The 288358-nt window shown below is 36.3% G+C and overlaps 2 protein-coding genes across 3 annotated transcripts; both read right to left on the bottom strand.

Annotated features, from left to right (window-relative positions):
• Positions 1-93576: 93576 nt before the first annotated feature.
• Positions 93577-224477, bottom strand: LOC149065614 (membrane-associated guanylate kinase, WW and PDZ domain-containing protein 3-like). Of its 2 annotated transcripts, XM_089253972.1 has the most exons (22): positions 223842-224317; positions 173839-173952; positions 163574-163693; positions 161627-161713; positions 154628-154838; positions 149072-149215; positions 146141-146220; positions 144267-144324; positions 141631-141689; positions 140458-140670; positions 138581-138793; positions 130446-130930; positions 129214-129399; positions 126463-126547; positions 125223-126355; positions 119474-119666; positions 115756-115881; positions 110388-110555; positions 109970-110004; positions 105297-105467; positions 103745-103883; positions 96362-96606 (listed from the first exon to the last, which is right to left on the bottom strand). In XM_089253972.1, exons 1-22 carry the CDS (start codon positions 224203-224205, stop codon positions 96464-96466), a joined length of 4527 nt encoding a protein of 1508 aa, XP_089110098.1. In that variant the 5' UTR covers positions 224206-224317; the 3' UTR covers positions 96362-96463. The 2 variants fall into 2 exon arrangements, with proteins under 2 accessions (XP_089110099.1, XP_089110098.1); XM_089253973.1 differs by lacking the exon at positions 161627-161713 and having other exon boundaries at positions 93577-96606; positions 223842-224477.
• A 10616-nt stretch (positions 224478-235093) lies between these two features.
• Positions 235094-260151, bottom strand: LOC149065613 (uncharacterized). Its single transcript, XM_089253751.1, has 4 exons — positions 259956-260151; positions 249996-250100; positions 241607-241684; positions 235094-235159 (listed from the first exon to the last, which is right to left on the bottom strand). Exons 1-2 carry the CDS (start codon positions 260039-260041, stop codon positions 250001-250003), a joined length of 186 nt encoding a protein of 61 aa, XP_089109877.1. The 5' UTR covers positions 260042-260151; the 3' UTR covers positions 235094-235159; positions 241607-241684; positions 249996-250000.
• Between the last annotated feature and the right edge of the window lie 28207 nt (positions 260152-288358).

The following is a 288358-nucleotide window of genomic DNA, read 5'->3' as shown; positions in this document are numbered from 1 at the left end:
TTTCGAAAGAAAGCCGGATGGTCTGTCAATGTGTTCAGTGGAAAGTCATTGAACTGACAATACGGCTTCCCCTCTTGAAAGCTTTCCTCAAATTAAATAGATGTATTTTTCTATTATAATCGGTTTTTTTTGCACCAAAAACTGTTCGCAATGTTTACAAAAATCACAGAGAGAACAAAACACAATTTTTTGCACCTAAAATACGCCTACTTGAAAAATCTCAGTCGAGATCACAAGCTGTTGAAACCATAGATGCCGAAACCGCCAGGAAAAAATAGAAAAATCATAAATTAAAAACTATGGCAACTCTAAGTTCTGGTCTCCCCTACAAATAGCATTGTACTCTATCTTTACATTTAGTTATAAAATAATTTCAGGTTTTATATGATTTAGCTCTAAGGCCGGTATATTACACTATACAGTTTGATAAAGATCTTTTATAAAACTTGAAAAAACAACTAATAAGCATATTGGTTATCGAATGTAACCGATGCGCTTGTTGGTTGGTTTTTGTTTTTCAAGTTTTGTTAAAGAATTTTTATCAAACTTTTTTATACTGTAATCCCGGCCTAAGTGCAGGAATGAATTCCTATGGTTTTTATAAAATCAATGTTCGAGATTTGATAACATCAAGTAGGGTAGGCTACTATTAAATTAACGGGACCAAATTATGTGTATGGGGGGCCCCCAGGCTGGGATAGTTGGCGGACCTCCAAACCAGCTTTATCACGGGACCTCTCTGTCGTTAATTTATAGTGGGAAAAATCTCAAAAGGTGGTAAGAATCGTTACGACCCCTGTCAGCCCTGCCCTTGTGGGGGCCATGCCGAGAGGTATGTATATGTATAATATACATATATCACCAGTGCTCGCAACATACAGAGTCGGGGTACCCAGGGAGTGGCATTGCTCGTATACCTTTATGGGGAAGTTAAAAGGTTTCATTTCCAGGGGCTTTTGACGGATCTCATTGTTTTCTTGCTGCTTTAATATTGAACAATTTACAATAGCGGAAGCCCAAGATATATCCAGTCTGGGTGCCCATAAAAATCTGTGAATTGGGTCCCGGCTCCTTGACTAGGTAGCCATGGATTTTATTCGTTGTTAAAATGAATAAAAATGAAAATTTTTCGTGGCCCTTACAGAGGGGATGTCCGACAAGCTTGCAGTTCGGAGACCCCCATGTGGGAGTTGGCAGGTTTCATTTGGGGGCCCTGGAATTTATTTGTTGGTAAATAGAATGCAAGTGAAAATTTTTCGTGGCTTTCGCAGGGACGGGGGGGGGGATGTCCGACAAGCCCCATGGGGTAGTTGAAAGGTTTCATTTTGGGGGCCTTTTTTGTTTTTCACAATAAAATTTGCAACAGGGGAAGCCCGACATAAATCCAGTCTGGGCTCCGCTAAAATTCTGCAACGCGCGGGAGAATAATAGTAATAACTTTTTATTTATCTGGCATTCAGAGAAATGCTTTTTTTTAAAGCTCATAGCTTTCGTAACGATGGATGAAGATGATCAGGTAGAAGTTACGAATACTGTGATCAGAGCCACATTATATGATTTTAATTTAATCTAGAGAGATGCTATTAAATGAATGTTAAATGATTATTTAATTATTTGATGAATGTTAAATATTTGATCATGTATTTTTACAACAGATGGCAGCAAATTCGTTCTGGAAGAGAGAAATATTCGAAACCCCCCTCAAGTTTTTAATATACATTTATAAATCCTCCACACCCGATATATATTTTTGAATCTTCAATTTTTTTCATCTCCTGACATCCAGTGGCGGATTACCGCACAGGCGCATGAGGCGCGCGCCTGGGGCCTCGGCAGAGCGGGGGGCCTCCAAATAGTTGTGTGCTTCATCCTACATATGAATTTACATGCGCATCAACAAATCTCTTGAACTAAGTACAGTATCTGCTCTCCCTTTTTTTTTCAACCGCAATTTTTTATTTTTTTTTATTTTTGTTATTTTTTGTATACTGTACGTATGAGTTATGGAAGAAAAATGGGAACTGAAAGAAAAGAACAATTTACAAGACGCAGCTCTCAAGGGCCAGTTCTTCCCCGACAAAGAAAGAAGAGACATTGTAAAGCGATCATTCAGGGAGGGTCATTTTCAAACAGTATTTCCCTAAGGGCACAAGCAGGAGGAGGGATGAGAACAGCAGGTCCTAATGTCTGTCCGAAATGAAAATTGTAGTGAAGGCATAAACAGATGTCTCATTCCACAGTATTAAATGCTTTCATGGGCGCCGATAATACGACAGCTTTGGTGTAAGCTTTTGTATACAGTATAATGGATGGCAAGATGGCTATCGGCAAGCGGCGACATCGACAGGAAGAGACAGTCGTACTAATTAAAATGAATGTAGTAGAGCTCTTATTGTGATTTTGTCTCCCACTTGTTTGAATGAAATACTATAAGCTGGTTCAAACAACATATACATTTGCAATCTATGACTGGAACCATACGACCATATGACAAAAGAAAAGTGGGGTTTGAAATGAATGCTGAATGACATGCATTCTGAATCACGTGATTTTTCTGTTGCTCTTTTAACACTCCCTCCCCGGCTGAAAAAAATCAAGGGGGTTTCTTTTCCTTCTTTCTAAAAAAAAAGAGCTACATTTTTGGATTGGTCAAGGAGGCTTGGGTAGACAACATCTTTGTGTCAGACCGAAAAGTGTTTATTGTTAATGTAATTGTAATGTGTGTTATTGTAATGAAAAAAATTTTCATGCCGATCCTCAAGATTTCCTTTAGGATTTAGATTGCAGAATCTCCAAAAATAACGGTAAGCAAAACTAAAAATATATAAATTATCTGATAAATTTTTATTTGAGCATTTCAATTCAACTACAGTAGTCTCTCGAGAATTCGGTCGTGCTCTAATCCAGCACGTCCAGTAGTCCAGGATATTTAGGTGGTGTGGTGTCACTTTTCTCCTGATGCCCTAACCCCCTTAACACGTTCTAATATTTCTTAATTGCTGATCAAGTCCTGACTATGTCTTTGCACGAAATTTCATATATTATTTCAATGGGTTTCTTCAAAGTTAATCCAGCAATTTTGGTAAAATCTGGCACACCGTGGTGTAATACGTACCGGATTAGCGAGAGTCTACTGCAGGGGTCTTCAACCTTTGAGGCATAGCAGGCCATATTGAAACATTTTATAAAGTACGCGGGCCACAATGTTATACAGTGGCATTTTTCGTTATTAAACGAAACGGGGGGGGGGGGCATAATATAGAAGATTTTTATTCACTCTGAATACAAATAATGCAAAGGCAAAGGCCACAACAGGCAGAGTGCCCAACGAGGTGGCTGAAAGAGAAAATAATAATAATCAATATAATAATAGTAAAAATAAAATAGAATAAACAAATAAAAATAATAATTTCTAAAAAAATTTTTTTAAATAATTTCTTTCATTGACAATAATTTTAATTCATTCTGAAATAATTTCTTCCATTAAAAATATAATTCTTATATTTACTCCGATATAATTTCTTCCCTCTATTCCCTCTATTGAAGAAATGTTTTTCTATTAAATATTATCAGTATCTTTATATCAAATCAAATATATTATATTTGAGATATTATCAAATCTTTATTAATCAGTAATATTAAATTATTAAAACTATGACGGATCTCCATTTTTGCCGTGTGGCTGAAGGAAGGCACCAGGACGGACATCTTAGATTACTAAAAATATGATGCAGAATTTTACTGTGATTTTTTTTTTTTTAATAGGAGTGTGATTATTTTTCATCTAGTACCAGAGAATATCATTATATTTCCTTATCTTATTTTTGTGTTTATGGTTTTGGTGATGCAAAAATAAAAAAAAAGTTATGATTTTTCATAATATTGTTCATTTTAGTGAACCATCTCGTTCTTATTAGGGCCAAAAGGGTGCAGTGGTGGATAAACGCAAATTTGTGGGTGGGGGCGGTGGTTGTGACCATGTGTTCAATTTTTCAGGACGGTTCTGATTTCTTTTGGAAAAAATTCTGAATTTTCCCCTTTTTTTAAGCAAATTTATTTTCTTGGTTTGTTATTCAGTCAAAAACGTAGAAAACATTTTTCTTTCCATTTAATTTTTCTGATCTCGGGGGGGGGGGGACAGCCCCTACCTTTAATCCGTCCCTGATAGGGGGGCCTCCAGATCAGGTTGCGCCTGGGGCCTCCCAAAATCATGATCCGCCACTGCTGACATCACGTCGACAGAATATTCCATAGCTTTTTCCAACATCAAATAATTTTTAGCTTGTTTGTTAAGGTAATTTTCATTTCTATAGTTCAACACTCATGACGAAGATATTTTTCAACAAAATTGAAGGTTGTGTCCTCTGGCCACCTCACCATCCAATATTTCATGAAAATGATCAATGATCATTGTATCGTACTTGGCAACTTAAAATTAAGTTACCAACTAAAGCACTTGCCTCGTGTAAACGGGCCTTCAAAAGTTAGCGCCCTCTAGGGGCAAATGAAGTTCGGGAAGAAACAGATGCCCGTGTCTGACACGGGCAAATCAGGCAAGTAGTTAATAAATCAAATTTTATAAAATTTACTTTTGATTTGATTACTCCTTTCCCATTGATTTTGAAACCAGGATGAAATTTCATTAACTTCGTGTTTTTAAAAATTTAAATTCAATTTGATTAATTATTTTAAAGTTTCTTCAAGGTCAAAACACAGATACAGTTTCTTGGGTCACCCAGAAATCAATTTCATATTATTTTTTAAGTTTTTCTGAGGTCAAAGCGTTTACTAATTTTAAGTTTCATAAAATTCAATTTTAATTTGAACGATAAGTTTTTCGAGATGCTGTTAAAGTATAAAATTATTTAAAACTCCACAAGTGAATTTATTATTTGAATACAGTGATTCACATTTTTGTTTAATTGCAGATCATAAGTGTAATTAATTGTAATTATTATTGATCAATGTTATTGTTGTAATTAATTAATTGTAATTTGTTTCAATTAATATAACATTCAATAATATTTGATTGAAAAGTTTTATAAAATTTACTTCGGATGTGAATTATTCTCAGTTTATAATTTTTTAATTATTTAATTAAATATTTTAGATTTCGGTACTTCAAATATGTTGAATTTTTACTGTTTGAAACTTTTGTAACTCCATATAATTATTTATTGCACATATTTTAAATAAGTGTCTGATGCATCAACATTTATTTTATTTTTAATTAATCATTTGTTTTGGCACATTTTGGCGTTATTGGTCCTTGCACCATTAAACCCAAAATCCACAATCCATTCCATCAACATTTCTTGGTTATAATTTGCATAATTCAATAAATTTAATTTGCCAATTTTCATGTCACATTTTTAATATTTACGACATGTAACACCATCTATTCTTTTTACAAAAGTAGCCATTGTTTTTATATCATGGAAGGGGGATATTATAGCGCCATCTATACTTTCTAACAAAAAATAATGCCTTCAAAAACTAATATCGTTTTTAGCGCCATCTATACATTCTAGCACAAACCAAACATTCTCGCATATCCATATCGAAATGATTCTGGCGCCATCTATATGTTCTAGCAAAAGTTATGAATGGCTCTACATGAAGTTTTCTCAAATTGAGAGCAATTTTGGCGCCATCTGTACTTCCAAACAGCAAGCCTACACCTTCTCGGAACTCATACCCTGGCCCCTACATCTTGGACGCGAGACATTACGCTGAAATACTTTTTGGACCCCAACCCATGGCCTGTTCCTCATGACTTCGGGCCCTGAGCAAATATGAATTTTTGGGGTCCCTTACGCAGAGATAAAAGTGAAAACAGGGGATAGCAGATACGGGGGGGGGGGAGGGCGAAAAGGGTAACCAGCCCCCGTTCACTGAAAAAACTATGTTATTGACATAGACGGATGGGTGGAGGTGGTCAACAGCCACCCCCTCTCCTTCGAAGAAACTGTACCCGCTTATGCACTATACTGTATATACTGTAGTTTTCTTTGGAGCGAAAGGGCCATGTGGGAATATGTGTAAAATAAAAAGGGCAGGGACCAGTTTTGGGGCCCTGAATCCTGGACATGTGCCCTTATTTGCCCATACAATTAACGGACCCTACCCCAAATCAAATTTTTCATGGGCTCCATCTCCTATTTACAGCATAAACATAAAAAGCAACAGGATTTATCCCGAGCCTTAGGCCGGAGCCCTGTCAGTCTGGGATACTCAGACGATTCTCATAATTTTTTTATGTTTTTACACTATATAAAGGTTCGTGAAAAGTCTGGCCTGAAAGAAAGCCATAAAGCCCTTCCCAGGGCCCTAAAGAAACTACAGTGAGGGCAAAAAGTCCGTAGAAACTTTAAAAATTCACAAAAACCTTAAAAAATTCATTAAAATATTCGGAAAAATAACCGAAACAGTAAATGGTTTGCAGGGTTAGCATCACTAGGTCACGGGGATTTTTTTAAGACAGAAAAAAAAGACCCAAAAACCGTCGATAGGTGGCGCTGACGTGCACAATTCAAAGAAAAGACACGCAAATAACGAACAGAATGCCGTTATTTAACACGTTAATAAACACATGCTACAAATTTTCAATATTGAAAATTATTTCTGATTTCATCCACGGAATCTCAATCACTCCCTGTTGTGTGTGTATTACTGTCTTTTCACGTCCAGCTGTCGAATTATTCATTAAAATACCTTTGCTGTCAACTCTGCTCTGCCAGTCCAATTCATACATAATCATATGTTGAATTATAGTTGTTTTTTTTATGATCACTAAAGCACCTCCCTGTGACCGTTGCATTATTCATTATTTATATATATTTGTATTTTGTGTATTAAATGTGTTTGTATAATCACATTTCCCCCAACCCCCCCTTCCTATTTTGATGTTTTTTTCATGATTTTTTGTTTTCAATCTCAAAAATCAGTACGATAATTGAAATGTTATTGAATTAACTTCATTGTAACAACCAGTGTGGGACCTTGGTGTCTCCTTGGTGGTTTTCACTAATCTAATGTATTGTTATCATTCATCTAACATATTAATAAAAAAATTGAAATTGAAAAAATTGAAATGCCTCCAAATCATTTATTACAGCTTTATGTGTTCCACGTGACCACCACCGCAGGGGATGACACATTGCAGGCGAGTCCCAAATCCAGCAACGGCAGAGTGCAGCAGTTCCACGTACATGGTTTACAACGGTGAACTGGTTGTGGATTAGGAGCGCGCAAGTTGTTATAACCATCTCATTTGCTTATTTCCACCGAAGTCGCTCGTACCAGTGCCACCTATCGGCTGTTTTGGAGTTTTTTTTTTGTTTTATTTTCCTGTCTTAAAAAAATTCCCGTGACTTAGCGACCATTTTTTATTTCGGTTATTTTTTCCGGTTTTTATTCATTTTTAAAGTTTCTACGGACTTTTTGGCCACCCTGTATTTTCCTGCATTTTTTCTTCTTCCTTATTTAAACGGAGGAACGGAGAGAAATTAATTTTTTTCTAATTTTTTATCTCCTCAACAAAATAATTTTTCGCCCGTTCATCTCTCATTTGGCGCTACTCCTATAGCGGACAGAAATCGTATTCCCTAAAAACAAAAAAAATTATGCTCAATAAAAAATTGTTTCGCTCTTTCACCTGGGTTTTTCGCTATTCCTAAGAGAAGACAGAAATCACTCTCCTTTTTTTTTTGTCCTCTCATCTTGGATCTGGCACCAACTACAGCAGACAGAAATCGATTCTCGCAAATTACGTATTATTTTTTTGTTCAGTCAAATTTTTCTACCGCCCTTTCATCAAGGATACGGCACCATTCCCACAGTGGATAGAAATCTCCGGAAGCGGGAAAAAAATCCTCCCCACTTTCATTTCGGATTTAGCGCTTCTCCTGCAGCGAACAGAGATAGTTTTCCCTATTTTTTTGCTCAATAAATTTTTTTTTTTTGCTCTTTTCCATCAAGTATTTGTCACTTATCCTGTAGCGGACAGGAAACATTCTCCCGATTTTTTTTCCGCCCTTTCGTCTCGGATTTGGTGCGACTCCTATAGCGGACACATCATATATTCTCTAATTTTTTTTTTCCCAATAAAATTTTTTTTTCGCTCTTTCACCTCGGTTTACCGATATACCTAGAGCAGCGGTTCTCACTCTTTTTTGACTCGCAGTATATAATTTTTCAGACTTTTTCAGTATATAATTTCTATGGCGGAGCCCTGTTTGACTCCAGCAGCCCTTTTTTGTACGTAATTTTTATGGCAGAACCTTGTCGGCCTCTCTTATTTACTTATCTATCAAATTTACTGATTCATTTTATTTTCCTCGAGTCGCCGCGGAGCCCCTGGGAGTTGCACACGGAGCACCGGTTGAGAACCGCTGACCTAGAGGGAGGACAGAAATCCTCTCTTCTCCCTAATATTTTCTCCGCACTTTCATCTAGGATTCTTCCCCCTCCCTTCCCAACCAGAACGGACATAACTCATTCTCCCGGGGTTTTTTTTTTCGCCCTTTCTTCTCGAATTTGGTGCCCCACCCCACTTGAGTGGACAGCAATCATTTCCCCTAATATATTTTTTTGGTCAATAAATTTTTTTCCGCCATTATATAACAAATTAGGCACCCCTCCTAGATATACGTGGATTCAGAGGGGTGTGATGGGGGCGATTACCCTTGTTCGGTGAAGAAGTCATATTATAGGCATAAGCGAGAGGGCGTAGGAGATTATTCGGCCCCCCCCCCCACACACGTTCACTATGAATACTGTCGGTAATTCGACCCCTCACTCCGTTCGCGGAGCCTGCATCCGCTTATGTTCTAGGATTCGTCATCCTTCCCATATAGCGGACAGAAATCATTTTCCCATCACTTTTTTGACCAATTAATTTTTTCCCCACTTTTTGATCTAGGATTCGTCAGCACATCTAGAGTGGGTAGAAATCGTTCTCCCGATTGTTTTTCGCCCCGTCACCTTGGATTTTGCCCACCCCCTAAGAGCGGACGGAAATCATTTTCCTTTTTTTTTTTTTTGGACAATAAAATTTTTTTCAACATATTGTAGGCATAAGTGGTTATTCGCCCCCCCCCCCGCCCCGTTCAAAATGCATACTCTCGATGATTCTACACCCCCGTCCTTCCGTCCGCTGAGACTGCACCCGAGATTACCCTCCTATAGTTCACAGAAATGATTCATCTCAATTTTTTTCTTTCGGTTAGTTGAATTTTTTCTCGCCCTTACATCTAGGATTTGGTACCCCTCCTACAGCGGACAGAAATCTCCGGAAGCGAAAATTCTCGTAATTTTTTTCCCCTGGATTTTTATCTCAGATTAATTTGGCACTCTTCCTAAAGCAGACAGAAGTCACTTTCTCTTTTTTTTCGGCCGGCCAATAAAAATTTTTCCACCATTTTATCTAGGATTCGGTACCCCATCTAAAGCGGACCGAAATAATTCTAAGCTGTTTTTTTGGTTAAAAACCTTTTTTTGGCCCTTTCATCTCGGATTTGACGCCCCAACTAGAGCAGAAAGAAATCCATTCCCGAATTATTATTATTTTGTTCAGTCAAATTTTTGTTCAGCCTTTTCATCTAGGATATGGCCCCCGTCCTACAGGGGATAGAAATCTCCGGAAGCGGAAAAATTCACCCTTTTTTCTCGGATTAGGTGCCCATCCTGGGGCGGACAGAAATAATTTTCCCTGATTTTTTTTCCCGTTTGATCTAGGATTCACCACCCAAACCAGAACGAACAGAAATAATTCTCCCGATTTTTTTTCTCCTTTTCACCTCGAATTTTGGCCTACCCGTCCCAGAATGGACAGAAATGATTTTCCTTAATTTTTTTGTTTCTTGGTCATTAAAATTTCTTTCGCCCTTTACATCCTTGATTAGGCGCCTCCCTAAACATACGTGAGGTCAGAATTCAAAGCGGTGTGATAGGGGCGATATTACCCCTCGTGCAGTGACGAAGTCATATTATAGGCACAGACTGGAGGGCGGAATTTGTTATCCGCCTACCCCCACGTTCACTATTGCATACTGTCAGTGATTCGACAAGCCCTTCGTTCGCGGAGACTGCATTCGCTTATGCTCTAGGATTCAGTAGGCCTATAGCCCTTTTACAGCAAACAGAAATAATTAACCTTAATTTTTTTAAGACGTTTCATATAAGATTCGGCACCCCTTCTGGAGGTCAACAGATCTCATACTGTCGCAAGGATGACGTCATTCTCCGCTACCACACGAAGGTTTTCAACAACTGGCTGTTGTTGCGAAGATAACTTTTTGGGAGAGAGAGAAAAAGACGTCATCCTTGCATAAGTCGCCATCTGGTGGCAATGTCAGCAGTTGTGAGCTTGGCCTGAGTCAGGTCCGGCCGTCCATGTACGGTCCCGTTCAGTGCGCACGAGCTCTAAGGAAAGATTGAGATTCGTTGCCTTTGTAGTCTAGTGCATTCACTCGGAAAGTGAAAGAACTTGGGTTCGATTCCAAACAAAGGCAATTGAATTTTCTGTCTTTCCAAAAAAATTCATCTTCGCAACAGCCAGCTGTTAAAAAAACACCTTCGTAAACACCTAATTTTGTTTACTCTTTCATCTCAGATTTGGCGCCCCAACTAGAGCGGACAGAACTCTGGTTTGTTTTTTTTTTGGTGTGTTGAATTTTTTTCCCACTCTTATAGCAAGGATTTTGCACCACTCCTACAGGGCACAGAAGTCTCCGAAAACGGATATTCTCCTAAGTTTTTTTTTGTCGGGATTTTATACTCTTCGTAAAGCGGACGAAAATCCCTTTCCCTTTTTTTTGTCCTACACAATTTTTTCCGCCATTTCATCTTGGATTTGGCACCCCTCCTAGAGCGGACAGAAACCATACTCCCTAATAATTTCCGCCCTTTTATTTCAGACTTGGCGCTCCTCTTACAGCAGGCAGAAATCATTCTCCCTAATTTTTTTTCCGCCCTTTCTTATAAGATTTGGCACCCTCCTATAGCGGACAGAAATCGTTTTCCCCTATTTTTTTTTTCGCCCTTGGCGCTCCTCTTACAGCAGGCAGAAATCATTCTCCCTAATTTTTTTTCCGCCCTTTCTTATAAGATTTGGCACCCTCCTATAGCGGACAGAAATCGTTTTCCCCTATTTTTTTTTTCGCCCTTGGCGCTCCTCTTACAGCAGGCAGAAATCATTCTCCCTAATTTTTTTTCCGCCCTTTCTTATAAGATTTGGCACCCTCCTATAGCGGACAGAAATCGTTTTCCCCTGTTTTTTTTTTTCGCCCTTACGTCTCAGATTTGCGGCCCTTTTAGAGCGGACAGCAATCATTCTCCCTACGTTTTTATTAGTCCCCCTCCCGTTCAGCATGCGTACTGTCGGTGATTCGATCCTCCCCCCTCGTGGAGCCTGCATCCGCTTATGTTCTAGGAGTCGGCATCCTTCCTATATAGCGGACAGAGATAATTCTCCCTAATTTTTTTTCCGCCATTTCATCTAGGACTCTTCACCCCTCCTGCAGCGGACAAAAATCTCCTAAATCTCTCGAAAATTCTATTTTTTTTCCTCGGACTTTCATCTCAAATTTGACACTCCTCTTAAAACGTACCCATTTGAAAGATTTTTTTACAATAATAAATTTTTTTCCCCATTTCATCTAGGAGATTCGGCACTCCTCCGCTCTAGGAATGGTGCAGAAATTTTTCTCCGCAATTTTTTTCGCCCTTTCACCTGGGATTCGTCGCCCCACTTAGAGCGGACAAAAATCATTAAATCATTTTCCATAATTTTTTTGTCAATAAATTATTAGTTACAGACATACGTAGATAGAGGGATTTATGGAGTGATTGCGCTTCCTCCGTTCGGTAAAAAAGTTATATTATTGGCATAGGTGGGATGGTGAAGGTGGTTAATTCCTCCCCCCCCCCCCACTATGCATATTGTTGGTCATCGTCCCCTCCGTTCGAGGAGCCTATATCCGCTTTTGATCCTAGAGCGGACCCCGTCTTTTTTTTGTCAGTAACATTTTTCTTCCTTTCTCCTCGCATTTGACGCCCCTCCTAGAGTGGAAAGAAATCACACACACACACATATATATATATATATAATTTTTTTTTTTAATTAAAACTTTTTCAAGTTGCCCGGTATATGCAAGAGGACCTGGGTTCGAGTCCCGGCGGAGACGCGATGACTTTTCTTTCCGAGTTCACCTCAGCAAAATAACTGTTTCCTTGTAAACTTTTTTTGTCATTTCATCTCGGTCCAGGTGGCCTTCTTTGACATGCTGATACAGAGGGGGCGTTTGCCTCCCCTCACCCAGTAGTTCTCAATCTTTGGAAGCGCGCGCGGCTCGGTTGGTTTCGCTTATATGAGTGGAAGGCCCGGTCACACGCACGACTAATGGGAAATAAATGGGTAAAAATGAAACGGGGAACCACTCACTGCCCGGTTGGACTAATGTAAGGGCCCGGTGGTTGAGAAACACTGCCTTAACCCGCTATGTTATAGCAGAGGTGGGCATTCGCCCTTCTTCCCTTCGCTATGCATGCTGTTGGTGATTCCCTCAACCCCCGTTCGAGGAGTTTCCTAGGGCGGACAGAAATCACTGTCTTTAATTAATTTTTTTTTTTCGCCCAATAAAGTTTTTTAAAGCTCATCACACATTAAGGCTGATTATATTTTTCATTATTAAAAGGTACTGAAAATGTTAACGCTGTTGAAACAACGCTTCCGATATAACGGCAAAACTTGGTGGAGTCTTCGATGTCGTTATAGTCGAGTTCGCCCGTTTATCCGGGAACCATGATAAAAGAAGCACGTAATAATACAACAGTCAAATAATCACACAATAACAACTCAACACAAATGCAATATTTTATTAAGAATATTATAGTGTATACCGTTATTTACCTTTTTAAAAATATGTACACCTCTTTCACGTTTTACCAAGTATAAGAAATTCCAAAAAAAACCATTTTGATCTCAAAACATAATTTTTCATATAATCAACTCACTTCTTTTCAAAAAAACATTCTTTTTTCAATCAAATTCTCCAACAATTTCAATAAAATTCTCACCTTTATCGAAAAAAATTGCTCAAACGGCTTTTTTTCAATTGAAAAGAAAAGTAAAAAAATTTTCAATAACCACGGCAAATTTTGAAATGGAACAACTTGTTGAGGGACCACCTTTGAAAAACTTGAGTTAGACTCGCTTATAATGAACACGGATATGACGAATTTTTTTCGCATAAAACTAAGTTCTTTCATTTCCTCTGAATTTCGTACTGCTTATCTATGCAAACAGGTCAGAACTTACACAAGTCAGAAAGTTCGCGTATAATTTTCACTGTTTTTTTCCGACTTCGTTACAAGTGGGACCAATTGTGTTAGGAAATACGAAAATGAATGCAATTTAAAAAATCGGCTCAATAAGAAACGCGTCCAACTGTAAAAAACGTACTTACCATTTTCCAGCTCATCAGAAATTCTTTCGGAGAACAGTCTTCTGACTTTTAAAATTCTTTTAACACTTTTGAAATTCACAAAACACTTTTAAAATGAATTTCGCGTTCTCCAAACACTTGAAAAATGTATTTCGTGCACTTCAAACACTCAAAAAATATATTTCGCGGATGATACAAAAAAACTTTTCGTAATCACTCTTCGTAAAAAAATAACGAAATCACGAGCACAATGCAAAGCGTGTTCCCATAGCACCTGAAAAGCCGTAACTGATGGTCATTTGGCGAGATACCGTCTTAAATAAAGGTCAATACTCGCCAAAAAGGGTTTCCTCGTAGTCACGCCCACTGCTACGGTATTCAATTGATAATGAAACTGTCAATCTTCGAACTGACGAGTTCTAACCGCCCATTTTCGCCTTCCAGACATGCTATTAATTCTGAGTGATGTGTGCAAAAGGGGAATAATTTTCATTGGCTTAGAACAGACGTTTGCACCTAGAGGACGATATTTGGCAAGTTTTCCCTCTTGGTGTTCGCCAGCATTTTTGATGACGTAGCGCATTTTGTTTCTCGAGCTGTGGGCGGCAGCCTAGAATCGGAATCAGATTATTTTACAGAAATTCGAAACTTTTCTATACTTTTTTTATTAAAATTCAGGGTTTTTGACTAATTAAGGTCATCTTATGGCTATTAATTATTTTTGAAACATTCCCAGGTGATTATTATGAGTCCCAGGGTTGAAGAACTTCCCCCTTGTGCCAAAAAACCCCCCTCCGCAACAAATTTTTCCGATCAAGTCAAATATTTTCAAACATGGAAAAGTTCGAGAAATGAACGGAATTTTCAGCAAATTTAATTAGTCATTCATTATTATTATTATTATTTCACGCGGAATGCAAAAATTACGATTATTCGTGAGCGGTTATCAAACTTTTCTCCGGTCAAATTACTGGCAGATCTGTTCGCAAACCTGAATTAAATAAAATTTCATTGTCAATGATGGCCACAAAATGCTGAAGGGACACCTTCTACCGGGCCCCTAAGCCAGGGTCTCTGGTGGGGTCCAAAGTTAGGATATATTTTCTGGCCTCTCTTTAAATTTTTTAAAAATAGAGAAATAAGGGGTTTTATACCGGGACCTTGGGACCTCTCAGTCCTCCCCTATGGGGAGCCATGATATAAAAAACCAGTCAGTGAGAAATAATTTATATAATTCTGTCAGTACAATTAGAATTGAAACATTCTGAACTTCAGAATATTTCAATGTTTTCATTCTTGAATTTCAAAACACGACTTTAGTGATTTTTTGGGGGCCTAAAAATTCAAGTTTGCTATATTGAAAATTTTTCTGACGTAATAAATAATTAAGGTCAATAATTCAACGATACAAAATTAGTGTAGGCCTACATTTATTGATAACTCATATAATTAAGTTTTAAACATGTCATGCAATGTTTAGGCCTATATTCTTGTAGCTTTGTGTATTTTCGACTATGTTTAAGACTGCATTTTGAATTCAGGCAAAAAATTTCTTCTCTGAATTCTTCATCCACAAAAAATATTTTGATAATTGAAAGCATTTTTGATCAAAATTTGATTTTATTTCTTCAAAAATAGCTTTTGAAAACAAAATTTCCCAACTTCTGAAATACAACACCATATAGGCTAGTGATTGAATTTCATTATCCGTAATTAGGGAAGCTAATTACTTATTTAGCTCTTCGGGTTGGCCTACACGGGAGAGAAAAAATTTAGGATAATCATGAATAATCAGTGTCATTTTTAGGCCGGGATTACGCTATAAAAGTTTGATAAAAGGCCATTTATAAAACTTGAAAAATCCAACCAATAACATTATTGGTTACATTAGAGAAAATGCAACCGGTGACCATATTGGTGGCGTTTTCCAAGTTTATAAAAATACTTTTCCAAACTTTTATAATGTAATTTTGGCCTTAGGCCAGATACATTACATTAAATTTTCTGAAAGGGCTTTGATAAAACTTGAAAAAGCAACCAGTAAGCTTATCGGTTACATTTGAGCTAATGCAACCGATAAAATTATTTTTTGCATTAATCGAGAGAGAGTTTTTTAAAAGAATTTTATAAAACTTTTATAGTGTAGGTTAATCCCGGCTTTAATCATCTTCAAAATTAGTTCCATTTCTATTTTCTTTCCAAAAAATGAATTCTAGTGCTGGTTCGATCAGTCGATTTTAATAGATCAATCATAATCGAAGTTAAAAATTTTAGTTGATCGATTCGATTAAAATTAGATTTAAATTTTTATTAAAAGTTCTCTTTTTATTTAGATTATTTTTATTTATTAGACGAAACCGATTAGATGTCCATGGCCGGGATTACGTTGTAAAAGTTTTAGAAAAGTTCTTCATCGATTTTCATCGATTCCGGAATTCTTTAATCCGTTAATTTTGAATTTTCAATTATTTTGGAATTATCGCTTTCATCAATTCGGAATTTTTATCAATTTCCTAAATTTTTCTTGCATCAATTCGGAATTTTTATCAATTTCCTAAATTTTTCTTGCATCAATTCCGAATTTTTATCGATTCCCTAAATTTTTCTTGTATCAATTCTGAATTTTTATCGATTCCCTAAATTTTTCTTGTCTCAATTCTGAATTTTTATCGATTCCCTAACTTTTTCTTGTCTCAATTCTGAATTTTTATCGATTCCCTAACTTTTTCTTGTCTCAATTCTGAATTTTTATCGATTCCCTAAATTTTTCTTGTATCAATTCTGAATTTTTATCGATTCCTTAAATTTTCCTTGTGTCAATTCTGAATTTTTATGGATTCCCTAAATTTTTCTTGCATCAATTCTGAATTTTAATCAATTCTGGTATGTTTTTTCTTCCGTAATTCGCAATTGTCATCAATTTTCTAGAGAATTATTTCTTTTTCACCACTTCTAGATTTTCATTGGTGCTGGATTTTATTTTTCTCAATGAAATGTGGTCTGGTAGCAGCAATTTATTTCCCCACCTTCAGCAAGTTTAGCAGTAATTAGCAAATTGCATTTACGGCAATGAATTTTGCAAAATTAAAATTCGCAACTTTTGCAAAATTTAGTGATATCCCGTATTTAGGATAGGAATTTACTGCATTCTCCTTGATGATGTATGGTAAACCTAAGTAAAAAGGTATAATTTTTTTTGAACCTATATTTATATTACTAATATCAATTACAACGGGTGAATAAATTTATAAAGTCTACCTGCGGACCACCTTTGGTCTGCCAACCATAGGTTGAAAAACGGTGTAGTGTAGAGATTCTTAAGCTATGGGTCGAGAACCAACTTCGGGACTTCCGAGATGGGTCGTTCAAATCCACTAGCTGCTATGGGGACCCGACCTGGAATCAGTGGCGGATTAAAGTCAGTCGGGACCCCGGGAGCAAAAGGGCCCTTATATTGGGTCCCTTCAATTAAAAAAAAAGTGTGGAGTTTGGGTTTTTGGGGCCCTTTAGAAGTCGGGGCCCTGGGCGCGCACCGTTAAATCCGCCTCTGCCTGGAATTGATTCATAAGGCCATACGAATCTACTTACAGCCAAGGGTTTTTGAGCTATGGGTCATAACACAGACTTGATTTGCAGGGACTTCCGAGATGGGTCGTTCAAATCCACTTACAGCCAGGGGCCTGACCCAAACTTGATTCATAGGGTCTTCCGAAAAGGGCCATATGAATCTTTTACAGCGAAGGGTTTTCGAGCTGTGGATCACGACCGAAACTTGATTCACAGAAGCTTGCGAAATGGGTCGTACAAATCAACTTACACCCAGGGATTCTTGAGCTATGGGTCACGACAAGAACTGAACTCACAGTGGGCTTCCTAGATGAGGCGCACGAATACACTTAGCCTGTTATAAATGCACTAATTGCGCCGCTGATTTTACAAATTTCTAAGAACAAGCAGGGCCATGGATAGCAAAACTGATCTTGGTTTTAGATCGCGACTGAAAAGGGTTAAGAACTCCTTTATAGCCTACCGCGATGAAACTGAAGCAAAAAAAAGAGGCTATTTTTTTTTAGCAATCATTTTGCCGTATTCCTGTCGTCGGTTATAAGGTGACTCATCAAACCTTGAACTAACGACTCGACGATTGAAGGAAACAGCATGCAGTTTCGTTCAACCGTTTTGCTTTATTTTTCTCCTTTTATGGTCGTTTACGCGATTAACGACGTTTTGATAATTTTCTTATAGCAATCCCGATGTTGTTTGACCGCGGGACTGTTACCAGTATTGAAATAGCGCCATTCGCAGCTGCAAAACAACGAGATAAAATAAAAATCCATAAATAATGACCATTTCCTGTGAAAGAAGTTCTTTTTGGACGGTTGGAAATTATCCGAAGCTGGCGTGTTTATAATAAATAACCTCAAAGCTGTCAAATGGTCTTGAATTTGTGTATATTCTTTGAATCCAGAAAACTTCTTATGAGAGAGAGAGAGAGAGAGAGCTCGTATTTTTTATTATATTTTTTTTATCATAAATGAGAAAATGGCACAGAATGCAAAATAAAAATTAATATGCTCGTGCACTAATCATCATCAACCATTTTCAATCCACTGCTGGATGAAGGTCTCTTCTGAATTTTTCCATTTTACACTGATGCTTTTGCCATGCACCTGACTCCAGCCACTTTTTGAATCTTGTCAATCCATCTTGTTTGGGGACGCCTTCACAAAGTTTAACACTACGGGAATACCAATCCAGAATACTTCGGGTTCGTCTGTTGTCCTGTCTCCTCTAGCAATATATCCAGCCTATTTCCATTTTAAACGTTTAATTCTTTCCATGATATCATATACCTTTGTGTGGCTTTTCATCCAAGTGATTCGTTTTCTGTCTCTCCTTCTGATGCCTATCATACATCTTCCCATGCTCCTTTGGGTTGCCGGTAGTCTTTGTATCGTCTTGCTTGTGTGTGTCCATGTTTCAGCTCCATAAGTCAGTGTTGGTAGCATACACTGGTTAAACACTTTTTTTTTCGGGCATAATGGCATGTGCGCTTCAGAATTAGTTTTTGCCGAAAATGCTCCACCCGGTCCTGATTCTTCTGTTTATTTCATTAATGATTCTATTGTCCATGGCAATTTCTTGTCCCGGGTATACATAGCTTTCTACTTCTATGTCTGTGTTGTCGAGCAGGATCTTCGTCTTCAAAGCAAAGGAGGTGAACATAACTTTAGTCTTTCACAGATTGATTTTCAAACCCAACTGAATACTTGCCTTCGCCAGTTCTGGTCATTTCTTCTAGTTTGTCTAGATTACTGCTGATAATAACAATGCCGTCGGCAAAATGCAAATGATAAAAAAATCTCTATTTATTTTAATTCCTTTCTCTCATCCCAATCCAGTTTCCTGAATACTTCTTCTAAAACAGCAGTAAAGAGCTTTGGTGAGATAGTATCACCCTGTCGGACTCTTTTTTTTTTTTTTTTCCCAGTTTTATTTTTGCTTTACCTTTATTCAAACGAATGGTTGCAGTTGCTTTGTCATATATTTTCTTAATGATATTTCATGTAGGCTAAGTCTTCTCTATCCCAATTACATAAAAAATTGATTTACGATCAAATTGGCTGAATCACGAAACGTTGAATTTCGTGAATTTTCGGTAGCCGCTGACGAAATTTTCAAGGAAAAGGAATGCGTTTATGCTAAAAATAAAAACTTTTCCCAATGGCGTCCTTTGTAGAGACATCCCATTCTGCTCCGAATTTTTTCCCCTTGCACTACATGTATTAGATCACCTCTATTAAGATTAAGGTACCATTGCCTCTCTGAATGGTTGTCTATGATGTATAAAATATGACCCTCTTGAGCAGTGGTTCTTGAACCTTTGCCACCCGCTGTTCCTTTGCCTCAGTCAACGTTCATCCACGGCTCCCCAGAATACTTCAACAACGAACTACTTCGAAGCATTGAACAGGCACACACACACACACACCAATACCAACAGCTCGACGTGGTGTCCCTACGAGCCGCGACGAATACTTTGAGAAACACTGGTCTTGATCAGTGTTGTTGCGGACCGATGAAAGTAGCCGAACAATTTCGCGGACATGCAGAAATGGGAAAAATAATTTTCAGACCGGCGAAAGATAAATAAATGAGAGCAATAATTTAAGAATCGACGAAAAGTAAATTGATAAAATTTGTAGACGGATGAAAAATAATAAACGGGAGAAATAATTCGCAGAGTTTCTGGTGCGTGTACTCTATACAAATCTACAATTTTAGATCGATCGTCGCCAATTTTTTCATTTATACCGACTTGAACGATAGGCTGCTTTAAAAGCTTGCCAGAGCTGGGAAAATGCCTATAATGGGCAAAAAAATGTCGGGCAACAATGGTTCCTGGGCCTCAACAATCAATTTCGGAATGTTTGCTTTGGTTACCGTGGTTTTTCCTAGCGATGCATTTCGTACATGCCTTTACAATGGTTTGTCACTTTTTCAATCCTCCCACAAATTGAAGAAAACCCGGGCAGCGCCGGGTATTATAGCTAGTAAATAAATAAATCTAAAATTATGTAGCGGCTTATATGAATTCAATCGGTGAGAAGTCTAAATTCCACGTTTTTTGTTCTTGTTTTTTTTTTTAAATAAATTTGTTCTATAAATATAGATCTAAACACATTGAGTGTAAGTTAGATAGTAGGCTACTATACCATCCCCCGTTCATTGGTTCCAGACATGTTTTAAATTTGAATGAGTGGGAGGACAAAACAATTTTTTTTTAAACTAGAATATACGTGCTGTTCTCACGAAAATGCACACAAGGTATTGTACCAAGAGATATTTTGGGTTGGATATACAGGGTTATCATACAGGGTATATTATGGATATACAGGGTTATCATACAGGGTATATTATGGATATACAGGGTTATCATACAGGGTATATTATGGATATACAGGGTTATCATACAGGGTATATTATGGATATACAGGGTTATCATACAGGGTATATTATGGATATACAGGGTTATCATACAGGGTATATTTTGGATATACAGGGTTGATCAAAAACCTTTTTTTTTTCTTATTTAATTTTTTGTCGGTGCTCTAAATGCACTCGTGGCTAAATTTTCACTGGAAATTATTTTGAGTACGAGCACAGGGTTCACGTCACCGAAAATTTCAGAACGATTTGCCCAGTATTTTTTTAGAAATTCAAGAACAAATATCTGAACTCTAAAAAAAAAAAGACACATTTTTGGAAATACATATTGTACGAGTAGTTACTTTTACAATTTTGACAACCTTTGCAACTGGGATTCTTAACCTATGAGTGACCGGGGCTTCCGAGATGAGTCATTTAGAGAATAGCGGTTCTCAACCTTTTTTGACTCACGGAGCCCTTTTTAGTAAAAAAAATCTGTGGCGGAGCCCCATAGACCAATTTTTTAATTATTCATCAGAGTTAATGATTTATTTTTACTATTTAAAATATTTTTATTAAAAATTAAAATTATTATAATTTTCATAATAATTTTTTTTTAATTTTACTGTTTTTTTTTTATTTTTCTCGAGCGGCCGCGTAGCCCCCGGAGAGTGCACAAGGAGCCTTAAGGACTCCGCGGAGCACCGGTTGAGAACCGCTGGTTTAGATCAACTAACAACCAGGGGCTGTTGTATTATGGGTCCCGATGCAAACTTGATTCGCGGGGGCTTCCTATATAGATGTGTCGTACAAACCCACTTACAGTCCTATTAGAAATGTACTTATTGCATCACTGGTTTTGCCAATTTCGAAAAATAAATAGTCCCATGGGTCGCGAAGCAGGTCTTGTTGTAGATTTTGGGTCGCGGCTGAAAAAAGGGTTAAGAACCCTGCTTTACAATATAAAGTAATGCGTAACAAAAAAATAAAGCTACTTCCACATTCTTTTTGTAAAAAGTGTTTTTTTTTTTAAGAAATAAAAACATTTGAACTAATTTCCCTAAAATGCAGTTAATTGAGGGAAAACAAAATTTGTTTATATGTACAATTTAATGATATATAACCGGATCATCACTGAACATGGAATTTAGAACCTGTTTTGAGTTTCTCATTGCGCATGGTCCCGCCTTAACTTTGAATCAGCTAATAGCAAAAGCAGGGAATCCCCTCCCCTTGTTGAGGAAGGGCGTCCATGGCTGTCGGTTGGTTGATCACTTTCAAAGCCTGGCCTACCTCCCCGTGTGTTCTTTCCCCTGAATTTTATTATATACTTACATTGCTTAACTACATTATGTGCAGGGCCCGGCTATAAGGCATTTGGACGTTCTCCGTACGAAAATTGGGGCAATTATGTATCCACATAACTCTCACAAGTAAGAGACTGACAGGAATCGAAATGGTTTTTTTTAACTTTAAATCTACTAAAAAATATAGGACCTATCGCTAAAGTTCCTGGGTAGTAGTGGGCCGCGTTAAAATCACTTAGCCTTACGATGAAGCCATGCCCCCCCTAAATGGTGGGGATTTCAGGGCTCCAGTCCGCAGGGCCAGGACAAATCGGTATTTTTGTTTTTTTTGCACGCTATAAATTCAAAAAAAGGGAGGCTTGTGAAAAATCCTTACTCTCTTAAAGACCTGCAAAGATATCGACTTAGGGGGCCCGGCTCTACAATATGGCCCAGCGGCCTTCTCAAAAGCTTCATGAGCCTCTACGCAAGTGATGTTCAGAAGCCCTTGACGGACTGGAAATAACAGCCTGCCAGTTTACATACTTAATCTCGAAAATCATTGCACCAGATCTCATTTTCATGAGGCCCTCCTATATATCTGAGCCCTCCCTGGGCTGTGCTAATGTGGGCCCATACGTTAAGAAGACACTGCACATGGGGGAGGGCTTTCTGTGATAGCAAGACTCATATTTTCCGTATGGGCGTATCTATAAATCGATAGAATGTTAAGCAATTATTGGTTAAAAAATGAAATAGGCTACTGTAATTGCTCTATGCATTTTTATCCTATTTTACAACCCGTTTTAAGTCCGGCATTAATTATTTCGGAGCTAGTTGCCTAACACACTGCAAATAACCTAGTTGAATCCGTGATTATTCATATATCTTTAAATTAATCGTGCTGAAAAACAGTAAAAATTTTTTATCCTCATTATCCTTGCGAGTAGGCCTAATATATAATTAGGAGGATTACATAAAATGATATAAAGGAATTTTATTGTTTTAAAAATTAGCAGCCTTCTTTAGACACCTCCAAATCGTTACACGCCACGTTAGACACCTCCAAATATAGCCTACGTAATATCGTGCAATTCCCGTAATAAGAAAAAACAGTTGGAGGTTAATAACAAAAATTCAACTAGAATTGATTCAATTAATATTTATATTATGAGACCAAAATAATTGAAACAAAACCTATAGCCTATTCGGGATAAACAACTGAGCGGTTAAGAAAAAAGAAAGAATAATCTTTAATAATTTTTCGCTAAAAAATGTTTCTAATGCTAAAATCTCACTGCGGGATCGCATTGACTAGTCAGAAATGAGAGAGTTGAAAGTACAAAGAATTCCCATTGCCCACCAAATAATCTCGGATAGCATTAGGCGATCTTCGAATATCACATGCATAACCAATATTGGTTGAATCGGAACGTACGGGTTTTAAAAAAACCACACATCGAAGTGCCGTTGAATAAAGACAGACGCGCGTACTGTATTTTTATTTAGTTTGAATTTTTCCGACGAGGATATTCATATAACGATGGCCATCGAGAACAAATAAACAACCGAGAACGATCACGAGAGTAATGAAAAAAGAAAAACCTCCGCCTTTTCGATTTTTATTTACATAGAATCGTAACATCTGGCGAAAACTATATATATATATCCAGTCGACGATGAGCAATATCTCCTCACGTGGCCATGAGAAAGCCGTAGATTTGGTCAAGATTCATTCCTAAAGGTCATGAGAAACAGCGTCGCAATCACCTTTATAGAGGCAGTTTCCACTTATTTATTGCTTTGTTTTTGTCCAACGAATATATTCACGCTTTTTAGGAAAATGTTTTTCAGAGACGCCATCTCAAGGCTGCGATTGCAACTGTATCTCTTCTTCGTGATGTTAAAATAAACAATTTTTCCCCTTTTTTTTGTAATAAATCGTATTCGGGGATCGTCTCAAGGCTGAAAGGGGTAAGAAGATGATTTGGTTAGAAACAACAGAATATTCCTGGCAGGAAAAAGATCGTGTGATACATTCGTGTGACCCTCTCCCCAACATAACGCCCACGTGACCCTAATTCAGAAAGGCGAAGGAGAGGGAGAAATTCAGAAAAGATCGGGGAGAGGGGGGCCATGGCCCACACAAAGGGGGGGGGGAGCTGACAGGGCCCAGGACAGTTCTCGTCATTTTTTGCTTTTTCACGCTACTACAGAAGGGGCCCGTGAAAAGTCTAACCGGGGGGGGGCCCCGCTCCAGGATGTGGGGCCATGGGGGGGGGCAGAAATTCTGTAAAGGGCAGGGGGTAGCAGAAAATAAAAAAAGATCTAAGTGAAGGAGAAATGCATAGAGAAAGTTCAAATTAGAGCAGAAATTCATAGAAAAGCCATAGATAGCACATGATTGCCAGACTTATCCCATCGCCGAGATCTCTTTCAGCCCAGTTACATGGCGAAATCCTTATGGACAGGGTAGAAGTTCAGAAAAAAGCGGATGACGGTCAGAAGTTCAGAAAAGGGCGGGAGACCTGCCAAAAATCAAAAAGAGGAAAAGGGTGGGGAAATTCATAAAATGCTCAAATTCGAGTAGAGATTCAGAAAAATGCAAAAAGGGGACAGAAATTCATATAATAAAAAACAAGGATGGCATAGAAATTCAGAAAAAGGGTAAAGTGGAGGAAAAAATCTATAACAATGTCAAATTACAGCAAAAATTCAGGAAAATGCAAAAAAGAGGGCAGAAATTCATGGAGAAGTCATGGGGGCCAGAAAGTCAGGGAAAAGAACAAATTGGAGAAATATTTATAAAAAGATCAAATCACATATACACACACAGCAAAAATTTAGGAAATGCAAAAGAAGTTCAGAAAAGAGCAAGAGGTCGCAATTAAAAGTGGGAGAGAAATTCAGAAAAATTTCAAATTGGAACAGAGATTCGGAAAAACGCACAAAGACGACAGGTATTCATGGAAAAAACCATGGATGGAGCAGAAATTTTAAACAGGGTGGACAGGAATTCGGAAAAGAGCGGGGTAGGCAGAAATTCAGAAGAAGGGCAAAATGAAAGAAAAGTGCATAGAAAGTTCAAATTGCGGCAGAAATTCATGGAAAGCCATGGATAGGGTATGAGCGCCAGAACTCTGCCTCCAAACTTATCCCTTTTCCGAGATCTCTTCCAGCCCAGCTTCATAGCAGAATCCTCATGGATAGGGCAGCAGTTCAGAAAAAAAGCGAATGACGGTCAGAAGTTCAGGAAAGGGAGGGAAAACCGCTAACAATCAGAAAATAGGAAAAGGTAGAAAAATGCATAAAAAGGACAAATTGGAGCAGATTCGGGAAAATTCAAAAAGAGGACAAATTGGAGCAGATTCGGTAAAATTCAAAAAGAGGACAGAAATTCATGTATGCGGCATGGATGGGGGCAGAAATTCTGAAAAAGGGCAAAGTGGAGGAGAAATTTATAAAAAGTTCAAATATTACAGCAAAAATTCAGGGAAAAAAGCGAAAGAAATTCGTGTGAGAGAGAGAAAGACGTGGATGAGGCAAAAATTTATAAAAAGTTCAAATTACACAGCAAAGATTCAGGAGAAAAGGGAACAGAAATTCATGGGAAAGTCATGGATGGGTCAGAAGTTCAGAAAATAGGCAAGGAAATATAGGCTGAAGTTACGGAGGTCCATCGCGGGGGGGGGGGGGCAACATCGAAGATGCACTTGTGTGAACCAATGCACCTAAATATATAGTGGGACCACGAAAATGAGTCGTACTAAGTGGGAATATGTTCTAAGTGGAAACGTTATATAGGATAGATTCACTTCATATATATATATCCCATTAATGTTCAATTATTTTTCCTGGACTTTTTGTTTTCATTAATTGAAAATTTTCATCGAATCGGAATTTTTCATTACTGTATCAAGTTTATTTTTGTTAATTTGCATTTTCGGGTGTGAATTACATGTAATTGTGCGCTCATATTTTTGTGGACATATTTTTGGACGTTCCTGAAGGTTCTGTAATAGTTTGTGCCTTTTAGATGCCGACCTCCCCCACCCCCCCCCCCCAACTGAAAAATATATAAAATCTGGATCGAGGGGTGGCCTAAGAAATGTTCGGCCCTGAGACCGCGAAATCGTTAATACGCCTCAGTCCAAGGAACGAATAACAAGCTAATTTTTGATCATTTATCTTAGTGTTTCCCGAAATGGACAATATCGCCCGCCGTTAGGCCATGGAGTGGTCCACAGGTCCAGAGGTTGTACAAGCTCTGAATATAACGTGAGATCCTATGGATTGAATTAAATTGGTGGGAGGGGGGGGGCGGTGAGAACAAAAAAAATTTTTTTCTGAAGAAGGTGGAACTACAGAAAGTTTGAGAACCTCTGATTAAGCTTTTCATAAAAAAAAATTTAACACCAACCACGGCCACAGCTGGAAACGAAAATTTATTCTGTCACCCCGTAGCCAGTATCCATTTTGGTGCTCCCCCCGTAGTTTGTAACTGAAAAAGAGCAAACTCGCTGCCTTCCCTGGTGCACCGCCCGGAGCACCAAACCAGAGCCACACTTTAAAAGGATGTGTGCACACCGGGTCCCGCGTTTTGAGGGGCCCCGCACTTACAGTAATGATAATTTCTTTCCAAAATTCTGAATTTTCAACGATTCTGGAATTCTGCATTTTCGTCTAGAAAATATAATTATTGAATTAAAAAAGTAATTAATTCGGAATTTTCATCAATTCTGGAGAGAGAGAAGAGAATCATTTCTTTCATCAATTTAATTTTTTTTTCAGCGTTCCTGTAGACCATGGTCTCCCAAACTTTTTATTCCATCGCCCCCTTCTTCAGAAATTTTTTCCTCTCACCGCCCCCCAACTTAAGTAAGCCCATAGGATCCTATGTTGAATAAGTAGGTTCTATCGCTCCCTTGGACCATTCCATCACCCACCAGGAGGCGATATTGCCCACTTTGGAAAACACTGCCGTAGACCTATACAGTGAAACCTGTGTATAACGATAGTTTCCCAAAGTCTCGGCAGTATCGCCCCCGATGGGCGATGGAATGGCCCAGGGGGCGATAGAAGCTACGAGTATAACATAGGATCCAATGGGTTCGCTTGAGTCGGGGACGATGAGAGAAAAAAAATTTCTGAAGAAACTATGGTCTATAAAAACATGCCTATAGCGGTTTGTCTTCTTTGGTCCCGGCGGAATTCCTATTCAATACGAAACAGCGCAAATTCTCAAACTGTCTACAACGATAACCTGTTATAAAAGACCTATATGAATTTTTGGATGCCGGGATTCCTCTCTCCCACAGAATACATATACAAAATCGGGGCTAAGGAGCCCTGAAATAATTAAGACATGTCAGGCCCCGCTATCAGTTTCGCACCGGGCCCAGTGTCTCGTATACAAAGGCGGACCTGCACAAAATCCTCCCCCCCCCCGCTCTCCCTAAGCTGCGCTCTCATAAACCGCTTTGTTTTATCATTGCAAAAAAAAATCTCATCAATACTCTTTTCCCTTGCTATTTCTGCGAGTGCCGTGGCCTTCTTGAGCACGTGGCCCCGGTGCAACCGTACCAATCGCTCACCCTTGTAAGAAGAAGAGAGAGCAGCTCTGTATTTCTCCTACTTTTCACCCCAAAAATGAAAATAAAACGCCATTTTTCTTGTCTGGAAAATAGCAGACATTGCTTACGTTAACTTCACATTCATTTGACCTTTTCTATACGCGATTGTGGAATTAATGTACGTAGGACCGTCTCCAGCTTATTCCTAATATGATATCACGTCGTAAAACATGACTAACATGAGCTTACTTCATTTGTGTGATAGCCATAACAGACATTTCATCGGTCCCATGGATGCATCTTTCACATAACATTTTCTTTTTTTCGGTATTTATTGCATATTTAACCTTTCTGTGAGATTTCAATGACACTCACATTGCGCTTGTAGAGACATGGGAGATGAGGGGTCATCCAAAAATTGAAACATTTGTCATAGATAGGTAATGAATTTTAAAGAATTAATACTGTAATCATCTCTCAATATTTTTCATGTTCAACGTTTTTTCCGTGAACCAGGAGCGGCTCGTGAAGGAGGCGCAAAGCCGCCCCCCCCACTTGAAAATTTCAAATTTAATTCTCCAAATTGGATTTTACACCCAACTTAACAACTTAATACCATTGAATTTCTTCTTTTTTCAAATTAATTTGATAAATTAGAAAATAAATATTTTCGGAAGCACTGATTAAAATAGTGTCCCGTAAAATACGGGTCATATTCTCAAAGTTCGGCGGCGTTTTCCATGGAGAGTTGTATTCTTCTCTGTAGTATGAGTTAGGTTATTCTTGTGTTTTCTCACAATTTTAGCGGTTAGAAACACAAGAAAAGGGAGAAAGGGGATTATAAGCACAGGTCGCTCGTTTTAACCGCGCTGAAAACCGCGCCCCGGATACTGATGCTACCATCTACTTTCTATCTTTTAAAAGAGCAGAGGAGGGAGAAATTGAGAAAAGATCATAGGGCAGAAATTCAGAAAAGAGCAGGAGTAGCGGAAATTCAGAAAACGGGCAAAGTAAAGGAGAAGCGCATAGAAAGTTCAAATTAGAGCAGAAATTCATGGAATGCCACGGATAGGGCATAAGCGATAGAACTCTGCCTCCAAACTTATCCCTTTGCCGAGATCTCTTCAGCACAACTTCATAGCAGAATCCTCATGAATAGGGCAGCAGTTCAGAAAAAATGGGTGGCGGGCAAAAGTCCAGGAATGGGCGGGAGATCTGCGAAAAATCAGAAAAGAGGAAATGGTGGAGAAATTCATCAAAAGATCAAATTAGAGCAAATATTCGGGAAAATGCAAGAAAGGGAAAGAAATTCGTGGGGAAAAAACCCAAGGATGGGCGGAAATTCAGAAAAAGGACAACGCGGAGGAGAAGTTTATAAAAAGGTCAAATACAGCAAAAACTTCAGGAAAATTAAAAAAAAAAGACATAAATTTACAGAAAAGAAATGGATGTGACAGAAGTTTAGAAACCAGCAAGGGCACAAGTTCATTCAGAATTAGGTGATATGGAGGAGAAATTCAGTAAAAAGGTCAAATTAGAACAGAGATTTGGGAAAATGCCAAAAGAGGACAGAAATTCATGTAAAAAAGCCATGGACGGGGCGGAAATTCACTAAAAGGGCTAATGCAAATACAAGGCCACAACAGGCATAACGCCCAACGAGTTGAGAAAGATGCCCATAACAAATATGGATGTCATATATTTTAAAATACAGCAACCCCCAATGAGGAAAATTGTGGTCGGCTGAAGTTGGTTTTCTGTGGTTCCCAATTTCAAGGCGCAAATGCGAGTCGATCTCCCCGTTGAAAAGTCTCGGCACAGAGAGCAACAGTCCTACAAACAGTACAAATATTCAGTCATTACACTTCACTCACTTCACTTCTGAGATATAGACGGCAGCACTGAAAAATCATACACAACACTAGATACGCACTCATACTGTCAGGTACACATACTTACACTTCCGGCACTACTCACTAGGTACTAAATTGCCCATGGCGGTAGACCTGAGTTGTGCTCGGCTTGAAAAAAAGAGGAAATAAAGAGGAAAATTAAAGGAAGTGGAGGAGAAATTTATAAATATATATAGGTCAAATTACAGCAAAGATTCAGGGAAAAGTAGGTCAGAAATTCTTGTAAAATCTATAGATGGGGCAGAAATTCAGAAAAAGGGCAAAGTGAAGAAATGCATAGAAAGTTTCAATCAGAGCCGAAATCCATGAAAACCTATGGATAAGCGCGAGTGTCAGAACTCTGTCGCCTGACTTATTCCGTTGCCGAGATCTCTTCCAGGCCAGCTTCGTGGCAGAATCCTCATGGATAGGGCAGAACTTCAGAAAAATGCTGGTGACGAACAGAAGTTCCGGAAAGGGTTGAAGACCTGCCAAAAAAGTCAGAAAAGAGAAAAAAGGTGGAGAAATTCATAAAAAGATCAAATTAGAGCAGATGTTCGGGAAAACGCGGAAAGAAATTTATGGAAAAAACCCAAGGATGGGCAGAAAGGAAGGACAAAGCGGAAAAGTTTGTAAAAACGTCAAATACAGCAAACAATCATGCAAAAAAAGACAGAAATTCAAGGAAAAGCCATGGATGGGAGCAGAAGTTCGGAAAAGAGTTGGCAGTCGCAATTCAGAATCAGGCGTCGTGGAGGGGAAATTCAGAAAAAAGTCAAATTAGGGAGCAGCGATTCGGGAAAATGCAAAAAGAGGACAGAAATTCATTGGAAAAAAGACACTGGCGGGGGAAGAAATTCCCCGAAAGGGCAAAGTGGAGGAGAAATTTGTATAAAAAAAGTCAAATTACAGCAAAAATTCAGGGAAAAAAGGGGAGAAAAATTCATGAAAAAGCCATGGATGGGGGCAGAAATGGAGGAAAAAAAGAAAATAAGCATCCTCCAGGGTTGTTGCTGGAGGTCTTTTCCCTACAAAAGAATGAACCCTCTCTTTCCATGAAGAAGGTCACGGAAGGTCGGAGACCATCTTCCCGTGGTTACACTATACTTATTCTGGCCGCACGGAAAAAAAAAAAATCCCCCGCGGATACTGATGCTGCCATCTATTTTCTATCTTTTAAATTAGAATGTAATACAGAAAAAGAGGAGTATGAATTTTCACAATTTACAAAAAAAGATTGTAAATGATGATTTTCAACACTGCTAATGTATTGGGTTAGGCTCGCGCTGCACAAATTATTTATATGAATGTTACATTAATATACAGGGTGTCCTGTAAATGCTAATCCAGCCTTCATCTCATGAACCGTTTGCCATAGAGGTATGATTCCAATTTAAAAAAATTTTAAAAAGCGTTCAAAATTTACCCTGGGCTAGTTCTGAGAGTGAAAATACAATGTGCAACAAAATAAAAAATCTTAATTTTTATACGGTCACCCTGTCATCTGACTTCCAATTAAAAAGTTGTTGCCCTGCCTCTCCTACTGCCAACAACAAAAATTCCTTTTTTGTAAGTGTAATATTGATAGAGATATTCAAAATCGAAAAACCGAGGAAATTTTGGAAAAAAAAACAACTCTGAATGCGGAAAAGCCGTTTTACCAGCATTTAACACTGTTCTTTCCCAAATCCTCCGTTTTTCGAATTCAAATATCTCTGCGAATATTACACTTAAAAACTTGGAAATTTTTTTTTGTTGGCATCAAGAAACGAAATCACGTCCAACATGACGTTGTTGAGAAGAGGTCTTCAACCTTTTTCTAGTCGTGAGCACTGCCTGTACCCATAATCAAAAGAAGAGCAACCTTACGGCAAGTTTGACATAATGCATGAAATCAAGATTATTTCAATCCTTCAATACAATTTCTACAAGCTTTTTACTTGGGAAGTTGATCAAGTGCTCGCGAGCACGAAATCGGACACGAGCATCGAGCACTCTAGGTGCTTCAGGGAGCATCGTGGTGCTCGCGAGCAACGGGTTGAAGATGCCTGCGGAATAGAGATGGAAGGCCTCGCGAACATATCAAATATTTGGCACAGGAAGTCGCCATATTGGTTACCTTGTATGTCCCTCAAAAAAAAGGGAAATATCACGTGATCCAAAAAAGCCTCATTGAAATACGTGTCGTACGTTTAGTGACCATATTGAAAAAAATAATAAACGGGACACTTTATTCATGCACAACTCGCGTTAATTAACAAATCAACGATTAAAAAAATGAACTCGAGCTTCCTGTTGGCCATCCCCGAATTAGCCAAATATTTTGAAAAAAATATTTCTGTCCCGGGTAATACGGGTCATATGGTCACCCTAGTCATACGGAAGAAACGTTGCAAGGTCATGATAGCGATGGTTGTTGAGGCTTTAGCAATGAAATTTGACGCTGCGTTGTACGCCTATGGAATGAGACAGATCCTGCCAGTCAATCATAGATACATTCGTTTATACCCGTGGTATCTAACATGGGACCCATACCAGAGGCACTGACATGAAGAAAACATTGAGGGGTGGGGCTGAAAATCGCCATTCGTACGTAGGAGCCGGAATGGTGCGTTGCATTGGAAATTCATGAATTATTGGGGGCTCAGCCCCCTCACAAAATTTATTGGGGGCTCAAATAGCCTCAACCCCCAGGTTCCAGCGCCTGTGAACCATGCCCCACCAGGGATCAATATGATTTTTATACAGGGGACAATTTTACTTTTTATGGAAGTAATTGGAGAATGAATGAATAAAGATGTTTTTACATTTCTTATGGTTTTTACTATCAAATAATTTTTAATATGTTTATGCATTCCAGTTTTCTGTTACGTGTTTTGAAACTTCATATGCTGTTTTTTGTTCAATAATAATCAATTTTTTGATGATTTTATTTCTCCTTACTTCTCTCTCAACTGACCTTTCGATCTTTTATTTTTCTCTCTCATGGATACCATGTTCTTCGGAAGATTTAGACCACGGGTCTTTAATTCATGGCCCGTAGGCCTCATGTGGCCCGTGAAGCTTTTTGCAGTGGCCCGCCCAATTTTAAGCTTTTTCGTCGAGCGTGACAACCAACCCATATATAGGGCAAGTTGTCACAGAACATTGAATAGGTAGTCACTCGTTGTACAACATTAAATATTACAGAACTAATCTCAGATTTTGCATTGCAATGCTATTTGACTATCAATTTGTCCATTAAAATGTAAAAAAAAGCTGAAATAATTGGTTGGTTATGTTTATATATTGATCACTTCTTTATATGCATCCCACTTATTTTGTTTATCAATTACCCACTAAAGCGATGCAATTTCTGGATATTGATAAACATAATAGCAGAGCTTGATATATCCTAGGCGCCAGGCTGCGATGACGACTAGAAAATTTGTATTGCCCCCCCCCTTTAAATTTTCTATGGGATTGCTAAATTGGAGTTTAAAGATGAAACAAAATTTTCTGATCTCATTACAGCACATCTTTTAACATGGGAAGAAGTTATTAAGGCCGCTCGGAGAAGTAAAAAAAAAATCATTTAGGACAATTTTTCTTGAACATAAACAATGCTTGGTTCCTAAGAAATCTGGCTAGTGCCTAGATATTTTTCGATTGGTGAAGCCCTGTATAACAGTCATTTGTTTGTGTGTTCCTTATTACCACTAGAACTGTAATTTTCGCAAATTTAACAAGTGTTGCTACTTGCATTGGCGTACGTAAATGGGGGGGGGGGGGGGCAAGCCGAGATCATAGTGTTATTTTTCAGAAAAAAAGGTAACCCTCTCCCCGAGAAGAAAAAAATTTGACCCCCTCCCTCTTAAGAAAATTCTGTGTACGTCTATGTTAGCCATTATTAAACGTAGTTGATAATTTCTAAGGCCAATTACAATTTCAGAAAATATTCTGGTATATGCCCATAGCGTAGATCAAAATTATCGATTTTGTAAATTTTTCTGGAGTCTTGTCTTGCTTGTCCTATACCGTATTCCGAAAGACGTTTGAAAAAAGAGTGAATGCAATGCAATCTCTCTTCACGTAATGTAGATATAGACTATCGATTCATGGCATTGTACAAGCAGGGCCGTCTTAACGGGTGCGTAAACGCCATGATATGTACACTTTTAGAGCCTCTTTAGCCCGAATTATTCAATGAAATTGTTGCTTATAACTACTGTACTAATAAAAATTATAAAAGATTTGAAGGGTCATGTTCGACTCGGATCTGAGAGCCGTTCCCCGTTGGTTCATCGATAAGAAACCATCGTACACAAGTAGCCATAGGCGTACGCAGAATTTTCTCAAGGGTGGGGGGGGGGGGTTACGTTTTTTTTCTGCAAAATAACACAATAATCTCGACTTGAGGAGGGGTTAGAGCCCCAAAACCCCCCTTTGCGTACACCAATGATGGCTAATATATTGTATCATTATAACAGTCGTACAATAAAATCGGTTTTTTACAAAAATGCCACTAAAAACTAAAATAAACCGAAAATAGAAACAATAAAAGATTATGTTAACTAATTTTAATTCATGAAAATCTGTCCAAACATTCAGCGCTCGAAGCAGATAAAAGCATAGAGTTTTATCTAGGTGAATGAACACTATCATTATGGGATGGTTTGGATTTTGCATCCCCTGTTCATTTTGCAGGTTTCAATTTTATCATGTGCTTTTTTTTGGCACCCGATCTCACTACACACTGTTTGAGAATCACTCACTGCCTTAGCGTCTGACGCGCGTAAGAAAAACTAATAATTGTTGTCACGCTCAAAATTTTTGAACAAAACTATTATTTAAACATATATAGTTTTCGTCATTTCTTTCCCATTATTATATTCATTTTATTACCATTATTTTTTTTTCGTTGTCATTTTTAAAGTTTTTTTGAAACTCAGAACTTAATTCTAAATTTTCAATGAAATAATTAAATTATTATAAAACTCGTTTTTGGTTTCTCTACGTTTCTTTTATGTCGTGGCCGATGAAACAAAGTTCGTATCAAAAGTACATTTGGAGGTCAGTTCAGGATTGAAAGGGTTAACATAAGGGAGACCTCCCCCAGTTCCCAAAAATATTTGTATTAAGATTATGTAAGATATTACATAATCTTTTATTGGTGGAGGTCGAAAATCCACCCCCCCCATTTCATTATACAACCACCCCTTCCCCCTCGTTTGACGAGCCTATATCCGCTTATGACGGTGAAAATACATATTCTCGGAAAAACAGACCGCGTTCAAGAACATTCCAAAACGCCATCATTTCATACATTCGTCTAGACTGACCAATACGTGTGCGTTGATGATTGGACATGAAAATCACGCCATCATAACTCAAACATTAGCCGTGACGCTTATAAAAACTCAACATTGTCCGCGATGCTTATAAAAATTGCCCGTCGGTAGCGTCTACATCCCATTTGTCTCTCGTCTATGAAGTAGTGAACACCTGCGATTGATTCTTTACTGGGAAAATGAGTTCTGTTGGAAATAACAGCTCAAATTTTACATCGGATGATTTTGAAAGTAATAGCTCGGATAGTTCTGACTCAACGATAAGCATTAACTCCTACCATGATACTAGTGATGATAGCAGTTCTTCTGAAAAAGATGTAAAAAATGTGTTCAGCCCACATCATTTTCTTGCGGGACAGGTAAGTCTTTTCTTTTGACGTGAATACGCCTTTTAAATTATCTGACGATACTGGGTGCATTCCCAAATAGTTGTGTAACGAACTAAGTGCTTTTTATGTCTGCGGGTAGATCTCATGAAGGCAAATCTATGATGCCACTCAGGTTTCAATACCTCTTCCGGTCTGGGCAGCAGGCTTGCGGGCCGCTTTGTTAACGAAATTGTTTTACGCTATACCTCGAGAGGTTCGCAACGCATATAGACGACATTGGTGTCGTCTGTTAGCTATTCCAAAGACAAATCCGATGACACCAATTTCATTATGTCAGTATCGACCTTGCGATTCAAGACACAAAGAACGTATCCACGTCAAAACTTGAGTCCGTGTCCATAACACAGTTTACCCCAATTTTATTTTTTATGAAAAAAATTTTTTTTTATGTAATTTTTTCATCGGCTTCTCTAAATTATGAATATTTATATAACTGATAGTTTTGTTTTGTTTTAATCTATGCATAGTCGAAAAAACGCAAGAGGAAATACAGTCAACCTCAACCATCTACTAGTCATACGCCGGCAGCAAAGAAAGCAAAACGCTATTTGTAAGTTGTCTTTATAATTCTATTATTTTAGGTTCAATTATCCGAGTTACTTAAGGGCCGTTCAAGCATTACGTCAGCAGATTTTTAGCCGTTTTTGATCCCTTCTCCTGTCAGCAAAACTCTGATCCTCACCCTTTGTCAGCAAAATTCTGGAAGCGCGCTCTGTCCCTCCCCCTCCCTGCTAACACACCTTGGGATCAGAGACGTACTCGAGGGGAGGGCTCACCCCATGCCCTCTCCAGATAATCAAAAATATAAAAAAAAAATTAAAATTTTGGAAGCTATATCATATAAAGGTATTTATCATATACCCTTATTACTGGCTGTTACCCGCGGCTTCGCTCGCGTTGGATATGTTACTCTGAAACTTCTTCCTTAAGACCAATTTTACGGGTTTAATTTTCAAAAATCCCTTTTTAGGGAGCCTCTACATTATACAACGTTGTAAAATAAAACAAATGACAGAATTTCATACGTATGGCTTTAGAGTTTCTCCGTATAAACTTTGAATATCCCTCCCCCACCCCTTATGACCCCTTCAGAGGATTGAATTGAGTGAGTCTTTACATTGTAGAATAAAACTACTGACCCTATTTCATATTTAAAGCTTCATCGGTTTCGGCTCGGCGATGTTGCCTCATATAACCTTTGAGCCCCTTATGACCCCTTTAGGGGTTGAATTTCGGAAAAATTCATAAAGCATAAAACATACCAAAAAATTTAGTTCCATTTAGCCCAGCACTTCTTTGTAAACCACATTTGTGGGAATGCCTTTTCGGGCCCAAGATGACCAGGATACTGGAAGAGCTCACTCTGGAATATATATGCGACATAAAACTGTCCACGAGAGAAACAGTCCTCTCTCAAATCGTCGTTCAATTACAATCCCTACTCTCTCAGTAACACAGGAAGCATTAGCACGCCGGTGATTGGTTATTGCGAGGGAAAAAGCTAGCAAGACGTCACGAGAGGTGGAGTTTTGAGTGAAACTGAATTTTAAAGTTCATTGACAAAAAATGGAAGCATTTTTTATTGAATCAGTATTATTCGCGTTTAAATGGAGTTGAAGGGGGACTGTCCTCAATGTATTTTGATATCCATCAAGGGACAGCCCTCGTTAGCGGACAAAATTTTTGGTCCCATGGGCATCCGTTATCGAGACGTGTATACACGTCACTGTGCTGATTATAAGTCACAGAGAAGGGATAGAGCGTAAGTAAGACCTACTTTTGGAGGGAGGAGCACAAAGTTCTAGTTTGAGGGGAGCACAGAGAATCTGTGAAATTCCCCAAGGAAATTTTGAGTTTTTAACCTTCAAAAAGCTTTTCAAATTCACAGAAATTGATTTAAATAGCACTTGAAGAATTTTCGTTCAATATTTTAACTTTTTTTTCAATTTTCGATAGTCTTGTCCCTCCGTCCCCCACCTCCCATGTGTGTTTCTTAAGGAGGGGTAAGCATCAGGATTTTACAAGATGCTTAGGTGGGGCATGGCAAAAAAAAAGGCTGAGAACCACTGCCTTAACCAGAGAAGAAAGGGATTAACCATCTTATTCGCCGGATTTGAATCCGAGGATATGGGATATGCTTCAGGATTCAAATCCTGAGGGGCTCCCTTCTGTCAAAGTAAATTAGACTTAGATAAACGATTTCGGTGGGCTAACGGAGGCTGGGGTCAACATAATGATAGCAAGCTTTTCATTCTCTTATTCTATTCACAAATACAACTAAACTATTCTGAGACGGCTTTAAAACGGCAAAGATTAGTTTTCTGAAAAGAAAACTTTCATAGTTCCGTTAAAAAAACTCACATCCATCTGTGAGTTGGTAATTTTACGAAGTGGCCAGAGTAACACTTGCAAGTAATCATAAATGTCTTATTGTTATCCACTTTATTAATCTGACAGATTAAAACTTACTTATAGGGAAACTGCATTGTTCAGTGGAGGAGCACGCAACTTGGTCATTCCAAAAGGCCGTACTGATGCCACGAGAAATGCAGCATCACTTGGTGGCAGCGCACTCATCGTGACGGCTGCAGCACGCAGTACAGTAGAGAAAAACGAAGCCGATTCCACGGAAAATTCAGCACCACTTCCTCAAGGAGCATGCGTCTTGACAGCTGCAAGAGGCCTCAAAGCGGCGAAAAATGAACCAGATAGCACGGGAAACTCTGCACCACTTGGCCAGAGAGCACGCGATGTGACAGCTGTAACAGGCCATAACGCAGGGGAAATTGAACCCGATACCACGAAAGATGCAGCATCAGCTGGGGGAAGAGCACCTAGCAGAATCAAATCACTCCCAGGAAGAGCTTACATACAGGCAGCTGCAACAGGCAGTAACGTAGGTGCAACAGCACCCGATGCCACAGGAAATGCAGCATCACTTGGAGGAACAGCATTTAGCAGAATTGAACCACTCTCAGGAGGAGCCCACATTTCGGCAACTGCGAAAGTCTCTAACGTAGATGCGAAAACACCCGATACCACGGGAGATGTAGCATTACCTGGAGGAAGAGCACCTAGCAGAATTGAATCACCCCCAGAAAGAACACATAGCAACACTGAGTCACCCCCAGGAAGAGCACCTAACAGAGTCCAATTCCTGAGAGGAAGAGCACCTAACAGAATCGAATTCCCGAAAGAAAGAGCACCTAACAGAATCGAATTCCCGAGAGAAAGAGCACCTAACAGAATCGAATTCCCGAGAGGAAGAACACTTAACATTATTGAATTACTCAAATCGGTAGATGCAATACGTCGTAACGTGGGTGCAAGAGAACCCGATACCATGGGAGATGCTGCATCACTCAGTGGAAGAGCTAATATACCGGCACCTGCAACAGGCAGCGTAGGTTCAAAAGCACCCCATACCACGGGAAATGCAGCAATACCTGAAGGAAGAGCACCTAGCAAAATCAAATCATCCCCACGAAGAGTCTTCATATCGGCAGCTGCAACAGGCCCTAACGTAGAATCAAAAGCACGCCATACCACGGGAAATGCAGCAATACCTGGAGGAACCGCACCTAGCAAAATTGAATCATCTTCAGGAAGAGTCTTCATATCGGCAGCTGCAACAGGCCCTAACGTAGGTGTCAAAGCACCCGATACCACAGGAAATGCAACAACACTCAGTGAAACAGCACCTAGCAAAATTGAACCATCCCCAGGAAGAGTCTGCATATCGGCAGCTGCAATAGGTTCTAACGTAGGTGCCAAAACATCCGATACCACTGGAAATGCAGCATCACTCAGTGGAAAAACACCAAGCAAAATTGAATCATCCCCAGGAAGAGTCTTCGTATCGGCAGCTGCAACAGGCCCTAACTTAGGTGTCAAAGTACCCGATACCACTGGAAATGCAGCATCAAATAGTGCAAGAGAATCGAGCAGAATCGAATCACTCCCAAGAACTCACATACCAGCAACTGCAACAGACCGTAACGTAGGTGCAAAAGCACCCGATGCCACGGGAAATGCAGTTTCACCTGAAGGAAGAGCATCTAGCAAAATCAAATCATCCCCACGAAGAGTCTTCATATCGGCAGCTGCAACAGGCCCTAACGTAGGATCAAAAGCACCCGATGCCACGGGAAATGCAGTATCACCTGGAGGAATAGCACTTAGCTGGACCGAATCACTCCCAGGAAGAACACCTTGCAAAATTGAATCAATCCCAGGAAAAGTACCAAGAAGAATCGACTCCCTGAGAGGAAGAGCACCTAGCAGAATTGAATCAACGAAAGGAAGAGCACGCAAATCAGTAGCGTCCCTCAGTGGAAGAGCACCTAGCAAAATCGAATCATCCTCAAGAAAAACTCACATATCGGCAGCTGCAACAGGTCCTGACGTTGGTGCAAATGTATCCGATACCACGGAAAATGCAGCATCACTCAGTGTAAGAGCACCTAGCAAAATCGCATCATCCCCAGGAAGAGTCTTTATATCGGCAGCTGCAACAGGCCCTAACGAAGGTGTAAAAGCACCAGATACCACGGGAAATGCAGCATCACACAGTGGGAGAATGACCTCTGGGAGAAGCTATAACGTGATTTGGAATCCGGTACCAAAATCGATACGATTAAATAATGCTGGTTATATAACTTATCGAGCTTCCCCTAAGAAGGGCTCGACCTCTGTCACACTACTGGACTCAAATCCGAAATTCACAATCATTGGTCATAATGCCGATGATGGAAGCAGAGTAAGTTCAAGTTTACCAAACCCAAGTTCAAATTTACCAAGTCCAAGTTTACGACGTTCAATTTTGCGAAGTTTACTAAGTCCAAGTTCAAGTTTACCAAATCCAAGTTCAAGTTTGCCAACTCCAGATTCAAGTTTTTCAAGTCCACGTTCAAGTTTACTAGGCTTAAGTTTATCAAGTCCAAGTCCGAGTTTACCAAGTCCAAGTCCGAGTTTACCAAGTCCAAGTCCGAGTTTACCAAGTCCAAGTTCAAGTTCAACTTTACGAAGTTCAAGTTTACAACGTTCAATTTTGCGAAGTTTATCAAGTCCAAGCTCAAGTTCATCAAGTCCAAGTTCAATTTTGCCAAGTCCAAGTTCAATTTTGCCAAGTCCAAGTTCAATTTTGCCAAGTCCAAGTTCAATTTTGCCAAGTCCAAGTTCAATTTTGCCAAGTCCAAGTTCAAGTTTACCAACTCCAAGTCCAAATTCAAGTTTACCAACTCCAAGTCTACCAACTCCAAGTCCAAATTCAAGTTTACCAACTCCAAGTCTACCAAGTCCAAGTTCAAGTTTATCAAATCCAAGTCCGAGTTTACCAAGTCCAAGCCCGAATTTACCAAGTTCAAGTCTGAGTTTACCAAGTTCAAGCCTGAGTTTACCAAGTCCAAGCCCGAATTTACCAAGTCCATGTTTTCCAAGTTCAAGTTTATCAAATCCAAGTCCAAGTCCGAATTTGCCAAGTCCATGTTTTCCAAGTCCAAGTTTACCAGATACGCTCATCGGTCGTGGAGTATGCTTTAGGGCGAGGTCCACACGTGAAGCAGAAGCAGCAGAAAGGGCGAGCCGAGGCACGGAAAGAGATGCAACACGAGTAACATGGCCACTTATGATGAGTAGGCGAACACCTCTTTGGGCGTACGTGGACATCTGGATTGAGTCTCGTGTGCTGTAAGTTCTATCTCGCAATGATCGTATTAGATAGTTATAAATTTCTCAGAAAGACTCAGATCTGTACACGTATACAGTAATACTCCCGACTTACGCTACCTCGAGTTGCGCGATTTCGGAGTTACGCGATTTCCTGTGGAAAATGCATATTTCTGAATTTCGCTTATGATCACGAAGTTATTGCTGAAATAGTAGAGATCATACAGTGATAATCGAGTAAGAAATTGCTTTGCACGATCAGAACATTATGTGTAATAAAACTATACTAGTTTTTGATTCCGTCTCTGCCCGCTTTAGGCCAAACGCATAGTGAGGCAGCCACGAGGAACGGGAGTGCAAAATAGAGACTAGCGACAAAAACAATTGTATTGTTTTGTTCTACACTTGTGACTGTATGAGTGAATGATCGTAAGACTGACAAAATGATGGATGAGTGACCGTATTAGTGACTAAATGAGTGGTGAGTGATCATATGAGTGACCAAGTGAATGCGTGAGTAATCGTATGAGGGGCCAATTGAAGGGGTGAGTAACCGTATGTGTGAACAAGTAAATGGGTGAGTGTACTTGATCAGTCATACGGTCACTCGCACACTCACTTCGTCATTCATACGATCACTCACTTGATCGCCCACGTGTCCATTCACTTGCCCATACAGCATGGGTGAAGATACGGGGGCCATGGGGTGCAATGACTCCCCCTCCAGCGTCAAAGTTAAAGCCGACTGATCTAATGTATTTGCGTATATATCAATTGACATCATCATGGCCCACCAGCAACCATCGTGCCCCCCCCCCCCTCCAGACTTTCAAGTCTATCTCCGCCTATGCCATAGTCACTCACACTCACTACCACTTGGTCACTCTCGCTCACTTCCACTCGCTTGGTCACTCATACTGTCGGAGCAGGCGAATATATCAGAGCGAAACATACTGGGGAAGGAACGTTCCTGGGGGCGAAATGTCGGAGGCGAAATTTCCTTATCCCCCGGTGAACGAGGCCGTACATCGATAGCCAAACCACACTTAGGCCAAAGCTTATATATTGATGATATTGCCACCAAATTACGACGTCAGCGCTGTTGCTTCTTTCTATCGGGGAAGGCAAATATTGGAAACAAATATTTGCGAATGACTATTGGGTTAGTCTTGACACGAATGTGGCCAACGCCACCTATAGAAGAAGGCCTCTCCACACGAAGCTCGTGACGTCACTGAAGGCCATTTCTTCTATAGCCATTGGATATAGCAGGCGGATGCATGTGCCATCTTTACCCTTTTTTGCAGTACATCCAATGGCTATAGGGGAAATTACCTTCTTCAGTGACGCGTCGCAAGCTTCCTATGGAGGCCTTCCTCTTTAGGTGGTGTTGGCGTGGCCCTCTGGCTTTACGTGGTTAACTTCGGTCCCACCTATAATGTAACTTCGGAGTATTACTGTACGAGATCTAAATTTCTCATGGAACAATAACGCTGATTCTATTTCAGGGTATTAAGAGTAGCCCGTACCACCACCATTGAAGAGATCCGAAACTTCATTATTTCGTATCCTTGACGTATATAATTATTCATGTGTGTCTTTTACCATGTATACAGGGTGATTCTATATTCATGGAACAAACTTTAAGATGTGGTATAAGACACTTGAACAAGCATTTTTGGTCATAGAATGTGTGGTCGAATCACAATAGCGAAGTTGTTAGAGGCAGGGGCGTACGCAGAATCGACCTATGGCAGGGGCGTAAAAAGCTTGAAGTGGGGGGAGGCGACCAGCGATAGATGGCGCCTTCATTTCCGACACGACTGGGTTGGTAGTAAATTGCCACAAGTCGATATTACTAGACTTAGATGTGCGATAACGTATTACATTAACCCACAAAAAGAAATCGAATGAGAAGAGAGTTCGTGGGAGACGGAGGGATCTCCTCGGCAATGTGTTAGCAATTCCTATTGAACCCTTTGGTGGTCCTTCCCCCATCGCCAAAATTAATGTCATTAATGTGTCGCCAATTTGTTTTATTCCAGTGCTTGCACTTCAAAATTTCATATTCGACCACACATCCCACGATAAAAAATGCTTATTTAGGCATGTTCTATGCCACTTAGAGTTGAATCACCCTGTATATGCACAAGATGCTACTCGCATCGTTGTCCAACATTTAAATCTGTAACCGTTAATCTTAGAGCAGCGTTTATTAACCTTTCTGAAGCCAGTAAATTGTTTGAAACAGTTCTACTGACCACTAAATATATCATTAATATTTGTGACATGCAATTAAATAATTTTAATTTAATATTAAATTTAATTTAACGTTTCAAGTGTGAATGACTACCTGTCTCATGTTCGTTGAGAAAGGGTGTCTTAAATCCACTACACACTACTATGACGTGCAGGAACGTACGCAGGATTGACCTTTGGAGGGGCACAAAAGGCTTGAGAGGGCATAAAAATTTTCTTACCGAGAAAGTTCAAGTTCACCCTTGAAAAAGCATTTAAATTAAAAGAAATTGGTTAATATATAGAATATAAAGGGCATTTTCTTTTGATATTTTAATTTTTTAAAAGAAATATTAATTTTTTTCCTTGTAATTTTTGGTCGGCTTGGGGGAGGGGAACGAGCCCCCTGAGCACCCCTCTTCATAAGCCTACTGACGGGACGTCATCCAACGTCACGTCAGAGAAGTGTGTAGCGGCCTCTTCCAATGGAAAAATTAAATTATGTCCTCTAAATCATCCTAGAGTTAAGTCATTAGGTAAAAAAAATTATTTATTAAAAAAAAGTTTTTTAAAAGCATTTATTTATACGGTACCTGTAATAGAAGAAACATATTAAGTAAAAAATATGTCATGCACTGTCATGTTAACCCTTTTTAAGAGGCAATTAGAAATCACTAAACATCCTTCAAAAAATGCCATATCTTTTAATATGGCCATATAATGACGTTGATATATCGTCGTTGAATGCCATATCAACGACGGCATTTTGTGAAACATTTTTTTTTTTAAATTGGAAATTTTCCATAAGACAATAAAGAATTAGCTATCGTATAACCATTTGTGTGGACACCTTGTATGTACAGAGCATAACAATATATAATTCCATAAGTATTTGCATGATACCTACGAAAAATTCCCATTAAAACCGTGACTGTTAATTGGAATGAATTGGTTATCGATTTAAAAATATAATTTTCATTAAAATTTGATCCCAGTATTCATTTTATGCATTCATATGAAAGACGGACATGATTATGTGTGTGTGTGCAACACGTTGTTATTGGTACTTTCCTTGACAGTTTTCTTTTACCAGGCAAGCTCCTGAATATGCAGCGGTGGAATTTGATATTCTTACAGGATCCCCACCTAGCGTTCTTAAAGATGATTGGTTTGCAAATCTTCGGAATGACCGTGTTATGATTGTGAGAAAGAAAATTAATTGAAACTGATGGTCAAGTTGTATTTGTATTTGTTAAGACAACCACTCTGTATACTTCATACCGGGTGCAAATTTTAACATTTCTAAATCAATTCTATTTAAGGGGTCTCATACCTTTTAACATGGTGAAAACTATGCTCTAATAGAAATATTATTAAAAATACTGTTCAGCCATTGATTTTTTTCAATTCTTTTACGTATGTTCTTGATTGTATATGCTCTTCATTGCTGGGTATAAAGTTGTGCATATCTTGGATACTTAATTTTTTGTAAATTTTCAAAAAATGCATTAAGAACAGCTTGCGCGCATGATAATATACCATGGCATCAATGTAATTGATTAAAAATTAGTTCAGAATAGATATAAAGGAAACTGCTCAGTTCATGAAATGAAGCAAAAAATTTGAGATTTGATTGACTGAATCTCATTTAAAATTGAATTTTTAATTTAAAACTATTTGAAATTCAAAATTTAAATTTTAAAATTTAATTTTAAATTAAAGTGAGTCAATGAAATCTCAATCGTTTGCTCATTTCATGAACTAGACAGTTTCCTTTATTTAGAATAAATTTTTATTCAATTACATTGGTGGCATGGTATTTTATCATGCGTAAAAGCTGTTTTTAATGCATTTTTTTTGAAAATTTACAAAAAAATTGAGTGTGTAGATATGTACAACTTTATACCAGCAAAGGAGAGCACATACAATTGAAAACATACGTAAAAAATTTTAAATAAATCAATGGTTAAAAACAATATTTTTATATATATAATATATAATATTTCTATTAGAGCGTAGTTTTTCACCATGTCAAAAGGTATGAGACCCCGTAAATACTTAATTGGTAATTTGTGTGATAGTTTTCTATCGGATTTAATTATTAATTGTTAATTAACGAATAAAAATTACCCGGTCCAATGAGTTTGTTTGATTGTATGTTTGAGTGTTATAATTTTTTTATATGTTGCGCCTACAGTTTACAAAAATACAGTATAAGGCTACTTGTTCGTAAAAATATTTCTGCAAGGGGACAGTAGTCCCATATTTTAAGAAACAATTAAACTCAGCACCTGTTTCTCGCATTGGAAGCACATGCCTAGGGCCCCAACATTAGCTGCCTTTGGTATTTTAGGCACGGTCCACATGCCCACCTCCCCCTGTGTACGCCTCTGCATCACAGTATATAGGGGAGACCGGGCTCTTTGTCACACGATTAAGTTGTCAAACACATTATTTCTCAGGACATATATCAGTTGTTCTCAAACTTTTGCCACCCGCGGCTCCTTTACCCAATTCACATTTCATCTGCGGCTCCCCCAGAACAGTTTGATAGACATTTTCCCGTATGAAGTTACAACTACTTCAGAGCCAAAAAAAAAAAAAAGACACACATATAAATATCTCCAGCTTGCCGCCACGTCCCTGACAAAGGTTGGCGATGTACTTAGGAGCCACGATGGAAAACTTGAGAAAAACTGGCATAGATGGTGCTGACTGTCCACATAATAGTACAGTTTGTTCATCTAGTTAAGGAGATTCTTCTTCCTAGTATTCATCTGCATCGGACACTTTTGTAAATTTTTAGAAATATTTTTCTGAGTTTTAACTGGATTTGTAATTTTCATTGTCTCAGTTTTTGTTTATTTCAATGGCATGCCTTTATTAATCGATTTTATCGAGTATGTCTATAATAAAGTAATGAATAAGCTATTATATTTTTTCCATAGTCGCAAACTTCCCTTTTAACAAAACAATTGTTGTCAGGTTAAGTTTTAGCTATGTGGATCTAGGGCTAGTTGTCCCAGGCGAAACGGGGTTAGTTGTCTGATGTGTCGACTTACCCCTAAGGGAATTACAGTGTGTTACACACAGTTAGAGTTTGCCTTCACTTTTGTCTATTTCTTTCAATATGTATGTATAACGAAAGAATATATATATATAGTACTATATTATAATGATGAATTCATCAACTTTATTTCAATGTAGGCTGAGAAATTACAATTTCATAGCATATTCTGACATAGACTTGGTTGAGGGGATGTGGAGAAGAGCTACGCGTGCTCTTGTTGGTACACACACACAAATCTATATTTTTATGGCCATCTTTTTTCAGACACCTCGTTGGGCATTTTGCCTGTCGTGGCCTTTGTGTTTATATTTGTATTTGTATATTCTCAGCATTGATTCCAAAAGCGAGTCTGGGGGCACGAGGCCCAAGCTCTCTTTTTTGGAGCCCTTTGAATTTATTTACTTGAAATGTTGCGTAGGTGTATTAATAAAAATTCTCAATAATTTGGAGGCACACACACACTTATTCTTCACTCTATGCAATACGGACCCGTTGCACCCCTTCCCCCACTTTATATAAAGATGCCACTGTGTACAAGTGGCAAATCTTGTCACAATAACCAAAATTACTGTTCAAAAGCGGCCATAAGTAAAATTCAAAGAAATTACAGTTTAACTGCGTTATCATAATTTTCGAGTGTATTAAGCCAGAGAAATGGGATACATCAAAAGAATAGACCTAAGTAATCAATTATTTCAACTTTTTTTCCGCGATAGAGCTGAACAAAGAATTCATGATCAATTTTATAAAGCGCTTATTTACTTCTACCATTTTTAATGTTTTTTAATGAGTGAATACCTAATTAATGTTGTGTGACATTAATCCCCCTTCTGTGATAACTTTCCACGTATATGAGGTTGGTTGTCACCCAACAAGAAATCTTTAAAAATTTATACTTTATAGAAAGTGGGATTATTTTTTTTTTTTGTATTCGCGCAGAAGAGCTTAGTGCACGCCAATTGTTCAAACTTGATGAAGATATATCAAACATTTATATTGGTTTGAATTACATGCCTGAAATTAATTTAAATGCAAAAAGTGCGGCAACTATCCCCCGGTCTCCCTACAAGTGGCTCCAAAAATTCATATTTGCCCAGGACTCGAACTCGGGAGGAACAGGCCCTGACTAAGCATATAGCCAGATCTATCGCAAAAGACGATTTATTACTATCTATTAATGACCATCTATTAATGGTTCTGCCAAAATATGTTGACTGGTACGCAACAAAATTATATATAGGCCTACAGGGGACGAACCAAAAGTCGATGAAGTTTGAAAATCGGATAAAAACTAATAATAATGTCATGGGAATATGTATTTAAACCATCCAAAATTTATACCATAATTCGAGTTCATTACAAAAAAAATTGTTCATAATTTTGCCGTTAGGTGGGTGTTACTCCGACAGTGTCCTCGAAAGATCGTCTCAAGTTGTTTTACTGTTGGTGTCCCCAGATGAGGAGAATAAACCGGGAGTTGCGTACATTGGTGCGCTGAGGGTGCTCGAGCAGGCCCTGCAGTATTTTGTAGCACGGGTATCAGCAGCTCTCAGAATTTGTGCAGAAATCAAAATTTCTATATAAAACTCAAGCCGAGCAACCATAGATCCAAAACATTTCCAACGCCCCTAGTTGATGAGAAAAAGTTCCATTTTTTTGATTTGAATATTAACTGAGTTAATTTAAATTTAAAATTCGCGAATTAAAATTTAAAATTCGCACACTTTTAGAGCAGTGATTCTCAACCTTTGGACGTCTGCGGGGGATTAATTTCTATTTGTGAGTGACATACGACTGATGATGAAATTAATGAGGAATAAAGAAACAGCGAATTCCTGGCGTACGCAGAGGGGGGGGGGGGGTTCTAACCCCCTCAAGTCGAGATTATAGGGTTATTTTGCAGGAAGAAACGTAAACCCCCCCCCCCCCCCGAGAAGAAAAAGAAAATTGCACTCCCCTTGAGAAAATTCTGCGTACGCCTATGTACCAGAGCACGGCGGTTCAGAAACACTGATTTAGAGTATACACACGTTTTACATTCCCATAGAACATATGTTAACGCACTATATTTCGCGAGCTAGTCTGCTGGAAATTCTTTCAAGCTGCATCTTTTCTAACTATTAAGATGATCCCTTATAAAGTGTTAAATATTTCAGTGTGTGATATCGCACTTTCCGCGGTTGCCCGCGGAATAAATACGTAAAATAAATTCGTTTTTCCCAGGGGATGAATAAAAAAAGAACCTGATGGTCTCCGCCACACAAAAATCGATTCTATAAAAAGGACTCCATGTAGGTGACCAGGTGAGGTACCTAAGAAACCGGAACAAATCCCGGAATCCATTAATAAAAACCGGGACAAAATCAAAAAATTTTAGAAACCCTTTTTTGGGGGACATTACAATATTGAAAACTTACACAGACACAGACAATAAATAACCTGAAAATTTAAGGAGTTCTTTATCGGAGACAAACTTGGCACTAATATAGTGTCGACGTTTATGGCGATATTTTGGGCTTTCAAATTACAATATGGCAAAAAGTCTGATCAAAACAAGCAAAATATAATAATATACATTTTTCTTGAAGCATCGTGAAGACCACCAGAAAAATGGCATAAAGCTAGCGGCTTTTCATGGCACCTTGTTTGCAAGAAGAGTCAATACGTCAGACGATCTCGATAACAGACTGAAGGAGAACAGATATAGGTATACAGCAGTGGCTCTCAAACTTTCCTCACCCGCGGCTTCCTTGCCGTAGTCAACGTTCACCCACGGCTCCCCAAAAGGGGCATTTGTCGGAAGATGAACAAGGAATAAAGAGTATCAGCTGATTTTCAACAGGTTGGATAAAATGGACCATGAGTCCATTATTGATACAGCGTCAATCAACTGCTTCGACAAGGGGATACCAGTATCGATTGGTAAAGAATAATTCTGGGTTGTGGTGTCGCAGGGAGATTTTCTCTAATAGGGTTGTGAATAAATGGAATAGCTTACCTCCGGGGGTCGTGAATGTTAAATATGTATTCGACATCCATATATTTTTTTTTATTGCCATTTTTTTTCGACCACTTAGTTGGGCAATTTGTCTGTTGTGGCCTTTGTATTTGTATTTGAAAAGATCCTTTCAAAGAAGAGAAGGAAGCTAATTTTTCGGAAACCAGTGAGAGAGACCTGAAGAACCAGATGCACCCGAGTTTCCATCACATGCGATTTCAAACCCTGCGAAAGAATCTACGCAACTAGAAAAGATATAGTCCGGCTATGCCCAGCCTATGTATAGAGACAGGCGGCACTTTTTGGAAGTGCAGGAAAGGAGGTGTATTAAGATGAATTAAGCATTGAATGGCAAAAAGTTGAATGACTTTCAAAAGTATTCTTTGCCTGCGCTCATTTACCCTCCAGTGCTTTCTTCGGAAAATGATTTTGATGTATAAAAATCTGCGAGAATGAAAACACCGTCATGAAGGGGCCCAATACACGTTACGGAAATCCTCTGAGGAAAAATTGATCAGGCCTTCCTGCCGAGATTTCCGAATTCGGCCTCCGCCACAGACGCTCCGGAATACCTTTCATTTCACTGATGAGCGATGTACGCGAGAAATTCCTTGCTCATGTTGACTGCACCGAAGCCTCAACCAAACTGAACTGAAGCACACACACTGCAGTCGGACTGTACAGTTCGAGAATGCAGACTGCGCAGTTATTCAGAATCGTTTTTTGATCAGGCTATTTTCTCATTAGGCCGCTTGAACGGTCCATCAAATCTGCGTAGTTTTTTCCACCACCCACGTTTCGGAAATATCGAGAGACATCCATGCTTTATCACACAGGGTGATTTAAGTACATTGTCCCATGGGAATTGGAGTGCCTCCGAGATTTATTGAATATTAAAATTACATCGCCGGCTATCACTGGCAGCAAATACAAATTTCCGGAAGTACCGAATGCCAGAACTGCACAGTTTTTCCTCAGAAGATTTCCGGAACGTGTATGGACCCTTTTAACAAATCTGTCATAAACAATGCTTCCCTAGGCGGCTGTCTCGTCGCCTCATGCCTGGCGCTGACCCTGCCTACAAGGCTTGAAGCGATAAACCAGTCGCACGTAGTTGTCCGTATTTATTCATTTATTTATACAATATTGTTGGCCTTCAAGGCCTATACAAGAGGACGCGGTAGATTATACATATGCTTTGAAACATTAGACAAGAAATCGGAGATCGTGAGGGAGTTAACAATAGTAGAGGGGAGTTTGTTCCATTCAACTATGGTATTGGGAAAGAAACTGAATTTAAAACAATCTGTAGAGGCAAAAATAAGTTTTAATTTTTTGGGGTGGTCAAGTCTATTGGAAACATAGGAAGGGCTAGACAAAATTCCGGACGCATCGAAATTTAAATTACCGTGAATAATTTTGTAAAGCATGGCTAAGCGGGATCAGTATTCACAAGAGTGATCCCATTGCGCAAAAAGAGCGTCATCCACTGCAAACTATTTTGAGTAAGCGACATTAACAGACGTGCGGGGAATCGCGATGACTCCGCCTAGATTGAGAATAAACGCGACTTTTGTATTATCTGCGCATGCGCAGTATTGTTGTTCACTTTTTCCGCGCCACCGCTCCGTTTTTTCTCCTCCTCCGGAGGAGTCTCTCGCGTTCAGACGAAAGCCGACGAGTCTCCCCCCCCCCCCTTTCCCGCGTGAGCATGGGAAGCTCAAAATTTTATAATTGCCGTTCATGGGTTGTGATGGTAACCTCATAGGTGCACCCCTGACCCACCCGAATTCTGCGCCCATGGCACCCCTAAACAAACGTACATGTTGTTCCAGAATGATGTCCCAATAAATTTGGGATTTCGTGGTTCCGGTTTGAACATGCAGATCTGTTCTGGAACCCAGTATAATTCCGCCCCAAACGAGCAATGCTGCACCACCGTAACGGTGTCGTTCAATGACTTTGAAAACCAAACACACCCCGCTTCCCATCTCATTGCATGTTCTCTACTCCAGGCTAATCGCTGCCGACAGTGAGTTGCCGTGAGCGGAACACATCTGACAGGCCTGCGAGCATATAGACCAATATCTCCCAAACGTCTGTACACGGTTTGCCTTGAAACTGTGGTACCCGTGGCTGCAGATAGCTGACGAGACAGGTCGGATGCTGTGCTCCGTCTGCTTCTTTTGGCAGTTACTGCCAAATACCGGTCTTCATTCGGCGTTGTAACTCGGGGGCGACCTGTACTGTAACGTCTACTGATATTTTCGTTATCTTGGAATCGTTGCCAAAGCCTAGAGATGACACTTTGGGCAATTCCAAGTTCCTCGGATACTTCCATCTGTGTACGCCCACATTCCAGGCGGCCGACAATTCTACCACGTAAAAAATCATCCACATGCGTCCTCTGTGTCATAACTATTCGCTTATGGCACTGAGCGCCTTGCAGAACTCTTGTGAACAATTTCACTTCTTTTAAGAACAACCTTCACTCAAACTTCCACTCGTCCATGCAGCACGTGCACTGACGTAATAAACAGGATTTGCTGATAAAAAGTTTTCTCCTGGTCAGAAGCACCAGTTAATGTTTCAATTTGCCTGTTCATGTGGAGAACAAGAGATTTGAGTGACTTCGAACGCGGCATGATTGTGAGCTACAAAAAGGGCGGTTCCAGCGTCTTCAAAGCCACTAACCTTCTTGATTTTTCTCGTTCAACAGTATTTCGAGTCTTCGGAGAATGGCAGCTAAGCCAAAAAACTTCGGGCCAAGCCAAAAAAATAGTGGGCGGAAATCGCTTGTGAACGAAAGAGGTGCCAAGCGACTGACACGCATTGTGTGCAGCAACAGAAGAGCTACAATGCAACAAATTGCAGCGCAATACAACTCAGGATCATCGCAAAGCATATCCGTACTCTCTACAAGATGGATTTTAAAACGAAATGCTTCCAATAGCCGGCGATCAATAACAGTCCCATTTATTTCGCTACAAAACTGAAGAAAACGTCTTTTGTGAGCTAGAAAACGCCGAAATTGGACACTTGATGAATAGAAGAAAGTTATCTGGTCTGACGAATAAAGATTTCTTCTCCATGACGTTGATGGTGGGATCCGTGAGTGGCTCAAGCAGCACAAAGACATGGATCCGGCATGCTACATGACAACTCTTCATGCGAATGGTGGCAAAATCACGGTCTTAGAAGCATTTTCCTCGTATACCCTTGGTCCCTTATTTCCGTTGGAAATATCCGTCAATGCCAGCACCTACCTCCATATCGTTGCTGACCACGTGCACCCGTTGTTTATGGTCATAATGTTTACTGATAATGATGGCTATTTCCAGCAGGACAATGCACCTTCCCACAGGGCTGGAATTATCTCAGATTGGTTTGAGGAACATGATTCAGAGTTTCAATCGCTTCAATGGCCCCTCAGTCACCCGATCACAACCCAATTGAGCATTTGTGGGACGAGGTTGGAAGGTCTGTTAAAAGCTCCGAAACAACACCTTCTAATCTGAGGGAATGAAGAACTGCCATTTCGTTAGCATGGGCTAATATTCCTCCTCAACGGTTTCAGCAACTTGTAGAGTGCATGCCTAGGAGAATATCTGCTGTCATCAAAGCCAGAGGAGGTCTCACACGATATTAGTGGTGAGTAGCGGGGTGATCCTAATTTTTTGGTCACTGGGTGTATGCTCATATGCTAATCATTAGTTCAACATAGTTGTTCAGCCTTGTGGTCGCCCAGAAAGTTCTTGACAACAAAGACGCATGAAATCCTCGCTTTCCGCTCTGAATCCCTGAAATGAGGATTTTTTATAAGCTGTCTGATTTGAGGACAATCAAAATATCCAGCTTTAAGTTTTTCTGTACTTATTCCAGGCTTTTTTGTCTTATGTATGCAAAGCAAGGGCTGTCCTGATCAAGAGATTTTATGAACTGTTTCATTAACCCCCTTTTTTATATGCAGCGGAGGCAAGATGATTCTGTCACGTCCGACTAAGGGTTCACAAATAACATTTATTTCTCCAACAACCGTGTTCTATCTCGTAGGCCACTCTTTTCTTATCCAGTGGTATTGTTTGGCTCTGCTGCCTGGTAAACTATCAAAAAGCAAGGACATTTCGTGTAGCCCCTTTGCTGATCAAGGAAAAAGTTGACCATTTCAAGTCCCTATTGATGTGCGTGAAACCTGATCTTCTCTATGGTCAAAGCTATGGTGTCATATTCTTCTTTGATTTTGGTTAAGCGAGCAATGGGTCTTGAAGGCTGAATCAGGATATGTACATTTACTCCTGTTATGTCGGTTTATGCCAGTAATATTCACAATACGAATATAACAGTCCTCAAAGTAGTTTATGGGTTCCCTCAAAACCATTGGAACACCAAGTTTTAGACTCCTTATCTTCCCATAAATTCACTGTTATAGGTGCTCTACACAAGTTTTACACAGAATGTGTGAAGTCCAAACTTCATCTTCGTCACCAAGCTTTACGCCAGAGTACTCAAAGTAAGATCTTTTAACAACATCATTAATAGCTTTTCTGTTCTTTTTTTCTAGGAGTGTACTCACCGCCATATGTAACAAAATACATCCGGACGATTAACACAACTTTTTTCAACTGGATGTCATTCTTTCTTTTCATAAACTTTCAAAACAAAGAACCACTTTCCGCGCAATTTATTCGGTAACAAATTGCCCATGGTGATAAACCAGAGTTGTGCTCGGTTTGAAAGAAAACAAAGAACTTTATAAGTTGTGTTAGATTTAGATCTCACAAAGCAGAGCTGATAGAGAAAAGCTACTTTCATATTTGAAACCAACACACAAAATATAATCAAAATCAGTTTAAAAATTCCAGGCACCAAACAAAAAAAAAATTTTTGTAGAGCTGTGTGTGTGTGTGTGTGTATAATATATTGTATAATAAAATATAATATTATAAAATTATATAAATAGTTAAATATAATATATATATCTTCAATTTTTTTTCTTTTTTTCATACCCCTTCTCTCATTACCTTTTGATTCCAAATTTTATTTAATAAATATAAAAATTTAAATAAAATATCTAATTCTATTTTAAACTGTTATTTGATTTTGAACGTATTATTGAATTTTAACATTATTATATCTAATATTGAATCAAATAAGCGTCATAATTAGGCCTATGATGTACGTATATACAGTAATTATGATTTATCGATAAAAAAATTTTCCGTGGCAAAATTAACTCGTACATGATATTTAAAAATGACGGTGATTTTATCAAAAATTACAATAGCGGAATTTTTACAAAGATGTTTTGACTAATTAAAATTCATTTCTCTGATTATTATCTTTTATCCACCCCAAACTTTTTCAATTATGATATGGTTTAGATCTCCAGTTATCAAACTGATTCATAAAAAAAAATTAGAAAGGCGCAATTTGGACTTGGATTGTTCTTCTTCAAGAATTTTTTAGAAAAAATAATTCCACGGAGTTTTAAGAAAGAAATAATTCCAGAATTTCCAGGAACAAAATAATTCCAGAGAAGTTTATAAGAAAAATAATTCCAGAGAAGTTTATAAGAAAAATAATTCCAGAGAAGTTTATAAGAAAAATAATTCCAGAGAAGTTTATAAGAAAAATAATTCCAGAATTAAAGAAGGATATTATTCCAGAATTTTTAAGAAAAAAAATAATTCCATGATTTGTAAGAAATAAATAATTCCATAATTTGTAAGAAATAAATAATTCCGTAATTTGTAAGAAATAAATAATTCCAGAATTCAAGAAATAAATAATTCCAGAATTCAAGAAATAAATAATTCCAGAATTCAAGAAATAAATAATTCCAGAATTCAAGAAATAAATAATTCCGGAGCTTAAGAAAGAAATAATTCCGGAGCTTAAGAAAGAAATAATTCAAGAATTTAAGAAAGAAATAATTCCAGAATTTCTAAGAAGGAAATAATTACAGTATTTGAAAAAGAAATAATTCCAAAATCAGTGAAAGCTTTTAATAATTTAGGGCCCGCGTTTGATTCGGAGCCCTGTGTTCAGTTCTTGCACTTGTTCACGAATTCAATTAATAAATAAATTTATCCTTATTTTGGTCCCTAAAATCGTACCTCCTCCTCCTTCATGCGAGTACATAAATACGATAAATTCAATCGTTATTGGCAATTTATCGGATGCTTGGCGAGTAAAATACGAGCCAAAACCGAGAGAACTGTGACAGCAGCGCTCCTCCGAGAAGAGGAGGAACTTGTGGGCGCGGTTAACGGTTTACGTCAAAGCTGCATCTTCCAAGCGGCGTTGGTTAACGTATTCAGTCCCCTGCTTTTCGGCACTTCGATCAAACACGTGCCCGAGTAGACCTCTGAAGAAATTTTGTGCAAATTTCTATCGAAAAGCTAAAAAATCATCGAAATGGCCGATGAACAGCCTTCGTGTTCTCGTCGTCGTCAAACAAGAAATCCAATTAATCGGGAAAATATTATCAGCAAATTACAAGTCACACTTGGAATAACAAAAAAATTGGCAAGTTCTCTACTGATAAAATCAAAGTGGAATTATCAGGTAAGAAATAATGTATAATATTCCACATTTATATGCATATTTTTTTTATTCGGAGTATGCCGTAAACTTCAAGTTTTTCATGTTTAATTGCTTTCAAACAGCCATCAAAAACTTTTATTATTGTATTCTGAAATATACTGATGATTTGATTGTCAAAATATTGTATTCTTGATAACTGATTGTTGAAAATTAAGTAAATAAAATAGCAGGGCCGTCTTAAGAGTATCATGGGCACCCGGGCCAAATGATGTTTCTAAGGCCTACCTCGAATATTCTCGAAAAATTCACCTACTTCTTGTTTTTTTTTAGGCCCGTCTTCTCTTGAGGCCCCTGGGCCCAGTGCTGTCTTAATGCATGGGCCCACCCGGGCAACTCACAGAAATGAGATCCGGTTGAAATTTTCTAGGATTTACCAGGTAGAGCCTCCGAAAAACCATTTGTCCCGGGGGCGATTGATACTCTTAAGACGGCCCTGCTCCAAAGGCAATACAGTAGAACAGAAGAGGGCAACCCGCGCCACGCGTGTGGCACGGGGGGAACGCTTTTCAAATTCTCTTAAAACCCATTTTTGATAGCTTCTCAAATTCATGACCAAGTTACACAAATTTTTTTTATATACAGTATAACTGGTTGCTTAAATAACATATTTGAGAAGTTTCAAAAAATTGGATATTAATTTAGCATGTTTTTCTTTATAATTAATGTAAATGTAAATTTACAATTAATAAACTTTTTAATTAATATAAATTAATTAACTTAATTTATTTAAAATAACTAGCGATTATGATATTTGGAACCTCATGTACCATGTGAAAAAAAATTAAGAAAAAAAAAAAATTTTATTTTTAAAAAATTTATTTCTGTTCATGGTCATGGAAAAAAAGATCCAGATCGAAAATCAGGAAAAAATTTCCAAAAATTTCATTTTTGTGAAAAGACAAAAAATTAAATTTCTTTGTAAACAAATTTTAAAAAATACTACGGCACCCATTGAACCTTTTAATTTGAATGAATGTTAATTTCATACAAAAATTTGAATAAAAATTAATTGAAAAAATTTTTTGAACAGCGTCGCAAATGAAACAAACGTCAGTCAAAAATGGGAAATTCTATTCCATTTTTGAATCAAAGAAATTTTCTCCAACACTTATATAATGGTCTTATATACATCATCTTTAGGCATAGTTGCTGGACGTCCCACGAGTATGAGATTTAGGATCGTCCGCATGGGGGGACATTCATTGTACAATAAAATTACATTGAAAATCCGTGAATTCTTGGGGGGGGGGGGGGAAGCTAAGCCATCTTACAAAATTTAACGGGGGAGGAAGGAGGGGGTCCACGCACCCTGAGTCCTCAGGTTCCGGTGTCTATGCCTAATATGGTGTAGGTAAGGTGATCTCTTCTACCGATATATATACAGGGTGGGAAAAAATTCCGTAGAAATTTGAAAAATACATAAAAACCGGAAAAATTACCGAAATAGAAAACGGTTTGCAGGGTTAGCATTGCTAAAGGTCACGGGAAATTTTTTAAGACGGGGAAAAAATAATTCAAAAACAGCCGATAGGTGGCGCTGACATACACAAGTCAAAGAAAAGATACGCAAATGACGAATAGAAAAATGCCTCCAAATCGTTTATTAAAGCCGTATGTGTTCCACATGACCAAAGTGCCGTCTTAACGCATGGGACCACCCGGGCACCTTAAGAAAAGAGGGGCCCCACAAAAATGAGATTTGGTCGAAATTTTCTAGAATTTACCTGGTAGAGCCTCAGAAAAACTACTTGGCGCGGGGGGTTCATGATCCTCTTAAGACGGTCCTGATCACCACCACAGGAGACAACACGTTGCAGACGATTCACAAATCCAGCAACGGCAGAGTGCAGCAAGTCCACATACACGGTTTATAACGATGAAGTGATTGTGGATTAGGAGAGCAAGTTCTTATTACTGTCTCATTTGCATATTTCCACCGAAGTCGCTCGTACCAGCGCCACCTATCGGCTGTTTTTTAGTTATTTTTTCCCTGTCTTAAAAACTTCCCGTGACCTAGTGATGCCAACCCTGCAAACCGTTTTTTATTTCGGTCATTTTTTTCGGTTTTTATTCATTTTTAAAGTTTCTACTGGTTTTTTGCCCACCCTGTAGGTATAAAATCTGCATTGCGATAATCGAATCTATGACTCAACAGTAAAAGCAATTTATACCTCAGAAGAGTGACAAACTAAACACTTTTGCGAAAATAAGAGGGCAACCGAACAATATTTTGCACAGAGAGAATGCTCGTCTCCCGTGAAACCGAGATGTAAGATCTACATGTTAAAATTCGTGGAGTGGCACGGGTATCGAAAATAACAGATTGTGGTACGGCTGGGACAAAGTGGCCAACACTACTGTAAAACCTCGTTATAACGGACTAATAGGGTTGAAGGTTGTCGGTTATAATGAAAGTCCAATAAAAACAAATAATTGTTATAGGAGGGGTGTAATTTTTACAATTTTTTTTTCGCTGTCCGTTACAAGTGAAGTCTGTTACAGTGGGGTCCCTTATAGTGAGGTTCTACTGCATAAGAATTTGAGAGAGAGTATATAAGCCGTCTGAGCTATATTGTATTTATATTAGTATAGGCCTGTAGGTTATATGTTAGTCATGGCCCCCACATCTGGCAACAGGGCTCCTAGCCTTTGACGGGCCCCAGGAATGACGTTTCTCGAGCCCCTCCAAAGTGAATTTATAGTGCGAAAAACCCAAAGTGATATAAATCGTCATGGGCCCCGAGCTGGACACTTGTGGGAGGTTATGATATTAGTATATTGGATAGCCCAGTGGTTCTCAAAGTGTGTATCGCGGCTCCTAGGGCATCGTGGTGAGCTGTCCTTACTAAAGGTATGCCTATTCAATACCATGAAGCGTTTCTTTGTTAGACTATTCTGGGGAGCCGCGGAAACATATCCACTAAGGCAAGTAAGCCACGAAAGACAAAAATTTGAGAGCCACTGGGTTTGCCTATATTTTCACTGAGTGCAAACCCCGAAATTCATATAAGAAGGCTCTTTCAGAATCACAAAAACTTGTGCTAGCATATATGCATCTTGTAACAGGTATACAGGGTGATTACTTAATTCCCCTTTACTGGCGAACCGTTGATCCTATAGGCATGCTTCCATTAATAAAATTATCCAAATAACGTGTAGTACTCAGATACGCCAATCGTGGTGCAAGGGGGTGTATAGTTGCAAGTTGAAATAAAAAAATTAACTTTTTATTCGCGCGGACAACCTCAAAATCCCTATTAGAAAGCTTTTGCCCTATCTCTCCTGAGGACAACAAAAAAAATTCACGTTTCCAAGCGCAGTATTCGCAGAGATATTTGAATTCAAAAATCGCAGGAAATTTGGTAAACAACAACATAAATCAGGGAAAGAAGCGTTTTCCGTTAGTTTATGATGCATAGTTTCCCAAACTTTTTATTCCATCGCCCCCCCCCCTTTTCAACTCAAGCCTGTCCATAGCATCCTTTACTAACCCACAGCAGGACCGCCCTCGCCAGACGAAAAAATAATGGTGGGGGAAAGGTGCGTCCTCTCAACAATTTCGGGGCACTGGAAATATTTAGTACCCCCTTCGATCCGATTTTATATATTTTGTGGGGGAGGGGAATCGGCATCCACTATTTCAGAAAATACAGGAATACTTTCCGACAAAAAACGCCGTGTAAGAGATGGAATAATGAAGAAAATTTGATTAACCATTCTCTCAATTCTTTCACGTGAGAGATTTCACATCATCTACTGCTTCTTATTTTTCCCGGTAATAATATCCATCGATTTTGCATTGTGGGTAATGATGTAAATCACACCTGCTTCTTCCACTAAATTGATGCGTAAGAACCTACTATAAATAATTAGAGAATTAACCATATACAGGGACCTACAACTGTACATATTAAGAAACGTTTTGAAAAACTGAAAATTATTACCTTGAAAATGTTTTTCGTGGAATCAAAAGAGCAATTGACTAACTGGTGAGCAAATAATACTAAAATAAATCGAAGTATAATTAGGCTGTATACAAATAGTACACGCTACGACAAGGATCGTTCACCTGCTATTGATTTCTTTGGAAACCGATTGTAGTTATGAATAGTTTGTTTTCGAAATTGGTTTTTTCTTATCAAATTTTTGGAACTTCGTTCTTAATACATTATTGTTTGGTATCGAAGCGATGGGAGAATGAAGAAAATTTGATTAACTATTGTCAATTGTGTTTCACGTGATCTCACATCCATTGTTTCTCCTTTTCTGGAAATAATTTACAGTATTATTATTTTTGCATAATGAGTGATGTATATAGCTCCCACTCTGTTTTCACTGAAGTTATTATCCTCTATAGCAGTGGTTCTCAGCCTTTAGAATCCCACGGCCCGGTTGAATTCTAGTCTCAGTGGAAGACACGAGTAATGGGAAATAAATGGGGAAAAATGAAACCAGATGAATTACTCACGGCCCGGTTTCACCGATGCTTGGGACCGGTACCGGGAGCATATTTCGCAAGAGCACCGCTATTCCGCGATTATACAATTTTGTTCGTAATTTTTTTCCATACAGCCAATGTCGCGTTGCTTCAGCCTCTACGATAATTCACGTAACTCTAAGATATCTTCTTTTTCGTATTTGATCGCCGAACAGCGTTGCAAACAAGGTAGATATTTCCACCGCTGTTCCGCTAGACATTACAAATGCGCAATCGCGCTATTTTCAATGCAATATAAACGATTTTATTTTTTTAAACCAAAAAATTTATACACTGAGAATACGAACTGAAATATTCAGACAGCTAAAGGCAGATCACGATTTCAAATTTCTGAAAAAATCGTGATAGAAAAGCTTTGCAAATTTTAGTAAAATATTTCTCCAATTTATCAATGGATTTCTTTATAGTAAATCGACCAAAAATAAACAGAAAAATAAATTAATAAATGTATGAAAAATAAATTAATAAATGTAAGAAAAATAAATTAATAAATGTATGAAAAAATAAATTAATAAATGTATGAAAAATAAATTAATAAATGTATGAAAAAATAAATTAATAAATGTATGAAAAAATAAATTAATAAATGTATGAAAAAATAAATTAATAAATGTATGAAAAATATATCGTACATGTTGATAATCGTAAACAGCTATAAAATATTTGAGCTTCTATTTGAAAATTGGAGCTTCAGAAGAGAAAAGATGCTGAAAGGAATTGCATTTTTTAGAACATTATTATTGGTGTTAATAACTTTTTACTATTTAATTGATTCATCATTTATTCTAAGAGTTGGCAAAATATGTTGTAATGCATTGTACAGCAAAAAGAAAAATTAAAAGATTTAAATTAATTTCGGATGGGAAGCGGAATAAAAATTGACAACTTCAGCGAGCTGGATTTCAGATTCACAGTCTGAAACACTACAACCTACAGAGGGGCGGCTTAAACAAGGGGTGCGTTGCACCCGGGTGGCAGGATCTAAGGGGTGGCAGCTTAGGCTCGTTTAGACAACGAAATTTGGAAAAAATTCTAGTAAAAAATTCACATGACATCACGCTTCTGAGCCATAACTTGACGACGAAAATGTTGAGAAAACTTCAGGGATTAAACAGGGCCTGGAACCGTAAACTAGCATGTATGTACTAGCAATAAGAATATATTCTATCACAAGTGGGACAAGTTTGCATTTCGGTTTTTCCACCCAGTAATTTTCTGGAGCTGTCAATTGAAAGCCAATTAAGAATTTCACTTCTCATTTGCCCGGCCCCTGAAGCACCAGAAACGTCTTTGAAATACATTTCTTAATTCTGCTACTACTTCACGACACACCAACTTCCGTCATATCGTTATCAGCGATTTACTGCCGTTAACGAAGTGGTTGGAAATGAAGGCGCCAACTATCGGTGGTCACCTCAGGCTCCTTAGGTCTTATCTACATTCTTTCAGCGTATGCCCTCAGAGGTGGGGTGCTTAATAGTTTTGCTCATCTATATTGTTTCTCCGGTTCGAATCTGGGACCTGGTGGCAACGTTCACAATGGTAAAGTCACCTCGTTACACTTCCTCTTTACAGGATAAGTGTGAGTAATGATGGCTTATCAATAAGAGCTGTAATTTAGATTGAGTTATCTGGCATAACAGTAAAATAATCTCTGACCAAAAAGCGGGACGTATGATCACGCACATTTTGCTCGACAATCACCACAAATTAACTACTAAAAAAAATAAAGTTTATTCCCTGACTAAAGCCCTATCAGCCTCCCACCAGGGTCGTCTTTAGGGGCAACATATGAGGCTTTGCACCCGAACGGCAAGTAAGCTCGAGCCATAGACTAAAGATATAAAGTATGTATTATTCTTACTCTGCGGAGTATTCTTACTCTTCAGAGTATTATTCTTACTTTGTGGCTCGAGCCGCTCCTGCAGCTACACCAATTCAGTTGACAGACAAGGATCTAAAACTGCTTACTACCAAAGCATATATGTACTTTTAGTGAAGCCTAGCCACGTCACAAGCTTCGTGCGGAGGCCTTCTTCTATAGGTGGTGTTGGCCAGAGACCTGCATATATAGGGATGACCATAAGACGCAGACCCATATTCTACGGAACATCCCCGTAGTTTTTATAAAATGTCCCGTTCTTTCAACGAGGCTTGCTTGAAATTGTATCCTTTACTGAAATCAAGAATTAAGATTATCCTAATGACCTGTAGATTATATTATGTTAATTAATATCAATTGACACTAATCACACACTAACAACAATTACTATAGTCACACACAAATACGTTTGTGACGTGTTTTTTATTTTTGTGAACTACATTTCAATCCATTGTGACTTGCCGTAGCTGTGACTATTTCCAGTCATTAGATGTTTTTTCGAAGATTTTAGCTGTAGTTAGCAACTTTACAAACTTTTGACACTAATTAGCAACTTTACTTGACTTTGACAATTTTTTTGGATAACGATGGCAACTTTATTTTCCTTTGACAATTTTTATGGCTATAATTGGCAACTTTACTTGCTTTCGACAATTATTTTTGTGGCTATAATTGGCAACTTTACTTGCTTTCGACAATTATTTTTGTGGCTATAATTGGCAACTTTACGTGCCTTTATCAATTTTTTGTCTGTTTTTGCCAGTTTTATTTGCTTTTGAGAACGTTTTTGCCAGTTTTACTTGTTTTTGACGATAATTTGCGACGACTCCTATTTCCGATAATGCAGGGCCAGAACTAGAGGGGGCAACTGCACCGGGCGGAAAAATTCAACGGGTGGAAGCTTTAGGTGGGAACAAAGAGCACTTATAAAATTATCGAATTTTAAAGTGATGAGGACGGCAAAATCGTGTTTGCCACGGGTGGCAAAATACCGGCCAAATAATACGGCCCTGGATAACATGTCTTGTAATCTCGATTTCCCCGTATTTTATCAAGGAGATATGGTTAGAAGAGAAAGCCTAGGTCATATATATTTTTACTTTTCTACCGGAACATCTTTCGCGGGCCAGATGAAACACCTTGGCGGCCCGCATTAGCCGGAAGTTGTGCACCACTGCTCTCTAGCCTACTACTCGGATCTTCAACTCATGGCTCGCGGGCCACACGTGGCTCTCGAAACTTCTTGCAGTAGCCCGCTGGCGAAAAAGCTTAAAAAAAAGAAAAAAATTTATTCTAAATCTGGTGAAAGGAGTAATTTTAAAATTACTTACGGAAAAAATTTCAGAACGAATTAAATATTTTTATAATTATTGAAAGAAACAATTTTGGAATTAATGAGAGAAATGATTTCATAACTATTGAAAGAAATAATTTCAGAATAACTTCGGAAAAAAAAGATTTAGAAATTTGGAATTCATTAAAATCCATAATTAATGAAAAATATTACAGAGGTTTCGAAAGAGAAATGTTTCCAGAATTGATGAAAATTTATATTTAATAAAAAAATAATAATTCGGAGTGAATAAAAAATTCATTTTTGATGACGAATTTATTTCACAATTAATGAAAATTCATATTTAACGGCAAAAATAATTTCAGAAAAATTCAAAATTCATATTTTACAGGAATGCTGAAAATAGATATATCAAAGTATAATTACAAGAAAATAATGGAAAGTAAGAACTGATCAATATTTTAAATTAATGAATAATTCTTAAACTAATAAAAATTCAGATTGTATGAAAAATAATTCATCAATTTTAATTAAATGTAAAAAATTCAGGATTAATGGAAAATTATTACGTAAATAAAAACAAAATAATAGCTAGAAATGTAAGTTCGGAATTAGTAATGAAGATGTCATAAAAATTAAACATTGATGAGAATTTGAAATTAAAAAATAACCACAGAGTTCACAAAATTTCGGGATTAAAAAAAATTTGTAATTAATGAAGAATAATTCCGGAATTTAATGAAATTATAATTTCGGATTTTATGAGAAATAATCCCGTAATCAATGAAAATTTAGAACTGCTGAAAAATCGGAACTAATGAAAGAACAATTCCGGTAACCTACCTACTAATAAAAATTCCGAATTAATGAAAATAATTCCGAATTAATGAAAATAATTCCGAATTAATGAAAATAATTCCGAATTAATGAAAATAATTCCGGAAATAATGAAAAAAATTGTAGATAACAACTGTATTGGTGTTTATAAATGCACATTCAGATTCAACGATTCGCGCGCACGTGGGACACGTGAAACTGCGGCTGAATGACAACGCCACGCGTCTGCTCTCACACGCCGTGTCTGGCGCAGTTTTACTGATTTTCGTTGGCGTGCGATGCTGTGTCGCGCTACACACGTTATACGTGTCTCAATTTGAGACTGGAATTAAACCGCTATTTTTTTCTTACAAAAATAATGTGTGTATTGAGTGTGAATGTTGCTTCTTGTTACTTGTCTTGACTTCTTGTTAGAAAAACTGCCAAAGCTGTAGTCTCGGGTCAGTGTTTCTCAAACTGTAGCCATGTAGTCAGGGCCCAACATGGTCCTGGAATATTGTAACGGGGCCACGGGCAGGAACTGTTTTTTGCATGCGTAAACGGAATACTTGCTCAGGGCCCACAAATTTTCAGGGTCCCGAAATTGGTTGCTTTTTGTATTACAGGCACAGACCCCAAGCCTTCGCCTCAAAGAACACTAAATATAAGGGATACCAGAAATTCATATTTGCCCACGGTCCGAACTTTTGAAAAAACAGGTCCTTCCCACGGGTGAAAATTTAACAGAAAGGAAGCCACGACAAGTGGATAAAGAGGCACAGAGAACTGTGAAAAAAAAATGCGGATGCAGATAAATAATGCTTTTAATTTAAATATGCTGTAAAACTTATGACTACTTTCAGAATCTTGCCAAAATCTGGGCCATATCAATTATTGAGCTCATCCTTGCATGGCCCAGGAAACGTCATGTCTTTACGGGGTCCTACGGATCTGGTACCGTGCTTTACGACAGTAAGACCTCGGTATAACATCATTTTTAATGCCGGCTAATGATGTCACCTTTTATTGGTCCCTGCAAGCATGTTAGTGAATTGGGATTTCACGTTATTAAGTCACACCGCTTATAAAGTCATTCTTATTATTCGGTTCCCAAGGGTGACGTTACACCGAGGTCTGACTGTATGTAAGCAGTGCGGTCTTAACGCGTGGGCCTACCCGGGCACGGCCCGGGGCCTCAAGAGAAAAAGGGCCTCACAAAAATGAGACAAATTTTCGAGAATTCACCAGGTATGGTCTCAGGAAAAATCACTTGGCCCGAGAGCCCATGATGCTCTCAAGACGGCCCTGTATGTAAGCTGTTACCAGGGCCGTAACTATGACTTTTGTGTGGGGGAGGGAGCAAACATGATTCTGCCGCCCTCACTACTATAAAATTCGATGATTTTATGACGATGTCTTTGTTCAATTCTGAAATTTTCCGTCTCCCCACCCCTGAATTTTACCGCCCAGGGCAGCTGGCTACTTTTGCCTCTCTTTACTTCCGAACATAGCTGTTACTTCCAGCTTATGAGACCACGGAATATCGCTCAGCCCGGGATTCCATGATGTTGTGACGGCCCTGCATAGAAATAATATCGTGAATATGGGGTCATTAAAGTATTACGTCAGCGTCGAGGGAGGGGGTTTCCGATTTGCTTTAATTTTTTTTTTCAAAAATATTTTGTGCATTAAAGAAATATTTTTGATTGTCTGGGGGGGGGGGCACAAGTAATTCTTTTACTTTTACATTTTCCCCCAATCACAATTTTACGGAGAGAGGTCATAGCTGAATTTCCCTCCTTCCACACTGATATTCTTTCCTATTTTATTTTCATTTTAGAATCAACCAAAGCATTTTTTATTCCTTTTTGACACTTTTCTTGTGTGAAACACGCTGTGAATTCATAACATAACTTTTTGTTCTTTTCAGTTGGCAATCCAATTACATGTCCCAGATGAAGTAAAATCACTCAAGTCAAATTCTCAGAAAAGTCAACCCAGGCCTAAAAAAGGGTAAGTTCTTATATAATTTTGAATGTATATGCGGACATCTTTATAACAGATCAATGAAAGAAATGCATTTAAGAAAATGTGTCCAATATTCTAATTATAAGAGCCCGGAATATATGCGCTAAAAAATAGCAAAATCTTCATTAAAAAACGCTGGAATATGCACGAAGAATCGCTGATATATGTACTAAAACACTGAAATATACATTAAAAATAAAGAAAAATCTGCATTTAAAAATGCCGAGATGTGCCATGAAATCAAAAAATATGTGCAATAAATGAGAACAAATCCATCTGATAATGCCGAAGTACGGCACTAAAAATAAAAAAAGAAACCCAAAAATGAAAAAGTATGCATCTGAAAGTGCCGAAAAATGGAAAAAAATATCATAAAAATAGTGAAAATATGCATTTAAAAATACCGAAATATATATAAAATACAAAAATGTGCCTTAAAAATTCTTCAATACGCCCTAAAGAGCATATATAGGAATATTGGAAAAACATAATTATGTAAAATAAAAATAAAAAAACGTTTAAAATTCTGAAGTTTCCCCCAAAGAGGAAAAAAAAGCAAAAAAAATGAGAAAAAAATTGCTTATTAAAAGCAATTGAAGTACGGCCTAGGAGAAAAAAAAATGAAGAAAACATTCATTTGGAAGAGGTAAAAATATGCATTTAAAAATGCTTAAAAATATTCCCTAAAATGATCATTACTAAATGCCGAAATATTTTCTTTAAAAAATTCTATTAAAAAGAAATTCGTTTAAATCCGAAGAATAAAATCATTGAAATAATCTTGAAAAAAACAATGAGATTAAAAGAAAAAAATTCTAAAAATATGCACATATTCTAAAATTTCGGTGATTTTATGCGTTTATATGCACTTGCTATAGAAAGTGGTAAAATATGCAATTGCATATGCACTTATGCATTTGCATATAATCCGGGCTCAACTAATTATCAATTACAATCCTGTCATCTCACTTAAGTATATACAGGCAAAATATTTGTTATTTTTATTTCTACCTGTTTGATGGCTGGGAACCTCACTTTGATAGCGTGATCCAAGACAGTGTTTCCCAAAGTGGGCAATATCGCCCCTCCCCCTGGTGGGCGATGGAATGGTCCAGGGAGGCGACAGAAGCTACGGATTAAACATAGGATCCAATGGGTTCACTTGAGCTGGGGGGGGCGATGAAAGAAAAAAATTTCTGAAGGAGGGGCGAGAGATGAAATGAAAAGTTTGGAAAACTATGATCTAAGTCTATGTGTATGAAATTGTTCAGAATATGTATGATAAGAATAATCAACTCCATGTCAAAATTTATGTTTTCGTATTTTCAGATGCAAAAGAACAAACCGGAAGAAGTGAGTGATTTTTATGATGTGGATTAATCACATGTACATATTTTGGCGTTTTAATTTTACCTAAAAAATGCCTAAAACCCATAATGTCCATGTTTTTAGTCACAAAACGGATCCTTTTGACCATATAAAAATTTAAATTTCGTAACTTTTAAAAAATACTTTTTTTTACTCAGATGGCTTTTAAAATTGTTTAGCATAATTTTTTTAAAACATTTTTTTGTAGAAGTTACCTTCAGACAAACGGTTAAGGCAATGGTTCGCAAACTTTTGTCACTTGCGGCTCCCTTGCCATATTCATGGTTCTTCCGCGGCTCCCCAGAATAGTTTATTAGATATTGTGCATCCACAAAAGAGTCACTTGAAAGCATAAACAGGCGCAAACATCAATATTTCCAGCTCGTCACGACGCCGCTGGAAAAGGTTGACGACGCACACTTCGAGAAACACTGGGTAAAAGAATAAGCTGTTGGACAACCGATAAGAGTGAACATCCTGGAAATTATATTACAAGTTTTGCATATTCTGCAGAAATATTTTTTTCAGATTTTTCATGATTATAATTAAAAGTCTAAGTGTTAAAACTTGATGCGTTAAATAAAAAAATAATAAGTAAAACTGAAAGAAAATTCAAATTACATTATTATAAATTAAATGTTTTGAAAGTGAATTAAATTTTTGACCAGCAATCTCTCTCAGGAATTTAGTGGGTTTTTTTTAATTTATGAAAATTTTGTGGCATTATTTATATATCTCATTCTATTGTATAATTTTTTTTTTTATAATGGGAAACTTTCAGAACAACTAGAAAACAGAAGGTGAGGAAACAGATCTCTCCAAAGTGAGTAATTTGTATTTTTCTGGATTTTAATGATCAGTGGTATGTTTCTCGTAATAAATACATAATAAAAGCTATTGAAAAACTGATTGAATTAAATAAAACCATAATGCAGAAACAGTTTTTATATATCGCACCTGAAGAATATAATAGCCTAAATCATGATATAAAATCCGAAAAATGTATTAAAAAAATTTAAACGATTACTAATTGATGATATCAATCAAATCTCTTGAGTAACGAGTAGAATGCAATCTTTTTTATTCTTTTTTTTTTTTTTTGGGTATCTTATATTTTTGACTGTATTTGTGTTTTTTGTAATCTGATCAATTTTAAATTTCAATGAGCATGAAAACTATGTTTGAAAATTAATGACATCAATTTCTCAAAGTGCAAGCATAGCGAATACTAATTTTTATGTACTCAAGTCGAGATATAGTGATGTTTTTTACATGGTTGGTCTGTTGCCAAGTATTATGAATTAATGAATCCTGGACGGATCCCTTGGGTTAATATTGGAATGTAATATGTGTTTGTGTATTTGTGTTCTGTATTTGTCTTGATGTGTTAAGTAAATTTAAAAAAAAATTCAATAATTAATTAATAAAAAATAATAATTAATAAAAAAATAATAAATAATAATAATTAATAAAAAAATAATAATTAATAAAAAAAATAATAATTAATAAAAAATAATAATAATTAATAAAAAATAATAATTAATAAAAAATAATAATTAATAAAAAATAATAATAATTAATAAAAAATAATAATTAATTAAAAATAATAATAATTAATAAAAAATAATAATTAATAAAAAAAATTAATAAAAAAATAATAATTAATAAAAAATAATAATAATTAATAAAAAGCTATTGCTACTTCATTAAAGGATTTTAAAAGTTTCAAAATTATTACTTACAGTTACATATAGTGTAATTTTCCATATTTGTAGTCATGTGTATCTGCCCATTCCACTAGGCTCTCAACGCATCAAATATATAAATATTAAAGATAAACATTTAACAATGTTAAGCTTAATTATTTGAGCTTAATTATTATAATGGAAAAATATTAAATCTAATTCGATTTCATAGAAATTTCCTTCTTTTAATTTTTCTAATTTCAGTTAAATTTGTAGTTTTTCATTTCATTATGCATGGTGCATAGCTAACTCCTCTCAAATTACAGGCGAACCGTTGGTCGTAGAGGCACACTTCCAATTTGACGAAGTATCCAAATAACGTGTGAACCTCAGATACGTTCATATTGCAAGGGGTTGTATAGTTACTGAAATAAAAAAAATTAATTTTTGTTTATGGACACCCTGTCCTCAAAAATCCAAATGCGGAATTTTTTGGATATCCTCCTATCCGCTTTGTAATTGGGTTTTTGAGGACAGGGTGTTTGTATAAAGAGTTAATTTTCTTATTTTAATAACTATACAACCCCTTGCAACATGAACGACGTATCTGAGTTCTACATAGTTCTTCCTACACGTTATTTGGATAATTTATCTAATTGGAAGTATGCCTCTCTAGGATCAATGGTTCGCCAGTGATTTGCGGCGAGAGGTGTGAGTTATACACCCTGTAATAAAATTTATGATTTTTAGATCTACCGTGGACAAAGAATGTGCAAAGGATGGTATTGCCCATGGACAAAGAAAGATTGATTCCGATGTTCAAAAAACGGTTGATCCCAATGAGCAAAGAATGACGTTCAGAAATCGCCAAAGGTGAGTTCTTCTGGTTTTTTTTATTTTCAAGTCAAAAGGTCAGTGGCACTGCATGTTTTTCAAGCAATTTTTTCGTGTTATTAATGCATCTATTGAATGGCAATCGTAGTGATGCATTCGTATTAAAAATTGTATAAGGTACAATGAGATAAGAGGAATTTTATATCATAATCATCATTAGGTGCCGTCTCCGATTCGAAGGTTGGCAATCGTGGCTCTCCATCCTACTCGATCTTGAGCTTGTCTCATTAACAAACGATACTGTTGTCCACTCCACTTCTTCAGGTCCTCTGTCCACATTCTTCTCGGTCTTCCCCTCATGTATCCTTCTAATATCAGTGTCGTATCCTCTCCTGCAGACCCTCTTTTAGGATGTCCGCTTCCCCACCGCAACATTTCTTATCAAAGGGTCGAGATTTCCAGTTCTCCTCCTGACTTCTTCATTGGTAATTTTGTCAGTCCACTTTATTTTTAAAATTCTCCTGTAGTACCAAACATCAAATGAGTTGATCTTTCTTTGGATTTCCTTGTTCCACGTCCAGGTTTCACATGTATACAGTAGGGCCGGCCATGCACAGCATCTATATAAGGAACCTCGTTTTTACCTAGTTTCATGTAAAATTAAGTTCCTCCTTAAGAATTCCTTACATTTTCAAAAGGAATCTTCCGCAAGCTGAATTCTCCTTCTTACTTCCACATAGTGCTTCTTCCATCATTCGTCATGTGACTTCCCAGATGATTGAATTTGTCCATTATTTCAATGTTTTCATTTTTTAAAGTAAAATTGTTATTTTCTTCTCTTGCATTAAAAATCATGATTTTTGTTTTCTTTGTATTTATTTTGAATCCAACTTTGCCTTTTATTATTTTTCCTACTTTGTTTATGGGTTCTATTGATCTATTCATTTCTGACCTCTTTGTAATTAGTATTGCTGTATGTCATCTGCATATTTTGTTATTTATATTTTCCCCTCCTACTTAAATACCAGCAATGTTTTCGAGTGCTTTTTTAAAGAACATCTCACTGTAAATCTGTGGTCAGATGGCAAAATGTCACAGGTCACTTTTCCCAAAAAATTGAGTTGTTCGCATTCTGGAGTCTCGTTCGTCAAAAGTTTGGAAGGTGACAAAATTTCATCCATCCCTTTCGATTTATGAGGAACCAACGGAGGCTAATTGCAATAATTCAAAAAGCCGCAGTATCACATTTTTGCGAAATATTGTTTACAAATTTGCCCTCGTGAAAGTTTGAAAAAATGACTCATTACATTTTGCCATCTGAATCTGAGCACAGAAATATTAAAAAGGGTTGGTGAGATAGGACGCATCAGTTGGTGATTTCTTGGTCTGTTCTGAAAGCTGCTTCTTGTTAATAAACTTTTTTCTATAGTTCAAACCAAACTTTTTGAAAATTTGACAGCAGGTTTTTTTGAATCATGCTTTTTTAGGGCTAATGTTTTGAATTTATTTTCTGCATTGTCTGTCCCCTTTTCAAGATTAGTTTTACTTTTTTAGTGTGGGCCGTTGCTCCACGTGCCTCCTCGAGGGAGCAATTGTAACCCAATGCTTATTGTGGCAAGTCATTCATAAAATGGTAATTCATAAATGAAAGAAGTGTTAACAAAGAGGAAAATTTTATTTGAATCATAAAAGCCAAAACATTTTATTATTCTGGTATGCAAAACTAATTAACAACCTTAGCATGCAGAACACTCACAATATTAATGAACAAATTTGGTATGTAGAAAACAATGTAATATATATATAATGCACCCCCCCCCCCCTTCCCGTAAATAAGAACCGACATTATATGAGGCAAATGAGAAGGGAAATGCGAATTTCCCCAGCCTATCAAACTTGAGAGGTGAAGGAAATGACAACTTCATAACTTTTAATCATACGTTAGTTTGGAATGTTGGGCCAGATTGGAATGTACATGTAGTACTGATTTTCCTTCCAAATTTAGCTTCCAGACGAGTCTTAACTTTGGCTAGTTGCCCAACAAATATCTTTAGTGACTTTTTATTTGTGTGGTTGACAAGAACACAGACACTATACCTATGAACTTTCGTTGTTTCTCTATTTCTTGACCCATAATTTAGACCAGGGGTGGCCAACAGCTGGCCCGCGACTAGGTAAAATTACCGTGTATTAAATTTATCTTTTTATCATTATTTAAGCCATTTTCTACATATCTGATTAACAGACTATTTGCATTCATTACTTCTAGTGACGATAGTAATTGGCTGCGTTCTCATCACGCTGCCTTTTCATACAGACGTATTGCTCAAGTATTGCACACGTTTATTATGGAAATTTTTACTCCATTTCTTCCCGCCAGCTCGTTGGGCGAGTTGCCTTTTTGTGGTCTCTGTATTTGTAGGTGAATGCATATTTGGTGCTCTGCTCACAGTGACGAAACTTTTTCGAAGTGAATGCCAACTCTCAATGACACCTCGAAATTACACAACCGACTATATATAGGCTACGCAGACCCCAATTATTCCAAAGAGCAAAAATGTCTCATATGGGATGGTCGGGTTTATATTGTGCCATTGAACAAGTTCTACACCCAGACGCAATGATTTTTTTGTGTCGAAAACAGAGAAGCAGTTATCTCTAAATTTTGACATAGCAGGTTATTGGTATTACACGTTGAAGCAGACTTACACTTTCTCAAACCAAAATACTGGAATTCTGTTCCAAGAAGGTAACTCAATGTAATAAGGATACATGACAACCATATTTTTATGGGCATCTTTTTATCAGCCACCTCGTTGGGCATTTTGCCTGTTGTGGCGTTGTATTTGTATTTGTATTTGTATGTATCTCAAATCTGGTTCCGTGTAATCTCAAGAACATTACAGGAGCATTAGGTAATGGTGCTTGTGGGCCTCCTTTCATCTGCAGATAGTCTGTCTGGTCCATGCGAAGCTAGTTCATTTTATCTTCGTACCATCCACACGACTGGCTTTTGGCGACTGTTTTCCATCCCAACAATAAAACTCCTTCCTAAGTCCACAGGTGCGTGAATCAATTCTACCCGTGCGGCCCCCACCGGTTGCCGAATTAGGAGTAAGTAGGAGATAAAAGTAAATGCGAAAAAATTTATAAAAATGTTTTGTCTGTAAAATTCAAACTATGGATATAACTGAACGGACTAATTTGCGAAAGAAACAGTAATTTTTGATGCATTGCCATCTACTTAGCTGGCAGAAAAACCATAGATATTTAATACAAGATTCATTGAGAGACTGGTTTGGAGATGAAGATTACAAGGAAGAAAATTCATCATGTCCCCGTGGGGGCAGTGATGAATTTTCTTATTATTTCAAATTATTCCGCTATTATTTAGCCCTGTAAGTATGGGAAGTTTTGTGTGGGGGGGGCCCCCTTATCAGACGCGGGGTCCGGTGCGAAAGTAATTTCGGGGCTCCTTGCACCGATTTCATATATATATATATATTTTGGGGGGAAATTGAACATCCAAATCTTCATGCATTATCACAGACTATTCAAAATGCTGAAAAATATCCGCTCAAAAAAATATATAGACAAAATTAAATGTAAATTCACGCAAAAAATAATGAAAATTTTGAATCAATGAAGATTCAGAACTGAAGATAATTTTACAATGATGAAAGAAATTATTTCAAAAATAATGAGAATTAGGGCCTTACAATCTGAGAACTACTAGTAATTTAAAATTGATGAATTAGAAAGTGAGGGGGGGGGAGAAATAATTCTAGCACTCCCCAATGAAAATTCGGGATTAGTAAAAAAAAAATTCAGTCGAAATTCAGAATTAGTGAAAGAAAAAATTTCGGAATTTATCAGAAATCAGAATTAATGAAAAAAAATCCTAGGATTTTGATCAAAATTCAGAATTAATGAAAGAAATAATTCCAGAAATTACGAATTTATGAAAGAAATAGCTCCCCTAGAATCAATGGAAGTTGCAAAATGAAATCAGTTTTAAATTCAGAAACCTTATTTTAAGCAAAAAATGTGTTTTTGATACATTTATATTTTCTCCTACTACCGCGAGTGTATGCCCCCCCCCCCTCAAACCGCGGGGCCAGGTGCGACGGCATATGTCGCCACCCCGAAGGGCGGCTCTGGTTTCATGATACACATCGCTGCGACCAATGGATTTCATCAGAATTTTGCTTCAATTTTATACTTTTTTTAATAGCTCGAATCATGGTGTTCATTCTGAAGAAAAGGAACCTGAAAAACTTGCAGAATTGATTATTTCTCAGGATCTTTCGAAGCAGTCTAGTCGCATATATCATCACATCACTGTTCCGGAGGATGAACACCAATTGGCTGCAGCAAAGAAAGATGCGTCAACTCAAACTGCATGTCTTGGTGAATCAAGGTAAAGTAAAACTTTCTCAATTCAATATATCAAATTGACTACCACAGGCAAAGGCGGTTTTGCCGCCTGTGGGCGCTACACGAATTTTGCCGCCCTTCTCCCATTCTAGTCTAATTTAATTTCTTGAATACTCTTTCCTCGAATTCGCCAGCCTGTGCTATTTATAACCCGTGTGTCCAAGTCACTCTTTTATTCATTCACACGCTTTCACACTGTTTTGGTTACTCACATGCTTGCGCACTGTTTTCGTCACTCACATGCTTGCGCACTGTTTTCGTCACTCACATGCTTGCGCACTGTTTTCGTCACTCACATGCTTGTACACAGGGCCGTCTTAAGAGTATCATGGGCCCCCGGGCCAAGTGGTTTTTCGGAGGCCCTACCTGGTAAACCCTAGAAAATTTCAACCAGATCTCATTTTTGTGAGGCCCCCTCTTCTCTTGAGGCCCCCGGACCGTGACCGGGTGGGCCCATGCGTTAAGACGGCACTGCTTGTACACTGTTTTGGTCACGTGCTTGCCTGCTGTTTTAGTTACGCTTTTGATTGCTCGCTGACATGGTTCCTTGCTCTATGGTACCTCTTTTGGTCATTTACAAGCTTGCACACGCTTTAGATCACTCTTTTGGTCATTCACATGCTTTCACATTCTCTAGGTCACTCTTTTGGTCATTCACATGCTTGCACACGCTCTAGGTCCCTCACTGCAGGGCCAGAACTAGAGGGGGCGGGGGGCAACTGAACCGGGAAACAAAATTTAGGGTACGGTGGTGTTAAAAGGGAACAAAAAGAGAACATCGTTCAAAATTATCGAATTTTAAAGTTGTGGGGGTGGCGAAATAATGTTTGCCCCGGGCGGCGAAAATCCTAGTTACGGCCTTGCTCACTGACATGGCCCTCCACTCTGTAGGTCATTCTTTTGGTCAGTCACATGCTTTCACATTCTCTAGGTGTCTAGGCCACTTTTTCGGTCACTCACATGCTTGCGCATGCTCTAGGTCACTCACTGACCTGATCCCTCGCTCTGTAGGTCATTCCTTTGCTCACTTACGTGCTTGCAAACTCTCTTGGTCATTTTTTGGTCACTCACTGATCTAATCCCTACCTGTTTGGGCAGATGCAGATTTATTGAGGGTTATACAAATTTTGTCACCGTTTCTCCCATTCTAGCAGTTTTCTTGGCCACTCATTTCTCAAATTTGCCGCCCGCTGAACTTGCCGCCCTGGGCTATAGCCAGCTAAGCGCCTCCCCCCCGTAAATACGCGACTGACTACAGGGAGACGATCTCGATTTCGTAAGTCTGTTCTACATTGAGCATGGAGCTGGTGCTGTCGCGGACCGCGTCACGACGACACATTATAATAAAAAATAAAAAATTACACAAGCATTTCCGTTGTGCCGCATGTTAACTTTAATGTATCCGACTACGTTCGAAATTCACTTTTCCATAAAATGGTACTAGAGTGACCTTAATGCCATTTTAGAAAGTGTCTCAAAATGGTGAAAATAACAACGCATTTTGAAGTACCTGTGCCATTTATATGAAGAAGTTTTTATGTCAAATTTTAGGCAAAATTCGTGTAATATTCGCAACACGATTGCAAAAAATTCTATGAATGGAATGTTTTGTTATTTTCACAGTAAATTCAGCTAGTAATGGTTCAGGTTATGAATCGAAACTTAAAGAATCGTATGATATGCTCATAAGTTGCACTCAAATCTAATAATGTAGATGCGGGAAATTGCGATCCTAAATACTACTTGTGGGCATAAAAAATGTAATTTTCAAAAAATTTGCAAATTATTACTGAAATTGCAAATGCACCGTGAATGCAATCGCCGTATTCACGGAAAAAGCTTTCATCATGACGGGGTGACCACATTTCACTGCAGAAAAATACGAAAATTGGAATCTTAATTACAGTACAAAACGAGACATCGCCAATTATCACCAAAAACGTTGTCATAACTCATGAAAATCACCAATCTTAGCTGAAATTTCTGAAAAATTGCCGATGGATGGAAAATCAAGGGCTGCTGGAAATTGTAGTGAATTGAAATGTAGCTCAGGGAAATATGTAGAGCGATACAAATATATGTCTTGGTACATGTATGAATATTAGTCATAATTCTTATATAATTCATGTTATTAAAATTATCTCCATTCGCGATTTCAGTCAGGATTATAAATATTATAGATATCAGGATTATAATTCAAACGAGCTCCGTTGAGAAAACGGGACAATTGTACAACCGAAGTCAAAATGGCGAAAATTACGAGAACGTGCAGTAAAATACGGTACATATGGCCACAACCCTAGTCTTTCTGTAAATTAGCACATTGGTCCTTGGGTGCAGAAAGGTGTCAGTTTGGTACAGAAAGATATTTCTCCCACATAAAAAAAAAGCCGAAAGACTTTACTTTCGGTGTCTTTGTTCGGTTTCCTACGCTTCTGATTGGTTGAGGTAGGCACCTGACTTTAATGTGTATTTGCGATTGGTCCAAAATAGAAAATAAAAATCAAAAGGGTGTTTTGGATCCGAATATAAGAACGTCTGGATTCCGGTGGACTGTAAATGTCGGTGTCTTTTTGAAAGATGCCAAGAGATATTTTCAAAAACAAGGCATGTTATGGCGTCAGGGCCGCCACTAGATGCGTGGTCACCCTGGCAAGCTCGCATTTTGACGCCCCCTTGTAATGTTGAAGGAGAGGTTTCGGAATGAATTTGCGCCCCCTCGGGCCCAGCGCCCGGGGCACGAGACTCGCCTGCTCCCCCCCCCCCCAGTTGCGACCCTGTATGGCGTGGCGATTTTATGTCATGTAAGCGATGATTGAGACTTCGCTGCTTCGTAGAATTCGTAGCGTGAGAAAGAAAATATGTGTTTGAATTGATCGCGCAGAGTGTTTTACTTTTAATAAACTTTTATTAAATATTTTAAGGCGAGAATTGCGATCATGACAGAGCCAAATATGATGAAATCAACGTTTTGTGCGTGGGGGAAATATTCCAGTATACAGGGTGTCCTGTAAGTCCTAATTCGGCCTTTATCTCATCAACCATTCGTCGTAGAGGTGTGTGGTTCTAATTTTTTTAAAAAAATACTAAAAATGTGTTTAGGAATCTCTCTATCAGTTTCGAGAGTGAAAATACAGTGTGTCATAAAATAAAACTTTTTATACGGTCCCCCTTTCCTCTAACTTCCAGCTAGAAAGTTGTTGCCCTGTCGCTTCTGATTCCAACAAAAAAAACAAATTCCACGTTTCTAAGTGCAATATTCGCTGGGTATTTATTTTCAAAAATCGGAAAAAAGATGAATAAATGAGGGAAAAAAGCGTTGTCCGTTGATTTTTTCTGGGTTTTTTTTTCAACTTTTCTTCGATATTGAAATTCAAATATCTCAGCGAATATTGTACTTAGAAACGCGATTTTTTTTGGCCTAGGGAGAGACAGGGTAACAACTTTTTAACTGGAAGTTAGAGGACAGCGGGACCGTATAAAAATGTAGATTTTTTTTTTTTATGACACACTGTGTTTTCACTCTCGAAACTGGTCAGGGTAAATTTTTGAACACCATTTGAGCATTTTTTAAATTGAAACCATACCTCTACGACGGACCCTGTATAGCAAAGTGAAAACAATAAGTTAATAGTTTTTTTAGTTTTTCACATACAATCTCACGGACCCCTTCCCCTTTCCCCCTCGGAATTCCTTCAAGGACCCTTGATTAAAGAGAGAGAACCACTGCTTTTGACTATGCAAAAGTTTTCTGAACACATTTTGAGTATGTTTTAAACTAGAACCATACCTGTACGTCAAACGGTTGATGAGAAATGGGATTTATATATACAGGACACCCTGTGCTACATTAAAAAAGAAGTTGAAATATTTCACGATGTACATTCAAGTTTCATGTTCATTTTCAGGTCAAATTCATGTGTTTCACCGCATCACAAGGCTCGTAGAAGTGGGAAACTTTGGGAAAAGTTTATACCAGTTGGAGAGGCTAAACTAGATTCAAACAATTATTTCACATCAAATCCGTCATTTCACGATGAGCTGAGGTGAGAAAATTTTATTTAACTTGTAGTTTTTCTACTTCGGATCAGATGGACATTCCATGAGGGCCCAAAAACGAATCCCTATTAATCCAAGATGACAGCGGATGAAAATAAGATTAAATGGATGTTGTGGCGCAAGTCTATGAGAATGAAAGTGCCTCCTCGGCATGGCCCCCACAATGGTGGGGCTGGCAGGGCCCGAGACGATTACTTTTACCATTTTTTTTTCCACGCTATAAATTCACTATCGTGAAGAATCTGACCGGGGTCCCGCCAAATATCCCAGTCTGGGAGGACCTGTTGTTGGACGTGGGGCCATGCTCCTCGACAGCAAATAAATTAATTTAAAGATAAATAATTTTGTATGTCGAATCATTTGAAGTAGCTTAATGATAATTTTTGTTTCTGTGATGGACATGAATAGTCTGATAGCGAGTGCTGCTGCAGAAGTTGATCAATACAATTCATGTCTTTTCGACTGCTATGTTACTGTGTTTTTTGGATCAGGAGCGCAATGTCTAAAGTGTTGACTGTACTATTAGGTAAAGCAAAATAGTTTTTTTTAATGACTTTTCCACCTTATATTTAGTAGAATCAAATTGTGATTAATCAATTTATATAGCCAAATGTAGGATCTGCTTGATACAATGAGGCTTTTCGCATAGACGTCATAATCATCATCAGCACGTCGCGTGCTCATTCTCCGCAACTCTACAGTTTTAAAGTGACGTCATTCAAACAACGTGATCACATACAGCACAGACAAACGAAGAGAAAAGAAACAAACTAGTTTCTAGAAGAGAAAAACTGGACATTTTGCACAAAGTCGCTATATCTTACTTGGCAAAGGGTGTAAAAGAGAACTTGAAGGGGTGCTCGCGAGTGAATTAGGGGGTTGGACACTCCTCCCAATTTCAAAATCATAGATCTCAAGAAGGCCATTCTTGGAAGCAAAAAATATGATGAGGAATTTTGAAAAGAGTTGCTGAACCTCTATCCATGTGTAGACAGGTGTACCCATAGGTGATAGACAGGAAGGGCAGAGGGAAAAGCTCTCTTGAAATCGAGGGGCAGCGGAAGAAAGACGCAATGGACGTGCAACGTATGAGACTAGAAATCGAGAAACTTAAATGGGAGGACCCAGTTCGAAAACATTGAAAGTTCAAGCAGAGAGTTCCAAAATCTGATGCAGAGATTCGATATGAGCAGTGCCGTAACTAGCCATTCCTGTGCAAGAATTTGCATTTAGTTGACTCTCGACGATGCATGAAAGTGATTCAAGCTAATAAGTTGCAGAGGCTCTTGAACAGTACGATTAGTCGAAGTACGAAATACACGCCATCTGAACTTTTAACCCATTTTTGAACGCTTCGTTAAAAAAAAATGTTCAAATACTTTTCATTCAAATTTTTCTATGAAATGAACATTGTCTAATGAGTGTGTGCGTGTCGTAGTATTTAAAAAAAAAATTGCAATATGAAATTTGATTTTTTTTTAGGATTTTTCAAAAATGAAATTTTCAGAAATTTTATTCCGATTTTCTATCTGAATTTTTTTTTTTCCTGACCATGAACCGAAATAAATGTTTTAAAAATGGGAAAAAATAATTTTTCCCAATTTTTTTTTTGTCACATGGTACATGAGGTTTCCCAAAATTATAATTATTAATTATTTTGATTAAACCAATATAATTAGTTTACATCAATTAGAAAGTTAATTAATTAAAAATTTACAGTAATTACAAAGAAAAACATGTTAAATTAATGTCCAATTTTTTGAAACTTCTCAAATATGTTCTTTAAGTAGCCAGTCATCATATACAAAAAAAAAAATTGTGATTTGGTCACGAATTGTAAAAGCGCGCAAAAATGGCTCAACTGGTGTGAAAATGATTGTACTAACTCCTGAGGAAGAGACTAGATGAATTCCATATTAAAGAAATATCATTGGAGAAGAGGCAAAGAAAAATATCCACAAGATTCAGGATGAAAATAGACCGACTTGAAACAAAAATAGAAAAAAGGCACCCAAATACCAAATTGGTGATCTAGTGGCTGTACAAAGGACTCGGTTCGGTCTTGGCCTAAAATTGAGACCCAAATTTTTTGGTACATATGAAGTAATAAAAATGAATGCTAGGGACAGATATGAGAAAAAAAGTCGGTGATCATTCAGGTCCTATCACCACTGCTACCCATGGCCCCAGGGGCGTAGCCAGAAATTTCGTTCGGGGGGGGGGACCAAAGTGACAGAACAATAGATTTGGCCATCTTTTTCCCTTTTTTCGGTCATTTTCTCACATTTCGGGGGGGGACCAGACCCCCAAGTCCCCCCCCCCTGGCTACGCCCTTGCGATGGCCCCCACATCCTGAAGCAGAGCCCCTAGGCTGAAATCTTTTACGGGCCCCTTTATGATGAATTTATAGAGTGAAAAAACAAAAAAATGATTAAAATCACCCAGGGCTGGAGCCTTGTCAGCCCGCCCACCCCTTGTGGGAAACATGCTGCTACCGCAGCTGATCTCATGAAACGTTTTCAGAAATGTCCCACTTTATAGTGTTTCGATTTTTTCATGCTTATACGAATATTGTGTCCATTTGTTTTCATGGTTTTTTTTGTAGTTTAAAAAAAATGTCATTGAAAGGTGAGTGAGCTGCAGGGGATGACCAAGTTGTGGGATTTTTAGTTATAACTTTATTTTTGTTCAGTAGATGGCGCTGCGGCACAAATGAAAATGAATAAGATTAAGATATGGAAGGATGGCAATGGGTCAGTGATGGTAACTCGTGGGAAATTCCCGTATTCGTGGGGAAAATTGGCCAAAATTTGCCCAAGTGGGAAATTCCTTATCATTTGTGGGAAATTTTGAGATTTCATCAAACAAAAGAATTTTTTGAAAAAATAAAGAAATTAATGCAGTGTAATGCTTTTCTATTGTAAAATACTTGATTATATATTTTCCCCGCTAGATGGCAGCACATTTTTCGGAATGCATGGGAAAAATTTAGTCAAAAGGGAAATTTTGCTGGAAGAGGTTACCATCACTGCAATGGGTTGTTGTCTTGTAAATATATGGCAGAAAAGCCTCGTTTTTATATGTTTCGTCTTGTATTTTATATGTTTAGAAAACTGTGATGCTGTGTTTTTTTCTGTGAAGAGCCCACAGAAAAAAACTCCCATGTAAGAACTGACATCAGCATCATCAGAGGCGTTTGCCTCCAGACAACTGGGGGACCATGCTCCCCCAGACATTCAAGTCCATCCCCGCCTATGCAACGCACTTAAGAGTATTCGTATGTAGTTCACGGTGTGTGTAAGCAGGGCCGTCTTAAGAGTATCATGGGCCCCCCGGGCCAATTGATTTTTCGGAGGCCCTACCAAACAAATTCTCGAAAATTTCAACCAGATCTCATTTTTGTGAGGCCCCTGTTCGCTTGAGGCCCCCGGGCCGTGCCCGTGTGGGCCCATGCCTTAAGACAGCACTGTGTGTAAGTAGTTCACGGGTGAAAAGAGCCATTACAGAATCTCCTATAGTAGACCGAGTCACATTGGTACCAACAGGTAACTTTTCAGCCTGGTCCGGTAGGAGATGGTCTGCAGAGCGTGGTTGCCACATGCCCACTACTTTAAACAAATATATTATAAGATATATATTATAGAGCAGTACAGGGAAAGGCATAATTGAACAAATATATGTCAACATATCATGTTGCTTTTAAGAGTTATCCTTTACAAATTTGGCATAATGCGTTTATTTTTAGGTGGGACCCAGCGAAAAATGATGGAAGTGAAAAATTTCATGAAATTTTCGTACCGGTTCAAAAGCAGCAGGATATTGTCTCCAAAGATTTTCTACTCGTGAAATCAACATTTCCCGATGGATCAACGTAATTACTTGTTTTTTTTAATAACCTAAAATAACTTGAAATGTACATTTCGCCGCCTGGTAGTCTCGTGATTAAAGAGCTGAAGAGCTGGCTTCTGACTGTGCAGGTCTGGGTTCGGGCATGGATGTCTATTAACACTGACAAGTTCCCTGGACAGATCGTAACGATCGCTTGGGAATACGTGTTGATAACGTTGTTATTATCATTGTTGCTGGGAAAAAAAGTTGCATGACATTACATTGCTATTAATTCCGAAGGCGCTATTCGGGTAAATGACAAGTTGTCGGACCCCCGTTTGTAGCTGTTTTTACAGCATTTATCCTTCAGAATAAGCTTACCTTATTTATTTTGTTTTTGATTTTTAATACGAGGTAATCTTTTGGTTTTTAATCCCTATGCCCGTGAATGAAGATGGTTCTTTGGGGCAGGATTGTTGACGAGGACTACAGAAATGGATTTTCGAACAGAACCACTGGTCTAGAGCAAAATCACTGCTCTAGACCAGTGGTTCTCAACCTTTTTTTGTCCATGGCCCCCTTTCAACCATTTCTCATTCCTGTGGCCACCTTGCGAACATGACTAATTTTCTACTCTCTTCCGTTTTCCCATTAGAACATAGTTATTCAAAAATTGTCTGAAGTGTAAATATGTTTGAATTTAATTTGATTAATTTTTAATATATGAAAATAACGAAAAAGCAAAATAGACATAATAGAATACAGTAAAAAAGTAGAATACATACAGCAATGTAGTTTTAAAAAATTAAATTTCGCGGGTATTTTTCCTCATGTATGATTTGAGTTCGTTATAATTGGATTCGACATTATTTCTTTTCAGCAAAGACAATGAATTGGCACCCCCCCAAAATTCATAAAAAAATACCCCCCAGAGCAATCATTCTTTATTCGATTTTCTGATCCCCATCAGACTTTTTCAGTGCCGGCTGAAGATATCTTTGTGCTAAACTAGATACATTTACTACCAGCACTCAAAAGAATGTCAATGGAATGGTCAACAAATCTTTGTCTGCTTTCTTTATGGCAGCCCTCTTTGAATGAAAAGTCTTCGAACACACACAATTTTCTGTCTTTACAGTTAATCCATTTTGCTTGAACCTCTTCTATAGTTTGTGTCAGGGCCTACTGTCACCCCCAAGTCGTAAAACTACCGAGGTTACATGCAACACTTTTTTATTTCCTTCCTCATGTTAATGTTACTTGAATAGGGTAAAAAATTGTGAAAAAGATATTCTATGCATTCTGTTTGAAATTAAATTTTTTAGTCAGTGACTAAAACAAATTTAATTTCACAAACTTCTTCGTGGCCCCCGTATCAGCAGCCGTGGCTCCCTATTTGCGAGATTTTCATCCGTGGCCCTCCTGGAATACCCTAGGGCCCCCGGTTGAGAACCACTGCTCTAGACTATGGGGGTCATTCAAGTATTACGTCAGCAGGGGGGGGGGTTTGAAGGTTGCTTACGTCATCAACCACCCTTTTTGAAGATATGAAATATTCTAAGCTGCTGACGAAATTTTGCTGACAAGGGGGGGGGGTCAAAAATGGCTAAAAATCTTCTTAGAATGGCCTCTACTAGCTGATCCTATCACATGCCTTGTGAGGGAAAGCGTTATGGGCCACACCCCAACTTACGAACGTTCAATTTACGAACCGAGATATTTGGCGACTTTTGTGAATTCCGAATTGACTTTGACAATATATGAGAAAAATGTTTTAACCCTTTACGGTTCTATGTCAAGGTGGACTCGACATACGCATCATTGATAATTCGAATTCAAAACACGATACTTCATTGTTATAACGGCTCCTTACGATTAAAGGAAGGATCCCGTGAATTCCAGTAAAACTTAGAAGATATTCAAAAAACGAAAGGAAAAACATTCGGGGGGCTCTTCTTTATTATGGGAGGGAGCGCTACAACGTACGAACTGTACCAACGAAATACCAAAAAAAAAACCTCTGGACCTCTAGGGGGGTCACCAGATCACTTCCTTCCTCTTAAGTCATGGCAATCATTGCAGAATTATAATTTTTCAAAGATATTATGAACTTTGTACGAATTATGAACATTTAATGTAAAAATTTGAAAGCATATATCTCACCTATTTCATATTTGTTCATACAATGGCATTTTTTTAAAATAACAGTGATGCTGCTTTTACAAGAAATGATACTTCCCTGCAAGAGCTGTATAAATATGGATGTCTGTATCCTTTGCTTATTTTTCAGTTTCATAATATTTTTATAGAAATTGCATTTTAATGACTAAATTTTTAAAATCGTAAATCCATGGACACATTAGAACCCAATAACCAAATATGTTATAACAATTTTACTTCTAGTAAGGTAAGTAAGATTAATCTGTGCCCTTGAATTGAGCTTGACAGAAAAAAAAACGATAAAAAGACGATTAAGTAAATTTATTTTATCTTATGGTTGTTCATTAAGCTTTTCTAACACGAACACTGAGTGTGATCATGCTCCCAAGAGTGGGCCAACAAGAGAACCCATCCGGCTCGTAGAAAAATGTTGAAAGTACCCTGGTCTGGCCCTTTACTATCCTAGGATATTCTAAGGGGACCCACGGGGGAAAATCAGATGAAAGGGAAGTAACAAAAATTGGTGAAGAGGGCTACAGAGAGAGAGAGAGAGCTGTGATGAAAATGTGGCTATTCATTCAGAATCCAGCAGAACTGTCCTAAAACCAGGACCCATGTCTCCATGTTGACATAGCCCGAGCCCATGATCTTCGATAGTAAGTATCATTTGATCATTTTTGTCGCACCACGGTCATTTTCTGCACACGAGGGCTAATTAGACCTACACTTTATTGCCGATTCCGAACGGCAGTCTTTTTTTATACTCATCTAGAGGTTGGTGCGATAGCCCCTCCGTGTGGGACTCCCTGCGGTAGAAATATTTTTCTGTGGTCATGTCGCCGTATCTGTTGTACTCCCGTGTCAGGAAAGTTTCTGTCAGGGATGAACCGGGTATCGAACTCGCGACACCTCTAAATATCCTTTGGTACTTTAGGCGAGTATCTTATCGACCTGGGCTACCGCGTCTGTAAGTATGTGTAAGCCGAGTTTTTCAAACAACAATAGTCTTTCTTGGGTTCGCAGAGTATCGTTATATAGAGGTTTCACTGTAATTTAATACATAGGTGCACAAACTCCGGCCCGCAAGCCTGATCCATTCGATAATTTTATTCGGCTCGCTGTGCAATTTCGAAAAAAAAAATTACCTACAAATACGTTTTAAGACGTTTGGTTAAACCAAGGGCCGCTATGGTGGTCGAGTGGTCATAGTGACAGACTCGCATTGCGAGGACCCGGGTTCGAACCCCACCGTCGCCATAGTGGTGGTCGGCAGAAGTTGGTTTTTGTGGTTCCCTACTTCAAGGCGCGAATGCGAGCCGATCTCCCCGTTAGAAGTCTCGCCACAGAGAGCAACAGACCTACAAACAGCACAAATGTAATTCAATCATAACACATCACTCACTTCACTTCTGAAATGTAGATGGCGGCACTGAAAAATCAAACACAACACTGCATACGCATTCAGACTGTTAGGTACACACACAGTTACACCTCCGGCACAACTCGCTAGGTAGTAAATCACCCATAAATGGTGATAGACCTGAGTTGTGCTCGGTTTGGAAGGAGAGGAAAGAAAGGTTACACCAAGGGCGCACACAACTTCCGGTCCCCGGGCCATAAACGCTGAAACCTGGGGTTGAGGGGTTTTTAAGCCGCCCCCCTCCCCCATAATCAATGAACATATAATGCAACGCACCACTCTCCACTCCTGTATAAGGGCTAGAGTCCCGTACATACGGGGCGACCAGAAACTTTCAGCTCCCAAGTGTGGGCCAAGAGAATCCATCCGGCTGGTGGAAAAATGTTAAGTAACCAGTGCTTATATACAACACTGATAATTGTATCAGTTTGTGGCCCGCAAGATGTTCCATCTCTCATATCCAGCCCGTAGACTGAAAAAGTGAACGCCTGTGTAACACGTAAACGATATCGGATTATATAATAATGCACTATTGATTGTGGTGCAGTAGTAACTGCACAAATCATTTCAGAGAATCAATTGAACATTTCCAAATTAATTTTATCCCTGTGTTTTGATTGTCATAACGGCCCGCAAGCCGAAAAGTTTGAACATTTATGTCGGGGCCCCGAATCAGACATGGGGGGGGGGGGAGTTCCGTGACCGGATCGAAGACGTTTACTAAATCAGTGAACGCATGTTTAATTGTTTAAATGTCGCCCCCCACTCCCGAGCAGGGCCGCAACTAGGAGGGAATAGGTGGGTCTAGTGCTCCGACAGCGGGGGGGGGGGGGCGCATATTTCATCCTCTAACCTCTCCTTCGGTATTACAAGGACGCCAGGATTCGTGCTTGCCTCCGCTGATCAAACATAATACAAATACAACGCCACAACAGGCAAAGTGCCCAACGAGGTGGTTGAGAAAAGATGCCCATAAAAACATGGATGTTATATATTTCAAAAATATAGCAACCCAATTAAAAATGCAATTAACAAAAGTTGTAAACAATATATACACATGATAAAATATTATACAATGCCCATAAAGAATACTTATGGTTGTCTTATTCTAAGTATGGATAGCCTCCTAAATCTTTTCAACGCTCTTCATTTATAGTAAACAATGATAGGTCACCTCGTCCACTTTTATACTCTCTGAATGCTCTTTTCTTTTCAAGATAAAGGTTATGCACGCTATCCGTGAACCATAGAGGGTGTGATGTACAAACACGCTTTTTTCGAACAAGGGTATGACGTCGTGCAAAACAGAGGACAACTTCGAACTAAATTCTTCCCATTGACTTACCACCCCTACTGATTCAAACCGGTCTTTGAAAACTTCCGCTAACCTTCCTTTCAAAACATCAAAGTTAGTTCTTCGAAAACAAGGAACCGGTCTTTTGTTATCAACCTTACCCGAAGAAAAGTTAGTGAAATCTGACTATACGATGATCACTAGAAGAAAACTCTTTCCCCAAGGAAACATGTTCAACAAGATCCTCAGAACTAGTAAGAACTAAATCCAGAATAGCAGTACCCCTAGTGGCCTCTGATACATGCTGATACAAAAAATTTTCGAGCGCCAACTTAAGAAAGTCTCTTTCATACTGATCTGTAGATGAAAGGTTCTCCCAATCAATACCTGGATAATTGAAATCGCCTAGTATGAGAACCCTCTTACGCTTACACATGTAGGAAATTTCATCATGAAATTTGGCGATGTAGTTTGAATCCCTATTCGGTGGATTGTAACAAACCCCAACAATAAGTTTATGATGTCTTTTGTTTTCAAGCTCAACCCATATAGTTTCAATATCACTTCTCTTCATGTTACACTCTCTAGCCTTCAAACATGATTTCACGTATATCAACACTATACCCCCTTTCCTATCAGATCTATTTTTCAAAAAAGTATCGTATCCTGAGATGTGTAAGAAAGATTCATCCCCATCGTTTGCCCAAGATTCTGTAATGGCTATAAGATCCAAGCCCTCCACAACTATCATAGTTTCTAAAAGATCTTTCATTATAAAAATCATCATATATCGCGGCCCTGGTCTTGGGCAAACACTTCACTTCCCCATGTAGAAATCGGGCTCTGGTTCAACAAGTAATGTGAGCAGGGCCGCTTGGAGGAGAGGTTGTTGAAGGAGAGGTAAAAGGGTGAAATTCGCCCCCCTCCTCCGGCCCGGAGCACCCGATCCGCGTGCTTCCTCTCCCCCCCCCCCCTCCCACCAGTTTCTGCCCTGTTTGTACGGCCGAGTTATAAGAAAGGGGTTAAATCATAACTTATTCCAATTAATACTGTACATTCCCACTGAATGTTAAATATCGAAAGGTATCTTTCCCATAATAGAAACATTCCTGATAATTCCCTTTTCATTATTTTTTTCGATTTTACAGACGGAGATACTTCTGATTAATTTAACATTGCATGCATGGGCCGAAAAAAAAATAACTTTTAAAAAAATTTGAAAAAAATATTTTGATAATCACAGTATTTGTGTGGCATCTACTTAAAAGATTATCAAGTTTTGTGAATTAGAACTATGCGAAAAATTTAATCAAAAAAGTGGTTTTACTTTGTGTTTCAACATGTGTAGATGGTCATGTGATGAATCGGGTGTAACGTCACTTGATTTTCCGAAAAGAGTAGCTAGAAAACCGGTTATAGGACTCCCCCTGGCAGGAAATGTCAATATTAGCGATTAGGTCAAAAATCATATTTTTATTAGGAGCAAAACCGTATAATCGTATTAATTTGCTAAAATCGTAACAGTTGGCAGTTATGCAGAACCATTGGATGTTCTAATCCCCTCCCCCGCTCACTTTTCCTATTATAAATGAGGATTTTTTTTCTCCCTCTTCATATTTCGGGGAAGCTTCCTCTTTTTCTAGGCAATGCTATTCATCACCATGGAGGCATGCCTATTCTAAGGATTATCCCTTTAGAGAAAAAATAAGGACTTGCTCAGGAATTGTCTGTAAAAAGTAAGGAGTTATAAGGACCCTTCCAGAGGGGAAATAAAAAGTTAGGACTTTTAAGGACATAGGAACCCTGTTGAGTCCTAATATTTTTGTGACAAGCATCATTTTCCACTTGGATTTTAAACAGTATCATCACGACGCTAATTCGAATATTTCAAATACACATATGATGTATGGTGCAGCAAATAGAAATGGACAAGCTGCTCAAAGTTTGTAAAGACATTAATTATCAACAATTACATAACCATGTATTCCAGACCTAGACAAACCGTGATTAAATTTTCAAAAACATTGATAGATTTTGCTTAATCAAGGGCCTTTTGATGCACAAATTAGTGGTGTAAAAGCACTCCACTTCATTAATTTCTGAATGGAGAAGATAACCCCGAACATTAGCTATTGTAGACATGGTATCAGGTGCAGATTTAGGGATGTTAAGAATTGGTGGGAGTAAAACCAGGATTATACACTATGAAAGTTTTATGAAAGATCTTCTACAAAACTTGAAAAAAAAAAACAACCACCAATAAGCCTATTATCACAAAAATTAGAAACTTTGCCTGGTTTTAATTTATACAAGAATTGCCGTGTTTTCAAGACAAATAAAATTCAATTGGTCGAATGGTCGACGCCATTGAAGAGCCGAAACGTGTAGACCATTCGAATTTTATTTGTCTTGAAAACATGGCAATTTTTGTATAAAATAAGCCTATTGTGTTTACATTCGTTCGAATGTATCCAATACGCTTATTGGTTGCATTTTTCAAGTTTCATAAAAGAACTTTAATAAAATTTTTATAGTGTAATCCCAGTTTAAGGCCAGTATTACACTATTTAATACTAAGTTTGATTTTACACTATTATGAAGATGCTCTAAATTGTGTTTGTCTTCAACACTTGTCAATGTAGTTTTTGTAAGCTGGGTGACTAATTTTAGCCTGATTTGCAGGGTGCTAAATCAACATCAAATTGTAAAAATCTAATATTTTTCTCATTTCGTGACTTCATGTTGGTATATAGAGAGACATTCTATCTATTTTATATCACTAATGATAACATTACTTGGTGCTTGTAAAAAGAATGATGTTATTGCATCTTAACCCATTTGCATCCTCCCTCTGAATTTTTTGCTAGTCCTGTACTATCAAGCCTTGATAATTTTATGAACTGTATAAGCCGATTCTTAGGTGATATGGGATACACTCAATTTTGCAAGTTATTTTCCTTCTAGATTCAAATGGGTTAAGTAAATTTTTGTTTGAGCTGTTTAATATTTTTTTTAACAGTTTATAACAGACTGAATGCAGCAAAAGCTCCAATGGACTTTTCGTTAGAGCAAGATTATAACCTTAACATTGAGAATAGAATGTAGAACAGCAATCAAAATGTGAGAAACTCCAAATGTACAAAAAGAAGGGGTTTTTTTCTAGTTTAGGGCATTTTTTACAAAATGTGGCATGTTATTGTACATTTATGAACTTCATGAAGATTTTAATGTACCTGAGTTATGGCCGTATTCACCGACAGAGTTTAAACTGCAGTCGCAGGTGAAAGGATTGAAGATTGAAACGGATTGGTTAAATTGAGGATTTTAACCAATCTGTGTCAATCGCTAATCCTTTAACCTGCGATTGCAGTTTAAACTGTGTTGGTGAATACGGCTGTTAATCATTTGAAAGTTGAGTTTTTAGGTCACTAATGCAATATATATATATATTTTTTGTAGTTGTTGCCTTTCATTATGTGTAAGAATAAAACAAAGCTGGAGCACTTTTAGATAATTTTTTGATATCTAATTTCAATTGACTTTAAAACAAAATTATCTTTAGATAAACCACTTTATGAAAAATGGAAACCAAGGTGTTATTAATTCAACCTTTGCATGAAAATACTAAAAATACATTTAATCTTTTTTGGCAAATACGACATTTCATAGCACATTTATACATTTCACACATTTAGGTGAATTACATCTAGTTAACACACAAACAAATAAATACATATTTTCAGTTTTCAGCCGATCACTATCTTTTCACACAAATTGTTCATACAAAAGGCACAGAATCAGAGTTTACTACAAAAGTGAACTGACAATTTGAAAGACAAGCAGCAGGATATATTTTTAAGGATCAACAATAACTTTTTTTTACATAGAATTTGGTGAAAATCTGATAACGGTATGCATTTGTAAAATTACACTCTAATGAATGAACTAGACAATTTAAATAACAGCCGTTGGTGGAAAGTAATCAAATTTCCATACTTCATATAACAGTACAATAAAATGTTTCTGGAAGGCACCTATAATGATGGGATATCTTAATCTTATTAAATATAGTCAGACCTCTGCATAACATCACTCTTGGGGACTGAATAAAAATGATTTCATTAGTGGAATGAATAAAAAGGTAAGCCTTATTTGCTAATTATGGAACCATTGAAAAGCGATACTATAAGTGGGATGACATTAACATTGTTAGACATTATATATAAAGAGGTCTAACTATACTCACAAAAAGTCTACAATTTTTTGGCATAACACATTATTTTAGGAGCAAAAAATTGTAATAACTCAAAAATTAATGATGTAGTTATAATGGTTTTCATTCAAATTGATTAAATACTTATGAACCTATTTGTTCTGCCGCATATTTTTGTGTCACCAAAATAAAAAAAGCTCTTACCCATCTAGTAGAAGGCGCGTAGCCTAACTGGGTTATTTTAGTTTAATATAGCTAATGGCTTTACTATACCAAGTATAATTACTATATATACTATAATTATATACCTGGCTGAATTTTTTTTAACATTTCAGACGATATTAACTAAAACAGATGTAATTGCAAATTGAATCACAAGGGATTTTTCATATACTCCATTAAAATTGTATTCATTCTTCCCAATTATTTCTTAGAAAGTGGTGGAAGACCATTAAGAATCTATATGGTGAATATACACCTAGATTCAATTTATATAATCAAAATCATCAAGTATAACTAATAAATCAGAAAATATTTTATTGAAAAGTTCAAAACATAGAATATATTAAAGAATTGACTTATATAGCATTCTCTATTTGGGAACTTATAATAATGTAACAACAGATTTAGAAATCTCTGGCAATTTCCAAATCGATGTAATTTGTTGATCTTATGAAAAAAAAATAGTTACCATTTACTTTTTTGGGGTGATTTCCCCGCACCCTTTTTATTTATATACATAAAAAATTCATATGCTAGTCCCACATTTTCTGAAAAAAACATAGCTGCCATGATTTATGGCCCCAACTTTTATACATTTATTTGCACAGTTGGTTGATGTTGCAGATTAAAAAAAATATATATAGAGAATAAAACATAGAATTGCATCATTTCTACTAGCAGTCATTTATTATTTAACAAAATCAGTTCAAAAATTCACATACATACACACATAGTTGGTTTTCCAACATCATGCTTCATTATTTTGTTCGTTTTGGAAAAATTATACATTGTTCAAATTTAAGTATGAAAATGCCACTTTGTTCTGAAATTTTTTAATGAATACCATCAAAACAGTTCTGTTTTACAATGGATCCCACTCACAATGTTTTTCAAACCATCTTGAGAAAACGTTATGAGCAGGAAAACGCTTTAAATGGGAAATCTTGATGAATATTAGTAAGAGACCACAAAAATAACTGAATTATTTAATAAAAGTTGGCTGACCAAAAAATAAACTGTACCAAACGTGGAAAATGTTGCAAATGGGAACGTTGTATGCAGGATTCACTACATGCTCTTTTTCTATCTTCAGATGAATCCTTTCGATAAACATAAAATATAAGCACTATTGTACTGAACAGCGACTTGTTTTTTGAAATTCTATAATATAGTTGATAAAACCCTACTTAATCAAATAATCTCAACTTAAAAAAAAAAAAAATTTTCATTTATTTATTTTCCCCAAAAATTCATTTCCTCAATTAGGTTCTTGGATAAGATTAAATTCATATTTTAGTTCACAAAAATTTGGGATGAAAGTGTGATCATTGCCTTGCTGAGGGTGCATTTCATTCGGATTCAAATGAGATTCTTGTTGATGAGAGTCACAATTCCTCAAACTAAAACACTTGTTTGCTATTTGCATTCACTGGCGTAATAACACAAGAGGTCACTTAGCATATTAAAGGTTATTCACATATTTTGAATAATCATGAAATATCAAAGCATGGCGTATAACATATGAAAAACCTGGACAACATGTTTTGAAGTAATTTAACACCAGAATGCTATCAATCATTTAGACGTGCAATTGAATTCTACATATAATGGGATACAAATGTATCCACAGACCCGTAGCCAGAAATTTCATTCGGGGACCACATTCATTTCAGGGGGGGGGGGGACCACAGTGATAGAAAAATAGATTTGGCCATCTTTTTCTGTCATTTTCTCGCATTTTGGGGGGGGGGACCAGACCCCCACTACGGCCTTGTATACCCAGGTAGCATTCTAGGGTTAACTAATCCTATAATCTCCTAAAAACTTAGCAGCTAAAACTTATACCATTCTCCTAAAACTTATAGCATCTCTTGGCTCGTTGTCTAAATTAACATTTTGCACAGGATAGTAGACATCACCTCAGATTTTCAGCAGAAGGAAAGTAAGGAGTACAGGAAAAAATGTTTCATTGAGAAATCAACTTTACAAAATACCTGAGCCTAATTAATAATATTCCTAATAATTAATTAAATAAGAGGCTTTCAACGAGGCAAGATATTTGGTCAATGCCACTTAGAGAAGGGGGGTCAAAAATTGTTTTTTTCTTTTTTAATACTTGTGGTACAACAATCATTTTCTGTACACAAGAACAGGGACCTACAGTTTATTGCTGAATGGCAGCATTTTACCTTTTCCTTCATGTCTCTCAGATAGGTTGGTTAACTAAACCATCGGGGGAACATCCTGCAGTCATATTGTCGTCATTTCAATTACACCTCCATTTCAGGAAAGAATCCGACAAGGAGTTATTAAGTATTGAATTCCTAACACCTCTGAACATCCTTTGGTACAGTAGGTGTGCATCTTATTGATCTGGGCTACCACACCTAATTTGTTCTTATAGAATTGACCATAAATTTTAAGTAGAGACACCACCCCCCTTTCCAATGAATTAAGGAAGATTTACAGGTATGTGTGTTCTATCTACTGTATCTTATAAGATCTTCATAGAAAAAAAACACTGTTGGGAGAACATTCACCATTTAAAATCCAATGATTCATCTGTTACCATGGGTTTAAACTTGAATCAGGGCATGAGTATTTGCCCCCAATATTTGTGTGTGTGTGTGTCATCTTTGTAATACCTATAAAAGTACAGGGTTGAGCCACAAACATATTTCTAATAAATTTACACCTATGTTTCTTAAGGAAAAAAAACTACATTGGGATTATGTAAGCATAAAGACTTAATGGTCCATAAAAGCCTGGTTTGATGTCCTGTAGATAAATATCTAGAATTGTCTTTCTTGAATTAAAAAATTAATTTAGCATTACTTTGATAAAATCCACAATGACTATATGCAGTGGAACTTGGTTAATTCGAAGTCCCCTTGAGTTTCCAATTATATTTAATGTTGAAATTGTTTAATTTAAATTTATTTCCTGAATGTTTTGAATGATTCAGTTTGATTCAGATAAATCACATGCAAAATATTTCCTTTTTCCAGAATTCTAGGGAAATTCTTTTAACTTTCAGTCATTCTTTTCTGTATTCCATTCTTTACTGATCTTTTCTAGAATAAAACATGTAGCCAATATTAAAAAAAAAACTATAACCAACAAAATCGGAACTTTTTTTTGTTGCAGCTTCAAGTAAGAAGCAATGATTTTTTTACCAGTGCTACACACGCACTATCTGATTTTTATCTTTCCGCGGGTGGCTGGAGTTTCACTGGATCTTGGGTGACTTCATTAACACCTGCCAATGGCAAATGTATTGGCTGATACTCAGGAAATACAAACATGTATGCGTGGTGATCAGCTTCTTTATAAATGGAATTGTTAAAAGTTGTTGTAATTCCAATCACTTGTCTGGTGAATAAGTTCTGGATATTCATGCCTTTCTAGCATCATTGTTCATTAATTTTGGAATATCAATGTAGCTTAGCAATATTTTTCACCATGTACAAACAAGATTTATGTGCTTGTTCAACTCTTTAAAAAAAAAAAGACTGGTACCTTGAAGTGATTGACTTACGGATACCTTTACAAAGTCACATTGAAACTTCTCATGATGAAAATGAATCTAAAAATGCAACAGAGTTTCCTGTTGCTTGCAGAAGCTATGGACATGTTAGAAAAAAGTTTGTTGAAGCTGGAAAATTGTATTGTTCATTCTCTAAATCAACCTGAAGATTTTGCACAATGTTTAAGAGCGTTCAGAAGAAAAGAAATGTGAATTACAAATTTACAGATGAAATAGTTTTTGTAATTGTCTACGTTCTATAGAAACACTGATTGCAACCACAAGGAAATTGGCATAGTAGATGAGAGCATTCAGTAAATTTGTATATAATTATTAAGAGTTTTTGTGATAGTGATTGGATAAGTCAAACTTTTTGCTGTCCCTTGAGCTTTGAATTAACCAAGTTTGACTGTATATATCACTTGAATAAAAATTAGTTCATTTGTGTGTCCACATATGCAGGAAAGACCTTAGAATATAAACTGTAACAGCACCATCAACCAATCAATTGGTGAAAGTAATTTTAAAAAGTTAATTATTAGAAAACTAAACATAAATCCATATCAAAACTTTTACGCCCTTCATTCATTTCCATACATATACATGTAAAAAACTCCATGAAAAGTTTATTATAGCCTGAAAATTTTCATGTAATTCCTTAATGTTTAAAAAGTTCTGCTCGAATTAAAAAGTTCGAATGTTCTGCTTTGTCCAAGTAATATAAATTTTCAAATGCTTAAAAAAAGAGGTTTAGCATTACAAAACATACACTTAAAACTTTATACATTGGTATGCATGCTGCCTATAATCTCACAATATGTTTAATAAATAGTTGTTTTGGAAAAAGTTTAAAATAAAATTTGCATTAACTAATTACTCAATCCAGAAAAAAAATATTACTTATTGCATACATACTGATTTCTAAAATCAACAGAAAGAAAATTTCTGATGATTCCATTTCACTCTTTATGAAAAGATTTATAATGAATGCAAATAACACCACTGAATCATGTTTAAAAGTTTGAACGTTATAACAAGCAAAAAATATTTTCACAGACAAACAAATGAAAGAAATTGCAACAAACACCTTTTTGATATCTACAACTATTCAATTTAAAAAATCAAACACAAACAGCAACGCACAAAAATTAAAAACATTCAGATTCAAGATAATATACTATCATATTCAGAATGCAAACAATGAATACATAATACAACAAAATGACTCAAGAGTGCAATTATTGCATAAAATTCTATATAACAGCTTATTTATGTTTTGGTTCTTTTGGAAGAAAAAAAAATATATAAACTATCATTTCAAGTCACATTTCAGGATCACAGATCTTTTTTTAGAGCTGACTGTAAAAAGCACCAAAGACTGTGGACCTGTTATAGTTAGCTCAATTAATTCTTCATATGTATATCTTTTCATATGACACATATTTTTCATATTAGTTTCAAAACCTTACATGCTATCTGTGCTCAAACCTCCAAGAATAATAATCTTGAGAAATGTTATCGCCATAATTTCGATTCAAATGTCCATTAGATGATACAGGTGCAGGATGATGGGAATGATATATTACAGGAGCTGATAGTGGACTAGGATTATCAACTACAAATAAAAAGCAAAGAAAAAAATTAGATTTATAAAACGAAATTTAAAAAAATGAAAAACAGTTAATTTCAATATACAGTGAAACCTTGCTACAACGATACTCGATATGATGATAAATCCCTCAAGTCATTATTTGTCCATAGTCTAATGTCAAACTGCTGCCTCTCAATATAACGATAATCCCTCTGCAACTTTTTCCTGGTCTGCAGAGTATTGTTATATCAAGGTTTCACTGTATATTCAATAAATTTTTAAATAAGTTTTGAATACAAAAACCATGTCTAAATAATCCAAAATTACTAACACCATCACAAGATAATTTTTTTTTTTGAAATACTGGGAGTAGCCTAAATAAATGAAAGGCATTGATAGACTAAAACAGTGACCCATGGTAATGAGTACTATATGTTCCTATCATCTTCCTCTTACCTGGCATCTTTTTATACAGACAAATTATATTTCTAATATGGCACTGCCAAAACCAGTTCTTTTGAGGTTGATACGAAACTGTGTAAAAAGTGTGTTCCTTTAACCCAGCTAAAGTTGATACAGTGAGTGATTTTCAAATTTTGTGCGACAAGACAATTTAAGGGTGTGACCAATGTATCCCAAGATTGAACAGGAAGTGCTATAATATATTTCAAATTCTAATGTTACTTTAAACTAAAAATGTAAAAACTCTAGAAATCCCTACAATAAGGCAGGGCTTGAAAATAAAAATAAAGTGCCACCAAATTTCTTATACAGGGGGATTCTAAATTCATGAAACTGACTTTACGAGGTAATATAAGACACCTAAATAAGCATTTTTAGTCATAGAATGTGCGGTCAAATAGCAAAGGCATTTGAGGTGTTCTTAGAGTACACAACAGCACTTCACCAGTAAAAAATTTTTTTTTCCCAACTGATTTACTGCAACATATGCTATCAAATTTCAGAGTGCAGGGGAATATAATGTGGTAGGCCTCCTCGCAGTGCAACCTGATACTGCAAAATCTACCACAACTCATTGTTTGGCACAGCCCACTCCAATACAAACCAAAGTTTAATACAAGAGTGCATGTATTTCCAGCCATATAATTAATTTGGCCCATTTTTGCAATGAAATATGGAATTACTCAAATTTACATTTCTACTCTAACCGATTGGATATGGTGAGCCCATCACACACAGCACCTGTCTCCTGCGAGCTCTCCTCTCTATCAGTTTCTTTGTGTTGGTTTATCTCTTGGGCATTGTGTATGTGATTCCTACTGATATTGAAACCTTTATGGATCGCCAAAATTAGTGACATTAATGACTGACAAATGTGTTTTATTAGTGTTTGCACCCTAATCTTTCATATTTGACAACATTCCATGACAGAAAATGCTTATAAAGGTGTGTTCGTAAACATTGGCGTACACAAAAGGGGGGTTGAGGTTCTAATTCCCCCCCCCAGCCAAGATTATAGCGTTATTTTGCAGGGAAAAAAAGTAAACCCCGCTTAGAAGGAAAAAAAATCTGAAACCCCATCCCCCTCGAGAAAATTCTGTGTACGCCTATGGTTCTACTATCCCTTTACGTTTGCCCATGAATTCTGAAGTACCCCATATAGGAGCCTAGTTTTCTGTAGTTCTTTTTCTGAGAAAAACGGGGATTCCCCTTTCTATGCTGGTAGACATGCTGACACAAATATCAAAAATCTTTTGTGCTGTCCATAGACTCCAAATTAGTAATCATGTATAGGCTCCAATACCAACTTTATAATCACCAAGGAAACCTGGTGCCTGGGATTGTCAAGTCCTACAGTAAGATGTAGTACAGGGGTCTTCAAAATTTTGGTTCACACAAAATTCTCTTCGGTAACAACACTGTTTGTTCCACACAACCAAAAAAACAAACATGAATATTTCTTAAACACACAGATATTTTCATTGCAATACCAATTTGATACAACAGAATTACAGTTGGAAACCTATGTTCTAGAACAAGGTCATTCCCAAATTCTTAATCTTATGACCCAACTTTCCAGAAAAAATGTCCAAATCACCCTTTTTGCCAAGGCAACCCATATTGTAACTATAACTTCTATCTGCCCAGTCTATTCTAGTGCATCATCATTGGTGTCCCAGAGGGAAGAGCTTAGGCAACTGTAACCATTGCTCTCACACCAAGTAGAAGATAATAAGTGGTGAATCATGAAAATGTGAACAAGTACCCTTCTGTGGAGATTTCCCAAGTGTTCCTAGAACAGTTTTGGGAAAGAAAGGCATGATACCATTCTGTTGAATAATGGGATCTGTAGTTTTGACATTATGAGATACCTGCAAATGGTATCACGGTCATATAAGTGAATGAAAAGGCTGCTCCTATCTGTGATACCATTTCAAGAACAGTGCATCCCAAGGGGTCACCCACCCATTTTGGAAAACACTCCTCTAGAATATGCATTAGATTAGCATAAGCAATTTATGGTTCTATCAGTTCGATTTCACTCTTGCCAAAATGCGACTTGCTCATATCATAACTAAATACAGAATTCCCACTTTTTTTATTAACTTCTTAATTATCTATTCACAAAATTCTACTGATTTTTTTAGCAGATATAACTGTTTCCACTATCTGCCTGCAAAATTTGATCACTTTTGTCTTTGCTAAAATAAATTTTTTTTTATTAAGTTCCTTTGATGTGAAGGAGTGTACTTTAGATGTTAATAGAGAAATTCTGAGCATTATAAAGCAGGGCGGGACTAATTCCAGGTAGTAGGTTGTCATGGTGACTAAACAAATTTGTACTGGCGCCTAAAATTTTCCAAGGGTTTGAATTTAAAAATCAGAGTAATACACAAACTTTTCATAATTCTTATAAATGTGTCAATCAATATAGAAAAAGGGATTGTTAAGTGCGAGAAAACATTCCTTTAGACTCACTAATCTAAAACATGGCAGACCAGGGTAGGCCTGATTACTGCACAAATTAATTGAAAATGCCCATTTAAAATAATATAAACTTCTGCGCACAGACATGCAGTGACACATTTTCCTCATCTACACTCTAAGAAAACCCGCCAAAAAATGCCAGATTACTGGAAGGGGCGAATTAGTGAGAGTTGACTGTATTTTGAATAATTTTTCTTGAAAAAATATGCTTGGCTTCCAAGAAATTTAGCTGGCACCTAATTTTTTATTCAATTTGTCAAGTCCTGTTACAAATTTAAAGCCCAAAAGCAGTTTAAATATGTTTTTTTTTTATTTTGTGCTTGCTGACAAAATATTTTTTTCCATGACAGTATTTTTCAAACAAAAATCTACAGATTAATCCAGATCAATATCTCCATGTGTCAATAGACTATTCAGAGTTGCCACTGTGTATTCTGGGTCCCAGGAACCAGGTTATTGCCAAAATCTGGGTCCTTTTAGAGTGAAAGTGGGTCCCTCTAAAAAAAAATAATCTTGGGAAAAAGTATGGTTCTCCCCCCCCCCCCCCCATGGAGGGGGCCAGCCAAAATCTGGGTCCTTTTTAAGTGAAAGTGGGTCCCTCTAAAAAAAAATAATCTTGGAAAAAAGTATGGTTCCCCCCATGGAGGAAAGAATAACAGGAGGTGACATCAGGCACGAAAATTGAAGCCGTTGTGGCAACCCTATGGGCTGACAAGTAAGCCCAAACAAACCGCTCTTTCCCTATACTTAACATGTGTTTTGCCGGATCGAATTCTCTTAAAATATTAATATCTAAATAAATTTAAGCACCATGACTATTTAATGTGTTTTCAGGTAATCTACATGATCCAATAATGGGGAAAGATAAAAGTTTATCCTTGTATAAGGAGTTTTTATATTTTTAATTTATTTTGAAAGGGGAAGATCATTTTTCGCTCTCAACTCGTCATATGTTTTTAGTTCAGTGCTTTCAATTTACTTTAAAAATTCTATGTATCACATTAATGTCTATGGAAATATGATTAATTAAAATAATATGAAGCTCCAATAAAATGTAATTTTAATAATTTTTTCTTTTAACTGTTTATTTTGCCATTTTGTTTCGTTCATCATTATCATAGATCCGGGACATTTCGAAAGTGTTTTAGGCCCGTGGGCACTCGTCTTAAGCTTTACATGAGGAATTTTGATTTCTGAATCAATCCTGAGGTGCTCGAGCACCTTCTGACAGGGACGTACCTAGGATTTTTGCCACACGGGACAAAGAGCATTTTGCCGCCCCCGTGACTCAAAGTACTGGAAGTGCTCGAGCGTCCTCTGCCACTGTGTATTTATGGTTTTGCTGCCTGTATAGGCTGTACAAATTTCGCCACCCTTCTTCCATTCCACTCTCATATTCTTGAATACGTACGACTGAAATATATGCCGCCCATCCGAACCTTCTGCTATGTAGAATTGAGAAAAAAATATTAAAAATAAAAAAACTTTTTTTACGAGCCACGATAAGTCATCTCTCTGGCCTATAGTATTTAGGAAAATAATCACTTGGGCTGTTTTTCCCCCACTCTTCATTTTGTACCTATTACTTTGCTTTTAAAGTGGTATGTTTACAAAAGTTTGAAAAAAAGCAGTTTCGAATTGAATTTGAAATCTAAAATTGTCTGTGCTCGAGTTTTTGTTGTTCTACCTGGACTGGAAGTATTTCTACAATATTTTAATATAAACAGCTGAAAGGCATTATGTATGCTAATATTTTGCATATATAATGTTTTTCGCAAAAAAAAAGTCAAAATAAAGGTCAAACACCGCTTGTTCAAGTGTCTTTAAACATTGTGTCTCTCTCAGCACTGAGGTATTACATGCTTTGGCATAATATTTTTAAAATTAAAATGCAGAGAAGGAATTTTGGGACACAAGATATGGGTAAATTTTGGTTATTTTTGCAAAAGGTTCCTAGTTGTTGAAGTTAATATTCGAAAACAAATAACAACTAAAATTGTAAAAGCTCTCGTTCAATTGTATAAATATATCCACAGAATTTGAGGGGAAAAAATTGAGTTCCTAAAGTGAATAGTAAATTTTTAAATGATTTTTAAAAACGGGGATGTTTCTCATAGGAAAGCATGGGAAGCCACGGTTTGTTTGGGCTTACTTGGTCCCTTTAATAGAGCGATCGCTGGCTTCATCTGGCAACCCAGATTCCCCATGTTTTCTCAACGGACGGGCTGGTCTCGTCACTTCCGGTTATTCTTTGCTCCAAGGGTCCCCCCCACCTCATTCACTGGTATCTGTGAATTTTTTCCAGCATGGCCAGATCTTCGATCACCTGCTTATATCTCTTCGTTGAGACAGAGCGGCAGGCAATGTTCTGGGTAGGAGGTGTCTCTGTGAATCAAATAAATAATTCATTTCTAAAAACATGTTCTATCCACAGGTTCATTGAAAAAAAAAGATTAATTTACTAGCTTATAACTAGGTTTTTTTACTTTCATTGGCTACTCTAGTAGAAAAAGCTTGCACAGAAGCCCATTAACACTGAGAATTTAATTCTCAGTTCTTAATGAGAATATGGAATTTAACAAACGTAATAAATCTAAAACAAATATACAACTGATCCTGCTTATAACATTCCCATTTAAAACTTTTAGTAAAACTTATTTTTGTAGTACCAACTCTTAAGTAATTCTCATTAAGATTTGCCGTTTAAAGCTTTTTCTCACTTCCACTGTTTTCTATGATGTTTTTTTTAGAAACGTTATAAGCGGTATTTACTGTAATTAAAAGTTAGGCACACATATTTATATATTTACTAATAAATCAATCTACAAATTCTCTTCTGATTGATTTTCCATTTCGTTATAAAAACCTTAGCTCTTTCAACAATATCTTCTGATTAAATTTAAAGCAAATGAGATTCTCTCTCTCTCTGATTCCCTATTCATATTAATTCTTATGAAGCAATTTCCTAGTGGAATGATTTTCTTTTCCCTCCCTGATGGTCCACCACTCTGATCTGTCACTATTCAACTGCCACATATTTTCACACCTGAATATGGGAGCTATGTCAAATTTGTATTGGTGGAACTTACCAGCGTGCTTATGCATGTGTGCCCAGCATTTGGAGTGTTTGTGTTGAATAAGTGATGCCATATATCCAGGGCCACAACTAGATATTTTTTCAAATGGACAAGCACGCATTTTCACACCCCGATGTAATGTAGAAGAGACAGTTATAAAGGGTGAATTTGGCACCCCTAGTCCAGAGCACCAGACCGCCTGCAACCCCCCCCCCCCCAAGTTGCAGCCCTACATCTATCTATCTTCTAAATTGGTAATGTGTGGATTTGAAATTTAATGCATACATTAAGTATTTGTGTAGTAGGTCGGTGTGATCGTCGTGGTAACCAGAGCTTTTTTTAATCAAAGAATAGTGAACTCATAATTGGAAAAACCTTAGAAAATTGTATTATCAGCCGATTACTACAACAGAATCACAGGTTCCAAACCTGGATTTTCACCAAAGGTGAAATCTGAGGGTGGGTATGGGGCCCCACACACACACAGAAGTAAAAATATTTTTGTAAAAAAATTAAAATATTGGACTCAAAATACATCCTTATACTCTGTTAATTTAAAATTCTTTGAGTGTTGACCCACAATTTCTGTGGAAGAAATCCTTGTGCCACCCCCCAAAAACCAATTCTGCGTACACACCTGTGATTTTCGCGATGCGAAATGGTGACTACCATATAACAGCAAGATGACAAAACTGAATATTCAAGGTAAATTTTTACAGATTTGGTTTTTTTTGTCAACGATCTCTGAAAAATTTTTACAGCTTGAACTGCCATTCCAAAAAATCCTTTATGATTTTGCAAAAAATGCACAATAGAAAACTTGTAGGTAGGAACATATCAAATTTACACCATTCAGACACTGTCTTTGAATACCAGTAGATAGCCGCAAAAGTACCATAATTTCCAGTATGGGTTCATTCAAGTGTTACGTCAGCAAATTTTTAGCCATTTTTGAATCCCTGCCCTCCCTTTGTCAGCAAAATTTCGTCATCACTGCCCCCTACCTCCTAAAGCATATTGGCGGGATCAGTACGCTGAAGGGGGGCATCTCTGTTCCTTCTCAGTCAAAAATATTTTCTCAGAAATACACCTGGAATTTTAATTTTTAACCATGTATAAAATTTAATTTCACTTACTTATTGCAGGAGGTAACTGGCTGTTTCGTTTAACAAGAAGTCTAACAGTGTTTCCACCTTGACGAATAAGTTCAATAGCTTCTGAATGAGTCATATTTTTAGTGTTGATACTATTGATTTCAATTATCTGATCACCGACCTGAAATCAGAATTTCTAGGTTAGTATTAAATGTGGAGAGAAAAACTACATGCTTGCATAATGAAGTCAATAACGATCAACATAAATAAGAAAATAAAAATTACAAGAGTTTCAAACATGTAATATATAATAGAACAAAAGTATGTATTGCAAAGGTGATTTCAGAAAAACATCAACATTTCTGAGATGAATAAATAAGATTGGATTAAAAATGAAGCATGAAGATATAAGAAATGTTTTTAATGGGTGCATTTTGGAAAGTAATAAAAATATGCAGCTTGATTTTATTTATTATTTTAACATTAATAGTAGCATATTTGATCATCAGATTACAGTTAAAAATACAGATGAATATTGATGTGAAACTGCTTATCATGAAAATCTGCTTAATGCAAAAGGAATTCTTGATTCAGTCAGTTTCAAATGTTATATGTTAAATAATACGATCAACAAGAATCTTTTAAATTCTCTTAATCTACAAAAATCTTAATACAAAAGGGTTTTTTCAACCTGAATGGTAATTTTTTTTACTAATGTCCAAAAATTTGTTATGAAAAAGTCCAAAGCACAAAAAATGATTTTTGATCAAATGAAATTTGATCAAATACATTGTTGATCAAAGCATCAAATCAATTCGAGAAATACAGTACGACCTCCCATATCAGACACCTCCTGTTAACGGGCACTTTTTTTAATTATGTGAACGGGAAACAATGTATTTTTACTATCCATTAATGTGCACTCCATGTTAGCAGACAAACTTTTTGGTCCCACAGGTTTCTGTTATCTGCTATTGAGAGGTTCTATTGTATGCTACAGTTGGTGACTTACAGCTGATATTCGGGCAGAAAATGACATTATTGCTCAAGAGCCAATATCTGAGTACACTGGACAATGAATCAGAAACAGACTTTTTACTGAATGTTTTAGAAAATCAACATTAGAAACTTCATATAATGAAGCAAGAAAACACTTTCTCCAAGTGACACTCATATTTTAGAATAGAGTTTCTTTATATATTCCTATTTTCATACAGCTACATTGTTGGAAAAATTTCCTGTTATGGTCTTTGCTTGTATATTAAAGCTTATATCATTCAGATGTTTTTCTTACATGGAAGAATTAATTTGTTCAGGTCTAGACCAGCTAAAAGAAACAATTTTCTTGTTATAAAAAAAATTTGTTTGAGAGGTGATTCAGGATTCAAATAAAAAGGGTGAATGCTCCATTATAATGTACTAAGTGTAACACATCTTATGAATTCAAAAAGACACTTTGTGATCTACAGTAGAATTTTACAGTACAGTAGATTGCAGATATTACAGTAGATTTTTATATTGATTCAATTTTATTTCATCCAGTCTCATGTGTTGCATTGCCAAAATAATGATGTAGAAAAAACACTCAACATACTAATAATTTTCCATCTTGATGAGCAGGGCCATTCTCTGCAATACGCAGAACATACAAAGGCATATTCAAAAATTCTCTTCCACCTCTGATGCTAAAGCCAAACCCCCGAGTCCCACGATAAAGCTCTACAGCATGGTACTGGTCATCATTTTCAAAAGATGCTTCTTCTCCCTAAAAATGAATTATTTATTAGTTATCATAATCTAACTTATAAAATTTCACAAGAATATTCTTTTCCCCCTTTGTATTAAAATATAGTACATGCCGCTTAGTGGAATCATGGGTAATGTCATCATTTGGGCATTGTTATCGCATTTGCAAAGCATAGAATGAACCAATGTCATAACATATGAAAAAAATTAGTTTATAATTATCAGGACTTCGGTTTATGCTATCAATTTTTTTTTATCAAAGGATTTTTTGTGCATTTTGAAGCTAAGGTTTAACCAGACTTTTTTTTTCTCTGTAAGTTATTGTTATCATCCTGCAAGACTAAGCAGGAGGTTAGTTCTAACTACTCACAGTGACTGAATAAAAAAATGCAGGATTTCAGCTTAAAAGAAAAAAATCCTGTTGTCGAATGATGTACAAAAATCTTCACGATTAAACATTTTGCAATCAGTTATGTGGGAAAGAAAAACTGAGTTATCCTGTTTTTATATATCCTGTTCAACCAAACACGACATGGTCATCATACTGGCTAGTTTCTTGTGGATATAGTTATCAATTGGTTATTGTTATCAGAAACCCTAATTACTGATCTAATCACATCAAGTGCCATGTACTTAATGTGATTAGACAAGTAATCATACTGTATTTAACCTTTTAAGCAGCATTGACAAGATATCTTGCCTCCTTAACTCTTTACCAGTCATAATGACCCCAGATGGCTTTACAAGCAGACGGTCGAGATGGGGTATATGTATATAAGACATTATTGTGAAAGGTCAGGGAGAAATAATCTATAATGCTCATCCGGGACGGGAACAAGAAAGACAAGCATAGACGCCCTATCAATTGGATTTCGAAAGCTTGACTTAAGAAGTTCACACAATGCCTCCACAGGGTATCTTGAAATGAAAAAATGAACAATTGGTCATTCTATGGCTGGCAGCGATATAGGGCTCCTACTTTTTGGTAAAATGTCCTACTTTCTAGCTTTGTCCCATTTTTTTACCAAATCCTATAAACAAAATTTATGTACTTGATTTTAATTGAGGAGAGAATCAATATATTCTCATATAATACAAATGTAGTAGATTGCAATTAATAATTCTGCCAAAGCAGAAATTTTATTATTTCTCAGGTTATTCGGGAGGGAGAGAGGTACATGGACTATTTGGTTCATTAATTTTTCTTTTGCTTAGTTTGAGGGTTCAACAAGTAGATTAGTCATTTAAAACTTGTATCTGTGGATAGAAAAATTAATTTTGTATTTATAATGGTCTTAGACAGTGACTAACATTCATCATTCAAAATAATGGTGAAGGTTTTGTGTATAGGTGAAAAAACAGTTTGTATAACAAAGCAATTGGATACATAGGCCTATCATACATTTTGTGATGGTACCCAATAGCATTCAATTGTCTTCTCTATTTTTAGGGCACGCAGAGGCATAAATGATATTTACAATGCTCAACAATGAGCTAGAAATGAAAATGCTTCATTTGTTAAAAACGATGACACTAGCATTGAACAGTAAAATATAAAAAAATCCCTTTAAAAAAGGATGGACAATGCAGTAAAACCATCCGGTTCACCTTGACTTATTTACACTGGACCTTGTAATTTACACATTTTGCGCTGTGTTTTGGAACACATTCTTAAAAAACTTACACGTCTTCATAATTTGCTGTGCATTGTCAAAGAGGTTATAAACTAGATTGTGAAAGACTCCAAAAAGAATGTAATATATTGTGAGGAGGGACAGAAAAGAATTGTCTGTGGTTAATAGTACACTGTTTTGGCACAAAATGATTTTTGTTATCAAGTCATTTCTGTCACTTTGCTTTGGCTTGAGTCAATCCTATAGGATACTGAAAAAGTGCTATGATTTTTTTTTAAATATTTTTAACAATAAAATGAAAAAAATTTTCAGTGATTTTTTTTTATTATGCTATGATTATGTTACCCTCCCCCATCTTATATATACATATATACTTTTTAGATCTACTTTTTCCAATATTTTGAGTGGGAGCCCTATGAATAGAAAATGAATGGTAAGGAAGGATGGGGGTCAGGTGAGTAGTAAAGGTTTGGATGAGTCCATTTCAGAACACAAAAATGGATCATTTTCATGAATCCTCCAGTATTCTTCAGGGATCGGTAAAGGCCTCTTATTTTAGCATTGACAAGCCCAGATATTTTGTACAGTTGATTTTTCAATGGAACACTTTTTCCTATACCCCTTACTTTGCTCCTACTGAAAGCCAACTTAATTAAAAAGACATGACATTTTATAGGGGTTTAATAAATTCCTGCTGTGCCACTTAAAGGGTTAAATTGATTTCATGTCTATTATAAAAAACAACATGCTAAGAATCAGAAGCGATGAAAATTTTTTTTATTTCTTTTCTGATAGGTGATTTTTTCGTCAAATCATGGTAAGTACATGATGTTGAGTCTAATGTATTCTTAGGATATTAGTACATGTTTTTTCCAAGTAGTTAAAGGCACTGATACATATAGCATTGTGTTTGCAGCAGTATCCTTCTCTGTATCTTTTATTTTTGGAATAATGTATTCTAAGTCTAAACACGTAACCAGCAAAAAATTAATAACTCTTAATCAAATTAGTTGCTGTTCTTAAAATAATAATTTGCAAATAATTTTTATTTGATTACTTACAGAAATTTTCTTTTCAATGTTGAAAAATATTTGTTATAGTTATAGAATGTTAGGCCTTTTTGGTTTTCACTTCTTCCCTGCGCAAGTGATGGGCATCTTCAGGATACAGAGATCAGTGCATACAATTTCAAGGGCATTTATGTGTTCAGCTAGACTTTTTGTTGATTAGCCAAAAATTGTCAAGCAGTTTGATTGACTGTTTAGTTTCTTGTTGAGCTGAGGCACAATTTACCTTTTTCTTAGACCTCAAATCAAAGCGATGTTAACTTTCTTTTTTCTCTGAATCAAAGCAGTGTTAGCTTTTGTTCTTGTTTTCTCAAAGCAATTCTGGTACTTTTTAATCTTGATTACATCTATAAAAATCCAAGAACAGTAACTTCTATTTACCGATAAAATGGTAGAGGAACAGGTTGGAGATTTTTTGCCATTGGTGATAAAACCATCCTGGCAAAAATATGTTTTTGCCAAGTGTGGCAGAAAATTATTTTTTTCTCCATTTATTCATATGAGGCATTATTGCGCATCCAGTTATTTTTCTAAATGTACAAAATATAGTTTTTTTAACACGAACTTTAGAATAAGAATTAATAAACTTTTGAGTTGGTAGTCTTTGCCATAGCTGGAAAAAACTGCAGTGAAAAATGCCCTGACAGTAATAGGTTTTTCCCACTCATCAAAAATGTATACTTCATTTTTCCCCCTAGCATCATTTCAGAAAAAAAATTAATGCAAAAAAATTGTTTGAAACATATTAATTCTGGTTTAAGAATTATATATATATTAACATGTTTCATCCTCTCAAACAAACTCCCCAAGAGGGCTATGCAAGGAGCTCCCTTTACAAAACATTTGCTCCAATTTCTTATAACATGGAACTCCTAAATAACAGGAATTCTCAGTTAGCAGATGCCACCCCTTAACAGGCACTTTCTGCGGTCTATAAAATATTGTCTTATCCCTTAGCTGTCCAGAGGTTTTTTGGTACTGGGTTGGTACAGTTCATACTTTATAGCGCCCCTTTGCAATCAGGAGGCCTTGGTTTCTAGCATTTTTTGGATAGCTTACAAGTTCTGCTAAAAAGCCAAATTCAAAAAGGCTTTCTTGTAATCATAATGGGATGGTTATAGCAAGTACCATTTGTTTCCTATGTCGAGTCCACCTTGACATAGTCCTCGACCCCTATTGTCCTGGCAGACAATAGGAAACCTTCACAAACAAAATTTTTAGTTTCACATGCTTACATTATCGAGAGGTCACTGTTGATTTTTTTTAAATTAAAGCATAGTTGAAGAGCAGCCACCTTTATTTATTATTACAAAAATTTCAAATCAATATTTTTTTCAATTTCTGTTCTTTAAAACATAGGTCCCAATACACCAAATTTAGAGAGCATGCAGCATTGATATACAGCAGTGTTCCTCAAATCGCAGGATAGAACAGACCTGGGGGGCAGTAGAAGCTGCAGATACAGCATGGAATCTTATGGGTTGGCCCAGCAAGGAAGAGGGGGCATAGGAAAAAATTCTATTAAGGGGGCATAAAAATAAATAAAACTGGAAGACTCTGACATAAAACAACCCTTTTTAAAGACAGATAACACAGGACAAAACTATCAAAAGCCAGACATTGGAAGGACATTTCCTTGTTCAAAATTCCAAAGTTGTTTTCCCATCTACCTCCATTCAGTAGCCACCTTCACAGACAGACACAATTTTATGGAATTCCCAATAGCTGTCTCAGACAGGGGTTTCACTGTATTTATATATGAGTGGAAATTCATGAATAATTCATAATGAATTCATAAGTACACAATCTTCCAAACTTACTCTTTGAGAAGCTGAAGTTGTGCTTGATGTGTCATCTAAAACAAAAATTGTTTTATTATATAACTGTATTACATAAATACAAGTATAATTTATTCATAATTGAAAAATATCATATAGAAAAAAATTTACAATTTATGCAGTTTTTTCTATCAAAACCACGAAAGGGGAGTAAAGAACTTTTTAAATTGTGTTGTGATAGATGTTTTAAATTCATTTATTTTTTTATCTTGATTGGAGACAAAGGAAGAAGTCATTGTGTAAGTCACACCTTGTTCAAGATGAAGGAACAATAAATTGACTTTTATAAATTTTATGTATTTGAAAAAACAATGAGGGCATTTTTCCTTAAGAATATTCACTTATGCTTAAAATTGAAAATATTTCTGTATATAGCTTATAATAACATTATCAAAGCTACCTTGAGGAGGGCCTACTGTCAACGTGACAGAATATCCAGAATCTTTGATAAGATTTACAATGTCTCCATGATGCATATTCAGAATACTTATATTGTTTACAGCTAATATACGATCTCCAATATGCAATTGGCCACATCTATCTGCTGGGCTGCCTTCGATAATGCGACCTTGGGGAAATAAATATAAACATTTTATTATTTTTTAGTATATATCTATACACATCCTACAAATTATATAACTGACCAAAATTGTTATCAAACACATAATAACAAAAAAAAAACCATTATAAATGTCAAATAGTTACACATCACTAGAGATACAAGCCTACAGAAAAATATCCTCAAGGAAAAAGGATAATACACTCTGCAATGTTTGAAAAAAGGAAAGCTCTATGCAAACATGCATATTTCAAAGTTTTCAGTTTCTGGTGGAAAGCATAACAGGTTTTTTTTTTGCCTCAGTCTGTTAGTAAGATAGTATCATATGCTGACTTATCATTAGACAAGTCTCAAAAAATTAATTTTCCAGCAAGGATACAAAATTTGAATTCTTTCCTCAAAAGCCTTGAGGAATATATAATAGACACGGAATAATACACACAATAATCTTACTAGGATCATTAGGGCAATTCAATTAAATTTGGTAAATATTGGGATATTACAACAATATTTTTCACAAAATAGAAATCCCTCTATATAATTCGGAGACCGGGTGAACTATGTTTCTCAGAATTCACTAACAAATTACTGAGAGTGATAAGCAACATGAGATATAGATCATGGGTTTCCAACTGGTGTTCTGCAAAACCGTGGAGTTTTGTGTGAGCCTTTTTAGAGATTCCATAGTATCATTAGCATGTAAAAACACAGCGAATTACATTGCGAGATTTTTTGTTTTGATTTTATACTTTACAGTGACATATTTTTCTTTTATTAAAATGACAGATTCACAAATCTAATTTTTATTTTTTTTAAAATAGAGAAAGGTTTTCAAATTTTAGAGTAGAAAAATTGTGTACTCTAGGTTTTGAAATTCATTAAGTTACACAATTTAACATAAGCATTTATTGTGAATACATAAAAACCAGTGTTTTGCCCAAAATTGAACAATTTTTTGCTCTTCAGCTGACTTTTATGGTGAGTTACAATATAGGCAAATTTTTTTTTTTACATCATTACTTTCTTTTTAGCTAAGATTAAATACAAAATTTGATCGTAAACTATATTTTCACTAAATTATTAGCAAAGTGCTAATAAATAAGTGTTGTGTCAATGTCAGCACAAATAAATCTAACTGTCCACCGTGAATAATAACCTCGTATTTTTGCAAACTATGCAAAATTATTCTATGAAATTGAATATTAAGACTTTTTGATTGATTTGTGATCTATTAAATTTTCTAAAGAGGCAGAGGTGCAGAAATGAAGAAAACATTGAGGGCTGAAAGTTGCCATTTATCTTGTATATACAGGCTTAAGCCGTTATGCCGGAGAGGGAATAGTGCGCCGCATGTATTCATTATTTATTGAGAGGGACTCAGCCCCATAGTAAAATTTATTGGGGCACTCAGAGTCTCAGCACCCAAGTTTCAGTGTCTATGCAATGAGGATGTTTGCTTGTGATCAGAAGTACTATCATTCTAAAAAAATGACAAAATTCTAGATCAGTGGTTCTTACACTTTTTTCCATCCCACACCCACTTGGATAATCAGTTTATCTACTTGTTTTTTTTTTTCTGTAATCGATTACATTAATTATTGTGTCAATAAATTTTATAAACTCTTTTACTTATTAATTCATTTTTTCAACTACTTTTAATATTTAATTTCAGCTTTTTTTAAATAAATTCAAAGACTAAACTAAGAAAACAACTAAGTGTTTAACATTTTTCAAAATTTGTGAAAAGTTTCAATGAATTATTCTTCACTTATTGATTTTGGTTGGTACAACAATATACAGGGTGTCCTGTAAGTCCTAACTGGGCCTTTATCTCATCAAGCATTTGTCGTAGAGAAATGGTTTCAATTTAAAAATGCTGAAAATGTGTTCAAAAACTGCCCTGTACCAGTTTTGAAAGCAAAAATACAGTGTGCCATAAAATAAAATAAAAATAAAAATTTTTATATGGACATGCTGGACAACTTTCTAATTGTGTCCTAAAAACACAAATTAGAAAATTGATGCCCTGTCCCTTCTGAGGCCAACAAAAAATTCTATGTCTGTAAGTGCAACATTAACTGAAATATTTGAATTCAATAATTAGAGAAACATTGGGAAAGAACAGCATAAACTAATGGACAATGCTCCTTTCCCTCATTTAAGCTGTTTTCTCCCAACCTTTTTTCCAATTTGTGAATTCAAATGCCTCAGCAAATATTGCGCTTTGAAACATGAAATTGTTTTGTCGGCCTCAGAAGAGAGAGAAAAACAATTTTCTAGTTGTGTTTTTCAGTATCGGTGTCCATATAAAAATTTAATTTTTTTATTTTATGACACTGTATTTTCACTCTCAAAATTTGGACGGTGATTTTTGAACACATTTTGAGAATTTTTTAAATTGAAACCTTTCCACTACGATGACTGGTTGATGAGATAAAGGCCGAATTAGGGCTTACAGGACCCCTGTATATGCTTGTTTGGCACTTGATTAAATTTTCTTACATTTTTCCTGAGTCATGCTGATGACAGTATCAATGTAAGCACAGTATGCTAATAATATGAGGTGCAACAATGTAAATCACCCGCAGCATATTTTAGGTATTAATGGAGTTTTTTCTCAATCAAAACAGAAAACAAGTATGAATGCCAATCGAAAAGAAAATTTTGCAATGCAAATTTTATGTGATACATTTCTAGAGGTGAAAGTTGAGGTGACAAAATGTCTTTATAACTTCATGTTTTTTAAAAATTGAAAAATGCAGTTTTATCATTTCAATTTTTCTGAATAATAAGTCAACATGTTGTATTTTTTTTTTCTATCTCACGCCACCAAAAAATGCTCTCCTGAAACCCCAGGGGCAAGAACTACTGTGTTAGATGATGGAGAAATGTCAAGCAAGTCCTGACAGATAACCCATTTCAGCAAGATTACACAATTGTTTGTGTTAGCTATCCCTTCCTCTAAAGACTGCACCTATTGTATGTCAAGAGGCATAAGGATCAGTAACTTTTCATTTGCCATTTCTCTTGGTTCTACAGTATAAAAACTCAAGAATGTGTAATGGACAGCCTCCTAACTTGGGCAGTAGCTCATGATGACAATAGCCCACTAGATGGTGATATGCAGGGATAGAGAGATATATATGATGAATCTGCTATTTATATAAGGTACAGTGAAACCTGTACAAAACGGAACGTCAAGAAATTCAAATACTATTCCATTTTAGACAAATTTCTGTTTTATAAAAGTGCAAATCAAAGCAGTAATAAATGGAATCAAAATGTAGTCTATTCAATGAAGACAGGCAATATTGCCCCCTGGTGAGCAATGGAATTGTCCAGAGGGGTGATAGAAACTACAGGTATAACATAGACTCCTATGGGTTTGCTTGAGTTGGGGGGGGGGGCGATGAGAGAAAACAATTTCTGAAGAAGGGGGCAATGAAACAAAAAGAGTTTGGGAAATTATGTTAAACCCAAGGCTCTCTGGGTTATCTGATGTGGCCCGCAAACTCAAACTTTTGTAAAAAATGAACTAAGTGGCACATTTTTACAGATCGCTTAAGTGACCTGTGGCATAATTCCAGAGTACTTAAGTGGCCCAAGGCACATTTTCAGATCAGTCGAGTAGGCCCGTGGCACATTCACAGATCACTTAAGTGACCCATGATATATTTACAAATCACTTGAGTGACCCATGGCATAGTTCCAGAACACTTAAGTGGCCCGAAACACATTTCTGGAACACTTGAGCAGCCCGGACACATTTTCAGATCACTTTAAGGATCTGGGGAACATTTAGAGATCACTAAAGTGACTCTATAGAGGACTTATCAATAAGAATGTTAGTTCAAGTGTCCACAAACTAGGGAAAGGTTTTTCTTGTTTTTGGCACACCGAGTAAGATGCCATTAAGAATATTTCATATTTTTATAAAGGATTGGCGACTACGTAAGCATCATTCTCAAACCCCTTCTCCCCTAGTCATCAAAAGTAAGCAAATCGGAACCCCCCTCCCCCCTCTTGCTTATCAATGCTGACGTAATACTTGGATGAATGCCATTCTGAAGAACAATTCTCCATAGCAGATAATACATAGATTTAAGTGCCCCGGGAAATGATCCAGTTAACACTTAAATGATCCAGTTGAGAACTGGTTGCATGAGAATATTCGAAAGCACATTGAGTTCACTCAAAGAAGGTGCATCTCTGAGAAGGGGGGGGGGAGGCTAAGAAATGTTATTAGAAGGAAGGAATGGTATGCCAAATAAGTTAGGGAACCTCTGATCTGAAATAATAGGTTAATGAAGGAAGAGGAAGGAGGGGGGGGGGCTTTGCAGATGATCAGGCTTTAAGAGAAAGCAGTTGTAGCAAGAATGGAAATAGATAAAGAACGATACTTTCTAATTTTAAGAGCTGACATTACACAGCCTCCATAAGTATATTATGTAAAGAATTTATGTTTTAGCGCATAAAAAACATGTACTTATACCTATGTGGAAATCACATTGAACCTACATTTTTGAAAGCTTTTTGTTGATTGCTGAGCTTATTCTGGTAAATACAGTAATTAATATATTCATGTCTTTTGTTAGAGGTAACTAAACTGAAATTTTCATTGTTTATCGGATGATCATTTCATTATAAAATTTCACATATTGAACATTTCATCCTTTGAATATGGCAGACCTTGATGGTGTCAATTCAAACACTATTATTAATTTACTGATAAAGCTTTCATAAAACTTTTAGCACATGACCATTTTCTCATTGAAAAATATTATGACAAAATTATACTTAAAATCTACTAATATAATTTAAAAAATACTGCATAACTTTGATGACCTACTACAATTTCATATGAATGCATCATTTACAGCTAAAACAAAATAAGAAAAAAATTCTTCATTTGAATTAAAAATCATCAAACTAAATAGATCTTATGACATGATGTCGCTCTCCACTTGTTAATACAAGGTATACAGAAAACTGGATGTTGTGAAGATATTTATTATTTGAGATGGATAGATGCTCTAGCGAAGGAAAATCTCTATCTCCTCTGTAGCTTAGTAGTGAGAGCACTCGTCCGGCAATCGAGGGACCCAGGTTCGACTCCCGGTAGAGGCAGAAATGAGTTTTTTTCCTTCCTTAAAAAAATCAACATCTCAAATAATAAATATCTTCACAACATCTTGTAAATAAATCTTACCAATTGTCGAGCCAGCCCTGCTAACAGATGATATGATTACAAAACCAAATCCTTCACTTTCACTTCTAGTCACGCTTACATCATATGGATATATACTTTCAGTTGATCGAGTATGATATGCAGAATCTGAAGATATCAATTAACAGATTTAGCATGAGAATGCTCAAGTTTACCACTTTATCAGCCAATTTATTTATGTTATTCAGACCTTATAACCAACAGAAATATCAAATAATAGTTTTAATCCCAGTGTATTTTGGTACACAATGGGTGTCGTCTTCAATAGAAGAGATAGCTAAATGCCTCCTCACACAGGGATACTGTAGTCTTACAACTGATAGAAGACTCAGTATCCAGAGGATCAAACACCCATATTTCTATAGAGCTCCTCACATGAGGATATTGGCATATTGGTGACGAAATATCCTGTGCGACAGAGTCACTGGCAACATTGCATGCTAGTCGAACGCAACAAAAGTAACAGGACTCTTGAAATATTCCTTCATATTTCTGTCAGTCAAGATTGTACTAGGGGTGCCCGACACTGAATTTTATAATGATAAACAGTTATATTATATGCAATATATTTTCTAAAGAAATGTTCTGTGATGCAACCCTAACCATAAATTCCTTTTGTATTGAATGCGTAATATAAATGCATAGATCATGCACACACGTGCATGTGGGAGTATATGGCAAAAATCCTGTACTCCAAGATAAACAAAGTTATATTTTTTCTCTTGGCATGGTAGCAGCCTCTTGAAATGAAATAAAGCTTCTTACTCCTATAGAACTACAACTCCAAATAATGGATATTTACAACATGAATTTGATTTACCTTAAGAATTATTAGCAGTTACTCATCAGGGCTCACAGGTAATCAACTGATTTATTAATTCTAGGTGTCTTATCTAATTCCATAGAATGCAAGGAATCAGATTCCTGTTGGATATAAAAAATAGTGTACGATGAATGTTATTTTCAATGTATGGACGTACCAATAATTTTCTTCTATTTATTCTTTTCTTTGTGGAAATGAGTGTAGGATGATAATTATTTATAATTATAATAAAATATCATCAACTTCATCGCTGCTAGAATCGCTAAAAATTTGATTTTTTCCTACCAAGGTTCATAATTGTACAGGAAGATAAGGAGGTGAACTAAACACACTCATTTTCTCGGGCTTTGAGATTTTTTTAATAGTGGAGTCAGGGAGAAAAGGCAACTCGACACTCTCAAGGAAATTACCTAGTAGTAGACAAAAACACAAGCAAAAGCTTGTGATCAGACATACTATTATTCTAGATGATGAGCAACCTGTGGAGAAGTGTCAAGCAAGTACTGAGAGATAACCCAGGTCAGCAAGATTATATGGTTGGTTGTTAGCTACCTCTTCCTCTAAAGACAGCACCCATTGTGTGTCAAGTCAAAGACATAAGGATTAAAAACTTTGATTTGTCATTTCTGTTAGTTCGTACAAGAACTTACTCAAGGCAAAATGTACATAAAATTGGCAGACCAAGTTACTTATACAACTGTTTTACTGAAAAATTACTAAATTTGAGTGAAAAAATACGTTCAAATGCATAACTGAAAGTTTAGAAAAGCGAAGAAAGATCTGTACCATTCCTCACCACATACTCTCACATAGATCATATGGGGCAAAAGTATGTGGTAAGAATATTTTGTGCATACTGGCAATAGTTTATGTGGTTTTAAAAGTTAATCTTTCACTCCTGTAGCTTATTCAAAGATGTATCCTGTAAGGTTGTGAGTGGTATCAAGAACAAATAAATCTTATCACTGCATATTTAATTCTCTCAAAAACAGGCTGCAGTTATAAATAATATGGAACTATTATTTGAAGCCTAACCAGACACAACTCTCATTTTACAAAACAATAAATACACCCTGGAAAGTTTGCTTAAAAAATACTTTGCAATAGGAAACAATATCAGTGATATATACAATATCAGTATCCCTGGGCACTTTGCCTGTTGTGTTGTTGTATTTGCATAAATATGGGTAAATCAAGGAATCTTCTACTGTTCATCTGAAAATCCGTAAAACTGCAACTAAAATTTTAACAGGAAAAACTTGTTTGATGCTGAAAAAACTACACAGTTTTTAACATTCATTTGCCTCCTAATTACTGTTTGCTACAGACAGATTTAAAAAATTTCTATTACATTAAAACCTTGATATAACAATAGTCTGCAGACCAAGAAAAAATATTGTTGTAGAGGAATTATCGTTATATCGAAAGGCAATGTTGTCATCACGTGCCACCAAATTTATACTGTTGTTGACATATTTTTTAACTTGCCACCATACCATCAAAAAATGTACTTTAAAATATTTATTTACCTCAAAAAAATTTAGCTGATTATTAGATTAACCCTCTCAGCAGCATGGACGAGATATCTTGCTTCCTTAAAAGCCTCTCATTTTAGAAATGACAATATGTTTTGTTAAGTTGATATTTCACAACGAAAAAATTTTCCCTATATCCCTTGCTTTGCCCCTGGTAAAAATCAGAAAAAAGCCTACTTTATTAAAAAAGGTACGACATTTTACAAGGGGTTATGTGATTTTTACTATGCCAGGGTTAATAAAATTCATTTAGAGGCAATGTTTCTGTCATAACCAGATACAGGCAGGGCTCCTTGAACAGTGGGAGGGGTTGAACGAATCACCAAGATATATGTATAGTGAAGGGGGCCAAGTGCATCACCAAGGATGTGTACAGTGAATGGGGGAAGTGAGAGGGGAAAATTTTCACCTTTCAGCCTATGCCAATAATACAATTTTTACCCCCATCTGCCTATGGTCCCTGTACAGAAATTTACAATATTGCATTTTTGTGTGACACAGAAAATGATAATACCACAAATTTCATCAACATTTTCGGTGATCACTTTCAGTGAAACACAGATATTATTAGATGCCCTTAGAAGAACAAAAACAAGCGACAAAGTTAAAATTAAATTCAGTACAAGTTTAAGCAAAATATAAAGAAATATGGTTGAAGCAGTTTCATTACTTGCCTGAACTGCATTGGGAGTGTGGCTTGATTCCCCATAGAGGCAAATGAATTTTTCTTTCCAAAACTCATCTTTACATAACACCCAGTTTCCTGTACATCTTGGATACTACTACCTACTCAACTGGACATTATGCACATCATAAACATTCATTTAAGAGATTTCGAAACATTCAGAGCATGTCTGTGTATGCCTATGGTGATAACATTCATTTTGACTACATTACACATATTTCTTGTTTTAGTGATGCTGTCATCTGTCTCTGGTATAAGAAATGGCAGACTCTCTGCCTGCTCTCAGCGGAGAGACTTTTTCAAATGGAAGACAAGCTTGCATTCATGTCTCAAAGTTGGAAAACTGCAGAAAATCAGCTTCAGCTAACCACCACTATACCGCCAACAGGTTCACACCTGAATCCTTGCAATGAATATCCAGTAAGATGCCAACACAATCCCACTACAACAAAGGAAGAACAATAGAGTTCTCAAGACAGATGTTGTGGTTCTCTTCTTTTTGAGTAGTGTTTCCAGAAGTTTTATATATTAGCACTAGCATAACTACCCTGCCTGGTAGGTCATACCCAAGATCTAGTCTATTTTAAAACCACTAAAGCTTGCAAATTTATGTCATAACTATAAAGAAACACATAATAATTATAGAAACTTATGTACCAATAGATGATACTCTTCGTCGTACACCTAGGGTGACCCTTCCATTCAAGGCAGCATTGCCCATAAGTTGAACTACTCTGTGATGAGAAGTATTTAGGACAACTTGGTTATCTACAGACAGAATTTCATCCCCTGTGCGAAGTCTACCATCCAAGTCAGCAGCTCCTCCAGGAACTATGTGACCAATTGACACCTGTTGCGAACAAGAAATTAATAATGACTGTAAGACATACACAGATTCAGTAAAATGGCTTGAATGAAAGATTGAGAACAATTAAATTTGTCAATGAATCAGCAAAAATCGAAAGCATATCAAACATTTCTTTTTAACACACTTTAAAGACATAATTTTTTTTTTCAATGTTAAGACAAATATAAATTTTCAAACAAGAAAATTTATATTTGTCCTTAAAAGATGTTAAAAATGTCTTTTAATTAAATCCAAGAAAAGTTTCTTCTCATGTCATACTTCCAATGTATGAAGGAGACAATTAGTCTATGTAGAGCAAAAATACCAAGACTAGTGTAACTTTGCTTCAATGGAGTTGATCTAGAGTTTGTTTTTTTTAAAAATAAAAACACTTCCATTCACTATCACTTTAAAAGATGTACAATTTTAAACAATTTATATCACAAGCCACCAGAATGATTTTTGTTTCCCCATGACAGCAGCAGAAAACTTAAATTTGGTAGATTAAACATAAGTGATATGAAATATGAGTGATAGTTAGTTCAACACAGGGGTGACCAATTCACGACGCACATGCCACATTGTGGCATGATATCGTATCATGAGTACACATCAAGACCTTCTTTTAAAATGAAATTAATTCTGTTCAATTTTAAATAAAAGATATTTTCTCTTCTTTTTGAATGATCCTTTTCTCATCAATAAGTTTTTTAGGCTACCAAACCTATATACATTGTAAAGCGCAACTGAATTTGAGACAGTTGACAGTATGCAAAAGAGATATGGTGAGCGACCCATGACAGGCACGAACATGACGCAAGTAAAACTACAGCAATAAAAGGAGCGCTACTCATGGGAACAGTCATAGTTGAATGCATTATGGGCAAGACAAAGGATCTAAGTGCATTTAATCATGGGCAAATGGTTGGGGTGTGATTCATGTGTCACTCCATCTTGGAACTTGTGCCTGCACTGAGATTTTTACATGGCATCAAGGGTCTATCATGAGTACATCAAATCTGTTTAAAAAAAATCACTGCCAGGGCCAACTGTCTCATGGATAGCAGCGTGTAGATCAGGGGTGCAGAACCTCCAGCCCATGCACCAAATGTGGTCCTCCAATAGGCTCAATCTCGCCAGTGAAAGATAATCTGGTAGAAAAGTATAAATACATACATGAGGAATGCTGAAGCTGACCATATTTCCTTCATAAAAATATGGAAAATTGTGATCCATGTGGGATATCATCAATTATAGCAACAAAAATTGTCAAAGGCAATTAAAGTTGCCAATTGCAGTCAATAAATTTATCAAAGACAAGTAAAGTTGCTGAAATGCTAAATTTGCAAAGAAAAATTGCCAATGGAGGGAAATAGAGAGCTGCAAGTGTTGCGATGGGTAAAAATGTAATTCACTAATAAAACAAGGGCTGTATGTATAACAAATATGTGAGATGAATATATTTATATGACTATAATTAAATTATGGTAATCATCATCATCATAATATAAATTCATGAAAATAATCTCAATTTTTGACTTCAAAAATTCAAGTAAAACTTGTTGAAAATATAAAAGGGGGGGGAGAGAAAGGCAATTTTATAAAAAAACAAATTGAGATGGCCAAAACTACGGGAATATCCCCTAAAATATGGGGCATATGGTCACCCTATATATATATACAAGTTTCTGGCCCATGAATGGCAGAAATGTTACATATCTGGCTATGGACAGAAAAGGTTGTGCACCCCTGTTGTAGATGATCAAGGTCAATTTTGGTAACTTTTATTGTAGCAGCGGATCGACAGGACACAGTGTAACAAAACACTATTTAATACTAATACACCAAAAAGGTGTTAGCAACTATACCACCCAGAAACATCTCCTTGCTATCTGGGTACAGAAGCCATTATCCCACAAGAGTACTGCTGACAGTACATCACAAGGTGCTAGCCTTTTTGGGCACAGAAACATTACCACTGGACCCTAGAAACAAGGAAAAAGGGTTGCCTATGGAAGAGGCGGATGAAGCTCAGTTGAAGCCCCAGGCACAAAAGAACATATTTGACACCTTAAATTGGAAAAAAGTGTAAAGTTGAGATTATGCGGGGCACTTCAGAAGTCTGGGCCCAGGGCACATGCCCAGTGCACCCGCTATTAAATCCACCTCTGCCTATAGGGATGAGTCCAGATTCACATTGGTACATGCTGATGGCTGGGTACGAGTTCAGTGCAAACCTCATGAAGCAATGGATCCCTCATGCCAGCGGGGTACCCTTTAGGCTAGTGGAATGACATTCTCATTTGGGGATTGTTTTCATGGACCAAAATGGGACCTCTGGTGCGTGACATTGTGAAGATCATTAACGACCACATGCTCCTTTGTAGTATTGCATCAGATATATCATTAATATATATCATCCCCATTTTTCAACCCGACAATGCAGTGTCATTGCTCCAGCATTGTATCCAAGTGGTTGGAAGGAAACTCCACTGACATTAACTTGATTTCCTGGCCAGCTAGGTCACCAGACCTGAATACAATCAAGCACATTCGTGATGCTATCAACAGAGATGTTTGAGCAGTTGATCCCTTTCTGCAAAATCTTTGTGAACTGTGGGAGACTTGCTGGAGTCATGGATCCATATGAAGCCCAAATGCTTAAGATGACTTGTTGAATCATTGCCCAGATAAATTATCACAGTGAAACATGGTGGATGGATGATACATGATAATAGACAGGTATAGTCCTCCCAACCACGAGATGAGACTTGGGTATATCATGTCATGACATGCTGGATGATTTTATTCAATTCTTTTAGATAAAACAATTGGGCATTGAGAATAGCTCATTGTGACTAAGCTTTTACTTTTAGCTTGTCCATCTAGAAAAATTTGAATCATTTGTCATGACATGTCATGGTCAAGTCTCTTTTCAAGGTTGGAGGACTATATCTCTAATTCAATTGCACTTCAGTGTATTTGGTATGGTAGGCCTTCTCAACAATAATTATATATTATAGCATTTTATTCAATGTGGTTTGGTTTTGCTTTTCATCTTGAAAACACCCAACCAGAAGTAGATGTGAAAAACTATTAGAGGAGATTAGAGTTGCTGGACGTTTGACATATAGCCATAGATATAATATAACCATAGATTGCACATACAGGGTTGTTTTTTGTTTCCTACACCTAACCACGTGACGAGTGGGTACTTTCACAAATGGTAAGAAAAATTCCTTGTTATTTCAATGGCCACTCCTTGGGTGGACACCATGAGTGTTTAAGAAATCGCTTGATATGCCAAAGTCCTGCTGTGCTTTTGGTAGCAATGTACCATTTATTAAAGGTGACAAGATCATCTTTCATAGGCGAGTTATATTTCCTTTTCGCATTAATATTTATTAATTGGACATTTTGTTTGGTGAAGTGTCCCATCGATAGAGTATTGACACACAATTTTGTTTTCGATGAAGCTTTTTTTTTGCTTTGTTATGTGCATTAAAGTACATTATTTATATAAATAAAAATGTTTATTGTTACTATATATTGATTTAAAATGAATATATTACAATTAACATTTTTTAAAATTGATAATTTTGTCTTTGAATGAGAAATACGTTTGGCGTGCAAAGTTGGAGAGCTTTTGACAGTTCGTCAGATGTCTATATTCTGCGTGTGGAATATCCATGAAAATGAAATTTTCAGCTCTTATGGCAAATTCATAGCCGTGGCTCAGCTAATTTTTTTTCTTGATGTTCTGGCCATGGCCTACAGGGCTCCAGCTTGTAAGCTCGGTACAATTCACATTTTCTATTTTTTTTTTTTCGCACTTAAAATCACACTAAACAGGGTCTAGCGAAAAATCTGGAGCCAGAGGCGTATATGAGGGATGGGAGTCATCGAAGGCTCATCCCCCCACTCCCAAGCCACCAAAAAATTAGAAAAAAGGAGTTAATATTTTGATTAAGAAATTTGAAATATCAAAAAAACCTATGTGCTATTTTAACAAATTTCAGTTAATTTAAATCCTTTTTCAATGGTGTGGTAACGCTCTCAAAATTTCTAGGGAAGAAAATTTTTTGTCCTTTCCAAAGGTAAATCTTGCGTATGCCCCTGTGTATTATGAACTGTGAAAAAAAAATTAAAAATTAAGAAGGAAAAAAGAAATTTATAATTCAAAAATAGAATTACTGCACTAATTTTGACTAGGAATTTCATCAGTGAAAAAGTTAGGTACCGTATAATTATTGCTCTTTTATATTAAAATGTATTTCAGCATTTAAATAAAGCCATGAATAACACGAATCTAAATTTTCTTCATGCATTACAAGGAATGAATCACAAATTACAAAGATAGTGCAGCAAGTTACAGATACCATGATCTTGTTATTAAATGGGGGGGGGGGAGACGTGAGTGCTTAAAGATTAAAGAAAGGGGGGCCGGACACTGGAGAAATAAAAAACAGTTTGCAGGGTTAGCATCACTAAATCACAGGAATTTTTTTAAGACACAAAAAAAAAACCCAAAAAAACAGCCGATAGGTTGCACTGGTACGAGCGACTTCCGTGAAAATATGCAAATGAGACAGTTATAACAACTTGTGCGCTGCTAATCCACAACCAGTTCACTGTTATAAACCATGTACGTTGAACTGCTGCACTCTGCCGTTACTGGATTTGTGACTCGCCTGCAATGCGTTATCCCCTGTGGTGGTGGTCACGTGGAACACATACTGCTGTAATAAACAATTTGGAGGCATTTTGTTTGTTATTTGTGTATCTTTTCTTTGATTCGTGTATAAGCACCACCTATTGACTGTTTTTGAGGGTTTTTTCCTGTCTTAAAAAAATTCCTGTGACTTAGCAATGCTAACCCTGCAAACCGCTTTTTATTTTGGTATTTTTTCCAGTTTTTATGAATTTAAGTTTCTACGGACTTTTTGCCCACCCTGTATATTGGTGAATTATTCGGGGACATAGCCCTCTCAAAAAGTTTATTGGAAGACTTGACCCTCTAAAAAATTTTATTAAATTATTTTTTCCCAAGTCCCGTCCCCCTTCTGGTTCCACTGCTCATGCCTAACATAATAAAGTAAAACCTTCACCCTAATAAGTAGTCACACTCCAGTTAAGTCGTCATTTTTCTCCAGTCCCATCTAGGCTTTCATAGATAACAATGTTATCAAACCATTTCTACTAATCATTTTCTAAATTATTTAGATAAATTAATTTTTTGTTGTTTCTGAAGTTATGATAGTAGCTCTAACGAGAGGTAGTAAAACAGCTTACCATGGACATGTAAAAATTTATAAATTTGGTGAGAAGTATACTTCCCACGGCCTTAGAAAGAGTTGAAATATCTGAAGTAATATTTTTGGGGTGTTATAGGCCATTAGGACATTTATCACAGATTTTGCAACATACTTTCTAAAAAATATGGCAATTTATGTGAAAAACTTGACCATTTTATCTTATTCTAAATATATTTTTTTCAATATATCAGTTAATTTTCATTCGGTTGAAAACATTTATAGCAGAAATAACAAACTGAATTACTTGTGAGCCTTCTTCTGTCCCTCCAACTATTCTAAAACCAAATCCACTTTCTTGGCGCATCAATGTAACATTCATCTCGATGTAACTTGGTAAGCCACCCAAAGGTGGAGGATGCAATCCTTGTCGTTGTTGGCTATGCAGGGCTGCTGATGAAGAACCTGAGTAAATCTTCTCATTTTTGCTCACAGCAGATACTGGTGAAGGATGTTCATTCTCAAATGAAGTAGTATGCTTTTGTCTAGTAAGGCTATCATAATGAGAACATGGTGAATGACTTGAATGATTAGAAGCATTTGCAAAATTAGAGTGAAATGGCTCACTTGAAAACATTTGGCCATTGCTGGTAACTTCACCATACTGACCAGATGTTTGACTATTATGCAGCCCATTTCTAAGAGCTCTTTCACCTTTTGAATTGCTTGGTGGTAGTCCAGTTGCATTCCACTCATAATGACTTCCAGATGCAGATGATTCACGAAAACTTCTATTATTTTTTGACGTCCAAGTTTGGCTTCCATGTGAAAACACACTATCCTCATAAGAGTCATCATTGCTTGTTTGAGCCTGGGATGGTACAGGTGGTGGTAATTTGATTTGTGAATAGCTGTATTGGCAATTGACTGATGGAGTATCTGGCAAAGAATTACTGGGACTCATGTTACATTTATTATCTTCTTTATTACTAGAATTCCCAGCCCAGTAAGTATCTCTCAGCTTACCAAGTGTAGTGTACCATGTTGGATTAGCATTTGAACGATCTGCAGAGCTGTAAGTTGTATGCAAGGTTGAGTTCGGATCTGGTCTCCATGATGTCTGGAGTCCAGGAAGTCTGTTGGAATTATTTTCCATGCCTTGGCCAGACATTTGAAGCTGCCTGGAATATTCTGAATTTCGAGAGTACGAGTCAGATCGATTAGAAAGAGATATATTATCGGTATTTGAAGGCTGATAGGAACGTTTGTCACTTGGATCACTGGAAGTACCAAGATTCTCAGAAATATGTGGTTTTGCCCAATATCGTGTGTCAACTAAAGGTGTTTTTGGCCTGTTAACATGCACAGACTCTTTATCACGAGAACTATAAAGATCAGCTGTAGGTGTTTTGCTCCTGTACAATGCAGGAACATATCCATCTGAAATAAAAATTACATATTAAAAAATTGTTACACTTTTTCTTTGATTAGTTTCAAATACCACACACACATGCACATGCATCATTCCTTCATTGATAATTACATACCATTTGTTCGATTAGGAAGAGCAGAGAAAGAATGTGAAGTAGTGCTAATACTTCTGTGCCCACCAATATCTTCAGCAGATTTCATCTGAGAAAAATCATTATTAAATTGTTAATTGTTTTCCCTGCTACATGAACACACATTCATTAATTACAAATACAGTGGATACCATTTATAACATTCTCACTTAGTACAACTCATTTTCATATGGTCCCAATTCTTACTAATAACCATTGAGGTTTCTGGTTTAAAGCATTTCCCACTTCTAATGCTTTCCCATGTTGAGAAATATCATAAACAGAAGATCCACTGTAATTATAAACAGTGTCCATATAAAACAAAGAACACCCAAGTTTATTCAACTACTAAAAACTTCTCCAGTGGTGGAAGAAATGATAGCCAGGAAAGAAATGGTGTTTAAAAAAAAGTAAGTCAGAATTTTTTGAAATTTATTTCGGAGATGACAAATACAATGAGAAATTATATTTTAAAAACCTTTATTTTAAAATATTTGAAAATTTGCAATACTTTCTTCATTAAAAAAAATTTTTTTTCTCTCATCATTACCATGCAGGTCTTACTTTTTTCTGTAAGAGATAGCTTTTCGCTTCATGACTCCAGGTTTGCAGAAAAAAATCATGTCAAATTATTCAAATTGTGTTTGAGAGGCTCCCATAAAAGATGCCTAGTCAAGAGGATAGGCAAATAACGTAAGTGACACAAGTAAAAAAGGGAGTGGCCTTGTATTTTTTTCATTTGCATGGTAATGATAAGAGAAAAAAACTGTTTTACTGAAAAAAGTATTGCAAATTTTCAAGATATCATTTCTCACTGTATTCATCTCATCTCTGAAAAAAATTCAGAACATTCTGACAGTTACTTGTTTTTAATTGCCTATTTTAACGTGGCCCTATAATTTCTTCCACATCTGTAGTTTGCCAATTATAAATTAGGTTGTTAAGAAACTATAAGGGAATTCTGTGAAACTGTGATGACACAAATATTCCATATCCACAGAAAATCTCTGCTTAATATCCCACAAAATATTTTAATATGGAGTGAAAATGGTACTTAAGAATTTCATAGATTAAAATTTTTTTTTTTTTAATTTAATAAAAATACTAAAATAAAATATCTTTATTAGAGAAATAAAAGGTGAACCAACACTCCTTTCAAAAATTTATAAAAATCTGAAAAATTATTGTGCTTTTATTTGGTAGTATTTGGTTTGTGTACACCAAAATTATTTTCAATTCATATTCTATTTGGAAACACAAACAAATCAGTTTATAGTTTATTAGTTTATGAAATTTGGGGGGGGGGGTTTATTTACAAGTTTCATCGATGAGGCATCACTGGTTGAGAATTATTATTCTACCTTGAGTTTTCGAGTTTCATACAGAGATTCAGATTAAAATGACAGAATAATATCCTATTCTGTCTTCTGGCAATGGCTCCTTCATCCTATTAGGATGAAATAGGCAGTACCACCTACCATGCATATTTTGGACAATTTTTTGTTAGCAAATAAAATTGGAATTCGTGACATGAATTTTTGTGCAAACTCATACAACAATTTGTTGATTTTTAAGAAAGTCAAAAGAAGATTTATTTTAAGTACAGCAAGTCCAGTGACTTTCTGTTCATCTGGTATTCATGTTTATTTGAGTTCTGTGGAACAATCTAATAACCATTGAGTGTGAAAGAAAATGTTGTATATCAAAGATTGAAGACAAATTGCCATTGATAGCAATGCTATGAAACATACTCTAATGGCTGAGCCTATACAATGTTATGAGGACTGACAGACTCTAAGGACTCATCTTTGAATGGAGAAAAGAAAAAGGGCTTTTTGTATTGTTTTGTCACAGAAGTCTGTCATTTTTGCTCTATCTACCTCAGATTTTCTCCTATCTGGCTTTCATTTAAACTGATCTTAGTCAAATTTTATTACTATAAGTATGAACAAATAACACCTATTTCATAATTTTTTTCTAGCAAGAGAACAAACAAAAGAAAGAGTAGATTAGTCAAATTAAAAATGCATTACATTACCAATCAAAAATAATTTATGCACTAGCCAAATTACTTAAAAGCCAAGAAAATTTTTCTCAAGAAAACTGATCCAAAATAATTTTCGTTTAACTTTTTTGGGGCCTTCTTGAGTGTTGGTAGACAGAACTGATAGACTACAATTTTGTAATCACATAAATAAAATTTTAGGTGTTGAATACCAATGCTTTAGTTGCCATGGTGACCTGGGATATGTCACACCCTGGATTAGTCATATATTTGCAATTAGCATAGCCACATGATATTTTATATTTCCAGTGAACTTCTAGCAAACCTCCTTACTGCCCCCCCCCCTTTACCAAACAATATTTTTTAGTATAGATGAAACATATTTAATGCTTTGCTAAAATATATTTCCATGGATTTATATGCTGAATGCGATAGACCTTATATTTATTTTTTGCCAAGGCAATTACTCTACAGCTCTAAAAAAGTATAGAAATATATTGCTTGAAAAATTATGACGCTTCTGCAAAAATATAAAATATATACTGTTTTTGCGACACAGTTTTTTGAAATTAAAAAATTTTCACAAAAAATTATTTGTTTCAATAACTAATATTGTTCTTGCTGCACATTTTAGCCTCAGTGAATCAAAAATTATATAAATTTTATGATCCTGACAGACATATTGTTGTCTCTCTCATCACTTGAATATACTTATTACAAATAATTTCTACCTTTGTAACTCTTTGCAATCCCCCTCGTTGAATGATAATATTTGCTGATTGACCACAGGGACACTCTTTAAGTATTTGAACAACATCAGTATGTGCCAATCCTCTGATATTTTGCCCGTTAATTTCAATTAATATGTCACCTTCTTGAAGATGTTGGCATCTGGGACGGTCTAGAATTTTTTTAACCTAAAAAACATACAAAATTTTTATTGTATAAAAATCCTAAGCATTTTGTGAACATCATAAAATGCAAACGTGATCACTCCTGCAAAGAGAATAGAACAAACAAAAGTTGAATTCAATGAGAAAATTTTATTATCACATCTCAAAAATTGATCACACTTAAAATTTTTTTTTATCTTAAGTATACAATGCAAACAAAAAGTTCATGGTATCTTTAGATAAGTTTGATTCAGATGAATTTAATGGTACCCATCCAATGAATGCAGACTTGTCAACTACTGTGAATTTTGTCCGTAGTTTCAATCCCCTATAGCCTGGACATGAAATCAGCCACCTTTGCAACATAGTGAAGCCCCAGGACAAGCAATGCATTGAGGACAGCCCCATAAGTTGGACACAATTGATGGTAATTGCTATACAAAGTTATCTAAGACCCCTCGCACACCAAGAGATTCTCTTCTCCCCAAGGCAGTGAAGAGATTAGCAAATGCATTAACCCTTTAAGAGGTTTTTAAAATTTTCCTGATCCGCATTATAACTGCTACATTAAAAATAAAAGCACATGAAGAACCCTAAATATTTCAGGGTGACCGAAATAAAGCAGATCAAGTTTGACGAGATATCTCAGGATTGCTGCTGTAAGGGTTGAGACAGCCTGCATGAAATTAATTTCCAAAAGAGTAGCAATCAAATCATACATTATGATAACTACACAAGTTTGTGGCCCATGAATGATCTCGTATATCTGGCCAGCAGACTGAAATATTATACACCCATATCATATGGCTATTGATAAGATAGAAAAACATATCATTGCTATCTGCCTAATACATGAATGGAGGAAAAAGATTTTGAAGGTTCTGGGATTATTTTTCATTGTAACTTTATACCTTAGAAATATACATTGTTTTCTCTAAAATATGTTTGTAAAATTTTTCTGTGTCAGTTTAAATACAGGTTTTCAAATTTTTTGTCATTTTAGTGGTCTTCAAATGAGGGGGTTGGCTTAATACACTAATATATACAGTAGTTTGTTTTATTATACTTACTTTTTGTCCAAATACACTATCTGATATAGTAAATCCGAATCCAGCCTTCCCTTTAACAATTTCTACAGATATGTATTCTGGCTTATTTGGCATGTGACATAAATCATGAACACTTGAAGACTGATCGCCACTTTCACTGCTTAGAAGATCAGCACTGTTGTGCCTATGAGATAAACTTGGGGGTTTTGCACTGAGGTCTGGCATTGATTTAGCTGAGCGTGTTTGTGAGTCAATAGAATCAATACTTTCCAGACAACTGCGATAGGAACTGCTGATATTTGGGTCATTAACAGTACCATTGCTGGATACAGCAAGTGTAGTAACAATTTCAGTATTTGGATCATCTGGATCAAATGGTAAAGGATATCCCTGACAAACTTGAAGATGAACTGTTTCACCAGGAGGTATTGATTGAAATAAAGAAACCACATCTTGATGAGAGTAGCCAAGAACACAAGTGTCATTAATGTAAACAAGCACATCTCCTGTAATAAAAAAAAACGTGAAATAATTGTATTATATGCTATATTTGTCCTAAATGCACCCTACAAGAGTATGGATTTAACCAGCACATTAAACAACAAAGACTTATCATTAGAGCCCGGATTATATGCAAATGCAGACATGCCAACATTGGCTTAAAGCTCATCATCACTGATGAATGTTCATCAGTAGTGAAGAATGAGCTGGTGCTGCCAAACGATACGGACACAAAAAACACTTTTTTGTGTTTGTATCGTCTGGATGCACCTGCTCATTCTTCATCCCCCAAAACGTTGCACAGAAATTCACGTCTGTAAGGAAAAGTTCGTGTGGCTATTGAAATCAATGATTGAAATTACTGTAATTAATTACATAAATGAATTATACATAATTAGTTACATAAATTATGATAATAACGACTATTATAAATAAGAAAACTCATCTCACATATTTGTCATCATTTTATCGTAACTTTTTAGCATTCAATAAAAGAGCTTGCTAAGATGCCAGTTTTTATTTGGCAAACCACTCAAAGATATAACAAGATTTTTCGATTTCATCTATAACTGCTTCTATTATGATAGCTTGTCTACGGATTGCATATAATACCAACCAAGCACAATACTTCTTTCGTTCTTAACTTCATATTTGTATGAATCTAATTTTTCCATAACAAACAATTTAAAAAATAAAAACTGATCACAGCTGGAATACCCTCCCTCCTTCATCAAGGGTTTTTTTCCCAAGCATTTCCATAAATTCTGTAACTATGCACTTCGAAGGTCACATGCGGCCAGTGGGCCATGCATTGAAAGCTACTTGACTGAAGCCTCTGAAGAACACATGAAAGAAAAAATGAGAGAGTGGACAGTATAAGTGAGCGTAAACATTACGAAAGTGATTGTTGGGGCCCAGGAACTATTGTTGCCTGATGATATTTTGCCAATTTCAGGCATTTGCCCAGCTCTGACAAACGTTTAAAAAAGCCTATGGTTCAATCCCAGTCCTGTTTGGTATATGTGCAAAATTTAGCGATGATTGGCTTCTGGCACAACTCACTAGGTAGGAAATTGCCCATGGTGATAGATCTGAGTTGTGCTCGGTTTAAAAAAAAGTATAAGTGAGCATGCACAAGTATATTCAGATCTGTGTCAATATTAGAAATGATTCGCTTTACTCTCTACCAACAGTAAAGTTTCACACCACACAAAGAAGATTAAGTCGTTTTCAAGGGAGTATGCATGCAGTACTTCAGAGATTTCAGGAGAAGCTGATATATTACCGATCAAAAACCAGCTTCAGCAGCATGCCACAAGACTGATGGAAGTAATAAACATTAACTGCAAGACTATCTTAGGTTGTAAAAAACAACCCACTCATGCCATAAGGGTATCAAATGGTGGACGGAGGAGCTCAAATAACAAAAAAGGCAAATACGGCCACGGAGAGAAAACTAAACCGTATGAAGAGGAATGGACAGGATATCCATGACAGTATGGCCTCCTTTCAAAGGGCTTGAGCACTTTTCAAATGAGCAGTAATGCAAACCAAATACAGGTCCTGGAAGAGGTTCTGCCGCAAGCTACTACGGCATGTGGTATGCCCTATAAGGCAGTATTTCGGCCCAGGTGAACGCAAATGCAACATCCAGTGCAGTCCGGCTCCACACCAAAAGATATAGCAGAGCAACATCTGGCAACCCTTTTTCCTGAGGTGTGTACATTAATAAATATCCAAAACGACCATCTGAACAGCCCTCTTGCATAGCCACCATTTCAAGAACATGAGGTCTTACAAATAACACAGGGTGATTCAAAAAAGATGGGAAAACTTTAAGAAGTGATAATTCACAGTGATAATATGAATCGCAAATGCACTAGCACGTTTCAAAATGGCTGCTCCACAAACGTTAAAATGGCATTTATGTTGAAATTTATCGGGAGAAAAAGAATACAGTGCATGCAAGTGTAACCTGGGGAAAAAGGAGGAACCATATGCAATGGGGCCGTTCAAGTATTACGTAAGCAATTTTTTAGCCATTTTTACCCCCCCCCCCCCCCCGTCAGCAAAAGTCAGCAAACCGCTGACCCCTCCGCAAAATTTCGTCATCAGCTCTGCCCCTCTGAATCCTAACTCATATTTTCATAAAGGGTGGTTGATGACGTAAGCATTACCCAAACCCCCCTTCCCCCTTGTCATCAAAAGTCAGCAAATCGGAACCCCCCCCCCATTGATGATGACGTAATACTTGAACGGCCCCAAATCTGCATCAGTGAATAAAAGGCACGGGCGTGCCTTTTATTCGTGCCTATATAGAAATGTCCTATCCACTTGTCAATACAAGATTCATTGAGAAACTGGTTATTTGTGGAGATGAAGATTATAAGAAAGAAAATTCATCACTGCCCCCACAGGGACTCGAACCCCTAAGAGCCTTGACACCTGGTAGAGCAGTCGTCTGGCAAACGAGAGACCGGGGTTCGAGTCCCCGTGGGGGCAGTGATGAATTTTCTTTCTTGTAATCTTCATCTCCACAAATAACCAGTTTCTCAATGAATCTTGTATTGACAAGTGGATAGGACATTTCTATATGCAATAAGTTATTGGTTGGATTTTTTAAGTTTTATAAACGTTTTGTAAAAGCTCTTTGATAAAATATAAAAAATTCAAAATTGGTTGAATTTTTCAAGTTTTATAAAAAATCTTCTATCAAACTTTTATAGTGTAATCCTGGCCTCAGGCTGGGAAAGTTTCATGAAAATTCTTTTATAAAACTTGAAAAATGGAACCGATAAATTTATTGGTTGCATTTTTCAAGTTTTGTAGAACTATAAAATTTTTATAGTGTAATCTTGGTTTAAGGCAAAATTATGATGTGAATATTTCTAAGCAAGACATTTTGGAAGTCTCCCCCTCCCCCTTTTTTCTACTTGCAAAGCCTTTGATATCAAACAGATTTTTTTTTTTTTTTTTTTTTTTTTTTCTTTGGGACATCATTGGAAGTTTTCTTTCATATTTTCCATAAAGCCAGATCTTAGATTTTTTTTCAAAATCTTTTGAAAATATATTAAGATATTTTCTCCCATCGACTGCTTGTAAGGATCAAACCAAGGCATCTTTATACCCATACCTAGGGGCTCTAGATTAAACCACAAAAGGGTGGCTCTAGACCAGTGTTTCTCAACTGCCGGCCCAGTACTGGGCCCTGGCATCAGTCAAATCGGGCCATGAATGGTTCACCATTTCATTTTTATCCATTTATTTTCCATAGTCATGCATATGGCCGGGCCTGGCACTCATAAAAACGAAATCAACCGAGCCGTGAGCTACCAAAGGTTCACTGCTCTAAGCTGCATAACCTATGAGTACCGTATCAAGGGTGAAAAATAAAAATAAATACAAAAATTAAAAAAACAGTTTTACACAAAATTTGAAACTATGAGCGTACTGGACTGAACGATTCATAGAGAAGACCGTGATTTTTGACACATTTCATCAGGCTGGGAACACAGCAGCAAGTTTTCTGGTGTGGCTTATACGCCAGAGGGGCGCCGAAGAAGGTCCAAGCTTACTTGATGTAAATTGCACGAAATCTCGTTCCAAAAATCCAGCATTAACGTGATCTCTAGTTTGCAATATATTATTAGTTTTTCTGCATTTGTGCCATCCTTTTGAGATGGTCTTCAACTGTACAATCAATCGAAAATTCTAGGGTTTTTGCCGAATACTTGATGCTGGAAAAAAATTTTGTGAATAAAAAAAATACATTTCAATAAATTTTTGTGGTGCCCCTTTTTTCCTGATGCCCTAAGCACGTGCTTATTTTGCTCAATGGTTAAATCTTGCCCTGGGTACAGACAAGTAAAGAAAGAAAAGTTCTTTTTTTGTTCATCCAGTCTAAATATCTGTTTTGCCCTACCCATATAATGTCTGCCCCAATGTAGGGTGGCTACATATTGTTATTGTTCTTTTCTGTTGCTACTCACCCATCAAAAAAAAGGATGAATAAAACCTGAGAGAGAAGAAAAGAAATATTGAATGCCACAGCTTCTCCAAAGCCTAGATTTTAGGGGAAAAAAATCGAAAAAAAGGTCTCTGGAGAATCAAAAAAATCTGTGACCTTCACTCAAATTTTGTGACTTTTGCAGGACTTTGTGAATTTCCCATGTTTGTAGACACCCTGTAAACCAGGCCATGCTTTGTTTATATGATGTACATCAACTTTAGTGTTGTATTTTCACATACAAGTGATGTGTGAATAAAAACTTTAAACATGTTTTGCGAAGAATACAATTTTTGACATTTTACTTGAGTTTGAAATATAATTTCTTAAAATCTATTCTCATTGTATCATTACGAAATTCTCATATGATATTTTACTTTATATCAGAGGCGCAGACATGAAGAAAACACTGGGGGTGCTGAAAGTTGCTGGTCATCCCGTATATAAGGGATACAGGACTCAAGCACATATGCAGAAGAGGGAAGGTGCATTGCATTCTTTTTTCAGAAATTATTGGGAGGGCTCTGCCTAATTACAAAATTTATTGGGGGGGGGGGGGGAGCTCAAATGGTTCCAGTACCTATGCTATATACAGTAAAAAGTTGATAAGTCGTCACCTCATGTTATTGAAAAATTATGACGGCTAAAGTGGAATGATGATTTAACCGAAGTGCCATGAGTTTCAAGGTGCAACATTGTGAAAGCATGTAAATTTAAAGTAATATAAGATTTATTAAAATTGCAATATTCAATATTAATAAAATTTATAGATTGCAAAAGAAAAAAAAATTGAAATTTTTACCTTTTTAGACCTCTTATTACTTAACTTATTGTGTTAAAATACACTGGTACACTTTGATTTATACTAGTAATTTTTAATTTAGACTAATCAGAGCAACTGCTAGAATAGTTAGCTTTCCTTCACATTAGAACTACTGCACATTAATTTTACATGCATATGAAAAATTTAATTTTAGTGTTTTAATTCTTTATCAGTAGTTCATACAAGGTAATCTTGGTAAAATTTATCAAGTTAATTGATTTGTTAAATGTTACAAGTTAATTGATTTGTTAAATGTTACAAGTTAATTGATTTGTTAAATGTTACAAGTTAATTGATTTGTTAAATGTTACAAGTTAATTGATTTGTTAAATGTTACAAGTTAATTGATTTGTTAAATGTTACAAGTTAATTGATTTGTTAAATGTTACAAGTTAATTGATTTGTTAAATGTTACAAGTTAATTGATTTGTTAAATGTTACAAGTTAATTGATTTGTTAAATGTTACAAGTTAATTGATTTGTTAAATGTTACAAGTTAATTGATTTGTTAAATGTTACAAGTTAATTGATTTGTTAAATGTTACAAGTTAATTGATTTGTTAAATGTTACAAGTTAATTGATTTGTTAAATGTTACAAGTTAATTGATTTGTTAAATGTTACAAGTTAATTGATTTGTTAAATGTTACAAGTTAATTGATTTGTTAAATGTTACAAGTTAATTGATTTGTTAAATGTTACAAGTTAATTGATTTGTTAAATGTTACAAGTTAATTGATTTGTTAAATGTTACAAGTTAATTGATTGTCAATTTAATATTAACCACAAGGTGATATTGAGCACAAGGTCCACTTTGAGGGACTTGTGGAAGGCCCGGGGTAGGAAAAAGCACACATTAGACCTCAACTTTTTAAAAAATGTATTGTTTTTCAACGAAGATATTTTGTTTAAATTTGAAGCCTTAAATTAGTGAGGGTCCATGCAGAAATCATGTCTAGCTCAAACAGTCCCCTAACGTTTCAAAAACTTTAGTCGGCAAATGACCTTCTCCAGCATAACTTTCGTTACTTGAACTGTTCCGTTTTGGTACATAAGGCTTTTGTAATGACTTTTAAGCATATGGCAATGTTGTTAACAGTTTGTTTTTTTTTTAAAGGGAGCCATAAAATTAATCTGTTCCTCTCTCAAACTTTTTCATAGTGACGAATTAACTGAAATGTGACTAGTAAACGAGGGTGGTTTAATAACATTGTTGTCTATGAAAGCTAGATGGGCCTGAAGAAAAACGACAACTTAACTGGAGTGATGACTTATTAGGGTGACGACTTAACAAGGTTTTACTGTATATTGTTAAGGTTGTGAACCAAAACCTAAAGTATATCACACGTATTTGTTTAATTGCAGTGTTTTTATACACGATATATAGAATTAAATTTTTTTTTAAAATTCACACTACATTACACATGAGTAGAGCCTGGATTATATGCATTTGCATATTTTGGCCCTTTTTTTTAGCATTAATGCATATAAATGTATAAAGTAAAACAATTTTCAGAATAACTGCATATTTTTGAAGGTTTATTTAAGCTCAATCACTTTCTTTTATAATTTTTCAAATAAATATTGTTCATAATATTTTCTTAATATCTGTTTTTTTTCCACATGTGGGATTTAGCAAATTATAATAGAGATGTTTATAATTTGCTACAGCATTTTCCAAACATCAACCGTTTTATTGTAATGCTTTTCTAGAGATACTGTTTGTCAAAATGTGTTCAATTTTTTTTTTAATTATAGAAAAAAATTCTTGTTAGTAGTATTTCGTTACTGAGCAGCTACAACAAACTCGAAATTAAAAACACCAAAATAAAAAATATGTAGAAGTTATTTGCATATGCAGTATATATATGTGGGGATATTTTTTTGTAAATTAATATGCACTGAGGAAATAAAAAAAAATACATTTTAAAAACATATATCAATAAAAAATTCAAAAAAAGCAGATTTTCTCATTTTTGGTACATATTTTGAAACATTTTTCAGAATTTTTAGTGCATATTTTGGCATTTTCAAGTGCATATTTTTAGGCATATTTCGCCACTTGTGGTGCATATAATCCAGGCTCTACTTATCACTCTTAAGGTTTATTATCAATAAGCAGGACAACGTTTTGTCGAAAAGGGAAGAATGAGCATGAAAACCAAAGATAAGAAACTTACCAAAACTGGCCCGAATTTTAAGAAATTGTTAATTTAGCCCCTGCTTATCTTTCAATAAAAACTGTTTGAGTGTGAGGATAATTACTGGAATTTTTATTTTTCTGTGTTGTATTAACTTTTGGGGGGAAAAATGGCCAAACAAAAAGTTTTAACTGTCAAGGATAAAACAGAAATCATAAAATCGCTAAATAAAAAAAACATATTTTACACTAAGAAAAAGTTAAAAAAAAATATTTTGCAGTTCAAATATAATGTTATATACACTTCCTATAAGCACTTGAATTTGGATTTCTTTAACTTGAAAATGGATTTAGCGAGTGACTAGATTTAACAAACATTTTCGCTGTGAACTAATTCCTTCTCTTTTGAGCAATTCCATAGGATCCCATGCTTTATCTGTTACTATTTCCTCCCTCCAGTACACTCGATTTCCCACTTTGGGAAACAAGTATAAACAGTAAATCCTTTGAGAACAGTCCAGGCTAAAACAAATGTGACTAGTATAGGTCTAACTTAAAGACATATCATCTAAAAATGCAAAAGTTCTGAGGTATATTGTATTGTCCTGCCATTTTAAATATGAAAAAATCTTTGTATTGAATAGCAAAGGAATAAAGAGATAAACTAGTTATGAAAAAAAAATTTACCTGTCTTTAATTTACCATCCTGCCAAGCTGGACCATTTGGAACAACTGCTTTGATCTGCAAAAATTCCTCAATATCTCCATCATCACAGCCAACAATAGTCAGACCTAATCCTCTAGAGCTTTTCACTAATGATGTTTGAACCATTTTCCCATTTAGCTCAGAGGGATTACGAGTAAATACATATGGAGGGTGATGAGGACCACGTCTATGAGCTGAAACAAAATAGTTAACATTTTTTATATCCTGATCAGAAAATCAGTCAAACTCCCATAATGACAATGTTTATTCAGTTATTAAACACTGAGTACAAGAAAAAACCAAAAATATCAATGAAAAAAAAATATACACCAGCCTATCTACATTGGCTAGTGGAAAAAGGATTGAGAATTAATTTTATTTTTTAAAAATTCAGATGACACATGACAGTATAAAATAAAGCTTCTGTATCAAATCTAGCACAGAGAAACCTGCATGAAATGGAATGTCAAGAGACTGAAATAATATTCAGTTTCTCATTCTTCACAGCAGTGCATCAAAGCAATAATAATTGATGAAACTATCTTTTGATTCCATTCAAGACAGGTTCCCGTCTCGGGAAGGTTTCACTGTATCATCTGCTTGGGGGGGGGGGGAATTGTAGGTGAATTTGGCCATTCATTTTGCTGGAATAAAACACAATTTTTTTTTAACAAGTATAAATGACAATTTTTCCATCCACATAAAATGTAATCTATTTCTGCTGAAAAATATCAGCCACAAAATTTGATGATAATTTGCAGAAGCATATAAAATGTTGCAGCAAGCACATGTAGAAGATGTTCTATCACAATCAGCAGTGTTTTGGCAAGATCAGTTTTGCGACCTACAGAACTATTTATTTTTCAAAATTGGTAAAACCAGTGATGCAATAAGTGCATTTCTAACAGGACTGTAAATAGGTTTGCATGACTCATCTAGGAAGCCCTGCAAATCAAGTTTTGGTTGTGACCCAAAGCTCAAGAATCTTTGGCTGTAAGTCAATTCGTATGACCTTTCTTGGAAGCCCCTCGGAATCAAGTTTGGTTCGTGACCCACAGCTCAAGAGTTGCTGGCTGCAAATGTATTATTGTACAACCCATCTCGGAAGCCCCTGAAGCCCAAGTTTGGGTTGCAACCCATAGGTTAAGAATCCCTGGGCTATGGGTTAAGGAAGAACATAATTTGTTTTCAAAGCAAGGTGGTTCAGATGTTCTTGCTAGCACAGTAATGACACACTATGGCATCATGCTAAACACAGCTGTTGCCATTGTTTCAGAAGGTCATTGAGTAACAGTGAATGAACTGGCTGAAATTTGCATCTTTCTCATGGCATATCTACCATGCTGCAAGTCCTTCCATTGTTACTCAGTGATTGAACAATGGTAGCAGCAGTGCCCATCATGATGTCATTTACTGACTCTCAAGAACATTTGAACCATTGTACATAGCACAAACAAAATGAGTTAATCCCGAAGACATTTGAATCTCTAAAATGCTGTTAATTACTGTGAATTTGAAAAAAAGACATGAAATAACACAAAAGAAACACAGATTTCTCAAGATAAAAAAGAACATTTTTGCATTTTATTCTGTCAAATGAATCCCCAGACTTAATTATAATTTTTTCTCCAAGCAGATACCAGGGCTGATACTAAAGCTTTATCGTTCTGCCATATATTGCCTATATGCTTTTGAAAAATAAATTTATTTTTTCTTGCTGTAGCCTTAATATATCATTATATTATAAAAAAAAAAAGGCTATACAGAATTTACTTTTTCAATATTCTTTTAATTTTGTTTATTTTTTAAAGGGTGGTTTTTTTTCTTTTTACTAACTTTAACTGAATAATAAAATTACCATTATTATATACAGAACTTGAATGGTTAGATAATTTAGCACTTTGAACATCCACAGTCTGATTGTTAGCACAACTTTGCATGGCTGCAGATTGATCTGAAACCTTTGAGATAATATTGGTATCACTTTCTGCAAGGCTTCCTCTCTCTGAAGATGTATTGGCATTTTCTTCATTCCAAGATGGATTTGCATTTTTCTGATTGTCATTCACACCTATAAAATAAAATGTGAATAAATAGTAATTTATGATGTACAATATTTATGCCTGCACAGGGCAATTCGAAAGTTAGGGAAAAATTCATTTCTTTCGAAGTAATTAATGCATAACAATCAGGTAAGCAGAGACACATGAAATACCATGGTTTATTCAGCGCATTTATTATTATCAAGGGGAAAAAGAATAATTTTAATAATGCCCAATAGGTGGAGCTAGAGAGCAATGGCATCCACAAATCTGACATAGCTCCATATTCAGTTGCAAAATTCATAGCAGTTAAATGGTGATAGACCATCAGGGAAGAAAACAAAATTATTCCAGCTGGAAATGGTTCCACAATCAGAAGATAATCATCAGAATCTTTTGCTTTAAATGAATCGGAGGAAGAAAAAAAAATGAAAGAGCAAAGGTTTCCTAAAATCAAATCAGAAGCAAATAGATAGATTAATTTATCATTAAATGTTGCTCGAAAACATAACAATGACAATGCATTTTCTAACTTCGACAATAGTGCCTAACATGGGACAGTGTCTCAAAAGTTTATACAAACTTGATTTTTTTCTACTCAAGTCGGGATGTAATTAACAATAATACGTTACAGTATGGGATTTAACATTAATGGAAATAAAAAAAGATTGAACTGGCATTTTACAGAAGAGACCTTACCTAACATTGCCTAAAATCAGATAACCCTCCTTCCCATGTCTAAACTTAATTATGGTGCAAACCTTAATATTTCACTAAAAAACTTTTTTCAACCGAAGCAAGTTCTACATTGCTGAAACTAATCATGAAATATTAACAAAGAAATGTGATAACCTGCTTCAAATATAACTAGCAACGCCCATCAGAGCTAAGAACATAATAAAACTATTTCTTTAATCATTCCAAGTATAAACGCTTGAAATTAAGTCCGAAATAAAGAAAAATTCATTCAAATTTATGTACACACTTACAACTGGTCTTTTTAGCTTGTGTAACTGGATTTTCATACTGAGTCTTCTTGTTGACATGACTACCAAAAGAAAACAAAATCAATAATCGAAATAAACAAATATTATCAATACCTAAAACATTTACTTTTCTTGACTTGAGTTTGTTTTGTTTTCATTATTTTTCTGAAATTTTGGGCCACTATATATTTTTTCCTTGATCGTAGTGCTGAGGATATGAATGTTGTTATTTTCACAAGAAAAAACAGAGTAAGGTAAAGTTTTATACCAATACTGCCAAAGCTTTCAAAGAACTGTAGAAACTTAGCTTTTTATAGCATAATGACTCGGGCATTTTTTGTATGATTTCTGAAACAAAACTGTTTACTGAAAGTCAGGCAGCAACGGGCATGAACTTCATACAGAAAACTCTGTTATTGACCACTGGAAAAAATAAAAATTTATTTGCGGTATTGTTTCTAATTTTTTACTCATCATTTGGCGATGTGAATAGTTAATGTAATGGACTGTATATAGTGTAATGCTGAAGTAAATATAGTATCTATGTATTTTTACTAAATAATGTATCAAATCAAGTGATAATTAATTATTACTTACTAATTAATAATTACTTTGTTTATTTAAAAAAATTATTTACTTTATTTTCAATTGATTACATTTATTTTATTTCAATCACACAAGATCGTTACATATTTTTACACATTATATCAATTGAACCTGTATTAAGCGGAAACCTGTGTTCAACGTGAAAAAATCTCGGTCCCTTGCGATTCCATTGAAGATAGGTTTTACTTTATCATATTTTCCTGATGAATTTACAGCGATATATTATTTTGCTGGGAAAACATGCCGAACATAATAAAAGAGGAAATTGTAAATTTTTTAGGGGATTGCATCAAGTAACCATATGACATGAATTTAAAAAAAAAATTAGTACTAATGACATAAATCTTCACGCATTCCCAAGATATCTATAAGATCCGTCCAGGAATTTGTTAGTATTAATAGACATCAATGCCCAAACCAAAATTTGAACTCAGACCTGCACAGTCAAAGTTTAACACACTGACTCCCAGCCAGCTTCCCAGGACATTTCTGTATTTGCAATAAATTTCAAGTCCCAACCTCTTTTACAAAAAATGCACCGTTTTTCAATGAAGCCTACTTGAATTTTCATTCTTCACTAAAATCTAGGACTAAAACTATCTTGCCAACTTATAAATTATATTATGTCAATTACAAATACCATATATATAATGTTCACACATATTTGTTGCGTTAAGCTGGGTCTACATCCACAGTTCTGAACAGCAGAAAACCGGTTTCGAGGTAGAGCTGTGCATAGCACAGTCGATGTGAACAGTGAACAGAGCAAAATTATTTATCCTCACTCTTTTTGCAGTGGGATCCACCAAGAGTGAGTACATCAAAGAAATTGTCTTATTTGTCAGTGTTCTATTAGTACAGTGATTTCTCCTTCTGATATACATCACTGTTTGGGTTGCCACTGTTGTTCAGGATTGTGGAAAATCATGGGAAAATTTCCACTTGGCAAGTTAAATAGATGCTGTGGAATGTGTGAGAAACACAATAACAAAATTGAATGGTAACATTTATTTATCTATGTAATGATCACGACTAGCACGTACTCTACATGAAACAAGCTACCCAACCACTCAAACCTTGTTCTATTCAAAGCTGTTCTGCTACTCTGTTTTAAGCCGATATCAGTTTTTGCACATTGTGGTGTTGTGCAGCATGATTGCATGGACTCAGCTTTAAACACTTTCTTCGTAGAATCAATCCACTATAATTAGCATTAGTGCTGTATTTCCAGCTATTAGCTATTTCAGTAGCAATTGGCAGCTTTGCCTACTTTTGACATCATTTTTGGCAACAATTAGTGATTTTCCATATCTTTCTAAATGAAACGTGATAAGCCAAGGATTGCAAGGGCTGATTTTTTTTTTGGGATTTTTCATTTACGCAAAGCACAATGAGAACGTTTAGAGATTTTTCTATAAAAATATGAAAAATCAGAAGAATCAGGTTTCTCACTGGAAGATTATAATATGACTAGAAAATAGGGACGCTTCAGGGTAAATTGGGCACATTGGCACCTATTTGAAACTGAAAAACCAAAATATGCTCTAGATCAGTTTCCCAATTTTTTTCTCACCCGTGGACCACTTTAAACCATATTTTTTTTCTCGTGGCCTATCTTAATTAGATCCCCAACACACATCCAGGAGTGTAACCCTTTTATAGCTATTAATTTTTTTTTTTAATTCTAAGTGAAATCTGCTTTTTCCAAATTATAAGCAGCTTTTCATTTTTCTTTGAAAACTTGTGGTTGCATGATTCTACAACAAGGCACCAGCAGCCAACAGTTCTTTATTACATTGTTTTTTACATCACAAATTCATTATAGAGGGGCATTTGGAAAATACTGGCCTGAGGGCCCAGTCCCAGGATGTGAGGGTCATGACAAGTTCACTATTTCAGATTTCAGCATGCTTGATGAAATAAATAGTTTGATCAAAATGCAGCCGGTTTATACTTTTTCTCAAACAGAAAAAAAAAAACCCTTAATTATATTTGATACTTTCATCAAAAATATCTTATCTTGTTGTACTCACTCAATATAATATGTTCCATAATGTGGATCATCTATTTTTTCCCATCCATAAGGAAGCTCTGAAATATGCAAAAATGTTATATTGTAAATTGAATGTTCAAACAAAATAACTGAATCAATTTTCTTTACTTGACATTATTGAATTTTTCATCACATAATTTAAAAAAAACTAAAACCCCTTAATAAAATTAGAAGATCCTTATTTCTGATGCTGAAAATTTAAATCTAGACTTATCATTAAAGTGAGGCAAACTAAAGTTGAGAGCGCTCTACCAACCTGGCTGAAGGTGACAAATACCAACCTTCATTGGATGTTATCACCCAGACCTTCTGACCATGCATCTGGTCTACTGACACTATTTACACAAATTGCATACAACGTTATTTACATGTTACACAGTTTTCTTGTAACCCGAGCATCGGTTTTCCTGCCTCCATCTACCAACAATTCTCCAACTCATTCTATCAGTCATATGAGGAGGTCATTACTCATTCTACTGCAATGCTTAGGAAATTTAATAAAATTTTATGACATGCTATGAACATTGTTGACGTGACACCATCAAAATCTTACATTATTATTATCACTGGAACATATATTTCCCAGTTCTGGTTGAGTAAACATGGCAATTGGCTTAAAGCTCATCAGTAGCAATTAATGTTCAGCTTTGCCATGGGGGTACCCCTAGGACAACATAATCATAGTACAATAAAAAATTTAATTTTTTTTTAATTTTAATTCAAAGTTCATTAAATACAGTACCTCAGTGGCACTGGAACCTATAGGGCTCCAGGCTACATGAGCCTCCCCCACCTTCCAAAACAACGTTCTGAGGTCGCAGAGTCCTTTAATAATTCATGAATATTCAATGCAATCCCAACCTGCATATGCCCTTGTGGGCCGTATATATGGACATCTAGCAATCCTAGACCCCTATCCCTGTTTTCTTCATATCAGGGCACCTACGATGAAACATTCTTTCTGACGCAAGTTCAGCGTTCTCAACCATGCACTATGCAAATGAAGCTGGGTCCAGACCCGCTGCACTGACCCATTCAAAAACCTGTTTTTAGCCCACATCGTGGGAGGTTTTAACAGAAAAAAGGTTTTTGCACACTTGGGCATTGAGTAGAGCCAACACCTTCTATAGCAGAAAGCCTCCAACAAAGCTTTGACATCACTGAAGTCCCCCATTTCATCTGCAGCCATTGAATATAGCAGTCCGGCATATGCAAAATCTTCACCTTTTTTGTAGTATATGCAATGACTATAGGTGAAATGGATGACTTCGGTGATGTCATGAGCTTTGAGTGGAGGCTTTCTGCTATACAAGGTGTTGGTAGAGCAGCAGGTTTAGACGTGGCTTTACAGATTGCCTTTCGTGCAAAGGCAAAACAGATCGACTCGGAGTTCGTATTCTCTCAAACTCTCTCACATGCATATACAAATTCATTGTTATGGTAAAGATCAATGTAATTTTATAAAAAAAATAATAAAAAATAAGTAAAACACCACAAGAAACTCAAAGACCCAATTTTTTTAAACCAATTTCCATAGTATTGAGAGTCTCGCATAGCTCTATCATTAATTGTGGCCATCCGTAGAAACTATCCACAATTCGTAGCAGTTGGCAACTCTGTGATTGAGTATTTTTGGAGAAATTTAAAAGACTGTTCAATCTCCCAATTTTTGACACCTGTGCATATGATTTTTATTCAATGAGTTGAAGAACTTGTTCAGTTTCTGGCGCTCGATCAAAATGGAGACTCAAGGATCATCCACATATAACATCAAAATTTGCATACAAAAATGTAATAATTACATATCGGACTAAGCCACAGACAGGCTAATAGGAGAATGAAGGTGCTACTCACCATCATCATTACACTCTGACACACTTTTCTTGTTCTTGGATAAGCGTGGATCTAGCCATTGTGATGTTCCTGTGTTATGACTGGGAAGAAAAACAATGAAGATGTATATCACATAATATAATGTATAAACATGTGTCTATCACATATCATAATCATGTGTGTGTCAGTTAAACAACAGTTTTTAAAAAAAAAATCAAGATCGAGATTAATCAATAGTTGATAAATCAATTAGTTGAAATTTTTACATTTGAGAATGAAATTGATTTTAGATTAAATGTCAACTTTAAACAACAATTTTATAACCAATAACATCTCGATGTACCACATTTCACTCCATATAATCATTAGATGCAATATGCTAAAAACAAAATCTGAATATTTTAGTGCACATTATATGCTAATGCATATTATCTCTACAGCATTTTTTCTAAGAGGTTGAAATAAATGAAATATTTTTAAAAATCAATTTTTTTTTTTAATAATTTTGAAAGATGTATGATAGAGGGAGTATATAAACTGAAGAGCCAAAAAAACTGGTACAAGCATGCGTATGCAAATAAAGAGATATGGAACCAATCAGAGTACGGCGCTGCGGTCGGCAACGCCTATATAACACAACAAGTGTCTGGCATAGTTGTTAGATCGGTTACTGCTGCTACAATGGCAGGTTATTGAGATTTAAGTGAGTTTGAACGTGGTGTTATAGTCGGCGCACGAGAGATGGGACATAGCATCTCCGAGGTAGCAATGAAATTTGGATTTTCTCGTACGACCATTTCACGAGTGTACCGCGAATATCTGGAATCTGGTAAAAAATTAAATCTACGACATCGCTGCGGCCGGAAAAAGATCATGCAAGAACGGGACCAACGACGACTGACGAGAATCATTAAACGTGACAGATGTGCAACCCTTCCGCAAATTGCTGCAGATTTCAATGTTGGGCCATCAACAAGTGTCAGCGTGCGAACCATTCAACGAAACATCATCGAAGCCGAAGGCCCACTCGTCATGGGCGGAGATACGGGGGGCGTGGGGGGGGCAATGCCTCCCCAGCATCAAAGGTGAAATTGACTGATCTAATGTATATATGCATATGTGAATTGACATCATCATCATCGTGCCCCCCCCCCACAAATAATGACCGTGCCCCCCAGACTTCCAAGTCTATCTCCGCCTATGCCACTCGTGTACCCTTGATGACTGCACGACACAAAGCTTTACGCCTCGCCTGGTCCCGACAACACTGACATTGGACTGTTGAGAACCGGAAACACGTTGCCAGGTCTGACGAGTCTCAGTTCCAATTGCTTCGAGCTGATGAACGTGCACGGGTATGGAGATAACCTCATGAATCCATGGACCCTAGATGTCAACAGAGGACTGTTCAAGCTGGTGGAGGCTCTGTGATGGTATGGGGCGTGTGCAGTTGGCGTGATATGCGACCCCTGATACGTCTAGATACGACTCTCACAGGTGACAGGTACGTAAGCATCCTGTCTGATAACCTGCACCCATTCATGTCCATTGTGCATTCCGACGGACTTGGACAATTTCAGCAGAACAATGCAACACCCCACACTTCCAGAATTGCTACAAAGTGGCTCCAGGAACACTCTTCTCACTTTAGACACTTTCGCTGGCCACCTAAATCCCCAGACATGAACATTATTGAACATATCTGGGATGCCTTGCAACGTGCTGTTCAGAAGAGATCTCCACCCCCTCTTACTCCTACGGATTTATGGACAGCCCTGCAGGATTTCATGGTGTCAATTACCTCCAGCACTACGTCAGACATTAGTCGAGTCCATGCCACGGCGTGTTGCGGCACTTCTGCGGGCTCGCGGGGGCCCTACACGATATTAGGCAGGTGTACCAGTTTTTTTTTGGCTCTTCAGTGTAGATGGGAGTTGAATTTTCCACATAAACCACCAATCCCTTCTATACCTCAAGACTGTGGATTATACGCAGGAAATTACTGTACTCAATTTGCCAATTTTTCAAAATTTCATGAAAATCATTCCAATTCTGGCCAAATCAGGCCAATTCTGTAATTTCCAATCGTAATAAGGGGACCAGAAGATATTAATACAATTTTACAAATTTTTCCTATTTCTCATTGTCATCAGCTGTTAACATTAACACAATATTAGAACTCAAAATCCACATTTATTTTATTTATTTGTCAATTTTCAAGTATATTCTATTTTAGAACAAATTTTGCAATTTCTGTCCCTAATGAGAGAACAGAAGATAACTGACTGATTTTGATGGAATCTTACACAGTTCTTAATACTGTGATAAGTCATTTTTTTAGCTATTAGATTGTGGTCACCTAAATTTTGGTTTTTGTGATCTGTTTCAGATTACTTTAATGGCCACATTCTTTTAAAAAATTTGAGCACCCTTGCTGTAGATCTGGAGTCTTCTATGCATGGTCTGTAGAACTCTTTGGCAACGTGTGTGTAGTATATCTTAATAGCCCACAGACCACATTAAAATGTCAAATGTGGCCTGCCCCGTATCAATGGTTAAAGGCATCTGCTGTAGATGATAAATTGTTGGTACTATTTTACATGGTAAAAAGCTTGTGATACAGCACAGAGTTTTACAAGATAAACAGACATTTTATATGACAGTTTATTTCTATGATTTATGAATAAGATATTTATAAACTTATTTATCAACAACATATTCATAGATTGAACATAAGGTTCATTTAACTACTAATTCTAGAAAGAGACAGCGCTTTTGAGAAAAATGAGCTAATTCACAAGTAAATTAGATAAAAACTGGGTATTTCAACCTGAGCTCATTATGATTATACCAGAGAAAAAATGTTTGGACAGGTAAAACAGAATTATAGAGGCTTATATCAAGAGATTAGAAATCCAAAACTATTGAATAAGAACCACCTCATTTCCTTACTCAATAAAATAGAGTTCCCCTTTGTCTGTATAGGCTTTCTCCCAATTGTCTGGAAGTGGTTCCTCCTGAACATTATAGCTAAGATTTTTATTAACATCATTTTTTTCCGATTCTGTAAGCACATCAGCATTGCATTGGGATGGCCTGAAACATTAAAAACAATCAATTATTAAACATGAACAAAAAGCAAACTTAAATGCAAATTTATTTACATTGAAAAACACATTGCTGCTATCATAATCTAAAACTCACAATTTTGGTTTCTCTCAAAAGATTTCATGCATGAAACTTCATCTGATGACTAGGGCCGTAGTGTGCCTTTTCAGGGCCCCGGGACAGACTTTTCCTTGGGGTCTTTCTCTAAAGGGTTATTATTATGCAAAATAAGTAATTTTTAGGGCCCCTACCAGTTGCCCCAGCCTAGTTATGGCCCTGCTGATGACCCATGTTGATTCAGGTGAAAATATAACTTTTTTTTAATTAATGTGTTCAGATTTCAATGAATTCCTATACACTGTATATTGATGAATTTGAACTAAGGCTGTTCTCTAATCCATCAATTGTTAATGACTCATAAAAAATTTATGTGCGTATGATTGTTTTTCCCTTATGTGTAATTTTCCCCTCATTCAGAGACGTTTCTTTTCTTTCCCATCTTCATCGTGTGTTTATGTATTTGTATGTTCATTTTCACTCTAGTAAAGTGTTGTTCATCAGACCAGATGCGTTTCTTTCTCATCTTTTTTTCTTATCATGTGAACAAGCTGAGATAATTCAAAAAGATGCATGTGTCCAGTACCTGTACCTTTTTATTGCTTTGGGCAGCAAGGATAGCTGGTAATAAATTTCTTATATTTTCACATACCTTTTAATGCCAATGCTTGTCTTGTTGCAGACAAATTCATACCATTGATGAGCTAATTCAATTTGTATAAAAAATTCTTTTTTTTTTAAATTGAATCAGTTGGCAACACCAAAGAACCATGTCTGCTGTCTGCAGTCACACTATGCATCAAAGTTTTTTTATTGCTATCTATGTTTTTTCTTTTGCACTCATTTTATTAACACAAACCTAGAGCTGAGGACAGACCTACAGCAATACCCTGACTCACACTACCCAGATTTACAAAAACTTTTAGTTACATGGTTTCTATGGAAAATGTATACTATCACAGGATAATTGACACGATGACAGTGATTATTTGGTAATAATCAAGGAAGAAATGTTCAATCCATCAAAATACTCTATGTAGTGAAACTACTGATTTTTTATATTTGTTATGGGCATCTTTTTCTCAGCCACCTCGTTGGGCATTTTGCCTGTTGTGGCCTTGTATTTGTATTTTGATAGGTTACTATAAGTAGCAGAAGCTACTGAAGAAAAACACTGCTGTGGTTACATAGGAAATAGCATCCCAAGGTTTGTATGGTATCTCCCATTTTTGCAGATTGGTAGCAGTTTCAGACATGAAGTCCAACATTATTGCCAGTCTTGAAAAATTTGTTAAACATGATAATTATTGACAAATGTACCAAATAATTTTATGAGTTTCTTTCGATGGACCAACCTGTTATCTACAAGTGATCTTTATTTGCAGAGATTTTAGAGAATGAGGACTTTTCTTAAGAACCTTGGCAATCACAAGGCAAATAAGGTTTCATGAAGCCATTGGTATGAAAATAATGTTTTTTCAACTCAATACATTACTGGAGGCTCAGACAGAGATATAGAGCGTCAAAGGTGGAGCCAACTGATCTAATGTATATGCGTATATATGAATTAACATCATCATGTCTCTCATCATTGTTCCCCCCCCCCCAGACTTTCAAGTCTATCTCCACCTATTGCTGGATTAGGTGATCTCTCAGGGAGCAGGCAGATCTTCAACCCAACACTTTCATCTGCCCCACTTTCAATTATAACATGAAAAACATATCACAGCAGTTCTTGAGAACATGCATAACTCTAACATCATGAATAGGTTAGGCCAAAGCCATAGGGAAGGGGTGGGGGGATTGTTTCCCCCTCTCCAAAATATGAGAAAAGAAAAGAAAATATATAGAACAACACTGTCAAACTTGTTGTTCTATTGCTTTGGTTCCGTCCCCAAAACTATCAGTTGTAGCTCCCCCAAAAGAAATTTCTGGCTAAGCAATGGTTTTAGGGCCACACGTTTACACACACAACATTTCAGCCATGCACTAATTGATTAGATATTACCCAAAAGTGCCCATACAGGTTAGTCAGGATGTCTACCAAATACCAAAAGCAAAATTCAGTGACTTTTCTAGGACTTTTTCTCATTCAACTAAATGAACCATGCTGGACGGTTTCTGATATCAATGGTTCCCAAACTGTGAGTGGCAACCATCTGGGGGTTTGGGTTAATAAAATGGGGGTCCTAATGAAAGGGGAAACGTGAGTAAATTTACCAAAAAAACTTTTTTTTCTTTTAAATTTAAAGTCGATTTAAATACATCCCATAGGAACTGGACCCTAAGGGCTTAAGCCACATAAGCACCCCCATCCCACAAAAGCATAAGCAGATACAGGTAGTTTCTCAAACAGGGGAACAAATGTCCACCTTCTGCTCTTCTGCCTATGACAATTTTTTTTAAATCATGAGGGAGGCTGATCATCCCTATCAAACCCCCGTCCATCGCCAGACAGGGATGTGAATCAGAAGAAAACACCATCTAAATAGAATGTGCACGAATGAGCCAGTGTTTTTAACTGAATTACCGCATGCAGACAAAACATATCGGTGCAGGTAAATTAAAAAAAAATTAGAAGAAGCGTTTCTTATATACTAGAGGCAAAAGCATCATGTAAAATGAACAAACATAGTCCAGCCAATTTTCCAATTCTGATGGTCAATGCCCCATTCATCCGAAAAAGGGAAGCACAGTAGAGGGCTGACAGGGTTCCAGCCCTGAGACCTGAGATGATTTTGAATTTTTTTTCACACTATAAATCCACTATACAGGGCCTGTGAAAAATCAGGCCTGAGCCCACCGAAGATCTCAGCTTAGGGCTCTACTGCATGATTTGGGGCTACTAGACCAGTGGTTCTCACCCTTTGGAATCCCACGGCACGGTTGATTTCTTTTTCTTGATTGGAGCCATACACACGATCAATGGGAAATAAATGGGAAAAAATGAAACAATAAACCACAAGGTTTAGCTGCACTAGACCAACCAAGGGCACGTCCAAAGGATGAATTTCACATATTCCTTTTCCTATTCCCATTTTTCGAAGTCCAATATTAGACGTTTGTTATTTGCTCAAATCGTTTATGCTTTGGTGTTGGTCTAGATCACAAGCTTGTCACCGTTTTCCAATAGTTCTCTTTTGTCACCTGCCTCCCTTGCGCAATTCATGGTTCATCGGCCGCTTCTTAAAAAGTATGACAGATATTTTCCCATATAAAAGAACCACTTCAAAGCATAAATAGGTGCAAAAATCAATATTTCTAGCGCACCACGATGCTCCTAGGAGCTATGACACACAGTTTTAGAAACACAGTGGTATTCCTTTAAATTTGGCTTAAATGTTGCGTCACAACACAAATAATGGCGAATGAGTCCAATGTTTGTCTTCTCTTGAATTCTCTTGTTCTTTCACATGCATATACTGTACAATTTCATCATTCGCTATAGCTAGTCGGTAAAGACAGACACGATGAAACAAAAATTATTAATTTAAAAAACAACTTTCTTTCCTCACGGGGAAAACAATCAGTGCCCTTTTATCTGGCACCCACGAGGATGGGTCTGACAGCCCAGGACAAACACCATCATTGTTTTTCCTGCTATAAATTAAGACTCCCTCCATCCCCGTTAAAACTCTGGCTTGCGAACCCGCCAAAGATCCAACAGCCCTGCTCCACGATGTGGGGAAGGTCATGTCCTTTCTACAGAAAACTAATATTGTTCCCAAGAGGACTTCCTACTGCTGTGGTTAACCTCTCCTCTAACAATTATCAAGTGATCCTGAGAACACTACTTTAGGGAATATTACAGATGTTAAAAGATCCAGACAAGCAAAGAAAGAAAAGTTTTTTTGTTCAAACAGGCTAAATAGTTTTTTGCCCCATCCATATAATGTCTGCCCCAATGTAGGGTGGCTACACATTGACATTTTTCTTTTCTGTTGCTACTAACCCATCCATTTCTCCAGGGCAAAAAAAGGAGAAAAGAAACTTGAGTGAGAAGAAAAAAATATTGAATGCCACAGCTTCTTTAAAGCCTAGATTTTAGAGAAAAATTCAAAAAAAAATTATCTCTGGAGAATCAAAAAAATCAATGACCTGGACTTAAATTTTGTGACTTTTTTGGGACACTTCTATGACTTTTTCTCATTCTGTTACTTTTCCGGGACTTTGTGACTTTTCTATGATGGTAGACACTGTTAGTGGTACAGTAAAACCCCTGTTAACAGTGATCCCACAGATGCAGTCAACCCTCCTTTACGTCAAAATAATTTTTCCTTTTAGGAAAAACTGTATTTAAATAATGCATTCCAAACCCCTGCTCAACAGTCACCTTCAAGTATGGTCACTATTTTCATCATTCATTTGATTGGGCTACAAACCCTGCACAGAAACAAACATCCTTTGTTTCCTATCCCGTAACTCCTCGAATGAATTTCTCATAATTAAGCTGTGGCTTATACAGCTTCAGAAGTTAATTAACATTGAGTAAAAAACATTTTCTGACTTCGAGGGATTTTAATAAATTTAATAAACAAGTTTTGCTTGTTCTCATTTTCATTTCAGTTGAAAAATAATTTTTCCTCCTAGGATAATGCTTAATGTTTAATCAGTTTTATAAAACTCTCCAGAAACATGAATGATGATTGAAACATACAAAATTAAGTTTTATTCAAAATAGTGCAGCGTGTATGAAGAATTTCAGCATTTCCCAAAAACATTTTTTCCCCTCATGCCGTTTTTCTGGGTTCAGCTTATTTACAGGATTAATTCATTTTTATTTTGTTCCATTGTGAATTAAATTACCTATTTGAACATAAGTATGCAGGATATTGGTTTCACACACACAATCTTCAAAACGGTTTATTTCATAATTATTTCAAAGGCTTCAATAGGAAACCCCTTGTTTTAAGATAGAATGTTTTTGTCCCACCGGTGTCAGCAAAAGATGGGTTTTACTGTGTTGATAGTTGTTTTTCCACAAATTTTGTGGTACAAATGTATTTGAATGCAAATTTACTGTGGCTAATGCTGTGTGAAACTGCTATTAATTCTCATCCTGCCTATTGCATAAGTTTGGGATATCACTGCACAATGAATAATTTAATGTAATTTTTAAAACACTCGCCTTACATTTTCTAGTGGAGAATATTCTTTATGTTGCAAAATCAAAAACTTGAAATTGAATACATGTGATAAATTTTTTAAAAAATGTGATATTCTATGTTTTGTTTAAGTTTTATAAAAGAATTTTGGATTTTTTTTTGGCACATATTTTGCCAGCATGGAAACACAACAGTAATTAAAATTTTTAATTTATATCAATTTTAAGTAGGCACTCACTCTGATGCATTGCCTGCAGTTTGGTTAAATCCACCAGAACCAATTAATTCCCCAGTTTTAGCAGTCATGGCTTCGACACTTGATCTATTTCTTCGTCTTTTACCTTCAGATGATGGATGAATCCCTGGAATGTTGCTGTTGGTTATGTTGGTGGGACGAGTAGTAAAAACAGGACACTCTTTAGGTGGTTTAGGAGTACCGTAATGATTGCCTGAAATAGTCAATTTCATATGAAATTAAATGTACTACGGTGATTGATTATGATCTCAACCTTGTTTGTGAATGACATATTTATACACTATTTCAAGGCATTCATTATAGCAGCTTAAAACAATTTTTCACTCTTTCCTACTAAGACAAGAAAAATGAGATAATTATTCTTTTAACAGCCAATGTTCCCAATTGGAAACATCGATTTTAATAATTAGAAAAAATATTTTTTCTGACATGAAAGTACTGGATTTCTTTTTTCTTGAAGGCGCGAGATTCCAAACTTACTTTACAAACAAAAATTTCATTCATTTCAGAACTTTCATCATAAATTCAATATAACATTCCTCAATCTTTTAATTTCATTTTAATCACCCATTTTTAAGGAAGAATAAAATTTAATTTTTTTGTTTTTAATTTTAATTTTGTTTCTGTGGACATGGGCAAGCAGAATTCAGAAAACATACAGGGAAAATTTTTTTCATAAATTTTTTGGTTGACATCTCTAAACTAAAGGATCAGAAAGGGAAAATTAACTGAAATTTTAATTCAGTCAGTAAAAGGTTAATTATAAAAAAATTAGTCATTATTTTTAACACAAAAATAATTCAGAGAATAAAAGATAACTTTTTGTAACAGAACTTAGATTTGGTAATTTAAAAATTTTTCTTCTTGCAAAAAACTTCCAAAAGCTATTTTTACAATATCATTGTAGAATTTATAGGATCATCTCACAATCACTTCCTATATTTAGAAAATTTATTTCATTTTAAAGAGAAAAAAAATTGCCCCAGAGATTTCAATTCATTTTCATTCTAAACTAAAATAATATATTGAGATAGTGTATAATAAAAGCACAAACAGCACAAACTTTGCCATGTAAGTAAACAAAACCATATACACTGTTGATATATAGTAATTATTATATTATATAATGTTGTCATATTGATATATATTATTATATTGTACAATGTTGTTATATGAGTAAAGGAACACATCAGATATGTCACGAATCAGGACCTTTAACTGACTCTCATTGCTGGAATGTAAATCATAAATTAAATTTCTCTGAAGTCATACGGTCAATTTCAATCACCACTTTTTTAAACTTCTACGAAGGAGGTGTTATTAAAACATTTTGAAAAATACAGTGAAACACTCAAATTCACATCACAGTGATGATAACTTGACTACCCAGTAATTGAACATTTATTATTTCCACAATAATAAATCAAATGGGGGGAAACCTGCCCAACTTGGCACATGGTTAAACCCTATTAAATTTGACAATGATTTGTACTGTGTTATCACAATTAATTTTTAGGAATCTCTCATGTATCTCAATAATTCTTTCTTTCATTGTTTTTTTATCATTTGTTTGTCAAAGGTTCTTCCTTAACCTTAAGATATGGTTACTTCCAATCCCATACTTCTCCTGCTGCTTGTAACCGAAAAACTTGACTTGGGGACTATGAAATCCTTGATCTGTAGATTCAACAAAATAATTCATATCAAGTAGGACACAATATCCAAGCATTTAAGGCTGAACAAATTAAATGGGCATTAAATTATCAAAAAACCAATGAAAATGTACAAATTATGATGTTGAATTTTCACTATACTGGCAGTTCATATTTGAAATAGATCATTTGTCATCCAGTACTTTTGTTGGTTTCATCAAAAAACGAATAATCTTTTAATAAATTCAGATCATGAGGTTTTGCTGTTCATCGACATGGTAATTTTTCTCGAATTGAGATGCTGAACAATAAATCCAATGAAAAAATTAAACTCTGTCACATTAAGTCTCTTTTATCAAAGTACTGTAATCTCACACACACACTTATACACTCATTTATACATTTCTCTCACTTATAAGACAATTTTCTGCACTCCTGGCCAAAGATATAGGAGAATAACAATATTTCTTATACATTTATAAGACTTCCTTTTATGCAAATAATTTTGTGCAGTACCCCTCAGTTATGAATCACAGAAAATTTTGATTTTGGTTTTTTTGTCTAAAAAGGCTTTTCAAAGAGTTTTCAGTGAAAAAGCTATTATATGACTAACTATATTTCTCATATTTGAGCTAAAGAAGACATTCTCTTCTTTCCTTAGACTACATCACTGTTCATGACTGAGATCAATCAGAGTGGGCTTTCTTTGGAACCCTTTCCTTAGAGATTCTTATGCACTCTGTACATCTCAAGGTGGAATTCTGGTGTCCATCATCACTCTATTAGTGAGGCTTATCAGTGTCAATAAACCATGGGCGCTCCCACTAAACTGAAGGGGTTGTTTGAATTTTGATGTGATCAGAGAATGGTGATAGGAATAAGTAGTTGAAAATTATACAGTCGAATCCTGTTATAACGAACGCCAAGAGACTGCAGGAATCACTTCGTTAAAACAAAATTTCGTTATAAAGGAATTCCAGGTTACCTAGCATTATTCCCACATAAACTTATTTAGGGATTAGAAAAGTGTTCGTTAAAATGAGATTTTCTCTATAATGGTATTCGTTAAAACTGGATTCGACTGTAGCAAGTGTTTTAGAAAGGTGGCAAATTTTAATCCCAGAGCATAAAATTATTTTATTACGTTTTAATAATAAAGTCAATACCTATGTTTTACTTTGGTGCTTAATTAAATAAATTTTATGTTATTTATTTTTAAGCACATTTCTCCCAATTTTCACTTATACGTCTTTTTTTCTTGTTTGCTTGTACAGACGCATAAGTGAGAGATCACTGTATTTGTTCTGTATTAATGGTGTATGTTAAACTACCAATTTCTTTTCAACCAGATAACATCCCTCAAATACATTGTTGGGCATTGGTACTTTGAAGTACAAAGGCTGTATAACAACTTTACAATTACCTAATGATGAATTACTAGTTTTTTAAATATGACGAACACATAAGAATTTACTTTCATGGTTGTCACTGTATAAGCAGTAATTATTATTACAGAGTGTAATACTATTAAGGAAATACAGTCCACACCGCTTAATATGATCAAATCAGGACGCTGGGTTTCTGATAACAATAACTGATTGATAACTATAGCTGAAAAGGTCCCCTCACAAGTATGGTGACCATACATCCTGTTTGGTTGAATGGGATGTATGGTAAATGGGTATTGGTAAAATGGAAAACTGTTTTTTGTTCTCTCATAATTGGTTGCAAAATGCTTCAATCGTTCTATTTTTTAAATTCTATTCTAAAACAGGACATTTTTTCCCCTTTAAGCTAAAATTCTGCATTTTTGTTATTCAGCCATTGTCTGATGTTAAAATGGAACTGTCAAATGTATATCACAAATTACAATATATGTTTTAATGTGTACATAACAGGTTTCATAGATCCCTTGGCAAAACAAATTTGAATCTGGTCAACTGAAAGAAACTACTCAAGAACTGACAGGAAGTGCTTTTTTGTCATACATTTATCTTCACTATATGTGCATCCGACATTATATATGGAAATGTTTGTCAACAAGGGTGGGGGGAAGAACACCTTCTAGCCTGCTATATACGGTGCTGGAAAAAAGTTCAAGAACAACCGAAAAACCACTATTTTTAAAAACTTTTAAAAGCTTGTAGGTGCATGAAAATTTTAGAGTGGCAACTACAAATGGAACAAAACACTTTCCACTAAAAATAATTTTGATGAGTGCTATATTTTTTCTGAAAAAAATTGTTGAAATTATAGTATAAAAGTTAAAACCTAAAAAAAAAGTATAAGAACATGTGTGTTTTCTGATGTCTTGGAAAGAAATTTACATATTTCTCATGTTGGCCTAACAGTCAAGACTGTTTTGATCAGTCATGCACTGTGAAATCAATTTTTTTTTCTGAAAGTATGGACATGCCAAAGAAACATAATTGCTAGATATTGAAGGGGCGAAGAGCTTGCTCACAGAAAAAATGAGATGTCTGATCATCAAATGGCGAGCGGAATTAAAAGATTGAAGACTGTTGATTACAGTTTCATAAATGGACCCAAAAATTATGGACTGAAAAGCTTGCTCAAGAAGGCTACTCTGTTACCATTTGTCAAAAAAATACAATTATTCAGTTTTTTCATGAAGAAAAAATCTGTAATTCAGAAGAAATACAACTTGCCTTGTATAAGTCAAACAGTGCATAATGTGTTAAAAAACAATCCGAATGAAGTATGGAAAAATGAAATGCAAACCTTCCTTTATAAAACAGCCTAGACAAAAGTGAATTCAATTTGCCAAAAGTTGTGCATCTTTTGGTGCCAAGTGGAATGATGTTTTCTCTAATGAGAAGTTCAATTTAGATGGAGCTGATGGTTTTAAATATTACTGACCTACACTGTGACAGAGCCATATTTTCAAAACTGAATTCGGAGGCAAATCAGTGATCGTTTGGAGAGGTTTTCATCCTAAGGAAAAACTCCAATCGGGTTCATAAGCTGCAAAATGAACTCAGACACATATCAAGAAATTTTGGCAAAAAATCTACAACCTGAGACACTTCTTATAACTTCTGGACAGTATTTCTTTCAACAGGAAAATGCTTCTGTACATGTTTCAAAGTCTACAAAATCTTGGTTTGAAGTCGATTTGGTGGAACTCGTTGACCAGCCAGCCAGAAGTTCTGATCCAAATCCTGTAGCGCAGTGGTTTTGAACAGCAGAATATTTTTTGACTCACTGAGCCCTTTTTAGTATATAATTTCTATGAGTTTTATGGCGGAGCCCCATAAAACTCATTTTGTTAATTTATTTCTAAAATTTACTGTTTCATTTTATTTTCCTCGAGTGGCTGCAGAGCATCTGGGAAGTGCACATGGAGTTCTTGGGGATCCACAGAGCACCAGTTGAGAACCGATGCTGTAGAGAACTCTTGTGGGACATTTTAACATGAAAAGTGTATAGATATTAGGGTTTCTGGGTGAGAATTCCAGCCCACTTGTTCTCAGGAATTTTTTATGATTTCTCGTTCCCGAAATCCTGAGAATTCTAGAAAAATGCTGTTGCAACACAGGAATACTTGCAATAGAATATAAAAAAATTTCAATGGGGAATAATCATTGAAAAATTAATTTTCTCTAGCATTGCTTGGAAAAGAAATAGGGGAAAGAAAGATACATGGGGAGGGAGGGAGCTTCCAGGTTCCAATTCTAAAAACTACAAGTAACCTTCTGCTTCTATAAAATTTTAATACATACTGAGAGAACTATACAAAGAGCCTGAAGAAAAAAAAGTCCCTTTTCTCTTCCATTTTATGAGCCTGTTTGCAGGGATGTCTCAAGAGCATCATGGGCCCCCAAGCCAAGTGATTTTTCTGAGGCCCTACGGGGCAAATTCTTGAAAATTTCAACCATTTTTGTGAGGCCCCTCTTCTCTTGAGGCCCCCCCCCAGGCCATGCCCGGGTGGACCCATGCCTTAAGACCACACCGCCTGTTTGGGGAACACCATAGATAAACACAAGATAAGATGAGCATTGTGTTTTAAGTAGAAAGAGTTTGGTAGATACTTTCCTAGAAAGCACCTTGCCTTTTGTGATTTCTTCGACTAATTTTGCTTTCCTGTCCACATCACAATGACAGGCTATTTCACAATAAATATGCGCATAAAAATATTTGTTTATAATAGCAAATGTTCCACATGTCAAACCTCATTCATTAGAAAAAATAAAAGCCATGGTACAATGTGATGGACAGCATTGTTTAGGCAACATGTCCAACTTTGGCTATGAGGTTCCCAAAGGTGTCAATAGGAATCACCCACACCATGCCCAGAAGATGGATCCGCAAAAAGAAGTCTACAGAGAGAAGATATGGGGGAGACAGGTGCCATGTAATGAGCTCACCATATCCAATCCGTTAAAGCAGAAATGTAGTAATTTCCTATCAAAAAGATGGTTTTACTTCATTATGTTGGAACCATATGCACCTTCGAATGGTTGATAGCACATATCACAGTAAATTCATTGGAAAAATATAGTATTTGCTACTGGTTAAGTGCTTTTGTGTACTCTCAAAAATGTCTTTACTATTGTGATTTAACCACACATTATACGACCGGAAATGCATGTTTATGGGTCTTATATCACCTCTCAAAGTTTATCCCATGAATTTAGACTCATCCTGTATATGACTCATGGCCGTCGTTTCAACTTTTTCCAGGGGGGCAAAGAACATGTACTCAATGTATGCATATATATATATACCATTTTTAGTGTAATTTCAAAAGCCCCCCAAATGACAAGCCTGATATGCCTTGCTGAGAGTTTGGTGAGCTCAAGAAAAGACTTCTTGCAGTATCAATATTTTCTGTGGTCTATCTAATCACTGTCTGATTCCCCATATTCAAAAAAACATTGCTATTAATTAAAAGAAGAAATCCAAGAGAAAGTTAAAGTGTGAAAACCTGCATACACTTCTATCCACTGCCTGATATTGATTCGCAAATGATTGGATGATCAAATGTTAGCAAAAGCAACTCTTTCACACATCCTGGAAATTTCAGACAAAGACATCACTCATTCAAGGTGATGCTTTTTTTAATCCAGTAGTGTTTTGTATTGCCACTATTTTCTGATCAGTTTGATCAGTCTCTCACCCTCAACCATATAATATTTTAATATCATTATTATGTTAAAAAATATTAGTAAATGCAGACACCAAAACCATTGGTTATGCCAGCTATATTCAAATAGTCTTGGGTCAATTAAAAAAAAAATATGCATGCAAGTTTTTTATGAAACAGAAATTATTAAGAAAGAGAATGTTTTCAATTATTGCAACTCACATGAATGCCACGGCAGTACATTCACACAAGAGCAGTTAGTGTTAAATAAGCATATATTTTCAGGAAGAAGGGTGCCATAGAAGTGACCTACATCAAAATAGTAGAAATAAAGATATGCAAACATCAATGTTATTGAGAATGATGAATTTAGGAACTCAATGTGTCATATTAATTTCGTTTCTTTCATCAGATGCATTATAAGAATCCAAAAAAATAAAGTAGTAAAGAAAGAAAACAATGAAAATAAGAGAATGTGTAAAAACCAACATTGTCAGTTAGCAAAACGACTTCTTAATAAAGAAATTTCTTCAACCCAAATTTCTACAAACTCAAAATCCTATCAAGTTATGAAACTTTTATTTTGCCTTATTTTTATTAATATATTTCAACTTTTTTTCAATTTTTTATCCATTGATGTTACAGTATTTAAACCTATCATATGAATTCTTAAAAAAGTTCTTTTAATTACTCTTATGCCAATTTTTTTAGTTCTTTTTCTTTAAAAATTTAAAGTTCCTCTCTCTTCAAATAAATTATTATTTATCATACATATACATATTTTTAGCACTGGTGAATTTTGTTGACCCATGCACATATTAATGCTGGACAGTACAGCATGAACTTTTATGCCAATAGAAAATTTGTGTATGAAGGTTTTTAACAACTGACTGATGTGAAGATTAATTCAGGAATGAGAGAAAATTCAACTGCCCTTGAGGGGAATAGACTACTTCTGGTGCCATTGTCAACAATTGTGAGCTTTGGCCTGAGTTAGGTCCGACCATCCATGTATGGTCTCGTTCAGTGCATATGAGCTCTAAGGAAATAGAGATATTTGTTGCCTTTGTAGTCTAGTGTGCTCACCCAGAAAGTGAGAAGATATGGGTTTGATTCTCTGCACAAGAGCAGTTGAATTTTCCCTCTTTCCCAAATCCATTTTTGCTTCAGCCAGTTGTTAAAAACCTTCATATGAATTGCAAAGAGTGAAATAATCTTAGAAAAATATGTATCATAACAAAAATGCATATCATAGTTTTTCAAATAAGTTAGTTTAAGTAAGACAGATATTGGAATCAACTCGTATCACAAAATCAAATGGATTTGATTTTCATTTCAGACGTGCCAACTTTTGGAATCCAGAAATCCGGGGATTCTCCTGAGAGGGGGGTCCCCCCCCCCCTTCACTGCTCATAGACCCGATCAAAATTTTTGACAAAAAATGTTTTGAAAAAAAAATTTCTATTAAGAAAAAGTTCCACCTCCCCCCACCCCCCAGGCAGGTTCTGCATTGTCTCTGAGCAGAATATAATTCAATGTCAGTCTTTCCATGCAGAATAGGGAAATCACAACTACATACTATAAATAAATGTTCACTTTTTGTGGATGCTATCCAGTGATTGATAATCTTGGGTATATGAATTCTAAAAAGCAGTTTTATATTTCCTTTCTGACGACATATTTAATCAGAGGAAACAAAAAACCTCAAAATACAAAGCTGCTGACAAAAAAACTAATTGTGTTTTACGGCATGGAATACAATAATGATTATACAGGAATTTCGGCAACGAAGGTCATACCCCTGATAAATGATTGCTGATAAACGTTAAGTAAACAAAGTCATGTCTTTGTTAGTTGCTGAAATGTGATCACCAATACTTTTTTATGGCTGCTTGACAGAAGTGACCACGGCTGTCCTCTATGGGTGTTTCCCCTAACGATGACGGTAGTCATTGACGTCACGACGTGAAAGCTCGCGGAAAATCTAATATTCTGCAAAAAATCTGGAGAAATCTTAATAAATCTGGAGAGCAGGAGGAAGGGTTAAAAATTCAGAGTCTCCCGCCTAAATCCGGAGAGTTGGCAGGTCTGTTATTTAATTATAATCATAAACAATTATGAATCAATTTTATAGCACAAGTGGGAAAAAAAGAAAATATTTCTTCAAACCTTCATAAATTCCACTCTCAAGTAAGTTACCAGACCGTTCTAAATTCATGAACTCCTCTGGAGTCAAGAATGTATAATCGACACCATTTATTTCTCCATCTCTAGGGGGTCTTGTTGTGCCTATACACAAAATTGATACAAAGAACAAACATACACTATTTTTGATAAAATGTCTTGTTTATCTAAAATATCAATAATTTCAACAAAATGTAACTGAAGAACCTAAAAAGTTTTGATCATTAATCTTTTTATTGATTTGGAAGCTAATCAAACAATAACTAACCAAAAAAAGTCCCAATTCTGAACAATATGTTCTCTCTAATACATATATATGTATATTATGATAAATGAGGTAAATTAGTAATTATGCATAATCACTAATTCTCTTGTTAAGTTTGATAAATTTCATTGCATTTATCACTTTCACTGGAGATAATGCATAATTCTCAAATGAAGTTGGGTATAAGTTAGATTAAATATGGAAGAAATCATATTGAAATATATATCACTTATGAATTCAACCACTTATATATCTTACCATTTATATATCCACTTTACCCACTTATATATTAACCACTTAGTATCGGTTTTGCCCTTATGTGATCATGCACTACATATATTTTGCTGATCAAATTCGTCACCCTACACCAGTGGTTCTCAACCTTTGGAAGCCTACGACCAGATTCATTTGTTTTTTAGAGTGGAAGGCCCGGGCATACACGTACTAATGGGAAATGAATAGGTAAAAATGAAATGGTGAACCACTCAGGGCCCGGCAAATGAGAAACACTGCTCCAGACTGAAGTTTGAGCATAATGTCTGGAAAATTTGTGTAATTCATTGATGACTTATCATATTTACCAATACTAGTTGGGTATTATACATAATTACTAGTAAATGCAATAAATTCACAACATTTAATCAAACTTACCGAAATGGGTATGCATAATCACCAGATTTATCACATCTACCATACAGGACCAAACTTAAGAGCATTACGGGCCTCCAGGCCAAGTGATTATTCTGAGACCCCACCTTGCGAATTCTGAAAAATTTAAACTGTGTTTCATTTTTTTTTTTGAAGCCCCTTGGCTGTGCCCAGGTGAGCCCATGTGTTAAGATGGCACTGTTACCATAACATATACGTGTCTTGTAAGTACAAATTCCACCACTTTATCTCATCAACTGTTCATTGTAGAGGTTAAGTTCTAATTTAAAAATGCTCAAAATGTGTTCAGAACTCGCCCTGTATCAGTTATGAAAATAAAAATACAGTTTATCACAAAAGGAAAAATCCAAATTTTTATACGGTCACCTGTTTTCTAACTTCCAATTATAAAATTGTTGCCCTGTCTTTCCTGAGGCCAATAAAAAAACTCCATGTTTGTGAAAAGTTGGGAATGAACAGCATAAACTAACAGACAACACTCCTTTCCCTCATTTACACTGTTCTTTCCTGACTTCTATTTGTTTTTTGAATTCAAATATCTCAGCAAATATTGCACTTAGAAATCTGTAATTTCTTTTGTTGGCCTCAGGAGAGACAATAAAACAACTTTCTGATTAAAAGTCAGAAAACAGGGAGTTGTGTAAAAATTGATTTTTTTTAATTTATGACACTATTTTCACTCTTTAAACTTATACAGAGTGATTTCTGAACACATTTAGAGCACTTCTTAAACTAGAGCCATACCAACTATGACCAACAGTTGATGAGATAAAGGCTGCATCAGGAGTCCTGATGCACTTATACTTATCATGTATACAATTGGGCCTTGATATAACGAATTTAAGAAAAAAATTTCTCTATATTCAACAAAAATTCCTTTAGAAAAAAATTTCTGTAAAAACATCTGTATTAATCCAGGGTTTGATTTTGGCTTGTTTTGAAGAGTCCAGTCTTTTGTGAAAATTTTCTTTTTTTTCTGTGGAAATGATCATTAATCTTGTAGAAAGCCAAACGATCTGGTTAAGTTATTACAGAAAAGTTAAATGCAAAATTTATAGTTCCATTTATTTGTATTTTGTGAAGGGTTCAGAAAATGAACCCAAATTTTGGCTGGGCAGAACCATGGTTGATCTCAATCCTGATGTAACAATTTTCCTTGAGTTAATGAATAAAAATTTTGGCTTTAGCTGATTCTTTAAATCTGGGTTTGACTGTAAATATCTTGAATTATCAGTAGTTTCTCTGCAAAATACTATATTAAATTATGTTTTTATATGTGGTTTTATATGCAAGATGTTACTATATAAAACCTAGAATATCAACACCCTAGACTGGTAGATACACACTAGATACTGAAAAAAAAGGTTTTGGCCAACTATCATATATTTCATAAGACTTTCTACTTTTATATTTGTGACGCAACTCCTGAAACAAATATCCTTGTACAGAAGAACCTCTCAGCCCTTCAGTTTTAAAAAATCCCAGCTGGGCTGAAGAATAGGACGTCTTTAATTTTATGCTTTACCTCTCACACGATGTCATTTTTGTAGTTGAAAAACTTCATCTATTAATCCATTAAAAAATTCTGCCTCACTCTTGGGGAAAAAATGTTTTCACTCTTGGGGCATTTGTGAAAAACTATACATTATAAAGTGGGGGGGTCTTCAACCCTGTGGCCCGTCATCGATATTTTGGTGGTCCACCAAAACATTTTGATCAATTGACGTAATATCATTCAAAAATAGGATGAAACAAAGATTTCAGCAAAAAAAGTCACCCAGCTTCATATAGACTTATAACATGGACAGGCTGATCAGTGTACAGTATTTAGCTTCTTAATAAGGCCTTAAACACAAAAGAAACCACACCATACACTTCTTCACCATAAATAACTTAAGAGTACATCCCATCCTCGAGTGGGAGAAAGCAGTAATGAAAACTTGTGCAAAAAGTTTTTCTCCAACTTTCAACATGCAATGTCTGTTGTAATGAAAGTGGTTAACCTCATTCAATCCAAAAAGGACTTAGCCATAGACAGTTTCAAAAATTCTTAGAGGATTCGGAAGCTGAGCATAGTGACGTTATTTATTATATAGAAGTATGCTGGTTGAGCTGAGGAAAGATGATTCATTACCTGTTTTCCTTGTAGGAGAAAGTTGATGAATTCATGAAATCTGAAGGAAAACTTATTGGAGAGTTTCAAGATAAAAAGTGGGTGAGAGATTTCACATTTCTTGTCGATATCACTGGTCATCTGAATGATCTGCAGACTTCTGCGAGAATGGAATCTCTATGAAAATGCTTTTCTCACTATTCTCAGTCAATATCAAAAGTGTTCCACCAGAGGTACAATTAGAATTTGCAGATTTGGAATGTGAATTTGCAGTTAAATGCAAGTTTTTTGAAATTCCTTCATTAATTGATTTTTATTCTGAGTATGTGTCTGAAGAAAAGTACCCAGAAATACACAAACATGCATTGTTCATGTCTTCTATATTTGGCAGTGCTTACATATGTGAATAGTTGTTTAATCGAATGAAGAATACAAAATCAAAAACTAGAACATGTCTGACCGATCAGCATTTGGAGGATACTTTACGAATAGCAATACAAATTTTACCTAACATTGAAGTTTTAGTCAAGCAAAAACAATGTCAAGTTTTGCATTAATTTAGAAATTACATCCCCACTCGCATTCGTAATGTAAGTAACCACAGACTTTTTTATTTAGTACATAATTAATTCAACATATACATGTATAAACAAAAATCATCCAATGTAAGTAACCAAAGACCTTTTTTTTATTTAGTACGTAATTACTTCAACATATACATGTATAAACAAAAATTATCCATTTTCATTCTGTTTCATAAAATATAAAAAATACCTAAAATATAATTGGTCTTACCCGAATTCAGCTTAATTTTTTAAAACGAAAATGCTACATAATGGAATCATAAAATATGCAGTAAGCATCACATTTTAATTTGTCGTATCTGAATGTACGTAGGATCAACCTTTGGCAGGGGGGGTAGGACACACTGAGATTGATTAAAGGCACAAGGAATTTCTGAGAAAAATTTAGATTTACCAACTTTCAAAAGCATTTTCAAGTAACAGAAATGTATTAATTTAGCAAAAAAGGAATTTTTGACACTAATTTGAAATGTTTTTTTAAAATCATTCAAAATTAATTGAATTGAATGTTTAAATTTTTTTAAATATTTTGAAATACATTTAGTTTGTGATAGTCTTTGGGGGGTTGCCCCCCCCCCCCCATGCCGTTAATGAGTGGCCCACAGAATGCGAAAAAAAATTTATGTGCCCCTAAAAATATTGAAGAAACCTATTATAAAGTCTGCATAAACACCAGGATACTACCACCAGACTTAACCAGTCATTGTAAAGTTTGCAGTTAATTCTATTTAACTAACTCACTTAACTGTAGCTTTTAGTTATTTAGCTGTCACGTAGTGGAGAAAAAAGTGCTTACATTGGAATGAATTTGCATTAGAAATACCGATGCATTACAACCATGCCGATTAAAAATACTAACCACTACCATGCCTTTCACAACTGTGGCAACAGAAAGAATTTTTAGTAGCCTACCCATGGCCTCATCAGCTTGATTCAGAAATCAAAATTTTCTACATAAAACTCAAGTCGAGCATCCACAGGTTCCAAACACTTTTGACACCCCTGCCTCCCAATACTATATGGTGATAGCTCTATCTATTGAGAAAAACCGGAACTAAATGCTGGAGTTACTTTCGTCTAGCACCATACGAAGGAAATATATATATTTTTAACAAGAAGGTGAACTTATTCAAAAGTGCCAAAAATGTGAAGCTTACCCCTTCTTGTTGCAAGCCTTTCAATTATAAAAATTTTGTGTTGTTCTCAGATGCCAATTCAGTAACCACACATACAAAATTTTAGGCACTAAGGCCGGAATTACGCTATAAAATTTTCATAAAAGTTCATTTATAAAACTCGAAAAATACAACTAATTGATTAATACAACAATAACGATTGATTGCATTTACTAGAATGTTACCGATGCTCTTATTGGTTGGATTTTTCCACTTTCATAAAAGAACTTTTAACAAACTTTTATAGTGTAATACCGCCTAATACCAATTTTTTAGTTGCCATGATGATATAGAGCCTGGGGAATTTGTCAAGCCCTGCCCACAAACCATGAAAATGCTTCCTAGCATGCAAAATCACGAAATATGCCATAGGTGGATATGGTATACTGCAATTTTGAGAACATGAGAAACAGTTCTTTGCATGCAATATAAAAATTAGAAGGAATTTCAGACACAGGTAAGGGGGTTAACTCTTTAAGATATTTCAATATTGACAAGATATTTCATCTCCATAAAAGCCCAGATGTTTTGTAAAGTTGATTTCTCAATGGAAGAATTTTCCACCGCTTAGTTTGCACCTGCCGAAAATCACAAGAAAGCCTACTTCATTAAAGAAGATATAGCATTTTGAAAGGGAGTTTGATAATTTGTAATTGTAACTTAAAGCAGTGGTTTTCAATCTTTTTTTTACCCCTGGCCCCTTTGCAACCATTTCTAATTTCTGTGGGCCCCCTTGCGATCATAATTAATTTCTAACCCCCCGTTTTCCCGTTAGAAGATAGTTATTCAAATATTGTTTGAAGTATAAATATGTGTGAATTTAATTAATTTTTAATTTATGGAAATACTGAAAAAGAAAAATAAGCATATTACAATATAGTAAAAAAAATACAATAAATTTAAATTTGAGATTTACATCATTGTGAAAAATCTGATGATCTGATGTCTCGTACTAGATGACAAGCTACCTCGAAGTGGATTTTTAGTTCATAACGTGGCCTCTCTCACGCAGTTGAACATGTGAGTTGGCTCAAACGCAACATAGTGCAGTGAAATTATTTGGGATGCTGCAAGCCTGTTAATAGGAAACATGTACAATATTGGCTAAAAAACCTTTAAAGAGTTGCTGGTTGCAGGACCGGAACTAGAGAGGGCAACTACCCAGGAAGGCAAAATTTCAAGACAAAAAATTTTAGGTGGGAGCAAAAAAAACCACTGTTATAAAATTATTGATTTTCGAAATGGTGGGGATGGCAAAATCATGTTTGCCCCGGTGGCTATATGACACAAACATCCTAGTTATGGTCCTGGCTAGTTGTTTCAATCTTTTAGAGGAAGTAAGTCTCAATACATATCTGCTTTGACTAGATATAGAAACTAAACGACAATAGGGCCTTCTTGAATATGGTTAAAATTATGTTTTTCCTGTTAAATCAAAAGGAATAACATATGAATGCGATTGAAACAGTAATGTTATGCCATTTACAGTTTCTCAAGTTATACAGCAATGTAGTTTTAAAAAATTAAATGAGGTATAAAAAATTATGCTAAATTGGACTAAGTGGGTATTTTTCTCATGCATGGTTTTGATATCACAAAGTTTAATTTAATGAGAATTAGTTGGAGTTGGGACCACGAAAATAAGTTGTACTATGCAGGAAAACATTCTAAGTAGGAATGTTATAAGCGATATCGACTGTATATGTGTGCGTGTGCGTGGGAAGGGGGCTGATTTTAAAAGTTTCAGTTGTGCAATTTTCGCAATTATATTAAGTTCTGACGCACTCTCTTGAACGGCATATAAATGAAGTTCACTATATTAAGTAATAGTTTATTCACAAGTGAACACCAAGTGTGTTTAAATATTGAATGGCACGTGTCTAATGCAATGACGATTGCTATAACAAAGGCCATTCAGTATTTTAGGGCATCCAAGTTTATATTTTTAATTTTGAAGTATCCCTGAGCTGGGAGTGGATGGATCACGTATTTTGCGTAGCTAAGCATTTCACATCAAGCTCTACATTCCACACTAACTTGCTCAGGCTCTGTGAACAAACACATAGTACTAATTTATCATTTCAATTCAGAAAAACAAAGCATGCAACTTTTTTTCCCCAAATGTTTTTCCTATAGTAAACAAATAGGTTTTCAACTTACTTCTGTCAAAGTCCTTATTTGATATTTTAAATTAAAATTGAGCAATACAAAAAAAGTCTTACCTTCTTAAAATTGCCAAATATGATGTCAGATTCCATAAAGTATATTCAACTGTATACAGGGTGTCCTGTTAGTGCTAGCACGGCCTTTATCTCATCAACAGTCTGTCATAGAGGTATGATTCCAATTTAAAAAATGCTCAAATGTGTTCAGGAATCACTCTGTACCAGTTTCGAGAGTGAAAATACAGTGTGTCATGAAATAAAAAATCTAAATTTTTGTAGTTCCCTAATTTCCAATTAGAAAGTTGTTGCCCTGTCTACCCTGAGGCCAAAAAAAAAAAGAGTTCATGTTTCCAAGTGCAACATTCAGAGATATTTGAATTCGAAAAACAGGGAAAATTCGGGAAAGAACACAGTTACATGAAGGCAAAACAGTTTTTTCGCATTTAATGCTGTTCTTTCCTGAATTAACTAAGTTTTTCGAATTAAAATATCTCTGTGAATATTTCACTTGAAAACTTTTTTTTTGCATCAGGAGAGATAGGGCAAAAACTTTCTCATTGGAAGTTAGAGCACAAAGTCATGGGCGGAGATACGAAGGGGGGGCATTGCCCCCCCCCCCAGGTTCAAAAAATGTATATGTGTATATATGAATTGACATCATCATCATCATCATCGTGCCCCCCCCCCAGCAATAATGACCTTGCCCCCCCAGTCCTCCAAGTCTATATCCGCCTATGCACAAAGGGGCAGTATAAATATTGATTTTTATTTTGTGACACTGCAGTTTAACTTAAAACTGGTACAGGGTAATTTTTAAATGCCTGTTGAGCATTTTTTAAACTGGAATCATATCTCTATGATGGACGGTTCATAAAATAAAGGCTGTGCTATCACTTACAGGACACCCTGTATAAATACATTTGTCTGGAAACCTTATAATGATATAACATGAACTTTAACAAATTGGATAAGCACACAAAAATAAAATTATACGCTTGCTTTTGTGAAACTCTTAAAATTTCTGATACCGCAAGTGCGCTAAATTTCATCTTTTAACTACTGGGATCCTATGGTAGGCTTTGAGATATATATATACTGCAAACCAATCAAAGATCTAAATTATTATTTTTGTCCTTGATTTGTATTTATGACCCTGTCTTAAGGACCATATTGGCTAATCTCAGCGTAGTACGGGGGGAAAAAGTTAACAAATATCCGTAAAAAACAGATGGTACAATCCTCCCTTCTTTCATTTTTCCAGCAGAAATCACAATTTCTTTTCAGCAGAGGCAATGTATATAGATTGGCACCCCGTCTCAAAAGCCATAAAAAATACTCACAGCAATCATTCTTTATTAGATTTTTTGATCCCAGACAGACCGCTCAGTGTACAGATGGCTATCTGACTAATTACTTGAAAAGCATTTTGTTTTTTGAAAAACTTTTATTTTTCACACCTATCTATATACTTCTATGATTACATTTACTATCAGCACTCACAAGAATGTTCAGGAATGTTCAACAAACCTTTGTCTGCTTTTTTAATGGCAGTCTTTGTATACAAAGCCTTGGAATGCACACAATTTCCTGTCCCTATAGTTGCTCCATTTTGCTCCTTTTCTGTAGTTAGTGTCATGGCCTACTGTCAGTCTCACAACTTATATGAAAAACCACTAAGATTACATGAAACACTTTTTTCCCTCCCTCATGTTAAGGGAAAAATTTGGAGAAAAAAAAATATTCTAAGAATTTTGTTTGAAATTAAATTTTTTTTGGTCACTCTTTTTACAAATTTCTTTGTGGCCCTCTTATCAGCGGCTGTGGCCCCCTTTTGTGAGATTTTTATCCATGGCCCCCTAAAGGGTTAAAGTAAATAAAAATGTAAAATAAAGGATGTTTTTCTGTCAATCAATTTCCTGTTTTGAATTTATATTTAAAAAAATTCATAATTTTGAAATTTTTTTTTTATTCTTCCTAGGTTTGAAAAAATCTTCACTCTGTAAAAATGTTTAATCAATGAACCAAAATTCCTTTAAAACACAGTCTGAGAATATTCTCCAAATAGAAATCTCAATTACAAGGTGATTATGCCAAAAGGAGTTTTGTTTTAATGTTTTCGGCAATGAAATTGAACTTTTCAGGGAATAAATCGAACCAGCACTATCTATAGCTAGAAATCGCCATATAGATATAGATGGTGCCACAGGCGTACACAGAATTTTCTCAAGGGGGTTTCAATTTTTTTTTCTTCTCAGGGGGGAGTTTACGTTTTTTTCTGCTAAATAACACTATAATCTTGGCTTGAGAGGGGGATTAGAACCCCTATAACCCCCTTTTGCATACGCCAATGGATGGTGCTGTCAGAACACACCCATAGTCTTCCTCAGAATAGTACAGCATTTCACATTCTGACTTAGTTCCTAAAAGAGAATTTATAATTTTATGGAATTTAATTCATAAAAAAAAATTATTCTTGCCAAAAACTTCATTATTTCTGATATTCATAAATATGAAAATTCCTATAAGCACTATTTTGGTATTAAAGGTCCACTGGGATGGAAAAAATAATACATTATAACTGATACTTCGTAATCTCCGATTTTGTTATAAGCAGGGCTTGACAAATCAAAAGAAGATGCCAGAACATTTTTTTAAGAGTTTTTTTTTTGAGAAAAGTAGGTCCAAAAGAAAGTTTCTTTTCACTTTTTCTGGATATACTTTATAGCAAACCTCTTTCATATGCTGATATAAATTCCAAAACTGTTGTGCTGTTCTCACACTCCAATCTAGTAACCACACATAGATAGAAAATTTCACGAACCAATACCAATTCTTTGGTCCCCATGGCGACCTGATGCCCGGAATTTGTCAAGTCCTGCAATATAGTGAATATCTTCTGCACTGCAAAAATTCAGTGTTAAAGAAAACAGCTTCAGCTATGCACAATCTAAAGGGAACATTGGCGTCAACCAAATTTCTTAGAAAACAAGCTTTTTTTCAGAAAAATAATATTTTTTACAACTTTTCAGAGAATTGGTAACCCCTTCGTATGTTAGACGACATGCCGACATAATTTCTAAAATTATTTGTTTTCAGATTTTAATTCAGTATCACATATATGTAATATTTTATTATTTTTCAGGTACCAATACCAATTTTATAGCCACCATGGCAACCTAGCACATGATTTGTTAAGCCGATTTAAATTAGTATTGGTTAGTTACATTGATAACTACAGAAAAAAAGAAAATCAACGCAGCAAATTATCAAAATACTTACATGGAACTGTTCTCAGGTATAAATTATCACGCACAATATTTTGAAGTTCATAATCCAATGATCCTTTTGCAAACCTCGTATTTAAATGCAATCTAAGATCTTTCTTCAGCAGACCTAAAAAATAGAAATTAACAGTTATTGCCTATTTTGTGAAGCTAATAACATTTTTTTTTTTTTTTTGGGAGGATGGTACCATATAATCTTTGACATTTCCAGGACTTAGTGACCTTGCCATGTTAATAGACAGAAGATCATCAAAAAATAAGAATTTTCTTTATTTTTAGACTCCAACATAGCAATCACATGTACAGAAAATTTCAAGCACCAATGACCAGGAGTGGCTCGAAGCACAATTCTCACTCCTTACCCGTGTGAAACATCTTCACGGCACCCCTCTGATGTATGAGCCGCATCAGTGAAACGAACAGAAAACTTGCAAATTTTATATTAGAATATTACAGGCACAACACATTTTTTTCCAAACTTTCCTATAATTTTTTTTTCCCCTTAATCCTGATTTGGCACCTCTCTCATAGAGGCGCCCTGCCTGGCCGCCCAGGTCGCACAGCCCTTGAGCCACCCCTACGGGTGAGTATAGCTTTAAGCACCGGTATACCCAAGAAGAGGGTTGGGGTTCAAAATTCCTCCCCCTTTGGGCAGAGATTTCAGTGCTTTTCTACAGTAAAAAAACGATCCCCCCCCCCCCCCGAAAAAATCCTGCGTACACTACTGTAATCGGATGTCGTATCAAAACAACCGCGTGATTGCATATTGGTCAGCAAAAAAAAAATTATCGTGACAAAATATAATTATACCCCCAAGCTGAGTAAAATCACTTTTGCTCATTTTACCATTCTTGTCACATCGCGGTTATTTTATGTACACGAGAATTAATTAGACCGGTATGCCTACAGTTTGTACCCGATTCTGAACAGCTTAAAATCCCTCTTGCACCATGAGCAGTCTTTGTACCCATGATCATCATATCTAGTTAATTGCTGTCACCAGGGCCGCAACTAGATGTTTGGTCAGCCGGGGCAAGAGTGCATTTTGGCGCCCCCATGTAATGCTGAAGGAGGGGGTTTATTGATGAAATCTACGCTCCCTCGTGTTCGGCGCACGGGGCACCAGACCCGCCTGCACCCCCGTAGTTGCGGCCCTGGCTGTCACCATGGGAAAGGTATGCATTGAATGAGCTATAAAAATGGAGATTTGGGTGGAAATGAATCGATTTCACTGAAAACGAAAAAAACAAGTCTTATATAATAAACGTAACTTTTCAAGTGATTTGGCTGAAGATTAGTATTTCCTTTTAATGGTAGTAGATATATCTGCTAAATTAGTTCATATTCTTCTCCACATTAAAAAATAAAAACAAGAAAGAAAAAGATTATGACCTTTGGGAGATAAGAAAATAGTAAGCCAGTGGTGAGAAGGCGAATTCCTCTCAGATATAAGACGAATCTTGAGCCCGTTCCCAAGTCAAAGAGGTCAGAGTGCAAGGAGTCGGCCAAACTTTGAGCAACATCCAGGATGTCCGGTGTTTATTTACACAAGCAAAAGATATATACGTCAGACACTATCAAATAATACTAAGAAAGTCGCCATTTGTTCGCACGTGTTATAGTGTTATATACTGCAATCATAAAACTCGTACGGTTGTTTTCTATGCGCACTTTAAAACTGAAGGATAAAATGTTAAAGGATGCAGCACGAGTTCTAGTTATCAGATACATATCCAAGTAGAAGAAAATAATTGAGATACAACCTGTAAGATGCCAAAGAGCATCATTAATGAAAGCATGTTTCAATAAGATTTCACGATTTTAACTGAGTTAAGCGGGATTATACAGCAATACCCTCGACTTACGCTACCTTGATTTGCGCGATTTTTTGTGAAAAATTCACATTTCTGAAGTTCAATCATACTCACGGGATTATTGCTGTGCAGAGATTATTAAAAGACAATCTCTCAAATAAATAATTGTTTTATTTGATCAGAATGTGATGAAACCACTGATTTTTGAGAGGTAAAAACTTTTTCAGGATCTAGGAATGGAATCCCAAGGCTTGTTTAGCATCTGCCATTTTTAACAAAAAAAGTGACAATTTCATATGTGAAGCCCAGCGCCAGTTTAAGAAATAATGTGCTTATGATGCTCTTTGATGACAATGCACCAAGTCTGTACCTTTCAATTAAGTTCAACTAATGAATGAAAGTTTTTTTCTTACCTCCAAACACAAGCAGCTTATTATAGGCGGCATAATCATAAATCCGACTCTGCGGAACATTTCAATTGTAAGAAAGAAATTTCAACGTAACAAAAAAAATGAGAAACCTCGGAAAAAACAAACGAAAACAACCGTAAAAAAAAAAAAATATATATATATATATATATATATATATATATATATATATATAATTTTCTTCGCGCGAGCGATCAGCCTTTTTTTTTTCATCTATTTTTAAATTCACTATCTTTATTTTAGGCTGGGATTACACTATAAAAGTTTTATAAAACTTCGTTTACAAAACTTGAAAAATGCAACCAATAGGCGGATCAGTTAAGTTCGCTCGAATGTAACAGATGTGTTTATTGGTTACATTTTTCAAGTTTTATAAAAGAATTTTTATCAAAGTTTTATAGTGTAATGTTTAATACCAGCCTTAGGCTAGTATTACACTGTAAAAGTTTCATAAAAGTTCATTTATAAAACTAGAAAAATACAACCAATAAGATGATCGATCGTATTTGCTAGAATGTTACCAATGCTCTTATTGGTTGCATATTTCAACTTTTATAAAAGTACTTTTATCAAACTTTTATAGTGTAATCCCGGCCTCAGGGAAAAATCTTTTTTTTTTGGAAACTGTTCAGGAATTGCCAGGATTGGAGAAACGCCGTTCAAATGAAGTAAATTAAACAAACAATTGGCAATTAGAAAGGAAATCGATATGCAAAAGGTTTTTTCTGTGAACAAGGTCGTCTTGAGAGCATCATAGGGCCCCGGGCCAAGTGATTTTTCTGAGGCCCTACCTGGTCAATTCTCGAAAAACTCTACTTCTCGTTTTTCTGAGGCCCCGGGGGTGTGCCCATGCGTTAAGACGGCACTGTCTGTGAAGACGATTTTCATGTTGAAGAACTCCTCTTCCTTCCAGAGAATAGAATTTATACATCTTCTCTGGTCTGACTCAGCGGCAGCTTTTAAATTTCAGGTCGTAAAGATGCACAAAGATATCCATGGTACTGGCTCTCTAGGGCAGTCATCAGTCAAAATGGTGCAGGTTTTGTCTACTTTTGAGGCAAAGAACGTTCCTCAATAAGAAAAAGAGGAAATGAGGACAAACATTCCCTCAAGGGGGTGAAGCACCTGTTTACCACTTTACCCTTCAAAGGCACAGCAATTCTTCGTCTCTTCCTAGGAGTATTTTTTTTTATAGTATTCATCGTCTTCCCTCATCTACTGAAACGCATCCCTTTATATGCTTGGGGTCAGCGTTGAAGTTGTAATAAAAGAATTACGGGGCACTAGAACACAACACACAACCAACAATAAACCTATCTTAACATTCAGACAGCTCACTTCTCAAAGCTGACAAGAAGAATAATACACGTAAATACTATAAGAATTCGGTATTTCTAGATAGTATGTCGGCGTACATTCATAATATTAAAAAGCACGTAATTTTTTTTTCTGATAATAAAATCAGAAATCGCAATTTTTCCTTCAATATGAAATTATCGTAGTTTCCTGCGTATAATCAGCGGTTTATACGTTGAAAAATATCGGAATTTTTTTAGTGTGGACTGCTGCGTCTTATCTGCAGCTTTTTCTTTTGAGAGGTTGGAATAGAAATGAACAGAATACACATAAAAAATAATTTCGAAAAAAATGTTAAAAATTTATTTTATTTTTTTTATTACTTTTGTCGGGGGAAGCAAACTCCCCCCACCACTGTAAAATTCGATGATTTTATAACGGTGTTTTTGTTTCCTCCATAAATTAGGTGTGCATGAGGACGAAAACCGTATTTCTTGACATAAGAGCTGCAATCGCAAAGAAAGATTAAAAAATTGTTCAAGGTAAGCGCCACACTCTTCCATGACAAAATTTTATTTTCATGTACTGCTGTTTTCTTGTATTTCACAAACAGATATTTGTGAGAAAATGTCATTGAACCAATTCTGGATAGTTTAAATCAGTGTTTCCCAAAGTGGGGAATATCACCCCCGGGGGCGATGGAATGGTCCAGGGAGGGGGTAGCAGCTCTAGATTTAGTATAGGATCCTATGAGTGAATTTGATTTGGGGGCGATGAGAGAAATTTTTTTGAGGAAGGGGGTGATGGAACAAAAAGTTTGGGAAACTGGTTTAAATGGATCTCCCCGTGAAAATGTCTTGTCACAGAGAGCAACAGGCTTACAACGGTACAATTATTCAATGATTACACTTCACTCACGGTTAGAAAAATTTCTAGCAGATGACAGCATTATAACAAGCATCACACAGAAAAAAATTCATGTTAGGTTCACATACATGCACATTTTCCAGCATGACTCAGGTCTTCTTTGACCATCTGCTTCTATCTCTTCATTGAAACTGAGCAGCGGGCCATGATCTGGTTAGGAGGAGGATAGTTTAAAAGTCATCTAATAAGTAGAGATGGGCCGAATAAAACTTAGGTATTCCGCCTAATATCTGTGTAAATTTTAGTACAACAAACTGATTTTAAAAAAATATACATTAATTGGAATTTTTCCCATAAATTAAAAATTTACCGATTACATTTTATTGTGTGGTATATATCCCTTTTTGTGAAAAAGGATATGTCTGGGTGAATTTCTAGGTTAAGGAAAACATGAAACTGAAAATAGAATCCTACTGCAATAAGGTGGAAAAAAGTGAGCATGAATCACACAAATTCATTAACTGAAGGATGTAACTAGAAAAGATACCCATCGAGTTACCTAGAGAGGAAAATGGGACAAAGAACATCTAAAGCGGAAAAATAAGAAAAAGTCGTAAATTTTATGATGCATTAATATTGAGAGTAAATATTCGTTGGCATTTAGATGTAAAATTGTAACACGTGTTAAAAAAAGATTCAGCAAGTAATATTAAAATGCAATATATCACCATTAAATTTGATTGTCATTACCATGGCAATAAAAATCTTCCAATTACCAGCTCTTCAATATATATTTAAATAAGAAATTGCATAATTAAAATGGAATATCAATCATTTGAAATTACTAATAGTTTTGTTACAATTAAAAACTCCAATTTTATTTATAATTGCTACGAATTTTAAAAAAATTGATATTCGGCTAAATGATTACTCGTCCCATCCCTACTAATACGTTGTTACAGTATTTGAATGTTGAACGATTATATTCACAGGCAATTTCTAGAGATTGTTTTTTAAAACAAACGTAATTAACGTAAGCACCGCAAGCCTCAAAAATTATGTTTACAAAACGTAAATGCCGCGACAGATAGGCGAAGAAATACCGAACAAAAATCGTATAGCATGGATGCAGGGCCGGCAGCAACTAAGGCAGGCAGCAATCTGGTGCCCCGGGGGCTGGCCCAGGAAGGCCGCCGAGTTCTCTTTTTTACGTTAAAAATTACAGGGGAAAAAGAGAGCCAAAATTGATATTGGCTCGAGTAAATTTTCGCTTCTAGCTGCGCTCCTGCTTAATGAAAATTATTAGATAAGGCAAAGAAAGGGTCATGCTGTTCATGTCCATCCCAATGAGTTTGGGGGCCCCTGCCTAAGCATTTTTCGAGGTGACTTGAACGCAAAAAAAAAAAAATCTCTCTCATTCTTAATACTTCGTATTAATTAGAAAAAAAAAGGATGATTTGCAGACCCCGTTGGCCCACCCGTTAAGGAGCCTCTATTCGTGTCATTTAATATTTCGAAGAACATAGAATCAAATCGTATTCGTCCCATTTACAATATAACTGACATCGATTGAGACTTGACGATACAAATTCAGTAGGATATTTAACGTATCGCCACATACAGTAGATTATGTTTTATTTCACTCCGTTTTTTTTAGTTTATCAATTTAGTATATCCTCATTGTGGGCATGAAATGTCATTATACTGATTACGCTACGCTATATTCACATATAGCGTACTGCAGGGGTCTTCAACGCATGGCCAGCGGGCCACATTTGGCCCGCCAACCATTTTCAGGAAATGGTTGAAAACATTGAAAAACGAATTCGATTAAAACCGATTGATGAAAGAAATAATTTCGAAAATGATGAAAGAAATAATTTCGAAAATGATAAAAGGTGGTAATTCTAGAATAAATGAATGAAAACTCAGAATTAGTAAAAGATAATAGTTCCAGAATTGATGAAATTTCAGAATTACTGAAAAAAAACTACTTATAAATTAATAAGAGAAAGATTATTTCATAACTTCCGATAGAAATTATTTCAAAATCAATAAAAGAGTAATTGCATAATTATTGAAAGAAATTATTTTTTGCAAGATATATCGAGAAGGAAAATAATTTCAGAATTACCGAAATAAATAATCATTTAAAATTATTTCATATAAAAATTAATCAATTTAATCAGTAATTGATCAAAAACTTTTTCAGAATTAGTGAGCAAAATTATATAAGAAATAATTTCAGACGAATAAATAAGTCTTTAATTTTTTTATTTTTGTTCCTGTTCAACTCAGGACCCCATTGGCCCCTTCTATTAAGATGCCAGTAAATTACATAAGTTGGTGGCCTGCGGGCTTCGTGGGAAGCTTCAATTTGGCTCGTTGTGTCAGAAAAGTTGAAAACCTCTGGCGTACTGTTTATAGCTGAAAAGGTAATCTTTTAAAGTTTGGAAGCTTCTGCATATTGCGCGTTTTGTGACATCGTTTCAAAGAAAGAATAATGCTAGTAATTCAAAACCCATAGATGACAAAATGTGAATATTAAATTTTAACTAATCGATTTCGGACAGCACATAGGTCGGAAAAAAATAATTTTGGTCACAAGGACAGACACCACCATCTGGACACCGTCGGCAACTTCGCGAATCAAACACAGACTGTTCTGACTCAAAATATTCCATCTCGAATCCTCTTTTATTTTCAAATAAATAAAATATATCAACTTAGTACAACGATTCTCAACACTTACAAAAAAAATTTTTGATACTGGCCGATCACAAACACATTCTTCACTTGTCAATAGACACAAGAAATCCATCATGTCACGAAATACTTCCAAGAAAACATGCTTATTGGCAAGAAAACAGACCATTCAACGTGTTATTCGAAACATGTTATTCGAAATCTAATTGGAGATGGATAATTTTAAAAGCCAAACATATCACAATAACAAACAAAACTTGACTGTAATCGATCTATAAGCTGTACTGCACACGAGTTTCAAGCAACAATGCATCTTTTGAGCTTCAAACTAACTACATTATTGTCGGGAAAGCGACCGTGACATATTCCATTTCGTAAATAAATACAATACCAACAACAAACATCGCATGGATATAAGTATGTATTTTCCCGCTGAACGCAACCCCTCAGCTTTCTCCCGCCAACTACATAATAATACATACTACTACTATGTATATCAAAAGCTCACGCTGAACCCTCTGAAGAATGAGGAAAAAACGCGAGAATAAATGTCTACAAAAAGATCTGAAAAAATGTGATTAAAAATTGTAAATTTCTCACCTTATATCAATATCTTTCAAAGGCGTGGCATTTAATCCTTGGAATTACACACACACACACACACATACGAGAACATAAATCTACTCGGAATCGCAAATACTATTCTGACTACACATGAACGAATCACCGAAACAGATAACAGTGCGGCTAAGTTTACAACTAATCAGTGCCAAAGGTTGCCATAAAACGTCGCTGTGTATCACATCACCAAACGTCGCCAAATAACAGAAAAACGTGCTTACCTCCCATTTTTAAACAAGCGTTAGTAAATTAGTAGCGATTTTTTATTACAGAAAAAACTTTCCAAAATTTCTTTTTATGCATTTGATCATTTTAGTTCTTTTCATTTCGAATGTACTTCGAATGTTTAAAGGTAAAGAGAAAAATACTGTAACACTACTTTGAACCGTTTTTGAGAGTTTATTAGGAAAAACTGATGCTAAGCATAGCAAGTATATAAAAATGAAAATGATGTTGACATATTCAAAGACAATGCGATAATAGGTCTGTTGCCATAAAAAGACATCACAATTTTATTTTAAATTTTCAAGAGTTTTTTAAAAACTGGTGCAAAGTAACCCAGAGGAGCGGGTTACTTTGCACCACATAATATAATGATTATTTGATACATTATCTTGAAATAATCAATGATTATTGCAAGAAAATGTTTTGGAGCACTGTCGATCCATTTGAAATTTATTGTGTTACCACACAATATTGAGGAAAACTGACAGGAAATGAATTTTTTTTGGTCTTGAATGGGAAAAGTGATAATATTCACGAAAGTGCAACTCATCTCAATTAACATGCAAAAAAGAAACAACTAATGTGAATAAAATTTAGTATTATTTTATCAACAAACAAGAGACACAAATTTGGTTATCTTATTAATATCAACTGCGCGAGCAGAATTATGCCTAAAACGAAGTTGAAAAACTATTTTGATGCATAAGCGGATACAGGCTTTTTGGAGGGGGGGGGGGTGGAGATTATTTTTTTTTGCTTAAAAAGCAAATATATTAAATTTCTTGATGGATGTCACCATATTTCAAAGGCGTTCCTAATGCTCCAGAAACCGGAAAGTGAGAAGCCGAATTCTTCCCCATGTCCCCAAAAGCAGAATACACCGAAATCTGCGACCTACGTCGTAGAACAAGCAGTACTACTGCATAACAACCTGGAAGAATTTTAAAAAAACTATAAAAACACTATTCATCATCATAAACCATTTTCAATCCACTGCTAGATGAAGGTCTCCTCCGAATTTTCCCTTTTTTTTTTTTATATAAAAAACACTATTAAGGGAATTAATACCGCAGAAAATTCCAGTCAGCGGAGGGTTCGTTGTAGAACGCAAAACATTCTGCTTTAGGGTCCATGCCTTTACTTGACCATTCTAAAAAATTTCTGGGTGGAGGCATCAAAATGTACAATTGGCCCTTGTGACAGAATACATTTTTGTTTCCGGTATTACAGTTCCAGGCCCTGTTTGTTCCCTAAAATCAGGGTCGTCTTAACAACATCATAGCCCCCCCCCCCCCGGGCAAAGTTGTTTCCTTACATGGTCAGAAGGAGAATTGCCTCCAATTTACATGCATATTCTCGAAAATTCTAACTATATCTCACTATCATGAGTTCCCCTCCCCCGTGCCGTGCTCGGGTGGGTCCATGCGGTAAGACGGCACCGGCTCGAATCTTCTCAACATCATCTTCATCAAATTATGGCTCAAAAGCGTGATATCATGTGAATTTTTACTATTAGAAATTTAATTTTTTTGTGTCTATACTAAAGTCTGACCGGCCGCTCGGGCCTGCGCGCCCCTTGCACCCTCGCTAAAGCCGCCCTGTCAATTCTATGCTCATTATGCTTATAGATATACCATATCAAAAAGAGGGAGGACAATTCATCTCCAGATGTATTTTGCACCTCAAGCACACATTCTGCTAAAAAAAATTCGGCTGCACGTGAAAACATATGGTCACAATATTTATCGTGAAGGCTTAATAAATGTTATACAAATTTGATGTAGAGTACTTTATCACTTCATTTTTACTGTACACATTTCAAGTTTATATATGCAATTGGCATTTTTACTGAATCAGCTCTGACGTACATAAGGGAGCCTATCATTCCTCTTCCCCGCCCCTTTCCAGTGGAAAAGGCTGACGGACTCTTGTGTAGAAGCAGCGACCAACCTTATTATTTTTTATCTCTATAAATTTATTAAGAAAAGGGCCATTGAAAAATCCTGGATACCCTTGAATAAAAAATAGACCAATTCCATGCCCCCAACCTAGGGGTTCGCACCAGGATGTGGAGGCCCTGTCACGGATACGATGAAAACATTGCGAGAGGGGCAATAACTGAAACCCATATTAAAAATTCATTACAGTTATTCTTTCGACACAACTAAAGCATGGGCCATTATTAAACTTTTCGAAATAAATTTAACTAATTGAAAACAGCTGCAGGCGAAGCGTTAGAACGAAATAGAAGAGCACGGCGTAACAACCCAGTAAAGCCCGGTTTTCCTAGGAAAAACTTTTCTACGCTGCACACGGTGCAGGTAACCTGCTCCTAGGAAAATCCGGCTTAAGTCCTTGTTTCAAATTTGACTCCGTGGAAACCTACGAAAACGCAAATTTAATTTTCATTTTTTCCCATGCAAAGTTTTAAATGAGAACATATGAATTTTATAATTGTTTTGACAGTTCATTGGGCGGTAGATTGCACGATGATGAATAATTGGAAAGGGGAACCCCCACCCTAGAGGAGAGTGGTATTTACTAGAAAGTGAACCAGTGAAAAATGTTGAAAATTTGCTACCCAACCAATGAGATTCACTCCTCCCACTAAATATTACCTGTGTAACTTTACGTAAATATTGATGTGGCTCTTCGATACAAAACATTGAAGACCCCTACTGTAGATAGAAGGGGGAGGGAAAACAACAAACAAATCGCAGTAAATACCCGACCAATCCAATTTTCGATATACGACGCCAAAAGACGCCAAACCAATGATCGTCGCCGCCATTCGGACAAGAGCTAGACTGACAGAACTTTCCTGAAAAGTTTCTCTTGTTTACGAAAGGACGCCACCACTAGGTGGCAGCAAAACGTGTGGGGATGAAAAGAATATGATGATGAGGGGGAAAAGAGAAAAAAAAATATATCTAGGGATGAGATCAACATGCGAGCATACTGAGAGATGGAGGAAAAATTGACTCAAAAAAAAGTTCCCCTTTTTTTCACCCTCATTCGGGCCAAAAGTATTTGGAAAACAAAATGGTTTTGATAAATAGTACAAAGAGAAGTCCCCTTTTCCTATTTCTTAGAAACATTCGTTTTTATCACGAGTTTCTGAGAAAGTTCATACCCCCCCCCCCCCCGCGCAATGGAAAGCCGCACACTCAAAATCTAAAAAATCGTAATTTAATCATTTTTTCTCACACCCCAATCATGATTTACAGATTAGAGACCGGGAATTTATTTTAGACCGGGAAATTTGAGATTCATTTTCAGAAATAAAAAAAAAAAAACAGGGAAATAAATGAATAAATCTAAAATTTCCTGAGCAGGGCAGAAACGCCGACATGAAGAAACATTGGAGGGGGGGGGGCTGAAAGTTGCTGCTGGGCGTCCCGTATATACGGAACTCAAGCGAGGGTGCATTGCATTTTTTTCCAGAAATTATTTGGGAGGCCCACCCCCTTACAAAATTTATTGTGGAGGATGGCCGCCCTTCGCAAGCAAAAAAATAAAATATTCTCTGTGGGGTATCCCACTCGCCTTCCCGGTTTGTCGAATCTTCCAACCAATTGCCCCCCACCCACAAAATTGCATTAATCCGTCACTGGGTGCACCCGCCGGGCTGCTGGTTGTAAGGGATGGCAACTTAAGAATTTGAATAATAAAACTTCACAAGATACCAGCGCTGTCACTCCTTTTTAGCCCATACCTAGACAACGAATATGCCGAGAAAACTTGAGGGAACGGAGGTCCTGTCCGTTTAATATCACAAGGGGCAAGTGTAAATTTTTTGGTGCTCTCGCTCCGCCATATAAGTTTCCGTGAATGATCAAATAAACGCAAAGAAGGAATTCCGAGTCTCACTAATCCTGAGCCTAGAGCGCCAGAACCCCCCCCCCCTCACTCCACCTAGTTTCTGCCCTGGGAACCTGGGTAGAGTAAGTATTTTGGAGTTAGCAAGGTTGTTAATACTGTACTATATATATTGGAAATTAAATAAATTATTCAACCCCAAAAAGAAAGGGAAAATGATGGCTCATCAAACGAGAACTGTGATGAGGGAAAAGTTATCTGACATAATTAAGAACGGTGAAATAACCCTGGAACAAAAAAGGAGAGTTTCTTCAAAATCGGGACGTATGACCAAGTACATTTTGTTAGGAAACAATAGTGTGTGGCTTTCGATGGATAAACAAAAAAATCCAGGTTTATCTTCAGTGGCGTCGGAAGTGTTTCGAACCTGCAGGTACTAGTCTTGTGCACTATGTAGGAAATTTTGATTTTTGAATCAATTTTGTGTGGGTGCTCGAACTCGTGCCATAAACTACCATGAGTGCTCGAGCACCCACAAACCCCGAGGCTCCGACGCCACTGTTTATCCCAGAGTCTCCTAAGATAGAGCCCTTTCAGCCTTTCACCAGGGTCCTCTTTAGAGACGGCAGGTGAAATCGGACCGCTCCTGCTTCTCAGGATTCGAACTATGATCCGTCGAACTCATAGACTAAGGATATCATTGACTACCAAAAAATCTTTGAAATAATATAAATTAATGTAATTTTTTAATTTAATTACAAAGAAAACAAGTAAAACAGAATTCACCCATTGAAGGACGCCGGTCTTCCTTTCCCATACTTTTCGTAATTTTCATTTGCTGCTCAAGAATTTATTACACAACATTGATTCTGAAACTTTTTCCACTCTGGGTTTCCTTGGTCTTATCCTTTATCCGAGGCTTCCCAGAATAGTCTCGAAAAAAATCATTTCAAAGCACCGAACGGGCACACATCAATATACCAACTCCTCGCGACGCCCCTGGCAAAAATTGGTAATGTACATTTTGAGAACCATGGCTCTACAACTACTTAACCGTACATATACCTCGTACATATGCCTCCACAGAATTTCTAACGCCATGGCTATAGAGTATTTGTGAAAAATATGACAACCGCAGTAGCTCATTTCGAGAATCGTCATAGGCAGAAGGAAAGAATTACAAGAGAAATCTTCAAAAAACAAATTTACAAGAGGAATCAATGTAGAAACCGCTAAAAACCTTGGCATGTCTGGCGTTAGATTAATCTCATTATAAAGGCAATTATCGTTATCGAGGATATCGTTACACATGAAAAGGATTTTCACTGTATATAAATGGATGTAATATTAAGCTAAAGCTTCATGAAATCATAACGAAATATTTAGTCAGTGTATTTTAAAATCCGTTTTTACGGCCAGATGTGGCTGCACTTTTCGTATCTGTTCAAATCGGTATTGTAATCAATTTGAAACTTATATTTTTAGCGGAGTAACATGTAGATTCCACGATCCATTCCAGATCTCTTCTATCAATTATTCATTTTCAATTAGAATTACAGTATATTATCCATCCAAACGTTTAAATTAAACTATCACTACCACCAGGGGCGGTTAAAGCTTACCTGCCGCCCGGGTGCGAAGCCTCGTCGGGCATTAGCCTAGGTGACCCTGAGATAAACTTAATTTTTTTAGTACAAAGCCACATCGGCTGAAGTTGGTTTTCTGTGGTTCCCAACTTCGAGGCGCGAATGCGAACCGATCTCCCCGTTAAAAAGTCTCGCGACAGAGTCCAACAGGTTCACAACAATACAATTATTCAATCATTGCACTTCACTCCCATAGTTAGAAAAATTGATGGCAGATTGATGGAGCTCTAAATACAAAAAGTATTACACAGAAACAGACTTCACGTCAGGTTCGCTACACATACACACACATTCCAACATGTACCAATAAGGCTTTTCGAATAGACGTCATAATCATCATCACCACTTTGAGGGACAAGCACAGGATGATCCCCATAGAAATCAATGTTAAAATTGCCGATTTTAGCGTAGAAATGCGGGAAGTAGGATTTTAAAAATTGAATTGAATTCTGCATTTTTCAAAATATTGAGTTCGCTTAGAGATACGGAGCTCAGAAAATTAAGTAAAAAATAATTAGTCGGACCTATTTTTGAGTTGGATATTCATGGAATAACACTAATTTCAACTTTTTATTTATATCTTTTCAAGTACAGAAAATGAAAATTAATGTCTCTGTATTGTCTTATAATATATCCAAATGCATCAATACATATAGTTTAGGATGGTTTGAAATTATATATGGGCCCATAAATTACATTGAAGAAATTCCGCAGCTTTATTCAAGCATTTTTTGAAGCAAAAACAGGCAGATCAATAACTTGAACTTAAAGAAAATTTTCGAAATAGCTAGAGCCCATAAAAAAGAAAAACTATTCATTTTTACGTTTCTTTAATTTAGATTTGGTTCTTTCATGAATCGATCAGGAAGTCGCCATATTGGTTACCTTGTTTGTCCCTCAAGAAAGAGGGAAATATCACGTGATCCAAAAAGCCTCATTCGTCTGGTTCAGTAGTAGTACAAAGCCACACACCATTGTTTACCGAACAAAATTTCGGTGACCATACGTCCGGCTTTTAAAGAAACTGCCTCGCATTTTTGTCCAGGATTATATTACCATTCTTAATTACGACAGATAACTTTATATATATATAGCTCTTATTGGTGAGCTATCATTACCCTATGCCTTTCTCCTCCTCCCCCCCCCCCCCCCACAACACTTGCAACAAAGTCCCTATAGTGAATTTATAGTGTGAAACAACAAAAAATGACACACCCCAGAGCACTGTCAGCTCCGCCCTTGTGGGGTTCATTACAAGGGCTGTAACCAACAAGAAAAATTTACTGTCACCCAGGGCCAGTATCAATTTTAATGTCCCCTCACCCTAATTTTTAACGGGAAAAGAGTAAACTCAGCACCCTTATGGTCCAGCGTCTGGGGCACCAGATCCTTCTGTCCTCCCTTAGTTGAGCGGCCCTGATCATTACTTACCATATACCGTAAAGCAGCATAACGAGGCTACTTTTATAAAGAAATTCATTTGAAATTCGTTTCTGGCGCTCCAGAGTACCTTCTTGTTTCTGGCATAAAATTTTTCAAAAATTTTAGTGTCTAACTGAAGCCCAAGCTACCGCACCCCTTGCACCCTAGCTTAAACCGCCCCTGACTACACCTATTGGCGACGATTTGATAGACGGTTCGTTCCAGGAGGACTTATATTATGGTTGTCCGTTCTTATCGCCAGCATCCATTTCCGTTGACCATTTTCTTTCTCTCCCCAACTATCAATAGCGTGTTATTAAAAAAAAACAAGTAGCTTCGAGTCTTGATACTTTACCCATTCCCATACGTAAAATGAGAAAGGAAGGGAGATAATGAAGGGTTAACAACGAGTGGAACTGAAAACACTGTCTGACTGTCTGTCTGGAAGGGGAAAAAAATAGGATAAAATTTCGCACAGAGAAAAAATATTTTATTAGAGAAAAATATCTTTATGGGTACAGTATTTCAAACAAAAATTTTGAGAATAACAAATATTGTATCCGATTCTGATATACTATATCTGCAGAGCTATACGATTGTTTCCCAATTACCAAACACATACTCAGTGAAATATTCTGGGTAACCTTAACATCTAATGAGCGAGAAAAATGGAATACAACACACCGTAAAAAAATACAAAACTAAACGAAAGGAAGGCAATTAGTAACTCGATAATTAAAAGACTTAGAGAAGAAAAAACAAAAACCTGCTAAACCTGTTACTTACTGGGTATTTTTTTATATTATTTAAAAAAACAAATAACTATCGGAATCACTTTTTTTTCCTCTTGTGCACATTTAAAAATAAAAGCACCAAGTTGTATGTACGTCTCTTACGTTTTTCTTCTCTCTGCTACGATTAGAACGCGATAGGAATTACCAAAACATGAGAAACATAATATTTCTTATTGAATAAAATAAAAAAAAATAATAAAACAGTGAAGGACCCACCACAGAGAATGAAAATGCTGAAATAAATTCAAGGTCTCTCACTCGAGAAAGATTTCTTTAAAAGTTCGAGTTTGAAATATAATAAATCTACGGACAGAACGGCGGAAGCCTTCAAAAAAAGCTCAATCAAAATTACACTTCCGATGACGATAGAGTTCTAGTAGAACTATCAATACCAATCATACTGGAAATTAAAAACAAAAAGCAACCGATAAGGAACACAATTTAATGCAGTAACTTCTTCACCTCTTTTCGAGCGTAATTAATACGGACAACATCGATCAATAAAAAAAAAATTAGCCACTAAGGTGAGAATTAGAGATATTTCATTAATTTACTCAAATTCTTTTTCTTCTCTTAGGGGCTTTTTTTTTAAAATAAATTTCGCTTTTTTAGTTGATTTACATCAATTTATCAATCAAATGATTTAGGGCCGTATTCACCGACATATCGACAGGGATTGGTTAAATTCAGGTTTTTAACCAATCTATATTGATCTCTTATCAAAAAATTGTGACTACAGTTTAAACCATGTCGGTGAATACGGCCCTCAGAATGGCAACAATTAACAAACATGAAGTCATGCATGAGTTATTTATTCGGATTTTTTCCTCCTCTCAATAGCATTTGGCCATTAGTGTTTAATTTCCCATCAATATGCTTCGATTGAATGACTTTGCAAGTGGAAGAATCTATGAAGCAATCCATCAACCATTGAGACTCGCCTTTCCTTGAAAATTGATGTACTCAGACTTTGATGCACCGCCTAGTTCAGCGGTTCTCAACCGGTACTCCGTGGAGCTCTTGGGGCTCCTTGTGCACTCTCCAGGGGCTCCGCGGCCGCTCGAGGAAAATATTAAAAAAACCAGTAAAATTTAAAAAAATTATAAATATTTTTAAATAGTAAAAATAAATCAGTAACTTTGATGAAAAATTTAAAAATTGGCGTACGGGGCTTGACCCCCCTCCCTCGCCATAGAATTTTTTTTACTTAAAAGGGCTCCGCGAGTCAAAAAAGGTTGAGAACCTCTGACCTAGTTGATATAGTGTTGGTTTTCAGAAGTTTAATTTCATCATGATCTCGTCAATAATTTGCAACAAATCTCATTTAAGAAAACTTTTTTTTAAGCAGTATACTTCAATAGCTAATAGAGTCCAACTAAAACACATTAAATTTACACTTCTCCGGACTTTTGCCGCAAACATTTGGATCACTTTTGTCGCATTATACTTATTTTAAGCGCACGGTAACTTGAAACTGAATGATAAAATTATTCGGAATGATTTAGGAATTTTCATTGATTTAGTTTTCTTTTTCTTTCCCGAATATTGCTCAGCAGAGGTCAAAAACTCAAATAGAACGAACGCTTGGTTTCATACTTAACAAGTTCGACTACAATTTCATACTACAACAAGTTCATACTTACAATTTTCGTTCTTCTGAAATTATCTAATGTTTCTTTAGTTTCATCCTAGGCTAAAGCAGTGTTTCTTATGCTCGCTCATGGCCCTCTTTGAAGTTTGGACCATATTTTCTTCTCATCATCCTCATGTCTTATCTAGCCCCCACCTCATCCAGAAGCAAGACCCTCTCTGCTTATTGAATTGATTTTATAAATAAGATTGATCTCCGGACCCCTGCGCTAGAGTTCAGTAAGGTCTCATGAGGGTTCTACGCAGGGCCATCTCAACATCATGCCCCCCTCCCCTAAGCAAGATGTTCTGGGAGCCCCATGCATAGCTTGCTCAATCAAAGAAATAGAGAACTATTTCCAACATTTTTCTGACAGAATTATGTATTTAATTTTTAAATTTCAAACTATACGCGTGCTTTTTGAATGGAGAACAGTCCTGTGTAGTACTTATGCTGTCTCGAATCTCAAACCATCCTTGGTTTTCGAGGTATATATATAAACTGCAACAAAAAAAGGAAAAAAAATTTTAACGATAACTCTCAAGTGCTCCATCAACGTCTAATGTATGTACAGCTCACTAAATGGCGTTATACGTTTCTATGTACTATAAACTATACCATTATAATTCTACATGAATTGTGCAATCAAATATCTTTAACCGGTTTTTAAAATTTTCCTGATCCGCATTATAACTGCCACATTGGAAATAAAAGCGTGTTACAAAACCGAGACATTTCGGGGTGACCGAAATAAAACAGATCAAGTTTGACGAACTATCTCGGGATTGCCGTTGTAAGGGTTAAAATACCTATTTCCAATCAAACTTTTGGCTGTTAGATATTTTGGCCAGAGTTTATAATTTCACAGTTATATTTGCTTTATATTCAGTTATATTTGCTTTATATTCAGTTATATTTGCTTTATATTCAGTTATATTTGCTTTATATTCAGTTATATTTGCTTTATATTCAGTTATATTTGCTTTATATTCACAGTTACATTTTCAAATATTATTTCACTCGATCACCGCATCAATTATCAGTGATGAGGACTCTTCAGCCAGAGAAAGGTAGGATTTTCATTGTTGTCAAAAAAATTATTTTGAAGTCGGAGAAGTATGAATGCAGAAACGACAGCAGTGAAAAAGAACTCTAGAATCAGATTCTAAAAGTGAACGATGAATAAAATAACTAATTATATAATAGTGGGATTTATCGTTGTAGCGAGGTTTCACTGTGATTAAATAAGTGGAAGCATAGACGCTGGACATAGGACTCAGAATACTTGAGTCCCTGAACCCATTAATTTATGAGTATATGTATATAATGTAACGCACCCATCCCCCTTCATGGCGTAAGCCAGTGTTTCTCAGAGTGTGTCATGACTCAAGGGGCGTCACGCGAGCTTGCTTGAGATATTGATTTGAGTGCCTATTTAGGCTTTGAAGTGGTTCTTTTATATCAGTGTTTCTCAACTACCGGGCCGTAACATTAGTAATACAGGGCCGTGAGTGATTCGTAGTTTCATTTTTCCTATTAATTTCTCGTTAGTTGTGTGTATGACCGGGCCTTTCACTTACAAAAAAGACATTTACCAGGCAGCGGGCTTCCTAAGGTTGAGAACCACTGTTTTATATGTTAAAATATCTATCAAACTATTCTGGGGAACCGCAGATGAACCATGAATTGTGCAAGCAGGCCGCGGGTGCCAAAATTTGAGAACCACTGGCTTACGCTCTTCAATCCCGTATATAAGGGATGTCTGACAATCACAACCCAATCCTGATGTTTTACTCGTTTTGGCGCTGCTGGGTAGAAGCAAGCCCGTACCCAGAAATGTCGTTCGTGGGGACCAAAGTGGTAGAATAACAGATTTGGCCGTCTTTTTCCCTTTTTCGGTCATTTTCTCACATTTCGGGGGGGGGGGGGGGGGAGAAGGACCAGACACCCCCCCCCCCCGGCTATGCAAGTGTTTAAGCAGTAAAATTTTACACTGAAATTTCCACGAAACAAGGGTTTTGAAAATGTCCCGGTTTCATCCCGGATTTTATTTAATGAATTCCGCAATGTCCTGGTTTTTAACAACGAATTCCGTGATTTGTCTCGGTTTCGCAGGTACCTAATCTGGCCGCCTTATGTAGGTCCCCTCTTGATAGGAGGGCCGAATGAGTCCATGTGTTAAGATGGCTCTAGTTTTATAGACAATTCTGTTGAATTCTTCACTTCCCCCCCACCATATTTCACTTAAAAGCTGTATTTCTTCACATTTCAATTTTTCCCGCTTAAAACATTACAGGGCCACAAAAACCCCCAGGTTAAAACCACTAGTCTGGAGTATGTCACATGATTTCGAAGGCGTAAGTACAGAAGGATATGGACTTGGTCAAGGGGTGTCGAAAGGGGCACTATGCAGTGCTTGTCCATGAAAAGAGATCCGATTCTTTGAAAATGTTTTCATTGGAAGAGCATAAGTGTCGGGGGAATGCGATTGGAATTGTTCAATATTTTTAATGAGATGAACCATAAACTATTGATATATAGCACGTCCCCCCCCCCACACCGCATATTTCTAAACTCCACCGCTATTCCCGATCGTACGATTTTTTTCAGTGAAGAACTATTCAGCCAATCACGTCGCTTCTTGGTTTACGATAACCGATTTACCCCACTACCGTAATATCGCACGATCTGTTCTTTTTTTTTTTTTTGTGTTCACGTGTCTACGTTATGTCTGACGAAAATAACGCACTTAATGCCAGGGAGCATATAAATACTGTTTACTTTTATTCGCGCATGGGAAAACCCCGTTCTACAAATTTTCGTGGGTACTCGAGCACCCACAGCACCCCCGGCTTGGACGCTGCTGGATGTCAATGATGAAGTGCGCGAAGAATGGGGTAAAGAATTTTACAAATTATCGAGGGATATTCGGCCAATGATATATACCAGAGGTGGCCAACAGCTGTCCCGCGGGCCGCATGCGGCCAATGTTTGAGAAAGAGTTGGAATACTCAGCAAAACATCAATTGATGAGTTTTTTCGAAAAATGTAAATCAGTATGTAAACTTTGTACAATATTTCTTTGGTAATTTTAATTGTGCATCTATACAGTATATATTTACGCATCTTACATTCTCAGAATTTCGTTCATTTGCAAACGAAGAACCATTTCAGTTGTTTATACTGTATTTAATATACTGTATAAACAATATATAAGTATTGTGTTATACTGTATAAAATATATGACATCCATATTTTTATGGTCATCTTTTTCTCAGCCACCTCGTTGGGCATTTTGCCTGTTGTGGCGTTGTATTTGTATTAGTTTCAACAGAAACCCCCTCTGATGCGGTCACCCCTCTTTTACGGACAAATTTTTTGTCCTGCGAGCGTCCACAAGAGGGGATTACTGTACTGCTATAGAGGAAAGGCCATCTACACTTATGTCCATAAATTGAGGATAATGCCAGCTCCGGCAAATAAAAGTTCAGAAACAAAACAAACGTTACTTATTCATAAAGCCCATTTATTAAACAAAAGATAAAGAACAAAAACGATGGTGTATGTATGATACCATTCATAAAAACTACGATTTTTTGCTCCCTGGAGCAATTGTAAAAATATCTCCTTTACAAAAACTTACTATTACATGGTTGGTATGATGGTTAATACATTGTATGTCTCCCATGCGGTGAAATACAGTCCGTACAACGCCTAGGCATGCTGAGTATTAAATTATCGATCTGATCTTGGGGAAGATCACTCCACTCAGCAAGCAATGTTCTCAAGTTCCGGTACACATGTAGGAGGTGGTTGACGGGCTGCAACTCGTCGGCCAAGCATGTCCCACATATGCTCTATCGGATTCAAGTCAGGTGAGAATGCTGGCCATTCCATACGGGTTATATCCTCAGATTCAAGGCATTCGTTTACGATGTTTGCTCAGTGAGGACGGGCGTTGTCATCCTTAAACACAAATTCTGCGCCCATGGCACCTCTAAACAAACGTACATGTTGTTCCAGAATGATGTCCCGATAAATTTAGGCTTTCATGGTTCCGGTTTGAACATGCAGATCTGTTCTGGAGCCCAGTATAATTCCACCCCAAACGAGCAATGCTGCACCACCGTAACCGTGTCGTTCAATGATATTGTCTTGGTGGTAATGGGTACCTGGCGTTCTCCATATGAAAGTCCGACGTGAATCAGACTTTGAAAACCAAACACACCCCGCTTCCCATCTCATTGCATGTTCTCTACTCCAGGCTAATCGCTGCCGACAGTGAGTTGCCGTGAGCGGAACACATCTGACAGGCCTGCGAGCATATAGACCAATATCTCCCAAACGTCTGTACACGGTTTGCCTTGAAACTGTGGTACCCGTGGCTGCAGATAGCTGACGAGACAGGTCGGATGCTGTGCTCCGTCTGCTTCTTTTGGCAGTTACTGCCAAATACCGGTCTTCATTCGGCGTTGTAACTCGGGGGCGACCTGTACTGTAACGTCTACTGACATTTCCGTTATCTTGGAATCGTTGCCAAAGCCTAGAGATGACACTTTAAGCAATTCCTAGTTCCTCGGATACTTCCATCCACATGCGTCCTCTGTGTCATAACTATTCCCTTATGGCACTGAGCGCTTTACAGAACTCTTGTGAACAATTTCACTTCTTTGCTACCATTACTTATATACCCCCCTCTTACACTCTCGTCATTGTGACGTACTATCGGCATCATCTGGTGGCTTCCTGAAATTTGCATATCATTCTTGCAGATGTGTGTGATAATTCTACAGGTGAAATTTTTACTTTAGATTTCGATTTCCGTGTGATTAATTTATTATCCATATTAATTATCCTTAATTTATGGACATGAGTGTAGTTGTCACGTGTAACTGCAACATGGCCAAAGCCGCTTGAAAGTACTCAAGCGGCTTTGAACATGGCTGCCGTCATTCACGATGAAAGGAATTGACAGTGGTTCACAATGCCGTAGTTTTTCCAGAGAATTATTTTTTTCTACGTACTTCCTTGTGCATGCAAAGTATTTATAAAGCTAATTATATAGAAGTTCCACACCAGTCAATATAAGAATTAAATAAGATAACTAATGAAAAAGAAAAAACACCGCAGACACAGAAAACTGAAGCTCGTAAATTATTATGACCACCATTTCATAGAGAAGTGTTCTTTTTTATTCGATGCGGTTTCCTGAGTGTACAAGTTAATAGATAATTAACACTGCTAACGAGATCGTCAGTGTACTCTCTAGCGAGAGGAGTGGGTGTTTCAAAGAGACGAAGGAGAGAAGTACAGATCGAAAAAAAAAAGAAAAGCGAAACAAGCACGTATCTATCCGTACAGCAGCAGCTTATTCATAATAGACTGACGAGATTCGTAGCCGTCCGTGACCTTCCGAGGGCTGAAACCTCAGTCGCTGGGTCGCGCTGAGGTCAAAGGAGATGGCTATCTTTTTCTCCTGCTCAAGACACACACACACACTACTTCATCCATACAACGGTGACCCGTTGTATTTACGGACTATAAAAGAAAACACGTTCATTCTATTGCCTTGTTGGGAGAGCATCATTTTGTATGGGACTATTTTTTTTCCTCCACAAGTTTCGCGAAAAGAAGTATTTTCCTTTATTTTTTTTTACGTCCAATTCAAAACATGGAGAACAAAGACGCAGTAACGTTTCTGATTCTCAAATAAACACTGCCATTTTCAATATAAAATTTTGATAACTTTTTTATATTGCGGCATTCCTATTTAAAATTGCGGCTACTCCATTTAAGCGGCACAGTAGAAATTAATAAACCCCCTTCAAAATGCCATAGCTTGTTTAAAGAGGCAGGTTTTACTCCGATTTTCAGCAGGTGCAAAGTATGGGGTATAGGGAAAGGTGTTCCATTGAGAAATAAACTTTACAAAATATCTGGGCTTATCAATGCTAAAACAAGAGGCTTTTAAGGCGAGATATCTCGTCAATGCCGCTTAAAGGGTTACAAGATACGTTTTACAAAACGATCAAGCTTCAGTTTTTAAAAAAGCCGTTTTCACTATTAACGGATGTTTCGATTTTAACTTGAACACCATATTTGAAGCCGCGTAAAACTCACACAACCCTCGCATTTTTCAGACCTCTTTTCAAAGGGGGAAAAAGTGCGTCATACAGCATAAAGCAGTGTTTCTGAAAAGGACCAGTAAAATATCCAAAACAATTTGACAGACCACTTGTGTCCCGTATTACATGACATTCCTGTAATTTTCGGTGTCTCGATTTTTTTATGCATTTGTCACGTTCCTTCAACGATACATTATTTAAATTTGTAATATTTGCTGAAGTCGTAAATACACAGCATTGACAAAAATTATAAATATTCGTATCACATATTTGCCAGGTTTAACGTTTTGTCCTCAATGTTTTTTGGAATTTTAATTATGACAGTTTGCAATGTTCCGTATATTTTACGGATCCCAGTTTACCGCATTTTATTTTCCTCAATGAAATGTGGCCAGATCATTTGAACATTTTTTTCGTGAAATACATATTTGTTTTATTGCGATTTGTAGCAACCCTTTATTTCCACACCTTTCAGCAATTTCAGCAGTAATTAGCAAGTTGCATTTAAAGCAATAAATTGCAATTTTTGGCAAAATTTAGTGATATCCCGTATTTAGGATCTCAATTTCCTGCATTTTTTCTCGATGATATATGGTGAACCCAAGTATGAAGGTATAATTTTATTTGAACTCATGTGGATATTATTAATATAAATTACAACGGATAATTTTTTCAAGTTTGCCTGCGGACCACAGGTTGAGAAACGCTGGTATAAAGAAACCACTATATTCAGTAAACCGTTAAACAGTGAGAAAAATATTCGAATCGTAGAGTAATACAGTCGAGCCTGCTTATAATAGTATTGGTTATAACAAATTTTTTTCTGTCCTAGCGAACCGGCAATACCAAAGTGTCAAAAATATCGCGCATAACGAATTGCCATATTTATAAGTATCGGATATAACGAAGTATTTTTTTCATCGGATTAACTTCCATAAATTCTCTTCCAAAAACGAAGCCCGATAGAAATTACTGTACCATTCCGAGTAATGCTATGAACGTGTTAAGTCAGCACCGTCTATAGCTAGATACGACGATCTTCATCTATAAATAGCGCTGGTTTTTCGATTCCCAGAAAAGCTCGAATAAAGAAGGATAGGCATAACCACAGTTTTATTTATCTGCTTCTCAGTTTTTGTAAACTTTCAGGACCATTGTGTATGTGTGAAATAAGTTCGATAGACTACATACATCAGTAGCCCCCCTTTCTTCAGTTAACGTGAATCTGTGGCTCTCCAAAATAGTCTAATAAAGAATCATTTTAAAGCATAGAAATATCTTACACCAATATCGACTGCTTGCCTCGCACATGGGTTGGCGACACCCACTTCGAGAACTACTGACCATGGGCCATTGCTCCGTCCTCCCATAGTCAAAGGCGGAGCCGACTGATCTGATGTACATGCGGATGTATGGATTGGCATCGGCATCATCGTGCTCCCCCCCCCCAAGACTTTCAAGTCTGCCTATGTTCAGTGGCGTATTAAAGTCGGTTGAGGCCCAGGGCGCAAAAGAAAATATTAGGCCCCTTAAATTAGAAAAAAGTTTAAAGTTCGAGTTTTTCGGGGCTCTTCAGAAGTCGGGGCACCCGGTGTGCCCGCCGTTAAATCCGCCTATGCTACTGACTTACAGTATATAGGTCTAATATTTTATTCAAACCTATGTGAATATCATTAGTATTTATAACACACGTATATAACACTAGTAAACAAGGTTTTTGTTTCTTGGATGCTGAGTACTGTCTCTTACGTATTTTTCGATGCTGATTCTGAATCCGTCGTCAGAAATCCTCCATCAGGCACCAGTTTTTGCGCAATTGCATTTTCAATTGTTGCGGGTTAGCCTAACCAATCTTAATACTCTATACTTGATCAACATTTTTAGCCTAATAATGGGTATTATGAATATTAAAACTTGCCTCATCTGACTAAATATTATAGAATAGTACATCAAGATTCTTTTGAGATACCTCTGATCATGTGCTAGCCACGGGGACAAGGGAATTGCGAGTCCTTTTCACCCTTTCTAGGGAATTCCTGACCAAACTGTCCAAGCTTTGCTCGTCGACAAAAGCAATTTGAGCATCTTTTCTCGAAGGAAGACGACTTAGTCCATTGCAATGATGTCGATGCATTGGGGCATCAGTATAATCCCCTAGAGTGGAGGTTATTCATAGATTCCTCTAAAACCAGCTTGAAAGCAGTACAAAACATGAAAGTTTTATAACGGATGGTTCAGTATGGAAGACATGCCTGGCACTTTTGCGGAGATTTGAAAGTCATTGCCCTTGTACTCGGTCTTCAACTAGGATATACCAAATATTGCTGTTTCTTGTGCTTGTGGGACAGCAGAGATAGACAAAACCATTATGTAAATAAACAATGGCCACCAAGAAGACAGCTCGTTCCGGGAACCAAAAATGTCGTCAGTCAGCCCCTGGTGGATTTTCAGAAAGTCTACCTGCCACCTCTACACATTAAACTGGGATTGGTGAAAAATTTTGTTAAAGGAATGAATTTTGAAACGGCGAAGGTTTTAGCTTTCTAAAAAACAAATTTCCACGGGTCAGTGGCACTAAAATCAAGGAAGGCATATTCGTTGGCCCTCAAATTCGAGAATTAATGAACGATGCTGAGTTCGATGCCACCCTAAATGAGCAAGAAACACCAGCATGGGAGTCATTCAAGAAAGTAGTCCAGAACTTTCTTGGAAATAACAAGACGGACAAATATAAGGACCTTGTGGAGGAATTACTTCAGAACTATAAAGCTCTTGGTTGCAATATGTCAATGAAGATACATTTTCTTCATTCACATTTGGATTTTTTCCCAGAAAACCTAGGAGATGTCAGCGACGAGCACCGTGAGCGATTCCACCAGGACATATCCATCATGTAATCGCATCATCAAGGCAAGTGGAGCCCAAACATGCTGGCCGATTACTGTTGGACATTAAAAATAAATATTCCGGCTGCAAAATACAGAAGAAAATCATGTAAAAATACCTTTTGAACTGCCATTAATATTAGAATTTAAGCTATTTTAAGTTGTAAGCAAATGCGAAAAATATACGTTTTTAAAAATTTTAAACGCGTGTTACTCAAACACTATGCCTGCCACAAATTCTGAAAGCAGATTCGGAATTAGTCGGGAAAATACTATAAGAATGACCCTATTTCATCAAAGAAACAGGAAAAAAGTGAAATTTTGTTTACCAGTGTAATTTTTATTTTGATTACAATTAAAATTTCAAGACTATCTAAGGGTCACCTCTAGTCCGCGGGTCATAGGTTGAGAAACGTTGGTTCAAGTGGATTCCTCGCATTAAACTCGAGTATTTATCATGTATCCTTTATTACGAATATCGAATATTGCGAATGCTTTTCACGTTCCCGTGCGACTTCGTTATATCCGGGCTCAACTGTAATACGTTGTAGTATTTATTATGAAACGTTCGTGTGTAATACAATATATTCTGATATGGAGTTCTTGGAATAATCCTACGTAGTAAATGATATAAAATTATGAAGGTAGAAGTTCCCAAACGAAAGCTTTCTTTCCCATGGAATTCTGACGTTCGAAGCATTCATTTTTGGTAGACAGAAGCTTGTTTAATAATACAAGATTTTTCGTCTCACTGGAAAATGTACGAGAACAAAAGCTCCTTTACTTTCAGCAACGAGATTGAAACCTTTGCAACAGCATTTTCATCCAGTCACGCTTTGGTGGGCGCACTTTTTGAATTCCCATACGATTGCATGAATCTATAATAAATAGCTAACCCTTTTTCTTTTTTACCAGCATTGTTGTTTCTCCTCCTCTCAGTCAAATCTCACTGCGGAGAACAATCAAAATTATTATTCCTGTAGCATCATATTTTATAACCATTGACGATTGAGTTTAGTTGCGAACTCAATTTTTTAGTCAGTTTGAATAATCTTTTATCTAAAGACGAAAAGAACTATATATTTTAATATTAAAATTAAAAAATTCCAAACCTTTTTGGTTGATTATGACGATAGATTTGAAAAGACAAGAGAAATCATTTGGTGACAAAAGGTCACCAAACAGTCCCTCTAGTACCACTCTCTCGTCAGGAAATGACGTAATAATGACTTCAGCTGTTGTTAAAAGTATGAGACAGTCGGAAGAAACAGGTTTTATGCCTCAGACACGGCACTCAGCTACCGGTTCCTAATTATTGTCTCATTATTGCACAAATGAGCCAAACCTCACAATTCAATCTACAAGAAAGGCTTAGCTCAGACAAAACCAGGTTATTTTCCTGCTAAGAAAAGAGATGGAAAGCCAGTTATGCAAAAACTTAAACGACAGGAAAAATTCGAAAGAGCATCTCTCTTTCAGCGTTTGTTAAACATCTTGGATATTTGGCATACTTTATGTGGGTCATCTTAAGCATTTTTTTGCCTAGGGAAGAGATTCACGGTAAAAAAGTGAGTTCCCTAGAAAAGAGTTCTCGTAATATGCTTTAACGGGATTTTTTTTTTTTACTTATTTTACCTAATCCCTATCTACCATGTAGCGTTAGCTAGGAAATCAACCCATCTCTCGGTGTATGTCACATGAATCTCCCCAAAGCAGAATGTGCCAAAATGTGCGACGTACGTCGCAGAACAACCAGTGCTGTTGCAGAACAATCTGGAAGAATTTTAAGAATAGTGTAGAAAAACGCTATTATGTATATGCGAATGTTTACCGCAGAACATTTTCAGTCAGCTGAGGGCTCGTTGCAGACCATCGCAAAACATTCTGCTTTGGGGCATGAATCATCGGGGCCATCATAGGTGAGTGCTTCACTTAGAGGTAAATAAAATGGTTTGGAATGGTGTCTAAGGTTTTAACTTTGCATACTTGAAAAAAATCAAAAAGAATTATCATCACGGTATTTGAACTTCCAAGTTGGTTAAAACTGTCATTATTTCTGTTCATAATTTTTATTTTCTAAATATAAGTAAAGAATTCGAATTCATGTCTCCATGATGCCTGAAAAAAAAATATACGAATTCCTATTTCTCTTTATTCAGAAGGTAAAAAAGGAGGAAACTGATTTCTCAGATTTTCGTGAACTAACAGTCGTTAAATATGAAATGTATATTTTAACACTTTTTCATTTAAAAAAAACCACTTTAGTATGCACACGAAAAAAAAAACCGAACGTAGAGCATTATCGTCCGGAACAAAAGAAATGAATGAGACAAATTTTTTGTTATTATAGGGAGGTAGGTATTTTCTTCATTTTGGTCTAACCCAAAACACGGAGAGTGAGGTCAGCAAAAAGTAGTCTGATTATTCTGATGTTCATTGAATGCTAAGTGCATGTTCTACCATGAAATTTACCATTATTACAAGCAATAGAAGAGAAAAACGAGCACATTAAACTACCATTGTATTTTACATAGTAGCTAAAGGGAGTTTAAGCCCTTATAGTCTTTTCCTCAAAATCTATAGGAAGGTGAAACAGATTTGAAAAAAATAAAAAAAGGCTTTCCTTGATGCTTGCCTGATCAGTTATGAATACATGTATTTGTTGTGTACATTCTACCGCAAATCAAAACAGATATAGAGCAATGAACGGATGAAAGAAATTGAAGTACAAAAAGAACTGGCGTACACAAACATGCTTAACAACTAAAAGGGAAATGAGCGCAATGCTTATCAATGTCTTCGGTCAAATAAAATGACCATTACAGAAACGAGACGATAAAATAAAACGAACTGGTTTGTAATTTGTATCCTTAAGGCGTGGAGGGGAAAAAAACAGCTACGCACCCAACACGTCCGAAAATCCAGAGCAATAAAACTATTATTAGAAGGCTTTAATACTACCTGCCAGGCAGCTTAATCAATGAGCTTATTAACGATTGTGTGACCTATTTTCACGGTCATAAACCGCTTGGGATACATCAATAAGAAAATGAAATGATACAAAATCAAGGTCAAAAACGAGTGGCTATTCTTTCCTAGTTGAACATAACCTAGTAAACCACAAAAGTTCAATTGATTTTAATTTTGCCTTCACAACTGCCCAATGATTATATCATTAGCTTTAAAATCAATACAAATAACATAACACTAAAACGTCTCTTTCAAGCAATGAATTTTTCTTACGGAGTAAAAAAATTCATTTAGCAGGAAAGAAGTTTGCATCAATCTACAAGAGACTTTAATTTAGTAAAGTCGATTCAGATTTGTAGTCTCACACACAAATACTTCAAATAATAGAATATCTTAATCTAAAATACTTTGTTACATATAACGCAGACATAAAAATTTAATATTTGTTGCTGTAAATAAAATTTGTTCGATGGGGGGGGGGGGTGAATTGAATACTAAAAGCTGAAATCAGCCAAATAAAAGTTTTAATTGTGCAGCTACTACACGAAGGGAAGAGAGGCAGACGCCTTCAAAACTGGAAGGAAATGCGAATAACTGCATCAAGAGGTCGGCAAGTCAGCCAAAAAAAAAGGACGAGTTCAGATGCATTGAAATAGGATGAAATGAGGGTGGAGAGAGCGGTGAAAAGGAAAAAATATAAGCAATAAGAAGTCTGATCAGCTAAAAGTTGCAAGGGGTAACTTATGGGCTTCATCAATCTCTGCCAGATCATTCCCTTGCAACCAATGTAATGGGGAAAAAAATCTGCATTTGGTGTCAAGGGCAAACCTTCGATATCTTAACGGAGGGGAACAGTAAAAAGAACTTGTAGAAAGATTAATTCAAAAATTCTCATTTTCAGAGCCAATCGAATGAAAGACATCAATTCTAGTTTCTGTTACGTGTCTGCAAAATAATTCCAGAAACATGAAAAATAATCATAAGGATAACCAAAGAACAACAACTGAGCGTAGCGATGGCTTATTACAGTATCAATCTAAATCTAATTAGATATTACTGAATTTTAGACAAATAAGAAAATATCAAAAACTAAATTGAGTAGACTTATATCATACTAAACTCAAAAAACTCACTCCGCCTCAAGTGAAATATGTAAATAGACCTATTTAAAGTGCGGGTTACGGGAAGTATGTGCTATTCTTCTGAAAAATAAAAAATAAAAATAACATGCATGCCTTTAATTTGTTGAAATAACGTCAGGATTTCGGATGTAAAATTTCTCAATTCTTTTACCTCAAATTTTTGGATGTTGACGCGTCGGTATCAGAGTTCACCAATTCGCATTCATAATTCACACAGTAAAATTAAATTTTCCTTCAAATTTTGTTGAGGAGTGAAAATACTCCCAAATTAATCCTCATAAATTTCAGGTCACTTTTCTAATTATTAGATATTTTACAGAAATTAGAGTTACTTCTCACAGATTACAAAAATACCCCTTATAATATTGTTACGATGGGTAGAAATTTGAAAAGGCTTGTTAACGCATGCAAGGTACGTTTGGCATGCGATTGTTCGAATAGGAGCAAGATTCTATGGACTTGGACAGAAAAATTCGAAGGGAGAAGACGCGTGTTCGAAAGAGTGCTGTAATTTACCAGGAATTCTAGTTGCCGTAAATAAAACCGATTCTTTGTTCTCAAATCCTCCATTTTGTGGGTTTTTACGCATCTCAAATATCTGGCGAAGAACCCGAGAGATCAGCGCCACAGAAAAATCTGGTGTCAGGAGCTGGTGAAAACAAGAAGTATGGAAAAGGACGAGATGAGAGAACAATTCAAGCAGATGATGGCCCAGATGAAAGTGGATATGAACAAACAAAAGTCAAGGATTGCTGCCGTCAGCACGTCCATCGCTGCAGTAAAAGCAGTCATCATTGATGAAGTGAACAACAAGGTAGAGTCAACGAGTGCCACCAAGAATCTGGAAGAACTCCGGGAAAGTGTCAAGAAAAACAATGGGAATCGGACAGACAAGCCAGATGACTCCGGTATGCAACGCAAAATGCCATGTGAGATCTTCTCTGATCGCTGCTGCTGGTGAAGGAAGCGACCTGTCTAGTATACCATGGCTAACAGCAGCATGGTGGAGAACGTGTACTGTACGTGCAGGGCAAACTTAATGGCTTTACATGCCAGATGGGCATCGACTTTGGAACCAACATCAGCATCGTTTGGAGAGATCTGGATCGAAGATTCCAGCGACTTCTCTAGTTGCCATCGTCGTTGACCCTGCAGACAGTCAACGTGGAGAAAATGACTGTGCGTGGAAAGAACAGGTCTCAGCGAAGTTTGTGTCGGTCACCTATCGTCATGCCGTCTTCGTAGCTGACGCTCAGTACATGTTTATCCTCGGACTGGGCTTCCTAAAAAAGCATGGATACTCTTTGGACATTCGGAGTGACCAGTTGCGCACACTGAAAGAACACATCGTCCTACTTGGAGGTTGTCACGACGAAGTCCTTCCGCGGAAAGTGATGGCCGTTCCAGAAGCAGGAATCCCCGACGGGGGAGTGGGCGATGGCGGGATCGGAGAGAGAACCATTCTCTTGAGAAGGCCGAAAAGCCGTAAAAGAGGGAGCTAGCATCCTAAGGGAAGCGTAGAGATGCTGGCACCTTGTCGAGGAGACCATAACCACAGAACTGCCGTCGTTGCCTCAAGGCAGAAGAGAAATATGGGCTTGCGGACCCTATAGTGAGACAGCTAACATCTCAGGACGTAAGTGACGATCCTTGGAGCGAAGAGAAAGCCCGGAAGGCACAACTAAAAGATCCCGACATACGAGTGATCATACACTACTTTACTGTACACCAGTTCCGGTCATATATCGCCATACGGTAATTTCATACCAGTGGAGTTGGGTGGAAAATGAAGGTGTCATCTAACGGTGGTCGCTCCAGGCTCGGTAGGTAAAGAACTTGCATCTGATGTTCTTTGCTTGGATTCGAACCCATGGACCTTGACAGCAACCTTCATAGTGGAAGACGAGCGTCTTATCACTGTACCACTGATCATACTATTACTTCACCAAACACCAACTCTGGCCATATCGCTATATTGCAATTTACTGCCATTAATGAGATGGGTTAGAAATGAAGGTGCTGCCTATTGGTGGTCGCCTCAAGTTCGTTAGGGGAAAATATCTTATCGATATCCTCCCGCTCGGGTTCGAACCCAGGACCGTGACAGCAAACTTCACGGGGGTAAACGAGCATCTTACCACCACGCTACTCGGGCGCTAATGATCATACATTGGAAGGAATCTACTGGAAACAGACCAGCGTGGCAAGACTCTTTGGAGATGGTGAACGGCAAGCTCTACCGCCGTTGAGGGTCAGAGGCCGGAAAGACTTTCAGATGGCAACTCATTATACCCGGAGGCCGTGTAGAAGTTTTGAAAAAGTTGCACGAAAGTCCGACTGATGGGCATTTCAGCATCACCAAAACGCTACAGAAGGTTCGTGCGCGATTCTATTGGGACAAGTTCAGGACTGATGTGGAATAGTGGTGCGAGAACTGCGACAGCTGTGCCAGCCAAAAAGGACCTCCGAAGCGGACTCGTGCCCGTCTTCAACACGACATCGTTGGTGCACCGTTCAAGAGAATTGCCTTGGACATCCTAGGACATTTACCTAAAACCCACGATGGTAACAAGTACATACTTGCAGTGATGGACTATTTCACCAAGTGGCCAGAAGCATTTCTCGTTCCCGATCAGGAGGCCGAGACGCTAGCATAAGTGTTGGTGCAGAATTGGGCGTCTTGATTCGCAATCCCTATGTTGATATTCCGATCAGGGAATAAATTTTACGTCAGTGGTGTTCGTCGGGATGTGCAAACTTCTGGGAATGGAAAAGACGCGAACTACCCCGCTTCATCCAGAATCCGATGGGATGATGGAGAGATTCAACAGAACCATCCTGAATCACCTCTCGCTGTTCGTACCGAAGTACAAACAATATTGAGACTCGAAGTTATTGCTTTTCTTGCTAGCCTATAGGCGTGCCGTCCAGGATTCACACCGTCACAGATGCTCATGGGACGGGAGCTTCGGTTGCTAAGCGATTTGCTGTTTGGCCACCACCCTTAAACATTACAAGTAGGCGTCAAAATACGTGCTTATTCCGGCTGATCAAGCATCTAGTTGCGGCCTTGCTCATTGCAATAAAAAAAACTCGTGTTCGTCAAAAAATCGCTGTATCTATAAACGTACAATATTAGCCAGCCTTATTATATTCACACAAGGTTAACAAATGTTTAGGCCTTCGAAATAGCTTCAGACATAATTTCTAATAGTACAACACTTTTTTAAGTATACAGGGTGATTCAGAAAAGATGGGAAAAACTTTAATAGGTGATAGTACACACCAATACAAACGATTGTTATCCAAGAATGACTGGTCTAACATGGAACGCGCTTACGCCTTTCGAAACGGCATTCCTGTTGAAATTTATCAAGAGAAAAAGAACACCATGCATGCACCTGGGGAAGAAGAAACCGTATGCAAATCTGCGTCACAGTGAATAAAAGGCGTTGACGCCAGCGCCGTGATGTTATTCCAGCGTACAACCGTTCTAACAGTTGTAACGTACGGGATAATGGCGCACTTAGGTAATACTGAAAAAGCAGACGCTCACCGTACATTCGTGCTGCCTATGTGGTACTTCCGTTTGCAGCTCCGTAAATGAAGTGCATGGCTGCTTTTTCAGTATTACTAAAATGGGACATTATCCCGTACGTTACAACTGTTAGAACGGTTGCACGCTGGAATAACTACACAGGGCTAGCGTCCGCGCCTTTTATTCACTCCGACGCAGATTTGCATATGGTTTTTCTTCTTCCCCAGGTTACATTTAAATGCATGATGTTCTTTTTCTCCTGATAAATTTCAACAGGAATGTCGTTTTAACGTTTGCGGAGCGGCCATTTCGAAACGCGTTAGCGTTTCACGTTAGACCATGCATTCTTTGATGACAATTGTTTGTATTGGTGTGTACTATCACTTCTTCATTTCTCATCTTTTTTTTTTTTCAATCTTTTCTGAATTACCTTGTATTTGTGTATACGCAATTACTCGTTTCTATATCAGAAATTTCCAAAAAAAAAGTCATATTTTTCTTTCTCTCAAACACAATGACCCTAGAATTATAGTGCTTCTACTCATTTTCAAAAATGCTCACTTAAGAATGTCAAAACTTTGAAAAATAACGATAGCATATCGCCGTTTTCTAACATGTAAATTAAATTTTATTTCGAACTACTAAGGTAACCAAAAATACAGAGAAGGCCATTTTCGAAGATAATGAATTTTTTCTTCTTGACAACCAGTCATGTGTGTTTTTATGTTACTTTGGTGACTAGTAATTAGAATATGTTTGAGCAGATAATTACAATAAATTCAAGTGACACAGGAACGATTCCACAGTATATAGGCCTACTGTCCATAAAATATTTCTAGAAATAGTACGATAGAAACTAATGAAACAGGGCATCATTTATGCGCACAAAGTGTTTAGCAAGATTTACAACTACATATACATAGAGACAGTGTGTTTATTTTTTTTATTTCTCAAAAAATAAATTGTATTCAGTTTCATTATTTATTTTATTTCGCTCTTAGTATATGATGATTCATCTGTGAATATTCAACTTCCTGAAATTAACTTGCAACGATGAAACTTTTGACTTACTCTTCAAAATGTTTCTACGGAAATACAATTCAAATCAAGTTTATTTCAGATCAGGGTTCCCCAGGGTATGGGCTACATACTTTCAGGTATAGAACAAGTGGGGTTTGATAATGAGACATCATTCGTTATACACACGTGTGGGGAATGCATCCCGTAATCTGTATGGAAATACCGTAGTCTGTCATCAGATGACGCATCAGCCACAGGATGTTTTACTGCCTAAACAACGGGTACCTGACACGATGTAACTGTCTCTTCAATCATGTTGCAACTACGAAAGTGCTTTTCGACGATTGACAGCATCCGTCTCGCACAAGTGAGTACAAACAGATGGTAATTTCCGCTAGAGCTATGTATTCATGGATGTCCAAAAACGTTGGTCAGTTAGTCGTTCATCAGTATGAAGAGTTTTTTCCGGATAATAATTATTTCGGTTTTCCCAATACAAAGTAAATGTATGAAATATCAAAACCAACCAATACAGCGCAAATTCTTTTCCCGATAAACTGATGCAGTAAAACAGGGATTCTGAAATAAAATTTACCGAATATTCGCCAGCAGTTGACACTCAAAAGACACATCTAATTGTACATTAAAAAATATAGCCTAATATATAAAGTTTGTAACTGCATGCCAAAGGTCTTTTTGTGAAAGAGAAAATCCTTGCACTTTATTTCTTTTCAACAATGAAAAAATTAGTTGAACGAAGATGACAGAGAGAGTGAATTTGAAGCATACACACAGAACATGATCCACATTTGTTTACGATAAACTATTTTTAGTGGGCGAATTTGAGAAAAACCTGTAATTAAAAACTTTAAAATAGTGTAATTTGGATTTATTTAAGATACATTCTTCAAAAATTCTCTTTATTAAAATCTATTGGAAACGCGAAAATGTCTCCATTACTCAGTTTCTAGAAGCTAATAGAAGATTTCGGGCAAAATATCGACGTATACAGTTGTCTTGCATAATGGCACTTTTGAAAGTTAATGAAAAAAAGAATCATTGGCCAACTACTCGTTTGCAGTTTGTTCATAATCATTGTTGAAACCCATTGGCCCTCCCAACTCTAGTAACAGAATTGCTCTTTTGCGAGTGCTACTGTGAATCTTTTTTTTCTCATCGCAGATATTGCTTAACAAAACTAGCGGGGGAAAAAGTCGGAACTTAACTGCTGCTGTCAGTCAAACGACGCTTTCACGCTGCCTATGATTTCAATTTCCAGACAGCTGGATTTCATCTGCGACTCTTTGCTGCTATTAATAAAATGGAGAGGAGAGATGACATAACACAACCTACGCAGAAAGATTATTTCCGCCCCAAATCAAGCATGTGTCGTTTTATGCGTGATTTTCAAAAGTAAAAAAGAACTATTTGTGTGTCGAATTCTGAAACTATCACGCTTAATAGACCGAAAAGGAAAAGTAATAAAATTATGTACGAATTTCGTACATACTATGTTCGTACTACAGAAGCTATCCATTCTTAGAATAAGACAACCATAAGTATTCTTTATGGGCATTGTATAATATTTTATCATGTGTATATATTGTTTGTAATTTGTGTTAATTGCATTTTTAATTGGGTTGCTGTATTTTTGAAACATATGACAACCATATTTTTATGGGCATCTTTTTATCAGCCACCTCGTTGGGCATTTTGCCTGTTGTGCGTTGTATTTGTATTTATAATTTTATTAGTTCTCATTTTCGTACTACGAAAATCATGTCAATCAACTACAGTAAAAATGCAAGAACCACGTGTGAACACGGTTTCCGAATGCGCTTTATGTTTTTTTAGCTTTTAAGCCAAAGCCTTTTAAACACTTCCTCGATCCACTGAATACTAATTTATAATGAAACAAAAAATTAAGAGAAATGTTTTACATAATAAACATGTACATGTGGAAGCAGATATTTATGTATTCCTAAATATCAAATAAAAGCGCCTAAAAAATAAAAAACACGCCGTGAATACGTACGAAAAAAGCAGTTTAGGCACTATATAATTCATAAATTAACATATATATATACGAACAGTGGCGTCAAAGCCGGGGTGTTGTGGGTGCTCGTGGAAAATTTGTGGCATGGGTTCGGAGACCCACAATTGATTAAAAAATCGAAATTTCCTACATAAAGCTCAAGACGAGCACCCACAGGTTTGAAACACTTCCGACTCCCCTGTAATACGAAATATAATTGATGATTGAATTAAATGTTACTTTGAATATATTATTTTTTATAAAAGTTGTTTTTTATTCAAGCTCAAATTCATTTTTTTTTATTAGACCTATGCCGGTCAATCAAAAAAGGGGGAGGGGAGAGAAAGCAAGAAACAAAAAATATAATTTTGACATAAAGCAATTTCTGCAGAATGATTAAAATTAGAGGGAAAAAAATTCGCAGTTTCGGGAATGAAGAATCGTGGAAATATTCAAGCAGCAAAGGCAGGTATCACATTTTTTGTTGTTATCGCATGTGCGCACGTCCAGTGAAGTCACAAACGCAAATACAGTATTATATGTACCCGGGATGAGAAAATCACATAAAAGAATTTCCACATCAAAATCATCTCCGTGTATAACTAGTAAATAGAATATAGAATAATACCAACCGAACAACAAGCGAAAAAACAAAAAAGGTAATCTGAGTGAAACGCTGCTCAACCGTTCAAAAGAACATGCACACGAGAAAATTCTAAAAAGGATGTTTCCCTCGAATACACATTCCCGATCATATATTATGGATGGAAGATGCTATAACGAATCTATAATTCACGTCGCAAGAAATTTTACACGCCTGAGCGATCACCTGAAATCTCTATGACGGCGATTGATTGATCCCCAATAACATAAGCGAAAAGTTTAAGCTGCTATCTCATTGAGTATTAGTATTTCAACACGAATACCGACCCTGATGTTTATCTATTTAGATAAGAGGCTTATTTTAACTAATTCTAAACGAAACACATCACATACATATTTGCAGTAAGAATTGATATTATGAAATTGAGAAGTCTATTAAACCATGTAAATCTATGCAATCCGAGTTTTGATACTGTTTCTGCATACCCCCTCCCCCATGGATTTTTTTTTTCTCGAATCCAACTCAACATTAAATATTTCAACGGATTCTCAATTATAGAACTCTATACTTAATTCACAAATTCATCCAATTTACTTTCCTTTTCACGTTTATGGAATCAAACTGCTAAGAACATTTAATTGTCTCATGTGTGAGTTTGGGAAAAAATTTTTTTTTTTATAACTCATGTGAAGTTCAATGAACTGCGTAACTCAAACATCCTGGCAAAAAGACTACAATGCAAACAGAAAAACGCTATTATCACGATTTCAACTTGATTAACAAAAATGAGGTGGAAGAGAAAAAGTTTTCAAAAATAAGTCATTGCACTACTAATAAAAAATTTCTGCAGTCTATAAAAGAAAAAAAAAGTGCGGCGAACCATGAAATCTAGATAAATCACGTGTGGGTAACACGAGAGCAACCAAAGCATTCACAACATGATATCCATGAATCACGTCTACCATTCCGAATAATCCAACGCAGCCAAAACGGTTTACATATAAAAATTGTAAAACTCTACGACTTTAGAATGGATTTTCAGAAATTCACTACACGAGTTACGGTATGAACGGTTTTTATACGGATTAGGACTTGGTTCTTTACAGAGTGAGATTGTTACATTAAGACGAATTGCTCTAGCTCATCCTGCATCGGCAGGTTCATAGATGGTCATCCTCTAAACACACAATTTTGAATTTAAAGGGCAAAGTTCGGAGCACAAGTGACAAATACAGTAGAAATTCCCTTAACCAGCCCTCAACTAGCCGGATCTTTTCGTTTCCCCATATCGGCCTTCAAAAATTTAGTTCCTTACTGTAGTGTAGATGTTGAAAGATCTCATTATATTACTACAGTATAGTGCAGCGTTTCTCAATCAATGGTCCACAGGCAGAATTTATAATTTAATTCTTACTGAAAGAAAAGTTATTGATATTAATTACAACAATTAAATATCTTCATGAGATTAAACAAAAATTACACTTTAATGCTTGCATCACCGTATCTTATCGAGGAAAATAAATTTTACGATCCTAAACACGGTATATCTCTAATTTTTGCGAAGAGAGCAGCAACAAAATAAAATGTAATTTACGACAAATTTTCTAATTAGAGCTAAAACAGCTGAAAGGCGAGGAATAAAGAGTTACTGCGAATCGCAGTAAACAATGCATTTCACGAAAAAACACTCATCATGAGCAACTTGGTGATCATATTTCGTGATGAAAAATTCGGTAAAGTGGGATCGTAAATACGGCAAAATACGTGACACCGTCAGTTATGACCAAAAACGTTACCACAAGTCAGTAAAATCACCAGCTGTTGTTTATCATTTCCAATCCCACTTTAAACAGCAAAAAAGTCAAGTGTAATGCAGTGTTTCCCAAAGTGGGCGATGGAATGGTCCAGGAGGGCGGTAAAAGCAACTGGTTTAACATAGGTTCCTGTGATTTCGCTTGAGTAGGAGAGCGATGAGAGAGAAAAAATTTCTGAAGCAGGGGCGATGGAACAAAAAGTTTGAAAAACTGTGGTGTAATGCAATTGCAATATTTCTTACGAAGTAAAATACAGGGTACGTAGCTACCAGCACGCACCGCGTTTTAATGGCGAACCGTTGATCCTAGGAAGCATACTTCCAATTAGAAAAAGCATCCAAATAACGTGTAGAGCTCAGATGCATAATTCATGTTGCGAGGGGTTGTGGTTATTTGAAATAAAAAAAATAACTTTTTATAGACACCCTACACTCAAAAAAACTGAGAAAGTTTTTACCCTATCAACTTTTCTCCGTTTTTTGAATTCAAATATCTCAGTGAATATTGCACTTAAAAACGGTGAATTTTTTTGTTGGCATCAGGAGAGACAGTGCAACAACGTTCTAATTGGGTATTTGAGCACAGGGTGTCCGTATAAAAAGTTAATTTTTTTTATTTTAATAACTATACAATCCCTTGCAACATGAATGATGAAGAGTTCTCCACGTTATTTGGATAATTTTTCTTAATTGGAAGTATGCCTCTAGGATCAACGGTTCGCCAGTAAAATGCGCTGTGTGCTGGTAGTTATGCAACCTGTATAACAGCTTCAATATATCACAGTATATGTAATTAATTTTGCACTGGTTTCCTTTGTTAAACAAGACTTTCTTGGAACGAGCCAACCCTTCATCTCACAAGGAAAGGGTCTCAAGGTGACGTCTTCAAAAAAGTTTTAAAAAAATTGCCACTGATTCTACACATTCAGATGTGCACAAAAATATAAAAAAAAATTCGGCGGAATTATTATGAGTCACTCAGAAAAAAAATTTTAATATAAATATTTTTAATGTCAATAGAGGCCAAGAATGAACTTTAAAATCCCACAACCTTAGTCTTAGAGTGACGTCATTCCAACTACATATGATCACATACAGCCAACACCAGCTAAAGCAAATCTGCTTTAGCTGATGTTGGTACAGCACAGGCAAAAAAAGAGAAAAAAACTAGTTCCTAGAAGAGAAAAGCTGGAGGGGGAAAAATAAGAAAAAGAGTAGAGCTAGAACCCGCCAAGAAGCAAGAGAAGAGATGAGCAGCCCCAGTTGAGTCATTTTTATTAACCCTTTTAGCGGCAATCCCGAGATATTTCGTCAAACTTTATCTGCTTTATTTCTGTCACCCCTAGATATTTCGTCTTCTAAAAACACAATGAATCTGTGTTTACAACAAAACATGTTTTCCATTTCCCCCCCCCCCCCTCCAGCCAATCCCCTGCAGTTGGCGGAATCAGCTCTTGTTCAATGTTAGATAAAGAGCGAGAAAAGTAGAGAAAGAAATATACGCTCTCAGTAGTACAAAAAGATTTTTTCCCCAACGAAAAGCATTTCTCTTCCTAGAAAGCCACAACACATGGCAAATGTTTTTGTATCATAGTCAGGGAAATAAAAGCGGTGGGCGGAGTAAATTTCCTTGTTGGGTGGAAGCAGTTACTTGCTCGCAATCGAAAAAAAATCTTTTTAAAATACGTGGCACTTTGGGAAGGTTTCGCAATTTCAAATGTGGCAATTATAATGCGGATGAGGAAACTTTTAAAATCACTTAAAGGGTTAATTTTTTTGCGGATTTATTAATTGCACTCCTTCGCTAATTTTTCGGTTTTTGTGTTTCTGGGGAAGATGAATGTATTTGAAGTTTTCTATAATTTTGGGACTCTTTCCTTGTCAGTCAGGACGTTACTACTCAGAAGCATAAGCAGGAGGGGGCAGAGGACTCGAGCTTCCCCCTTCCATTAAGCCGACCAAAAATTATTTTCAAATATTTTCGTGAAAAAATTGAAATATCGAAAGAAAATACCTTTAATATGTCATTTTAATCAGTTTTTGTTAATTTAAATGCTTTTGGAGGTTGATAACTCAAAATTTCTCGGGAAGAAATTCTTTGCGACTTTACTCAAGTCGATCCTGCGTAGGCCCCTGGTTCTACTGCATATAGCTTTTAAGAGTTCTTAGCTGTTTTCTTCATCTGTATACATCCATATTTTTCAAACCAACTGTATACAACTTTCTATTGCCTTTCTAAAGTTCATCTAAAACATCCATAGGCGTACGCAGAATTTTCTCAAAGGGGGAGGTTTACGTTTTTTCCTGCAAAATAACACTATAATCTCGGCTTGACGGGGGGTTAGAACCCAAAGTTTCTCCTTTGCGTACGCCAATAAAAACATCTATTATATAAAACAGTCGATCCCGCATGTAACGTTTTTCAAGAAACCGTAACTAAAAATGTTACAAGCGGGAAAACGTTTCAAGCCGGAAAGAATTAATTAATAAGACATAGTTTTACACTGATGACCATAGGTTTATTTTTTTCGTTTTTAATTTATTAATAAACATTATTGTACATATACAGATTTAAAAATTAAAAAACACAGAATAGAATGATAAGTAATATGTGTCTATATGAGTATACGAGGGGAAATGTGTCTACGTTTTACGGACAATTTTTGTTAATAGTCCATTTCAAGTGTAGAATCATTTTAAAATCGGATGATTCTTTCTTAATCACACTGCATACGAAAATCAAGGGCCATACACTTCGCTACACTTCCATCTTGCACAAGGGACACTAAGTTCATAAAAAAAACAAAGTAAGTATTTATATGATATCAAAAAAAATTGAATATATCTTTGGAAATAAATATCGATCGATTAAAATCGGAAAAAGCGTTCTGGAAAGTGCTTTCGGAACAGCGCTTCTATTGGCAAAATATCGGAATGTCCCGGAAAACCGGGATATATGGTCAGCTCATGTAGGGGTAGCCGATAATTGTTTTTGGTCAAAAGGGGGTTGTGCGTCAAAAACTTTGCGCACCACTGGTCTATAACACCACTATGAAAGGATTCATTTTTTTGGAATCGATCTAATGCGACAAATTGAATATATACCACAAAGAAAAAAAAAGTAACCTCTTCTAACTTTTTCTAGTTCTTATCTGTTAGTCTCCCTATTCAGAGACATAACTTGATCAACCTTGTATTTGAACAGTGGTAAGGGCACTTATGCTCTGCATACTATTGTTGGACAGTGAGGGAACGAGAAAAAAAACCGTTCAAATAAATCTTTGTGTCCAATCCTTGGAAAAAAACACGTACTTTCCAGTCGATTCTATGTGCGGAAAAATAATTATTCCAAATAGCCATAAAAGAAAAGCCCTACCTTTCGTTTTCACGCAATGGTTAATTGCTAGCACACACACACACACATTCACCAGTGACGTTTCTTTACATGAAAAAAAGGTGAAAAAGGACGCTGATTTCAAGGGAGGAAAAAGCCCGATGTGAATTTTTCTAACGTTGTGAGTGGAACTAGCAAAAAATTTAAACGTTGTATCTAGGAAAAGTTAACATTGTCAAAATAGGAAAAAATTAAATTCACGAAAATTAGTCACACTAAGCGGGATCGACTGTAATTTTATTTAGTTATCTTTATGACTGTAAGGTAAATTAACCCTTATTTATACACTTATTTTTGATACGTACAATTTTCTAATACAGTACATCTATCGGCATAACATTCACAAATAATTTCACATAATTTTTTGAGATAAAAATAAGACATTACAAAATAAATTGACATTTAATTCTAAAAAAAAAATTGCACTATTCAATATAAAATAGGGAATTAAAAAATTTATATTGAATAAGAAATGCTGATTTAACATAAAAAATAAAACAAGGTTCTTTTATATATCATTCCTTTGAATTCCTCCTTTAAATTCCGTCAAAAAAATCTTTAAAACTTCTTTAACGTTTTGTTATTCTCTATGATGGATGGTAAAAGATTTCGCACAAAATTTCAATGTTATCTCCAGTGTATGTATAAAGCAGTAGATTTCAATAATACAAAGTTTTTACAGATGTTTCTAGCAGCCTTATATCCAAATGATTACAATACTGATGGTTCAACAGGTCTGGCTATCAATCATGGGCAGAGAGATATGGGAAGGGACCAACTGATCTTGAACGTATATGCAAGTATGAATTGAAATCATCATTATGCTCCCAGCTTTTCAAGTCTATCTCAGCTTATGCTATCAGTCCTGGTTCAGACATAGGTCTATGTGTGTATGAGTCCAGCTATTCAGAATCTACTTCAAACTAAGTATTTTAGTCTATTACCACACATAAAATGAAATGATGTAGAAGCATATTTTATGCTTTATAGAAGTCATCCAAATAAGGTTGACCAACAACACTTGATTCAGATTTTAGAAACGTTTCAGCAAGGATTAAATAAACCAAGCACTTTGAAAGGTTTTGACGAATGTTTTTCAAATTTTTCTAATACAACAGAAATAAATCTGTTGTAAACAGTGACATTGATGCAGTCGTTGTTTAAACACCACAGTATTTTGTAGCATGGGGTCGAGTAACTGGAGAATTAATCCAGAACTTGAAATTTTCCACACAATGCTCAAGCCGAACACCCTCATGCCCAGAACACTAGTGACACCCCTCATAATAAACAACAATGGAATTAATCTATTTATTCATCTAAATATAATTTCTTGCATGCAAAAGCCAACTCAACGAGATATATAATTTGAAACTGCTTTTAGATTGATACACTGATTATACTCAAAAATGATTTCTACTGCTACTGATTTCTACTCAAAATTCTCTCTCTCCAAATTTATTGAAAGAAAGGTTATGCAGCATGAGATTCAGGTGTTTGAGACCTAAATCTCATGCTGCACAAACTTATTTAAATTTAACGTCAAGATATAGTCGAACCCACTTAATACACAAATTTTGTAAATTAAATACCGTATATACTTAAGCGTATTGTGAAGCGTGAAGTTTTTTTTTTTACAAAAATGTTTTCCTATATTGGGGGGTCACACACACAGCCTATACACGAGTATATACCGTACTTGTCCCAAGGGATGCTTATTGAAAAATTGTAGCAATATCTGATGAGTGCTTATAAAGTTTAGACATCTCAATATTTTTAGGGCTTGACAAATCAAAAAACAATTTAGGTGTCCAGTCGAACTTCTTAGGAGCCAAGCATTGCTTTTGCTTAAGAAAAATGGTCTTAAATAATGTTTCTAACCTTTTCTGGGACTTATGACCCCTTCCGATATTGAAAGATACACTGTCATTAAATCAGAATATTATTTGCACTTATATTTATTACAGTGTTTCTCAACCTTTCTGAACCCAGAGACCAGTAAAATGTCTGAAACAATTTGATAGACTATTTGTGTTCCGTATTAAGGGACATTCCTGTATTTTTGGTGGGGGCCCGACTTTTTTTTTTTTATACATTTGTCTTGTTTGTTCAATGGCACTTATTTGAATTTGTAATAAAATTGTGAATAAACAGCATTTTTATAACTTTAAAAACTATATTATGATATAAATTAGCTATAAATATAAATATTCATCTCACATATTTGTCAGGTTCCAAGTTTTTTGGCAATTTTAACAATTGATGATTTTTCTAATTTATGGCAACGTTTTCAGTTTCAGACAGTTGGCAATGTCTCATATTTTACCATAATCGAGATCCCGGTATCCCATATTTTCCCTCAATTAAATATGATCACCAAGTCACTTGAAAGTTTTTTCTTGAAATATGGTTTTGTTTACTGCAATTTGCAGCATTCATTTATTTTTCCCTATCCTTCATCAATTTCAGCATTAATTAGCAAATTTGTCATAAATAGCATTTTTATTTGACACAATTAGTGATATCCCATCCTGCGTTAGTGATATCCTATCCCGTATTTTGGACTACATTTTTCAGCATTTTCCTCTATGCAGTATTAAGGTATACCATAAGTAAGGTAAACCATAGTATGAAGGTATAATTTTCATTTGAACCCACTGGATATTACTAATACCAATAACAAAAAATGAAAAAATTTTCATTCAGTTAGAAATAATTTATAAATTATGTCTGCTGACCACACATGCCATCGTCGTGGACCATAGGTTGAGAAACACTGACTTATTATATTATTTGTCGTATATTATTTATTCTTAGACTCAGACTAAAGTTTGGCAATCGCAATCAAAAGATTTCAGTCACCATTACAGATTTTATAGTCGTCATAGCAATCTGGCATCACAGATTTGTCAATATGTACAATGACAGGACCATTGGCAAATCAAAAAAGAAATTGGGAGTCAGCCAAACTTTCCAGGAACCAAACATTTGTTTTTTCGAGAACGGCCAAAATAATTTTTTATGCTTACCCAGGACTTTGTGATCTTCTCCCATGTTGATGAAAATGGTTACAGACATTCAGAAAATTTTACATTGCCCTCAGGCTTTAATTTAGTGATCAATATTGAAAATTTCAAGAGTCAATGCAGATTTTTTACTCAAAATGACAGCTTCGAACCTGGGATTTGTCCATATCTGCACTATGATAGTGTACAGGGATGTCTGAAGTGCTTTGAGCTTTATGCAGGAAATTTTTATTTCTAAATTGATTCTGAGGATGCTTGGACTCATGCCGCAGATTACCATTGGTGCTCCAGCAACCACACCACTCGTGGCTTTGACATTATAGACAGGTAATGTACATAGTTAAACAATACAGCCTGCATACCTTGCTTGACAGTGTATATTTTCAAGGTTGTATTAATGTTCAAAGTGTGTTTGGAAATTGATATTAAAAATTATTGAAAATTTGAGTTATAAGTTAGAATTTTTGTTTATATATTACATTTAAATGATATACAATACCTAGTGGGATACTACTACAGTACAACTTCTCGATAGCAAACACCCATGTGACTAATTTTTTGCATGCTAATGGAGAGTGTCTTACTATATAGCGAAACAGTCGAACCCATCTCAAAACTGACGCGAAAGAAAGTTTTTGAGTAAGAAAGGTAAAACATACGCAAAATAGCAAAAACTTTAAAAGAAAATTAAAATACTATGTTTTATTTAATGGCAATGAAATTACAAAACACAAATCAATTACACTAGGCCTATATGCGAATATACAAAAATACGTGTGTTTGGATTTTTCTTCAAATTTTATTAAAATTTCTCAATTAAAATAAACCATAAGCTTTGATTGATGCATATTTTTTGCTCTGTGAGCCTTCACACTGCCATCTATTCTAGCAAAAGCAGTGAATAATTTTTGTTCAATCTTCTCAATTTGCTGAAGAAAAATGATGCAGTATTTTTAGGGCATGCATTTCAGCATTCTTTACTGTAACTTTTTCTAATTCCTCTGGATGATCTTCTGTGTTTGCGTTCGTATGTTTATGAGCATAAGTGCATACAGACAGGGCCAGAACTAGAGGGAAAAATTTAGGGGGCAACAAGTGTTAGGTGAACACATAGAACACTTAGAGAGAAACGATGTCACTCTCCCCTCAGCTCTTACGATGTTAGCCCCCAGATGGCGACATACTATATGTCGCCATCTGGGGGATAACATCGTAAGAGCTATTAGCTGAGCTAATACTCTTACTTATGGCTGTCCATGTGCAGTCCCGTTCAGCATTCATACATATGCTTTAAAGAAAGAAAATATCTGTCCTCTGTAGTTCAGTGGTTAGAACACTCGCCCGGACAGTGAGAGATTGGTGGTTCGATTCCCCACAGAGGAATGTGAATTTTCTTTCCGAACTACATCTCGGTCTCCGCTTGGTTATCCAGGCTTTCGTACATAGAACACTGTTATAAAATTATTGAATTTCGAATCATGGGGACGGAAAAATCATGTTCACCCAGGCAGCCAGATAATACAAAAATCCTAGTTACGGCCCTGCATACAGGCTCTTCGAATGAAATGCTGGAGCGATAGTCAATCTCCCACCTGACACTAATACATTTTGTTAGTGAACCTGCTCCCCCGTGTCTATGCTCAACTAAATCAGAGTTTCCCAAAAACATTTTCAATCGCTTTTTTTCAAATTTTTTTTTCTCCCATCACCCCAATACAATCTAGCCCTATGTTATAGCCATAGTTTCTACAGCCTCCAACTCCCCCCCCCCCCCCCACCATGGACCATACCAATCGAATGGTCCGGGGGACAATATCTGCCCCTTTACTTTTAACTATATTACTTACTTGACACCATGGTTTAGCCTTCAAGCTAGTTTTTTTTAATACTTTGAGACAGGGCGGTGAAATTATTTGATTTAGTACAGTAACTGCTAGGATTTTTTTTCTTCGAAATATGAAGTTTTGAAATAGAGAGAAGATATTATACTATACATTTTGAAGCCCTGTTCCAAAGACTTCAAAAGTGTCCGTTAAAGGGGGAGTGTCAGTTACGGGAGGGTTCACTACAACTTTTTGAGATATCAAGTTATAGAAAATTAGACCAGGGCTAGACAAATTGTAAGAAAAATTAAATGCCAGCAAATTTCTTAGGAGCCACGAATGATTTTAATCTAAAAATAAAATTGTCCCAAATAATGTTTTCAACTTTTCTGGGACTTTATATCCTTTTCCCATGTTAAAAGACACATCGTCATGAAATCAGAAAATGTTGTGTTATTCATGGACTCTAATTTAACAATCACATACAGAAAATTTTAGGCACCAATAACCTTTATATTTGTCACGTCAACCTGGCGCCTGCGATTTGTCAAGCCGTGGATTAGACTGCATAAATAATTCATACAAATGATGCAGAATTATAACAACTTCATCACATAGCCCAAAAAAATAATTATAATTCTTATAATTACCTTTTTGGGGTTCATTTTCGCAGCTCGTTTTTACAAACTCTCTCTCTTATAGGTGGAGATATACTTGGTATATACTTGGAAGTCTGGGGGAGCACGGTCATTATTGCTGGGGGGCATGATGATGTCAATATATACAATATATCAGTCGAATCCCCCTTTGGTGCTGGGCTCCCCCAGCCCATATCTCTGCCCATGCTCTCTCTTTCATACCAAGTTTAACAATTAGTTTGTGAATTTCGAAGCTCATAAATAGGAAAGGCGTTAGAAGACATGGCATGCTGTCCGGTACCAGAGAATAAAAATATTTGTAAAAATGCATCAGTTCTTTAAAATCAAACAGCGTCTATGCTGACTTTTGTCCACAGAAAATTAAAAGCATAAATACCTAAAAATATTTCAGATCAAAAATTTATTTTTCTTTTACAAAAGATCAAATTTTTTTCAACTGACTATATGGTAATAATAAAAATATGAGTTAAGATTTATAAGCATAACCTGTAATAGCTTTGTTGTTGCTAATATCTAGATAGCTTCATAAACAGGCTTGACTTCAGACATTGGCTATGACATACATGAATATATATGAGAAGCTTCCTTTAAATTAAAAAAGTACTCTAACTAATCTTTTTGTATGCAGTCGAATCCCGTTATAACAAACTCTAAGAGACCAGAGAAATCACTTCGTTATAAAGGAATATTGCAGGTTTTTACATTATTTCTATATAAACTTATCTGGGGGATTAGAAAAGTATTTGTTAAAACAAGATTTTTTTTCTGCTATAACAGTATTCGACTGTATAACATGGCTGGGTACCAAAACAGTTTTTTTAGGAGTCGCTTTTCCTTTTGAGAAAAATTAATCCAAAATAATTCTTTTTATACTTATAAAGGAGATAGTGATTCCTTGCCATGTTGGTAGATATGTCAAAAATGTATGCTGTCTTGTCCTCAGACTAATTTAATAATCACACACAAGAAACTTTAGGCACCAACACCATATTTTTTAATCGCCTTGGCAACCCGGCACCTGGAATTTTGCCCCCACAGCAGAATGTTTTTCATTGTTTTGTAACGAGTCCTCAGCTGACTAAAAGTAAATATTCCCATAATAGCGTGTTTTTTTCTACACATTTATTAAAATTATTCATGATATTGTTCTGCGATGTATGTTGCAGTTTTTGGCATGTTTTCTTTGGTGGGTCACGCCCTGTATATAAAATTTTCTCTTCTTGGTTAATAATGGAGTTTAATGGTAGAATGGCATTTAAATGGTACAATCTGAGTTCAAATCAGGGCTTAACAAACTGAAAAAATATTTAGGTGCTAGCAAAATTTCTCACTTGCCAAGCATGATTTTTTTCAAGTAAAATGGCCCTACATAATAATTTTTCGACTTCTCCAGGACTTAATAACTTCTTCCCATGTTAAAAGACGTACTGTAATGGAATCAGAAAATTTTGTGCCATCCTTAGGCAATTTATCTAACCACAAATAAAAAATTTTAGGCACAAATACAGATTTTCTAGTCTTCATACGTCAACCTGGGATTTGTCAAGATCTGGTTTAGATCTATATGGGTTTCATCATTTTTTTCCCTTCACACGTGATAGAAAGTTAGGTAATTTGCCTGATACAAGATAAAGGGTCCATTTTAAAATTGTTCAGCAATAGACAGCCTATAAAGCAATCTGAATAATATCCTTACCACTTCTCGCTACTCGTATCCTTACAGGATTGCCACTCTTTGCGCAATGATTCAACCATGCTACGACATCTCGCTGAGTAAATCCAGCAACTTTTTGACCCTGAATTTCCAATATAACATCTCCGTTTTCAAGATGACCATTCGAATACGTGATGTCTTTTTGCACCAGATCTTCAAAATAAGCGAATTCACCTTTGTCCGAACCACCACTCACAGCTAAGTTTAAAGTGCCCTTCGGTCCAATACATACGGAACACTCATGGGTATTTTCCGACCAATGTGTTTTAGTAGGTTCATAATACGGAGGATCTTTTTCTATTTTACTTGGCAGAGGAGCCGGTTTTTTCAAGGAAGATTTCGACATTATTTTGGAACAATAAAAGCTAAAATCATGGTCCTCAACTCGATAAAATTGATGGAAGCATCAGTTTATTGAAGCAGCAACAAATCACGTTCATTCACATGATAGACGATACGGAAATATTTTTCTCTTGTTGCGGCTGTCAAATGATACAGTAGATTTTGTACAGAATCCAAGAGAAGCGAATTGTGTATCAAGTGTTCACGTCATCAAAACTTCTCAACTGCGAAAATTCAAAACACCCCGACTGTTGTTTAGCACAAGTGTCAACCGATGAAAAGAACAGGTGGGCGCATGCGTACAAATCAATTCTGCCCCCTAAACGTAAGATAGGTGAACGACCTGATCTTCACAAGAAAATCAGTTTTCAATTTTATATTTCATTTAAAACCGAACTACTAATTTAAAAAAAATATTTTTCCCTCTCTTATTAAAAATTAAATCTTCACTTATTCAGTTCATATTTTTTAATAAATTTGAAAGTTTTTAATACACACACTGTGACCATGTGACCAGTATTTTACGGGACTTTATTTACAGCCAACCCTCGGTTTACGAACTTTATTCGTTTCTGAAGTCTGTTCGTAAACTGAATTGTTCGCAAACCGAAATTATTTTTCCTGTAGGATTCGAGGTAAATTGGAATAATTCGGTACTGGGCCCCCGAAGATTTCTAGTATCGATTTTAACAACACTGGTTTACACTCAATATATAGTGCAGTGTTCCTCAACCTTTTTTTAGCCCACATGGCCCCCTTTGGACAATACAGTTAACCCTCGGTTTACGAACTCAATTCGTTCCTGAAGTCTGGTCATAAACTGAATTTTTGGGAGAAACTGAAATATTTCTGCCCATAAAAATCAATGCATAACGTTAAAGCAATCGAAAATCATTAAACTAACACTGAAAAAATTACTATAGGTATGAAATAGATCAGTGATTCCCAACGTGGGAGATGGAATGTTCCAGGGGGGCGGTAGAAGCTACGGGTATAGCATAGGATTCTATGGATTAGATTGCGTTGGGGGGAAAAAACTTTCTGGAGAAGGGGGCGATATGTGTGTGTGTGTGTGTGTGACAAAAAGGTTGGGAAACTATGAAATAGATGAAATTAAAATTATGACAGTGCTATGCTTGTTGTCCTCTATAATCTTGATTACGAAGACCTCGAAATCTCTGCCAGCAAAATTCATGGTTCTGCTGGCAAGCTTTGTCAATAAGAACTATTACAATGTAGCGTATGAAAATTTTTTTAGAATTCTTTGAGTGTTAGTTTATTATATACCACATATTATTGTAAAATGCAACTTTAAAAAATTCTTTGGTGTAGAGCTTCCTAAACTTTAAAATGACCTGTTGATTCATGGAAGGGAGAACAGAAGTCATATTTGGGGAGGGAGAAGGGGGGGGGGGCGTAAGAGCTTCACTCTGATTAAATTTAATTATTTAATCAACTCTTTTGTAAAATAAAAAAGATCGACATGCGGTCACAGACATCTAAAATATGCTTTTTGAGGATTTAGTTCATTCTGCATGTTTGTAAGGCTTACTTTTCACCAGTTTCTGTAGTCGCAAACCAAGACTATAGTTCGTAAACCGAGGGTTCGCTATTTTCTTCTCGTGACCTCCTTATCTTATTCAGGGCCCTCTACCCTCATCGAAACATTTTCCACTTATTAAATTGAATTTAATCAAAACCGAATTTGTGGTGAACCAAAATTTTATAAATAAGATCGATTCCTGGAATCCTGGGCCAGGCCAACACCAGCAATAGGAGACCTATAGCTCTACTATGGCTGGTGCTGGCCAGGCACGGATCCGGAAAGTGAGTGATCAACCCTCCCGAAAGCCAAATTAAATGTGAAAAATAGATGTGCGTAATATATTGGACGATCCAACGGACCTCCAATCAACCCCACTCACGCATCACCATGCGTCCGCACCTACTCTGGGCAAGAGTTCAGTAAGCTTCCTTCTTGTGGGGGTTTTATGTATGACTGTCTCAACATCATGGGTCCCTGGACAAAGTGAGGTTCTGGGGACCCATAACTAGATGGAGAAGTACCAAATCTCATATATCAAGTGGTCCCCCCCCCCTCCCGAATCATTCCAACTTGGGCCTGTGGGTTAAGATGACCCTAGTTCTATGCAGGGCCGCAACTATATGCTTGGTCACCCAGGGCAATCGCGCATTTTGACGTCCCCCTTGTAATGTTGAAGGAGAGGTTTCAGAATGAAATTTGCGCCCCCTCGGGTCTAGCGCCTGGGGCACGAGACCCGCCTGCGCCCCCGGTTCTATGGACAGTTCTACTGGATTCTGAAAAAGTAACATTTTCTCCCAACCACATTTCTACTTGAAAGCTCTAATTTTCCACAGCTCTCCATGCCTCCCGTTTCACCTGATTTTCCCAAGTGGCCCCCTTAGATCATCCCAGGATAGGAAGGGGTCCATATGGCCTCAGGTTGAAAACCACTGATCTAGAATCATCGTACTGACACTGAAAACACTCCCCGAAGAGAAACAATTTCAACCTTATGGATAACAGGTTTTATTATTTTACACCAGGGCCAGACCTATGTCGTCTCATCAATTTCATGTAAGTGTTAAAGCTCTCGAAATTCGGCCAGCAAAGCAATCTGGCCCTAATGCCTTCCAAACCGAATCCATGATTCTGTAAATAATTTGCTGCCAAGCTTTCTCAATTTGCACTATGAGCAATGTAAGACATTAAAATGTTTCCAGAAATCAGTGGGTGTTGATTCTATATCAGACATTATTACAAAACGTCTCTTATGTAAACAGGACTTGACAAATTTGAAAAAAATCTAGGCGCCAACCGAATATTTTTTGGGAACCCTGTGCATTTTTTTTCCAGCGCTAGTCACACAAAGAAAATTTTAGGAGCCAATACCAATTTTTTAATTGCTTGGGATCTGTCAAGCCCTGATGTAAACCTTCTCAGAGTTTGAAATGAGAAAGACTAATTTTTCATGTTCACTGTAAAGCCATGAACATGACAGAGCAGGTTTTTTGCACCACGTGGACCGAACCGAGAGCATTTGGCGTTGGCAGAACGTGTAAAGGCTGAAACACACTAAAGCTGTTTTCAATAACGTGACGTGATTTCACATCATGTCAAAGACGACGTAAATTCTGATTCATGGAAATTGTGATGTGGAAATTTCACGCCACACAGAATTTCCACGAATCAGAATTCACAACGTCTCTGACGTGACGTGTGTTTCGGCCGTTAGTCTATCACGCCACGCGTTTGTTTTCTCCCTAGCGTAACATCAGCTGTTCTGTTCTCTACATATCCGCATTTTTCATAACAAAAATGCAGAGAAGATCGGCGTACGACACATTTGACTCCTCCAGAACCAGTCGGGCAATCAAGTCCGACGTCAAGCGCTGGCGTGAGGTGCTTTGCGCTCTGCAGGGAAACAGTCATATTGCTTGGCTGGTGGACGAAGTGTCGCGCTGGGCGACTCACGTTGTACGAGGCGAAAAAAACCTGCTCCTAGGAAAACAAGGATGAAGACGGGTTTTCCTAAGAGCAGATTTTCTGCGCCGTGTAAAGCGTGAAAACGTCGATTGGTTTTTTCAACCAATCTCCTCCCTCACGCAGTATACGGCATGAAAAACCTGGCTTTAGAGTGCAAACATAGTGGCGACTGATTTCCGATTCCGCAAGTCGGCACCGTTACGGCATGGCCGCCACATCCTAGAGCGGGGCGCCTAGGCTGGGATCTTTTGCGGGCCCTCCGGTCAGACTTTTCACGGGCCCCTTCTATAGCTAATTTATAGCGTGAAAAAGCAAAAAATGATGAGAACTGGCTAGAGCCCTGTCAGCCCCCCCCCCCTTTGTGGGGGCCATGCGTTACGGATTGGTTAAACTGAAATTCAGGTTTTTTTTTTAACCAATCCGAACCAGCTGTATGTCACCATGTTCGTACCTTTAGTCGTGGATTCAGATGATTTCACAAATTCCAATTTGCAGGCGACAATCGGTTTACAAACGTAATTCGTTGCTGGAGTTCGTTTACAAATACAACGCCACAACAGGCAAAATGCCCAACGAGGTGGCTGAGAAAAAGAGGCCCATAAAAAAATATGGATGTCATATATTTCAAAACTATAGCAACGCAATTAAAAATGCAATTAACAAAAATTGTAAACAATATATACACATGATAAAATATTATACAATGCCCATAAAGAATACTTATGGTTGTCTTATTCTAAGTATGGATAGCTTCTCGATTTACCCCAACATGTTTATCGTATTTCTTTTTTAAACTTGTCAATTGTGTTACAATTTACTATCTCCGGGGTAAGCTATTTCATTTATTAACAACGCTATTAGAGAAAAATTCCCTGCGACACCATAGCCTTGCATTGTCCCTCACCAATCGATACGGGTGTCCCCTTGTAAAAGCAGTCGATTGGCGGTGTACTAAAAGTTGATGGTCCATCCTATCCATCCCATTGAAAATTTTGTACACCGATCATATCTCCTCGAACCGAAACAATTTCTTCCATAGGAAAAATGTATCCTGTTCTCCCGGGATTTCTGGGGTGATTTTTCACAACAGCTCTATGCATAAAGGCGCGTATACACTAGCGAGCCAATCTTGCAACGCATGACCCCCTGCAGCGGTTCTAACCGATCCCAGGTGGGTCAACAGCTCAAGAATCGTTCACAACACCGTACAAATTACTGAACAACCATTGCGAATGCTTTCATTGCATGATCCGCGCGCTAGTGTATACGCGCCTTAATGTAAAATGAATCGGAATCACTAAACTAACACTGATAAAAAAACCCATAAATATGAAAGAAAATTAAAACGATGGAAGGTCCGTGTCTGGTTTCATTAATATCTGTAACCTCAGTGACCCTCAAAAGTTCGAATTATTCAAAATTTGAATTAAAAAAGTTCTATATTTTGTTCACTTTGACAACAGAGCATATATCACGCTAACCAGTTTGTTAACAACTTCAACATTTTCATTCTGCACAATCACTAATTTTGAAAAAGAAAAAAAATACCTATTCAATCTTTAACAAGAGATGTAAAAGAATCTCAGAATTGCAACAATACTCTAAGGATACTTTCAAGTTTAATAATACTCGATATTAGCCACAGATATTAAGATATTATCCTTGGGTTTTAAGTAATTCAAGAAATTATACTGATTCATTACGAAATGTTTCCATTATAGCGATGACGAGTATTGTGTATAAAAAAGAACATATACAGTACTAGGCCGTAGGTGAATCAGCAGTGATGCTACAATAATGACCTGGCCATTAAGAAACCAGCCCCGAAAGGGGGGTTCCTCAGACCATTCTATCCGCTGATGGTGTTGAAATCCAAGATGGATGGCTTTATTGATACATTAGTTATATTTGAGATGTATACATCTTAAAGCAAAAAAAACTTTAAATACAAATGCCACAGCAGACAAAATACCCAACGAGATGGCTGAAAAAAGATGTCCATAAAAATATGGTTGGCAAATAGATATCTAAACTATATTAAAAACACAGCAACCCAATAACAGCAATAAAAAAATCAATATATATAATTATGATAAAATATAAATATACATACTGCCATAAAAAATTATGGGTTTCATCTAAATATGGATAGCTTCTCGATTTATCCCAACATATTAACCGTATTTCTTTGCAAACGTGTCAATCATGTTAAAATTCATGACCCTTGTGGGAAGGTAAGCTATTCCATTTATTCACAATCCATTGGAGAAAAACTTCCTGTAACACCACAAACTAGAATTGTCCCTAACCAATTGATACTGGTGTCCCCCCTGTCGAACCAGTTGATTGAAGATGTATTTATGGTCCATTTTACCCCATCCCGTTGAAAAATTTACACTTCACAATCATATCCCCCACCGACACCTACGCTCTTTCAATCTTTCAATGTAAAAATTTAAAAAAAATCAAATCAAGTCTTCATAACTTAAGCGCAGCGTGCCATTAAGAGCATTGGCTGTTCTCTGCATCCCCTCGAAAAAGTCTGTTCCTTTGTTAGCATGGCCTCCAAAATCTTACGACAAACTAATCCAGGATAAACTAAGCCCCCAAAAAAGTGAAAGGATCAGTTTGGGAGAACATGGAGACGTTTTCGAGAATGAAACCCAGCATTCTGTATACCTTTTTAACCGCTGCTGAACATGTTCAGAAAACCCAAGCCGCTCGTCAAAGAGGATTCCCAAATTGGTGATCCTAGTTGCATCCAGAATGTGAGACACACACACACCACCGTTCAACTCATAAGTGAAATGTGGGTTGTTCGAACCAAAATGAGCGACCATTGCACTTGTCAATGCTAAAGGTCATGCTCCAATCGTTAGTCCATGCTGCAATCATGTTCAAGTTCGTCTGGAACCTGCCCCTTTCACTTTGATTCCAGACTACGCCATAAGCTTCACATCACCTGCGAATTTACACACAAATCCATTGATATCCTGATTGAGCTTATCAATAAAAAGTGGAAAAGGAATGGGACCAAGGACACTTCATTCAGGGACCCCACTTTTAACGCCTGTTCAATCAGAAAATTACCAGTTCATGGATAACCAACACTGAGCTATCTCTCGCAACCACGATTTTATCCACTTCAACAAGTAGCCCTAGCCTACAATCCTTATCTCATGTAAACGCTTCAAGAGTTTACCATATTGGAGCAGATCGAATGCCTTCAGGACAGATTGGTTGCACATGACTTCAACCCATGCTGGTTTTCCGATATCACATTTTCATCTATTGACTTCACTGATTGCCTTTTGAAAAAAAAAATTTAGCTCCATTTCCTTTATAAATGAAACAAGTATGATTTTCCGTGTTAAATATTAGTTTTTCTCGCCATATGCAGAAATATTTACAAAGGCTCCCTTGGGTCACTCTTAGACTGGGATTATGGTATAAAAGTCCTTTTATAAAACTTGAAAAATGCAACTAGTAAGGTCACCTGTCACATTTTCTAGAATGTAACGAAAAATCCATCTAATAAGGTTATTAAAGTTTTATAAAAGGATTTTAACAAACTTTTATAGTGTAATTCCGGCTTTTTAGAGTTTTTGAAAACTTTTTCCCTTTTCCCCTTCCCATAGGCCCCCCAACCAAGCCTGAAGTTACTACTACCCCCAAATAGTCCTATATCGTCTATTTTGGTGAACACTGCATTAATATTTGAATACATATTGAAAAAAAAATTACTGAAAAATCACTGAAATAACATTTTTGGTAAATGCAAGAATTTTTTTCTCTGGTTAGCTTGGAGAATCTGCCATACCTCACCGAAGCTGTGCATCAATATATTAGTTACGATACAGGGTGAGCAAAAAGTCTGTAAAAACTTTAAAAATTCATAAAAATCGGAAAAATAACCGAAATAAAAAACGGTTTGCAGGGTTAGCATCGCTAGGTCACAGGAATTTTTTTAAGACAGGAAAAAAACTAAAAACATCTGATAGGTGGCGCTAGTACGAGAGACTTCGGTGGGAATATGCAAATGTGATGGTTATAAGAACTTGCTCTCCTAATCCACAACCAGTTCACCCATTGTAAACTATGCAGACCTGCTGCACTGCCGTTGCTGGATTTGACACTTGCCTGCTATGTTATTCCCTGTAGTGGTGATCATGTGAAGATTAAACATACTGCTGTATTAAACAATTTGGAGGCATTCTGTTCGTTATTTGCATATCTTTTCTTTGACTTGTGTACGTCAGCGTCACCTATCGGCTATTTTTTGTCAAAAAATTTCCAGCAACCTAGGGATGCCAACAGTTTTTTATTTCGGTTATTTTTCTGGTTTTTATGAAGTTTTAAAGTTTCTGACTTTTTGCCCACCCTATACTTTTGTCGACATAGAAACGAGTGATGCAGTTCCCGTGTAGCCTCTTTCACTGCAAACTCCACTACGAACAGACTGTAGTCCTCAAGTGGATGGAGTCTCAGTAGCTGGGAGCAGGATTTTCCATGTAAAAGCAAGACTGATAAATTCTCAATCGCTAATCAATGAAAATTGAAGAGTGGATCCCTTTATCTATACTGAGCAGGGTTGGTAAAAAAACTGTTTTTTTTGTTTTAAATAGTATTAACATTAAAAACAATAAAATTTCTGAAAAATAATTTAAACTTCTAACAATTAAAATAAATGTTTATTAATGTAATTAACACTATTCCCATATTAATTAATAATTATTTCTTGCATTTCAACAAAAACCAACTTTTGCAATTTAATTATTTTTTGCTTAACTCAATAGATTACTGGGTGTTTGAAAATTCTTTTAATGTTGTTATTAATCATATAATATAAAGATGTTTTCTCCAGTTACTTTCAGTATGCTTAATTAGGAAGCTAGTTTGCAAAAACTATAATAAAAATTAGGTGAATATAATGTATTTAATGAAGCATAAATAATGCAGATTAATTAGCGATGATTTACGATATACAGAGTGATTATAACTAAGGTTCTGATTTCAAAACACTGTAAAAAAAAGAACGATTGTCAGAATGACTTGAAAATTGACATGAATATTCCTGAAGAAATGGAATTTTATTAAGGGGAAAAAATATTTAAAAATGTAAAATTAATGACATCCAACACATGGGAAATTTGCTCACAGAATGGAAACAATAGGCAGTCATGGCAAAATAACTTAATCACTGCATTACACGATTACATAATTCATGAAAACATCACAAAAAAGTGAAGTAATCAAACAAATAACTATAACTTACTCAAGAAATGTTAAATATGTTGTCCACAGTGTTCTGCCTATGAGGTGAAAGCACAAAAATTCTTGTTCAACAACAGATCAGAGTATGCCATGGTCATGATGTGGATGCACTTGCAATTCACCTTTATTAAACCAAGCGCACCCCACGTTAATATTCCTGAGGAACTTCTGACATATAGGGGGATACGCTGAAGCTTGCAATTCACCAAAGTTTGCAATCTGACCACTGTTCATAACATTTTGAGGTACCTCCCATGGCCAGAAGTTGCAAGGGTTAAGGTCAAGTGAACTGACGGCCAGCCAGGTGTCGTGCCATCCTGTTATTGTCAAAATGATTCTTCAGCAACTGCTTTGCTGGAATTGCGATATGCATCTTGATAAAAGATGTGCTATCCACACACTGATGCTATTTAACTGTTGAAATGATGTAGTTACACAAAATAGATTATACTGCAGGCCAAGTACAGCATCATCTACTTGCACATTTTAAATTTTTTTTCTTTTACGAAAGAAATTTCCATTGCTTCAGGAGTATCCATGTAAATTTTCAAGTCATTCTGACCAGTACTTATTGTATAGTTTTGGAATCAAAACTTAAATTATAATCACCCTATATATAGCTGATTATTTTTCATAAATCTGTTACTACAATACAGTAGAACCTTGATTAACTGGGCTTAACCATGAAAGTATAAAAAAAAAACTGTTGAATATTAAGGATGGGTGATATACAGTGTGAGATATGCTACTTCTTATGGGAAAGAAAATTAAAATGTATGTGAGGTAATGTAACTACTAGTACACTAGCCTTTGTTCTTTAGGTACAGCTGGTGTCTTTATTGGATTATAGGACAACCTGTCCCTAGCATGATGGTGTCACTACTGTTGCTGCTTCTTTGTGAAGGGAAAAAGAAACCCTGAGAGATAATACACCACTACATTTACATTAGATGTGTGATGCAATCCTTATTCATGAATTTGCTAAAGATAGAGCATTAGAATGCAGCCAAAGGTTAGAAAATGTGGTAAGAATGAGAAATTTTGGCTTCTGTATATAACTTTATAAATAACTAAGATATTATTTTGCCTTTGGAGTACATAAATTTTCTCTTTCAAAAGATAAAATATACTTAGCAAACTTATGTGAAAAACCACAAGTTATACCGATGTTGTGTATAAATCTTCATATAAATGTTTGAATTTTAGAAATTACTCAAGTGACAAAATTCAGTATTTATGAATACTTTTTATAATAGAAAGTAGACCTGACAAAATAAAAACTTTTTTTTAAACACTTCTCACCATATGAAATGCAGACTTGTTACTAATTTACCTCTAGTATCCAGTAGAGATCAAAGAGAAGGACTCATCTAAATGTTGATAGCTTTGAAATATGTAGATTACTCTTTACTGACCGTGACAAATGAGAACTTTTTCCTGACTTTCTCAAGAGTCCGAATGAATGAATGCCAGGACTATGCCACTGGAGCTATCCCGTTGCCTAGATCTCTTCCAGCCCAGCCTTGTGGCAGAGTTTGGAACACTTTATTTTGTGTCAAAAAAGCATACAAAATATTTTCCCCGGACAATTGGGTATTGTCGCAATTTACAAATTTTGTGGTGATTACAGACGAGTTGGGAGTTGAAGTTGCGTTAAGATGGATGAATGTATGTATATTAGGATGGAGGTAAATTTTAAAAGCAATGGGGGGGGGGGGTGTGTGTGGCATGCCACCTCACCTGTTATCTTACACTTGCCATACTATATACACAGGATAAAAGAAGAAATGAGAATCTCATTGTGAAATACAAAATACCCATCAGAGCGAGTCATCTCACTTAACACCTTATTGGTGAGCAAATGGGTTTGATAACTTGTGGACTAGAAGCCAGATTCAGTTTTTTTCACAAGAGCCTGTAAACATAACCCTTAATCAGAACATCTTTGGCCGATCTGAACATTGAAGGGTTGTCACTAAAAATATGTAAATAATCAAGTGCAAAAATATTCATAAATTTTCAACTATTATACTATTATCAAAATATTAAAATTTCTCAAAAAAAAAAAACATTTGCAAATATTAAAGGAGACCAATCTACAAGACAAAACTATAAGAAAACATTTTATTTCATATTATTCTATAAATACATATTTCTTGATGAGTACAACAAACACCTGGGGAAGAAGAAAAACAAACATTAGTAAGAGCATTGTACAGCGAACTCCCATTTATGACATTCAGACAATCATAATGATACATCATATGAGGAAAGTAGTAAGTCCTACATACAGTTGAGCATACTTGCCAACTACTATGGAATTTCCATAGTTTCCATGGATTTCTGATATAAAATACAGAACTATGGGAATCATGGAAAAACTACAGAATTCTGTTTTTTAAAAACTTCTTTTGTTCAAGGATTTCTTTGAATTCTATTATCCTATGGAATACTACATGACATCATGCAAAAACTATTTTCAAAGAATAAATATCAAATTATAGTAATAACAAATCAACCATTGACATAAAAAGGTGTGGTTTACACTAAGACAGGGCCATCTTAAAGCATAGGTGCACCCAGGGCCTCACAAAAATGAGATTTAGTTGAAATTTTCGGGAGTAAGTAAATTTGCCAGGTAGGATCTCAAAAAGATCACTTGGCCTGCGGACCCATGATGCACTTAAGGCGGCTCTGCACTAAGGTAACTTATCATAGCATTGAGGCCAAGAGTTCTTTTTGATAAAAAAACCGTCCAAATTTCACTCACAGATAGCACTGTAAAATGAAAAACTTGACATATATAAAATATATTTTCTGTGTTGGTGTGTGTGTGTGTATGCTATCTATTAAAAATCTACAATTTCATACCAATCTTTGCCAAATTTTATATATGTACCAAGTAGGCCTCAACTTAAATAGGCTATTTTAAAAGTTAGTCAGAGTTGAGCAAATGCCCAATAGGGTCAATAGAATGTCCAGCAACAAACACCTTTGGAATACCTAATTGGTTACTTTGGTTCCCAAACAATGGTTTGTCACTTTTTTTAATTCTCCGAAAAAATATGACGAAAACCCAGGCAGTGCCAGATCATAGGCGGAGATAGACTTGGAAGTCTGGGGGGAGCACGATGATGTCAACTCATATATACATTAGATCAGTCGACTCTACCATTGACTCTGAAGAGCATTGCCCCCCCCCCCTCAGTATCTCCGCCCATGTGCCAGATATTACTGCTAGTTTGATATAGGATGTCAGGTTCAAATTTTTTTTCCAAAGTTGACAAAATTGATTTGAACTGTGATCGTGTTTAGGGGGGCTGCCTAAATGGACATGCCTTGGATGGACTAAAATCTTAGAAAAATTTGTTTTTTGAAAATTGTCCAAAAACTTTGAACTTTCAGGACTCTGACTTTCGGGACTACTGTATATATTAAACCTTTGTTTGAAATATACGGATAACTCTACTATCCAAGCCATGGGCGTCGGAAGTGTTTCGAACCTGTGGGTGCCTGTCTTGAGAGTCATGTAGGGAATTTCGATTTTTGAATCAAATCTGTGGGTGCTCGGACCCTTTCTACAAACTTCCGTGGGTGCTCGAGCACCCACAGCACCCCCGGCTCCGACGCCACTGATGCAAGCCACTATTACAGAATTTTATTGCATTTTCTAATGATGTATATTCAGATGCTTTTCTAACAAAAAGTGAAATTGAATTTAAAAAATTCTACAGTAACCTGTTATATTGTGCATGCATATCTGGAGACAAAGAAATCACATACTGCAAATGGCATTATCTAGGTTCTAATTAATCCTTTAAGCAGTTTTAAAAATGTAACCAATCTGCATGTTCCACAGTGGAAATCACTACACCCCCTCTGCAAAATATGCCACCTTTTTTCAAGAAAAATATATTTTTTTAAATTTTATGCAGGTAATAGTGCTCTTCCCCAATTGAAAATAATGATTAAAACTTAGGAAGAGATATAAACTGGCTTTCTTTTGCTTACACCACCGAGCTTAGTTTACAATTACGAACTATTTTTTTCAATATAAAAATTTAAAAAACATGTGAAACTTATAAAATTACATGATACAAAAATTAATATTCAGCAACCAAAAATATGAAAACATCCAAATAAAATATGCATCATCCAGATTTGTTATAAAAAAATTCATAAGTAAAAAAGACTATTTTAATAAATTATTTATTTTAGTAAAGAATTATTTATTTATAGAATTCAAAACAGATAAGTCTAATTTTTTTAATTCTATGAATTTTTGCCAGTGGCAAAATTTTTTTTTATCGTGGCAGTTTTTACCATGGCTTTTTCTACTGGGGCAAAAACTTGCTAACCCTGCACCAGTGTTTCCCAAAGTGGGTGATGGAAAGGTCCAGGTGGCAGTAGAAGGTTTGGGTTTAAATATAGGTTGGAGGAAATGAGGAAAACATTTTTGAAGGTGGGGGAGATGAACCAAAAAATTTGGGAACCAGTGGTTTACACTGTATGCATGTTCTTATACTAACACAAAGGAAAGGGAAAAAGCCCGTCTCTTTCTGTTATCAAACTTTAAACAAAAGCCAACTGCCACTCACAGTTGATCTGACACGTTGGGGAAGATTGAAAACATGTTCGTGAAAAGCCTGCTTTACAGAGCATCTGAACTCTGCATTGCTGAAATAGGAGGGTTTTCAAGGAAGTGAGATATCACATAATTGCAGAACTACAGTATAAGGCATCAAGTTAGATGAGATATCTCATCATTGCCACTGAGAGGGTTTAAGATGTGAAATACGTAAACACACGGGCGCGGTAGCCCGGTCAATAAATACTCGCCTAAAGTACCAAAGGATGTTTAGAAGTGTTGCGAGTTCGATACCCGGTTCGTCCTTATCAGAAAACTTTCCTGACACAGGGGTACAACAAAAAACGTCGACTTAACCGCAGCAAAAAATTGCTACCGCAGGGAGTCCCCCATCGAGGGGTTAGTGCACCAACCTCTCGATGATTATAAAAAAACAAGCCTGCCGTTCGGAATCGGCAATAAATTGTAGGTCCCGGTCTAATTAGCCCTCGTATGCAGAAAATGACAGTGGTGCAACAAAAATGATCAACGTAAACACACATACCAATCCACATTGTAACAAGGGATAACAGTATTATTAAATTGTCTTAAAAAAATCGTAATTGGGATACCACCATTACCATCAGAATACTCAAGCTTAAAGCACTTTTTAAGAGAAAAGAAAATGCAAATTTTAATATTACACTAGACAAAACTTATATATATCTACCAATAACAGCTTTTCCTCTGTGTTTTATTTTTCTGCAGTACAACCATTTTCACAGTTAACCCTTTGAAGAATGGTGGTGTCCCAGTCGTTCACATGCTTTTATATGGGTTTTAAATAAATGTCTACCCTTCAAAGGGTTAACAGAGGGATGCTTGATTTTTTTACAAGTTCTGATTTTGTCAATAATTCAGAATTTTTAGGGAATTTTTTCCAGAACTTATTTTCTAGAGAAAAGGCCTTTTGTTTTCTTAACATTCTAGATGGATGGTGGATTAGTGACAGCCAGCTAACAAGACGCCACTACCAAAGAAAATTCAACTAGAAATGGAACTACTGCTGCTACTCTGTACATATATATTTTTTAATATACCTATACCCTTTCAAACACTGTCAATGAGTTTCCCAAATCCCCAAGGATAACTCTACTCTACCGCACACCAACTCCAGTCATATGCAATTTTCAACCAGTGGAGTTGAGTGGGAAATGAAGGCACCATCTATAGGTAGATGCACCAGGCTATAGGTAAAGAACTTGTTTTCAATGTTCTCCCTCCAGATTGGAACCCATGGACCTTGACGATAACCTTCATGGTGGAAGATGAGCATCTTACCACTGTACCACACTCAGGAGTAGCCAGCCAAAAATAACTCTGGAAACAAAGCCCAAATGGAGAAAAGTTTCAAGAGACAGGGTCATCTTTTAATGATCAAAATCTGTTTCTTTAGGGATCAATATGCTTCCAAAATCCCCAAAAACAAGAATAGAATGAACAATGAAGTTATTTGTTTAAAGTGGTCATCAGCTTGTTAAATGTTCATTTTCTTAAATTGGCCCTAGAATTTATGGCTTCAGCGGAAATAATATACAAAGGTGATTTCCAGTATGTATTTACTACCTAAAAGAAACTATGAAGGATCCGATAGATGGAAATGCTCATTAAAAATCTTGGACTAGAGTTGAAAAAATAACAGAAGTTAGACACACACATATACACTGCTGGCCACCGTAAGTGCAACACCCTGAAGGAAGCATGCAAATAATATGAAATTTACAACATGCATTAGCGGAGGTGAGATATGCAAATGATTAGAATTTCAGCGCAGACGCACATCACGCGCGCCTGTGGCGCCACTTCAAAGCACTATTTAAGGCTTGGAGATTTCGACGATTTGAAGTACGGCAATTGTGTTTTTCTTGTGGTTTTTTCAAAAAAATGATCAATTATGCCTCGTAGAAAACAGCGATCATCTTTTGATCAAGTATCCGAGTTCGACAGAGGAAGGATAGTGGCCTACCGAGATTGTGGATTATCTTTCAGGGAAATCAATAGTTGTGTTGGACGAAACCAAACAACTGTAATGCGGATATGTGATCGTTGGATGCAGGAGGGTACGACGGACCGACGTGTTCGATCGCATCCACCTCAGTGCGCCACTTCACGTGATGACAGGCGTATTGTGCATATGGCAGTGACGGATCGCTCAGCCACATCACGAACCATAGCACAGCACATTCAGTCTGTACCGCATCATCCAGTGTCTGCGCGTACCATTCGACGCCGTTTACAGCAGAGTGGTCTGTCCACAAGATGTCCATTGCTTCGTCTACCCTTGACGCAGAGCCACAGACGTCTCCGCCGCCAATGGTGCGATGAAAGAAGGATGTGGACGGCACAATGGAATGAAATTGTCTTTACTGACGAGTCACGCTTCTGTCTGCAACACCACGATGGTCGGATTCGAGTCTGGAGACATCGTGGAGAGAGGATGCTGAACAGCTGCGTTATGCACCGCCACACTGGTCCTGCACCAGGTATTATGGTATAGGGCAGTATTGGATATCGTTTTCGCACTCCTCTAGTACGCATTGCCGGTACTTTAAAAAGCCAGTGCTACATCTCCGAGGTGTTGGAGCCAGTTGTCCTTCCTTACCTTCAGGACTTGCCCACAGCCATATTTCAACAGGATAATGCGCGACCACACGTGGCACGCATTGTCCAAAGGTTCTTCGTCAATCGCCAGATTGAATTGCTTCCCTGGCCAGCTCGCTCTCCAGATCTTTCGCCGATAGAAAACGTGTGGTCCATGGTTGCTCAACGATTGACCCAGATTACATTCCCAGCTGCTTGGTCTGCTGTACCCCAAGAACACATCCAAAGTCTCTTTGAATCAATGCCGAGGCGTGTGGCAGCGGTGATCTCCAACAATGGCGGCTACTCTGGCTACTGATTTTGGCAGGAACGACACTTCACAGAAGTCTATAAATTTAATCATTTGATGCTTGGTCAACATGTTATCTACAAAATAAATATTGTTGCGATATGTCTTGTCTTTCTTGGTGTTGCAATTTGGGTGGCCAGCAGTGTGTATATATATAAAATCAGGAATGGCAAACAGCTGTGTCCACAAGGTGATTTTGTATGGCTTGACTAGGTGATACTAAGTATTAAAACAGATTTCTGAAGAAAATACTTGCATTCATGATTTCTAGTGACAAAAATAATTTACCATGTTATCACACTGACTTCTCAAAACAAACTATTGCTAATGTCTGTTGAGAACGTTTATTTTTTATATTTCTATCACTTTAATGGGTAAGTTATGTCTTGTGGTATCTGAATACATATTTGGTGTCCTGCTCACTGCAACAAAACTTCAACTAGGCTACCCAGACTAAAATTGATTTTCTCTGTGTTTTCCCAATTTTAGACCGAAACGCACTGCTATCATGTGAATTTAACCAAGTACAATTCACAATTATACTAGCTGTTTTTTTATTCTGATATGTTAGAGATTCCCATAAACAATTCCATCCTTATAATACCTAATACATTTGAATGTGGCACTGGAGTTTCAGAATGTGTTATCAGGTAAATAACCTCATCAGTTAATAAATTTAACCATTTCCCTCAAATATTTCAAAGACAAATCAAGGTTCTCTAGAACTCCCAAACATTTTTTGTTTGTAGCTTCAAACCCCAAAGCAGAATATGCTGAAATTTGCAACGTACATTGCAGAACAATCTCCAAAAATTTTGAGGAAAAATGCAGAAAACACTACTTGTAAATTTTCAGCAGTAAAAATTCCCACGTCGGCCAAGGGTTCATTGCAGAACAAGTCAAAACATTCTGCTTTGGGGGCTTTAAAGTTCATACATTAGGAAGTGAATAATACTAAATACAAGGAAACCGAAATCCTCAGATTCAGTTAGAATAACACAAAAACAAGCAGATAAAGTGATATCAGAAAAAAAAAACCTTGTATGTTGCAGTAATTTTAGAATGTGGTACAATATTATAAATTTGAAAATTATTCATAGGCTCACCAGAATTGAAATGATGAAATCATCGCTCTCGTCAAATGGTAAAATTTCATATGCTGCGATACACACGTGACTGACATACTGATAAAAAAAAATTCAAATGAAAATGAAGTTAACATGTAAAATAAGACAGAATTTATTTATTTTTTTAAAATTTGTGAATGATAAACAATGACTTCATACACAATTTTTAATTGCTTGATACAGTTTGATCCTTCTTCACAAAGCAAATTCATATCAACGGGCTGGTTCAAAATAGCAACAACTCTAAAAATTGTATTTTTGAGTCATGTGAGCCAACTCCCATTGAGTTCCATATGAAGTGAATCTTTAAAACATATCTCAAAACAGGGTATTTTGAGGTGTTGCAGTCTTGAACAGCCCACCAATATGAATTTGTACATAGAAAATTAAATACATTATAGTGAGACATTGAGACAAAAATTACAGTATATACTCGTGTATAAGCCAAGTTTTTTAGTTGAAAAATTTACTCCTTAATTTAGGAGGGTTGACTCGTACATGACTCAGTTTTCGAGGAGAAAATATGACCCCCCCCCCTTTTACCAAATTATATAGCTACATGGCCAGCTTGAGGATCTGCAATGTCATTGGACTACTTTAGATGGAGTCATTAGTCAGTCGAGTAATTTTTATAGCTATGTTCCAACCCCACAGATACGATGCTAAAGCCAGGTGCAGATACAGAGAGGGTGATGGGCGACTGCTCCTCCCAAGAGTCACAAATACCATGGGAAAAATTGGTCCAACATAAAATATGGATCGATCCAATGAACCTATATAATGGATTGTCCCTTCCAACACATTACCCTGGATCTGCACCTGCTTAAAACCAAAGCAAAAAATTGGAAATGCTGTTGAGCTAATGCACAAACGTCAACTTTACAGCCTTTAGATGTTAGCATCAAGTCTTTAAAAATTATTTAAGGAGTTTATGGACTGAATTGATACAAGTTCCAAAAATAAACAAAAAAGCAGTGCCTTAAAGAAACCCAACATTGGCCTAGTGTGCCAGTAAGTATACCAGGAGTGAAATCCTGTTTCCACTGAAATCATCAACTGAAGACGACATCCACTATGAAAGTGACACGACGGTGATGACAGCACAGTTGAAGATGAGAACAAAGATGCCACACCCCGTATGATGACTTTGCTTTTGATATAGCTTGGAGAATCAGAAGAAATAAATTAGAAATTATGCATGAAATATTGCATGAAAATATACAAATTTTTCTCCCCTCTAAAAATGTGCTGATTTTTGGGGGTCAGCTTACACACGGTTTTCAATTCATTGCAAAAACCGCAATGAATTGAAAGTGGTCCTGAAGTGGAGAGATCGGCTTATACACAAGTATAAAATCTAAAACTGGGGTATCAAATAGAAATGATTTTAATGCAAGTGATAGATGATTATATCATTTTTCAAAATTCAAGTCTCCAAAAAAAAAAAACACCCGAGGTCACTTCATTCTATTCAAAATTTGATACATAGTAGTATTTTTCAATGTAAGAAAATTTTAAAAAATATAAAAGTTCTGGTAAAAATTTTGTTGAAGAAAAGTTTGTAAAATAGTCTTTTTTGTATCCAATTTTATTTTATTTGTTCAAAGAATATGCTGGAATGATTTAAAATTGTGGTTCATACACAACAGTTACGATCAATCAGGGCTCTTCATCAAGGATAATAGTGAAATCTCCTATAATGGACACCTCTGAACAACGGGCACATTTCCATTAAATCAAATACATCCCATGAGATTAGCATTGAGGTTAACAAAAGAAAAATGATGCATATCCTAAGAAAAACAGCCCAAAAGGTTTTTCTCATTTTATTCCTTCCCCTTTTCAACCCTACAAAAATAATTAGTAGTTTTCCCCCCATAAGTCAGTAGTTCAGTACAGTTCTATTTGTTTCTGCTCATTAAATTACCTTGTCTAAATTAGCTGAATTTTTTATCTTCTTGTTTCGTCTACTCATTCCGATGAGTTCAAAAATAAGAACTTTTAGGTTTTAAAGCTAAAATTATCAAGAATAGTAATGGCATTGGTGCATGAAAATTAGCTGAAACCTACTGACGTCAATGCCCAAAAAAAGCAAAGTATGCCAAAATCTGTGACGTGCATCACAGAAAATCAGTGCTACTGCAGAAAAATCTGAAAGAATTTCAAGAGAAATGCAGAAAACACTATTATGGGAATTTTTATTGCAGAAAATTTCCAATCAGCCATTGCAGAATAATGCAAAACATTCTGGTTTGGATAAAAAGGAGTATACAGATCAACAAAAGGTTTTGAAGAATAGCTTAGTTTATTTAGTGCAATCCTTTTAAATTGTTTAGCTTCAATTAAAAAACAAAAGCATCTGAACTTGAGAGCTGCTTGTTAAAATAAAAACTGGGTCTCGCTGACCCAGTTTAAACAATTGAAAAAATTCCCAATCACACATATTATACAAATACAAGGCCACAACAGGCCAAATGCTGAACGAAGTGGTTGAGGAAAAAGATGCCCATAACAAATATGGATGTCATATTTCTAAAATACAACCCAATTAAAAATGCAATTATAAAAATTAAAAACTATGTACATGATAAAATATTTATGGGTATCTTATTTTAAGTATGGATAGCTTCTCGATTTACCCCAACATGTTTATCGTATTGCTTTTTAAACATGTCAATTGTGTTAGAATTTACTACTCAGGGGTAAGCTATTCCGTATATTAACACACAACCCTATTCCAGAAAAATTCCTTGCGAAACCATAATCTAGAATTGTCCCTTACCAATCGATACTGGTGCCACCTTGTAAAAGCAGTTGGTTGACGATGTATTAATTACTTATGGCCCATCCCATAGCCGGTCAATTTGTCACGCTCAACTCGTCGCGGTACAAATTCGTCGCAGCGCCAATTTGTCGCGGTACAAGTTTGTCGCAGCTCCAATTCGTAGCTGTACAAGTTTGCCGCCGTGTCTATTCGTCTTGACGTCAATTTATATATTACAGCGCAGAATCAATTCGTCAAACCGTTGATTCTTCACTGTACATCTTCCACGCGAGCTTGTATGTAGGTTTTTGTCTTACACGTGAAATAAAAACATGAACTAAAGTGTACACGCAGTTAACTGAAAATAATTATTTTTTGTCAATGCGGAGAGGCTATCGAAATTAAAATTAAAATATCAATTACATTTAAAAATTTAACTGCATATAAAAGTTTAATTATATTTGAAAATTCAGTTATAAAAATTTGAAATGTTAAATAATTGATTTTTGCTGTGATAAAATTTCAATATTATGTAGAAAAATTTCGGTTTGTATGATATTCCCCTAATTACAGTGAGCCTATCTTTAACGGTAAATTTCTATCTGCCCCATGGGCTCGAGAGTTTCTCCCCATCCCTCCTTCGAGAGTCATCAACATTTACCATTACAGTACTTCCATAAGAACCTGTAATATTTAATTAATTAATAATTCAATTAAATTAATATTTAATTTTCACCGTATAAACCGCACTTCCCGCTTTTGTTGGGATTTCTATTTCTCACAGCGAAGGCAGTGGAGCGCAGATCAAGGGTAGAAATGTACAGTGCTTATGAATGACGATTCGATGAAGTTTTCATATTGCCCACAGGATGAGCACCGACAAAGACCATGTAATCACCAATAAGAATAATATAATCACATATAAGAGTATGGGTCAGTCGCATAGATATAATATAACCATTAATCTTATGTTTATAATCAGTCGCATATCTTTGGCTGGACTGTTTGAATATTTTCAAATAATTTTTATTTGCGTCTAAGCTTTTGGTACAAGGTTGGTGTGCTTGGTCTACATATTTCTGTTGGCAAAAACATGGAATATTGCAAAACCGAACGTGGAAATTATATGTTGGTTTGCGTGTGTGTTTAAAAGTTTTTCCCCCATAATTCATGTTCCGAAATTAGGAAAACTTTTAATGCAATTCAATGAATTAGTCTATTATTAATTTTCTTCATTTGAGTTTTTGTTGTATCATAAAATAGAGATACAGATTATACGGATGACAAAAAATAATGTAGTACTTTTTAAATTAAATTGTTTGAATTCAATTTAAATTGCAATAAATTGAAATCTTTTCCTACGTATCGTTAAAAAAAGAAAATAATTATGATAGTTTAAAATATAGCAATCACTAGTTATTCTATTAATCAGGTTTTTTATTGCGATATTCACGTTAGATAAATGTTTAAATAAAATGTTACTCAAAAGCACTGAAAATAAAGGTTTAGATATTATGGAGTGTTTATATGTACGATACGAATTGTTTTTAAAATTAAAATTATCCTAATAAATGTAGGCTGTAATCAGAGGCGGATTTATAGCTTTCCCACCTGTGGGCTATTCAAACCTTGCCTCCCTTCTTCCTTTCTAATTCATGTTCTTGATCACCAATTACTTAATTTTGGTCACGCCCTTTCACTTGAACTTGTCATCTTGGGGTAAAGCCCGCATACTCCTCCCCACCCAGAAAATATACCACTGAATATAATCTTACATTGTCTGTTAGTGTTAATTCATTTGTATTGTAAGAAGAAATTTTTACTTATTGTTGACTGGAGCCGTATGAGTGTCATGTACATGAAGTTACATGCAATGGGCTAATTAAAAGTCTGATTTCATTCTTTTTACTCGAGAGTTGTTACTTTAGAGTTGAAAAAAAAATCAAAAATCGACTGGCATTTGCAGTGGTGTCAGAGACAGAGATGCTGTTGGTGCCCAGGGTACTTTATGGAATGGGTATGAGCATCCAGAGAAATGATTCAGAAATCAAAATTTCCTACTTCAAGATCAAGACAAGAACCCACTAGTTCCAAACACTTCCGGCATCCTTGGCCAGTCATAGGTGCCGACATGAAAGAAACATTGAGGTGGTGGGGGGGGGGGCTAAAAATCGCCATTCATTCCGTTTATTCATTCCGCCATTCATTCCCGGGACTCAAACCCGTACTCAGGAGGCGAAATGGTGCATTGAATTGTATATTCATGAGTTATTGGAGTTGGGGGGGGGGGCCTCAAATGGCATCAGCCCCCAGTTCTGGTGCCTATGGTCGGAGTGTTTGAATATTATTTCGGTGTGATAATATAAAGTGATTTGAAATGTACATTGCATTGCAAAAAAATAATTTTAAAATAAGACTTTTCGCAGCTGTTACACATAAAACTTACATACATTGTCATAAAAAAACTCCTTAAAGATATATTCTCCGCATGGATACATTTAATAGTGAATTACGGAAATAATGCTGGGAGGGCCACATTGATCGCAATTTATTATCTCGATGTGCACCCCCAACGCCCCTCACTGCAAGAAATGGAAATCCCTACAGAAAGCGGAAGCGCGACCTATGCGATGGAAATTAAATTTTAAACGTTTATTGGATCACAATTTATTATCTTGGTGTACGTTTCAATGTCCTTCAATGAATACTTTCCTTCATTTGTTAAAAATTAAAACAGATGGGAAGGGGGAACATTTCCAATAAATGAGAAAAAAAATTAGTTCCATTTTTTACGCCTAAAGCACCTACCCTATTTATAAGATCACAACAAACATATGAATTTTAAAGCAATTCAAATTTGTCGCGACGAATTGACGATACAGCGAAGAAATGAGTATGCAAAAAATTTGTACCGCGACGAAATGAGCTTGCGACAAATTTGTACTGCGACGAAATGAGCGTGCGACAAATTTGTACCGCGATGAGTTTGTAGCACGACGAATCGACGCTGCGACGAATTGTCCCATGACAAGTTGAGCGCGACAAATTTACCTAGACCTGGCCCATCCTATCCATACTGTTGAAAATTTTGAACACTTTGATCATATCTCCCTGACACCAACGTTCATCCAATGTAAACATGTTCAAAAAATGAAGTCTCTCTTTATAACTCAAGCCCCATACCAACAAGGGAACACATACAAAGTACAAAAGCCTGGGTAACCAAGCGGAGATCAAGATGTAGTTCGGAAAGGAAAATTCACATTCCTCTGTGGGGGAATCGAACCACCAATCTCACTGTCCGGGCGAGTGTTTTAATCATTGAACTACAGAGGACAGATATTTTCATTCCTTAGAGCTTAGAGCATATGTATGAATGTTGAACGGGACTGTGCATGGACAGCCTCCATGCGCAGTCCCGCAAGAGGGCTTATGACCAGCGGAGAGTGACATTGTTTCTCTAAGGACACACATAGCTCTTTTCTACACGCCCATCAACCAAGTCTATGTCTCTCTGTAGATATGACCTCCAAAACCTTACAGAATACTCCAGTCCAAGACAAACTAAGCCTTTGAAAAGCAGAAGGACTTTAGGAGAATGCGAAGAGACTTTTTTGAAAATGAAACCGAGCATTCTATTCAATTTTTGACCACTGCTGAACAGTGTTCAGAAAACTTAAGCAGCTTGTCAATGAAAATTCCCAAAATTGGTGACCCTAGTTACATTTGGGATAGTGACACTATTCAACTCGTAAGAGAAATCTGGGTTGTTCAAACCAAAATAAGCGACCATGGACTTGTCAAAGCTAAGCGTTATGCTCCATTTATTTGCTCATGTTCTAATCCTGTTTAAGTTGGTCTGGAGCAACTCTCTATCACTTTGATTCCCGACAATCCCCCATTAGCTTCACGTCATCTGCGAATGCGAATTTGCGATCAATCCCATCGATACCCTGATTGAGTTTATTGATAAAAAGTGAAAAAGCACAGGGGCCAAGGACACTTCCTTGAGGAACTCAAGTTGCGATGCCTGTCCAATCAGAGAATTCCCCATTTACCTATCTCTTAACCATGATTCTATCCAATTCAGCAAGTTGCCCCCGATCCCAATCTCGTGTAAAAAAATGCTTCAAGAGTTTCCCATGTTGGGGCTGATCAAATACTTTCTGGAAATCAAGGTAAACATCATGTGTCAACATCTACCTTTTTGGCCTTACCCAAAGCCTTAGTCACGTGATCATAGAAGCAAAGGAGGTTAGTCACATGACTTCCCCTTCCTGAACCCATGATGATTATCCGACAATACATTATTCTCGTCAATCCACTTCACCAACTGTCTTTTGATTATAATTTCCAAAATTTTCAAGAGGGAGCTCGTCAAAGTCACTGGACGATAATTGGACACAGCTTCTCTACTATCCTTTTTAAATATCGGAAACACATTAGTAAATTTCCAATCTCTTGGGACAATACCCTCAGCAACACTACTCCTGCAAATCCGTGCGACTGGCCCAACATGAAAATAGCACATTAGCACATTCCCCAAGGACAGATATCTGGGTTCTGGTGCTTTGCATGCACGTATATTTTTTAGAAGATTTAGGACACACATCTTCCACTTAAACATTGTTGAGGATTTTATTGCCCCATGCATTGAAATATCATTTTGTTTATTAAAAACAGATGCGAAAAAGTCATTGAAAGCACTACACATGCCTACATTGCTCTACCTTAGACCCTCCTATCGAGAGGGGACCAACTGTCCCCTTACATTCATTACTGATATATTTAAAAATTGATTTTTTTATGTTCATATCTTCAATGCAAAATAAATTTTATAGACCTAATGCATTAGCAAAATGTTTCTTTTAATTAATATGTGAATTGTAATGTATATATAATTGAACAGGTAATCAATTCTTAACTGAACCTCCCAATAACAGCCATATTTTCCCAGTCCTGTTGGTGGCTATTGTTTGGAGGTTTCACTGTATAAGTACCAGCAGACAAATCCTGATCAAAATTCAACAGGTATTCTCTGACTGTCCAGTTAGTACAGATAAAAACTGATCACTAAAACTTAATATTTGCAACTAATACCCAGAAAGCTTAATATGTTCCGAGATGAACATAAGAGTAGTTTTCAATTAACATTTGTGCAAGAACATCTTGGTTGATTACAGAGGAACAAGTACTTTTGGCACTATGTCATAGACACTCCCAGAACACTTGAAAATTTATGATAGTTTTCCTAATGATGTTGAGCAAACAATAAAGCACTCTGCTAAAAAAAACTACAGCAAGTTAATAAAGAAAATTTGAATAGAATGTTACGAGAAAAATGATAGATTTTGTATCAAATATAGTTATAAATAAATAGACTGTTTCATTAACTAATACTGATAAACATTACACTCGGAATAATAAGTCAAATATTTGTTTTGTACATCCCACCACCAGTCATATAAAAACCAAATTTTAAGTGATATGTTCACAATGCCCATTTGTAATTTTAGTCTACTGAATTTGTGGCAACCTGTTACAAAATTTAAAAAAACAACTCTTATTCAAAACAAATAATTCAAATTAAAACAATGAACTTACCGGAACTATGGTGTTGGTGAAGGAGGAGATGAGAGATCTATTCCCGATAACTCCTTTGCAATGAGTATGCCTACACCAAACATTGTCCAACTCTTAATCAAATCCCTAAAGTTAAGAACAGCAAATATTATTTATTATTTTTTATTAATTATATTTCATTTGTTTTAAATATTTGTATTTAAATATACAATGAATAGACTAAAATTACAAAATGCTACTTCCGCGAACTTTCTGATAATGCTAAAGTTTAATAAATAATTTGTTGTTGATGGAGTTCCAGTATCCTTGGCTTCCCGCCATCTACAAGCATTTAAAAAAGTTTGAAATTCCCCAAGTGCTGACTTTCTTCTCTGGTGCATATTTTCTTTCTGATTTTGATTTCATGTACTTCCATTAAATACAACTGTTAGTGTAAAAATATTCATCAAAATTTGCAAATTATGACACCCCCCACACCAGATTTAAATATACAATAAATAGAGTAAGGGATCTGATGATGGTAGAAGGGTTCAATAGTCTGTTCAAAATGTCACGATTTCTTATAAGAACTGAAATGGGCAAAGACTACAATTGATAGTGAGTGCATGAGAAACAAAGATTATTAATACTTTCGATAGGAGGAGGAATGTGACAATGCTTACATCAAAAACAGTGACAGTTTTTTCCCTTATCTATAGTCTGTTCGTGGTTAAGTTTGCAGTGAAGGGAGAAAGCTATGAAAAAAAGAATTGCATCACTCTTTTCTATGGCAAGGAAGCCTCTTAACCAATACATCAATGCGCAGGATTGGTAACGTATGGACGATTCTCGCCAAGCTCATCAAGAAAAATTATTCTCTGCATGTAACAAAATATTTAAAACAATACCATTGTTGATACTTTTCAGAAATTCAAGTGTAGTTTTTGAAATCAAAAAATGATTTTTCCCCTTGGGAAATAAACGAACCAGAAATTTCATTAAATTGAAAAGTGATTCAAAAAAAAAATCTTATATTTAACGGGATACTTGCTTTTCAGACTTGAAATTGATGTGCAGTAAGTAACAATAAAAACGTAGAATATTTTTTGATATCATTTTACTTCCTTTGGCTGAATCGTGTGTAGTTATCGCAAATGGTAAATACAATCCATATTAAGAAGTCACCAACGAATGCGGCAAATACAGGAAAAATGATTTTTAGTGTATTTGCCTTATTTATTGGAGACTTCTTAATATTCTTGGGCAAAGTTAATCAACTCTTCCAAATACAATCTATGTTTGCTATATTGGTTCCCACTGGCGTATGCAAAAGGGGTCTAACCCTACTTCAGCCAAGATTATAGCATAGCTGCCAACTTTTGCAAATGAAAATTAGGGAGATTTTTGTGCGGACCAGTATTTCATGCTAAAACCACTCCCCAATAAGTACAAAAGGGATTTTTACAAATAAAATAGGGATTTTCCACACAAAGTTGAAGCATAGGGAATAAAATCCCTACACAAAAAACAAGTGAAATTGGATGCTAAAACTTCAAAATGGTTACCTAAAACAATAAATATTGTGTTCAATCAGAAACGCTATGAACAAATATTCTGCACGAATGACCTCAAAATCATCGGAAAATGAAGGGAAAAAGCGTCAATTTTTGAAGAAAACAAAATTTTTTGTGACGCTTGTTTTTTGATTCAACATGGGTGATGTCAGTCTGATGACCGATGACTATGTCCGTAACACAACTTGTACAAAAACAAAAAGTCAGCCTTTTTCAGAAAAACATTTGATGAAAGGAAATTCATCTGGGAATAAGTATCTTGAAAATTGATGAAATATTTTTTTTTGCTTATCAGTATTTATGTTTTGTTATCGCACGTGCGTAACAAAAGAGGAAATTTTGACCACATGCGTGTCACTATAATCTCCAATTATTATCCAGGACTATTGGCTGCTAAGCTATTTCCCTGCATGATAAGACAAACAACTTTTCTTGTTACCATCAGAGGGTTAGTAAAACTTTCTTAAAAAGGGAATTTCCCCATTTACAACGTGTGACGTCACTTTGAAAGGGGGAAAAAACCGAGGCAAGACTTTTTGCCCCACAAGAAATTCCTTAGGGATTATTTTAAGAAGTGAGGATTCTTAAATGAAGTAGGGAATTTTTAGAGATTTTGTGATTTTTTTAAAAATTTGGGAAATTTAAGAACTTTTCGGGAGGTTGAGATGAAGCTAAAATTCGGGAGACTTGGCAGCTATATTATAGTGTTTATTTTACAGGAAAAAAAAAATCACCCCTCACCTTGAGAAAATTTTGCGTACACCCCCCAAAGCAGAATGTTTAACACTGTGCTGCGATGAGCCCTCAGCTGACTAGAAATTTACTGTGGTAAAAGCAAGAGATGTGTAGAATGTGTCATACATTATAAAATGTATCGTAATTCGTAACACACATTAAACAGTTCTATTCCCCAAAATTTCTGCTAAAGATTTTAGTCGAAAAGAAAAAGCTTGTTTTGGAATGATATGGGAGGAAAAATGAAAATTCAAAATTTTGAAATTAGTTATAATCAGTTAAATATGCAAAGAAAAACAGTTGTCCAGTTTTCATGTCCCACTTGACAAAACAAGACATATGGCCATCTTACTTTCTGCCAAAATTTTTCTTTGGCCTACTCTGACCCCCCCCCCTCCCCTCCAGGACCACAACTAAATACTTTGCAAGCTGGAAAAAGCATGCGATTTGGTGTCCGAGGAAGGGCAAACCCCCACTTCTCCTATGCTGGATAAAAAGAGCAGTTAAAGAATGAATTCTGTGTCCCTTTAGTCTAGCACATGGGACACCAAACCCTGTCTCCCTCCAAAGCTTCACTACAACTCTTTTTTTTACCCTCACTCCACAAAGCACCAGCTTTCGATCTGCTGAAGCATTTGAATTGCATTATTTCCTGAATGATTATCAGCTGTAGAGGTATACTTTTCTACACATAGTTCCCCCACATGGTCTTCAGAGATGCCGCTAGCATGTCAAATACTCTGAATTTCGGAAAAGGCTGCATAAAAATTTGGTTCATGTGTCCCCAGGGTGCACACGAGAAAAAACCTCTCCAAAAAAAAATTTTCCCCTTCTTTTTTCTTCTTTCTACTGTCTATCATGATCACACGACCTTGAAAAAGTAGTTATACTACTTTGAAGTAAAATGAAGCATTTTACTGTACAGTATTGATGAACACACGGGTTGTTGAAGAATAAGATGACATATCTGGTTGCATCCCTGAATGAGGGGCTGTATACTGAATTTTCAAATTTCAGAGTTTCTATTCCCCTGCAGATTTTCTCTCCCCCTCTGGTTACATACCGGAAATTACGGTAGTTTCACCGCTATCTGCTGACATTCAAAGACAGCATCTATAAGGCGTAAATTCACATTGTTCTTACAAGGTTGCAAATGTGTTTTTTTAAAAAAAAATCGTAAAGGATTGGAACAGTTGTTCGAATTGTAAAAAAAATTCAAGATCATTGGAAACAAAAAACAGAATCTGTAAACTCTACCTTGAATATCCAGTTTTGTCATCTAGCTGCTATCTTCGCCGTTTCACATTGCGAAAATCACGGGTGTGTACACAGAATTGGCTTTTGGAGGGGGCACAAGGATTTCTTCCACAGAAATTGTGGATCACTAACTCAAAAAAGAATATTTAATTAACAGATAGTATACAGGGGTCTGTCCAGCCGGAATTTGGGTCCGGAAAACGGACCCTTCACAAAATTCCGGGGCTAAAAAAAGGATGTTTAAAAAAATTTGGAGGATAATAAACGGATCCATCACAAAATTCCGGAAAACGAATCCTTCATGAAAATTACGTCGTTAAAAAACAAACTTTTGAGACTGCTGTGCGACAAAATTCTTATCAGTTATGACCCTAGTCGCCATTAATCTTTTTTTTAAGCATGCATTGTTGGCCCAACACCATCACCCCCTCCCCCATAGACGAGTAATCTTATCTATAGAAGTTGGTGGTTGGATACCGGAAACCATGACCTTGAAAAGGTGACCCGAGAAAGAACGTGACCTTGAGAGGGCTTTCCTTGTTTCTAGGCTTCCTGTTAGGACATCCCGCTGGTTGACCATGGATTGACCGCGTCCAAGATTTTATCGCACAACCTATGCCATTATACAAACGCTTTAGCCCCGCACTTCTCCTTAAATGGTCTTTGAATCACAACCTCTTGTTAGTCATAAAATTGACGTAGTTGATGCTTATTGTAGAATTGGATTTTTTTGTGCACATTTTTTTTTCCTGTATTGCGCTTTCATTTTTAAAAATTTAATATGAAGCGTGGTCGACCACCAACAGGTGGAAATTCAAGGAATAGTGATTACTACATTAAAAAAATACAGCCAACTGATGTTTGGGGATGCAGCTCCATAACGTTGTTTTTTAAACGAGGATCTGAAAACGTCACCAAAAAGACGTCAGATACAGATAATTCCAATTGTGCTAACCCGGAAAAAATTACTGAAACATTGCTTCCTTCATCGGTTTCGAACCACGCTGTTGAAACCTTGGAAACGGCGCGATACATTACCGATTTATCGGAGGCGCCGAAAGACATTACCGATTTATCAGAAGCGCCGAAAGACACTGCCGATTCGTTGGAAGCGGCGGAAGACAATTCTGTTTCTTCGAAAGACATTACTGATTCGTCGAAAGCGGTGGAAAACATTGCTGATTTATCGAAAGCGTTGAAAGATGCTATGAATTCGTCCGTAGAGCCGGATTTTAAGAAAATTTCATCTACATAAACTAGAAAAATGGGACCAAAAGTGCCGAATTTGTTGAACATCGCACGTTTTGAGAAGCTTCACAGTTGGCTATGTTACAGCATTTCTGCATCTGGCTTTCTTTGCAAAATATGTTCTATATTTTTTGATAAGGGACCCTGGATTGACCAAGGAGTGCAATTTGGTGATCACCCAACACGATGTGTCAACAAGCATATATATAGCCAGAAACACAAACAAGCTGTGAGTGCATCAGAAACTGCATCCAAAAATCCCTTGTATTTGTTTACAGAAAAAACTGAAATTGCTGTGCAGAAGACTAAGGAAAAGAATGTGAAAGTTTTAACAAAATATATAAAGATTTTGTACTTCATGATAAAAAAAAAAGAATGGGCAGACTCCGATAATTTTTCTTCTGTAGTTAAGTTCATTGGTGAGGATCTTGGTGACAAAGAAATAGAATGCTATCTTGCTACATGCGGCAAGAATGCCACCTATCTATCAAATGTGTCAGTAGACAATCTTACAGAGGCAATATCTTTGTATTTAGAGAGGAAAACTTTGACGGCTTTGCAAGTAGCCACTTACTTTACATTGATAGCTGATGAGGCAACTGACGAAGCACAAAGAACACAGTTGGGTTTAATAGTGAGTTACAAGATAGCTGGAAGTCCGCTCAGAGAAGAGTTCCTCAGTCTTGTGAACCTGCGGCATATGCAGAATCTGTTACATCTGCCATTGAGAAGTTGTTGATAGCAAAAGCGATTCCAATCACTAACTTGCTGTTTTTAGCTTTGGATGGAACTAATGTAATGAGTGGAGAAATATCAGGTGTACAAAGACGTATACGGCACTTGACACCTCATTCTATTTATGTCAACTGCAGAAATCATCGACTAGCTTTAGTTTTTGTACATTTGATAAAAAAATATCCCATTCTACAGGCTGTGGATGCCATTCTCATAAGCTTATGGAAGCTTTTTCACTACAGCTCAAAGAAACAGCAAGTGGTTTTAGATATTCAGCAAAATGTGTATGGTGTAGATGTTTTGAAAATGTTGAGTGTTTTGGTTACGCGGTGGTTATCTCATGGACTTGCATGCCAACGAGTGATTGATAGGTTCCAGCAGTTGATTGAAACGCTCAATAATCTTTTCTCAAAGACTCAGGAGCCTGAATTGAAGGGGATCAGAGAGCAACTTCTGAATACAGATGTTCTCCTATGCATTCTGTTCTTGGCTGACTTCCTCAAAGTCATAAACAGATTTAGCTTGTGGCTTCAGGGCTCTACAATCATGTTTAGCTCTATTAATGCAAAGGTTCTAGTTGTTTGTCAGGAAATTGAAGTGCTTGCAAATGATTTACATACAGGGGAACACTTCAAGCAGTGTAAAGATCTGTTGTGTTTCAACCAAGAATGCACTGAACTTAATAGGAAAAAACGAAGCAAGAAAAATTATGGAATGAGTGCAGACAGCATAATCCAGGAATTTAAAGAAAACTTTGTTCACAATTTTATGTGATTTTCAGGAAGAAATGTCGGCTGCATTTGGTGTGAAAAACAAAATATTAAATGCCTTTGATATATTTCACACAATGAATTTAGATTTAAAGACAGTGGAGACTCCTGAAGAATGCCTGGATATATTGTCATTTTATGGTGGAGAGCAGCGAAATGAATTTCAGGGGACTATGAAAATATCGGAACCCATACTTAATGCATCTGAAGGTATGATGGAAAAGAATGGGTTCGATAAAGAGATATCTCTTGCAAAATTGTATTTTGAGACACAAAAGAATAATGAAGCAAGTGCATTTCTCAGAGAAGACAAGAAATGTGAGGCCAAAAAAACTCAAGAGAAAAATTTCTACAAACGATGTTTTGACAATTCTGGAGCATAATCTTCTGCAAACATCTGGACTGCTTATCCTAATTTAATGAGGTTATTATCATTATGCACTATCATACCTTCATCAACAGCATCTGTCGAGAGACTTTTTTCTCAACTGAACCTTGTGTGCACCGATTTAAGATCAAAATTGTCACTAACCACTCTTGACAGACATCTTCGGATCATACTCAATGGACCAGACAAGCTTACAGATATTGAATGCCTTTCAATCATTGATATTTCCAAATCAACTGGAAATAGACGTATAAGGATATGATTGTTGGTACGTTTTTATATTTTTCTGAAGATTTAGCAATTCTCACTTTTTAACTTGAAACTCAATTTGATTTCAAATTAACGTAAAATAAAGTAATGCAAAGACTGCGACACACAGATTTTTTTTTTTGTATAAAGTAATAAATAGGAAAATGAGGTTGCTGTTTAATTAGTATTACTTTCACTGCTATTTTGAACATTTTCACAAAAATAAGGTACATCTTCACAAAAACAGGACCCTGTGCAAAAAGTCTGGACAGACCCCTGGTATGAGAATGTAGAAAATTAAAATATTGAAAAAATAAAAAAAATTAATATAAAAAAATATATTTTTATATCTCCTTCGGCAGTACAGGCCATCATACCCCCTTCCAATTTCGCCTTTGGTGAAAATCTGGGTTTGGAACCCGTGATTGCGCAGTGGTAATCGGCTAAAAATATGATTTTCTAAGGTTTCAATTTTGAGTTGGCTATTCCTTTGAAAAAAAGCTCTAGCTCACACAACTATCACAGACCTACAACAATTTGTGTACATTAAATTTCAAATCCATGTATTACCGATTTGGAGGATAGATGCAGGGCCACAACTAGGGAGAAGCAGGTGGGTCTGGTGCCCCAGGCTCTGGACTAGAGGGGTGTGATTCACCCTTTCTAACTGCTTCTACATTACAAGAAGTCAAAATGCACGCTTGCCCCTATTTGAGAAAGTATCTAGTTGCAGCCTTGGTTAGATGGCACCACCTACTGAACACAAAACACGCCAAACACTGGGCACATACAAGCACACTGTTAAGTTTCACTAACACGAATCTGACACAGCTTCCCACATTCAGGTGGGAAAATATGTGGCAGTTAAATGATGACAGATCAGAGTAATGGATCATCAAGGAGGGAAAAAATCATTCTACCAGGAAATCGCTTCGCAAGGATTTATATTATTTAATAGGGAATCAGAAGATGTGTCAGAATCTCATTTGCTTTGAATTCAATCAGAAGATATTATTGAAAGAGCTCAGGTTTTTTCAACAAAATGCAAAATTAATCAAAAAGGAATTTACAGTTTGATTTATTAGTAAATATATAAATGTGTGTGCCTAACTTTTAATTACAGTGGATCCTGCTGATAACGTTTTTCAAAAAACCGTCATAAAAAACATTGTAAGTAGGAAAACGTTTTGAACGAGAAATCTTAATGAGAATTACTTAGAGTTGAGATTATGAAAATAAGTTGTACTAAGTGGGAAAATGTTCTAAATGGGAATGTTATAGGCGGGATTGACTGTATATTTGTTTTAGATTTAATGCATATGATAAATCCCACGTGTTAAATTCTCAGTATTAATGGGCTTCTTTGCAAGCTTTTCCTTTTAGTAAACAACGAACGTAAAAGAACCTACATAGTTATAAGCTGGTAAATTTTTTTTTTTCAATGAACCTTTGGATAGGACATATTTTTAGAAATGAATTTGATTCATAGATACCTCCTCCTACCCAGAACATGGCCCGTATCTCTGGTGAAACAAAGAGATATAAGCAGTTGGTTTAAAGACATGGGCCATGCTGGAAAAAATTCAGAGATACCAGTGAATGATGGGGACCATACTTTGTTTCAAGATAATTTTTTTCGAGAGAGACCCACTTTCACTCAAAAAGGACCTAGATTTTACCAATAACCTGGGTCGCGGGACCCAGTTAAATTAGAATACAGTGGCATCCCTGTGGTCTTTATGTAAAAAATTACTTATAAAAAGTCAATGAATCTTCCGCTTCTGCAAACAGAACAATATAAGTTTTTAAAGCAGCGAAAAGTGAATAAAAACCTTGTCCTATATTTTAAGAGGCAGAAATGCATTAGTTAAAAGATTAATTCATTCAACATTTTGTTACATGATGCAGAACATTAAAAACAGAAAGGTTAAAGACATTTCTTTATGAGCACCAAGGGCCATGGTATATTGAGTGGAAGGCAGACTGAAGCGTATGTTTGATGGATAAAGATCTTCCTTATATATAGGCGGCTCGCAATAACGATGCATCAATGATGTCATCATGGCAAATCAATGTCACTAGCATCCAGGAGCAAAGTCATTGATCTCCTTTGGCTATGAAGAGACTACTGAAATATAGTCTGGAACTATTTCCTCCTCGTGACACTGGCCCAGCATGAAAGCAATTATTCATCTCATGACTGTTGTAAACTTGAAAAGAACTAAAAAAAAAGCTGAGATAACATATTATCCATGATTCCATTGGAAAAACTGTGCATTGCATAGTCCAGTTATGGCCACTACTAAAAGCAGTCTATTTTCGGGTCTTACATAATAAGAAAACAAAACTTTATTACAAACTTAAAACAAGTCTCACTGCTGACTTATTCCGTTCACTCCCTACAACTAAAACTAATCCCTAACCTCTCACACTATTGTTCGAATTAACGTTCTTAAAAACCATTGCTTGTTCTTTGAGCACTCAATCTTGGGATCTCTTCCTTTTCAGCAGATGCTGAATATTAGTTTTCACAATCAAAATTTCCAGTGCATAAGAGTGTGCGATATATCAACACCAATTACCACAAGCGACCAGCAAAAATTGGAAGTTCTCGATTATAAACATCCTACATCATCCAGCATCACGTAGAAAAGAATTTCAAATAAAGCAAATTATACGAGTTTGGGAACAACAAATCTGAGTTTATTATATTGTTAGCCCCTAACGAAACTTTTCTAGGTTAATAAAAGGGATGTAACTCAATTTTCATCACCACTAAACACAAGTCCACTTTTAGCACTGAAGTTAAGGGTTATTGAAAACTTACTTAAGGCCAGGATTAGACAATAAAAGTTTTTCTTTTACAAAACTTGAAAGAAAAAAACCACCGAAACTATTGGTTACATTAGCTCGAATGTAACCGATGCACTTATTGGTTGCGTTTCTCAAGTGTTTATAAATGAACTTTTGTAGAACTTTTATAGTGAAGTAGACATACACCATAACAAGTAAAAGTTGAATAATGAAGCTAAGATTCAATCCTTACCATTTGAATTGATCTTGGTAGCAGCTACCAATAAACTCAATGATACCACTCCGAGGAGGATCACTTCGACGACTAATACCAACCATGTTATTTTCAGACGGCAGCTCGGCTGTGACTACGAAATCGAAATAGCGGAAAGCCGGTTCGTAAAATCGTTTTCACTTGATCCAGGGTATGGCCATGGATGCATAAGGCCCTGAATAATTTTCAAGTCAAGTCAAGTCTTCACTTGACTTTGGCTGTTGTGTTCTGAAGTGCTCATTTTCGCAAATAAATAACAAAAATTAACAGACAAACGATATAAAATAACACAAGTGTTTCGGCACTTATTCCTCCTCTTTAATCTTCGACAGATTTGTAAAGCCTTTAAGAATCGAAAAACAAAATAGATCTAATTCAGTTCAGTAATTAAGCGTTAAATTTCAAAATAAAATTGAACAAAAATTCGATAAAAAAAACCCATCCAGAATGTTATAGTGGAATAAATAAAACCTCAGGAAACGTAAAAACTTGTTTAATTAGACAGGGTCACCAGATTCCGAACGTCCGAAGCAAAGCCGCTTGAAAAACGCACGCACGTGGCCCTTTGCAATACCTGCTAAAGCAGTGGTTCTCAACCGGGGGCCATATGGCCCCCTAGTGGTACTGGAATACTTCAAGGGGGCCACGGAAGAAAATTTAGGAAGGGCCATGACAGGTGGTTTGGAAGGCTGCAGAGAGCTTAGAAGAAAAATTAAGGTGTGAAGAAATAATGCTTTTATATTAGTGACTATTTACTTACAGAATCTAACTAAACCACCCACAAAACCAAGGCCGTCTTAGGGAATGGATCCCCCCGGGCCTCACCGCCTACATTTTGTAGCAGGTTCCCTAGAGCAGTGTTTCTTAACCTTTTTCAGCTCATGGCCCCCTATGGATTACATTTTTTTCTCGTGCCCCCCCCCCTGTCCTATCCAGGGCCCCCTCTACCCTCATCAAAGATTGAGATACTTTCTATTTTTTTATTATGAATGAAATTTTAATAAATCAGGGCTGGAATCCTGGAATAAATCTCTGGAATCCTGGCTAGGCACGGACTCAAAAATGGCGGATTATCATCTCTCCCAGGAGTCAAATCATATGTTAAAAAACAGTCTGTGTAAAATACGGTACGATCCAATGAACATGCACGATAAGTCGACCCTCCAAACACATCAACCGTTGCTCTGGCGGCCCTCCATACTTAGCTGGAAGTAACAGATGAAAATCATAGTACCAGATCCCATATAGTGCAGTCCCCCTCCCTCCATTATAGACATGAAGACCCGGGTCATGCCCACATAGACCCAAGGGATGACCCTGGTTCTGTGAACGGATCTGATGAATTATGAAAATAGTAATATTTTTTTCAACCATGTTTCACTTTTAAAGCTTTTTTCTCTTCACAGCTCTCTATGACTCCCTTCACCACCTGTCGTGGATCACCTTTCCTCTGATTTTCTCCCGTGGCCCCCTCCCCCCAGAATATTCCAGGACCGCAAGGGGGCCATATTGGCCCCAGGTTGAGAACCACTGCCCTAGAGGATGGGGTTTTTCGCAGGCGCCCGGCTAGATTTTTCACTGACCCCTCCTCTATATTAAATTTATAGTGTGAAAAACAAAAATGATGAAAAACCATATCAGGCCCCCCCCCGGGCTGCAGCTCTGTCATTCCCACTCTTGTGAGGGGTCATGATCAAGGGTCTCATGTCCATAAGTGACCCCACCTTATGATGTTTTGTAAAGTACAATAAATTTTGAAAATAAGGGGGAAATATGTAAGCTGTTTATTTCCGGCTAAGTATGGGACTACCATAGCATCACTTTGCCTAGGGGCCCATGATATTGAGCCGGTCCTGAATAGAACTCGGATTAGCGGCATAGGCGGAGATTGACTTGGAAGTCTGGAGGGGGGGGGGCAAGGTCATTATTGCTGGGGGGGGCACGATGATGATGATGTCAGCTCATATATACATATATACATTAGATCAGTCGACTCCACCTGTGACGCTGATGATTAGCCCATCATGATCCGCCCATGATTAGCGGGGAGCTCAATCAATTCTAGGCCCGTGGTCTGGAGGCCAATCTTATTTGCAAAATTTTCGTTCAGTATATATTCACTGAAAAAATCAATTCAATACGTATAAAGGATCTTGCTTCTAGATGAGGGTCGTAAACTCTGGGTAAGACAGGGGAGCCACGAGAAAAAAATGTGCTTCAAAGGGGCCACGGGCAAAAAAAGGTTAAGAAACGCTGTTCTAGAGCAGGCTATTATCCTCTGGCAGTGTCATTCTCTTGTTTGGTTTACACCAGATGGCACCCACTCAAAAATTAGATTAGGCTTTTCCGTACGTTACATCTTAATCATTACCAGAACCAACACCTGCTATAGCTAAGACGCCTTCATATACATCTGTACATATATCATCTGTATTAAGGGGTTCTAGCTATAGCATAAAGCCTCCACGCGAAACTTTGACGTCACTGAAGTCGTCCATTTCTCCTGTAGCCATTGGATATGGCCGACGTATGCGAAATTTTTTGCCTTTTTTGCAGTATATCAATGTAAGACGCCTTCATATAAAAGGGTATAAAGGGGTTCTATATCAATGAGGCTTTTCGAACAAAGCTGCATTAAGAGTACATCTTTCAAGCGGCTTTGCTTTTCGAATACACGTCATAATCATCATCAGCATCACTCTGAGGGACAAACACTGGATGATCCCCATAGAGATCAATGTTAAAATTGCGGATTTTAGCGTAGAAATGCGGAAAGTTAGTGGGGGTTTTCCGCCACATAATTAATTTTAAAAATTGAATTGAATTTTTGGTTTTTGAAATATTGAGTTCGCTTAGAGATATGAAGCCCAGTAAATTAAATATAAATATCCCGGTTCGGGCAACGATGTTTACTAACACTAACAAATTCCCTGGACGGATCATGCTGATCCATTGGGAATGCGTGAAGATCACGTTATTATTATTAAAATAATGAGCGAGACCCACTTTTGAGGTGGATATCCATGCAATAACATTGATTTCAACTTTTTATTTATATCTTCTAAAGCACGAAAATGAGAATTAATGTCTCCATATTATCTTATAATATCCAATTGTATCAATCCATATAGTTTAGGATGTTTTGAAATTAATTATGGGCCCATATAACTTACATTAAAGAAATTCCGCAGCATTAATCAATAATTTTTTGAAGCAAAAACAGGCAGACTTGAACTTAAAAAAAAAATCGAAATATCTAGCTCCCATTAAAAAGAAAAAACGATTCATTTCTAAGTTTCTTTAATTTAGATTTGTTTCTTTCTTGAGTCGCACAGGAAGTTACCATATTGGTTACTTTGTTTACCCTCAAGAAAGATAGAAATATCACGTGATCCAAAAAGCCTCATCACTATAGCTGGTGAAATGAACAACTTCAGTAACGTCACGAGCTTCGCACGGAGGCGTTTTGCTATAGACGGTGTTGCTAGAGCCCGGAAGTTCATGCACTAAAAATGGTTGAAATAAGCAAGCAAAAAGGCACTAAAAAAAGCATTTATAATTTATGGAAGGAAGAAAATAATAACTAGAAACTAAGGTATTAAGAGTTCAAAACTAGCTGAAAAATTGGTTGCACTTAATCCGTCTACTGTTTTAATTAAAGTTTACAATAACTACATTACTATCCAAGTTAAATTGATTTCAAGCTCAAAATAAAATGCTAGTAGACCCTCAGAACTGGGTGAATTCCGTGGCCAAAATTACCAGACGCGGAGCCTGTAGAGAAAATTATCTGTGGGGCTTTTTCGAGTTGCGAATAATTCTCGTTTATTTGTTGTATCGTTTAGAATAATCATTATCATTTCTATAGTTGAAACATAGCTACCTTGTTCTATTGTAAAAAAAAATTACATTGCCACATATGCATGACTCTTTCAAGTGCGAGGCCCTACGTGGCCGCATCTGTCGTACACCCCGATGGTGACTCTGGTCAATTCAATAGAATACTAAATATGTATGTAAAATAAATAGTCATGGTTGTTTGCAATGCATTTATGGTGTAAATAAAACAAAATCAAAACAACATGAGCTACATAGCCCTGTATGTTCCTACCCAGCCTTGCGTGAGCCATGACGTCAACTGATGACCTCTGGGGACAGTCATCGGTAAACTATACATATACCAGGGTCAGAATTAGGCAGGTGCGAAGGGTGCAGCCACACCGGACCGCTAAATTTTAGGGGCCGCAAAACGAATTAAAAATAGTTTGTTTACATTGAGAAAAATACGTTGATTCCATTGAATTACATTTTGACTTCTTATCAAAGCAATGTCTTAAGATTCTGTCGATGGGACTCTCGACATCTATGACTTTATCTCGACAACCCCCCTCCCGAACCTACCGCCTGCATCTCGTTCGCACCTAAGTTGCACCCAAGTTCGTGCCCTGGGCAAATACTATTTTTGGGCGGCTCATCTACAGTTTTCTTTGAGGCAGAGGCGAGGGGAGGTATTTGCATGTAATGCAAAAGCAGCCAAATTCTGTGCCCTGTAAATTTGTGGGCACGTGCCCTATTTGCTCAGGGACGCTGGACAAGAAAGAGTGCCGAATTCTTACTCTAACGACGTACTTATTTAAAACTACTTGGAGGGAGGGGGTGCGCGGCAAAAATGCATGCGTGTCACAGCTGAAAGAGTATTTAGTTGTAACTCAGGACAGATAATCCGTCGTCTAGCCCTTCCATTGTGATGTACTGTGTACAGATGTTGCAGAGATGGCGTCCACATTTTGCAGCATAATGGGTCCAATGCCTATTCAGTCGGTTCTCTAGCCGGATAGTCCCCCCCCCCCCACAACCTTTAAGTGCCAGGGGCACACTTGAAATTTTTTCGCTGGGCAACGGGCACTATTGTTCAAATTTATTGTCTAATGTCTTTCTCAAATGTTTTTTATGACCATATGAAATAGTAGTTTGATATTCATTATTGGGTACAAATGTGAAAGCCTGGCGTGCACCAGGGGGTTACTGGGGAGTTGCGAAACTTCATTTTAGAGGGCCACAAACCTGTTTTCGCACCGGGCCGCAAAATACTTAAGGGACTTTGTCAGTGGCGGGCTTATCTCTCAGATCACTTATTCGCGTTTAAATGGAGCTGGAAAGGGGGGGGGGGAGATCTTTCTGATGATAATTGATACTGGGAGTTGGAAAATTTTGAAAAGTGTAATTCTTTTGTTCTCAATAACTCACAATATCCACGTTTTACAGATTACATTGCCTCTGAAATTCACAATTCATTAATAAACTTAAACGTATGTTAAAATAAGCATTTTTACGGCGGGAAAAGTTCAAAAAAGGCATTTTTAACGAAAAAATTAGAAAATAAGCAAAAAAAAGCATTTACGGCATTTTTCCTGAACTTCCGGGCTCTAATCATCACCATCATCACTTGGAGGGACAAGCGGATGATCACCGTGTACCACTGAGTTATAAGAACAGAGTTTCTCTGTAGCTCAGTGCCCAAAGCGGCTGAAGAATATCTTTATTCAGCTTTGTCAGTGCCCTGTGCAGCCGAAGACATGCTACTCCCTTCCTTTTCTCTGTTTTTGTAATACAGGAAATCTTTGGTTTACGAACTTATCGTATTTCAACATATATAAGGAACCCCCGATTCCTTGAGCTTAAAAATTTGGAAGAAAGTTGGAAAAATATATCTATCCATGCATAACCACTTCAAACCTAAGCCAAAACAGACTGTTAAAAAAAATTGATTTGTTTTTATTGTGCATCAAGATGCCTTTTAAAAAGAATTTTTTTTAAATTAATGACTTAATTAACCCTTTACATCCTGAATTAATTTACCAGTAACTTTTTAATTATATTGTTGCATCATCAGATAAGTTTTGGTGTAGAATAACCCTAGAAAAAAAGAGTATAATACTTTTTACAGTAATTTAGTGATTAATTATGTAGCTGTTACTTAAAAGTACCGACAGTAATATGAGTAATATATAAGGAAAAAAAATTCAAACACACAAATTTTTATTTACACTACTCGAGATGAATTCTTTTTCATTACAACAGAGACATGCATTGCAAAATGAACATTTTGAGTGAGGTTTGGACTGTAACTTTCAAATGGAGCACATCTCACATCTTTTTCTGAGGTCCTAAATGCCATGAGCACCCCCCCCCCCCCGCACCTGAGGCTCCCGGGCTGTGCCCGGCAGTTATCAAAACTAGAAGTGTTAGTTTTATGCCCCAAAATTAATGTGAAAATGTTTTGAAAAAGCTCTGAACTTATGAATTTCTACAGCAGTGGTGTTCTCAACCTTGGCAAGCCCACGGCCCAGTTTCATTCATTTTTGTTAGTGGAAGGGCCAGACACAAGACCAACGGCAAATGAATGAGGAAAAATTAAACGGCTGATCATTCGCGGCCCGGCGGTTGAGAAACACTGCTCTACAGCATCTTGAAGCTTCAAATGACCTGCTGATCCACGGATCACAGAGTGGATAATATGAATGGTATTTGGGGGCGTGAATATTACTCACATGAAACCAAATTCTTCAACTAACTCTTTTGTCAAAAAATAAAAAATAAAATAAAATAAAAATAGCCGCATATGACCAAAGACTTCTGAAATATCCTTTCCTCGAGATTTAGTACTTTTTGTGTGTTCGTAAACCTAGACTAGTTCGTAGACCGAATCAGTTTTCGTTGTTCGTAAACCGAGCCGTTCATAAACCGAGGGTTGACTGTATGCACTTCTTTGATTTTGCTCTAGAAGCCTTAGATCATATTAATACTGTATTGTTTCTCTTTTCTTGGTGTAGAAAAAATTTTACCAGCCACAGGGAAATTGTAGCCAAAAACCCTGCTTAAACCAAGTCTAATTGTGAGGCACGGCCGTCTTAAGAGCATCATGGGCCCCCGGGCCAAGTGATTTTTCTGAGGCCCTACCTGGCAAATTCTTGAAAATTTCAACCGGTTTTGATTTTTGTGAGGCCCCTCTTCTCTTGAGGCCCTCAGGCCATGCCCGGGCGAGCCCATGCCTTAAAACGGCACTGTTGTGAGGATGATCGCTGTAGAAATCAATATTATAAAAGTACTGATTTCACTGTGGAAATGAGGAAATTTAGTGGTTTTCAGCCACGTCAATAATTTAAAAAAATTTTGAATTGAATTCCTAATTTTAGAAATCTTGAGTTTGCTTAGAGATAAAAAGAAAAGAAAATTAAATTTTGAATAATAAGCCGTACCCCTTTTTTGAGTTGGATATACACGCACGCCCACACACACATTGATTACAACTTTTTATCTATATTGCATCTAGAATGAAAATGAAAATTTAAGTATCTGCATTATCTATTAATAAAAAAAAACTGCATCAATTCATATATTTTTGAGTCATCATATCAGTTTAAGACTTTCTAAAATTCATAATGCCTCATAGAATACATTGAACAGGGGCATCGCATCGGAAATGTTTTAGACCTGTGGTGGGCAATCTGTGCTGCTTCAATCCTTTAGCATCCATTCGATGAACCAATATTTTTTCGACTCTTCCATGTCATTCTAATCCCCCTTAGGCTTTCATAAATTAAATAGCTTTTATTTTTTAATTCCGGCAGAATTTTTTAAATGAAATCATGCGAAAAAATGGAGCTCTCAATTCACGTATTTCAGATAGGCTTTCTAAAATGAACCACCATTTTTCCGTTTTTTGCATGCACCAGCAAGGGAGGGGGAGATTGCCTGAGATGTCATCATTTTGAGGTAAAGCTGTCATCATTTTGAGGTAAAGCTGTCATCATTTTGAGATAAAGCTGCCAAATGACGTAAAAGTGGCAAGTAACTGAAAAATTTTCTGAGAAGTGGGTTGGTAGGATAAATAAATTTGGAAGACTTGGATCACATTTGATATTTTCTGTCGGTTACTTTATGCCCCTGAAATTGTGTATAGTGCTACCACCTACCTTCCAAACAGGGAGTGAGTAAAACAACGCGTTTGAATTTTTTTATCTGAAGATGATGTCACTCTCCGCTATTCGCTTTATGAAGGTTTAATAGCTGGCTGATTCGAAGATGAATTCAGGAAAGAAAATTCAACTGCCTCTGCGGGTAATCGACCTGACGTCCTCTCGCATGCCGGCCTTTCACACCACCCGCTCGGACGTCGCTTCCCTCCTCGGGCCGATAAAGTGAGCCCCTGCCCGGACCTGAAAATATCGACTCTTGTTTTCACCGCAACCAGAAATATGGCAAAACTGATAAGTTCAAACAGGATATTCCAAAATACCGGACGTGGGCAATACTATACCACGGCCGGAAATGTTCCAAAAAAAATTCCAAATTTTGCTAGAAAGATCAGAACCAGAACAATTAAAACTAATTTAAGAGATCAAAAAATGAAGATGGAAGGGAAAAAAACGACAGTTGGATTCGAACTCTCAACCTGCGGTGATAGTGCCCCTTACGCTAACCACTACACCAATTACGGTAAACGGTTAAGGTAGAATTAAGTGAATCTATTGTTAAACGTCGCCACGAAATATGTTGCCAACCAACAGTCGCGAGAAAAACGCACGTGTTAATATAAGTAATGCACCAAATAGTGCACATGCACACAAAACAGGAGCGAGAAATGGTGTTGCCAGTACGCATGCGCTGCATTGCTGATCAAAAATACTGTTTCTCGGAGTATGTGCTACAGGCAGCACACTACAGAAGCAACGCGAACTTCTTTCCTTAGACTTACATAAGTTGCCATCTGGTGGCAAAAATTTCATTTTATGTGAACTATTAGCTGAATTAGGTCTCATTGTCCATGTATGGACCTATTTAGCACATATAAGCTCTTTGGAAAGAAGTTTGTTACTTCTGTAGCGTAGTGGTCTAGCGCGCTCGCCGGGCATGCGAGAAAACGTGGGTTCGATTTTCAGTAGAAGCAGTTGAATTTTCTTTCCTGAATTCGTCTTTGCATCAGCCAGCTGTTTTACCTTCGTATAATCTTTTTTGTCGTATTTCTGCTGCTCGATAACGTTACTTTAAAAAAAAATTAATCATAAAGGGGCCCGTGTGAAAGTTTGTTTGGGGGCTCGCAAAATATCCAGCCTAGGGCTCCGCCTTAGGATGTGGGGGCCATGGATGGGCCTGACTGGGGTCCAGTCCAGGGGCCGAGAAAATACTTGAAAATTTTTGCTTTTTCATACTATAAATTCCCTATTCAGGGGCCCTTAAAAAATCTGGCCTTGGAACCAGCCAAAGATTCTGGCCTTTGGCCCTGATGCAGGAGGGGGCATGCAGAACACCACAGAAAACTAATACTATATGCCCACCACCACTACGCTACAGTGAAATTCTCTCTTTCTAACTAATCATTTAACTAATCATTAACAGTTTAAGAAGAGGGGAAGGATTTTATGTCAAGATGTCGAAGAGATAAATTACATAAAATTATTGCTATTCGTACATTTAATGAAAAAACCATACATAAACGTGGTGAATGGTTAATAATTGCACGCGAATCCCTCAATTCCTGCATTAAATTTTAGAAATTTATGCTGGAATGTGTGTTGGAAGAAAGCCAAATAAGTTTTCTAAGGTTTTTCCTTTTATTCTACTGTATGTGATCACATTTGTTTTCAGAGTGTCTGTTTGTGAAGATTTATTCAAAAAATAATAATCTTTTCGTGCATATGCATGAGGAAATTTTACCACGGGGAAATATTGCCGTTCGTCGTTGTGCAATATCATTATGATGTTTTTTTTGCACAAGTAAAACTTGCCAAAATTTTAAAAAATACCATGACGAGACAACAATACGCCATTATATACATGCATTACATACATGCATATATATCTATGAAAGAAATCCTCAACAGCCTTACGTTCTGCTCCATGAGGAAATGGTATTGAAAAACGGGTGTAAAATGCAAATTCTAAATTTAAAAGTAATTTCAAGTAATTTTATATTAAAGAGAACTGTTTGATATTTAAAATTAATTATCGAATAAATATTTTTAATGATATTATTCTTTTCAATCTCACAGATCGTCATAAAAAAAATTATTGGCAATTCTCATGTCTTGTAGTAACCCAGGGCCACCTTCACCAGATGAAAGGCCCAGTTTTTAAATCGAGGCCTCTACAACTAGGGTCACTGGCAGGGCTGAAACTAGGGGAAGCAGGCCACAGGCGGAGATAGACTTGAAAGTCTGGGGGGGGGGGGGAACGATGATTGCTGGGAGGGGCATGATGATGATGATGTCAATTCATATATACGCATTGCCCCCCATGCCCCCCGTACCACCGCCCATGAAGCAGGCGGGTCTAGTGCCCCGACCGTCAGACCAGAGGGGAGACGAAAATTTCATCCTTTATCTCTCCATCAACATTACAAGGGAGCGCGAAAATGCGAGCTTGCCCCGGCTGGCCAATCATCTAGTTGCGGCCCTAGTTGCCGGACCCTGTCTAAATTCCTATCATACTTTAATAGAATGAGGTAAATGTTGCGTTATTTCTTTCGAAAATCATATACATCAATTTCTTTCAAGTGAGAAAAAAATTATGCAATTAGTTTTGTAAATTAATTCGCGTTTTGATTATATATCAAAAATATTATTAAATTAATTAGATAAATATTAACATTTTGTATGATACAAGCAAAATTAAGAGGCTGAGACTGAGTTCTGTCCAGTTTGACCACACATCCAGGCGTTTAGTGGGCCGCTGTGGTGGTCGAGTGGCCATACTGACGGACTCTTATCGCGAGGACCCGGGTTCGAACCTCACCAGCGCAAGAGTGGTGGTTGGCTGAAGTTTGTTTTCTGTGGTTCCCAACTTCGAAGAGCGAATGCGAGCCGATCTTCCCGTCAAAAAGCCTCACCAAAGAGAGAAATAGGCCTAAAACGTTACAATTATTACACTTCACTCATAGTTAGAAAAATTGATGACAGATGGCAGCACACTATAACAAGCATTACACAGAAACAAAACTTCGCGTTAGTTTCACAACACACACGCGCGCACGTTTTTCAACATGACCCAGGTTATAGCGTCTAAAGATACGGGCGGGTTCATCAAGTGATAATGTTGACGTCACAGTGCTCGGTGATGGTTACGCATTCGCTGTTGTCATACTTAAGCTATTCTAAACCATTATTTCTTATAAGGATTTTGATTTATTATTTTCTGTTTTTAATATTGGCACGTGAACGCCTACTAAGTATTCTCGTCTTTGTGAAGTAAGATAGATTTGAAGGATTCTTTTTTTACGATTTTCGATGCATCGTCGCGGGGTTGTTTGGTTTAAAACACGTTGGTTTCAACCAAGTGGTTTGTTTAAAAGTGGTTTGTTTAAAAATCAAATAAAAGTGGTCAAAATATCATTTTTTTTTCCTTGAAAAATATCATATTGCTTCATTATTAGCCAAAATTTTTTATTTTTACCACATTTTACATCCTTGGGGTACATCCTGATGGTATATCTTTAAATGACAAGATTTTATAAGTGGTTTTTTTCAAAAAGTTTCATAAAAGTGGCCAGCATATATATTTTTTCTATATGAAGTTTCGTAGTTATTTAAAGTTATAAAGTTATATACAGAAGCCACAAAATTTCGCATTCTTACAACATTTTCTAACCTTTTGCTACATTCTGATGCTCTATATCTTTAGCAAATTCATGAATAAGGATTGCATCACACATCAAAATGTAGTGGTGTATAATCTTACAGGTTTCTTTTCCCCCTAACAAAGAAGCAGCAACAGTAGTGACACCATCTTGCTAGGGGCAGGTAGTCCTATAATCCAATAGACACCAGCTGTCCTTAAAGGACAAAGACTAGTGTACTAGTAGTTACATTACCTCACATACATTTTCATTTTCTTTCCCATAAGAAGTAGCACATCTTCTACTGTATATCTCCCAGTCTTAATATTCAATAGTTGTTTTTTTTATACTTTCACATGGTAAACCCAGTTAATCAAGGTTCTACTGTATAATAATAACAGATTTATGAAAAATAATCAGCTATATACAGGGTGATTATAATTTGAAGTTTTGATTCCAAAACTATTCAATAAGAACTACTGTGGTCAGAATGACTTGAAAATTTGCATAGATACTCCTGAAGCAATGGAAGTTTCTTTCGCAAAAGGAAAAAAAGTGCAAGTAGATGATGCTGTACTTAGCCAGCAGTATAATCTATTTTGTGCAACCACATCATTTCGGCACTTCCACAACATCAGTGTGTGGATAGAACTTCTATCAAGATGCACATTGCATAGTGTTAATTACCATTAATAAACATTTTATTTTAATTAATTATTAGAAGTTTCAATGATTTTTCAGAAATGTTATTGTTTTTAATGTTAATACTATTTAAAACAAAAAAACCGGTTTTTTGCTTTTTTTGCCAACCTTGCATCGTCGGCCATTACCGGGCTCACAAGGGTTGTTACTCTTATAAGTCATGAGCCCGCTAGTATTTTATAGGCGTCCTAGCCCAGATCTTCTTCGACCATCAGCTTATATCTCTTTATTGAGACAGAGTGGTGGGGCCATGATCTGGTTAGGAGGAGAGGAGGTATGTATATTGACAACTTTTACTTTGGATGATTTCGCTTTGATGATAGTTATGTGACCAACTGTTTAGCGCCAGATGACGAAAACCGGCTGGATATCCAGTTTTTGTCTCAATGAAGGGTCAGTCATGGGTGTCCATTTTTGATGAGTTGGAAATCGGCCATCCCCTAAAGGGACGAATAATTTTCTCTAATTTGTTATGTTACTCGAATTTTGATATGGTGAAGAAGAGCCACTTTTTTGTATGACAATATTTTTTTAATTTATATTATGCAGTTAAACCCTAATATAACTCACGATTTAACTCCAATCCCCCTTGGCACCAGATATTTTCAGTAAACAAATCCTCTAAATAGGGACAGTTGCGTACGCAAGATTTTTTCAAGTTGGGGGGCGGGGAGAGGGAGAGATCATGTTTTCATTTCCTTCTTGAGGGGATACAGACCTATTTTAAGATTATTGTAATCGTCAGTCTGTGTAAGAGGTCAGGACCTGTTTCTCGCATGCGCAAACGGGGCACATGCACAGAGTCCACAAATTTTCCGGAGCCCCAAAATTGGCTGCCTTTTGTATTATAGGAACAGGCCCCCCCTCCCCTCCCTACGCTTCTACCTCAATGACTAAATATGAGGGGCTCCCGAAAATTCCTATTTTCCCAGGGCCCGAACTTATGAGAAACGGGCCCTGGGAAACAGGAAGTGTTATTTCTCTTTTTACTCGGATTTAAAAGCAGATAAAACAAATAATCTCAGCTCGGCGTGGGGTGAAGTGCAAAAAAATCCTCTATGCGTATGCCAATGTAGAGTGTATCAGGATTACAACATGTTCAACCGTGTTTCATTACAACGCCAAACTCGTTATAGCGCATTGGCGTCTTAACGTATGGGGCCTACCTTGGCACGGCCCTCAAGAGAAGAGGGAGCTTCAATAAAAAATGAAATCTGGTTGAAACTTTCTAGAATTTACTATGTAGGGCCTCAGAAAAACCACTTGGCCCGGGAGCTCATGATGTTCTTAAGACGGTTCTGGGCGTACACAAGGCCCTCCCCTTGAGTCGAGATTATAGTGTTATTTTGCAAGAAAAACGTAAATCCCCTTCTTCAAAAAAAAAACGTAACCCCCCTTCTTCAGAAAAAAACGTAACCTCCCTTCTTCAGAAAAAAACGTAACCCCCTTGCACCTTGAGAAAATCCCGCGCGTACGCCTATAATATAACATTAGAATTCTACAAAACCGATGGTCGCGTTAAATTAAGTTTTTACAGTATTAATTTCAAGTATCACCAACGCAAGGCCCCATCATGTATGGGGTTCAGTCAAAGCCTCCTAGATACATAGGCGGATAGAGGGAGGGAGCGACAAGGGTGATCATCTCCCCCACCGTTTAGGGAAAAATTTTTACATTAGCATAGGTGGGATGGCGGATGAGGACGCCCCCCCCCGTTCACTATGCATACTTTTAGTGGTTCACCTTCTCCTCATTTGGGGGGGGGGGCGGCTGTATCCGCTTATATGCTTATACATTATACTACTAGTCTCTATCTAGGAGGCTTCGGACCAGCCAATGTGGCAGCACCTGTAACACAGACCTAAGAGATACTATGTGGTAACCAAATTTTTTTTTTATTTAATAGGTAAAAAAATCATATCTAGGTGCTACTGTAGATCATAGCTAGGTGCTGGTTTGATTAACCGAACCGATTAATCGCACTAGCACCTAGTATATTTTAAAAATAATATTAAAAGAGTAACATTATGAAAATCGAAAGTAGTTTCGAAATCAGAGACTAATCTAAAATAACTGATTTTGTAAAAAAAATCCTAGTGAAGAAACTCCACGATATAACAAAAATGTTCAGCATTACTTGAAGCGTACAGTTTTAATCGATAAGTCAATGTGAGTTTACATATAGTGAATAGGTGAATGTGAAATGAATAAAATATATTTTTGTAGCAGCATCAGTTAATAAAAAGTAAGTTACCTAATAAGTTTGTTATAAAGTAATATCATTTAAAAATCCGATTAATCAGTTGATTAATCGATTAAATACTTTTGATTAACCAGTTAAAAATTTAAATCGATTCCCAGCCCTAAAATATACATATCCGAATTTTTGCTCAAAAGGTGGAACTGCACAGTTTAGTATTTAGACCCCGCTTTCTGGTTCTGATTTGTTCTCCTGGGGGTACCATGCTTTAGGGCCTCAGTTATGTTTATATGGTTCGATATAGATGCGTTTACTGTCGTACAAGTTTTGTTGGTCGACCATCAAAAGAATACTAGAACAAAACTTCATACTTCGTTCTCGAAAGTGGCATCTTAAAGGATGGACCAACAATGTCCACTCCCTGCCAAGTCGAAAGGTGGGGGGGGGGGACAAACCATTAAAGATTTTTATTCATTCCTAAATGCTTTTTATTTTTTATTTCTCTCACTTCAATATTTCATTCCATTTTATTATAGGCTGTTTTATCCGAGAGTTTTACCCACAAAAAGAATTTTTCTAATTCCATTTTTAATAAAATGGTCCCCAACAAGTTTCAGTCACTCCCAAAATCATTAAGACAGCCTTGCTTCTCTAGCATTAAATAATGTGTTGCAGATATTTTACATTCAGTGGATGTATCAACATTCATCTATTGCTCACCAACATCATTAATTATCGATAATTATTAAGCTAACATTGTCTTTCTTGATGTTGTACCTCTGGTTGGTATGCACTTTATACCATCAGCATGTGTTTGCGATTGAAATAGCTCTAAAAATTTATAATTTGAAATTTTTCGGTATCTCAAAAAATCAAAAAATTAATTAAATCCAAAATTGAGATTTATTACTCACCTAATTACCATCATTTAAACGAATATTCAGGGCCTAATTTTTTTTTTTTGGGGGGGGGGGGGGCTCTCTTTTCCAGCTTCCGTAAAAAAACACCATTACAAAAAACTGAATAAAATGCCATTAAAAGAATAAAATGAAAGTTTTATAGAATTAAAAGTAAATAATAAGATTTTAGAATTACAATAAGTATGAAACATCTTCAATGATTCAGAGTCGCTGTTGGCCCACCCGTAAGACGTCACTGAACAGTATACGTTTTACTACAGATGAACTTGGCGTGTATAGTCGGAACCCTTTGTTTTGAAGGTTATTCAGATCAGACTTGACTTGACCGGACAACTTGCACACATAAAAACAGTATATAAACACAGGCAAAATATCCATTCAATATATGCTGCTATCTTCTTTCTTTATAGGAGGGGGACATTTTTTTTGTTCGACGTTCCTTGGCCACCTCTAGGGGATTTTCGTTTTAACAGTGCACGTGTGCACTCGGAAAGTCCTGCGTTATGTTTATTTTTCACAGATGACACAAGTTGGGGGTAGTAGCATTTCTTTTCACAGCAAAAAGCTGTAGCAGCTGAGGAATTCTTTCACGATATAGCGGTATGTCCTCTCTGAAAGAACACGTGCATAAAGAAAATAAAAAAACAACCAACTTATATATCAGCGAGTCCAACTACCAAGGGAGAAATCAATCCCTTTACATACAAGAAAAAAAGGGTGTTTGCTGAGTATTCCTCACAGAAAAGAAATATAGCATCATAGCAACACCAGAAATCTTAGCATTAGCCTTTCTCAAAGAATTTTTTTGAATGGCATATTTATCTGATGAGTAAACAGGATGTTATAGATATGTACATAGAAAATTCTTATGCTAACCTCATATATCCCCGTTTCTATTCGGGGGGGAAAAACACGGCTGTCATACCAATCCGAAAAAAAAAATACTGATACTTAGTAAACATTGGTACAATTCGTATATACACCCAAAAGCACTGATATTGAGCTTTTTTGTGTGATCTGTCTACTTTGTTAAAGAAGTCCTATCTATCTCAGGTGTGGTTTGTGAAAGATAATCTTTTTTTTACCTCTGCATCTGATATAAGGATTCAGGTGCACCGAGAACAGATTATACGGTTATTGGAAGAATCTGATATTCTTCAGAACTAGTTTATGGTTTAAAATTCGGGAATGTATCAAATTTTTTTATCAATCAATTTGTTTCTCGCATTACTTAGCATCTATATGTGTGGAAATACAATTTTTAAAATAGTAAATTTTCAATTAAAGATCCATGGAGCCGCATGGACATACGATAGTATGGTTCTGAGGTACAGATATGTCAATGTCTTTGCAGTATTAAAAGCTTAAATCCTATTCTATCAAATACACCATTTTAAGTTTCTGTTGAGAAAAAAAACCCAACAAACATCGATATTAGAGGTTTCGCGACACCCTTAGAAATGTGAGATTAGGATATTATAAATATCTTGGGGCACCCTGCTTGTGATATCGTGTAGCTTCGGTGGCACTGAAAGTAATGATGACATACTGATCATTAATCATATCCCTCTTATTATGTTGATATAGACTCTATATTATAGAGGGTGCCCTGTATAAGTGGCCTTTATCTCATCAACCTTCCGTTGTAGAGGTATGATTCTAGTTTAAAAAATGCTCACAGGCGTTCAAAAATTACCCCGTACCAGTTTTGAGTGAAAATACACAATGCGTAACAAAATAAAAAAAATCTAAATTTTTATACGGTCCCCCGTGTTCTAATTTCAAATTAGAAAGTTGTTGCCCTGTCTCTTCTGAGTCAAACAAAAAAAAATATTCCATGTTTCTAAGTGCAATATTTTTTTTTTCTTTTTTTTAATTGGACAAAACGGAACACGTTACAAAATACATAATGAAAGACAGATGACAAAACAAAATACATAATAAATAAACAAAAATGGACAAATGGACATACATATACACCCACTCTGTGACCCTCAAGGGACTACTTGTCCTTCCAGAAGGTCGAATAATTTGTAATACTATATTTCTATTTTTCAAGCAACCTTCATTATTGTTCTATTATCATAAACAAAAAAAAAACATTAATAATTTATGATCGTGTGCACGCACAATAATTGGATTTTTATAACATCACAAAAATATGTTGAAAATATTTAAAATTAAAACAAAAAATACATCTTGTTCATAGTATTATCTCTTCAAATTTTGATTAGTGTTCATGAAAATTGTTGAAAATATAGATATTTATAATAGATATCTCTATGCACAAAAATTAAACACATGTATTGTAAAAGTTAGAAAAAAAAATATATATATATTGTATTAGTAAATATTTCTATTGTATTAGCGTTTCAAACACAATGCTCTTTGCAAAATCAAAAATATTATAATTCAATCTTTTATTAGTATAATTAGTAGTTTGGTATTTATTTAATACCTTTGGAGCAGTGTAACTAAAACTTTTTTTGAATAGAGTTTTATTTGTTTTTCTCACTTGATATTCCATACTTAATCTACTTGAAGATCTGTTTCGATTCTTTATTAACCATTCTTCATTTTCTATAACAAATTTTATTATTCTGTATATATAGTTTTGTCTTATGGATAATGCATGGCACTCAGTTTTGTTTTGGTTAGTGGGATTAGTTTTTATTGTGAATCTGATTTTATTATATATATTATCTAATTTATTAGATAAGAGTTTAAAAATAAGTTTATAAATTCTAATTTATTAACAGAAATATTCGAATTATGGAGGAAATTTTGGAAAGAACAGCGTTAAAAGCGGGTAAAACGGTTTTTTACAGTTTTTTAGGCCGTGCTAGACTTACAGGACATCCATTCTGTATAATTTTATATATCCCCGCATTATCTCACACTTTGAAAGTAACTGATCTATGTAATTTTTATTTTTCTGTTATTATGTGATTCATTTTTATGAAATACATATATATTACACTGAATTTTATTTTCTACTTAACTATGCATAACATTCCCTATCATGTGTAAATTTATCAAACGAGTTTCATCCGAGATTCATCTGATTTTTAGAGGCGTTGAGTTTGCATTCTTTTTTCAAGTTCAGTACGCATACTGTCAGCGTAAGTCTAACAGCGGCTACTGGTTTATTGCATTAATATCAACGACTCCAAATCACTTGGCGCAATTTCATGCTCTCTTACACTCTTCTTTATTAACATTAAGCCCCTTAACTAGTTTCAAAGTTCATATCATCATCCATTCCGATTCTCTGTCTCTCCTCCACCACCACATCACCTCCTTAATTGCTGAGAAGCCAACTTCAGAACGATCTTCATTTTGATACTGATTCCGGTCCTTCATTTATGTGACAGTTTGTTCCCATGTCCTGTTTCTGTGTTACAGCCATGCCCCCCCCCCTTCCATAATTGTGGGGCTGATAGGGCCTGGAACGATTCTCATCATTTTTTTGTTTTTTCCCGCTATAAATTCACTATAGAGGGGGTCTGCCAAAGAACCCAGCCTAAGGGCCCTGCTCCTGAATGGGGGGGGGGGCATGGTTACAGTTATCACTCTTTTTACGTGATCTCACTTTACAAGAGCCATAAGATTTCCCCTGACGCTATTATTTTGCAGAACTAATTAATTGCTTAAAGTGAGGGACACGCAATTAATTAGTTCTGCAAAGAAACGGGGTACGCGGATTTGTTGTTTTAGCACGAGGGAACTTTGCTGAGCAATATTGATATAAGGTCCACGTGGCAAATTCATCGTGGCATCAATCTCATTACAAATTCATCACAACCTTTTAGATTTTGTTTTCTGTGTTTTAATAAGAATTTCATTTTTTTTTTCAAACTGTTGATTTGTATTTAGATTTTGGGAGTGAAAAATAAATTACTGTGATCTTCAGAAAAAAGATGGAGGAGCCACCTGGAACAGGCAGTGCTATCTTAACGCATGGGACATCCGGGCGCTTCCCAGGCCTTCAAGAGAAGAGAGGGCCTTACAAAATGAGATCTTGTTGAAATTTTCGAAAGTAAGCAGGCAAATTTTCCAGGTAGGTCCTCTGAAGAATCACTTGGCCCGGAGGCCCATGATGCTCTTTAGACGGCGCTGATAACAGGGTCACCTTTCCAACGCAATAAAAGCCAGTGAACTAAAGTGCGAAATATTTTATTATCCAAATTTTAATGACTTGTGGGTATAACATTGTATTTTTTTTCACACGACAATTTTTCGCGAAAAATTTTCATACGTTTCTTGTTATAAACACGTGAGCCATAATATTTCATACTTCCGATACAGCAGGCGGCCCTTACCTGTCACGGTACCGGTACGCAAATAATTGTAGGGCCATGGACGTCTTAACAGTTTCGTGGAGGGAATCGGCATCCAAAAATTCATACATTATTTCACAATAAACATACATACAGGTAAAATACAAACACACAAATTAACACAAAAATTAATGAAAATTTCGAATTGATGAAAATTCAAAACGGAAGAAAATTTTAAACTAATGAAAAAATAATTCCGAAACTAAGGAAAATTAAGACCTAACGAAAGAAATAATCTAAAAACTAAGGAAAATTAGGATTCATGATATAAGCCAAGATTACACTATAAAAGTTTGCTAAAAGCTCTTTTTCGAGTTCTATAAATGAACTTTTATGAAACTTAAAAAATGCAATCAATAAGCGGATCGGTTACATTCGCTCGAATGTAAGCGATACGCTCAATCGTCACATTTTTCAAGTTTTGCAAAATATCTTTTATATAACTTTTATAGTTTAATACGGGCCTAAGGCCGTGATTACACTAAAAAATTTTGATAAAAGATCTTTTATAAAACTGGAAAAATTCAACCAATAAGCGCATCGGTTACATTCGAGCAAATGCAACCGGTGATCTTATAAGTTTATACTTTTTCGAGTCTTATCAAAGAGCTTTTACAAAACTTTTATAGTTTAATCCCGACCTAATTCCGATATTACACTATAAAAGTTTGATAAAAATCCTTTTATAAAGCTTGAAAAATGCTAGCAATATAAGATCATCGGTTGCATTTTCTAGAATGTAACCAATAATCTTATTGATTGGACTGTTCAAGTTTTATAAAAGGGCTTTTATCAAACTTTTATAGTGTAATAACAGCCTAAAATTATAAAAATCATTTTATAAAACAAAAAATTCAACCAATAAGATTATCGGTTACTTTTGAGCGAATGTAACCGGTTATATTATTGGTTGAATTTTTCAAGAGCTTTTACAAAACTTTTATAGTGTAATCCCGGCCTAAGGCCGGCATTACACTATGAAAGTATGGTAAAAGTACTTCTATAAAACTTGAAAAATGCAACCAATAGGCGGATCAGTGAAGTTCGCTCGAATGTAACAGATGTGCTTATTCGTTGCATTTTTCAAGGTTTATAAAAGACCTTTTATCAAACTTTTATAGTGTAATACCGGCATAAGGCCGGTATTACACTATAGAGGTTTGATAAAATCCCTTTTGTAAAACTTGAAAAATCCAACCAATAAAACTCATAGGGTACATTCGATTAAATGCAACCAATACGCTTATTGGTTGGATTTTTCAAGTTTTATAAAAGGATTTTTATCGAACTTTTATAGTGTAATACCGGCCAAAGTTTTATAAAAGTGCTTGTATAAAACTTGAAAAATCTAACCAATAAGGTTAGATTCCAATAAGGTTACATTCTAGAAAATACAACCGTTGACCTTATTGGCTGCATTTTTCAAGTTTTATAATAGGACTTTTATCAAACTTTTATAGTTTAATACCGGCCTTAGACATATAGTATACGGAACTTGGAAGATAAAAAATTACCGATTCGGACATTTTTGATACTTTTTCAAAATTCCTCAAATAAAAAAAAAATTCCTCAGGATATACAGTATTATTCTTTTAAAATTTATAAATTACGCCATACAATGACAAATATAAAAACATATACATATATTGAACCATTTTATGATTGCTCAAGTGTTTTTCTTTTTGTTCCGCCTGGAAAACAACAAAGATTACTAAACGATTCAGTAGTATAAAGCAGATATGACAACACATAACGACCCATCACAAAACGAGGATATACATCAGATAAATTATCTGAGTATAATTTGTTGTTGTTGTTTTCTCGGGGAAAATCAAGTTGGAAAATAAAAACATAAATAAAAGAAATTGATTTATATTCATGCAAGCTTGGAAATAAATATTTCGTATACTAGATGGGCATAGAGATGTTTTTTTCTCACACTCTGCATGTTATCGGCCCTGACAGGATGTTGTCGCGATTTGTTCCTTCAAAAGCCATTGCCTGTTTTCCTAAACCAACTATTTCCGATCAATAAAGTTCTATTAAATAGACATTTTCTCTCTCTCTAGCTCAGACTCGTAAATAAACACATAGAAAATAAAATCGCCAATCACACATGCTTTGGCTTGAAAGATCAACAACAATCCGGACCATTGATATCATCCGATGGCTCTTTCTCTGCTTTTTGGCTATATTTCAGTTTGGTGTAGGACGGTGGTTCCCATCGTGGAAAAATTTGATTTTTAAGGAATGGGGCGGGGGGAAATTGAGAATGAAATTTCTCTATTAACGCTTGGAAACATTTTTTATATTGGTTCAAATTTATACGTTCTAAACAATTTCTTGATCATAGGCGGAGATAAACTTGAAAGTCTGGGGGGCACGGTCATTATTGCTGGGGGGGGGGGGGCACGATGATGATGTCAATTCATATATACAAATATACATTAGATCAGTTGACTCCACCTTTGACGCTGGGGACCCCATGCCCCCCCCCCGTATCTCCTCCCATGTTCTTGATGACTTCTTTTATTTTTCTCTCAGTGTTTTCTTTGGAAGGGGTTTGAACAGGTGTCTCAACGTTTTGGGTTCTACGGACAATTTGTGCCAGTAAGATGAAGTCTATGAACCGAATGCTTAATTTAAGGATGCAAAGCAAAAAAAGGATGGGATTTTAGATGACAAATAAAACGTTGTTATGGAACTATGAAGTTTTTCTCTCCGGTGGGAGGAATGGAGGGTTACCTCTCCTGATAAAAATTCTATGTTAGAGCTAGATGGGTGGGTGTGGGGGGGGGGTGGACATCAGAATTTCAGAGATACTTTGGTGGGGCCTGGCTAAAAAATAGTTGGGAACCACTGGTGTAGGAATTAATTGTAATTGCAATTTTTTGTGGAATTGCGTGGACGCTAGAGCAGCCCTTATATCGGACACGGGGCCTCCGGTGTGAAAATAATTCCGGTGCGTCCTTACCCCAATTTTATGTATTTTGTGGAGGAGAGAAATCGGCATCCAAAGATTCATGCATTATCACAGAATGTACAGAATGCTGGAAAATACCCACACACACAAAACATAGACACAAAATTTATGAAAGAAATAATTTCAAAAATAATGAAAATCAGGAACCAATGATCCAACTTATGTAAATTTAAAATTGATGAATTAAAAATGAGAAATAATTGAAAGATATAATTCCAATAATAATGAAAGTTCAAAATTAATGAAAGAACTACTGTAATTCTAGAATTGATGAAAATCCATAATTAATGAAAAAAAAATCCCAGAATTGATTAAAATTCAGAATTAATGAGAGAAGTAATTCCATCATTGATGGGCATTCAGTATTTATAAAAGAAATAATTTTTTTTTTCTCTCTCTCTCTCCAGAATTGTGATGAAAGAAATAATTCCAGAATTGTGATGAAAGAAATAATTCCAGAATTGTGATGAAAGAAATAATTCCAGAATTGTGATGAAAGAAATAATTCCAGAATTGTGATGAAAGAAATAATTCCAGAATTGTGATGAAAGAAATAATTCCAGAATTGTGATGAAAGAAATAATTCCAGAGTTGATGAAAGAATATTTTCAGAAGTGATGAAAGAATTCCAGAATTGATGAAAGAATAATTCTAGCATTTTGATAAAAATTTCAGAATGAAATCAGTTGGAGCTCAAACACCTTGTTTACTGCAAAAAAAAATTAATTTTACAGTATATGTATATTTTTTCACTACTATTACCATAAGTGCGGAACCTGGTGTGTGTGACAGCACCTGTCGCACTTCCCTAAGGGTGGCTCTGGTGGATGCTACGCACACATTCACTGATATTTTTTAACCCTTTATCTACCACATCGTAAAATGTAGAATAAGAAAATGATAATAAATAAAAATATAAAGATAATGAAAATAATAAATTATTATTATTTTTAAATTATTTGTTAGATAATTTTCGTTATAATTGAAGACAAAAAAAATACTGTTTTTCAGACAATTAATTAGCACATAACAACTTATCTAGCCTGGTACTTTCGTTAGTACCTTCGGTACATAAGGAGTCAAATAGAGCCCGTCTGAAGTACTTTGCCGCCCAGTTGGGAAATAAATAATTTTATGGCCATCTATACAATGTCTATTTTTATATGTATGACCCCTCATATAAGGGGCAGGCTGATAGGGCTCTAGTCTCATGGATAAAGCATCCGAGTGGCGTACGCCACCCACTTCATTCATTGAGGTAATCTATTTTAAATTTTATAAAAGAACTTTTATGAAACTTTTATAGCGTGAAACTGGTAAGTAAGAGGTCCTTAACCAGGGTGTCTGGGGGTCCTTCGAGAAATTTCAGGGGGCGTCCGTGAGCTAGGTTGAAAAACTATTATGGTATCCAACTACGTTCAAAACGTCATTTTGGAAGAAAATATCAATTTCTTTTATTTTCATTTTTTATGGAAGCCCCATTTTTTGTGATTCCAAAACAAGCCTTGTTTTGGTTATATGCTATCAGGCTTAAATCCGGGATAAGACCGGGATTACACTATAAAATTTTGATAAAATCCTTTTTATAAAACTCAAAAAATCCAACCAATAAAGCTCATAGTATTCGGTTACATTCGCTTGAATGTAACCGATAGTCTTATTGGTTTTTTTTTTCAATTTTCACTTGCAGGAGACCTTTTATCAAACTTTCATAGTGAAAACTTGGCCTTTACGCCGGGATTACACTATAAAAGTTTGATGCAATCCCTTTTATAAAACTTGAAAAATCCAGCCAATAATGCTCATAGGTTACATTCGAGCAAATGCAACTAATGATCTTATTGGTTGCATTTTTCAAGTTTTATAAAATAACTTTTCTAAAACTTTTACAGTCTAATACCAGCAATAGTTTAAAGTCTAATACGAAAAATGCTTGCTATATATATGTATGTTATATATATATTTTTTGACATTTCACTTGAGTTTGAAATTTGATTTTTCTAAAAATCTATTGATTTACGAATCATTACGAAATTTTAATATAAATTTTGCCATACACTGTAGTTATGAGCTAAAACCTAAGGTCTATCACATTTATTTGTCTAATTACAGTGTTTTATAAAAGATATTATGTTGAATGAAATTTCAAAAAATTTACACGTACATCAACAAATTTGGATGTAACTTATGAGCATACAGTCCTTTAAATTTCAGTTCGTAACCTTCATCATCACTAGCTGAATATACTGCAAAAATAACAAAACATTTCGTTATTTCGTTCGTTGAATTTTTTGCAATCATGTTTCGAATATTTTATGAATTTTACGTAAAATTTGCCATGAAAATAACGTTTTCTTAGAAAAATAACATAGGTAATAAAAAATGTATTCTTGTTATATTACCATTCTGAGACACTTTCTATCAAAATATGTTATTGAAGTTCATTTTAGTACCATTTTATAGAAAAGTGTTGAAGGTTGTCGGATTCCTCAACTCATTGTTTTTTACCATTGAAAATTATTTTGTAAGGGCGGGAGATCCGTGGCCTTTATTTTATTGGCACAGGGGATCCGTGAAACAAAGAAGGTCACGAATCTTTGCCCTAACACATTCATGCCCAACCCGTGACCCACGGGCCAAATGTGACCCTCGGAGTCACTGATGATGCCCGTCATCTCGAAACGAATTTTGTAAAAATTGACTAGGTGGCACATTTACAGACCACTTAAGTGGCCTATTTACAGGTAGCTAAAGTGACCTGCGACACAATTCTACATCACTTAAGCAGACCACGCCACACGACTTCAATGATCCGCGGGACCTTTGCAGATCACTTGAGTGACCCGCAGAATATTCACAGATCACTTGAGTGACCCGCAGAATATTCACAGATCACTTGAGTGACCCGCAGAATATTCACAGATCACTTGAGTGACCCGCAGAATATTCACAGATCACTTGAGTGACCCGCAGAATATTCACAGATCACTTGAGTGACCCGCAGAATATTCACAGATCACTTGAGTGACCCGCAGAATATTCACAGATCACTTGAGTGAACCAATCAGTCCCAGAGCTCTTAAACGGCCCACGACACATTTCCACATGGCTTAACTGACCCGCGTCACATTTACAGATAGCTCAAGTTACCAGCAGCATATGTCAGGGCAATAAGGGCTGTTTCATGACGCATCAAAGTCGGTACCCGCTGACGTCTTGTGCGACGTCATTGATCAAACAGAACCGAGTGCACCCGATCTGCTACCCTGACAATTACGATAGTTTGCAATCGCTGTACTGCCTATTTCACTGAATTATTTCCAAAATTATCTTTTCGATTATTGTCATCAGTATCTATATACAGGGTGATTCATAATTCAACGTACGAACTTTTAGGGGAGGAAGAAAACACAAAAACACACAAAACAGAATATATGTATGACCAGAAACCCCAACCTGATCAGCTGGAGGATAAACGAAGAGGCAGAAATGACAAGCCAATAATGGGGGGAAAACCTCTTTATTTAGCGATACTTTATACGAGGATAGTACGTGTACACTTTAAGTTTCACAACAAGTGCTCAAAATTCTTACTATCCACAGTTATGCAAAAAAAAGAAATTGTGATTCTGTTTTGTTTTTGTGTTTTCTACCCCTCTCCTAAAAGTTTGTACGTTGAGTTTCGAATCACCCTGTATTTATTGGTTTGCTTTTTTTTCCCAACATTTTAAACACTTAAGAGAGAGAAATTTTCGGTATTTGTTTATTAGGTGACTTCCACTGTGAATATTTTTCTCTGATCCATATCAGTTGAATCACACGCGTTCGTTAATTTTTATTGGAGTCGGTGAAAGCCAACTCACAAGACAAATAATTCCAATTGCCCTCTGAACTTTTCAATAATTTTTAATTATCTTTTTATTTCCATCTGAATTACTGTAGGTGTAGCTTTAGAAGCCTTGGACTTCGCTATTACCAATACAACAGCAACATAAAAACATGGGAAGCAAATATAAAAAAAGCTCTAATTATAAAATGTGTGTGTTTGAAGTTATATCACTTTGAATGCTAATATCAAAAGGTACACACATTATTACTTGCCAACACTTTCTTGAATCTAATCCATTTTTTAGCTTATAGATTATAAAAAGATTATAAAAATACCACACTCGCATACACCGTGGACGAGAAATCACTCACTTAAAACCGTAAAATAAGCAACTAAAATTTAAAAAAAGGGCACGTTTCGTGTGATGCTGTAGTCTGCTAAAAAGTGCTTGAGCAGTGACGTCACGCAGTAGCTCTGAGACCCCACCCACTGATCCAAGGCAGCAAGTGCGACTTCAAAGGGATGAAACAGCCCTTATTATATAGCCCTGACCATACGTACAGATCACTTGTGGCATAGTTCCAGAGCACTTGAGTGCAGGGCCGCAACTAGGGGTGGGGCAGGCTAGTCTGGTGCCCCGGAAGCTGGACCAGAGAGGGAGCCGAATTCACCTTTTAACTGCTCTTTCTACATTACACGGGAGAGCCACGTTCTTGCCCTGAATGACAAAGTTGCAGCCCTGCTTGAGCGGCCCGCGGCAAAGTTTCATATCACTCAAGCAACTCACGCTACATGTCCACAGGACTTACGGTGTTCGTTGCCAATTTTCACAGATCACTCAACCCAAGGCCGGAACTAGAGGGGACAACTGCCCCGGGCGGAAAAATTTACGGGATGGGAACAAAAAACACCGTATAAAATTACCGAATTTTAAAGTTATAGGGGCGGCAAAATCATGTTCTCAAATAGGAATGACGACAAGCGTCCCAAAAAAGGAACAATGGTAAATAATGGATAAGTGGTCCGTGACACGTTTTCAAACCAGTGAAGTAGCCCGCACTCTCAAAAAGGTTGAGCACCCTTGCCCTAACACAGGGGTCTTCAACGCATGTCCCGTGGGCCACATTTGGCCCTCGAAGATTTTTGCCGTGGCCAACCGATCATTTTCAAAAAATGGTTGAAAACATTGAAAAACGATGATTAATTCTAGAATAAATAAAAGAAATAATTCTAGAATAAATAAAAGAAATAATTCTAGAATAAATAAAAGAAATAATTCTAGAATAAATAAAAGAAATAATTCTAGAATAAATAAAAGAAATAATTCTAGAATAAATAAAAGAAATAATTCTAGAATAAATAAAAGAAATAATTCTAGAATAAATAAAAGAAATAATTCTAGAATAAATAAAAGAAATAATTCTAGAATAAATAAAAGAAATAATTCTAGAATAAATAAAAGAAATAATTCTAGAATAAATAAAAGAAATAATTTCGGAATTGCTGAAAGTAATAATTTCGGAATTGTCAAAAAACAATTCTAGAATATATAAATCAAAGAAATAATTCTGAAAAAAATTGATGAAAACACAGAATTAATGAAAGAAATAATTGCAGAATTGATAAAAAAATGTTAATTATTTTTTTTTAATTCTTTACCGAAAGAAATAATTTTTGGATTTTTTTAACAAATAATTTCAGAATAAGTGAAAAAAATAACTTATAAATCAGTAAGAAAAATAATTTAGTAATTCATGATAGAAATTATTTTACAATCAATAAAAAAGAATAATT

This window comes from Pholcus phalangioides, unplaced genomic scaffold, assembly GCF_987345545.1.
Source record: "Pholcus phalangioides strain wild (caught in Gottingen) unplaced genomic scaffold, Ppha-v1.0 ptg000039l_1, whole genome shotgun sequence".
Lineage (NCBI taxonomy): Eukaryota > Metazoa > Arthropoda > Arachnida > Araneae > Pholcidae > Pholcus > Pholcus phalangioides.
Note: the sequence above shows the minus strand (reverse complement) of the source record. Positions and strands in the feature narration are given on the sequence as shown.

Coding starts and splice junctions, on each gene's coding strand:
- LOC149065614 (XM_089253972.1), bottom strand. CDS start 224,205: ATGTCGAAATCTTCCTTGAAAAAACCGGCTCCTCTGCCAAGTAAAATA. Junction 144,325..146,140: donor GTCAGAGTGTAATGATGATG/GTGAGTAGCACC, acceptor TGCATATTTCAG/AGCTTCCTTATGGATGGGAA. Junction 119,667..125,222: donor GGACAGAAGAAGGCTCACAA/GTAATTCAGTTT, acceptor TGTTCGCAACAG/GTGTCAATTGGTCACATAGT.
- LOC149065613 (XM_089253751.1), bottom strand. CDS start 260,041: ATGGTTGGTATTAGTCGTCGAAGTGATCCTCCTCGGAGTGGTATCATT. Junction 250,101..259,955: donor TACCAAGATCAATTCAAATG/GTAAGGATTGAA, acceptor TCTTAACTTTAG/GGATTTGATTAAGAGTTGGA.